This window comes from Neovison vison, chromosome 4 (assembly GCF_020171115.1).
Source record: "Neovison vison isolate M4711 chromosome 4, ASM_NN_V1, whole genome shotgun sequence".
NCBI lineage: Eukaryota > Metazoa > Chordata > Mammalia > Carnivora > Mustelidae > Neogale > Neogale vison.
In genome coordinates, this window is record NC_058094.1 from 153,027,053 (window position 1) to 153,315,410 (window position 288,358).

At 36.4% G+C, this 288,358-nt stretch overlaps 1 protein-coding gene and 1 non-coding gene across 3 annotated transcripts; one reads left to right on the top strand and one right to left on the bottom strand.

Annotated features, from left to right (window-relative positions):
• Positions 1-36,111: 36,111 nt before the first annotated feature.
• On the bottom strand, positions 36,112-239,100 carry SEMA3D (semaphorin 3D). 2 transcript variants are annotated; one of them, XM_044245928.1, is made up of 18 exons: positions 238,811-239,098; positions 163,471-163,661; positions 143,287-143,447; positions 124,970-125,032; positions 116,264-116,383; positions 111,053-111,146; positions 108,015-108,143; positions 98,217-98,359; positions 83,841-83,955; positions 82,588-82,657; positions 79,419-79,563; positions 65,290-65,512; positions 63,063-63,151; positions 60,938-60,979; positions 57,787-57,944; positions 55,301-55,365; positions 48,318-48,457; positions 36,112-40,483 (listed from the first exon to the last, which is right to left on the bottom strand). In XM_044245928.1, exons 2-18 carry the CDS (start codon positions 163,619-163,621, stop codon positions 40,058-40,060), a joined length of 2,334 nt encoding a protein of 777 aa, XP_044101863.1. In that variant the 5' UTR covers positions 163,622-163,661; positions 238,811-239,098; the 3' UTR covers positions 36,112-40,057. The 2 variants fall into 2 exon arrangements, with proteins under 2 accessions (XP_044101863.1, XP_044101864.1); XM_044245929.1 differs by lacking the exon at positions 36,112-40,483 and adding an exon at positions 43,089-43,639 and having other exon boundaries at positions 238,811-239,100.
• Positions 130,622-130,726, top strand: LOC122905764. Its single transcript, XR_006384443.1, has one exon. It is a non-coding gene; the product is annotated as a U6 spliceosomal RNA (small nuclear RNA).
• Positions 239,101-288,358: the final 49,258 nt, after the last annotated feature.

The following is a 288,358-nucleotide window of genomic DNA, read 5'->3' on the forward strand; positions in this document are numbered from 1 at the left end:
TATTAGACTTTTGTTATTGGTTAAGTTCTCTCTCACTTTATTCAACGTCCTTGGGACTGACCACTGGTTTACATGAGAGTCAGGGCTTACTTGCTGTCTTTGACTCAAATTAAACACCTGTCTTGCCCCCTCTTTGGACATCCAACAATGGCAGTCTTTAATTGTTAAGGCTTTTATGGATTTTCAGAAAAGTAAAACTAAACAAACCTTTCAGTCTGAAAATTAGGACTTCATCAAATATTTGGGAAGTATGTTAATAGAGCACTGGAATGTAGTGGCTGTGAATCCTTGTTCTTCTAAACATCTGCCACCACAGCCGGGTCACCTTCCTCCCTCTATGTCCCCACCATAATCTTACAATAAGGCAGTTAGGCCAAAATGCTCCTATGTTCCCCAGCACTAATATGATGTATCTATTTTATGTCCGCGAAGGCCTTTTTGCTATCATGCCACAATGCAAATGTCAACATGAAGAAATGATGAGAATTTGCATAAGTCTAGGATATTTTAAAAACCAACAAGTATCAGTTACTCCCACATTTTCTGAAGAGGGAGACTTCCATTTTGGGGTGAAAGGTTGATGTCCCCAATTTTTACTATAAGAATTGTTAAAAAAGATTTTAATCCATTACTTTTAAACCATTACTGTATTAACTTTTTAAGAGCAAAATCAAAGGAGAATTTGGTTTCTCTTTTTTGAATTGCTTAAAATTACTATAAAATATCATATGGACATATAATTCAAACATGGGAAGGGATGATACAAAAATTTAAAGGGAATAAAATGAAAATTAAATCCAAGTAAAAAGGTAAAACGTCAGGGTCCGTTCCCTTACCCAGCCTCACAGTGATACCTGCAGTAGTGGAAGCTGTTAGTGTCTCTCCCAGATCCCTCTGACTGGCCAGACACCCAACTCTCATCTGCTGTGTGTTGTCTGCTGAAGTATCACAACAGCTACCTACTCCATATCAAAGTACTCTTGTGAGGATTCTTCCAATTGTTAAGTATATCTATTCCAACTAAGAATTGGAAAACTGGATTTGGGGAAAAAAAAAAATAGGTCAGATTTATGGGCCCATACACCACCTATGGGCCAGAGTAGTGTTTGGTGTCTTTAAGAACTGGAGCCGATACTCCGTAATCCATGAAAAGTTTGTTTATTCCCCTTCCCAAATTCACAGTCACTCTGAAAAATGGCCACAAGTTCTTTGAAGAAGGAAGAAGATTTATAGTGTGTTTTTGGCAGAGTTGCAGAGTCCTTCCTCAAAGGATCCTGGCCGCCTCTACACTCTGGGAGTTCTAAGTCTGTGAACTGAATCAGGTATAGGAATTGGTTGAGGGATTATAACTCTCTCTTTTGGTAATTCAAGTCAGACTTCTATTAACATTAACCAGATTTAGAACTCTTTTAAATACATAAATCAAGTAAGATTTTTGTAGACTGCCATCAATTTTAGATCTAGGGAGACGATGATCAATTAGCCAATGGCAAGAAGCTCTGTAGGTCAAATGATTCTAATTACTGCATTGACTCTGATACCCATTACAGTAACCACACTGACCTTCGCTCTGATGATTAAATGTCACTAGTTGGTTTCTACCATCACCATCCACACTGAATTCAGAGAGTCCTGTTCAATGGCATTCTGATTTTACTTCTAGCCTATGGAGAACAGCCTCTACAGACCTTCCCTTGCAGACTCCAGGACTCCCCTCAACCAGGCATTTCCAAAAGGCTCTATAATGACAGTATCCTCTACACTCTCCCAAAGACATACAAAGGGAATAATTGAGCAGAACTTAAATGACAAATCTACCCTAGGATCCCCATTTTCAAGAGTTTTTGCTTACATGCCCTCATAATACACCAAGGAAGATCTTCAATTTCAATTTAACTTGGTGTAGATCAACCAAGCAAACTGTTAAAGCCATTCCCATTGTTCCAATCAACACACTGAATTCAGAATCTCTGCCTAATGCACTGATATCAATACATTTAGGTTGATCCAACATTATATTCCTTCCACCCTGATCTATACATGTCCCTTTAGTTTCTGACCATATATGTTGTCAAAAGCTTACGATTTTTAAAAATGTTTCTGACACCTCCTATTGAGTGGTAGCTTGTACCTTACTTCTGTAACTTACTGAGACTGAAACTCTTCGAAACTCATATGTAGTCAGTAATACAACTGTCTAAATCTCTGCCTTGAAGAGCAGTGGTCTACCAGACGCCAAGCCTAGATGCTCAGTTTTGTCAGCCACTAGACATTATCCAACATCAGAAAGTGTCTCAAGGAGAAAGGTGATTACAGGCACACAGTGTCAATTTCCCATTCCCTTCAGGACTTTCATCTTTCACGTATTTTCAAACCTTCCCCAAGATGCTCCTTAGACTTCAGCACATTCTTCACAAACTCAGCCTTCTGTTGGGGCCCTTCAAAAATCTGGTTTTCTTACTTCCTCTCTGTGCAGCAGCTAAAAGCCTTGCTGGGTTTCTCTTCCCCTTTGTCGAGGCCCTTTGCCTGGGTCAAAACAGTGTCCTAAGTGCATCCTCAGAATCACCAAACACCAAAGGAAGTGAGCTGCCTTTTGTTAGCTCATGTCTGAATGAGGATCCCATCTGTGGAATTTTAACCAGATGGGACTTCTTCCCCTCCACAGAATTTTGATGCCTTACAAATATAAGCTTTGTGATTTAACCACCTTCTTAAAAAATTTGTGGTAATGGAAACTCTGGTCTTACCCTTACTCCTGTTGCATCTTGCTAAGAAACAGAATTCCCCATTTGTTTATACTCTTATGTTTAGATACAGCTCCTTGATTAGTAATGTTTTAGAGTAGGAAGCCAGAGAGCTGGTTATGTGCTAATTTGAAAACCCAGAATAAAAGCATCTCTAGGATCTCTATTTTGGGACATTAGATCCTCTAGTTCTCTTAACCAAATTAATTTAATCTTTCTAGAAAAAAAAAGTATCTGATTTTAAAACTTCTTGTTCAGTCTCTTTGTGATTCTTCAGAGAAAATATGCTTCTTTTGTGCTATATACCAGGTGTGACTTCCTCTGCATTAACCGTCAAGTAACTTGCCTGTCTTTCAGGAAAGTGTTAAGACATCTATCTTGTCCACTAATACTCAGTTTCCATTCTCTTCATTGTTAGAGGTTTGTTTGAATGAGTGTCACTGAACCCAGATGATGCATACAATCAGTCTTCCACTGTACTTAGACGTCTTTTTTACAAATTTTTTTAAAGATTTATTTATTTATTTATTTATTTATTTATTTATTTGACAGACAGAGATCACAAGTAGGCAGAAAGGCAGGCAGAGAGAGAGGAAGGGAAGCAGGCTCCAGAGAGCCTGATGCGGGGCTGGATCCCAGGACCCTGGGATCACGACCTGAGCCGAAGGCAGAGGCTTTAACCCACTGAGCCACTGAGGCACCCCCTTAGACGTCTTTTCAAAGATATCATGTTAGAATGAACTGTTCTGCTATTAAGTTTTAAAGTGAATACTTAATGTACCTTAATACAGAAAAATGTGTTGTAGAAATAAGTGAAGACCACCAAATAAGACCACTAAAGGGGAACAAACAGGGGCTATTTATTCAGAGCTTGCTATATCAAGAGAGTCAGCCACCACCTCTTGAGTTTGGCAAAGGCTCAAAGGCAGTCACGAGAGTGGGAAGCTTTACTGTGGAGGGGGAGGGGAAGAGGGAAGGCTTCATATAAACTTTAATTGAAGTTTGTTACCATGGGCAAGCTAGGGCGAGGTTAACTAGAAGTAGAGGATCCTGTGTGGTTGGTTTGAAGAGCACATTTGACATTCACTAGTTGGTCCTAAGCTGGGAGCATGGGCAAAAATTAGGGATACTGGCTGTCAGTCATTGAGTGAGCCTATCCACCAACTCCTTTCTGTTCTGGGCTGATTGCTGCAAAGACCATGGTTTGCCTTTCCTGCTGGTTGTTCAGATTATGGGTCAGAATTGTATTGTCATAAAGGATGTGGCCCCTATCCATTTGTATATCTATTTTCTGGATATAAAAATAGTTATAGGTTTGTTTTGTAACAATTTGGTCAAGATATTACTTTCCTCCACATCTTATACCAAGAAGCAAGTTGTATGCACAGAAGATTGCATAAATTTCTACCTTCCATCATTCCATTATGCAGTCTTATTAGAAAGTTGCTTTCTACAGCAATGGCCACAATTGCCAAATTATGGAAAGAGCCACGATGTACTTCAGCAGACAAATGGATAAAGAAGATGTGATCCATATAGTCAAAGGACTATTACACAGCTATCAGAAAGGATGAATACACAACTTTTGTATCAACATGGATGGGACTGGAGGAGATTATGCTGAGTGAAATAAGTCAAGCAGAGAGAGTCAAGTATCATATGGTTTCACTTACTTGTGGAGCATAAGGAATAACACGGAGGGCATTGGGAGATGGAGAGGAGAAGTGAGTTGGGGGAAATCGGAGGCAGAGACAAACCATGAGAGACTGTGGACTCTGAGAAACAAACTGAGGGATTTGGAGGGGAGGGGACTGGAGGGTTGGGTGAGCCTGGTTGTGGGTATTAAGGAGGGCATATATTGCATGGAGCCCTGGGTGTGGTGCATAAACAATGAATCGTGGAACACGGAAAAAAAAAATTAAATTAAATTAAGATGTAAAAAAAAAGTTGCTTTCTAAACTAAAATGAATGAAGCTAATAACAGTTCAAATTGACAGTTAAAGCTAAATTCCCAATAAGTCACTTCATTAAGTTAAAAATCCTCAGCATTTTGTATTGGTAAATTGATACATGGCTTTATTTTGGCAATGTCTGACTGATAGAAAATCTCTCTAATCCCTCAAGCATATATAGGAGAAGGTCAAATCATTGACTTCATATTTCATATAGTTCTTTTCACTCTTTTTTGTTTTTTAATTTTATTTATTTATTTGACAGAGAGAGAGAGAGAGCACAAGCAGGGGGAGAGGCAGAGGGAGAGGGTGAAGCAGACTCCCTGCAAAGCAGGGGAAGCCTGATATGGGACTCGATCCCAGGACTCCAGGATCATGACCTGAGTCGAAGGCAGTGGCTTAACCAACTGAACCACCCAGGCACCTTACTCTTCCTTTTTTTCCCACCTTGCCAAAACTTGTACAATGCCCCCTCATTTGCTGTATATTATATCAATAGTGTATTTATCATCGAGGCTCAGATGCATTCAAGTTTATTACACTGTCACTGAATACTTAAAAAAAATACTGATTCATCTAGCATAATAACTCAGTTAATGTCAAATTTAGCATCATGTCAAAATATATAATAAAAAATTACCAATTTATGATAATCTCTTAAGTATATTCAGAGTATTAAATATGAATTAGTTTAAAAGTTTAATCTTATCTAGCAAGAAGAATCTTATATGCTCTTTCAATAGTAAAACATAGAGAAAGAAAGAAAAAAGTACTTTTAAAAGAATAGATTTCCAATGGCTTATTAATTCTATTTTTAGAGTTGTTTTCTGTTGTGTCTTTTTATAAGCATTTAATGAATGCTGATGACATTTTGCATTCATCTCTTATTAACTGAACAGCTGCCTTTAGATAGAGGAGTTATTACCAAATAAATAAAGTTAAGATACTGACAGAGAGGGGCGCCTGGGTGGCTCAGTGGGTTAAGCCTCTGCCTTCAGCTCAGGTCAAGGTCTCAGGGTCCTGGGATCAAGCCCTGCATCGGCCTCTCTGCTTAGCAGGGAGCCTGCTTCCTCCTCTCTCTCTGCCTGCCTCTCTGCCTACTTGTGATTTCTATCTGTCAAATAAATAAACAAGATATTTAAAAAAAAAAAAAGATACTGACAGAGAAGGTATATAACAATTATCTTCTCGTTGCCACATGCGTTTTGGACATACCACATCACCAAATACTGGGCACAGTTTCTACTGGGTGGGCAGTGACACACCTGGACCTAACCTGTCTCCTCCCCTGGGTTGCAGTTGGCTGGACCCACATTCACACCTGACACTAGACTGATCCGATTCTCTCCCATGAGAATTATGGCTTAGAGGCTAGATAGTGATTGTCTGATATAGGATAAAGAAAAATTATGTCGTCATTTGACAGATGTAGAAAAAAACACGTCAAAAAGCTTTCAGTAAACCAGGAATATAAGTGAACTTCCCCATTCTGCTTAAAAACATCAACAAAAAACTTAGAATAAACATACTTAATTGTAAAACACTGAAAACAATAAGATAAGAACATGGCTAGGATAAATACTGTCTTTACTTATATTCTTCTTGTCTACTGTCCTAGGAAGGAAATATGGGCAGAGAGTGGGAGAGGGCGGAGAAGAAAATGAATTGAAAGGAAAAAGTACAATTTATACTAAGGGTACAAAAGGGGCTTGTGTTACATTTGAGTGTTCTATTTCTTAAACTGCTTGCTTAAGATAATACATAATCCAAGAGGAACCACGTTACCGAGTAATTACTTGGGGTAGAGATAAGGGAATAACCTTAGGTCATTTAGGACAATTATTTTTGTAGTCAGGTGATAACTGAATCTCATTAAAACTACCACATGTGAAACTATAGCTCCAAGCAGCAAGTGAGGGTGTGTTTCTCCTATATTGTCCCCAGAGTTGGAAAAGGCCACCCTCCTTTCTATTCAGTGAATTCCGAAAAGATTTAATTCCGAATTTCTACATTTACAACTCCCTTCTACTCCATAATTTCAGAAGGGCCGTTGTGAGAAGCCTTGGAGTGGGAAGCACCAGCGGAGTATTGTTGAATGGACTGGCACCCCCATCAGCATATCATTAAAAAATATACCATATAAAATCATACAAAATCATATAGAAATATGATTTACCAGTATTAACTCCAGGCTTCTCAGACCCCACACTTTCCATTCTCACATCTGAAAATAGATCACAGTTCTGATAACAGTTCACGCTGTTTTCCAAATTAGGCCAGCAGAGCCTTTAACAGCCAGTGTTTTAGAGAGCATGGCCACCAACTCTACTGTTACAGGTACTCGGATAAAGCGGATGTGATTTAAGGGACACAGGAAATCTCCCCAAACACGATATTCACTTATAAATAAACGTGGATTGCCCACTGGTCCTACCAAGGTGTCTAAATACTTCATCATCCTACATAATTACAAGGAAAATAAATCTAGAGTAATTCAAGTTTAGACAGAGATGGAGAGTAAGAAACAGAGACTGAGGGAGAACTAGAGAGATTGCTGAAGGGTGAATGACAGGGAGGGGGAAATTAGCTTGAGAGATGGAGAGAGAAAAAGAGAAAGGCAGAGAGGATGAGAAACAGATGGAGAGAGGGAGAGAGAACGAGAAAGTACAGAAGAGCACTAGGAAAAAACTTGCTCTGTTGCAAAAAGAGAAGGGTAACTTTATGAGTGTCTTGTGAAACCCACACACAAGATAAAAGCCAGGCCTCAGAAGAACTGAGAAGTAATTAAGGGTGTATTCTACTTCCTAGATTCACAAAAGAAACTTTCATTTTTATCTTCTTCAATATACTTGCTTCATTTTCCTTTGCTTTTTACAGACTGACTTCCCTTTATTCATTCACTCACAGAAGAACACCAAGAAATGCTGCCTTTAACACATGATTCCCCTTGTTTGTTTTTTTCATGCCAATTAATTCCCTTTCTGAGTCTCAAGTTTATTTTTTAAATATTTATTTATTTATTTGAGGGGGGTGGGAGGAGCAGAGGGAGAGGGAGAGGGAGAGAGAGTCTGAAGCAGACTGTGTTACGGGCAGAGCCCTGTGTGGGCCTGGATCCCACAGCCCTGAGATCATGACTTGAGCTGAAACGGAGAGTCTGATGTTTAAATGACTGCATCACCCATGTGCCCCTGATTCTAACGTTTTAATTCCCCAAAGAGCTAATTTGATTTTCCACACCTTGGGTGTCCATCCCTGACCCAAACCAGCAAGGCAATAGGGGGAGGAAGGAGCTTGTCAAATGCAAGTTCACAAATGAAACTGGTTTTGTTAGAAGTGGGAGTAAGACAACCACCTCATAACTCACCCATCACTACCTTTAGTTCAAATGATTAAGGGACACAATGAAAATGTGCATGTTGCCTGGAAAACCACCCCCTCACACACAGTGACTCAAACGAGTGTGCAATTTTTTAGTCAACCTCCAGTGCATTCAAATCATCCCTGACATATGAGTGATGATCTAGGGCTGAGTTTTGTGCTAGGATCCATGGCCGGTCTGGGGGGTTGCCAGGAGGCAGGGATCCCATGGTGGGATGAAGGAGGTGAGGAGGAAGGAGAACTGGTTGACTGGAGAAAGTGGCAGATATGGAGGATGCCGAAATGTGAAATTTATACTGAAGCACTTATGCAGAGTTTCCTTACAGGAATGATTGTCAGTTCAAGTTAAGTGTTTATCTACTACAAGCCCCTGCCCTAGTACAGAGCGGGGGAAAAAAAGACAAAGAGATGGTAAGCAGTCAGGTCATGAATCTGCCTCTTAGCCTCACCTTCTATCAAACTTCCTTTGAGAATGACCTTACCCCAACGCCTCTGTTTCCACCACCTTCCTCCACATTACAAAGCATCTGGGATTCCAGCTCTGTTTATGATTCTGACATGAAATTGAGTTCCTCCATTAACATGATTAACATGCAGCACAGTAGAAATTACTGCGACCACATTCTAAAGTCACGCCAAACATGCACCCTATAGACATGATAACCTTCAATAAAGATCACAAATAAGCGTTTTCATTTTCAAGGGAGAACTTTTACTTCAGGATTACCACCCAGAGAGCTACACTCATGTTGCTGGGGCATGATTAATTTTGAATCATGAAAATGGAACTCCTTTCAGTCGTTTCTGAACTTCCATTCGACCTGGTATGAAAGCAACTATCATACACAAAAATACCAAGAAGGGTACAAATTAAACCCCCACAAAGAGGGATTCGGGCCAGGTTCCTGGAAGGATATTCGAGCTTAGCTCATGTCACTGTTGTGCAAACATAAATTAAAGAAGGGAAAGTGCCAGTATCCTGACCGAGTAACAGCATGAATCTAGCCTTGGGCCTAACGTCTAAATTATCCATTAATAATATTTTCAGTCTTATTCAAACGGGGCATGGTCCTTAGAGCAATTCGGAAGGGTTTGATGTGTGGTGAGCATTACTAGCCACATAAGTCAAGTAATATCAATCTCTCATGGTAGCAAGAAATAGAGGTAATTTACCAAATGCTACCCTACTGACCTGAAAGGACTGATTTACCTCATATGGAGGTTTCATTTAAGTGGGGATTTTATTTACTAGACTGACATATTGTATGCTGGTTAAGAGGGTCTTGGAGTATTTTTCTTCCCCATGGTTCCCTTTTGAAGTAAGGTTTGTATGTAGTTGCACATTACAAGGTACTGAGATAATATTCTTTAACTAGAAATCAAAAGTATGGGAAAGCCGACTCAGAAGGATATCTTTTATCAAATTGTTAAAATGCAGACTGTTTATCACTGCTGATTCACAGAGGAGATGCTTTTCTTCTCAGAAGTATTCAGCAGATGTTGTTATTTTTTTATTCAGAGTTTCTCCGTACTGTATATCCTACAGAGACATTATATTTAAATGTGATATATTGAGGGCTTCTTAGTCTGTTGTTTAGGATCATGTTACTAAAAATGAGACTGCTTCTCTCACGAAAGGAAAAGAGAAAAGCCCTTTGATAGGAGTTACAGTGAAGCATTCACATTCTGAGATAATGCAGAAAAAAGGTTATCACCTTGGAGTGCACTGTGTCACTGTAATTTCTGTTTAAAGAAATCATTTTGGGGATTATGCTGAGACCATTCAAAAAATTCTACCATCATAAAAAACAAATTGCTTGTCAAGCCCACGAAGTCGAAAACCCAGCTGACTTGGGGAGTAAGAAGGAGAAATAATTGTTGAAATACAATTCCAAATGCTTGAGAACTGCCTCTCATGTTTTGTCCTGTGGGTCTCTGAAGGACTCAACTGACAATAATGCTGTTGCTAGCCCCGGTGATACTCCCACGGCGTCGTTTAGTGTTCTCTCATCATTAAATAACAGACATTTTGTGGAACTGATAAATATAGTCTTCAACATTAACTAAATAATCCTCCCAATAGCCTGGTAAAACAGATGGAGAAAATAAAACAGAGAAGTTGTTAAGGGGCTTAACTCAGTCCATAGAGACAACCTTGTGACTTAAGTTAGTATTAGACCTCCCTAGTTTCAGTTTATGACACCTCCTCTTCCATTTTTTACTAATAAATAGCAACCAAGTCTCCAAACCACAACCACCCCAACCCCCACCCCCTCATGCTTGTCTTTAATTCTTTCCGTTTAATCAAGAACAGGACACAGTACGGCTGCAAAGGGAAATTGTAGCTGTGGTCATGTTTACATTTTTTAAATGTACATATTCATAAGCACTAAGATAGATGGCTTTTAATAAGACATTTTTAATGGATAAATATCTTCATTTTAATTTTTTTTCAAAAGACCAAATTGGTTTGAAGTACCTTTTTTCTATCAGGCTCTAAATTATTTCCACTTCTTGCTCTTTGATACAATCAACTCTTCTATAATTCAGTAGAATTAGCTTACATATTTTCATTTTTTCTTGGTGACAAACACTTTGTTAGCTGCTAGAGGAGCATAAATGAATATGAACTGGGTGTCATATTGAAGGAAACCGGGATGGAGAAGGAACATGATGTCTGAAAAAATAGTAACGGTCATAGTAATGACAATTCCTGAGAGTTTATTATGTTCCAGACCCTGTCCTAAGCATGCCTCATTTCATTTGATCCTTTAATATAGGAGCTATTTCTAGTCTCATTTTTTATCAACCATGGAACCGAAGCTTACCAGGTTAATGCCTTTACACACTGAATCCATATAAATAACTAATAATACCCCATTCTCCCATCAAACAATCTTTTATCACTTACATTTTTCATATAATTTTTCCACATAGAGCTTTTCTGATAGTTTTGGTTACCAAAATAATTAATACTTTTCTTTCTGGTTTATATTTTTATTATTTTTCTTGGCTTAAATTTCATCTCCAAGTCTAATCAATTCTGGTTCAGTGACAAACAGCATTTCAGAACCTGCAAATTTGAGAACTATTTTGACAAATATTTTTAGGTCATGCTACCATGTCAGTTTTTGTGGGTTAGTGGTTTTTCTCTCAAATACCAGCTGATCTTTGGAAACTTTCCTGAGTTTTAGATGGATGTGAATACTACTTTTCTATTGCCCTTTAAAAATATGCCTCCATTGCTGTATTTATTTTTATACCTTAGTCATATGATATCCTTCATTTTCAAATGGTAAATATCTTAAGACAGAAACTAAATCTTGCTAAATTTGGATTCTTCAGGGTCCAAGTTCAATGTCTGGTATATAATAAGTTTCAAGGTTTGTTTAATTGAGCTGAATTTTACTTTCTTAAGAAAAGACCTTTATCTATGAGATATTTAACTTTCCTTTGCATCACCTAGTCAGTATTTCTGTCTCTGTATCTCTCCTGTATTTATTTCTTCTTTTTTCAGAGGAGTAAAGGTCTCCCCTCATTTTCCAACGTGACCCTAGCAGTTTTGCACCAAGGTCGCTATTGATCTGTTTTTCTCCTTGACCAGTAGTTACCAATGTCTATGCTCCCTTCAGCAGCTTTCACAGCTATTTCTTCCTTTCCAGTTGATAATAAGTTTTACTTAGACTTGTCAAAATTCCTCCCAGAGGTTAATAATAACAATAAGGAAAAGGGTTGGGGGGGGGCAGGGAAGAGAGTAACTTCATAGTAGAGAAACACTTTCTGATCCAGAGGGTCAAGGTCAACACCAACAGGGGTAAATCACGTTGACAGCATGTACATTTGACACAATATGAGAAAATGGCTCTTCATCTCTGCGATTTTCCTTCTAAGAATGCATATCCCCAGTCTAACTACAAGAAAAACACCAGACCAATTCCAATAGGGGGCATTGGAGAAAATGCCTGACAAGTACTATCAAAGGTGTCAAGGTCACTGTTTTCCAAATGTGTTGGTAGGGCTCTGCTCTCTGCAGAGGTTCTAAGAGAGTTTCCATCCCTTGACTCTCCCAGCTTCTGGTGCTTGTTGCCCTTCTTGTGCTTGTGAATGTATCATTTCCATTTCTGGGATCACAGTTCTTCTTCCCCTGTCTGTATATCTCTCCTTTATTTGTCTATTATAAGAACACTTATCACTGGATTGAGAGCTCACCCCTGTAATCCAGGACAATCACATCCGAAGACCCTTAACTTAATTACATATTTTTAAAAAAGATTTTATTTATTTATTTGATAGAGATTACAAATAGTCAGAGAGGCAGGCAGAGAGAGAGGAGGAAGCAGGCTCCACGCTGAGCAGGGAGCCCGATGTGGGGCTCGATCCCAGGACCCTGAGATCATGACCTGAGCCAAAGGCAGAGGCTTTAATCCACTGAGCCACCCAGGTGCCCCTTAATTACATATTAATTACATACAAAAAGCCCTATTTCCAAATAAAGTCACATTCACAGGCGTTGGGGATTGGGACATGAAAATATATTTCAAGGACCACTATTAAGTCCTCTATTGTCATCAAAAACAAAGAATGAGAAGTGGTGACAGCCAAAAGGAGTCTAAGTAGGCACAACAACTAAATGTAATAATGTAGGATCCTAGACGAGATAAAGGACATTATATGACAACTAAGGAAATATGAATAAAGAAAATGAGTTTAGCTTATGATAATACATCAGTATTCATCTATTCATTATAAAAAATGAACCATACTAATTCAAAATGTTAACAGTAGAAATTGGGTGGGAATGTATGGGATCTAAAACTATTCTAAAAAACAAAGTCTACTCTAGAAACAATTCTACATTTAATTTTTAGGTCATAACAGTTCCATTAAATAGAAATATAATGCAAGCCACTTGTGTAATTTTAATTTTTCTAGAAGTCAAAGTTCAAAAATACAAGGAAATAAGTGAGATAAATATTAATAACACTTTTCATTTTATGCAGCCCAATATATCCAAAGCATTATCAATTTAGTAAATCCTTGATATAAAAATTAATGCCGTATACTGGCAATCCTTTTTTGGCAGTATGTTTCTATGTAGTACTAGAAAACACAGAGGTGCCTGACAGCTCTCCAATCCAATAACAATACTGTGGACAACACAAACAGGTAAAGCAGAATGTCAGTCTATGAAAACAACAGAATAACGATTGTATGTTGCTTCAGCTTTTAGATGTAAAGGAATGAGATTACATAAAATTTAAAACTTAGTTTCTCTGGCATACCACCACATTTCAAGTGCTAAATAACCACCTGTGGCTAGTAGCCACCACCTGAATACAGCCACTCCACATTCTCCTTCTTGCTTCTTTCCGTTACCTACTACCTAAGAAACTATCTTCCCCCAAATCAGTGCCTTCCCGTAACAATCATTTATTATATCTCATAATTCTTTGAGTTGACCTGGAAGTCATTTTCTGGTCTTGCTTTATGTCTCTCATGCTGATGGTGTTAGAGAGCCATGGGGGCTGGAACATCAGTCGTGGCCCTATCACAGGTCTGGCTCCCCAGCTGGGAGAGCTGAAAGGCTGGGCTGAGCAGGGATACAGGCATGGCCAGGCCTCCCTCCTCCCAGGTTGTCTCAAGTCCTCTCCCTCCACTGGTGCACCCTCCATGTGGTCTCTCCATATGGTCCCTCTAGCACAGTAGCCACATTTAGTGCATGGTGGTTCAGTGCCCCCAGAGACCAAAGGTAGAAACTTCCAGGCCTTCATAAGGCTTAGATCTGAGACTTGTGCAATGTTACCTCTCCCACATGCTGTGGTTTAAAGTGAGTCACAGAGCCAGCACAGATTCAAAGTGGAAGGGAAATTCGCAAGGGCATAAATACCAGGAGGCAAGGCGATTAGGGTGCTAGAGTGGGGGTTAAGTTTTCAAAAAGCATTTCCTCTACAAAGATCATCACTGTTAATTCTCATAATTGCGTACCATTATTTCAACATAACAGAGATACAAGAGGTTAAGAAATATGCCCAACAGGTTGCCTCATTAAATGGGGAACCTGGGATTCAAACCCAGGCAGTTGTTCTGATCTGGAACCTCTGCCCTTCCTAATTGTTTGAATACGAAATTTGTTAACTTAAATGACTTCTAAGAACAAAAAGAAAGTGAGAGAGAGGGAGAGGAAATTGGCCTAATAAGCAATGTTTCAAACTCCTGATGTTACGTTTTTTATGTTTAATGACGTTCTCACTAACAGGGATTTTACAATCAGCATTAATTACACTTGCTGGGAAAAGATCTCTCTCTCTTTCTCACTATCTCACTCTTGTTCCCTTTCTCCCTTTCTTTCTACAAATAAATTGTGGTTGTGTGAAAATTTCTGCCAGCTTTACACAAGCTTTGCACTTAGAAGCCTCAGTAAAACACATTTTTGTCTAATCACCGGTCATTCAGGGCTCTTTCTGCTGACCTTAAATGCTTTCTTCTTCTTTATAATCAATGAAGACTCATCAGTGACATTAGTAGTTTCGTGTAATATAATATTTTTGCATTCCATACTTTGCGGGAAAGAAATCAAGTCTGACAAAGTAATGACCTCAAGATAATTGTCATTAACAAAAAGGTTACAATGTTCTCACCAGAATAAGAGAGCGGGTAATCACTCTACGTCTTACTTTGCTCTGAACTCTTTAAACATAACAAATAATTATGCTTTATTAAGCACCTGCTCAGTGAAGTTGGGAAATCAGAGGATGGTGACATTAAACCCTGACCTTTGACTTCTTCTGTCAGATGCCAGAATGATTATTTCTACTGGATCTTGGTTTGACATTAGGGAGCAATCGGCTAATCCTCCTTCTGCAAACTTGCTCTCTCTCTGGTCTCTTGCTAATGCTCATCTTATTCTGTGTCTTAGATTTATTATGATTTATTCACCATGTGGGGTAACTATATCTCCTTTTATCTCCACAGAAACAACATCTATATAATGTTGAGTCCTAGTTCTCAAGGGAACTTAGGGGGAAAGTTTGAAAACTTAGGAATAGGCTTTGACCTCTACCCTTTGTCTTCTTTCCTAATACAGAATTTGGACAAGTGGATGAGTAAAGAGACATGTGAGAAGAAAAGACACTGGGTCTAATTAGCTGGGACTTCTCCCTTCAGGAATAAATATTGGAATAACACCACACTCAGAAAAAAAGAGTGATGGATTTGATAGCTTTTCCAAACAATTGGCCTAACATATTTGCTTTCAAATATAGTCACTGGGCCTTTAGTATTTTGAAAGTGCAATTGAAGTTGACATTGTCTTTAAATTACAGATATGATGAAGCCCAGAATTATGAATATGTCCACCCAATTATATACAGAATGAAGTGTGGGAAAAAGCATTTTAGGGGACCAGACAGGAGAGAGAAAACTTGAGGAAAATATGTACTCCCATAGAAACTGTAAGAGAAAAATGAGAATTACATTTACTGGACAGCCATTATGTGTCAGGTAGATCACAATAAACAGGAAACCTGAACAATAGGAAGCCCACAAAATGGAGCAGAACAGAGTAATAAGGAGATTAATAAGGACAGAATGGCAGTGAAATAATGAATTTATAATGAGGATTTGCTAAAATCACACGGAGATAACATCCATTTCAAAAAATTCCATAGCATAGCATAGCATCATCTATAAAAATATAAGTGGGGACAGACAGCCTTTCTCCTACTTCCAGGCAATTTATTGAGCTTAATCAATCCACAAGCTCCCCAATGTTCTTTTCAAGTTACTCATTCCCTTTTGGCTGAAGTTATCCACCCAAGTGTTTCTCTTGTCTGCTGTCGTGAACAGGTTCGCCATCACGACCGTAGAAATGTGCTGCTGTTGAGCCACATGTCTCAATTTTGAATCCCTTTAAGGATTCAAGATGAAGGCTGCTAAGTACAGAGTTCAAGTTCATACCAATGCAATTGCTTAAGGGGAGAGAGGAGAAGATAGAGGGTAAGAATATTCAGGAGGTTTTAATGTGCAGTGCAGGGCCTATACCCAGGCCTAGAATGAGAAATTATCTAGAAAACAGAGTTTCTGAAGGAAAAGTAGAGAAAGGGTAATGGTGATAGCCAAAGAAGTAGCTGTGATGTCACTATTGGCTTTTTGTTTTATATTGTTCCATACTGATTTTGTTTGTTATATTTTCTTCTCTCACCTCCTCCAAAGATTTAAACCTGGAACTCCAATAGGAAATATTTTAATTTTGCTCAGAAATTATAATAGAAGTTGTAGAAAATAATCCAGAGTAAAAATTGAGAGTCTGATGGTTGGATATGCAAGCAAGCAAAAAAAAAGGAAGACCTGAAAATCTTGGGCCTCAAGAAAGGACCTACAAAGTAAGAGAAAGGATAAAAGGAGCTATTTAAAATGTAAAATGTTGGTTGATTTTCGCAATGGACCCAGCAGAAAAATTGACTATTTTCAACTTGACCACACTGACTAAGCAGTAACAAACTTACTAGAGATACTCCATATACAAATAGAACTGACCTGAACTGTACTTATGAGACACATTTCACCCGTGCGCTTATTTTATTTTTTTATATTTATCTTGCTCAACACACATACTCATAACACATATTCATTCCCCAACATGCGCTCACACTGTGCCATTTCATGCTGAAGTTAAATGTTCCTCATTAAATGGGGAACCTGGGATTCAAACCCAGGCAGTTGCTCTGACTCCTGAATCTCTGCCCTTCCTAATTGTTTAAATATGAAATGTGTTAACTTAAATGACTTCTAAGAAGAAAAGTGAGAGAGAAAAGAAAAGTGGGAGAGAACTAAAGAAAGTGAGAGAGAACTAATTAAAAGAAAAAGAAAGTGAGAGAGAACTAATGAAGTATTATTATTACATCTCAAGTTAATGATGAAGACATCTGGAACTTTGTGATCCTATGGATGAAAGCACTAGGGGTTTCTGAAGACGAGTTGCGTGTTAGTAGGATAGAGACTAAAACTGGGACGATGTTGCAAAAGATATTGTAATGTAGAGGCATGTAGGATACATGTGGGGCCCGTGGTGTTTTTGCTGAGCTGTTCTCCAGAAGGAAGCACACCGTGGGAAAATGATAAGTAGCAGTTCCCTGAATGAGTGAGGGGTTGCAGGCCAACGCTTCCATGCCTTTTCCATGGCACGGCAGGCCTAGGAAATGTATGGCAAGCACAGATAAACAGATGCGGTTTCTTGAACTGGAGGATATTGACTGCTGGGGTTCCAGCCCAGAGCTTACGGGATGCTGAAAGTATGCAGCTGGGTTTCTGAGCACCTGTGTGTGCTGTGGCTTATCGCATGGGAACCACCAATGAAGTCTACGAAAACTTCACTTTCAATACTCTTTTCTTGAGGCCTCGTATTAGTCTATTCTGACTTTTGTGTCTTCTGGATAGATGACATTATCTGGAGTGTCCTCTCCCCTAGGTGTCCTCTCCCCTAGGTGAATGTAGCTCCCACTTGGTAATATCTACATCTTGGCACTAGGTACATGGACTAGATTTTCCTCCTGCTCACCCACCCACTGGGTCCTCTTACAAAATATAATCAATGCTTAAACAACACAGTGGTTAGGGACACTGACCCCTCACACAGTTTAAAATTCATGTATAAATTTCACTTCTCCAAAACTTAACTACTAACAACATACTATTAAATGGAAGCCTTACTGATAACAAAGCCAATTAATACACATTTTGTAGTCTATGTATTATTTACTGTATTCTTCTAATAAAGTAAGCTAAAGAACATGTTATTAGGAAAATCATAAGGAAGAGAAAATACATTTAGAGTATTCCATTGTAAAAATCTGCATATAATTCAAACCCACACAATTCAAACCCGTGTTGTTCAAGAGGCAACTATATATCCACTCTGTATTTTACTGTCTTTTTATTAAAAAAAATTATTTACCTTCCAATCTCATGGTCACAGACTACTGTATACACCACGCAGATTTACTCCTATGAAGCTATCCTTTGGCATAACTGTGTGTTGTGCGTATCTGCACTCTACCTGGAGAAGCCACACAATTCATGGGATAGTCCCCAAGTATCCCATTGTTGGATCAATGATCCCATGCACTTAAACTTCTCCCTGTGGTTTCCATTTTGTCTAAGGGATATTACTGGGCTTTTGGGATATCACTTTTTTGGAAAAAAAAAATCCCAAGTGTTTATTCTTTTTGTCTAAGGGATATTACTGGGCTTTTGGGATATCACTTTTTTGGGGAAAAAAAAATCCCAAGTGTTTATTCCGTGCTATCCTTTAAACTCATCCCAGTTGTCTAGATAAAACAAAGATTTAAATTTCTGGGGGTTTTCAGTAATAGACTTCTTTAGTTTTCTGCAGTGATGTAGCTTTTCCTTACTTGTATGCCCTGTTGGTATTTCCATGGGAATAGCAGGAAGGGAAAAAGCAGTTGGTTAGTTCACTCTCTTACATGGAGAAAAGTATGCAACTTCTAGAGACTGAAAGAGAAATGGTCTATTTTCCATAATGTGTATTTTAAACTTTTTACATGCATATGGTTGTAATTTCTGCAAAATTTTATCAACCGAAGACTTATCAGACTTAACCCTTTCCAAATGAGAGGGAATCAGTGTAGTAAATAGCTTTAAAGATGTTCTTCAGTAGAGAAAGCCTCAGGCTCCCTCCTGTCACACAGCCCAACATTTCAAACACTGGCATAGCTAAGAGATGACCACTTAGTCAACTTACAAACCTGCTGACCTGTTCCCAAGAAAGGATTTCATGAGTAGACATTAATCTAATGTTATACTTCAAATTGTCTTCCTCCTCTCACCCAGAAAATCCTCATCACTGACCCTTAACCCCAATAACTGTGGAGTAAAGGAATGAAAGCATTGTGATGTTGTGCTCAGAAAAATACATTATACAAGTGAAATAAGAGTCCGTATTTTCTGCATGTATCAATGTCTGGTAAAAGCAAAATATCGTAATATCTTTATTTCTGCCATTGCTCACTAGTTTAGATGAGATTGATAAAGACTGATTTCTTTTTAACTGGTATGTTATATTAAATGCATTCTGAGCTACAATCTCTTTAAAAAATGAGAAAGACTTTGAAAAGTATCTAGGTTCTAAATGCATATAAAATTGACATGAAAAATGTGATCCAAGTTCAATTAACCTTGTTAAACACATTGTCCCCCCAAAAGTAAATTGCAGCCTTAATTTATTTAGAGTCTTCCATTTACAAATATGCACTGCGAATTTTCAAGATATTTAAAAAAAAAGAAAGAACAGTATTTCCAAAACATACGGGATCAGTCAACCCCTTTCCAACAACATATCTGTTAAAATTTCTAGAGGAGTATTTCAAAAACCACTATTTGGGAAACACAGCTATAACAACTTTATCAGTGTCATGAAAGAAATCTGGCAGAGATAATCAAAGTGATGTGTCCATAATCTCTTAGCGTCAATTCCCAGAACAGTACCCCAAACTCTAGTTTCCAGGCTTATCTTCCCGCTACATTGCATGCTTCAAATATGTGTACATATTGTCACGAGATGATCATCATTAAACACACTTTCCTGTATAAAATTGTATTGTCTCTTTATTATTTTAGAATATATTAAGGAGTTGTTTCATTGTCTAATGAATCTAAAGTCAAGTGTATAATCCTAAACCATTGAAGCTGTTGTGCTTTATTTTTTGTTTATATTTAACTATCTTGCCAAATACATATGTATACTATTAATATAAATTGAATGATATAAGACTGATAGGAATCAATATAAGTTGGATGATTTTGTTTAAATCTTAGCTTATAGCCCGCAAAATATAGTCAAGTAGCTCAAGTTGGCCTGTCATATTTCCCTTCATTGACATGACTGCAAATTCAATCTGAACCTAATGTTTATGTATCTACTGCATACTCTGAATAAAGAATTGATTGAAGCCCCTTTTATAAATACAGTTTTGTTATTAATCAAGTTAAACATTTCAATAATACACAAAATTACTATTTTCTTGGAAGAGGGTATCAGTGGTAAAGCCTATGATAAGAGCACTTAGCTCAGGAAATAAGAGATGGAATTGTAACTTTAAGAACTGAGTCGGGGGGTGAAAATAATAGTATTTTTTATGTGAAGGACTTTTGGAGCCTTCTAGAGGTCTTGAAAACTATGTGGTAAATTGAAAAGTAAGAATACTTTTACCAAGCCGAAGATAACTTAGAAAGTAAAATCTGATTATTGCCATGACTAGGAACTGTTGTTTTTAAACCAAGATAAAATGTGGTTTAATTTATCCATCTTGTATAATAATTACATTGTTATCATACTTTCACAGGGAATGCAGTTATGACTGTTTATCATAAAAATTTTTTCATTCTGGTATCACAGACACTTACTAAAGAAAAAATATATCAAATTCTAATGGAAGTTTAGCTATAAATGAAAGGAACCTATTTATTTTTCTTTCTTGTGGTTCAGAGGTATGGGTTTCTGAGTCCTTGAAAAACCTGGCAGCATGCAGCATATAAGGGAACAGAAGGTTTTTTCCTTCCATCTGTCTCCAGGTAAGAAAGATCTTTCTTTCTTCAAGTACTTTTAACTGTCCCATCTAAGCATAACTTAAAAATAGCCCTAGCCCTTACAGATTCCCTTTCTCTGGAATCACACTTTATTTTTTCAGCCCTATAAAGAATAGAACAACAAGATACTACTACTATACGCCTATTAAATGACTAAAATCTGGAACACGGACAACACCAAATACTGGTGAAGACGTGGGGCAACAGGAACTCTCACTCATTACTTGTAATGCAAAATGGTACAGCTACTTTGGAAGACAGGTTGGTGGTTTCTTGCAAAACTAAACTTATTTTTACCAATTGTTCCAGCAATCTTACTCCTTGGTAGTTACCCAAAAGAGCTGGGAAAACTCATACCCACACAAAAATCAGCACACAAATGTTTATAGCAGCTTTGTACATAACTGCCAACATGTGAGCACAACCAAGATGTCCTTCAGTAGGTGAACAAATAAACAAACAGCGGTACATCCAGACTGGGAATTGAAAAGAAAGTAGCTATTAGGTCATGACATGCATAGAGAAAACTCAGTTGCATGGTATTAAGTGAAAAAAGTCAATCTGGGAAGACTATATACTGTATGATTCCAACTACATGACATTCTGGAAAAGGCAAAACTATGGAGGCAAAAGATCAGTGGTTGCCAGGGGGTAGTGGGTGGTGTGGGTAAGAGAAGAGTAGAAATACCACATGAGATTTTGCTTACAAACAAACAAAATACTCTGTTTAATATATTGATATATGTCAGTATACATTTGTCCAAACCCAAACCCATGTACCTGACCAAGAATGAACCCTAAGGTAAACTATGGATTGTGATTATGATATAGGTTCATCCTTGGTGAAAAACGCATCATTCTGATGAGTGATGTTGATAATGGGGGAGGCTGTGCCTATGTAAGTGCAGGGAATACATGGAAGATCTCTGTACCTTCCTCTCCATTTTATTATCAACCTATAAGTGCTCTAAAAAAATAAGGTCTTTAATTAAAAAACAAAAACAAACCTATATCAGAAATACCTAATGTTGTGAATTTCCATTCGGACTCCATATATATTTATAATTTTGATTTATATATAAATACATGCAGTTTCTATATATTTGTATATAAATTTGTATATAAATATATATACAATTCGAAATATAAATTACTTTGAGACATGAAACAGTAATGTTTGAGAAAGGCAATATCAAATTCATCGTTATGTCCTCAAGAACTGAACAGTGCCTGCCAAGTAATTGGAGTTTGACAGTTACAGTTTTAATGAACAATAGATGAACCTAAATTAACACTGTCTTAATCTGCAAGTATGGTATGCTTCAAAATAATAGTAGTAGTTTGTACACAGGGTGACCAAGCATCCTGGTTTGCTTAGCATTAAGGTTTTTCCACAAGCTAGGACTTTTTCTATGCTAAAACCAGGACAGTCCTAAACATAGAATGGTTTGTCAACATATTTGTACACAAGAAATTTAAGACCGCGAAGGGAAACTAGAAACCCTCACTAGATCTGAAGGAAGCTAAGCTTTGCTTCTGTAGCCTCCCATGTAACGCTTCTGCTCTTAGTTACTTCTTTTCCAGCTCCCCTTTACTAGGGCTCTTGAATCAAGGTACTTCCTACCTCTTCCCTCCTCCCCTTTCACTGAAATTTTGCTCCTTCCTCGGACATAGAAGTTCAGATGGCAGGGCCCTAGCCAGCTCCCCCTCCAATAATCTTTTTCTTCTTTCTGTTCGCTGAAATTCACCTAGTTTATTCTATTTCTTCAGAAATTATACTATAATAAATTATACTATAATAAATAATGCTGCCATATATTTTAATCCCTGCATACATACATTTGCATGTTATTCATTCAACAAATATTTATGAGGTACTTTGTGTCAAGAATTATTCAAGACCTGATAGACACAGTATGAAAAGACAGAACAGCCCTCAAAACATTACATACAGACATGCAAACAAATATACAGTTGATTTTCATAATTGGCTGCAGTAATTTTTCATAAAGTCGTTGGTCACTGCAATCATGAAATTACAAATACTAAGCCATTGCTCGCAGGGGAAACACACAGGGTTAGGTTCCTGTCAGTGCCCAGTCACATTTGCATCAACCAATCAATACATAGCTTTGTTTTATGTGTGTTTCTGTTTAAAGACACCTCATTTAAATATGTCACTGATTTACTGAACTCAAGACCAACAGAACTGGAACTCATGCTTGTACAAAGATTATTTACATGTCTGTAAATGACATGTTAAGAGTACTGGTTACAAATTAATTTTAGTGACAAGGCAAATTCTCAAAAACAGAATCCCAAATGATAATTATCAATTATAATTCAATAAATGGAGATATTCTGAGGGAAGAAAATAAAACATATAAGGCTGATGGCTGGATTCAGGGCAGGATTCACCGAGAAACCACTGTTTGATCAGAAACCCTATAGATGTGTGTTTTCCAGGCCGACACAGAAAATGGGCAGTCTCAATGGAGGGCACAGCACATGTGTGTGCACAGAAGGTAACCTGCATGTAATGTCTGAACATAAAGATCAGGACAAAGGATTAGTAGAAGATGAGCTAGAATGGCAGGAAGGGACCAACTTGGTAGGATTTACTGTAAGATGAAATGTTTGGAGTTTGTGAATCATAAGGATGTACTAGAGAATTTTGAGGAAAAGCAGTGGAATTAGTGGATTTCCCCGTCAGAGAAACTTCACTGGCATCTTGTGAAGGATAGATTGGAGAAGTGTGGCACAAGTCAGGGAAACAGAAAGTGAAACAATTTGGCAATTATTCAGGAGACAAGTGGAGGTGCCAATATTAAAGCAAAACTGAGATAATGAGAAGATAAGCCTAGAAAATATTTAGGTTCTCTTTTGAGTTAATAAACAATAGTTAACAAAAATAAATGAATGATAGTTGATGTCAACTTTGGGATCAAAATGAGGAGAGGGAAAATTTTGGATGTTGCCATCCACCCAACTAAGCAATATAAGGTCACATCTTCAGATTTGCTTCTGTTGCTTTGAGATGAACGATAAATCCTGAAAGTGACAACTAACAGAAATTTTGGCCAAAGAGTTTAGGAGAAGAATCTTAGTACAAGATGCCTATTTGAGAATCTTTAGAGTAGAAATGGCAAGTTGAGCTGAATACTTATATTGCATTATATTATGATATCGGTGTTATCCTCAATTTACAGGTGGGCCACACAAAGGATACATAACCTTCCTCAAGTCAAATAGTTTTCAAAATGTAGAACATGGATTTGAACCAAAAGGTTATGGCTTCAGATAATTCAGAGTCTTCCCTGGAGTATGTTATAATTTAAGAACTAGACAAGATAAGAAGCTGAAAAAAGACTTTAAGGAGAATGGCATAGTAGAAGGAAGAACCAAAAGAGACTCATCTAATAGAGGCAAAGATGAAATTAATTTGATGTCAGTCATCAGTGCCAGAGGTGGGAGAGAGATCCAATAAGAGAAGAATAAAAAATAGTGTCACCTTTGAGTCACTGGTTATCTTAGCAGAACTCCAATTCTTACTGATTTGGGAAATACGGGAAAAGAGAAGAAATAGATGTAGAAAGTATACTAATTTTACATTTAAACATAAATGTAAAAGAAAAGAGATTGGAAGAGCTATAACCAGAGAATATAGTTGAGGAAGAAGTGATGTTGAAAGTAGAAAAGAAAAAAAAAAAGAGAGAATTGATGTAGTGAGTTCTTGGTGAGGACAGAAATGGATGAGATCCAAGAGTACAAGTGGATAGGTTACCTTCAACCTCTAAGGTACAGTTAAAGAGATAAGAATAGGTGCAGGTATAATACAGATAAGAGGGAGGTTGAAAAAAATTGGAACTGGTAGAGATTTTTCTTTGAGAAATAAAAGATAAATATATTTTCATTTTATTTTTTTTCCAAAGGAGATAAATGGCATTATAAAAAACATGAAACTCACATTTCTAAAAGTAGAAATGTTAAACATCATGGCAGATGAATGGAAGGAATGGTTTTTTGGTCAGAGGGGAGTTGGTAATACACTTATGCTGTCAAGATGACCGTCAACCACACCTGGAAAGTAGTAGAATCTTGACTAGAACTTAAGTCATTTTGAAAAAAAAGATCAGTGCTAGGAAGATTTCCTAGGGATGTTTCACTTTGGTTATCTTAAAACAGAGTCCCAATCTTACAGTGATGAAGGAGGGAGGAATGGGGTCTCCAATCATCCACATGGCTTGAGCCCCATTCTTCATCGTTTCTTGCCTTCAACATAATCCCCCCAACCTCTGTCACCAGGATGTAAGAAATACCATCATTTGCTTTACATATTGGCTTTCATCCCTACTTTCACTAGGATCTCTCTAGCTGAGGATTACTTCTTCCCTTGGAGCAAAATTCTTTGCAGACCATAACTCAACCATAGTTCATATAGTTTTCTCTGTCTGTCTAGAATCCCAGATTCAGATGTTTATATGTTACTTCCAAATCAATCTGAGAAACTGAGTGTCACCTTTTGAGTCTTTTTCTTTGCTTTCTTTCAGGACTTTCACTCAGCTTCTTATCCAGGTTTTATTTCCTGTTAATTTTTTTTTTTTTTTAAAGATTTTATTTATTTATTTGAGAGAGACAGTGAGAGAGAGCATGAGCGAGGAGAAGGTCAGAGAGCGAAGCAGACTCCCCATGGAGCTGGGAGCCTGATGTGGGACTCGATCCCGGGACTCCAGGATCACGCCCTGAGCCGAAGGCAGTCGTCCAACCAACTGCGCCACCCAGGCGTCCCTTTCCTGTTAATTTTCTAGCTATAATCTCTACTACCATTTGACTCACCAATTCAACCTTACTTTTTCTCTTATCCCAGTCTCCTTGCTCTGTTCACCAGCCTTTACTTCGCTTCTCTTGATTCTCAATGGATCACAATCTCATAACATCTGTTCAGTGTAGACACACTATGTGTGTATGTAAATGGGTATAATGCACAACAAACATGTACTTGATACCCACTCCACAGTGCATGTGTTCACACCTACCCAGGAAGGGTGTGTATTAAGGCAAATGAGTATATGGTTGAACATCTTTGACAAACTAAACTGTGGAGACACAGCCAGAAAGCATATTATAAAAGTTTTCTTAGGCTAAAAGAAACTATACAAATCATATAGGAGATGATTCCAGGAAGGGCAAGAGATAAATCTCTGTCAGATTCCTAGCATACTGAGATCCTCACTAAAAAAACACACTTTCCCATACTTTTTGCTTCTTTTTCCCTAGCCGGATTAATTTCTTACCTCACATATCTTCAAAGCAGAAAAAAAAATGATGAGTGAACGTTGCCTATACACACACACACACACATGCATGCACACACACACATGTGCAGACACACACATTTGAAAAATTTAGATCCTGCTTCTAAAGAGATTATTGTTCTAATGGAATATGTCTGATCCTATTGGTTTAGGGATCTCTGCACTTCAACAATGACATGGAAACTTCCACAAAGAGTTCTGAGGGGAAAGGAAAGATACAGTTTAACAAACCTGTATTGCTTTACTCTTTCTTATAATTTTGGAGGATTATACAGTATATATTAATCCATAATGTGTTCATATAACATATGTTTCTTAAATCAAAAAAATGAATATGATACAATTTGAAATAAAGAATAAAATATTGGTGGAGTACTGCCAGGCTCCCACTCATCAGAAACTTATAAATTAGAATATTACTAATCACTACTCCTTTTACCTTTTACTAATTTTTTTTTATTTTTTTTGCAGCTAATCACTCGAAGTCTTTTTTTTTTTTTAAGATTTTATTTATTTATTTGAGAGATCACAAGTAGGCAGAGAGAGAGGGGGAAGCAGGCTCCCTGTTGAGCAGAGAGCCTGATGCAGGGCTCGATCCCAGGACCCTGAGACCATGACCTGAGCCGAAGGCAGAGGCTTAACCCACTGAGCCACCCAGGCACTCAAACACTCAAAGTCTTAAGATGTTCTCTGTAGTTCATTGTTTTTATACATACCCAGAAGAGTAATTGCCTGCAACTTCCTTTTGGAACCTAGTCTTCCTTATGTCATGACTCCTGCACCTTGGTCAGCACAGAACACATAAATGCTGTTCTGGAGTGAACACAGTCTACTCCTTTTGATAGTGTTACCTTACATATGTCCTGATGATGACCTTGGCTCCCTGGAGAGAAGGGAATCTGTGCCAAGGGAAAAATGGAATTGAGTCCTCTAAGCCTCCAGCAAAGGCTTTCTGTCTAACATGTCTTCTAAAATGGAATCCTAAGTCACTTCAGTTCTACAGTTCACTCTTTACCTCTATGCTGAAGAGCAGGTAACTTCTGACCAGGAGATCCTCTCAGTCTTAACAAAGAGCCCTAATTTGAGATTGATCTGATACTCTGGGAACCACAATTGTTTTAGCCAAAAGGCTAATGCTAAAACACAAAACCAACTAAATATCTATGAAAGGGAGGGTTTCAATTTTATGAATGTGAATGAACAACTAGAATGCTACTAACTGAATTTATGAGCGTAATAATTTAACTTGGTGCATCAACTACCACCCAGTTCATTCCACACCATCTTCTAACTCCATGATTGTGTTTTCTAAGTCTACAGGAATATATGAATTCAGGAAATCAGAGGAATGAGACATCCTCTCAGGAGAAAGAGAACAAATCTGGTTAATAATTCTTATGTGGCCACATGGAAAGTTACTATGACTATTCTATTTTTGTCATCCAAATTCATCCTAAGTATAATTTCTTGACTGTGATAACTTAATAGGTATAGCTATTCCTAAAACAAAGTTTAAGGATTGGGCTTGAGAATCAGTGCTACTTTTATCAATTTGCAGCTACAAGACAATAGAGAATGAGTCAGAGCCTACCAAATGGGGTTCAAATACAGTCTCTGCCCATATGGTGCCTCAGTTTCCTCATCTGTAAAATCTGGATGTAAACAGTACTGTTTTCACAGGAAACTATGGTAATTAAGTGTGTTAATATTTCTCAAGCATTTAGAACTGACACAAATTATGTCTCTGCTAGTATGTGTAAAATAAAATAGCATTGGAAAGCTCATTTAATCTCTGGAATTCTGTGTTTTTTTTCATTAGGAAATAAAAATTCAAGTAGTATTAATTTATTAGGTTGTTAAAAGAATTTAATACAGATTGCATTACATAAACATTAATTCCATAATGATTAGCTATTAATAAATAGAAATAAAACTAAGTCTCCATATAGCAGTAATGAGAACACTTATTACAGACATTCTCAATTTACAAATGGGACAAGAGTCAGTATTATTATTGTTAAAAACTTAGAATTTAGACTCAAACAGCCTGGATGCAAATCTCGGTTCTGCCCCTTACCAGATTTATAATATCTGTAATGACATTAGGTCACACATTTATTCTCTGCCCTGTCTTAGCTGCTTCTTTCTGAAAAAATGTGGACAATAATTCCTATGTCTAAGTGTTGCTGTGGGCATAACTGAGATCATGTCTTCAAAGAGCTGACACATCAGATGCATGCAATAATGGGTAGGTATTAGTAACTTCCGTTTGTGTTGTGTCCCAACGTTTGAAACTCAAATCACATTTTCCCCAGGAAGCTGTATTTCAGATTGTGACCAATATCTTGGGAAAGTCCATGTAAGAATATTTCACTAAAAAATTAACTAAAATAGGGGTGCCTGGATGGCTCAATGTGTTGAGCCTCTGCCTTTGGCTCAGGTCATGATCCCAGAGTCCTGGGATCAGGCCCCTCATTGGGCTCCCTGCTCAGCAGGGAGCCTGATTCCCCCTCTCTTGCTGCCTGCCTCTCTGCCTACTTGTGATCTCTGTCTGTCAAATAAATAAATAAAATCTTAAAAAAAATTAACTAAAATAAAAACAATTTAAAGTGGAAACATAGCAATCTAAAAGGAGCCATTAGGAAACCTGGACTATAGCTACCTTCCTAGGTAGGTACCTCCCACTTTTTATAGGAACATCCACCAGGAGATGTTTCTCCATGGAGAGGTAGATGTTCCCATGGACCAACAGTTCAGTAGCTGCTGTGTTCTGCTGGTCTGCTCAATGCAGCACTCTTTCTCTCCCTTGGTGATCTCAGCTACAGAGGTTTGAGCTGATTATAGTTCATAGTTCAAAACATTAGTAGTGCAATTGCTGGGTCATAGGGCAGTTCATGCTGTTTTCCAGAGTAGTTGCACCAGCTTGCATTCCCACCAACAGTGTAGTTGGGTTGCCCATTCTCTGCATCCTCGCCAGCATCTGTCATTTCCTGACTTGTTGATTTTAGCCATTCTGACTGGTGTGAGGTGATATCTCATTGTGGTTTTGATTTGTATTTCCCTGATGCCGAGTGATATGGAACACTTTTTCATGTGTCTGTTGGCCATCTGGATGTCTTCTTTGCAGAAATGTCTGTTCATGTCCTCTGCCCATTTCTTGATTGGATTATTTGTTCTTTGGGTGTTGAGTTTGCTAAGTTCTTTATAGATTTTGGACACTAGTCCTTTATCTGATATGTCGTTTGCAAATATCTTCTCCCATTCTGTCAGTTGTCTTTTGGTTTTGTTAACTGTTTCCTTTGCTGTGCAAAAGCTTTTGATCTTGATAAAATCCCAATAGTTCATTTTTGCCCTTGCTTCCCTTGCCTTTGGTGATGTTCCTAGGAAGATGTTGCTGCCTGTGTTCTCCTCAAGATACAAACGTAGTGCTCCGAAGGGGCACGTGCACCTGAATGTTTATAGCAGCAATGTCCACAATAGCCAAACTATGGAAAGAACCTAGATGTCCATCAACAGATGAATGGATCAAGAAGATGTGGTATATATACACAATGGAATACTATGCAGCCATCAAAAGAAATGAAATCTTGGCATTTGTGACAACGTGGATGGAACTAGAACATATCATGCTTAGCGAAATAAGTCAAGCAGAGAAAGACAACTATCATATGATCTCCCTGATATGAGGCAGTGTTGATGCAACATGGGGGCTTAAGGGGTAGGAGAAGAATAAATGAAACAAGATGGGATTGGGAGGGAGACAAACCATAAGTGACTCTTAATCTCACAAAACAAACAGGGTTGCTGAGGGGAGGGGGGTTGGGAGAAGGGGGGTGGGATTATGGACATTGGGGAGGGTATGCACTTTGTTGAGTGCTGTGAAGTGTGTAAACCTGGCGATTCACAGACCTGTACCCCTGGGGATAAAAAGTAAAAAACTAAAAAAAAAAAAAAAAATTTGCGTAACAAAAATACAACAAAAAAACATTATTATCATTAATTCATGCAAGTGCACTCTCTTTGTTTATTTTGTCCCTGAATCTAAGCTAGTCCACTACGTTTGCAGAGTTGAAACAAAGGTGTGAATGGATGCCTCAAGCATCAGGCTGGTGACTCACTCTATCTGCCTCCCAAACTTCAAGGGGCCTCCAGCATGCGCATGTGAAAAATTCAGGTCACATCTGTATTCCATCCTCCACTACCACCCTCCTTCTTGGGCCCTAGACATCAAACAGACAAAGACTCTTTCCTTCACCAAACTTCACATAGGCTCCCCTAAGCCCTCTTCTAGACTTTGATCTGGGGCTTCAGTGTCCATCCTGTAGGACCTGCTGCATTGCTCAGTTTCATAAGAATCTTGTCAAGTCAGTTTATCCAGAATCCCCTACCATTAATATCTGATCACCCTTGATATCCCATTACTTCCTCATCCTTCACCATTCCTAAATGTAATGTGATTACCTTGGCCTGCCTTCCTCAAGAGCCCTGATAAGTTGGTTTAACCAGAATCCCCTCTTACCCCTGACATTTCCTCTTAATAATTTTCTCCTCACTGACCCTCACTCACCAGCTTGCCCATGTTAAATTTGGGATTGGACCCAGTTTTGTGGCTTTCTAAAAAATTTCAGCAATGGTGTTTTTAACTTAAGATGTGGAATCCTACTAATTCACTCTCACTGACTCCTTGCAATTTATCTATATCCCCCCCACCAGTAAGAGAAGAACAGAGCACACTTTTATTTCCTTTTGGTCCCCATCACCCCTCACACCATTGTAACAATACTAAGAGGGGTGAACTGGCACCTTACCCAATTGCCCATGTTGGCAAGAGATACCACAGACCACTTTTCTGTGTTAGTAGCTCTCTTGGTAAGGTACAGTGGAAAACAAAGGAGATTTGTCTAAATCCGTGTGGTATGGAGTTCCTTTTTAGATCCTCAGATGCACATCTATATCATGTAAATCTCAGACAACTCTCTACTTTTACCAAAATAATTACTTTTATATTTTTGTTCCTTAGATCATTTGTATACTTGATATGTAAAATACTGTTGTATAAATACATTGACAAAGAGCTTTAATTTATATTGCATCCAAAAGAGAGGAATGCAGTTTGTTTTTGTTTTTATATAATCACAAAGAAAGCAAATTGCTACAGCTAGGAATGTTTGTTTTTCAGACATGGGAACTTGAAGAACTATTTTCTGCAAATTACATATATCATCCCGTGTTCAAATTAAAATCAAAACTCTCATATGTCGGTATTTCACTTTTAAGATATATAATGCATCTGAAGTAACACATCATAATAGTTCCAAGTGACAGAAATTTACTTTGCTGTTTAAGAGATAAAATGCGTAAATGTAAGCAGTGTACCTAATCCAATAACATTTTTAGGGATGAGAATTGATAAAGAAACTGTTAAAACTTTGGTTTGCTTTTATTGAGCACTTGGCTTTAAAGATCTAGTAGAATGTTTTCCCAAGATTTCATTTAACACTTATGTGCTCTTACATGTGAATCAAACAGGAAAATGCTATGGCAAAAATAAAATACTATTTACCAAAGGATATCTGTCAGAGAAATCTATATTCTTGACTACGCTATGAATTTAAATCATTTAAGTTTTCTTTAAAGACTTCTTTTAAAGTACAAAGCTGCTTTTAAGCACAAAGTCCTGTGCTTAAACAAACCATCCATTTTAAATTATATGGACCTTTTTCTATCAGTTTAAATCTTGTAGTTTGTGGCATGGAGTCCACCTGAATCAGAGGAAAAACCCAACAACACCAGTTTGTAATTGTTGTTTAAAACAGACGAACATTCAAAATGAAAATAGACCTTCATCAATTTACCAATTTAATTTAAAAAGAAGCACATGGAGCAGGAATTTTTAAAAATGTTTCCATTTGGTGGAATTCTTTTCTTACTAGTTCCTTAAATAAAGAATCACAGTAATTTTGAGGGAAACTCTTTTGTTGTTTCCCAACACTTGTTTAACTCTTTTGTAGTTGCTAAACGCTGCTAGATACTAAGAATAGAGATTTAGTTGTCAAGCAATTTAGCTTCTGGCGAAAAAAAAAGGGCAAATTCATAATTTTGTACGCTTTTTGGTACCTAAGAAATATCTCATTAAAGTACAGAAAAATTAGTGATAACTTACATCAGGATACACACTAATTTAAGCTCCAAGTTGACCACCCAGTTCTGCTTATGTTCACTGCATGCCTTATCACACCTGCTTCTGTCATCTGTGTCCATGACCACAGAATAATTCTAGTTTTCATTTCTCCTGAGCACCAAGTCCGTATATCAGACTGCTTACCAGACACTGTTCAAATCATCCCCAACTCAGTATTTAACGTTGAAACCATGACCTCCCACTTTCCCCTTTTCAGTAATCCTCCCTATCAGTGATGGATACGTTCCAAGACCACCAGTGGACACCTGAACATGCAGATATTACTGAATCCCACATACACCATGATTTTCTTTTCTATTACATATATACCTATGACAAAATGTAATTTACAAATTAGATACAGTAAGAGATCCATAGCAATAATTAATAATAAAATAGAGTAATTATAAAAATACACTGTCATGAAAGTTAGGTGAATGTGTTCTCTCTCAAAATACCCGATTGGACCGTACTCACCCTTCTTGCAATGATGTGAGATGGTAGAAAGCCTTCGGGAGGAGATGAAGTGAGGCCAATGACGGATGCAGACACTGTGACGTAGCATTTGGCTATGAGTTACCTGCCGGTTGGTGAGTGGAAGGATCATCTGCTTCCAAGTCATGGTTGATCAGGGTAACTAAAACCAGGGAAAATGAAGCTGCCCATAAGGGGGGGGACAGCTGTATTTACCTTTTATTTTTTAACTGTCATCTATCCAGTTGCAAAACATGGAAATTGAGAGGTCATTTATCATTTTATATTTATTTCTCATATGCAGTATATTTTTTTACCATCAGATGAGGTTTTTTTTAAAATTAACATACAATGTCTTATTTATTTCAGGGGTACAGGTCTGTGAATCATCAGTCTTACTCGATTCATTGCATCTAATATGCAAATTTGATGAAAATCTTTTTTTGTCAATTTTTTGCTTAAAAATACCAAAATGTCCCCCTCTGTCTATAGGATTAAGTCTCTATCTAATCTGAATCATACAGTTCCTAATAATCAGACCCTTGGCTTCTTGTCCAGCTTTCTATGATTTTCCCATAGGAGTAAATTATGTTAATTCTCATTCAAAACTGCCTGTGGCCACTGAAACCTGAGACCGCTTCCAAATGTCAACAACACAAATTACAACAGGTGATTCTATGTTTTTGTTTATTTGTTTTTCAATAGCAAAAATGACCTGTATGGAAGAGCTATAATTATAATACAATTCAGTAATTGAAGATAATTGCTCATACTAGTTTCATTATATTAAAAGCTTAGAGGGATGTGGCCCGTTAAATAATCCTTTTCCTGATTCTAAACGATAACTTCCCATCTCATGAATTGGTTTCATTTGCTTCTTTGCCAGGTTTATGTACTTGAATTAAGACTCTCTGAATATGCCCCCTCCGCATATTCCTGCAATACATATTGAAACACACTAGCTCCTCCCTGACAGGACCCAAGAAAATTGAGAATTTGTAAAAGGCGAGAAATGTTGGGCTGCCTTTTGGCCCTTCTCTATACATAAACAAAACATAATAGTAAATTAAAAGGTCAAATTATATTGATATAAAATCTTTCCTACACAAAGTAATGATTTGTGGGACCACTTAAAGACATTTTGCAAATTGTAAGTATTTTTCTTCCTTCTTCAGTTACCTAAAGAGTATAAGTCAGTTTATAATTTTGATATGTAAGCCAGAAAGAAGAAACTCTATATTTTAAACATCAACCTTGAACAGTGTTCAATCCAAGAAAGGCCAACTCAGCTGTTTGGAGTCTTTTTGGTATATTAAGCACGAAAGTTTAATATCCCAGATGCCTTAGGCATTTCCATAACAATAAGGTGTTACTTTGAAAACTCAACATTATCCCAGGGTCCCTGAGGCCAACCAAACTCTTAGCTGTCACGTTTAAAAAAAAAAAAATCAGAGTGTCCAGGAAAGTCCATAATGTAAGAGTAACTGGAACTGGAGGACTGCGTCTATTACGACGGTTGAGTACCTAGTATTTCTATACACTATTCTCTCTTTTCCTCACTCTTTCGAATTTACAATAGAGTAATTTGTTCTGAGACTTAGAGCCTTAATTTGTGTTTTACTGTGAAATACCTGAAGCACACAGAACTGTATGAGAATGATATATTGAAATGGCAATTGAATGCCCAACTTGTCAACTATTAACATTTAAATATACTAGTTCCTACAAATATATGCAATATAATATAATTACAACATTGGGTTTAGATATTTTTTAAAGAAAATAAAACCGAATTAAAACAGTGGTATCTCCCTATATTCTCTTGTTTCTTGAGGAAAATTTATTTGAATTTGGTGCTTAACTTTTCCAGAGTGTTTTTTTATATATTTACTACTTACATATGAATGTATGTATCCATAAGCATTATCATTTGCTTCTTTAAACTTGATATACCCAGTATTATTCTGTTTGCATTCCTACACTCCTTAATTGTACTCATTTGAAATTGTTTCTGAAATTTTCTATGTTGATCCTGCAGATCTTTTTTTTTTCTCATGTAAGCTTCTGTATCCATTTAGCAAGTATACTTCCAATTCATCCATTCTCCTTTTGTAGAACACACAGATTGTTCTCTTTTTTCTATTATAATTAATCCTACAATAACTATTTTTGAAAATGTCTATTTTTGAAGGTTCTCAGGGGTATGCACTTAATTGTGAAAAGCTGATTCTTGGAATATATACATTTTAAACTTCATTGGGTGTGCCAAATTAGTCTCCAAGATGTATGTTTGTACCAATATCCACACAAAGGAAAAGTATATGATCTTCTGAAAGAAACAGTAAAGTAATTTGCAGCTTCATCTTCCTGATGCAAGACTTCCGTGGGCTAGAAAAACTGTTCACGTAGGTAACAAGTTGTGTGGTTATAGATGCTTTTAATTCTCAACTTAAATATTAAACTCTTGTTTCTTTCATCTTGAGAATTACTCATGGACTTTTCTACATTCAAACAAATACAATTGGAATTTTCTCCATTATTAATATTGTGTTATGTTTTATTTACACTAACGACTTGGACATGATCCTAGTAAGATTCTACTAAAAGTGCCCCTTATAAAAGTATTTTTTTCTTGTAAAGATTATATGTTATTTTAAACTCTCATGTTTAGAGATTGCCAGAGCAGCCACAAAATCTGACACATTTCTGTACAATATCACTACAAGCTATTTCATAACCAGGTTTGGGGGGTATATATTACCTATTACAAATACAAAATATCCTTCATAAAATGTACCAAATTGGCAAGAAATATAATTTTCTCTAAAAGAAATTTCTTTCTAAAGCAAAAACAGAAACAAAAGCCTCACTAACTCCTTTAACAAATTATACTCATATAGCTACACATATAGAGGAGTACTTTCAAATCTCACTCATAGGATGATCATTGGAAATCTTAAAAGTAGTTACTTGTGGGGGTGCCTGGGTGGCTCAGTCGTTAAGCAGCTGCCTTTGGCTCAGGTCATGATCCCAGGGTCATGGAATTGAGCCCCACATTGGGCTCCCTGTTCCCGGCTCCTGCTTCTCCTTTTCCTTCTCCTCCTCCCCCTTCCCCCTTCCCCTGCTTGTATTCCCTCTCTCACTGTGTCTTTTTCTATCAAATAAGTACATAAAACCTTAAAAAAAAAAAGTTGTTACTTGTGGTGGTAATGTTTATGTCAGTCTGCCGAAGTCTAAATTTAGATCGCAGTAAAGTGTAGCTATATAACTACATTGATTGGGGAAAGGCATATATACCTTTCTTTCATAAGAGAAATTACTGCATACTTATGGTGCAAAACATATTTACTGAAGTTTACCCGGTGATTTTTTCTTAGGTAATGGATTTAGTGCAATTCCATGTCAAAAATCCGGTTACCATATTTAAGGTTTCAAAACAAATCTTGCACACACACGTTGCAACATTCTGTTTATAACCATAGAACATTAATGTTTGTGTTTTATTATAATACAACCAAAATATACATTTGACAATTTTCAATTATTTTAGATTACAAGACTACATTTCTTTTAAAATAGCAAAACTGTAATTTGAAATTGATTGGTAGCCACTTACAATATTAGAATTAAATTACATGATTAACTGATAGATTATTGCCCTTCCCCCCAAAAATCATCTATCTCAAACTTACCATAAATACTTTACACTACAAAATATTTAAATGAGAGGTATAAGTCATGTGCATGTTCCTGTCTGCACTGTCACTATGTAGAATGCTGGAATTTTAGATCTTATTTTTTAACCTCACATGTAAGCCAAGTTATTTAAATATTTTGCTTATTTCCTGTGAGAAAAGTATATCTTTCTATAAAAACACTTGAAATATCTCTTTTTTTCTAAACTGTCTATTCTCAATAAGGTTAATCAATTTTCCAACATGTTGTCTAAGACAAATGTAACATTCTAAAGAGAAGCTGTTTCAGTTTTAATTTTTCTTTGTATTTATGATATATATGAAATATAGCTTATATTTAAGTTTAAAATAATCAGTGTTTAATTAATGCTATTGTGCAACTTCATGTTTTGTGGCCATCTGGATAATAGAAAATTGTCTTTGAAAGCTTAATTTTGATAATGTTGAAAAACAGGCACTGGCCACTGAAAACTTATTTTTTAATCGAGTATACAATTCAGCAGGAACAAAACTTAATAGCATAAAGGAACTGAAATATAGACCAAAGGCAGAATTCAATAGTAAGACCATTTTGTAGGCAGCATATTGTAAATGAGCATCAGTTAGCCAACAGATTGAAGAGATCTGGTGTAGACTGCAGTTCTTCTACTGTTGTAGCTTTTGCAAATTTCTGAATTTCTTTGTGACTGTTTTTCCATCTCTTAAGTAATTTGGTTGGTTTTCAGAAATGTTTATTCAGTAATATGAATGTAGTGTGTTGAGCTCTTTGGAGGAAAAAAAGGATCTACATAAATTAATTACTTATACTCCTCGTTTCTAAGCAAACTCTTAAAATTCCCAATAAATTGAATGTAAATGTATGCAGAAAGGCAGGATTCCATTTAGCAGCATAAATAGCTGGAATGAAATGCAGGAGAGAATATGCAAGTTAAAGAAGTATGTATTCAAAACAGGGGAGAAAAATATGAAACCAAGACTAAGCAGACATTTTAAGACTTCTCCATAGATAGCCCATTTCTTAAACATATCTAAAACTACTAACTATAATTTCATTTTTCATTATTTCAAGGAAAATTTGGTAAAACCTTCAGTGGTGAGGAAGTATATATTGTATCTCATCTCTAGACTTAATATATTCATACTGTCCATCGAAGTGTTCTAGTCAATTAAAGGTTAAAAAATTAAATGTAGCTTAGATGTCCTCTGTCTTTATAAATACACATAAACCTTTGCCCATATGGTTTTTTTATTCTATGACATTTTGTTTACTCAATATTTACAATATTTCAAATATATTTTAAGCAATTATCATAAATTACTGTTTTAGATCCAAAGCAGCCAAAATATTAGCTGTAAAGTAAAAGAGGTTACCCAAATTTTATCTAAATAATTAAGATCAGAAAAGAGTAATTAAAAATGGCTTGAGCATTCATATTTTGATGAAAACCAAATTTATTACATAGGTCAATCCTAACATTTGAGCTTCATGTAATTTTTCCAAAGTCACCTATACTTTGATCATGACTGTCTGATATACAAATCTTAGGAAATCTTAAAAACTGAAACATGTTACCATCTATTTGCTTTGAGCGTGCCACGAGTTCCTGGGACTTTTAAACCCAGCAGTTCAGGAATCACAAACACTTTCCTTGCGATAGGCAATCTGCAGCCTGATTTCCCCCCCATCCCCCACAGCTATTCTTCCGCATTACTTTTTAAAGAGGGATTGTTTCTGGTTCACTTTGAAAAACAAGACAAAACTTTAAGGTTTCCATCTAGTGAAACATCCACAAATATTCACGGGTATCATTTCAAAAGGGGTCCCTAACTTCGTACAGCCCTGTGATTACTCTGAGATCGGTAAGCAAGGCAAAGGAAGTGAATGTAAGACTGAACATTCCGAACATAAAGGCAGCCACAGACATGATACTGAAATTCTCAGAAGGCGCCCTCTAACCACACAGGTTCTCACAGGCTCTTCCTTCGAGACACGCAGAATGCATGCGAGACGAGCAATGTCTGCTATTCAGTTTTCTGAAAGGCTGCCTTCCATGTGAGGAAGTGACTAATTTTTCATTTCACACTAAAAAGGGCGTGAAGAGGCAAAACAGAAGAAGGCAAAGGGTTCGTGTTCCAAGAAGGAAAGGTGAGTTCTGCTCCAACAGGCAGGAAACATACCATACGTCCGCAGAGAGGGAGAGTCAAATTGGAAACATTTGAAAGTGCGAACAAAATGTGAAGAATGTTTATGTTAATGCTGTGAGTTTGGTTTCCTTACATGCATTAGGCTTATTTATTATTAAATTACTAAAACAATGCTATTTGAATTACAGCATACAATCTCAGAAATGCAAAAAGCTTGTGCGAAGAAAAGATGTCAAAGAGTTAATTTAACCCTTTCCGTTGTCAACATTTTTGCATTTGTTCTATTACTCAACAAATACATATCCCCGCTCCCCATCACCGTTGTCTACCTAATTCTATCTCTCTCTATATGTATATATTGTTCTTTTCCTAGTCACTCAAATAAAATCCAATAATCCAATATTCAGGAGGGAATAAAGGCAGTAAATGGAAATAATTTACAGAGTATAATGAGATTTTAGAAAATGAGAGAGGAAGTACTACTGAAATCCCATTGGTTGTAAATAAATTTGTGTTCATTCTTCTCATGATCTAGAAAATTTACTTTTCCTCAGACTTTCACTAGCAGTTTGTTATAAGGTGGAGTTTTTTTTAACAGATGGATTACAAACTGGCAGTTACTTCCACTCTAGTGAGTAAAGTTACATAACATTTTGCCCAGTTTGTGATTGTTCTTCCTTTTTATGAGGATATGAATTTCCCCCAAAGCTAGAATTTATCACTGTCCTTTCTGTCTCTTAACAAATCCCATCTGCAGGCCTTCCCATTAGGATGCAGGACACATCACAGTGTTTCCCTTATTAAAATGTTTTCCCATCACTTATTAAAATATTTATGAAGGGCTCCATCCCTGTAAGCTCAGTATACATTCCAAAAAGACATAATCGAGCAACAACTCCTTTCTGTGAACTTGTTAACTCTTGACAAGTCACAAGGGGCCCTGGGAGGAACATTTATATCCTTCAGTAAGTCACGCTGCTGTACACCGAATGTAACCTCTGTGGTCTGAAATAACGCACCTCTCCAAATTCCTGGACCCTGCACCAAGAGTGAAAGTTCCTGCTGATAGCGTGAGCTGTATGAATTTGTGTCTTCCCTCCAAGTCCCACCACAGGGTAGCCAGTTCTAGAGTGGAATGATGTATCTGTTCCTAAGAACGCATATACAGCACAACGGCATGGTCAAGTCCATGCTTAATGGCCATACAAGGGAAATAGAGCCCCTTATCATAATACCAAATTTGATGCCCACTCCGCTTAGTTATTTACATCACATAATAAATTCAAAAACTCGGCACAGCAGACATTTACAACTGTGAAGCCCCCATTTTGAGGATAATTCTGATACTTTGCAGGTACGTGTTTAGTTCTTGGAAAACTGATTCAGAGGAATTATTTGCCCTTACTAGGCCATATTCGCCATATATAGTCTTATTCAGATCATTGTTCTCATGTGCTTTGCCCTAGCAAAACTCCATGGAAAGCTCTTATGAGTTAGTGTACAGGGTGCACAAAACAGAAGGCGGTATTTTTGCAGGTAAAGAATTCTTTTCTTTAAATTAAAAAGACAACTACGTGTCCACGGCTCTAGGAAGCCCATCCAGGTCTCTGTGATGTCTTCGATTCCGTTTCTTCTTCATTTCCTGCACGTGCTTCCACTTCGGGCCGCCCTTGTTTCGCTGTCTTCGCTTTTCCCGGTGCCACATCTGTTCGCAGTACTGGTCGAGGCTGAAGTTCGGGCTGCTGAGGATTTGGATGTAGTCTTTGTACCTCAGCCGGGACTCAGCCAGCAGATCCTTGACCTGCCCCTCCTCGTGCTCTGCCCTCTGGGTATTTTCCATCTGTTCGTTCTCAATGACATTCAAAGTCAGCTTCACTATGGTGTGGATAAAAGTGTGTTCCTGGGCTTTGCAGTAATACATTCCAGAGTCCTTCTTCTGCAGACTTCGAATCAGTAGCCCATATTCTGTTTTGATGATCCTTTCATCAGGTTTCAACTGCAGAATTGGAAAAATGTAGGTAATAAATGGAAAACAGAGAGGGCTAGGAGCAAATGAACAGAGGCAAACCTAGTTTTACTTAGTTGAACCTAAGAGATCTATCCCCATCTCTGTCATCAAGCGCAATATTATCATGCATAGTTGAGAATTTAAAAAATTCCATTAAAGTAACAGCCCTCAAAGATGCATGTTTGCCTCTCATTATTATCTAACTAAACCTCTGAATATAGTTAGTTTTCTGCCAGTCTACAAATAGGAATGAAAAGCTATAAAAACCAATGAAGTAAAACTGGAAACTATCAACTAACCATCTTTATAGAGATTTCAGATACCAAGTGGTATATTAAGAACACCAATCGGTATTTAAATTCCAGAGCTAGAGCCAGACATTGACAGCCTTTGTGCAGAAAAAGAGCTTTTAGGACATGCTACCACCTGTAATGGAGAAATAGAACAATGAGTGCAAAAGGAATTTACTCTGTTTTCTGGATATCACCCAATAAGCGAGCTGAATAGCATATGGAGACTCTTAAGTGGTGACTTGTTAACAGTCTAATGGAAAAGCATGGATATAGCTTTTTGGGTGTTGGAGCTGTAACTGAGTATGACCCTAGTCCGAAGGTTAGCAACATTTAAAGCTGAATTTCCCTTTTTACTATGGACCGAATTTTGATACCGTGTGTACATGTGATACTTGAGATTATGTCATTTGTGGAAATATTTGCCATACCTCGGTATACTATAACACAGTAATGTGATTTCAAGTGTGAGAAAACTCAATGAACAAAAAGAACCCCTCCTGGAGTGGGATGCTCTTTGCCCTTTGAAGCCAGAGTCCTGAAAGACAACTCAAACATTTGAGCTTGACTGGCCCACGGGCTGGTGTGAAGAGCAAACCCACCTTCCTTAAACCTAAAGGCCTCTTTACCCACACCAGAGCCCTGTTTCATGTGGAATTTTGTTGAGGGTCTCGGTGTTAAGTAGAATAACAACAACCACAACAAAGAAGTCAGGAAGATTTCCCCGTTTACACATCTGCCTCTGTACTGTAGGCTTTCAGTTGACGGAAATCAAGGAGGTATAAAGACAGCTAAATTAAATTTATTCACAGTGGGTGGACTCAACTCCGCATCTTTATGTGAAAAATACGTAGGAAAAAATCCCTCCTATTCTGGAAATATGAGAAAAGGAAAAGAAACATCTCTGGCTACTGGCCCAGTTAACTAACAAGTATACAGCCAACCACCCTCCATGCCGGAGAAACGCAACTGGTGGGGTATCACTGGAGGCCAAAGGCAGGTCACGGCCCAGATCCTTGGTTCCTGAGGCTGAATGGCCTCCAGCCTGCCCACCTTCCAGGCTGAATCCACACCATCAGAATTTTGTTTGTTTGTTTGTTTCCCTTAACTTTCCCCATTTGGTGATTTGGGTGGGTACTATTCATTTTAAGAATGGATTTATTCTAAAGGCCCAAGCATTTTAAAATGCGACTGTAATACACATTAATGTTGAATTCACTTACATTCTCAGAGATTTGGGGAGCCTCGTGCCTAAAATAAATGTGAACTTGAATTGGGAGGACTCTCAAGGACCAGTCCTCAACAGAGATAGCAAACTCACATTTAACACACTACATGTACCTTTTCCTTTAAATGATTTTATTGTAGGCATTATTCCGTAAATTTTAAATACATCTTAGATCACAAAACGCTGACTCCATAGCGAAGGATCTGGTCCTTATCTGCGCACTCTGCTTCGCGTGATTACTCCTTTATCTTCCCCGATTGGTCTTCCATTTATCAAGTTGGCGACATAGCATATGGTGCATTGGGGGGTTAAAAGTAAAGCTCTTTGAAGGTGAAAGTGTGAAGCATTATTAGGAACATTATAGACTACTGCCAGTGTTGCGGGAGAGTGGCAGAGCCGAGAGGTGACTTTCTAAAGCCTTTATTTGTGTAATTCTCCTCATAGAAAATGGCCCATGGTTATGAGCATGACAGTCAAAGTGGGTGACTTCAGTTCCATGTCATCTCTAGATTCTCTTTTTGTAACTGGGACACCCGCTAACGCTTCAACTGCACTTCATGTGGCTTTGAGAGATTGTCACAGCTCTGACTCACGACTTTTTATTGTTCTCTTTAATCTCCTGACAGGAAGAAATTATGACTTTGATTTCACACACATTATGTAACACTTCATCATTATCCTTGCTATTCTCTTTCTGTATCCTGTTTGTCCGGCTCCCCTTCCCTCCTTTCTAGGCCATGTCCGTGGCTACAGGACTCCATGTTTCATAAACACCTGGCATCTCCTTACTCCTGTGTGGTCCTTTCCTTTTCCTTTCTTCCGTGGAACGCTTGGTTTTTCTTTCTTTCTTTTTTTTTTTTGGACCCATAGATATAAAACTTGCTTTAATAAATTTCTTTCTGGATCTATTATTTATTAGATTATTTCAGTGTTTGTTTTTTTTTTTTTCCCTACCCGAATCTTCAAAAATAGGCGTTGATTGAAATCATATCTCTAATAAAATACAGTTGGGATTGATATATTTTCGTAGGATTTTTTTTTTTTTTTTTTTTTTTTTTTGCGATCTAGAGACAGGAATCTGTGCCGCCACAACGAAGAGGCTGATTCACGTTGGCCTACTTTACATTCCCATTCTCTGTGCCGCTTTCATTCCCTGCTGGAAGAGGATACATTCCGCAGACTGTATCTCGACAGTGAGATGTCAGCACAGTCCATTTAGAAAATGCAGCTCCTTTACAAAGAGATAATGTAATCTCTGGCCACTGATTTAAACTCATGGAATTTTCTCCACTCTAAAAGTGATAAGTAAGAACCGCTCAGCTAAATCAAAACCATGCTTGAACTGAGGTCGACTATTCATTTGCCTAATGTGAGCAAGGATAATATATTTGGCATTATTAAATGTAGATCTTCAGTGAAGGGCAATTCATTTAAAATGAAAAGAGTAACGTGGAGAGGGACAAAGGACGTTTAGGTACTAAGCAGCAGGTAAAGGTCAGGGACTCTGCTCTCCGATAATAGCAGCCTAATGGTAATTCCTTTGCAGATAATTCACCTGTCAGTTCTCTCAGAGCTAAAGTATTGCATTGTCTTGGAAGTGACTGGGCCTTCAAGAATAGCTCTTCTCTGCAACAAACATAGAAGGCTTATTTAAAAATAGTGCAGAAGCAACTCGTTATTTAAAAGAAAAGAAAATTTGAATTTGTATATATCTAATCCTAGATTAATTTGGTACCTTTGAGTAAATGTAAATAGAAAATGTAAATTGCGATGGTAATAATAGCATCATAAGATAACTAGAAAAAATATATATTTGCTGTTTTATTGGGGAAAGAGTTTCTAAGCATAATGAGTGAGAAATCATAGACATATAAATCTACAGATTTGTCTCCATGAAATATAAAACTCTTCTTTGTGAGGAACAAAAAATTTGGAGACAACAAACATAGTAAATTACTTCTAATATGTATAACATTAGAATGTTAACATCAAGGGGCGCCTGGGTGGCTCAATGGGTTAAGCCTCTGCCTTCAGCTCGGGTCATGATCTCAGGGTCTTGGGATCGAGCCCTGCATGGGGCTCTCTGCTCAGCGGGGAGCCTGCTTCTCCCCTCTCTCTCTGCCTGCCTCTCTGCCTACTTGTGATCTCTCTCTCTCTCTCTGTCAAATAAATAAATAAAATATTAAAAGAAAAAGAATGTTAACATCGATAATATATAAAAGGCTTGTGAAAATGATTTTTAATGAATACATCAATGTATTCTTAGTCAATGTAAAGTAAGCAAATGATGGGTAAAGCACTTCACCAAATACACCTGAAACCAACAGCTAAGAAACATGACAAGGTAAATTCACAGTCACTAAAATTCAAAGAAATAGGTGTTTACAGGGGCACTTGGGTGGCACAGTTGGTTAAGCATCCAACTCTTGTTCCAGCTTAGGTCCTGATCTCAGAGGTGTGAGATCAAGTCCTATGTCAGGCCCCGCACTCACTCTTTCCCTCCGCCCTTCCCCCCACTCCCAAATAAATAAATAAATAAATCTGTAAAATATAGATATTTACATAATATGTTTGGATTATATGACATTTTTCATATCAAACTGGTAATGATGTTCTTAAGTTGTAATATACAATTTTGCCTCAGAAGTTTAGAAAATGTACTAATACAGTGACTTTGATGAGAAATTAGCAATGTACAGTTGTTTATCAAAAGCCATAAGAAAATTAAAGCCTTTCACTCAGCTATCTTACCCCAAAAGATTTGTCCTAAGAAAGCATTTAGGAAAGCAGAGGAAGATTTAGATATCAGGAAGCTGACTAGTTTTTTTAAAGAGGAAACATGTTATTTAAATAACATGGAATAATCATTGGTGACTGCGACATCAGGGTAGCGGGTGTAAGGGCCAGGAAAAATATGGTATTATAATAGAATGTTAAGGAAAATGCTTACAGTATAATGGTTAGTGGAAAAAAGCTGGAATAGACATCATCAGAGGGCGCATAATTCTTTATATGTCCCTATATTTTCAAAACCATTTATATTGCTTTTATTATTTTTTTTAAGATTTTATTTATTTGACAGAGATCACAAGTAGGCAGAGAGGCAGGCAGAGAGAGAGAGGAAGGAAAGCAGGCCCCCTGCGGAGCAGAAAGCCCGATGCTGATCCCAGGACCCTGGGATCATGACCTGAGCCGAAGGCAGAGGCTTTAAGCCACTCAGCCACCCAGCCACCCCTGTATTGCTTTTATTATAGAAAGGACAACAATAAAACAAGGGCCTACAAAGAGAAAAATACAAATATTTGAAGATGTTTTTAAAATGCTTTTTAAAAGCTACACACACAAAAAGATATTACCACAAATGGCATAAGGTATTACTTGTTCTAGTCATTCAGACCCCAAGAGTTCAACAGAAGCTCAGGGACTGCCGATTAACTTGCTACTTACAGCATAAACATCATCAATTTCAAGAGTAGCTTTATAAGGAAGTCAGCAGATAAGTGACTCATGACCTCCCCAATAGCACCCAACTGTGAAACAGCTCAGCGAGGAAATGTTCTCCTCCTGGCAGAGAATAAGCTGGTGACAGCCTCTGTGCCACAGTAGAGTCTAGTCCCTCCCCCGGGGTTTTTTCAGTAGGGGAAAGATTCCGAACTGTGACCTTCTTGGTCAGAAGCAGAAGGTAGCCTGCTAGGAAAAGTGCTTCACATCTAGTCTGGATCTTGCCCCTTTCCTCAGTTCAGGAAGCAGGATCGCATATCCTGGACAATGTGTAACTACCTACTTACCAATGTAGATGAAAATACCAGTTGCAATATTACAGCTAAGATACTTTGAAGTGAAATACACTATTTCTGCTCCATTAAGATTCATAGAGCATGGTATCACCATGACTGTGTGATACACTCTTAAAAGTGTATTGCCTTTTCAGGAAGATAAAAGACGTGAATGCAAACACGAATAGGCAAATGTATGTATCTGTAACTAAGAGATTACCCCAAGCAGAGAAGCATATTTTTTTAAAAGTCAGATTAAATTTGCCATGGAAGAAACATAATTATTAAAGATTTCTATTTTACTGATGAGAGATGATCAAAACTTATTGACTGTAAAATCAAAATACTCGTTTGGGACATTTAGAAGTAAAATATTGCACTGTAACTAAAAATCTTCATGTTAAAAACATTCAGAAAACATTCCTCCAAGATTTCTTTGATAAAAAGTTAATGCTTTATGTTTCAAAGTTACATAATCACTTCCAGGTCAGAAAATTCTTTAATATATATTGGGAAAAATGAGGCTCTTAAAATAACCATTTAGTATAAATGTGGATATGCCATAATCTTAGAATTTATGGATGTCAGTAGTGATGAAGCATCAAGTTTTATTGGAGAAATCTGACATAACAAACACTGGAGTATTCCCTTGGTTTTAACTATGTAGAGAGTCAACATTTTAGCTTAAAAAATTGTTCTTGAAGATTTCAGATGAAGAGAAAGGTCTTACCACCCTAATGTAACAGTGAAACACATCTTTACATCAATTTCTTATGATAAAATTTGGTCCTTCTACTGCAAGGCTTCTCAACCTCAGCACCACTGAGTTTGGGACAACAGAATTCTTCATTGTGAGGAATTGTGAACTGAAGAATGTTTAGCTTTATCCCTGACTTCTATCCACAGGATGCGAAGAGCAGCTTCCGCACCACCTCCCACCAGCTGTGACTATCTATTCAATATCTAGACTATCTATTCAATATCTAGAATGTCTCTAGATATTGCCAGAAGTGGACAGTGTAGCAGCAAAATCGAATGCTGTTGAAAACCACTATATTATACTAATGTCCGACTGATTACATACATTATTTTATTTTATTAATGATTTTATTTATTTATTCAAGAGAAGAGAAAGAGAAAGCGAGCATGAGTGTGTGTGTGTGGGGGGGTGCGATCAGAGAAACAGAGGGAGAAGCAGATCCCCTACTAAGTAGGAAGTCTGAAGCCCACCTGGACAGGACCCCAAGGTCATGACCTGAACAGAAGGCAGATGCTTAACTGGCTGAGCCACCTGGGTGTCCCTTAAATGTTTACAGACTTATCAAGGAGGCTGTATTTTAGAGCATTTGGTCTGCCTATTTATGTGACAGAGAAACTAAGTGTTAGAGAAGTCATGACCTGCTCATTATCCTCAGCAGTCAACTGAACATGTGATCAGTGCTAGTTCATATTTCACACATCTTCCTGATGGAGAGTTATCTGCAATTGGATACACGTATTTTACACTTGTGAATAATCCTCTGCTTTGAAATTCACATTCTCTTCTGTATTTTCTCATTTTATTTTCATAGTAACTTTTGTATTTATTTTGTTCACATTAGAAAATTCTGGCCTATATGGGCTCAGTGATGTTACCAAAGAACACAGAACCAGAATTCAATCAAACATCTAATTCTGAATCCCAAGTTCATTCAATTACTCGCTAACTTGTCCTCAGTTTAATATCGGGACTATTAGAACTCTGTAATGAGTGTCGCTGGTTTCTCTTAGGCACTGAAAGAGAAAAATAAAAACCCTGCCAATTTCCCTTTGTTTCATGGCCCTTTAATAATAATACAGGATTTCTCAAGTTACCTGAAATCGTCTCATTAAGTTCAGTAACATACATAACCTATCTACCTCACAAAATCTCTGTGACTGTTTCAATTCCTATGTATGTCCTAGAAAGACTGAAACAGAAAAAGTAAAAAAAGATGAAGGGAACATCCATGTTACTTTCCCCTGTTGATTTAATTTCAATATATAACTGTGAAAAGGTACATGTCCAGTTAGTTATCCAAGTTGTCCATATGATAGAACAAAGATAGATCTTTCTATTGTTATACATATTCAACCTGCTTTATTTTATGATAGAAATTAAACACAATCTGAGTTAGAATTTAGTCCTTATCTTATCTTACTGTGGAGGAAAATATTGTGTTCTTATTTTTGATCAGGGAATTGTTTTATAATATAGACAATCAATGAGAAAAAAATTTTTGAAAAAAATTATGTAAATTTCTCATAAAAATTCAATCATCTTTTAAATATACTTTGTTAATGTATCTGTATTAAGTTGTCTTATTCTTATCTCCTATGCATTGTTAAGTTTCATGTTAGTGAGTATAAATTGTTATCTTCCTTTTTATCAAATAGTGATGAGAATACTGTATGGCACTAAACATTGAACATCTCTCTCAACCAAAACTTGATTTAACTTTTACACTATTTCCCTCAATGTGATCATTCTTTGGTGACTACTAACTTACCTCCTCTCGATGCTCATCTCCTGACCGCTGGATATACCACTTAATAGATGCTTGTTGGGATTTAGGTATACATTCCAGAAAGGTTGAATTAAATTCAATGCCAAAAATCACCTTTTCATCAGCAGTTTCGTGACTAATGCCTGGAAAGCAAACATGGAATAGGAGATTAACCTTGACCTTATTTTAAAAGCAATGGGAAAATAGACTGATTTAGAACAGATGCTATGGGGGAAAGATTCATATACAATATTAAAGAAAAGGAAATTCACAATATAATATTGTTACCTAAGAGTCAAATATTATCTAATAGATTGACTTTTAAAACTCTATCCCTGCACTGCAATTTTAACCTTTCATGAATATATTAACAATTTGCAATTGTTTTTTTCAAATAAGAATTCATAAGACCCAACTCTAAACCTTGAATCTATTTCTCTGAGCTGAACTGAATAAAACTTTAGTGTTTTTCAATGCTTCACATGTTTTAATTTGTAATAAAATGAAACCAATTTTGTGGATAGTTTGAGAAGAAGAATTTACTTCATCCTTTAAGAGAAATTCTATTGTGAATTGATCCACAGAGCTGACCATATAACATGAAGACATTTTAACATCAAAAAAGTAAGTACAATGGTCTATACTTGATAAAATTCTATAATGATAATATTGACCTAGATGCTTCTAGCTAGATTATTGAGCTAGATGCTGTAATACTCTGAATGTGGACGTTATCTGCATTATCTACCAAAAAAAACCAAACCAGTTTTCTTTTATTCAAAGAGGGATACTTAAGCCCAACATGCATTTGCCATAAGACAGTTAATGGGATGCTAAAGGAACAGTGTCTCAGACACCTTATTCTCGTAAATCAACTGCACCATCTGAAATACATTCCATCCAGAGTAGCCAAAGGCTGTGTCCCATGTGTGATCTAAGATCTGTAGCTCAAATTTGATCAAATAAAAAATGACGGCTGTTCAGCCTGGCCCAAACATGCACTTTTTCATCATATATTCAGATGTCTCAATTCTGCAGATGGGCCTACTTAGCATTTTAGGCATAAACGAAGAGTAAGGCTTAAGGGACCTCTATGAATCCTAAATGTAAGCAGACAAAATTATCAGCAAATGGCATGAATGCACATTTATCCAAGAGTTAGACTTTCCTTTGAAGAAACTTCTTTTGAACTTGTTTGTGTTTTACCAGCAATGATTAAGTCAGGCGTCCTGACACCATTATGAATTAACCTCCTCTAACCTTCAAAATGTGTGGATTCCATTTGAAACTTGTAAGATATCCACGATCCCTGCCAATTCAATAGATTATATCTATGATTTTCACAGTTAATAAATTCCTAATGCACAGAAAGATCACAGTGTCAATCACAGAAGAGAAAGACACACATTATTTCATAGCAACAAATGCCATTCTCCTGAGAAAAAAAGCTCCTGAGCAAAGCACGGAGTTTGCAGGCTGATAGTAAGGTGATGAGGCCAGGACTGGAGAGAAACTCAATTAGACTGATTCAAGCAAAGAACCGGTCAAGTCAGTAAAATCTACATTAATGAAATCAAGGAGAGAAGTGAAATAGCTGAATATGTGGAATCCTTTATCCAATAAGTAAAAGCAGTGACCCCTTGACACAAAGTCCTCACGATATCAGTTTGACAAGCAATGAATTCATTGTTGTTACCAATAATCTTCGTTTCATTTCTGAGTTTTACAGTTCCCATTTTTAACAATCTCATTTACAATTCCAACAAAAAGAATATCTAGGCATAAACTTAACTAAGGATGTGAAACACCTACACACTAAGAACTATAAAGCATTCATTAAAGAAAGAGAATAAGGCACAAGTAAATGAAAAGGAATTTCATGCTCATGGATTAAAGGAATTAATATTGTCAAATGTCCATACTACTCAAAGCAATCTAAAAATTCAATGCAATCACGATCAAAATTCAAATGACACTTTTCACAGAAGAGTAAACCATCCCAAAATTTGGATGGAACCATAAAAGACTCCGAACAGCCAAGGCAATCTTTGATAAAGAAGAAGAAAGCTGGAGGTGTCACACTCCCTGATTTCAAACCATATTACAAAACTATAGTAATTAAAACAGTATGGTATTGGCATAAAAATAGGCACAGATCAATAGAACATTAAATAGAGAGTTTCAGGAATCAACCTACATGTAGATAGTCAAATATTTCACAACAACGGAGTCAAGAATATACAATAGGAAAAGGACTGTCTCTTCCACAAATGGTGCTGAGAAAAGGAGACAGCCAAACATCAAACAATGAAACTGGACCACTATCTTACACCACACACAAAAATTAACTCAAAATGGATTTTAGTCGTAAATGTAAAACTTGAAACCATAAGACTCCCAGAAGAAAATATAGGCAGTAATTTCCTTGACACTGATCTTACTGATGATTTTTTTTAACTTGATGCCCGAGTACAAGCAACACGAACAAAAATAAACAAGTAAGACTACACCAAACTAAAAAGCTTTTGCACAGCAAAGAAAGCCATCAACAAAATGAAATGTCAATTTACTAAGTGGGAGGAAATATTTACACATCATATATCTGATAAGGGCTTAACATAAAAATTATATAAATAATTCATACAACTCCATAGCAAAACTCCCCAAATAATCCAATTAAAAATGAGCAGGGGAACTGAATAAACATTTTTCCAAAGAAAACACAACAGATGGCCAATAGGCACATGAAAAGATGCTCGGCATGCCTCATCATCAGCGAAATGCAAATCAAAGCCACAGTGACGTGTCCCCTCCTATCTGTCAGACTGGCTATTGTCTAAAAGATAAGAAATAAGAAGTGTTGGCGAGGATGTGGAGAAAAGGAAACACTTGTGCACTGCTGGTGGGAAAGTAAATTAGTGCACTCACTATAGAAAACAATTTAGAGGTTCCTCAAAAAATGATAAATGTAACTAACATATGATCTAGCAATTCCATTTCTAGGTATTTACCTGAAAAAAATAAAAACATTAACTCGAAAAGATGTATCGCTCCATGTTCACTGCAGCATTATTTACAATAGCCAAGATATGAAAACAGCAGCGGGTACCATCAAGTATGAATGGATAAAGAAGATGTGGTAGACAGCTACACAATGGAATATTTTTCGGTCATAAAGAAGAAGAAAATCTTGCCATTTGTGACAACAGAGATAGGTCTTGAGGACATTAGTCTAAGTGAAGTAAGTCAGAGAGAGAAAAATACCACATGATCTCATTTATATACAGAATCTAAAAATAAGCAAACAAAAAGACTGAGCTCACAAATACAGAGAATAGATTGGTAGATGCCCGAAGCAGGAGGTGGAAGGTGGGCAAAATGGGCGAAGGGGGTCAAAAGGCATAAGTAAGTCCGGGAGATGTAATATATAGCATGATGGCCATAGTTAATTACATGGTATTCCATATTTCAAAGTTGCCAAGAGAGGACCCCTTAAAGGTTCTCATCGCAAGGAAACAATTCTTTCTGCAACTATGTGTGGTGAGGGATGCTAACTACACCTATTGTGATTATTTTGCAATGTATACAAATATCCAATCATTATTGTTATATCCTTGAAACTAATATGTTATATGTCAGTTATAACTTAACCAAAAAATCTCCTTAAGATTGCAAATAGTTTGTAAATACCCTCATACCTTTAACTTTAATTCCCACAGTTGATTCTCTGTCTCTGGCTTCTCTTCTACAGGTGTCAATTCTATTTTTTTAAAAAAATGCTTTGCCTTAGAAATATGAAACAACTCCTTATAAGCTGCAGGGTACACATAAACTCACAAACTTAGCCGAACCTATGTGAGGTCTTTCTGACTTTAATTATTGGTGCTTCGTGTGCTTTAAAATTTGTCTTTCCCCTCATAGTGCAGCTTGAATGCCATCTTGCTAAGCATGCTTCCCTTTACCATGAACTACCCAAACATTCTTGTGTGCCGACGGCACAGTATCCGTTCCAGGGACAGAGACAAAATCACCAAAGGGTATGTGCTTTTGGGTAAATTGGAAGGGGAGGTGAACCATGAGAGACTATGGACTCTGAAAAACAATCTGAGGCGTTTGAAGTGGCGGGGGGGTGGGAGGTTGGGGTACCAGGTGGTGGGTATTATAGAGGGCACAGCTTGCATGGAGCACTGGGTGTGGTGAAAAAATAATGAATACTGTTTTTCTGAAAATAAATAAATTGGGAAAAAAAAGTAGCTCAAAAAAAAAAAAAAAGAATATAGCATTTGGGCGTGCTGTGCCCTACAAGTAAGAATAAAGCAGATCAGAGAGTAGGAGGTAGAATGGGGAGAAAGGTATTTCAGACAGGATGGTCAGAAGAGTTGTCTCTGAGAAATGAACATTTTTAACCATAAAATTAAATGGTGTGAAGATGGAGCTATGTGGACACAGTACCTAAAGAATTCTTCAGGTATAGAGGAAACAAGTGCAAGTCTAATTGCAGCCAGAACAAGGCTGGGGCTTTCGAGAAAGAGAAAGCCGGTGAGTGAGCCATGTAACAGCGAGCGTGAGAGGGGCTCAGAGCACGTGCCAGGAGCTAGAGTAAGCAGAGTCTGGAGGCATGGTAAAGGCTGTGGATTTTCTTCTAATTGTTCTTAGAAGCGGAAGTTTTTGGAAAGGTCATTCAGGCTACCAAGTGGAACAGAGATTGGCCAGGGGTAAGCATGGAAGCAGGGGAACCAAATAAACAGCTCTGGGAGAGGTGTGGTGGGGGTTTGGGTTAAGTGGACATGTACGCAGGGAATGAGAAGTAGGAGCAGACGCAGCCATAGGGTTATAAGGACTTACTGAGAGGTTGGTACTAGGATGTGAAAGGAAGAGAAAAATAAAAAGATGACGCCTAGCCGCTTTTGTCCCTAAGCAGCTGAGTGAGTGGGAGCGCTATGTATTAATATGGGAAGGTCTGCAGAACAATAAAGTCTAGGAAAAAACACAAATTCTTTCTCAGATATAATTTGGGATGCTTATGAGGCATCTAAGAGGGGCTCTTGGCTGGGAATGCAGGTCATACAAGTCTGCACACAGGAGAGGGTTTAGAACTGGACTCTGGATTTGGGAGCGAATTGCCTCAGACCGTATTGAAACTGATGGCGTTAGGCAGTGAAGAGGCAGAGATTTTCTGTTTAGATAGTGGGATGAAAAAGACAGATGAAGAACCCTCAGAAGGACAGCCTGTACAGTAAGGGGAAAGCCAGAAGGATGTGGGGCCATGAAGGCTTAGGGCGCTGGGACACATCTCTTTGAAAACAAAAAGCCCTGATTAGTAGTTCTTGTTCATTTTCCTACTGCAAAAACTACTACTACACATGAAATCAATCCACGGATGGCTTAAAACCAGCTCACAAAATTCCTAAATAATAAGCACTCAGCTCTCATGGGACCATAAGGTCTGTTTCTAGGACGTGCCTGCATGGAAGTCAAACGAAGACTGTGTTCCAAGGAGGAGAGAGTTGGACGTGAAGTAAAAACGAGAACTAAAAATTGGCCATTGGATCTGGCAAGGTGGAAACTGCTGGAGACCCTGACAAAAAAATCGATCGGGGACAGTGATGACGATGGTGAGTAAAGCTGGGTGTGGTGGGTTGTAGCAGGAACAGGATATGATGAGTCACTTGTCTCCACCCTCCGCGGGAAGTGCTTTCTGTCACTTTCTTTACGACAGTTATCACTATCTGACAGAGAATATATTGCACTTGTTTTTACGTTTCCTGCCTGTTCCTTCCCCTAACACAACGTGAACAGAATTTCCAGGGATGCGAGGGTTGTTTCTTTTTTATTCACCGGTGTATCTTCAATACCCCTAATGGTTCCTGACAAATCTCACGTGTGCGATTGAAAAACCGTATCAGAGCACACGGCACGACTGCTAAATGAAGCACTGGACGTGACGGGGAGTCACGCACACATTAGAACTGGGAGTCGAACATACGATGTTGGACTGGAGCTTATTTTCCAGAAGAGTGAAATTATGAATGATAAATAATGTTTTGTTTTTAAACTACAAGACTTTCAGGCCACCAGTTAGAGACTACGAAGTTTGGGTGGTTTGTTTGGTGCTGGGGTGGTCACTAACCATGTGAGGCAGCATTCAGCTGTGTGTGCACGCGCGTGTGTACATATGCGCGTACGCACAGGCAAGCGCATACACTTTCTATCTGAAGGTAGAGCTTGACAGTGGAAAGCAAAGAAAGCTTTGGAAAATATACTCTTAGAGTTTTTTTCTCTGTTATCAGACTTGACAGAAGTCTTTCTATTCTTTACTCTGTCCTGTTTGTACTCAGACTCTCAAGATCTTCCATGAAATTTTCTCTGAACAATACAGCCTCTGGTGATCACTCTCTTTGTTAAACTCCCACTTCACTAATTGTGCTTTATGACATCTCCCCAAAGAATCTTAAGCTCTCGAAGGAGTTTCTTTGTCCCAAAGTGTACCCAGGACAATTGCATGCACATGGAAGTCACTTAATAAACATTTACTGATTGAACGAAACCATGAGTTAATAATGAACTCCAACAATGCATAGGCTAACTTTCTAACAAGTGCCTACACTCTAATCAAACTTTTCTGGGAGGGTCTGCGAGTTTACCCTAAATGTCCATATGTTTTGGACTATATCCTGTTTTGTCTTTATTAGCAGTTTCTAAACTTTACAAGAATGGATAAAGCAGTAAAAAGTACAAAAAAAAAAAAAGGACAGGAATTTTAAAAGACATATGAAACAAATAATGATATAACAAAGGATTATTCACTTAGGCATGCAGACAGGGGGTTGATTTATAAAATCTCCTGTTGCTGTTCCAGAACATACCCATTATATAAAATAAGAGCTTCCTATACAATATATATTTTAAGTCATACAATAAAAAGACACACAAAGACTAGGCTTAAAGTTTTAAATGGGAGAAAAGCATATTAAAGCTATACTTACTGTCTTCTATGTCCCAGCACTGGGTGATTGGGTCTCCATACTTCACATCTTGCCGTCTAGCTCGCCTATGGAAAAGGGATTAAATGGTTTAGAATATCAAGCCTGAAAGCCGGTAATATATAAAGTCTGCATCTAACACTAATAACAGTGGCAGAGCAGAACTACTCTTGTATTATGGCTCAATTTAAATACCGGGCAATATTCCCATCATTCTTACAGTACTTCAAATACTACTAACAATAGAGTCCTAAGAGAGTGAATCCTGTTTTGGAAATAAGTTGACTAGACCTTTATTTTATTTATTTACTTATGTGTTTGTTTATTTATTTTGTTTGTTTATTTACTGACTTATTTATTTATTTATTATGTTCAGTTATGTTTATTTACTTATCTATTTATTTATGTATTATGTTCAGTAAGCCAATGTATAGTACGTCATTAGTTTTTGATGTAGAGTTCAATGATCCATTAATTGCATATAACACCCAGTGCTCCTCTGACTTTAGACAAATTATTCAATAGAACAGGTCAACTATAAATATAATCCAGGTTTCAGATACATCCAGCAGGGGCAACTCTTCCTACCCTCTTTTTTTCCATCAGTCAATGGAAAAGTAGTAAGATATAAGAGCTTTAGTTAGTGGGCAGGGAAGTAAACGAAAATACACAACTCTTTACCCTATGAAGATTCACTGTTAGATAGATTTGATTAAGCAACTAGTTAAATATTGTCAGTGCAGATGAAGTACAAGTTTGATATGGCAGGAGTGGCCCAAAGTCACACCTAGCTGCTGAGAGCTTGTTCACATTATTTTTCAGAGAGTAGAGATAGTGATAATGATAAATAGTGGTGCTGTGCCTTATTGTCCCATATTTTCCTTAAAACAATAGCTATTATATTAAAAAAAGAAAAAGCTGCTACATCAGTGTTAAAGAAGTTCTTATGCTCTTACAATATATTTTCATTGACTTTGGCTATTTGATGTCGGCACTTTGGAAACTATAAAAGTCACAGTAAACTCGGCAACATCTAGGGTGTCCCTTCAGGGCAGTGCTGATCAGGTGATAACCCCGTACAAGATTTATCTATCATGTACATTTTTTTGGCTCATGTGCATGTTATGTTAAGGTAAGGGAAAATATCACAGCGGCATGTCTGAAAGATCAGAGATACAGTCTTGGGAAATATAAGAAGAAAAATTATGATGGCATAAGGTACATAAGGTCAAGAATGTTTTTAAATCTTGGCTTCTTAAGAAACAGGGACAATTCATCAAACTGAAGGTTCATTACCAACTAATGAGCACTCTTGTTTTTTAGCTTCTAGAAAAGAAAACTATTCCCCAAGGACTCCCTATCATAAGTATATTCTTAGCCAAAAACTATGATGAAATGTTGGGGTTTTTTACTTTCGACTTGTAATAATAGTATCTCTCCATACACATCTAATGTGAAAATTTCAGGGAGTATAAAGTATCTCCTAATTTTAAGCAGTACCTGCTGTTGTACTCTACATTGAATCTGTGATTCCTGGAATTTGAAATTCGACTGATTTGTCAAATAAGAAACAAGTGTGTATGCACTAATGGGACTAACCTATGCTCACCTGTTATCATCATATTTTGTTACTACAGACCTAAAGATAAAAAGACAAAAACAAACAAACAAAACCCCACCATACACAATTTGCTGACATTTTACATAGAGGAGAAATACACTTTGAACAATACTAAAGAAAAAAATGTTACTAGAATACACATTTTAAAAATTGTTATCGTTATACATTTAGCCAGCATCAGTCATATTGACGGCATTCAGGTTCTTTCCAATTATTTCGCTGTTGAAAACAGTGCGGAAACCAGATCAGTGCTTGAATGGCTTTGCGGTGCTTTTGCCCATGTGTGTCTTGTTGGCTCAAAAATAGCATGATTTTTAAGAGCACATAAAGCAATGAACAGCAAACAGCCGAGCAACATTTTGACATTTAAGTATTTCGGAGTGGCAGAAGCTGACCAAGTTAGAGTTACTGTAGTAGAAATAAAATTGTACCAAGTCACTGAGATGTGCCTGTGGGCTGTGTGTAATCCACACTTCTACAAACCCATATATTCAAACTTTATTTGCAAAACAGTAAGGCTAAATATATACATATTTAAAAATAAGGAAAGAAGGGAGGAATGTAAGCAAGAGCAAAGTAATCGAGGAAAACAAACTTGTAACGGTATTTAACATAGAGAAGGGAAAAGAATATAAACAATCGATCTGAACTTCTAAAGTTCCCCATTTCAGAACTTCAGAACATTCTATTTTATTCTCCTTCCACACTGAGTTTTATGCACAAGTGTAAAACAACATGGAATTGTAATATTCCTACTGCACACCATGTTTCCTATCTATTTTCTCATGAAACTGTAAGACGAGGCATGCGTGTGAGATATTCACTGTGTAGAAAAGAAGGCTATCCCTTAACTCGATGTGCCTCTTACCTTTTTGAAGTGGGTGCGTATCGAGAGCATGCATTTCCATCCCAGGCACAGTAGGGGTCTCTGGCAAGACAACAATCTGCACAGGCTTTCCCATATGTGTCGCATCTGTGCAAGGAGAGCTGAACCAATCCATCGCGGGAGCCAATGTACAATTGTTGCTACAAATCAAGCAAGACAAATGAATTGGAAGCATCTTTCAGACCAGTCTTAAGAACTTTCCTTTCTTGAATACCACACCACAGACCTAAATCTGTCTCCTCGGGCGTCCCTTGTACAGAACACAAGCCCTTGTGTAGAAACATAACCAAGACGAAGGTAAGTCAATCGCTTCTACTCCCGGCAGGATGGTAGTTGGATGACGTTGACACTGAAATGGACAGCATTCTAGGGCTAGGCTAACCTTGGCAGTAATTTAAGAAGGTTAAAAACCAGCTGTTAGACTGAGGAATTAAGACGTCAAATTCTTTCTCAATGGTTGAAAATACGCTTTGGTAGATTATATCAAGCACAGATGCTTGAGGCAACACTGAGGGTCTTCCTCTGCTGTGGCCTCCGACATGAGAGATGACTGAAAAGGGATTTGTAAAACCTTCTTGTGGTTTGAACCATCTCACTTGCTAATGAAGTATTTACTGATCCCTTAAGGAAAGTGGGTTATAAGAGGAGGAGAAAATATTTGGTATCACTGTGAAGAAAGTATTAAGGAGGTTGGAAAGATGCTACATCAAGAATGAAAGGCTACGGGATCCTAAAAATGTAGCGCATAAAGTCACATTTTGAAAATAAGCCCAGAGAAAAATGCACTGCTCTGTAGAGTGTATGTGCGGGAGGAGGCAGGGAGACAAATGATAGAGTTGAATAAGCCAGAGTCTCTGCCTTTGGGGAACTCATGGTCAATACTCCTGGACCATGTCAAACATTGAACAAGGGGGAAAGACCTGAGAAATAAATATTGACATAAACACCACATATGTACTCAGCCTGCAGAAACATGTCTTATACTTCTCCAGAACATGACAGTGTTAGCTAGGACTTCCCTGTTGCTAAAAGCAATGGCCCCTTGTCCAATATCTGCTTTATTTAAATTCTCTATGGTGTTTGATGCCAAGAATGACACCTTCCTTGAAACTCCCTTCACTTTTTTTTGTTCTCTGTCTTTACTTCTGCTTAAGACTTCGGTTTCCGTTGATGATTCCTTTCTTTGCATCAAATGTTAGGGGGTACCTTGGTGGCTCGGTCGTTAAGTGTGTGCCTTCAGCTCAGGTCATGATCCCAGGGTTCTGGGATCGAGCCCCGCAAAGGGCTGCCTGCCCAGGGAGAAGCCTGCTTTTCCCTCTCCCACTCTTCCTGCTTCTGTTCCCTCTCTTGCTCTCTCCATCAAAAATAATAATAATAATAATAAAATAAAAAATAAATAAAAAATAAAAAATTAGGTGTCCCTTCTTTTCTATCCTCATTCCTTTGCCTTTCTTATTGTCCAGAGTCAGCGGCATCTTGAAAACAACGTTGAGGTGGACTTATTGATTGCCCTCAATCTAGCCCCACTATCCTGCTTTGGAGAGAGGCACCTCCTAGGTCATCCGGGACACAAAGGGAGCAGTTGTCCCTGAGTCCCCCTCTCTCGGTCAGCCACTGTATCCTTTCTATTCTCTTACACAGAGCCCGTCACTTCTCTTCCTCTCCTCTGCCTCTGGCACCGCCACCACCTTAGCCTTATCATTTCTTTCCTGGATTACTTCTAAGTGTCCTCATAGTCCCCGGGCTTCAGCCTTGTTTTCAACCCCAGGACTCATCTGTCCTCCACCATGGCATACCACACGGACCCTCCTAAGAGGAAAATCTTATCCCAACACATTCCTGCTGAAAATCTTTAAAGTTTTCATTGTCCTTAGATAAAATTTTTAAACTTCTTAGGAGGATATAGAAGGATGTCCCTAATCTCCTCTATTTTATCATCCCAGATTCATTTCCAGCCTCCTTGTCTCCTACATACACATATGCCCTTTGCTCTAAGTGTCCACCAGCTTATTAGAAGCAGCCAAGGTCTCTCACTCTTCACAACTTCCCAGATGTTCTCCTCCTCCCCTTGACATAGGCTTCCTCATCCTACCCTCTGAATTTGTTTGGCTAATGGAAACATCCTTCATAGTTCGGGTACATGTGTCTTCTCTGTGCTGTCTTCCTCTGCTCCTCCTGGCTCCTTCTTAGACACCCTCGTGTTCCCCCAGTATGTGCTTCCACTATTGCTCTGCACTGTCAGTGTGCTCCTCCTTCATCTCCTGGCTCCACTGTGAGCTTTTGGAAGTTAAGGACTATGCCAGTCATTCATTTCTATACCCTCCAAGGACAGAAGTAGGCTTTCAAGAGCTAAATGTTGCATGGACAAATTAACGGAAAAGACCAAAGAAGGAACCTATTTAGATCCTGTCCCTAATAACCTCTGTATCATAACCAGGCACAGGAGATTAAGACAATGTTAGCAACGCCTTATGGTTCAACACATGGAGCCATAGCTTTCTTAGCCTAATGCAAGTCTGAACCTCTGAAACAATTAAGATTTGGAGTATCCAGAGAACTGCAGAATCTAATATCATTATTGTTATTATTATTACTTCCCATTCACAATGTAGCAACTCTCTGTCTAGAATTTTGCATGCAGCATCCATTCGTCAGGAGGCGGATTTTATTTCCCGAACTTCACTTTCCTTAAGGAACTTGATTCCTTAGGAGACAGGTACTAAGTGGAAGGCTGGAGGTTGACTCTTGGACTCTTCACCACCACCGTCTGTAGTCTAACTTCTAGATTCCCTGATTAAAAATCATTTTTAGTGATTAGGGCTGGTGTTCTACATGAATTTCTTATGGCCTTGACAGAAACACATCCTCAAGAGACAAAGACAGTGAGCTCAGTTTTCAAGAGCCAAGGCAAGTGGAGAATATATCATTCACTTAATGATATTTGGTTCTACTTTAACTAAGGCAAGACTGAAACAATGGCCTCTAATAGGTTAAAAAAGAAACAAATAATCTAGAGCTTTTTACATTATTTACAATTTAACTTCCAACTTTAGTAGATTTTCCTTACAGTGAACTTGAATTCAAGCAACTTGTTGCTTTTGTGGCTATTTTTTACACAAAAATTAGAAAGTACCTGCTTCAGAGACAGCTCCATGTTCAAGATGATTGATGAGTACTGAAAAAAGAAGTCAAATGTTAATAAAGATAATTAATAATGTATTTTATAGTAGCCAATATGTTGTTTTATCATGTACCAAAAATCTCTGAAGTAAACTTAAAGGGTCTGTTACACAGGGCGGAAAAGGATTTGAATGTTTGCTATTTCCTTTCAAGGTGTTATAAATTCCACCTTAATAGAAATGTTCAAAATAGGTATTTTAAAGTATCTTATTCCAGAAAAATTACCTAAATGTATGAAGAAACACTCCACATTGAAAATCGCTCCCAGTTACCCATAAGGCTTCTCTTTCTAAATCTGTTTATCTTAACTGCTTCCATATAATTCAAAGTAGCGTTGACAAGAACATCTCCATAATTATTTATTACCACATTCTGCTTTTCCTTAGATGGGTAGTTCAAAAGCTTGTTTAAGTAGCAGAGTTCTGAAGAGTTACAGTGCTCCTTGCTGATGAGCATGGCTCTTTCTGGAGCACTGCAAGCTACTGATACACGTGATTTTGTGATGTGAACTAATGTTAGCTTTATTTGTAGAAATTATGGCTTTGTGCATTCAATAGAAAATTAGAAACATGAACACAAAAGTTACCCAACTAAAGGATGGCAAGCTTCAAAAATTTTTTCATCTGTTTATCATCTACCAATCTTTCTGTTTATTACTCATTCATGTTTCACTGGTCAATATTTTCAAACTGATAAATAGAAGCAAATACCAAAAGTTTAAGAAAATACATAAAAAATGACAGAAAGATGTTAAAATGAGAAAGTTCTATCCAGTAACTTTTTTTTTTCTTAATGAAGAAAATATTATTGAATCTTAACGGTGGAATCCGAACAATTCCTCTTGACCACGTAAACCTTATTCTAAAGTGCTCTATGTGTTGTGGGAGTTATATTTTTGGCTTCGGGGTTCACACTTATATTTGACATCAGCTTCTCCCTCAGGAACCACCCAGGACTTGGTTTTTGGTAGATGCCACATAGCAGATCTTGTTCTAGTTAACTCCCTGACTACTATTATCATCACAATGTAAACAGGATCCTGTGGAATTCAGCATGTTAATTACTTCACTTTCCTCCCCATGGAGGGTTCTTCCCCATTTTAAGGAGGTAGGTTGTTCGCAGGGAAACAGCCCGATTTAATGAACTCTTTCAACACAAAGCTATGAAAGGAACAACATATTTTTTACAGGCTCCTCTCAGAGATTAAAATTTTATTTCTAATGTTATGCTCAGAAAATAATTTTAAACTAAATGTTACTAAATGTCCAAAAAGAACACCACAGTTCAAATGCACTGTTAAAAGACTATGGTCTCTGGGAAACAAACAGAGAGTTTTAGAAGGGAGGGGAGTAGGGAGATGGGTAAGCCTGGTGATGGATATTAAGGAGTGCATGTATTGCATGGAGCACTGGGTGTTATATGCAAACAATGAATCATGGAACACTACATCAAAAACTAATGATGTACTGTATGGTGATTAACATAATTAAAAACATGTTTCCTAAAAAAAAAAAAAAGAAAAGAAAAGAAAGAAACACAAAATTTAATTCCCCCTCCCAAAAAAGTCAGACATTCCCCAAATCTGGAAAACTATGATTTTAGATCTACTAACTCTTTAGGGGAATGTAGCATACATAAAGAATGAAGACTTACTATCATGCAACTAAAAAAAAAATTCCTTACAGAAAAGTAGGGACCTGTGATTTACACACTCTTCCAGTTTTCTGAAATTCAATTGAGGAAGAATTGAAAAGTAAAATTTATGAAGTAGAAAAGCATCTGGATAGTCAAAGAGACCCCCGGCTTTCATCTACTGTGGTTTGTCTGACCATATGCTTAGAGAATAAAGTAATGAGGGGCAATCCCAGGAGCTCTGAATTTAGTGGTATTCTACAGGGAAAGGGGAGTCCCATTCTGAGTTGCTTTTACAACTTTTTTCCATTGCCTAAGGAAAAGGAAAATAAAGGAGCTAAGTGCACAAACTTCTCCAGGAAAAGTGACAGTGTATTTAAACATACTGTTCTAAACCAAGGGTTGTTAAGTTTCGTCGTCTCTTCTGGAACTCTGGACTGTCTTACCTTGAATACCTGCAACTCCTCCAACACTACTTCTTCCATATTCCACTTCTCCTTTGAAATGCTGACCACTTTGAGGACTGTCCCAATGTCTGAAAAAATACATTACCTATGATCCAGCTGTTTCTACTTCAGTGTTTGGCTGTAAGTATATAGCCAGCAACCCTCAAAATGTTTCCCTCATTTTTCTTCAATGCCTCTCAAGAAGTCAGATTAAATAAAGCATGCAAGAAGAAAGCTTAATGGATGGGATTCTCTCCTTCCAAAACATGATAGTTTCGAGCTCATAAAACACATACTTATAAAGAATATATTAAAAGATGTGTACTTGAAGTACATTCCTAGCCATATATATAATATATAAATATTGGTTTATATAAACATAAATATTTATAAATATGAGACATATATATAAATATATAAATATAGGTTGAAGTTATAACTAAAGTGGAATGACCTTTTTGTAACTTAATTTGAAAGGTGCAAATACACTAAAATAAATTTTTTTTCTCTTTCAGCATAAGACGTATTTATTCAGTACTTATATCCAACTTACCATGAAAGGAGGGATATATACCTTTTTAAATCATGTTAACAAATGATAAATCACTGAAGCCATCTACAATGTTGAAAATTGTAGTGTACTCATCAGACCTGTTTTATTTACAGAAGCCTTACTAATGGGCTAGAAACTGAAGTTTTGTTTAAAATTATTTTAGTTTAATTTAAAAGAGTAACCCAAATTTGAAAGACCATTGCAGTTTCTAAGGCAGCATGTTATTACAAAAAAACAATCAAAATCAAAAGAACGTTTTAGAAAAAAGAAAAAAAAAGTCTCACTTGGAAATTAACTTATACAAAATAGATGCTTTTAAATTCTGCCACTGGGTTGAAGAATATTCACATGTATGGTAATGATCTTATTTGCACAAAATAGTCTGAATTATTTAGCAATGTTTTTAAATGATTCTAGGATCTTTGAAAAATATTAAATATACATTTTCTAAATGTCATAATTGAAAATCTATCCATCTTAGTTACCTTATAATTTTCTCAGGAAAAGTCAGGTAGTACCACCTAGTGGCTGACTGGCATTTACAACACTAGAAATGTTGACCTAGGGATGCTTTGGACGGGCTTTGCAAATTATGTGGTAAACTCCTTGGAATTTGTGAGAGACTAATTATCTCAAATTTTGTCACTTCACTAGTAATCTATATAGTCTTGAGAGAATCACTTCCTTTCCTGGGTCTTGGTATTGCCATCTGCAACATAATCAGGCTTGACAACTGGGATTCCAGAAACGCCCTCTAAGTGGGGCACACACACACTCCCAGATAAACCCTACGTTTGTAAAACCAGTATATTTTAAAAAATAAAACTGTCTGTAGTTCTGAAAACCTGTTTCAATAAAAATGTCCATTTCTTGAAAACCCATTAATTTCTATTTCTTTATGCAAGACCTGATTCATGAAATCATATAACATTTATCCAGGATGAAGTACTTTGGTCTAAATGATGCATGTTACCTTTACTGCCATTAGAATTCACATGATATTTTATTAAATGATACTTTCCTCTTTCTTTTTCTTTTTGAGACATACTAAATATGCAATATTTCCCTTTCTGAAGAGAGATTTTAAAATTGTTTCATAATTACTGAGTTGACAGATGAAAAAATTAAATAAAATAGGCTCTAATTATGAAAGTGATACTTAATCCACAAAATTCAAGGAGAGGAAAAATAATTCCCAACAACTTTCTACTTTTAAAGATCTTTAAAATATGTTGCTTAATTTTTTGAAAAGCCATTTTAACTCAGTCAGCAATTCTCAAAATTGGGTGAAGGGATCCTTTGAGGGGGTTTGTCAAAAATCTCCCTAGAGACAGGAAAATGTGAAGTTTGAAAAGAAGCATTGCTTTGCTGTGCTCGTTTAATTTTAGTTCATAGTCAATCAACAAATATGTGTTGAGCACCTACTCAAGTAGGCATATTGTAGTCATAACATACAAATATATTTTGAAATCTCAAATAACACTAAAGCAGGCAGGGAGATATTTACAACAGTCACTTAAAAGCATGTGTTATGCAATGTTAAGAATACTGACTAGATATTAGCTACTAATTACCCAGTTCGATTTTGACCAATAATCTTTTGGAAGTTTTTGTTTTCTTTATCTAATACTGAAAAATGCTTTGGGAAGAAATCATAATCTGGTTTTAGCATACCTGTCCCAAGGAACATCACGTCATATTGGCCATCTTCTGCAACAACGTGATCCACCACAATCTGGGTCAGTCTGTAGTCCACATTGATCCTCTTGAATGTTGGTCCTCCCGCAACAGGGTATACTGATTTAAACATCACAGGGTGCCGCTTTATGAAACTGATGACGTCATCTGGGAAATCTCGGGTGGATTTAATCAGTGGATCATAGGTTTTGCTTGGACACTGAGAAGAAATGAGGAGAGGAGTAAAGACATTGTTCATGTACCTGAGGAATTTCTACCTACTTCTAATAAGGTTTTTAAGACTCATCATTGATAATATTAAAGGAATGGTCAACAGGATCAATACAGAATCACATGTCCTTGTATATAATAGCAGTTTATCTTGAATATATTTAAATCCAGTTTTCTCTCTCAAAGACACCTTAATTATTTTTTTTAAAGATTTTATTTATTTGACAGACAGAGATCACAAGTAGGCAGAGAGGCAGACAGAGAGGGGAAAGCAGGCTCCCCACTGAGCTAACAGCCCGATGAGGGACTCGATCCCAGGACCCTGAGATCATGACCTGAGCCAAAGGGAGAGGCTTTAACTCACTGAGCCACCCAGGCGCCCCACACTCTTTAATTATTAAAGTGGAATATTATTCAGCCATAAAAAAGAACAGAGTTTCATCATTTGAGACAACAAGGATGGATCCGGGGGACATTATACTAAGTGAAATAAGGCAGACAGAGAAAGGCAAATACTGTGTGACCTCACTTATATGTGGCATCTTAAAAACAAAAACACCAAAATCATAGATACAAAAAATAGATTGGTGGTTATCAGAGGGAGGGAGTGGAGGATTGGTAAAATAGGTGAAGGGGTCAAAAGGTATACATTTCCAGTTATAAAATAATCACCTCATGAGAATATAGTGGATAGAAGGGTGACTAGAGTTAATAACACTGTATTGCATATTTGAAATTTGCTAAGAGAATAATCTTAATATTTCTCTTCATAAGAAAAAGAATTTTATAACTCTGTATGGGGTATGTTAACTAGACTTATTGGATGTTTTTCAAGATATACAAATACCAAATCATCTGAAACTAGTTTGTCTCATCTGAAACTAGTATGTCCATTATACTTCAATTCAAAGTTGCATTTATTTTAAGTCCGTTATCTATGCCTATTTGGGATTTTGCTTTTGAAATACTCTTTCAGCTATACTAGCACAAGTGAAAATTTACAATTTCAAATCCAAGGCAATTTTCTTTTCTTCCAAAAAGTCTGACCTCAGAAAGCTGAATATAAAACCCCCATGCTACATATTTCTGTTGTCTTTTGAACTGTTCTGTTCTTGAATTAACTTCAAATCTCAAAAGACAACTGTCGTTTGTTGGCAGGTGAAATGGCTAATGGTCATCAAAACAGATTATCCTTGCTTATTCAGTTTTCCCAAGTTTCTCGAAAACTTTCTAAATAGAATGTATTTTTTTCCTGTATTTTCTGAAGTTTCCACAGTGAATTTGTGAGGAAGATTACTTTTTCCTATGTAGGTACATGAAATATGAGTTGAGATAATTAAGAAGAAATTGATCTATAAACAGGAGGAATGTATGAGAAACCATTATTTTCAATTTCTTTTCATTCATTTATGATTGCAGTTTTAAATTAAACCCACGATTATTAAAAATTAAATGGAACAAATTACCACATCATAAAAATTACTTGTAAAAGAGCTCTAATAGTTTTATACTTTAATTAGTCAGTTTTTTAAAGAACTCGTGTGAATATTATGCTGTGAACAATTCAACAGCTCTTTCCCTAAAGGATCTGTGGAGAAGCCATTCAGGGAATTTTTCACTTCTGTCTGACACTGTGTGCTTTTTGAGTTCACTAATTCAATAGTTAGCATACCCTGCCCCCTGGTGGTAAAACACAAACGTTCAAACTAGTACAAATTGAATTTGGTGTGCCTTTATCCAAAGAACACACAAATTCAAAGAGGATTCTTTTATAATTTGATTTTTTCACCAAATAGTTATCCTTCCACATGCCAAATCTATTTTGTTATTTCAAAATATTATAATTCATAAAGTTAATTCAGAACAATTCTGTCATCACATTTGAATTCTTAACAGACTAATACATTCTTGTGGAATGGAAAACTTTAGCTCTATGTTGCAGATGTAGAGAAGAAAATGAGTGACATTAAGGAAAGTCTATAAGAAAGCACTGATTTTCCCCCCTAATTTCACATTTAGACAAGTTGGAAACATAATCTCTTCTGAAATGAGCCATTTACACCAGGCTCTAATTAGAATCTTGTCAAGGCTTCAAGCTGTACTTCTCAGATCCTTGAACTCAAGAGGATCATTCTTAGGGAATGAAATATACTGGAGTTAGTCACAATATATGGCCCCGACCTCTAATTTTAAAAGAATAAAATCATAACGGGTCACTAAATTAGAAGAAATCTCAAAGAAGTTGTACTAAAAACTGTTCATGATTTTCCATTTGTAATTTGAGAGTATTTCTATCTTTTATAGAAATCTTGCATGTCTGGTCTTAAAACAAAACAAAACAAAACAAACAAACAAAAAAAACTAAGCTTTTCCTGATAGCTATTTATTTGTCCCAGGTCTGCACCAAAGGGTACAGCATATTAGCCATTTGGTAATTATTTAGCATATTCTTAACTGGATGCTGATCTAAAGATCTAAGTGTCTTTACTCATTGTTTCTAGCACTTAGCCTCCAGCCAAGTGGAATCTGTCAGCTCGATAATGGAAGGAACCCTATATTAAATAGATTAAGCTACAACTCAAAAGGATGTGGGGCTCAAATGATACAAAGCTCTTGCCCAATTATAGGCTGCACATTTGAGGCTAAGTCAAAGGCAACTTGCAATGGGCTTATGGCTTATACTGCCTGAGGTACAATCTGGATGGTCTATCATTAAAGTCAAACAAAAGCATGATTTTCCTTGCATTACATTTTTGAAACAGCCCTCCAACTTAAGAAAAAAAAATTTTTCTCTTGACTTTGCAGCTGTAGTTATGCAAGTAGGCAATTTCCAAAAGAAGTATCATGACATTCAAGCCATGGTTTTTGATACCAAAGTTTCAAATAATTAGGAATTTTGATATGAGTAAGGTATAAAGGAATGAAGACATGGACAATTTAGCAAAGAAGCAAACATGACAATTTTCCTCTTTGCTCACCTCTGACAAAAAAGATTGAAGGGTAATACAATCTAAGAAAAAAAGAAGAGAAGGAAAACCTGGTTTCCATTGACCATTATAAAATGATCTTTGGAAATACATTTTCCCTCCCCTCTGGCAGCTTTTCCATCTGGCATGCTGCCAGTGTTTGGATAAGATCTTTATCCTGTAGATTGCTGTGCATGATCTCTGAGGGCTGTGTCTCTACTCTGCTTTCACAAGCGAAAGTGATTTGGTAGAGTTGCTCCCTGAGGTTTAAGATAGTACGGTTTGAACTAAATATTGTTATTTTAGCACATTAAAAACAGTGAAATTTTTCCTTTGATATCATACAGCTGTGTAGCACACAGATCTAAAAATAACTAGAGATGCCAAGCAACCTAAGCAGGTAAGACTGTAAAGAAGGCAAGAAAAATCAGTGGGTTGGGCCGCTGCCTTCGGCTCGGGTCATGATCCCGGGGTCCTGGGATCGAGTGCCGCATCGGGCTCTCTGCTCAGCGGGGAGCCTGCTTCCTCCTCTCTCTCTCTGCCTGCCTCTCTGCCTACTTGTGATCTCTCTCTCTGTCAAATAAATAAATAAAATCTTAAAAAAAAAAAAATCCCATAAAGGAAAAGAGAAAGTGTGGGCAAGTGGTGCCTGGGTGGCACAGTCGGTTAAGCGTCGACTCTTGGTTTCTGCTCAGGTCACAATCTCAGGGTCGAGAGATCGAGGCCTGTGTCGGACTCTGTGCTCAGGGAGGAGTCTGTTTGAGGTTTGCTCTTTCCCTCTCCCTCTGCTGCTCTCTCTAAATAAATAAAATCCTAAAAAAAAAAAAAAAAAACCAACAAGGGAAAATGGTACATTGGAAGTAAATGATCAAACCCTAGGAAATGTTTCTATCAAAGCTATACATCTCAGGTATTAAAAATCTCGTGAATTTTTGTCTGTATGTACGTCCTCTTCATTTCTACCTGGTAGTGATGCAGTCTGTCTGACTCTATGGTAGAGGACCATTTATTTGGACTCCAGCTTTCTTAACATTTGCCTGATTTCCACCACTTCAGTTCCTATAGGAAATAAGTCAGGGAACTTCTCTGTCTCCACCTACTATGTTGAAAAAGGCGTACGTTAGTTTAAAATTTGAGAGGGAAAGAAAAGAGCTATACCAAAATTTGAAAGTGTAAGTTTCTTGCTGGAAACAATAGCAGCACAAGAGTGTTCCAGAAGAGGGACCTGCCTGGGCGCACCATGAAGGGAAAGGGGTGAGCCCGCCCGCAGCCAGCCCCGGTTGGGCACCCATCTCCCAGGGCCGGCTGCACGTATGGCTGGCAAGGTGTGACCGTCTTATGCTTGGTGGATCTGCCAGTTTGTACAGGGCCTTTAGCCGGGCAGTGGGAAGCGACGGAAAAGAGGAGAAAAATAGGTTTTATCCATTGAGAGCACTTTGCCCCTTGGCAAGGCACCAGACAGCTGTTAAAAGTTTTCTCCCCCTGCTGCTTCAGGCTGTTTTCTACAGGCTGCACTTTCCTTTTAAACAAATCAGAGGATTGACTCACGCGAGGGAAGAAAGACGCGGCACACAGGAAGACTAAACTGGGCTTTCATTTTTAGCAAGCTGAGAAAAATAAGCTACATATGGAAAGGAAGTCTGATTTGTATTTATATTAAAAAAAGGTGATTTCATAGGTGCCATCCTATCCCCCTGCTGATTCATCTAAGAGGTATTTTATAACACAGATGAAGGAAGATCCTGTATTTAATGTCACAGCCAGAAAGGCCAGGGGTACAAACATACAGATACATTTGTCTCTTTTTCTATCTTTTTTTTTTTGCAGTTAAAAACCCGCTTTCTTGTTCTTATATTTGAAAGTTGACTACTCTGCTATGTTTAAAAGGTAACAACAGCAACAACAAAAAAACCCCTCAAGTTTCCTCTTTATTGTTCAATGTCTAATAAAACAATGTGTCTTCTAACATTTGAAGAAATGAATTTCCTATATGCAAATATCCATTCCAAATTTTATTTAGCAAGTGAATTTCAACCTCTGGACCTAAGCTCCCCAGCTTATACAAAGGCTGGATTCTGTCTACTCTAACTGTGTAGAAATTTAAAGACGACAATTAAGCCAACAATTCTGGATCATTTACTTTCTAAGTTAAATAGTTTTAAGCTGAATTTAATCTTGCAAGAACTTTAACAAAACATGGCTGTAGCTCCTTCTCTATTTTAAAGTTTCCTTTCTTTTAGAGGAATTTCTATACAACAAAAAGGAAGACAGTATTGAACACAGTAAGTGATGTGGGATTTGGACAAATTCATCTTAAAAGAGAATGTTGGTCCCATGGAAAAGCAAGCTGAAAACCAGCTGAAAAGATGAATTGAGAAATGTTAGAGATCAGTTGTCTCTCACCTTTTCAGAGAAACACAGCCTGCATACAGTTAGTGGAAAATGATAGTGATGTTTTGTCATACGCCCTGTTAAGTGTAGTCAGATTTGGGAACTGAGAGTCAGGAGGCCCAGATTGTACACCTGCCTCCGCTTCTCTCTTCGGGAATCAAAAAGCTGAAGGGATAGAATTAAAGACAGCCTTGGTAAGAGGTAGGCCACGCAGCAAACAGATGTTGGGGAGAAAATAAAACTGAACTTAATATAGTTGAGGCCTCTACGAGCTAGTGGTGCCTAAAATGAGATCTTCCTAAAGTTCCCCACAAATTTTTAATAAAGTAGGACAGCTTTTCTTAAAAGGAAACAACAACAACAAAATGCTAGTCCTATTGTGCAGGTGCCTAAATCGGAAGCTAGTGTGAGATGCTGCAAGGGAATTCTTCTGTTATTTTTCAGTCCCATTTAGAAAGACTATCACAGTCTCGCACTATACAAACCAAAAGGAAGCTCAGGATACTATCCTTTAATCAAGCTTTTCATTTTCATGCCAGTATTGTTAACGTACAGTGCTATATGAGTTTCAGGGGTACACTGTAGCGATTCAACAATTCTATAACGTACTCAGTGTTCACCATGGTAAGTGCGTTCTTAATCCCCATTGCCTCACCCATCCCCCCACCCACCCTCTGGTAACCATCTGTTTATTCCCTACAGTTAAGAGTGTGTTTTTTAATTTGTCTCTTTTTCTCCCCTTTGTTCATTTGTTTGTTTGTTTCTTAAATTCCACATAGGAGTGAAATGATACAGTACGTCTTTCTCTGATTTATTCTGCTTAGCACAACACTCTGTAGCTCCAATCTTGTAAATGGAAAGATCTCATTCTTTATTACGGCCGAATAATGTGCCATTGTTTGTATGTATGTATGTATGTATGTATGTGTGGAGATTAGATTGATAGATAGATAGATGTAGATAGATATCTTCTGGATATATATCTTCTTTATTCATTCATCTGTTGATAGACACTTGGGCTGCTTCCATAATTTGGCTATTGTAAATAATGTTAAAATAAACACAGGAATCCCTGTATCCCACTGAATTCTCATTTTTATATTTTGGGGGGCAAATATCCAGTAGTGAGATTCCTGGATCATAGAGATCATAGGGTAGTTCTATTTTAAATTTTTTGAGGACCCTCCATACTGTTTTCCACAGTGGCTGCACCCGTTTGCATTCCCACCAGCAGTGCATGAGAGTTCCTTTCTCTCCACATCCTTTCCAGCATTTGTTGTTTCTGAGTTTTTGATTTTAGCTACTCTACCATTCTGAAGTGTGAGGTGATAGAGGATACTGTTTTTGAATTATGTATTTTTCTTTTTTCATGCTATGTTTGACTTTGGCCTTAAAACATTTCTTTTCTACAAGAAGAAAATCCTTGCTTGCTTGGGCCAGCTTACATCACAACTCGGACCTAGTTTAGATGAATGAAGACATACAATTCTAAGAATCATCAGCTTATGAAAAAAATGTATTATAGGAGTATGTCATTGTTCATGCAGGACAGTTTTGGTAGAACAGGAAAGAGAAGATAGGGTGCCTACAGAGTTTTGAAACTTGTGGATTCCACAATGATCACAGACCTCTACCGTTGAAAACTTGGGCCAAAGTAGAGATTGGAATGTTTAAGCAATTACTCTAGTTCTAGGTGAAATGCCATTGCATGGACCCAGTCCGCTACATAGATCAAGTTACTAAATATAGAACAAGTTATTAACATTACGTATTATTACCCTAAGACACAATTTCTCAGGGATTTGCTTTTTTTGAAGCAAAATCACAAATCAATCACAGTCAAGTCAGTGATGCTTTGGCACATTAAAAGTAAAAATGGCCTTCTTAGCTCAGGTGGACATGCCAGGACCCACAGCCGGTCCGTGGCAGCATATTTGATAAGACAACATTTCCAGTGGACCTGGAATCAAAAGAATCTTGAAACGTTTCAGTGTCTTTTACAGTGTTAGAAAGTTCAATAATTTGGTGGAAATAAATAAGGACTGTTAGACATATCCACACTCACATTCATAGTTTAAGAGATTTTATCTGATAGCAGAGAAGAGAGACAATAAGGGGGGTGGGGTGGGCAACATTTAGCCTTTACCTTTGATTTACTCTGAGAAAAGCCCATCTGAGGAATTCTACGCAATGGGGCTTCTTGTTTAGATAAGACTTGAGATGTTATAGGAAGGGAGAGATTTCATTGTTTTACATTTGGTGTTCGTAGTTGAAAAATCACTTAACATTAAAACAATGTTAATGTTGACGTTTTGTAGTGGGTTGGTTAAATGAAATAGCTAGTTGATTGAGGGGAAAAAAGATGTTCAATATTTCTAAAGATCTAAATTTCTAAAATAGAGCTGAAGAGGGGAGATGTTTATTCAGGGATTATTTGAGGTTTAATAATTGTTTGTCAAGTTTTTACAGAATACGAGGGCCAATAAATAGGAATAAGCAGGTTAGCCTAGTTGATTTGATATTTCATTTGACTTAAAGGCACCCATAGGATAATCAAATTATGGAATTAAAAGAGTGCCTATAACAACCTCTTTTTGCTTCCTACCGAAGAATGGAAACTTAGTTGGGAAAACCATGTGTAAGTTTTGATCTTTGCAAGTAAAGCTAAAACACTTCAGAGTAAAAGCAGTAAATATTTAGTAGGCAATGGAATTTTGAAATGAAGTTATTGTTACAAAATTAGAGGTTTAGAAATTGTCAGAAACTGTGGCAAAATAATTTGAAGAATAGTGAAACAGACGTTTCTTAAATATTTGAACCTCAAAAACAAGTCCTTCCCACATTTTGGCTATTATCAATAGTGCTGCAATGAACATGGGAATGTTAATCTCTTTTCAAGACCCTGATTTCAATGCTTCTGGATAAATATCCAGAAATGAGATTGCCGGATCATACGCCAATTCTATTTTTCATATTTTGAGTAACCTTCACACTGTAGGTGGAAACAGTGTAAATGTCCATCAACTGATGAACGGGTACAAAAATGTAATATATACACACAAAGGATTATGATTCAATCTCATAAAAGAAAGGAGATTCTTCAATATGTGACAATGTAGATGACCTAGGGCACATAAAGCTAAGTAAGTTAGTCCAAAATATTAAAAAAAAAAAACAACTGCATGTTTCCACTTACATACATAGTCAGACTCATAAAAGCAGAGGATACAACACTGGTTGCCTGGGGCGGGGGGTGTGGGGAGGAGTGGAAAGTGGGATGGCACTCATGAACAGGTTTACAATTTCAGTTACTCAACATGAATCAGTTCCAGAGATCTGTTGCACAGAATTTACCTACAGGCCATGGTGTATTGCGCACTTAAAAACCTGTTAAAAGTATAGCTCTCACAGGTGTTCTTAAGGCAATAAAACATTTTTAAAGTACTCTCTTCTCACCTTTTTGAGAAGGGAATGGCTTACCAACTGAAGCTCACTTTCAGGAAAACATTTGTTAACATTTTGCACGTTGGCAAGAATTATAAGATTCCTTATCAACAGAAAATAAAACTGCCAAGTAAATCAAATATCAAAAATGTAATCTTCTGCCTTTAAAAATCCTCCTGATTCTGCGTTTTCGAGCAGCCTGCTACTGTTGGCCTGACCTCAGTTTGGTTTCCATTTCTGACCTGTTCTGCTCACTGTGGATGCTTCCTTATTTTATTTCACGTGGAACTTACTATCAAGGCCTAAAGTTCAAAAATGATTGAAAAAGCCCATCTGAGCAAAACTCAGTTTGTTCAGGGATTCAGTTTGGACACCAGAGGGCAGGAGAATCCCTCGGAGTGAAGGAACGGATCCTTGTCCTCCGTGAGTTTCCAGGCTGCTTGACATTGTAGAGTAATGATGTCGTGGTAAAGCCAGGAGTTTAGGTTTGATGTTTTGTCACAGGAAGTACAGAACCGTGTCAAAACTAGAAAACGAAAGCAGCTGTGGTACACAGAAAGTCGTAGTGTTTATTGCCCTCAGTGATACCAGGGGGAGCACAACTTTAGAGGCAACCTTGATGAAAACATGAGTGGGGAAATGTAAGCGCAAAGGAGGTTTTTTAAAAATAACCTATTTTAAAAATTTTAAGTTCAGTGGAAAGTGGCTTTCACTGAAGATGTGGACTTTTTGTACAAAGCAAATGATTTAGCAATGGTTTTATTAAAGTAAGACGTGTGCCCCAGAATTACAAGAAAAGAAATGACAACCATAAGAAGGTGTCAACACTGCATTATTATCTGTGCAGAAAACAGATCAACCCTCGGGGAAACAATCTGTTTCTTTACTCACTTTGATCTCCTTGAAGGTAGAGTGGAGCGGAGGTTAACGGCATTTGATTCGGAGTTTCAGGTAGAGTTAAATTTAATCCCCGTCTTACCACTTCAGAACAAGAAAGACCCCTATGTTTAACTGAAAGTGTAAAGCAAAATAAACAACTTCTGACAGCAACTAGAATAGTCGTTTTTGTGTCTCTAAATTCTATAAAGAGGACATAATCTTCGTGATCAAAGTGAATGGTATTCTGCTGCTGTTTTTCTGGACTCTTTTTCTGTCTCCACTAAAAATACTGGCCCTAGTTGGGGCTATGAAAGGTTTACAGATCTTCCTACACTTACAGTGGGGTTACGTCCCAATAAACCCGTTCTAAGTTGAAAATATTGTAGGTCCCAAGTGCACTCATTACCCCTAACCTGGTCAACGTGATCGCTTAGCCTAGCCTAACTTAACCGTGCATAGAACACTTACATTCTTAGTCTACAGTTGGGCTAACTCCTCTAACACAAAGCCTACTTTATAATAAAGTGTTGAGTATCTCATGTAATGTATCGAATACTGTACTAAAGTGAAAAATAGAATGATTTTAAGTGCATGGATTGTCTAGCTTACAATAGTGTGACCATTGTAAGTCACAATGGTGACTTACACCATTGTGTGTGTGACCAGCTGGAAGCTGTGGCTTGGTGCCGTGCCCAGCCTCACCAGATTCCCGCACTATATATAACCAGCCCAGGAAAAGATCAAAAGTGAAAATTCTAGGTATGGTTTCTACGGAATATGTTCGTTTCCACACCATCATGAAGTCTAAAAATCAGAAGTCAAACCTTCATCAGTTGGGAACTATCTCTAGTTACGAGGCATAATTATCAAACCTTAGTTACAGATTTGAGTGTACTTACACATGTAAAAAAGTATAGGAATTTCTTGAGAAATACTGATGTTTAGAAAACCTAAAGAAATGATTCTGTTAAATGACACTTTCTTGGGCCTGATATTTTTCCTTTTCTTAATTTTCAAAGAGAAAAAAAGAAAGGTGAGGCATCTCTATGGTCGTGTGGATCCAGCCTATTTCCTGGATAAATTCTGAATTCTAAGAAAATATGTACAGTGTAAACAGTATACTTTGAGAACTAAGTAGCAAAAACTGGTGTGTTTACTGTGATGGGACGCTTCTTTTCTCATTGATGAAAAGCTCTCCTTGCTGACTTATGCATTACTCATGGTGGGGAAAAGTCGCTGATTCAGATTTCAAGGAAGTGGCTACGCTCTTAGGAGGAGAGTACCGGGACATGTGATTTGTCTTTCCTTTTTTTTTTTTTTAAAGATTTTATTTATTCAAGAGAGAGAGAGAGGTAGAAGGAGGAACAGAGGGAAAGGGACAAGCAGATTCCATGTTGAGCACAGAGCCTGATGCTCCACTCAATCTCATGACCCTGAGATCATGACCTGAGAGAAACCAAGAGTCCGACGCTTAACCGCTGAGCCACAAGGGCTCCCTGGCACATGATTCATCTTCAAGCCTCCTATGGCATTTCACAGCTCTTCAGGCAGGAGGAGAGAAGTGGTGACAGGTCCCTTGGATGCACCTCTAACCTACACTGTAACTGGAAAAAATATGCAATCTGGATGCATTAGCATATGACCATTTTCGTGATTAATTTCAATGTTTTAGTGTGTGTATATATATATATACATACACTTATATACATATACATATATATGTGTGTGTGTATATACACATGTAAATCGTTTTCTCAGGGGTGCCTGTGTGGCTCAGTTGATTAAGGGTCCCACTCTTGATTTTGGCTCAGGTCATGATCTCAAGGTCATGAGATCGAGCCCAGCATGGAGCCTGCTTATGATTCTCTCACTCCTTCTTCTACTGTCCCTCCAACCCCCAAAAAACCATTTTCTGTAATAGATAGTTTCAGTCCCAAATTCTCCAATAACATCTAGATGACTGAATTTTTTTTTTTTTAGTGGCCTGAATGGGCATAGTATTTTCCAAAATAAACTCATGTAGAAGCAGCTCTGAATGTGATGATCTATGATATTTAACCCCATAATCCTAATATGGTGAAATTTCCCCAACTAGAGTTCCCTCCGAATTTTAACTATCTTCCTCAAAAAGCCCCAAATATATATATAATATAAACTGAAATTCTACATATACTCATATATAATATACTATATAATATAATCATTATATATATTACACTATAGAATATACTATAGTACACTATAGTTCAGTATACATTTATATAGAATATACATTCAGTAAAAGGTATTCTATTCTATCAAAGGGGGGAATAAACATATTTTAACATAAAAAAATTTTAACATAATGTCATACTACAAGACTAAGACCTTGGACTCTGCTGCCAGAGTATCTGGATTTAAAACTCAGGAGCACTACTCATTAGTTCTGTGACCTTGGGCAAGTTACTGCACCTCTCTGTGTTGGACATGGCTCATCTGTAAAATGGCATTAATGACAATAGCACTTGTCTCTTAGAATCATTATGAAGTTAAGATTTGTAAAACCTTTAGAAGAGTACCTGTACATCCTAACCGTAAAGAAGACGTGATATCTATCTATCTATCTATCTATCTATCTCTATATATCTAATATGGAATACTACTCAGCCTTCAAAAAGAATGAAATCTTGCCATTCACAAGGATATGGATAGAACTAGAGAGTATTATGCTAAGCGAAAAAAGTCAGTCAGAGAAAGACAAATACCATATGATTTCACTCACATGTGGAATTCAAGAAACAAATAGATGAACACAGGGGAAGGGAAGGTAAAATTTTAAAAGGTGAAAACAGAGAGGAAGACAAATTATAAGAGGCTCTTGGCTATAGGAAACAAACTGAGGGTTGCTGGAGGGGCAGTGAGTGGGGAGATGGGGTAACTGGGTAATGGGCATTAAGGAGGGCACATGATATAATGAGCACTAGGTGTTATATGTAACTGACAATCACTAAATTCTACCTCTGAAACTAATAAAACAGTACATGTTAATTAAATTGAATTTAAATAAAAAATTTGTAAGTGAATCCTGAAAATCATATTATTGGCAAAAAAATCCTTTTTCCACAGAACTGTGATCGCCTTATAATCAGTCCAGAAAACATACTTGAAACGTATTCCTATTGAGGAATTACATAAGGGAAAACAGACATGGTTGTAAAGTGTGTTTCCCAAATTTAATTAGCCTATGTAACAGGAAGATGAAAAGAGAATTCACAAAGTCTGGCCACCAACTGCTTCCTGTTTAAGAGCAAACATATGAAAAGACAAAATTCAGTAGAGTTGGATGGATTAAGTCAACAATTTTTTTTTAAAATTTTATTTATTTATTTGAGAGAAAGAGTGAGAGAGAGAGGGAGAAGCAGACTCCGCTGAGCAGAGAGCCTGATGTGGGACTCCATCCTGGGAATCCAGGATCATGACCCAAGCTGAAGGCAGTTGCTTAACCAACTGAGCCACCTGGGTGCCCCAAGTCAACAATTTTTTACAGAGATTTTGATAATTACTTTAGATCTCCTGTTGGAAATACTCATATGAAACATATGTGGGAAAAAAGGGCCTTTATCCCTTTTTATTAGGTCAATTAGCTCATCCTAAAATATTTAAATAACAAACTTATAATCACATCAGTGAAAACAAAACAAAACAAAAACCTTCCATTTACAATGCAAATACAGATTTTACACTGCAAAGTGATTTTTTTTTTTTACAGATGCCACATAATAAAGAAATAAATGAACCGTTGTAATTGATGTAGTCTTTGAAAAGTAGAAATGAAGGCCTGAAGACTCTAGTTACATATAGAGCTGTATGTGGGAAATAAATATTTATTTGGCATTTTCATTTAACCTGGAATATTTGTCATTCTATATATTCAAGATAAATCATCTTGACTCTATAGACTTACTGCAAACAAGCACTATATTTTCAGCATCGCCTGCTCCTTATGATACAACCCACTATTTCCTGTAGAAGTTAAAGCTCTTACTCAAAAGAAAAAAAAAATTGTCAAGTTCCAGGGAAGGATGGAAACGCTAATACATCACTGTGAATAAATAATAGGTATTTTTTAAACCCACAGTACAAGTTGCTGTGGTGAATAGCATAGTTTATTATAATAGAATTAGGAAGAGGATATGGGCTCCAGAAAAGAATTTGATTATGAAATTGGATACATACTGTGCCAGGTCGGGGGTAAGGAATTCTTCCATCATACTGCACCCAACGGTGGTCTGCACTTTCCTTATGAGCATAGGGACCATTGAAAACTGCTCTAATGTCAGCCATGCTGTACACACAAACAGCTGAGCCTTTGAAGATGGAGCTGAAAAAAAGCAACATGATCCAATCACTCCCTGCACGTCCGTCACTGTACATTTATTTATTGAGCACATATTATAACCAGGTGTGTGGACAAACTTGGGAAGCTCATTCCATCTGAGAGATGCTACAGACAGAATGTGTGGACGTCTTTAAGGAGCTTACAACAAAGTCATCCTGAAAAAATGTGCTAGCAGTTACATTACAGATACCTATAGTAACAAGCAAAGCAAACACACAGATGGGTCCCCAGTAGAGGGCTGTCTGGTTATGTTTTCAGAGAGAAGGGGCCATCTACACTGACGCTTGATGGATACATGAGGATTCCCTAGAAAAATGAGGACAGAAGAAAATATGCAGAAAAGAGTATCAAATTTATGTACATGCTTTTGAGATTTATTTGGAGTTCTTGCAGCATTTAATGCCTTCTAAAGAACTTATAAAATAAAAAAGTTATATTACCTACTTTTTTTATAGAGGAACAATTAAGGTATATAATTATCTCACTTCTGTTTTCTTCAAGCGAGTAAATGTCCATAAATATTGGCCATTTATAATTTCCTAATTTCTATTAATTTGAAAAAGTGTTGAAATTCTTTTGTGCTTCTCCCCGAATTTTTGAATTTCTTCTTGAATTTATGTATGTAACTTATGTGATACTTAAAATTAATCTTAATTACATAGGATGGGAGCACACGTAATCCAGACAGAAAAGCTCCATGGGAATTTCACAAGTTTTTGTAAATTAGTGATGAAAACTGTTAACATTGTCCTCAGATGTTTCATTTTCTTTTCTTTTTTTTTTAATTTCTGGAAAATAAAAGACATCTTCTCTGCATCTAAAATTTTCAGTGATTTCTGTTCATGAAAATGAGATCACCCTTTATGATCTAAGAGACATAAGATCTCAGCACTACACAAGCAAGCCAAGGATTCTCTGGCATGGGAAACTTAATCATTAATATTCTTGGAATGAAGGGCTCCTGGGTGGCTCAGTCAGCTAAGCGTCTGCCTTAGGCTCAAGTCATGGTCCTGGAGTCCCGGAGTCCAGGGATGGAGCCCAGCATCCGGCTCCCTGCTCAGCAGGGAGTCTGCTTCTCACCCTGCTCTTATGCTCTCTCTCACTTTCTCTCTCTCTCTCTAATAAGTAAATAAAATTTTAAAAATATATATATAATCTTGGAATGACATTAATGGGAAGCATTGGGAGCTGAGGGCAAACAGGCAGCTGGGAGAAAACTCTGCTAAGAAGGGCGGTGATGCCTCCATAAACATCACATCCTCTGTGTAGGATATTTTAAAGGAATGATACATCATGCTTTATGGTGTTTCTATTGTCACAGATTAATGACATCTTCTCATAGGACAAAGGGTGGGACACTGCATCCCAATATTACCTCGGTCCTCGGGGCGGCATTAAAAATAGAATAATAAAGTACACCAAGAACAAAGGGTTGACTTGTAACTTCACACTCTGGGTGGGCAGAAAACTTGGTAAGAGAAAAAACATAACTATCTTGGGGCTATATTTCCCTGGCACATGTCTATGCCTTGTGTTGGAACACACAGTGACTTCAAAGACAGTTCTGGGAATGGAAAGATGCCAAGAGAACTAACGCTGAGATACTTAACTTGAGTAACTACAGGCACTTGCTTTTCCTGCCTCTTTTTAGTTCAGATATGAATTTGCAGAAAAATGGAGTCCAAAGAGCAGCATTCTTTGGGTATCTTCTTTATTTTCATTTTAAAATTTCACAAAGCATTTCGTTTTCTGATGTCATCTGAACCAGCTCTACTGGCACAAGGTGTAAGGTGAACTGAATGAAGGTAATCCCACAGAAGAGAAATTATACTTTGCCTGCAGACTATTTTAATAATTTATTTGAAAGGAGGCAGTGAGACTATTTCCCTAATACCAATACCAATACTGCCAATTCTTCCAATACTAATGTCAATATAAACAACAGTGATAGCAGAGCTGTGGGAAAAGTAAAAAAGGAGTTCAAAGAAGGTGTTGCAGGGAGTAATGTGTAGCAGGAAGAAGGCTGTCCCATGTTCTAATGTAAGTTACTGAATTAAATGAAATTAATATTAGGTAAAATTATGTAAGGTCCATATATTCTTTGAGAAAGCTTCAGAGATGCTAGGACAACTTTTAAGGAAGTCACAGAGTCTCAGTGACAAGTGCAGGACAGTATTACATGGAAAGAAGACAAAAACACAGGAAAATTAAGAAAACACCTTTGGTTCTAGTCCCGTTTTTAATACTGGTTGGCCCATCTTCTTGGCGCAAGTCATACAAACGTCCTTTGCCCAAGTTAGTAGAGCAAAGAGTGTCACATCTCATGACTGAGGCATGTATTTCTGTAATACTACTTCTATGTCATACAGCTTAACCTATTTGTTATGGTGAGTATATGCAGGCACCTTTGCATCCTGTAACTTTAGTCTGGGAATTTAACTCGCAGATGTACTTGCTTACTTCATATAGGGAAAGAGCCGTATGTACAAGTTTAGTCCCTGATGTGTTATGCGTACGGCCAAGCCCTGACACAATAGAGATGTCTATGTACAGGAAATTAGCTAAATGAATTGTGGCAATGGATACGGAAGTACTCTGCTGGTATAAAAAGAACAAAGAGACATTTTATGTTTTGATATTGAAAGAGTTCTAGGAAACACTATGTGAAAGAATAAAATGAAAAATGGGTATTTTTTTTCCACATAAAAGGAAGGGACCGGAAAATACAACTGTATTTCCTTACATATGCCTTACAATTCAATAGAAGAATTCCAAGTGTTGTTTTTGTTTTGTTTTTAAAAGATTGTATTTATTTGACAGACAGAGACAGCCAGAGAGGGAACACAAGCAGGGGGAGTGGGAGAGGGAGAGGGAGAAGCAGGCTCCTGATGAGCAGGAAGCCTGATGTGGGGCTGGATCCCAGGACTCCAGGATCATGAGCTGAGCAGAAGGCAGACACTTAATGAATGAGCCACCCAGGCGCCCCTTGTTTTGCTTTTAACTTACCTGGTTGTGGTAAAGACTCCATAGACCACAGGATTTCTTTCATCTCTTGTGGGGAGTAAGTAAATATCCTCTATTAATGGAAGAAAAAATAACAATTCATTTTATGTTTATATTTTAGTATTACGTATTTGCTTTTTCTTTAAGAATACAGTACTTCTGAGACTCTAACAGGTATAAAATTCAGATAACAGTGAAAGTCGTTACATTATGACATAAGAAATTAGGGGTTAAAGACCGTTTTTCTCACTAGCTATATGGCACTGAACTGGTTATCAAGCCTCTTAGGTGTCTATTTCAATCACCTATAAATGGGATGATTCGCTGATAATCTCCATGACTATTCCCAGTCAGAAGTATGTGACTTCTGACAGAAGAGTAACTAAAAACATAGGGTGTTTTTACCTTCCGATGTAAAAAAAAGTCTTGCCCTGTAATTGTGTCAACTTATTAATAATTCAATTATCTATTTGCTAGCAATATAAAAATCACTACACAAGTTAATTACCTGCAAAATACTTGCTCAGTATTTTGTAAATAGTTATGCAGTATTGATACCAAAGTATGTGTAAACAACCTCCATTAAAAGTTTTTTAAGATGTGAGCATGCTTATGTACCACATGAGGAATCAGCCATGAAGAGTGAATATATACTTTAAATACCGTATGGCAAAAATCATTCAATGATAACATCATTTTTACACAGCAAGAAAAAACAAGTTCAAAAGATAAGATCTGAAGATGTTACCTTTATATATAGCTGAAAAAATTCCTTCTAGAATTAGCTTTGAGAGGGGTAAAGAGGGGAAATTCAAGAGAATGACCCATTGAACACTTCTGAGTATTCTTATTTTTAAGTCGGAGGGAGTGAGTTCACCCAGTCTCCTGGGCTTTCCAGCAGAGGGCATCCTCAGAATAAAGAACCCAAGTTCTCGCTGCCTACAGACTGCCATGCCTCCCAAAGTAAAAGGCTACATGGAAAATGAATGGATTCTGGTTAACCTTTGCTGGTAGCTTTTTGTCTCTTGCTGCTGCTTTGTTTCCTCCTAACTACGAGGATGCTTACAAAGAGAGGAATTGCTTCATTACAACGTGCTCTGAAACCTAGAGCACTTCTATGTTCTTTGTGTGTGTGAATTTAGTAATAACACTCCTGCAAGATGTCCTGGGCTCCATGAGGGGTTAAATAAAAGAAATGCTGAATTTATTAGGCAGTAGTTCATTTTTAAGAAAAAAAAAAGGAGCATGTGACTCACGAAGCTCATCAAAATGAGTGTCTGCCCCATCATTTCCAGGAATAGAGCAAACCAATCTGGCTTTAAGAAAAGTCGTCCATTTGTTTATCAGGCTGCGTTGTCCTCCTACATCGTTCTGGGGGCGGAGAAAAAGGAAAATAGTAAAGATACAGATTTAACATCATTGTTTACAAAGACAGGGAGTCTACATGTTTAACGCCTTAAACTTTCAAATAACCTTGAACTTTTCCCTTCAAATAAGGGAAAAGGCAGATTTGTCCTTTCATATTCATGCTTTTGTCATGGGTGAATGACTAGGGTGTGTACAACACGGCTCTCCTGAATGAGATGCTGGCAGGGCGACCCAGGAAATGACTGGGTCCTGGAATCAAATCTCACCTCTACCACTTTGTGCTCCATGGCCTACAAAAGGCTACTTAACTCTACAAGTTTCTGTTTCCTCACTGAAAAAAATATGAATAGTGTCTTGAAATTGATTATTTTGATGATTAAAGGGAAAAATTTGTGTACCATGCTTAGCATAGGGGTAGAAAACTTACATTCAATAAATCCCAGCAATGACTTGTGTATTATATACATGATAAAGATCGTGATGTACAGCCTTTAGAAATATGCTATAGACTTAAAAAATAGTCTTTTTCCAAAATTAGTGCCCTATTAATTAAGCAATAAGGCAACATAAACATACACATAAAACCAATCTTGTTTTAAAGGCTAACTGATGTCTTTTCAGACTTTCTTTCACTGTGAAATAGTACATTAAATTGTTCTTTAGACAATTACCAAGCCCATGCGTTTAAATCAATTCAGTAAAACAAATTCAATAACTCACCATAAAAAGATCTGTTTCTTATTTTTAATTTAATAGTTTCCCATGAACACTAAATTCATACAATTTGTTATCTGACCAGACTAGATCTGCTATGTTTTCAATAAGTAAGATGAGACTGTTTCATGGCACAAATACTGTAAGTACTTAAATCAAACTTTCAAAAATTATTTCTGGAGTCACTATTTCCATTAATGTACTTACATCTAAATGTAAATTTTATAAAAAAAATTTTATCCTTCATGCAATTTATGTTTTATAAAATTAATAAAAGTTCACTATGAAATACTAACTCTGAATATTTCGGAACTGTATTCCCTGTGCTTCTTCTATCTCTGAAAATTATATGAAATTAGAGAAAAGTATCTGAAGAGCTCCTCCAAAGAGGAGAATTCAAAGTTGGAGAAACAGTTGCTATTCTTCAAGAAAGGGAGAGGAAGAAAGGGAAGGGGAGGGAAGACAGAGATCCCTTTGCATATCAACTTGGGTGATATGGAAACCCAAATTCCAGATGATATAATCTTAGTAACAAAGCAAATCTCAGAAGGCTATAGATTTGTAGGAGCACTCAGAACACAGTGAGGTCCTGAGACCATAGGCTGGAGCTCTCTTTATAGCCTTAGCACCTAACACCCTGGGTGCACCAGGGCACCTAGAGTGAATGAATCCCATTTTATTTTGTTTTGCTTTAAGATTTATTTATGTATTTGAGAGACAGAGAGAGAGTGCACTGAGGAGAGGGACAGAGGAAGAGGGCGGGAAAGAGTCTCAAGCAGAATCCCCTCTGAGCACAGACTCAGACCCAGCGTTCCATGCCACGACCCTGACATCACGACCTGAGCCCAAATCAAGTCGGACACTTAACCCACTGAGCCATGCAAGCGCCTGTGAATCCCATGTTATATCCTCCTCTGCTAAACACCAGAAATCTTTTCACCAACAGCTCTGTAGACATAAGTAATAATTTTTATGTTCTTTATTTGTTCTTTAGGTTTATAACAATATAAAAAGAAAAAAAAACAAATTTAAAGACATTCAAATTCAATAAAATATTTCCTATAGGAACCAAGATTTGCACTTAAACAAAATACTGTGCCTCACAGTTTGCGCTGTGTCTCGCTGTTTTAAATTTTAAATGATCCAAATCAGTGTGCACTTCGTCTTGGAACACATGTCTCCCTGAGTTCATGTGGACTGGCAGATACAGAAGAGAACCTCCATGGTTAAATACAGCGATTGTTTGGAAACTGGACCAAAAAAGACCTTTCTGGCAATAGTATTTTGACACTGATACTGTTCAGAATTTCTGACATGTGGCGATAAAGCAAAGCAAAAGAACATTTAGTTGATTTTCTCATAATTTTTCATTCTTCTCAGCAAATGCACTCCCAATTCCTTTCATCCAACACCTACTGTGCATATGTCACTAATACCCTGCTTATCAGGTGTTTAGTAAGTACATGTTCGATGATTAGTGAGTAACTAAAAATACAAGATAAAATTGATAAATGTCCTTTGAAAGTATAGATAAATACCAAAGGAGTTAAGTCTCCTCTGAAATGTCTTTGTAGTGGAAAAAAGGAGAACAGGCATTGCTGTGGAGTTAGACTCAATATTGTTCTTAAAGTGAGAGTTGAGTTCAGATATGCAGAGGTTGGACTCTTCAGGAAATATTCTAGGTGCTAGAAACTAGGGGGAAAGGGCAACAGATGGAACACTTTATAACATGTACAGAGAACCAGGACAAATTTCGTTTAGATGAAGACTGGGATAAATGAAAATAGTGGAGGAAAATGTTATAAAAGAAAATTTGAGACAATCCAGGAAGGCTTTCATACCAGATCAGAGCATATTTATGTCATTTAGTAATATGCTATTTCATATAAAGTATTACTACAAATAAATGAAAGAAAATGAATACATGATCTATTTCATATAATAACCCTCTAGAAACCAATGTGTCTATACTTGCTGTTGAATTTATGTTTTGTATACGGTGCTTCTATTGTTGTAGTATCATTCATTGCTCGATAATAAAAATAATCAATATTTAAGCTAGCTATTGGATGATGAACGATGGCTGCAGCTATGAAGACAGACTTATCTAGATATGACCTTTATTTTTACTGCTAACATCCCCAGATCATTTGATAAATATAAATCCAGATGTTAATATGAATAGGCAAAAACACGGATGCTTCCTTCTATTAATGATGAATTCTGTTTTAATGTTTAGTAGGATTCCAGGGAGAAAATATGTTATCTGGAATCACTCAGAAAGAAAGAGATTTATAAATAAACTTAAAAATAAAAAGTAAGATATCTTCTCATCTTTCTCATGAACCTTGATTTATATATTTTTACATTCATAAGTGTTCTGTCTTTTGTATTTTTATTTTAGCAAAGCCCTACCCGTACTAAGCCAAGCTCTCGTTAAAATCTTTCAATTTTAATGCACTTACAAATTTATAATATTTAAACATTTTCATTGCCTTTATTTGCACATTTCGAGTTAGCAATAAATACTAAAAATAGTGTTGATTCAATATACATGAGGAAATATATCCACTGTCATGAATTTAATGCCAGGGACTATGTTTGGTTTACTGCTTTACCCCTAGCAGAGTCATTGCTCAAATTATTTTGTAAATTGAATAAACAGATATATCAAATATTTGCTCCACAACATTCCTCTATCTGGTATCTACATCACTACTTCCATAAAAATTAGCAATCACATCCACTTATAAACATTTTATGAGATAAAAGCAACAATAAATGTCCCTTTTCAAACAGTGTCCCCCTTTTCCATTTGCAGTGATCATCCATATTCAAGACAAACCATGAAATAGTTCTAACTATTCTACGAGGCTCAAATTTGTTGGACAGGAAAGGGACTTACACTGTAGCCTGTGTGTGTGTGTGTGTGTATATAAAATATTATATTATAAATATAAATATAAATACAAATTATATATAAAGATATATAAATAATATATATTTATATATACTTATATATTAAATTAAATTATATATAAATTATATAAAAATTAAAATATATTTTTATATATGTATATTATATATATAAATAATATAAAAAGTAAATATATATATATATATATATATTTAACCTGACAAATGGAAATTGCAATTCTCTGAACAAAAAGAATCTTTAAATGTTCTTGCCAATCGTCGAGCACCCTTTCCTGGCCCCTCAAGGAATAAAATGATAAAAAAACAAGCAAAAAAAAAAAAAATCCAGGTCAAAGATGAAAGCCACCTGCTCTCAGCAGGGAAAGAAGTATAATTTCTGGGATAATAGTTCTCAGGGATGGATTATAAGCATTTAATGACTGGATAGTAACTCTTAGAGACATCCAGAAGCATGACCTGGAATGGCAAAGTTCAATTCTCAAGGAGTTGTATTTCTCCTGTAGGGAAGGGAAGTGTCAGTTGACTGACTTGACCACCTCTCAGTCCCTGGATTTGTTTGCAAATCCACAAAATCCCCCCTGAGAACTTTAAGCCCTGAGGAGGGCTGAAAGGGAGGTAACCACTTTTGTACTAAATTGTCACCTCCTTGCTTATTTTTGTGAAGTTCTAAAGAACACAACTATCTCACTAACACAATAGATTTATTATTGAGATGTCAGAATCAGCAGCTTTTAGTTACGGTCTCTTCTGTGCCTCCACTCTGTCACAGCTTCTTTGTGGTCAGATTGCCAAAAGCCTTGACATTCTCTACACAAAGATGCAGATGAAAGTAACAAAGAAATTAAATGTAAACAAGTGAGACCACATGGGTTCCATGTTGGGGGTGAACACAGAGGGGGACTGTTTTCTTATTCTCTATGGCTTTTTATATGTTTGTGACAGTTCTTAATTTTAAAAACAGAAAAGACAGAAGATGAAACAAAGCACAATTTAGAATCCTTCAGCAGCTTGAAAATAAACTCTCTGGGCCAGGTGCTCCAGTGATGGCTGCATATTATGAAATACTATGATTTCCACTCATAGGCTACTGATGGGTAGATCAGTCAGAAGGCAGGTTAATGGTGATTCTATTTTGCTTCTACTGTCCCAGCAGATTCAAGTGCTTATAAATCTTACATAGACATGTGGAGTAGCTACAAACTGTCACACATGAACTTTTATTGAGTATGTCTTTTGACCTTTGGGTCACTATGCTGGGTTCATCTGCTAAACACAGTTTTATCTGTATACATCATCCTCTTTGTGGATCTCTTAGCACTTTATAAATATGATCCTTTTCACCTATGTCTTGGGAAACAGAAGCTCTTGGAAAATACAAGAATTGACTTTTAGCTCCTATGCTCTTAACGCCTGAAGACTTTATAAATCAACGAAATCACAAGACATCTGTGAACATGTTGTATTCCATTGAAATATAGATTAGCATTCAGAAATCTGTAACCATATTTATGAGTTTAAGTTGAAAGACAACAGGCTTTTCCAGTCAACAAACACTGAAGGATGGCACATCTTCAGCACTTAGAAAAAAGAAAAAGAAAAAGAAAAAAGGTTTGATGTAGGAGTCAGACTGGTTCATAAATTCTTCTTTGCTTAAAATTAGTTCTTTTGCTTAATGCTCTTCTGCATCCTCGTGCGGGCAAGAGCATGGAATTCCCCCAAACACTGAAAACTATCATCTGTGTAGCTTTTATGCACACTTCTCCACAATTCTAGCTTTTAATGACATTTAGTCCCAGAGATTTTGGTTTGAATTAATACTACCTGTTTCTTTTGAAGTGTAATCTAAATACTACAATATTGTAAATCAATAAACGTATTTTTTTCCATAACTGAAACTGCCCCACTGAGATAAACACATAGATTTCCCATGGACCCTTTTTACGCATTCGGTATAAGATTAGGGCAATTTAATACTTTGGTGTTTGCAATGTAATGCCTCTTGTATTTTTCAATACAGCATTCATATTCTTTATCTGATCTGTCATTTATGATAACAGCCATCCCTTGTGAGTTTTTTTTTTTTTTAAGATTTTATTTATTTATTTGACAGAGAGAGATCACAAGTAGGCAGAGAGGCAGGCAGAGAGAGAGAAGGGGGAAGCAGGCTCCCTGCTGAGCAGAGAGCCCGATGTGAGGCTCAATCCCAGGACCCCGAGATCATGACCTGAGTCGAAGGCAGAGGCCTTAACCCACTGAGCCTCCCAGGCGCCCCATCGCTTGTGAGTTTTAAACAGTCTCGTGTTGAGATATGCCTCTGAATCACCTGAAGACCCATTCCACCATGAAATACTGGGGCTAAGACCCCAGCAACTGACCTTTCAGAGCAACTGTCCAGTGTACTCCCTGGACTGCCTTGAGCTTCACACACGTATTTCCAGGGGCGGATTTTAGAACCTTTGTAAACTTAATACACATGGTCTGTATGGGGCTGGGTACGTAAATAAAAATGATAAGGATAATCCAGACACAGAATGGCCTATTTAGAAGCTGGAAACTATAATCATGATGTGACAGAAACAAAAAATAAGATCTGGAATAAGAGGTTCCAAGAGCCTCATTAGGAAAGCATGTCATATAGACTAAAATATGGTATTATACTGAGAGCAGAGCTTAAATGAGGACATTTTTAATACATTAAATGAACTAATGGAAGACAGTGAATTACAAGGACTGAATCAAATGAGACAACTATGTCGTTGTGCTTTCCTTTTTAGCCCGGATCTTCCTCTGCAATGTGTGGTAACCACGTTTCATCTAGCTGTTTCATTGAGATGGGGGAAAAAAAGTAATAGGTTACGACCACTAAGAAATAAAAGCAAACTAGGAAAGTAAGGAGTCTTCTATTTCATCTACAAATAATCTTGAAATCCCTTAATGGTAAAAGAAACAAAGCTATGCAAACTCAAACATCTCAGACAAAGGGGAGAGGAGAAGAACAAAATAAACAAAAAAACTTGTGTGGCAGGTATTAAGCACAGTGATTTTTAAGGGATCTATTCTGAAGAGGCTTTCAAGACAACATATATATATATATATATATATATATATATATATAAATTTTTTTTTTTTCCCCTAAAAGGGACTCTCAAGTTTAGAGATGACTGTTTTTGATTTGCTATTGGAGAATCAAAATGGAGAACATATTTTTCTAACTACCGCAAGAACTTGTAAAGATTATTAGAAATGTAGAACTAGGTAATAGTCTCTACTAAAAAGTTCAGTTTCTAAGATTTGACAGGTTAAAATTAAGTAAATGTAAGCATGATAAGCATTTTTTTTGTTTCTGTTTTTTTTTTCTCAGGTAGGATCAGAGCTCGGTAAATTTAAAAAAAAAAAAAAAAAAAAAAAAAAGCTACAGCCAACAGTGTAAATCCTGGCCTAGGAATTTCTGACAGGAAAACAGATGGAAGTGAAGCAAAAGCACATCTGTAACTTGTGGCTCTAAATCTCTCATTTAGGTTGAAAGTGACACGTTGAAAAGTAAGCAAAAAAACCCCACAACTCGGCAGAGATCAATAAATACAGAAAGTGTCATCGGCCTAAAAACACAAATCTTCAAAGGCAGTAATTGTCCAAAAAGGACCATATATCAAGGTAAACAATGCAAGTGGAATCAAGGCAAAAGGCTATTAATGAGACCCCCAGGCAAGTTATGTGAAAGGACCATCCAAACTGAATTCCTGGCATGGACCAAAGGAAATACTGCAAAACAAAAAAGAGAACTGGCATAACCTACAGCTGGAATCCAGAGTGGGCGAGCATAAGTAAGCTAATGGACAATGCTTCCAAAAATGAACAGAATCCCAAAGTAATGGGAAACAGCCTTGAGGCGAAACGTTGCAAGCAAGCCTCACTGAAGAGACTGGTATTTCCACACTGTAACCTACGGGGTGAGTCTTGAAGGGAGACACACACACACACACACACACACACACACACACACGTGTGGTAATAAACACCACAAAGACATAAATAATAGTATCTGAAAGGACTATTCAGAAGGTTTATTTCAGGCCGTCTCACCTGTTCTTTCAGTTAACATTTATTACCTCGCCATGGAGATCTGTGTAATTTACCATTTATGAGAGCAGACCAGGGTGTAAGGTGCACCATTTGGTGCTTGAAATATTGGCTATATGACAGAATAAAGAATTATAAAGTCTGGCAAGGCTCTAGAAATCATCTAGGCTAAGCATCCTATTTTAAATAAGAGGAAAAGGGAGTAAGAAGTTTGGTAGGCAAGTAGGGATACCATTGAAAAATTATTCATCAATAAATGTGTTCTGCCATATACAAAGATAAACATACTGAGTGTGAAAGTGATTGAAAGGAGGTGCTTACTCTCCTGAGGTTGTCATGAAATGTACTCTAATTCAGCTTCTTTACTACATTTAGTGTCTCTCCCTGTCCACGTCTCTTGTCTAAAGTTTGCATTGTTCAAATTCTCCACAAAATTTTCACCAGACATGTCTCCAAATCCTTTTGACTAGATGGAGAAATAAGATCCACCCTCCAAGTACAAATGTTGCTAAAAATGAAGGCAAAATAATAACCATAACTTCAAACATCGAAACTAATTAAATATCTCTTCCCATTAACCTTTAGTAACTGACCTATCTCTAACCAACCCCTGTCCCTAATATAAACATACTCTTGAGCTCCCAAGCAAAGTTGTTGACCTGGCTCCAAAAGTGTGAGTGTGTATGAGTGATATGTTGTGTGTGTGTACGTGATTTTTGACATTTAACTCTCTGTTGTATGACACGGCACATGTCAATCTTCTACATTGTTGACTGCTTGAAAATAGAGACCTAGTTCAGTCACTCTTGTTTTCCAGCACCTTCCTCAGTATCTGCCACACCCAAATTCATATGATCTCATTTAAGTCTTTCACTTTCTTGGTAACAACATCATGGAAGAGATGGGTGCCCTCATTTCCTAAGTCAAGAAGCTGAGTTGGGGGGACCTGGGTGCCTCAGTCAATTAAGCCTCTGCACTCTGCTTGGGTCATGATCCCAAGGTCCTGGCATCTAGCCCACTGTCAGGCTCCCCACTGCTTCTCCCTCTCCCGCTTCCCCTGCTTGTGCACTTGATTTCTCTCTCTGTGTCAAATAAACAGATAAAATCTTTAAAAAAAAAAAAAAGCTGAGCTAGGAAGGCATAGAACAGAGACATAAGCTTTATCTGCTTCCACATTGAATATTCTCATCATTCGAGCAAACTATATTAGTGATATCCTTACTGCCAAATCGAATATCTGATTTTTAATAACAATCTTATCTGACTTCCTTTTGGTGTGCAATATTACTGACAATTGCTTTCTTCTTGAAACAGCTTTTGTCCTTTGTCATGACACTCTCAACGAGTTCCCCACCTACTATCAAGCTATTTCTTCTCAATTGACTTTATAGCATTTTCCTCTGTTTTTGTTTTATTTTGTTTTGTTTTTCCCCTTAAATATCGTTGTCCCCTGGGATTGTGTCCTTGCTCACTGATCTCATACTACATATTTCCCTGCACTATTTCGCACACCTCCATGACTTCAAGAACCACCAGTACATTGGTGATTTCCAAGTTCATGATTCCAGACACCACCAAGCCTCAGGTTTCCATTTTCAACTGGCTATTTTGGCAGCATACCCCTGAGCCACTTCAAATTCGACATGTCCAAGTATAAAATTCATGCCCTTACACAATATTTGGTGTTTTTGCTATCAAATACCAGAAGATCTCTCTTTGTGAATTTCCCTCATCTCTGGTTATGTTCTGGAAATCACAATTACTAAGAATATAGGAGTCTGTGTCTATAGGCAGGTATTAATGTTTCTGGGACAGTAATAGGGAAGAATTAAAATGCATCAAGGATCCAGTAGGACAGGAACTTGTTGCAGTCTCTCATATACATCATGATGTCGCTATCTGCAGTATCAGTCAGTATACGAATGGGGAAGATAAGACCTCTTATGACTTGAAATTTCACGTATGTTTTAAAGGGGAAACAATCACTATCCTGTTAATTTCCCGTACTTGTTATGTTCCCATCACAGCAAAGCTCTTTCAAGATTTTTTTTTTTTAAGGTTTTATTTATTTGAGAGAGAGAAAGTGAGAGAGAAAGAGAGCATGAGCAGGGATGGGGGAGAGGGAGAAGCAGACTCCCCTCTGGAGCCTGACACTGGACTCAATCCCAGGACCCTGAGATCATGACCTGAGCCGCAGGCAGATGCTTAACTGACTGAGCCACTCAGCTGCCCCTTTGATTTCTTAAATGCTCTTTCCCACCTCTGAGATTTCACATGTGCTTTTCCTTCTGCCTGGAATCTCTTTGCCCTGCAATTTCCTAATCATTTTCAATATCTGGTTCAAAAGTTACTTTCTCAGACAGAAGATCTTCTACAGCCAATCTAAATCCCACCCATTTTTCCTAACTATGCTCTGTGACCACCCCCCCCCCACACTTTAGAACTTATCACATTTCCAATGATAAATTAATCTGTGTTTTCTTGTTTAAAGCATATATCATTTAGTAGTTTGCAAGCTCAGTGAGTACAAATATAACTTCTTTTTTCTTTTTATCTTCTATAAAACTACTGTTTATTTAGCACAGCATTGTGCACACATTGTTAAGTAAATGAATATTTTCATAGTTTATATTTATATATTGTAGCCACTAGCCATGTGATACTACTTATCTTTATTACTTAAAGTTTTTATTTTAATTCCAGTGAGTTGATAACACACATGATACTATTTAAATTAATATCAGTTAAAATTAAATAACATTAAAAATTCAGTTCCTCTGTCACACTAATCAAATGTTAATACTAATAGCCACATAGCTCCTATGTTGGAGAGTAGACATATGGAACATTCCTATCATCACGTAAAGTTCGAGTAGACAGACTAGTCTACACTAAGCAATTAATAAAGGAAAAGTAACAAATTAAGGACTTATTAGACATCCATATCTAGATTCTATGTTCTATTCTATTCACTTCTATTTCCTTTAGGGTCCTTAGTCACAAATATTTCTCAGTCCAGATGGTTCCTCAAATTATTGCTAAGTATATCTATCCATCAAGTCACTTCTTTTCTAAAAAAAAAAAAACATTGATACTTCTCATTGCCTACAGGATAGAGTTTGAACTACTTAATATGGAAACAAGACTTCTTATCTTCCAATTTACCACTCTAATCTCGAATGACATTGCCCCCCATATACACCCCTCCAGTTCCACTTTCAACAAAATTTCACCCTTCTGGAAACCAAATATATGCTGTTACACTGCCTGAAAGGCTTATCCTTTCCTTGATGTAGTCCTCATCCTTCTATAGGATTTGATTTTTGAGCTTCGTCAAATATGCACTATTCTCAGCTCCTACCTGTCATTTAATATTGTGATTATCGGTTTGTATCTCTATTTCCTTCAGTGTGCTGGGAGATTTCAAAGAAAGGGGACAGTGGTGTACTTATCTCCCAGGGTCTAGTGTACTATTGCATTTTGTCCAGATCTTATATTTTGTTATTATTGAAATAATGAAATAATATAATAATGAGTGGGTTACAGAATCGAAAAGACTCACTCTTATTCTTTAATAAACAATCTTTAATAATTTTTGTGTAATTTTTGCCTATTTCAATAAACCTTCTCCCCACCAATCACAATACACTACACAAATAGTACTATCTTTGACAGGTCAATAAAATGACTTTTACTTGAGTTTAGTAGCTGAAGAGGTAGGGAACACTTAAATTGTCACCAATTTGGAGGCTGAAGGTCATCAGCTACAAATGGAAATAAATAAAAACAACAAAACCAGAATATTTATAAGTATATGAGCCTGTAGGAATATCCTGGTGGAATAAAGAGTATAAAGAACTCCCACATTACTAAAAAGTTCTCTAAACTCAGTAAAGTGTACACAGTTCACTTTTACTTCTCTAACATGATCTCTGACTTCTTGGATCTTTGCTTATATCTATCAAACTCAATTTTATTTCATAGCATAGACATACATTTGTTATTATTTCTTGAAACTGAAAAGCAGTATTGTAATAATCCCATGGGGGTTAAAAAAAAAAGAACCAACAGAGAGGAATAATATGTTCTGAATAATGTCAGAAGAACATTTTATGTGAAAATAATATTTAACAGCAACTATGAGGCCAAACAGTTGTTTTCTTTTTAATTAAACTTGTTATTATTTATGGGACTCCTGGGTGGCTCAGTCATTAAGCCTCTGTCTCTGGCTCAGTTGTTTAGCCTCTGCCTTCGGCTCAGGTCATGATCCCAGAGTTCTGGGATCGAGCCCCACATCAGGCTCCCTTTTCGGTGGAAGCCTGCTTCTCCTTTTCCCACTCCCACGTCCCCTGCTGTGTTCCTGCTCTCTCTCTCTCTGTCAAATAAATAAATAAAATCCTTTAAAAAATTAAAAAATAAACTTTCTATTTTGACATATTTATAAAAAGATTTCAAGTCATTTTAAATCTTGTCAGTGAAATCTCCATTTACAAGTGCTTATTTTTTGCCACACTTTAACCCTAAATTATTAAGTAGAGTTCAAAACTGTCAGAACATGCTGCAATTAAGAAATTTTAGAGGTGTATGCAAAACCAAATGTTGTAAACATTTGACAAATGGATCATATGTGTAGTGGGAAATTCTGAAGATGGTACTAACTAGAAACAGTGATTGAGTGAAGAGAGCTAAGAAGGACCTCCATTATATCTTCTTTTTTTAGAGGAAATTCATCCATCACATGTCCTTATTTGATCTCACAATTTGTTAGCTTTTTATCCAAACACAATGGCTTGACAAAATCTTGCTGTGTGGCCTTTGCGTTTTTTGTGGTGGGAAGATTCCTGCACTACAATTCTCTAAGCCTTTTTAATTATATAGGAGTTTGTTCATAATTAAAACAAAATGCCCCAAGGCTTAGCGTTAAGAGTCTCTATCATGATTTTAAAATAAAACTTTATAAACGGGGCAACTACATTTTTCTTCAATATATTCTTCCACCTCTCACATAGCTTTCAGTACATTTAACAATAGGGTACAAATACTATTTTGTAACAGATGATTTTCTATCACATGTGTTAGACCTACAAAGAAGTAAGTATTGAACTCCTTCACAAAACACTTGTTATCGGTGTTCATCAGAGGGTGACTTGTAAATCTTTTTTGACATATTTAATGTAGTTCATTTATGTAAATGATGTCAATCCACAGCCCCGCTTTTCAGGGTCGGAATACTGTTGTTACAAAGCATGCTTCAGTACACTAACATGCTACGACTACTCCAAGCAATGGCCATTCATCTCTAGGCAAGAGGCTTCAAGAGAAATTACTGTGAATTCTTGGACTCTGAAAGAATGAGGATGCTTTTTAGAGAGTTCTGTCCCCTGGGGGTAAAGGGATCAGTGGGAGGCAGCATCAGTGGCTAGGACACTAGGAAAAGAGTGATGTGTGCTTGGGAGCTGGCCTCATTCAAAGCCATGTTTTCATTAGCACTTTTAAGCTCTGTGATGGTTTGTATTTCTGTCCCTGGAAGTGTTCAAAAGCCTGAGGGTACAGATGGAGACAAAAAAGTGATCGGCTCAAATGGAAGAAAATGAAAAGTTTGTACAAGACCTAAAAAAAGCTTCCTATTCAGAGTACTTATTAACTTAACAGCTCTTTTTTAATAACAGAGTTTTATGAAAGGTGTCTGGCTATTTAAGAAAAGTTATTTCAAGGAAGATAAATCCAACTGAAAAAATAATATATTGAAATCAAAAGTGTGAGCCAGGAGCATTACTATTCTATAAAGCTTGTATTCACTCAAATGAGAACTTGAATGGAACAAATGGAAGTGTTTCATAGAATTCTGTTTTCCTGTAACTAACATAAAATGGCAATCTTAAAAAATGAATTGCAGTGTTCTTCAAAAAAAAAAAAAAGTTCTGTATTTTGCTTTGTTTTTTCTTCTTATCTCATTCATTCTCAAAGCCTAATCTAGATAAATGGTCTAGAAAACATTTACTATAGTATTACTATAACCACATTTTCAACTTACTCGATCCCTATAAAGATACATAATTTTGCATGTGTGATGTGTTTTCATAAAAATACCAGACCTTATTCTGTTAGTGTTAAAGTTACTCCAGTGATTACACTACTTTCAACTTCAAAATCAAATTTAATGTACAAAAGCATTTTCATTTTCATGGTCCAGGATAATGCAGGGATCTTACCAGGAACAGTGAAAACTGGCAAAGGGATAACCTGTCAAAATAAGGAGCAAGCTGCCAAAGAGATCTAACTCAAACCTGGCTAACAGTTCTTATTGGGGAAAAAAACCAAAAACCAAAACAACGAAAAAACCCTAATACTAGAAAAATTTGTATCCTTTTTTCTTCTTTTCACTTTTGGACCATAAAAACTATTCATGTAAGATAGTGTGAATTTATCTTACCACTTATGAATGATGGACATTGACTTTTACTTTAACATTATATAATTAATTGTTCATACACACACATACATGTTACTTAAGTAAGATAAATATATCTTGCCTTACAAACTCTTCCAACTCGAGAAAGGATGGTCTTATCAGAAGTAGTGCCTTCTTGAGATGATTCACGAAAGAAGAAATATATTTTATCATCATCTGGATTATAGGTGTCTGGTATAGGGAAAGTTCCGATAAATTTTGCTCCTGTTTGAAAGAAAAGAAGCTATAGATTACAATACGGAGACAACGCATCCAAGATAGCATCATCTTGGGAACAAGGTGTCTTTGAATGTGAAACAACGATCAGCAGAATAAAAAAAAAAAAAACACAAAAATATGAACCATGAATGGAATGAGTAAAATGAGACATACCCACAAATATACATGACATGATAGAGGAACATGCATTAGTATGCAGGGATCTCAAACAAGTTCTCTAGGAATTCCAGAGAGCCGGTGAGAACATGACTGGCTGATGTTCACAATTGCTTTAACTCAACAAATTTACCTAGAAAGTCCTTTCAAACCTGGAGAATCTACGATTTTATATTTTCCTTGTATTTGATGGAGTCACTGTTTTTTTGTTGTTTTGTTTTGTTTGTTTGTTTTTAAATCACATTGTATAGAATGAAGAGCTTAGGGAAAACTAGAAACAACATCCCAAATTTTTATACATTATGATGTTACTTGCCACCTTTTAGGGAAAAGGGAAATTAAAACAACTAATTAATAGAGCTTGGGTTGACTCCCTTGTAGGTTCTGGAGACACTCTTTGCAGGTTTATATCCTATCTCTCCCACTTACTACAAGGTGGCTTTATGTGAATTTTTGTCTTCTTTATGTCTCAATTTCCTCATGCCTAATATGAGGCTATCAATCATCTACCTAATAGGATAACTGATATGATAACCAAGTGAATTAATGTATGTAAAGCACTTGCTATCTGGTAGTGACTGACACACAATAAGGGTTCAATAAATGTTTCAATAAATTTATTTATTTATATTTAATTTATAATATTAACTGTATAATTACTTTTATAATTATAACATTTAATTTTAAATATAATTTTTAAATTTAAATTTTAAGTTAAAATTTTAAAATTTTAAATAAAATATAGTTTTATGATTATATTAATTCATATTTAATTTATAATATTAATTATTTATAAGTGTCCAATAAGTTTATTATTAAATGAATCTTCAGGATGATAATCATGATTATGAACACAAACAAGAGAATGATAGAAAATTTAGCACATCCACACACTTGTTCAAATAACAGGTAGCTGATAAAAACAAAGTACACATTCTAAACATACTGGCATGGAAAGATGCCCATAATACAGGTCAAATGAAAAAAAAATATTAGAAACTCAACTAATCCCTTTGCCCTGCACCAATGACAAGCCAGTTTGGATTACTAATTCCTTGTTTAAAAACTTTGGGGCATTTTTAAGTCTGGGTTTTATAGAATTGTGAATGAACCAAGTAACAGATCTGTAATGAGGTGATACTAATTTGGAAATTGTTCTTTTGATTAAGGCAAAATAGAGAGTATGGTTATTCGAGAAGGAAGAACCTCAGTGAAGTAGAAAATGGGAGATGCCTGGAGGGAAGCACAGAGCAGTCTTTAGGAAGTAGAGCAGGAAACAAGAGAAGACAAAAAAATTTCAAACCACAACCACCAGCACCATAACAAAAACAAAACAGAAAAGAAGATCAACATTTGCCCTATTGTCATGTACCCCAGGAGTCCCGAAAATCATCTCCTGCCAAAGCAGAGCAGTAGGCCAATAGCCCAGTAAACAACTTTCCCAAGAGCCTTCTTCAATAAACAAAAGTTAATGTTTGATTCCAAGTGATGGGTAGTTCAGTCTTTGACATCCCAGTCAGGCTGGGTCACTGGGGTCTCCTATCCAATCTCTTCTCTGCTTAAATGGGAAACTAAGAGGAAAATGAGTGGGAATTATGTGCATGAACTTTCTTTCCTTTGTTCTTTATTATTTCCGAGTTCTTTCCCTAAAGTTTAGAACTCCAGTGGACTCTTACGCTCTTGATAATCTCACTTTTCGTACAGTCCTAGGTTACTTAAAAAAAAATAAACATAAAAATATAAAATTTAGAAAATCATGTAGGGTTTTGGGGGATGCCTGTGTGGCTTGGTCGGTTAAGCATCTGCTTTTGGCTCAGGTCATGATCCTGGAATCCCGGGATTGAGCCCTGAGTCTAGCTCTATGCTCAGCAGGGAGTCTGCTTCTCCTTCTCCCTCTGCCCCTTCCCCCGCATATATGTGCGCTCTCTCTCTCTCTCCCCCACTCACTCTCTCTGAAATAAATAAATAAAATCCAAAAAGAAAGAAAGAAAGAGAGAAAACCATGTACGGTTTTGGGGTTTCTGGGTGGCTCATTCCACAAAGTGTCCTACTCTTGATTTTGGCTCAGGTCATGATCTCAGAGTCCTATAATCGAGCCCCACAGTGGGCTCTATGCTCAGCAGGGAGTCTGTTTAAGGATTAGCTCCCTCTCCCTCTGCCCTCCCAGGAGCAGGACACAAAAGGGATAAAACTGAAAAGATATATGAATTATAGGAATATGATTGGCTTATTTTATCTTAACAAATATTTGAACTTTAAAAGGGGATTCACACAAATAGAATTTATCATAGCACTCAAATAATTTAAATAAAAGTTCTACATGAAGCATGTCACCCTTGTAACATTTATATCCTATCACTTTAATGATTGAGTTGAATTTATAATTTAAAAAATAACCTTGTAGTACAAATTTACAGTCCTTTCTCTCTAGAGAGGAAATGAGAATTTAGTGATGTGAAACAGAAAATCATTACAGGTATAAGGAATTCCAGTGTGAGAGACAGAGTTGCTTGTAAAGTTTTCCTCAGATACTCAGATGGGCGAAGTGGTTAGAGGAGACAATTGTTAAGTCGTCACTTGTTTACTGAGTTCAACAAAAAAAATAATTCTATGACAAAGCAGAATGTAGATGGTCTGCAGGGTGACCAAATAAATATGACAATTCCTATTCTCCTTTTGCAGAAATGCACAGAAAAACCTACTTTGGGTATTGAAAATACTATCCAAGTTCAGGTATCACCATTTGAAATGGTCAAAAATAGAATATGACATCAGTCTACATTCCAGGAATTTTATCTATGATATCAGTGGGGGAAAATAGAGTAAATACTAGCCAATTTGTATTTCTTTCACCTTTTAGCTAATATATAATACAGATGATCAACAGATCCTAGATGTTCATAGATAAATAATCACTTATATTCAGTGGCTGTTGATTTTATTGGATTCTCTCTTAAATGTTGGTTCTAAGTCCTATAAGTCAACCATTTTGGAGTACTGTGAGAAAACTGAATGATGGGGATTTTGAAGCCAAATGTTTATTATAGGAAGAAATCTAATTATGAAAAATGAGGTAGTATCAAACAGTACTCTATTGTGTGATTTCAATAATAAGCATACTCATGAGGAAAAAATAAATGCGTTTCAAGAATATAGAATATCTTTCTTGCAGATTCAATTGAGGTCCTGTCTTAGAAGAATATTAATGCTAGTATTTTAGTATAGAAACTCTTTCTTGAGTTGCTGCCAACTTTGAGTAAAAATAGTTATCGTTTAATCAGTGTATGACATGCACAGTTGTTGCATTAAATAATTTAAAATCATAACAATAGACACCTGGCCTTTATTACAATGGCACATTTTCCCCCTTTGGCATTGAAAAGACATGCTCTAATGGGGATAGAGTATAAAATCATGCATTTTCACAAATGAGCTATTAGCATGACATGTAGAGGCACTGCCTAGTGAAAATGGCATCAACCCACAAAGCCTGCGACATGCGTCACCAATCTCTTTGCACTGGATGAGCACACCCACACCGCGAATTAACAAATAGTGACTTCCTTCCTTTCCTTCACTTCTTGCAATATCTTCTCACTATCCCTTTTAAAAAATGTTACCCTTTCAAAGTGGAAGGAGTTTTGCAGACAACAGAATTCTCCAGGAGAAACTTTCAATGAAAACTGCCTCCATATGTTAAAAATAAAAATTTAAAACAGCAGTTCTCATCTACTCCAGCAAAGAAAATAAAAACATACGCATCAGAGGCATCATTGTTTGTTTTCATTTTCCAAATGGTCATCATACTTCTAAGCTTTGCCCTAAAATTCTCATGAAAACTCAACTGTATTTGAGTAACCACTCTGACTTGTATCTACATTCCCGTTTCCTGATGGTTCTAAGATTAAGTTGATTAAGAGAAGTGAGAAAGAGAAGTGTGGAACCATCCAAGACTTCATCCAAAACCGTACGTAGTACTGCGTCTTCGCAAGTTTTCATCCTCCTGGTGAGGTATTTAGCAGACGGATTGGTCTCCCAAAGAAAGGGTCGGTATTCACACTTCTTAAGGCTACTGAACCTGGATTAGACAAAGTCCTAGAAGAATTCTGACAAGGATCCTTGGACTGGCAAGTGAAGAGGATAGCTGATCTTGCTCTGGCTAATTTTGGACAGGGCAAAGAACAAAATATGGCATACACACAAGCATTAAGGATTTTATGGATTTAAAAAGATTCACATAAGAAGTGTGTAAATCTGGCGATTCACAGACCTGTACTCCTGGGGATAAAAATACATTATATGTTTATTAAAATAAATAAATAAATTAATTAATTAAAAAAATATTCAAATAAGATCATACTTTTTAAAAGGTTAATTATTTAAACACACTCAATTGCAAATTTAATTCTTACATTTCACTTAATCTAAATGTAATATTGATTTACAGTTACAAGAGTTTAGTGAATCACAAACATGTAAAATTAGCATTCTAAACTAAAAGTGGAAGTACAGAGAGGAAAATTTAACAGGAAGAAAACCTTTCAAACTGTCTAACCAGAAATACATAACACAATGATGTTCTACTGTACAGTAGAAACTGATTTGACATTGACCCCGACTCCGTCATTTGAAATATCAAATATCTGTCAGTTCTTTCAACCTCGCAACAATTTTATGAGACCAAGGCATGAGTTTCACATACATCTAAGTGAACAGTAAAGAAAATTTATACTTTTGTTGCATTATTTGATTGTGAGCTATTGCACACAGTTAATAAATAAGTACCCTTTTGACCAGCACTGTCTAATAGAAAATCCTGTGATGATGGAAATGTTTTACATCTGTGCTGTCCAACATGAGAGTCCCTAGCCCACGAGGCTAGTGAGCACTTGAAATATGCCCAGAATGTCTAAGGAACCAAATTTTAAATGCATTTAATTTTAATTAATTTAAATGTACATGTGGCTAGTGTCTACTATATTAGTGCCACTTCAGAGCAAGTAATCTACATCAGTAACTGGTACATCAGGTCCAATGTTAAGGCAGAAATAGCCTCTATTCCCATAACTGCCCCCAGAAGGGCAGTCAAACTTGTGACTCACGAGATAGGGTACACTACCGCTTTCCGAGGTTTGGTACTGGAATGGAAGGCCAGGCTTGGGGATAATAGACCTGGACACACCTTCTTCATGTTATCTTAGTTTATGGAATATGACGTTGAATAAGATCATGTCTATGATAACCTTATTCCCAGTAATCTTTGCAGTTCCCCAATCACTGTATTTTGTTTACCCATCCTCCCGATTCTAGCCAGATGATCCACTGATCTCTGTCTTGGGACCCCAGGGTGACTCTATCTGGAAAATGGCCACTTCTCAGAATGGAAAACAGAAATGCTTCCTAAGCAAGTCAATCTTTTGCCTTAGCCAATCAAGTACTTCCTCATTAAAAGAAACTCATATAGTTTCTATAATTTCTCCCTTGCTGTGCCCTAGTTTCCACGAACTGAGAAGCTCCTTGGCTGAATGGGTCTCCTGAAACATCATGCTCTTCTAATTCTGGGCTGCCTGTCCATCAGCAAACAGCTGATCTGATGTTCTCACTAACCCTGACTTCAGAGATTCTGCCACGGTCTTCCACATCACTTACCCAACCACATGTTCTCTCTCTGCTCTAGCACCTGCAACCAAACCCACATCCTCAGTTTGCTATCGCACAACGTAGTATGTAGGCACCGCATTTGTCTCTGTAAATAAGGCTCCAGGAACAGGGGATGTGCAGTCAAAACAACAGAATTTAGGCCGATCATAAAATATATCCTAAAATGTCAAGAAAAAAATATCGAGAGCAAGAAAGACATTCCTGACTTTCAACCCCACATCTACTAGCTATCTGTCCACGGTATATCTGACTTCTAGTCTATCCCCCATACGTAAAGTGGGAATAGTAATTCTCTCAGGATTATACCGGTAAATAAAATAATACTTTAAAAGAGCCTAAAATAGTGATATTATACAAAATAAGTTTAAAGCAGAAGAGATTAGCGACAGGAAAGTGGATTAACAAAGACTGAAAGAGTGGCAAGAACCCAGAGATCAAGTGATGATGAGCTACAGGATGATGGTGGCCATGGAAACAACAAGGTCGATAGATATTTTGGCGGAAGTAAAGGCCCTAGTGATAGATAAGATAAAAAGGGTGGGGGAGAGGAAGGAATAAAAGATAACTTCAAGGTAAATGGGTGGATAATGTTTAGAAAGTTAAGATAGCTAGAAGTCAGGAAACTGGTGTTGAATGGCAGGTTCTAAAGGGAAAATAAGATAATTTAAATTAGATTCCAGGGATTTTAGATTTTAGATCCAATTAGCCTTTTACATATCTCTATCTCTATCTGTATCAGCATGTATTTAAAGAAACTCAAGCAAAGGATCACAACTTAAACAACCTGTAAAAAATAACCATAGCCCCCCTTGTGGCACTATCAGGGTGAAGGCTTCGATCTCTTTATTCACATATGAAACATCAGTTTCTTTCTTGTGATCTGGAAGGAAAATATAAGACACGCAAATAAATATTTTTAAGGGCTCTGAGTTGCAGAAAAAAGGTTTGGAAATATAGTTTCAGGAAACATGAACACAGGAAACAGTTGGGAATCTGAGAGTGGATGAGCTCACAGAATTATGAAATGCAGAGAGAAAGAAAGAAAAGGTGGTCAATAGTTATAAATGCTTATCAGATGTCAGTGGACCACAGAGCCTTTGGTGTTAGTGCCACCTCCTGTCTTTTTTACCATCAAGAATAGTGACAATGATGGTGATGACAGCATCTACTCTGAACTCTTAAAATTGTCTTCCATTAGACTTCCCAGTATGATTTTCCCTATCTGATCTAATTTAATCCTTAGAACACCCTGTGAATAAATACTATTATTATGCCAAATTTTTGACAAAACAATGTAGACACACAGAAAGGCTTGACCAAGTTCACAAATAAGTGACATTCAGGATTTAAACGTACATTATTTAATTCCACAGAAACAGAGCTGTGATCCTTGTCTAAACTAGGACACTTTCGAGAGGTACAGAACATTAGAGGTAGACTGGAAATATGAGGGCAACCTGGGTCATATGGTCTCCTGGCCCGTAATCACTAAGCATTCTGCTTTGACTGTCTTAGAACCACAAATGTTAGTTTTCCTAATTCTTAGTCCTTTGCTTGCATTCAGTCCACTAAGACTTTTCTACTTTTTTTCTTCCTTTTTCCTTTCTTCCTTTCTACTGACTTCTTCAATCACCAAGTTCCTTCAGTATCCAAAAACTTCTCTTGAATTCTGTCCTCATAGCCTTGGATTTTTCTATCCCCAAACAAATATCTTCTATTTAAAATATTTGTTGCTGTATATTCTCACATCCATCTCCACTGGCAATACCTCTGTTCTTGTCCCATATTTTCCTATTTCCTTGCTATGGCTTCTTTCGCTATCCCCCTTCTCTTCTAGTGTTCTCTTCATGCTAGTGTCAGTTACCTTTATAAAAAACAAAGATCTGCTTCCCTGATTAAGACCATGGTATGGATGAAGGGGTAAGAAGGCACAAACTTCCACTTATAAAATAAGTCCTGGGGATGTAATACACAGCATGGTGACTATAGCTAATATACTGTATTGCATATTTGAAAGTTACTAAAACAGTAGATCTTAGAAGTTCTCATCACACACAGAAAAATACTTGCAACTATGTATGGTGACGGATATCAACTAGACTTTTTGTGATCAATTTGCAACATATACAAATATTGAATTATTGTATTTTACCCTTGAAACTAATATAATGTTATGTGTCAATTATACTTAAAAAACAACAACAACAACAAAGAAAAACTAGGCCATAGTTAACTTCCCTGTGGTGTCAGGATAATATTTACAGCTTTCCAGTCCCAACTCCCACTCTCTCCTAATGCTTCCAGTAGCCGTCATCTGTGAGGTCAGTAACCCTCCCTTGTAATCTTTGTAAACCCAGGAGTAGAACAGCATTCAGTATACCAAGGGTCCTCAAAAGTTGTTACTAAATGTTAAACCAACTGAAGTCTTCTTCCTTTGTGATCCTTTTCACCCAGCATTAGAAACATGCTAGTCAAATAATAGTTGAATAAAGATTTCCGACATTAATTCTGCAATGCCACTGACTTCTAAATGGCCCTGTCATTGTTAAGGGATAAATAGAATAATCTCTGAAGAGAGTGGCAATTTAATGACATTTGCCATCCCAAGATTAAGAAATATAATCTATACTTCATTTTAAAGCAATATGTATATCTTGTTACCTAAACAGATATGGCTAAGTTTTTCTATTTGGTAAAAATCCATGGAGTCACTCTCAAACCAAGTATTTCCACAAAAACCTCACAATGCTCAAGAAGATAGTCTTGTCCTGACTGAGTGTAGAGAAATTAATGAGAAATCACGTAGGTGGGAGATACTCTAAATTTGTCTTCCCCATTAATAAGGCTCTTCTTTGGTCAAGGGAGAGCCCATTGTTGTGTAAACAAATGTATCTGGAGGTTCAGACTAAAGAGATGTTTTAAAGTGTTTTTCCCTTCTGTTTATGTTGTCACTGCTTAAATGATACTGAGAGATGGAGAGATAGCCCCTAGGAAATGTCTACTGAGGCCTCCTGCACTAAAACCCAGTATTTATGGTGGGAACGAGAAATGTTGTTTGTCTGCTTAAATGGCAAAATGTTATGTGATTCTGCCACGCTATATCACAATAAAGTCCTATGGTAATTAGAAAACATTAGACTACCATGATTAAATCTGACCTGCTGTAAGGAGAACATAAGCAAACAGTAATTAATTAATTAGTTAATTAATTCATTAGTGGCTTTCTTAAAACTCAGAATACTGTATGTTTTTTTAAAACTCACAATACTCCAAAAAAAAGTCCTCAGATAAACTAATGTCAATATTAATACTCTTAAAATTTTAGAGGGACATTCAACCCAGGTATAAATTACCTTTAACCAAAGAAGTTAGCATCACAACCTACCCCCTTGTCATTAGGCTCATAGATAGTATTTGGCTTAGTCATTAAAAAACAGACTTCAGGAGAAAGATCGCCAACTTGAGCCCCAGGGTCTGTGACACGTTATAAGAATTTGACCAAATTTCTCAACCTCACTCTGTTTAGTCATCTGTAAAAGGCACATAATAAGAATGCATACCTCATATGTCATTGTGGACATTTAAAGAATCAATTAGAGCATGGAACAGCATCAAGGACAATAGCACACTCTCAGTAAGTGTCAGCTATTATTATTATATACACAACAGGTCCTGGGGATTTGTCTTAGTGGGAAATTAATCAAATGTATTTTATAATGTTAAGCTAAACCACTTATTCCCAAACACATCTGAATGAGTAATAATGAGTTTCTTATCTACCCAAAAGCAAAGGCAAAAAAAATGAAAAGAGAAAATCACTAACCATTGAGCCAGTAGTGCTCTGAAATGTCAGTTCTGATGTAATGATGGTCGTGAGTAGGCCCAAGGGACCGCGTGAATGCTGTGTCTTTGCCAAGGAAATCAGATGCTGTTCCAGAGTAGAGGTACTCATCTGAGAGGGAGAAGAAAATACACAGGACTTCTATGAGTACAGGAGCAGATACTACTGGCAATACACTAATTTCATGGCATGAAACCAAAGGCGTTCCTTGCTTAATATGAGAAGACACTGTTTCATAAATTTTACATTCAAATTTTGAAAAATTTGTAGCGTCAAAGACAGGATAACTCAATGAACTTTGGTATGTTGATGCTAGAGACCTGAAGATAAAAATGGCCAAAGTCTTCAGAATTCATAACTGCATATGCATTAGCTTCTCTTATGAATAAGCTCTTCCTCCTTTCTCCTCTCCCCACAAATAATTCAAAGATACACTATAATTAGGAGTTTGTCTTTGTAGCAGCCCCAAAAAAATACTAAAAAGTAAATGCCATAATGAGGAATGGATTGCGTAATTAGTATTTACTTAACCGACACAACCTCAATGACCACAACTTTTCTCTGCCTAACCTCTGCTGAAAGGGAGCTTTCAGCACTGAAGTCATTCTTGGTAATTATAACATGTTGCATTCCTTGTAGCTAATCACATCTCTAATGGTTCTGATAAACAGGAATTCCTGAAAAGAAAAAGATGTGGCTATTACTGCATACCGAACTTCTTTGTCCTGTTATTTATGTAAAAAAATGCATATCCATGTTTTGCCAGAAAGAGAGAAGCGGTGGTGGGGGTGGGAATGCAGAAGAGAAAGGAGAAGAGAAAGAGCAGGGGAGGAAGAAGGGAGGGAGAAGGAAGAAATGGGGGAAGAAGGGGAATAGAAAAGGATTGAGGGAGAGGAAGAGGGGTGTGGGCCTCTGTTCCTTAATGCTAGTCGGCACTTGGAGAGGAGAGAGACAAGAATGCTGTCCCTAAATTGGAATATATTGCCCTTTGAAAGCTAAGCTTCTATTTTAAGAAATCCTTCCTTATAGTCAACAACGTTGAGTACACCTAACAGACAAAAAAAAAAAAAAAAAAAAAGACTAATTTCTACAGAACATTTAGATTTATAAATGGCCATGTAATAAAAACAGTGAAAGACACCGTTTTATCACTAAAATCCAATTTTCCTCAGAAACATTATCTTTAAAATTCTGACCTTTTTTTTAAAAGATTTTATTTATTTATTTGACACAGTGAGAGATCACAAGTAGGCAGAGAGAGAGGGGGAAGCAGGCTCCCTGCTGAGCAGAGAGTCAGATGCAGGGCTCAATCCCAGGACCCTGAGACTGTGACCTGAGCTGAAGGCAGAGGCTTAACCCACTGAGCCACCCAGGTACTCCTAAAATTCTGACTTTCTATAAGTGATTGAGATATTTCCTAAATCCTCTGATTACATCCATCTAAATAACCTGTTATTCAACTATTTGAGTCAACCAATCTAAATAATGACAAGAGTCAATTTCCAAAGGAAAAAAACAAAAACAATACACAGAAGAGAGAAATCCAGTTAGGTAAAATAAATATAGATATAATATTACTTCCTTCTCTTAAAGCAATCTCCTAAAATCAATGGTAATTGATAATATTTCATTTGTGGAGCAAATTTTTAAAAATGGAAGAAAAAAATAACAACATCAAAAAGACATTACTTGGTAAGAGTAAAGGAAACAAACTATTCATTTGAAACATAAAAAATTGTAGATATTTGAACATATTGTCCAAAAAAAAAAAAAAAAAAGTGTGTGTTTCAACCTAAAAACTCTATCTGTAGACCAGGCTTTAAAACTGTCTTTGTATTTAAATCACTTAGAGATTTGTAAGAGGGGTCACCGATGCCTGCAATCCATTGTTTTTATTAAGGCTCTGTCAACCCCACTTGACAGATCAGAATCCCAAATCATCTATCTCACTTTCTGAGGATAAAGACTGAACATCAGTCATATGATTTTCAAAACACACAAAAACACGCACGCTTTCACTTCAAAGGAAGATCACTTGTTCTCACTAAGTGAAAATTAAAATGTCATGGTACTTCACTCTTATCGTCTATTCAAACATTTGATAGACAAGTTCAATAAAAAGAGAGTAAAGTCATGAACCAAACCAAGACAAAAGGGGTCCTTATAATGTTTAAAATTCAGAGGTCGTGCTGACATTCCTCAGAACAGACATCAGACCACACAGCACTGCCTTCTTTAAACAGGACAGTCACCTCACAAGCGAATTTAAAATGTAGACAAAGCAAGAGAAGACTGAATGTGCTAACAAAAATTTCGCATTGAAGGAAAAGGTGTTATCACATTCTATTATCTGTATTTCATATTACCTGTATTCCACCATTTGTTTTATTAATTTATCTGCTACATCTTATTATTAATCCTCCCACTCAAATCTTCAGCATATTTTGTAACCTATTATGTTTAAGGAATTGCTAAATTTAACTTCCATAGAAGCCAAATAGGGACATAGCTTCATACAAGAAAATCTGAGACATCGAAATAAAATTATAGAACAAGAAAGTATGTGTCGTTTGCATTAAAAAGAATTCAACCTGAAGTTCATTTAAAAACTGTGTAGAGGGGGGCCTGGGTGGCTCAGTGGGGTAAGCATCTGCGTTCAGCCCAAGTCGTGATCTCAGGGTCCTGGGATGGCCCTGCACCGGCTCCCCACTCAGTGGGGAGTCTTCTTCTCTGGCTCCATCTGCCCTTCCCCTCCTTGTGCTCACACACTCTCTCTCTCCCAGATAAATAAATATAAATTTAAAAAAAAATTAAAACTGTGTAGAAATGAAGGATTTGCTTGCCTCCCCTGAGGATAAGGATGCTAAATATAGAGATATGGCACTAAAATACTATAATCAAAAAGCCCGTGAAAGAGTAATCCTGGATAATCTTTAACTCAATAAGAAAATGTGGTTCAGTCCACACATACTTTTTCAGAAAACCACCTAAAAGCAAGACATGCCTGCAATTGATCTTACCTGTCATTACCGAGGCAAAAGGCTGCTGAGGATCAAAAGGACATTTCAGTCTGCCAGACTCCAAATTCTGTGTGTCTAGTTTGAATATAACTTCCTGTTAGGAGAAATATTAACATAAGTGAGATTTTTTTTTTTTAAAGAGCAGAATCAGCAAGAAGATAGGAGATAAGAACGAAATTCTAACTCATTAATTCAGCAAAAACTGATAGAGCGTTTAGCACAGGCATCATGCTGGGCTCCTTAATCTTCAGCAAATATTATTTCTGGCAAGGCTCAATTCCCAGGTTTTGGTCTGTGTTTGCCCCAAGTAGTAATGATAATACTGAATGAACTTTTTAATCGGAAGTAGTGATCTAACCATCAATTCACTAAGTCTGGACCACTCTCATTATCAAAATCACCAGCAAGCACACATATTTCTTAAGGCTAATAACAAATTTATTAAGCCCCATGAGCTAATTTCCTCATCTAAGAAATGAATTTATAGGGCGCCTGGCTGGCTCAGTCCGTTGAGCATGTGACTGCTGATCTCAGGTTCATGAGTTCGAGCCCCATGCCAGGTAAAAACAATTTTTTTTTAATAAAGATTTTACGTATTTATTTGACAGACGGAGATCACAAGTAGGCAGAGAGGCAGGCAGAGAGAGAGGGGGAAACAGGCGATGCGGGGCTTGATCCCAGGACCCCAAGATCACTACCTGAGTCAAAGGCAGAGGTTTAACCCACTGAGCTCCCCAGGTGTCCCTAAGGATTACTTAAAAAAAAAAAAAAAAAAAGAAAAGAAAAGAAAAAGAAGAAGAAATGAATTTACTCTAAGAATTATACTTTCATTACTATTGTGGTTTATTTACTCATACATTTACAACTTTACCAAAATAGGCCTTGTGACACAAAATAGGCCTTTGTGATTTTAGAGACATAAAGTCATTCTAAGGCAGGCAGTTCATTTACAGATCTATTGATAAATGTGGGCAAAAAAACAAACAAAAAAAAAACAACCCAACAACAACAAAAACCCTGCTGTAGTATTTTCACTATTATGAAAACACTGTACACATTAAAACCACATAGTTATTTTGGCTGAAATATCTATTTTTATAATAGTGGCCACAGACAGAATGACATTGGCAGACTTTTAATATTCAGGAAAAAATAACATCTCAAGTTGAACATTCCAAGAAAAATATGAATGTATAATGAATATGGCCCCATGAGTTTGAGTGTTTCATAACAATGACAACACTACCACCCAGCAGAAAGGCTGATGACTCACCCTGCACATGCGCTAGTTAGAAAAAGCCAGCATTTCAGAAATTTTCTCTAGATGATGTATCTACCAAGTTATATCAGGACACACGAGTAATATGAAAGGAACACTCAGTGCTACTTATTGAGAAAGTAAGCAATGAAGCGAAAGGGATAGAGGGAATTGGATTGTTTGCCATAGTGTGTTGTTGTTTCAGATTTGTTTCTTCTGAACAGAACCAAGAGCAAGGACCACCTTGAGTAGTGATCGTAATTTAAATTGCATGATTGACAATGGCTTTTTCATAATTTTAAGCAAATGCACTTTAATGTTAACAGGAATAGTGCCTGCAGTGAATAGGTACTAACTATGGGCCAGGGGAATTTATGTACATTGTCTCAGAAATCCTTGCCATAAGCCTAAAACTGTAGCTACTTTAAGAATTCCAGCTTTGCAAGTGGAATATTGAGGATGGAAGGGGTTAACTATTTTGCTCAGCATCATATAGCTAGTAAGAGCTACAGCAGTAGCTTGAACTCTCAGGGCTGTCCCCAAGTTCATGCTGTTAATGAATCTCACCTCAGAATTTCAAACTCATGGAGTTAAAAAAGTGTTGAAATCAATTTATAGACTCACCATGACCATGTAATATGATCATGTCCAAGTGTGTTTAGTTAGAACAGGCCAGCTAATGACAAGCTGTGATAGGAGCCTTGGCACGGAAAAGGTACAGTGAGAACCCATTTAGGGTGCGCTTCCCAACTGTGAATGGGGCTAGAGAGACGTCAGGAAAAAAACACCTGTAGACAGTGGCTCTTATGTGTGTTTAAATATCACTAAGGACACATTATTTCCCACGGGTCATGTTGGAACTGTGGACTCTAGAGCCTATAATGGGATATTGTAATGGGAAAAAGTAAACTGAAGCCCAGTGTGCCAGAGAAGGAAAGACGAAGAAATTAGGAGAATGTCACAGTTGATGAAGAGTACGAGATAAACCCTCATCCTTGTACAGACTTCTGTTTTTAAGGTGCAACATTTCATTACATTCTAAAGATAAGCCCATAACACTGATATCTTGAAGGCTTAGGACAAGGTTTCCCTTATAATTTCCCAGAGAAAGGAACTATGAGGAATGCAAGTTTCCTTAAACCAGAGTCAAGGACACTAAGAAGAAAATTTTGTAAAAAATAATGGTTGACTGAGTGGACTTTGGGAGATAAACTGACTGAATTACAAGGCACTAATTTTTGAGATAACTTCAGTTTTATAAGAAAATTCCTCCAGCATAATTAATTACGTAAGACATACCAACGTGTATTGTTGAAGTAAAGAGATGAGCGTGATAGGAAACATTTAGTCATTAGAGCAATGAGGCAAATTATTGTTAATACCAGCCCCACTTAAAGATGAGATTTCTGGCAGAAGAGGGGAGATCCCAGAGGAAAAAACATAGCTCCAGTGTAATTATTAAACAAATATCAGGCAATGCCAGTATCACAGAATAAATGTATATACTTACACACAAAGAATATATACATACATATATATATACAACCCACAAACACCTACACACATATGTACCCATACACATATATACACACGATTTACACATACATATCCATGTATACATACACTGCAGACATTATTTTTACACGAAGTTCCCATACACACTTATAAAATCCTTGCCTTGCTGCCTTTCACGCTCCTATTGCCTTGCATGGCTCAACAGTCAGTAGTAAGCGCCTGGAATGAAGCAAGTGCTCTGCCAAAGCCCATACAAGCATTTTCTCATTTTATCCTCCAAATAATTCTGTGTGATAGTTACTATTATCATCATCCTCATTTTGCTGAATAAACAGAAACTTTTGGAGTTTATGCAGGGCACGTAAGTCCACAGAGCGGATAAGTGACTGAAGCCATAATTCAAACTCTGGCTCCCCAGGTTCCCAGATTAGCTGTTGACAACTGCCCTGACTCCTGCCCTGGAATCTGGATCCAACCAGCCGCTTGGCATGACCTCCCTGAACATTTCCCAAACGCAAAACGTACAAAACTCACTCACTGTTTCCCTCGCAAACTTGTTACTATTCTCACCTCAGTAAGACCGCTCTCCAACTCACTGCCAAGGACAGAAATCTGGGATTCATTTGAGCTTTTCTCCTCTTTCCTCTCACTGCCCCAGTATTCCCCCAGAAGGGGGACTTCCTACACTTCTCTTCTCCATCCCTCATGTATACTGCCAGTTCCTCTTTCCAGCCACTTCAGGAGCAACCTTATCTACTTGAACGTGGGAGATCCTTCTGACTCTTCTTGGAAGGGACCTTCTTGGAAGGGACCTTCTTGGAAGGGACTCTTCTTGGAATTCACTGAAAAAACATTAATGATCTTCAAGCAGTGTAACCCTACAATTACCTGACTCCTGATCGGTGGAAAACTCACCAGGCTCCCATCCCAGCTCACCCATAATTCTCTGATTCACAGAACATGCATATCTGACTGCCCCAAGCCCTCTTGACAGTCCCAAACTAGGTAATTAGCTCCATCTAAATTCCCTTTCAGCCCTCGTGACTTTTAGGAGTTAGAGAACACTATGTGCACCCCTCAGCAAGTTGTGAGTTTGGCCTTTAGCCTCAGGCCTCCCAACACATCCACGCTGTGGGGCTATCTAATATAATTACACCCTATGCTACGAGCTACTGTTATATATTACCCTTCATCAAAGCGAGGCAAGCGAACATTACACCAGCAACAAAGAATGATGGATTCAAGTTGCCAAGTCTCCTAGTGGTTCAGAGATTTAACTATGAGGGTTGTTTTATTTTCAAACAGTTGAGAATGGGCTGGTTAGACAAGTTGGTTAGAGAGGAAAATTAATCCAGCCACAGCTGTGGGTTTGATCTCTGCATGAATCAGTTAAATCAATGTAAAGAAACCTGTTCCATAAGCCCAGACTTTACTTTCAAACACACAGCCAATTATCCTGCAAATATGTGTGGTTATTCACAAGTGGTATATACATAAACATAAGGATGACAGTACAACCCATCAAACCCATACAAAGAAACAATTTAGAGTATGTACTCTAAAGCCCAGTTGGGCATGCTTGATCTAGAGACAGACAGCTTTGGTTCAATTCCTTGCCAAACCACTTATTAGCTGGGTGATTTTAGGCATGTTACTTAATTCCACTGAGACTCCATTTTTACTAACTTGTAAGTTGGGAGTTATAAAGGTACTAACTTCAATTAAGAACTTTGTGAAATCTCAAAGAGACAATCCATGTAACGTGCCTGGCACAGTCCAAGATGCAAAGAAGTCACTTTAATGTATTAGCTATTCATTAAATTACTGAAATCTACATGTTTGCCATTTATTAAAATGCTCATTGATAGCTGGAATATAGTACTCTTAATTTAGTGCATCTTTATTTGTACTACGGCAATTTGGCCTGGCAGAAATAATGAGTTCAGTGTGCTAATGACTATATAATTTTAAGAAAATAATTAAAATTCTCTGGACTTAGCGTGCACCACTGTAACCGTATGTAACAGGTCAAATTTGCTGGATGGGAAAAATGAAATTATTTATAAGATACAATTCCACTGCGAGGTTGTGTGGGAATTGGAATTTTACTAAGAGCAACCAGTATAGACCTAATTACAATGGAAACTCAAGAGAAAATAAAGACATACATGGAGCCCATAGAAAACAAACACTTGAAACATTTTACACTTTTAATTTTGATCATCTCATTAAAAAAAACTTCTAATAAAAAACTTTTTATTGGGTAGATAAAGTGTGTAATCAAAATGGCAATCTATAAGGTCCCTGGGAACCTGAGTTCTTATGATTCATAAACTATATGATACAAACTTTATATTCAAATCTGCCTGTTTTATGTCAAAGACATTAAGTGACAAGATATTATAACTAATTGTTTTCATGCTATTTCATTATATTACCTCCTTGTAGACTCCAAGATCAATATAACCACATATTGGATGAAATGCTCCAGTTCCACACACATAAAGATGAGTTTTATTATAGGGTTGAAGTACACGGATGAAATTTGCACATTCTGTCTATTGGACATAAAAAAAAATTAAAGCATTAGCACGCAATTCACGTTTTTGAAAGATTATCATTCACACCACCTGTTTTCCAAGTAGATAAATCATTAAGAAAAACAACAGAAATGAAAATGATTTATAAGACATGCTTAAATATCTGACTTAGCGAGAGGTAAAACAAACTAGAAACTGTGTCTTAAATGAGTGACTGAAGCTTTTTTGAAGTTTTACAGGTGCTGAACTAATCAGAAAGCTAGAATGCACATCTCCACGGTATTCAGCAGGGCCTAGAGAATGGATGTCAACAGAATGAGATATCCACACCTCCTTTCAGGAATTACCTAAGAACAAAACCTGTCATGTTCTCATGTTCCCACATTTTTATCCTCCATAGATCCTACTGTTGACAACATCAACCGTCTCAGCTACACTGAACAAAACACAAACACACTTGTGTATTCCCATGTATGTATTCCATTCTTATTGGATGGAATGCCCTACCACTTTATTACCATCTATTTTCAATGTTACAGAGCATTTAAGATTTAATTTATGTTTATTTCAAGAGTCTTTTGTTTTTCCCATACATTTTCTAACACCAAGTCAAATTTTTAAAGGGATTTTTATATTTCTGCCCATTTTGCATGTGCTTGGTCCTAAAAATATATCCTGTATTATTATTTTTATAACGTATATTATCTATCCCCTAGTTACTTCTAAGTAGTGACTCTTACATTTTCCATAGTAGTCATTCCTGTTATTGTATATTACTTCTTATTTACCTCCCATAAGTAATTCTTTATCTTCACATAATTGTTGGCTTCAAGGTTCCTGGACCCCAAAACCCCTGAGAAAACATTGGGCTGGAATATACTTTTATTCTAGATTGACTCTATCTAGGAGATAGGGAAGTGTTCACCAAGAAAGGTATAAACATACAAAACAACTGGGATTCACAGAAAAAGTCTAGTTCTTCCCTACCTGAATGGCCATGGGTTCCTCACTGGCTAGATGTTGACCTAATGGGTCACTCTTGTTGTTAGGGTTGTTAAGAAGGAATATATTACAAAAAAAACCCAAATGACAAAAAAATAGTGATGTACCTAATAGGGTGGTTTTTAGAATTAAATACAATTTTCAGAAGGCAGACAACAACTTAACTGGCAGGATTAAGTTAAATAATATAATATTAATACTTTTACTTACCTTGATTCCGATCTACATAAATTATCAATATCCCTGTGGATATTCCGATTTTAGAGTGAAACCTATGCCCGCCTATCTGTGGTACAGAGTTCCTTGTCTCTAGGACTTTCGTGGGCCAGGTAGCCTTGCAATTTTATGTCTCAAGAATTCTTAGATCCCAATTAATAAAATGTGCACATTCTAACGCAGAAGAATGTTACAATGAATTAATGGTATCTTCTGTTCTCTGCTTTCCTATGAACAAAGCAGTTGCTTAAAACTGCCTGAAGGGACCGTATCATTATCAGTCTCTAAGAGAGCTACGCCAAGTCAAGGATGTTTCTTTCACAGATAGGCAGACTTAGCACTTTCGAGGCTGGGGGGGGGCAGGGGACACGGGACTTCTAAGAATGTGCAAATTACACTATAGACATCTTTATTATCTTGAATATTTTCATATATTTTGTGTATGTTCTCAAACATTCATTATATGCAGTCTCTTAAGAAAGGAACACTTCAAATTCACTAAGACAGTATTCTGGCAAATAGTCTTGTTTAACAAAATCCTTATTATATCAGTTTTCACCTTTCTGTCAAGGTGTTTGATGGAGAGAATTTATTTTCTGTTTGCACAAAGGCACCACGGGGTTCTAGCTTCATATTCTTTAACATCATGTTAGGCAATCTCAAACGAAAATCGAATTCAGACAGTACATATGTCATACTAATGATTTAGAACAAATTATAGAGACACAGTAATATGAGAAAAGCCAAGGCAAAGGGTTTAAAAATGTCTGTGATCACCAGATCAACTGTAATGACGGCTTCATCACTAGAATGAGAGGTTTTAACATTCTTCAGCTTTTATTTTACTCACTCATGCTCACTGAAGGAACTTTTATTTCTCGGTCATCCCCCCGCCTCTTCCCCGCCTCACCACGAAGCCCTTTATACAAGGGTGAGATCTATACCAGGAACAGTACCCAGGGAGGGGAAGAGTAGAATTACACTGCTGCAGTGAGGAGGGACTGACTCGCTGCCCATTATTTCATCATTTTTAAAAAAGCTGTTCTAACAAATAGTCATAGAATTTAGAGGGTAATTGCGATGAAGGGAGCACATGTGTCCTCTAAAACTCAGGGGTTGAAACCCTAAGCCCCGAAGTGGGATGGTAACAGGAGGTGGGGCCTTTGGAGATAATTAGCTTTCCAAAAAGACCCCGAGATTAGGATCCTCATGATGGGAAGAGACAGAACTCTCTTTCTCCCTTGATCCCCCTCCTTCCCTTTCTCTCTCTCTCTCTCTCCCTCTCTCTCTGTGCCAGGTGAAGATAAAACAGGATGATGGTCATCTGTAAGCCAGGAAGAGAATTTTCATCAAGCACCCAATCTCTTGGCACATTGGTCTTGAACCTCCCAGCCTCCAGTACTGTGAGAAATAAATGTTTGTTGTTTAAACCACCTAGTTTTTGAGGGTTTTTTTTTTTACAGTAGCCCACGCTAACTATGACAGCAATATTACAAGATTCTGCAACAAGTATTTGCATAAAGAAATAAAGCTACTTCTTTTCCAGATTATAAATTATGGAGTCGGAAAGAGTAGGGACTATGAGAGACACAGCATTGTTTTTAAAAAGCCTAATAAGGTCCGGGGTGAAATTTTATACACAGAGGAGACATAATGTTACTGATTATAAAGAAAAAGCTCTGAATCACACCTAAAATATTTCACATCCTTTAACTTTTCTAGGAGTACTTTATGAAAACGCAGCCAGCCCTGGAAAGTAATTTATTATGTTAGTTTTCTGACTTGGTGAGATATTCGCTAGGATTTATGACATTCCTCCTCCTCCCAGATTGGGCTGACATGGACCAGAATAATTTATGGGTGAACCCTGAATTGTCTGACAGTTTACAGAAAAGTCAGTTCTGCTCAAACTGTTCTGTAGTGAATTTGAGAGAGGGTAACTCTCAAAGCAGCCTGGAGGCAAGGGAAAGGCAATAGTTGCCTGAAGGAGAAGAAAGCTGGGAACAGATCCTGCAAGATGGAGTTTTGCTTAAATAGCAGGAGCAATGATTAACTTGATTTAACTCAACTTAGCGACCTGCATGGCTATTCATGGCAGCGTAATTCCGTGAGGCATGAGAAAAGATAATTTTGAGAAGCAGCTTTTTTAACTTTCCCCGAAGCTGGCTAATTTGTTAGCTATTCCCCACAACTCCAAGTGCATTTGAGCGAACATTTCAATTTAGGGAGTAATATGCTCAAATTTGGAAAAATATGAATTTCTCCTTCCTTCCTTATTTTTCCCACCTACTTCCCCTCCTACCTACTAGCACTCCCATCAGAAGAAAGAGAAAATTTAAAACTAGTATCAAGTTTTTAATTCTCTCAAGTAATGCTTCAATATTTTACCTCACATATACATTTACACATTGTATGAGATTAAATAAATAAGACATATGTAAAACTGAATAAATATTTGGAAGAAAAGACTAATATACATTTGTATTATATATTAACACTTGGAATTTTAGTTTCACCCTAGATATGGTGGGGGGGGGGAAGCAACACATAAATGCATCAATTTTAATTCTCTAGATTTATATATAGTCCAATTAAATCTAATTCAGCTTTATATATATTCTGATAACAAATTTATAATTGCCAATTTTAATTTATTTAGGTTATATGTTGAGAGACACTCATGACTTAGGTATCGAATTTGTTTTTATTTTTAGTGTATTTTGCAGAATATAGTGATCATCAAACATTTTTGGTCATTACCACAGACTTTGCACAGTGCTCCAGGGTCTAACAGACCTCAGAACAGAATCCAGTCTACAGAGTGTATGAGTGGTTAAACGGCTTAAGCAGCCACTCTTGATTTAGGCTTAGGTCATGATCTGAGGGTCCTGGGATCAAGCCCAGCTTTGCTCTATGCTCAGCGGGGGTCTGCTGGAAGATTGTTTCTCTCCCTCTCCCTTGGCTCCTCCCCTGATAACACATGCATGCATTCTCTCTTTCTCAAAAAGAGATAAATTCTACACAGGTATGTGCTTAGGTCTTACAGTGTTGAGAATATTTTGATAAGTTGTCGACACTTCAAAATAAATACATGAAAATCCCCATATTACATTTCTCTCTTAAAAATGCGAGATCTAAAGTAAAAGTTTCTACAGAGCAAAAACTAGCTGTTGTAGCAAGACAGAGGAAAATATTTTAAAGAAAAAAAGGAAAGTATGCCTATTAAAATATTTAAAAGTGTATATATCAAATAGGATAATTGGGAAAAAATATTTTCAAGTAAACTGATCACAAAGTAATAATATATTTTATACATATTTCTATATCTTAAAATATGAATAATAATGATATAATAATATATATATATCTTGAAATCTGTAAATAACCAGTAAGGAAAAAGAAAAACACTAAAATTTAAAAATAAAGAAATTATAGGGATATGAAATTCCAAAAAATAAGCCCTAATTTTACAACTACATAAAATATTTAGCATTTATAGTGACGAAAGAACTTCAGGCAAAAATAACAAAAATAATTTTCTTTTTGTTGGCAAAGATTAAATACATTTATTTTATTCATTTACATTTTAGCATTAAATATTAACCATATGTTGTACCCACCATAATTAGCAAGGGTATGGCAAAATATACCCCCTCATGAACATGCACTGCTGGTTCAAGCACAAAAGGCATAAATGTTCTGGAGGGTAATTTTTACAATGTGTATAAATAATTTTATATCCCCAAAACCCCAAAATTATATCCTTGACCTGTAATTCTACTCAATAATCAAAGATGTTCTCAGTATTTACATATTAGATTTTTCATGTGAAGCATCACTTATAATAGCTAAAAACTGGATATATACCAAACTTCTAACAATAGAGGATTGATGAAATAATATATAAAGGAATGCAGTGTGGCTATTAAAAGTTGTGTTATAAAAAGGAATTTAATGACATGGGAAAATGCTCATGGCAGTTTGCAAAGTGAAAAAAAAAATGTTTTAGGGGACTATGTATACAATGATTTCATTCTGAAAAATAGTAAATAGATAAGATAGAAGAATAAACATCAAAATGTCACCAGCTATCTCTGGGCAGTGTTCATGGGGGAGGAGGTATTTACGGATGACTTCCACGTAATTTGCAAACTTTCGGCAAGGAGCACTTTGTTTTGCTTTTAGACGTTCTTTAAAAAAGAAGAAAGAAAGAATGTAATCACAGAAATTGGGCGATGGAGGATCCTTGAAGTCTACGTCATGTCTCCATTGACAAGGTTGTGTGCCTCTAGGGTTAAGATGACAAACACAACCCAGGCTACCCACATCCTGTGCGTTCTTTTGCCTGAACTGAGCTGTTGACTCCACTCTTTATAGTCAGGACTAAGGACATTTCTTTAGAGACTTTCTTTTGAATAATATTCTAAGCAGAAACAAAAATACTATGAAATAGCTTCCTGTCACTATTTCCTTTCTTTGGACCAAACTGGAGACTGTGGTCCAGAAAGGGGAATAGTTCTCTTTTGTTTCCTCATCTTCCACTCCCTCCCCACCCCAATTAGTTAACTTTCATTATGGTAAATAATTCACTATTTTTCCAGTTATATAGTACCTTTGTGTAAAGGGACAGTCTTTCCAAACACTTGTTAATCCTAAAAACACTCTTGGGAAGTAGGTAAAAATTACTAGAGAGAAGGGAGGAGAGAGGGTAATGCCAAAGGTAATAAAGAGGTCAATAAAACCACACACTTGGCTCAGTTTTCTGTCGGCTGAAATCTGTGCAATGCTGTGAACTGAGGATCTCTGTTATGGGGACACTGAAGAGAGAAGGGATTTGAGGGGTACAGTTTGAGGGATAAAGTTTTCAGACCTTATACAGAGAGCTCAGACCTTTATGTGTAGATCACAGTGTTGTGTAACAGCACGGATTATGGGGCAAGACTTCTGGATTCAATTCCTGGCCTCGCTATTTACTAGATATGTGATACTGGGCAAGACATTTAATTTTTCTGGCCTCAGTCTTCTCATCTATAAAAGGAGGGATAATAATAAAGTCTAGCATATAATATTGTTTTAAGGATTAAACGAGATTATAAAGCACTGGAAGCTGTTCCTAGAATATGGTAAGTGCTATAAAAGTGTTAGTATTTCTAAAATTAAAAAATACTATTATTTTAAAGATTAGAAAGATTAAACAGATTAAACAGAAGGAGACAGAGAATTGTATTATCCCTACGTGAGTCAACATCAAATTCTACAGATTGCAGTAAAAAGAGAAAAACTCCCCACATCTCTAGTCCTGGGCTGGTAGTAGGTGTGCTTGAAGGTTAAAGGTGATTATAGCTCCCAAATACAAACGAATTGCAGGAATAGGTTCCATATACTGGGTCCTACATGCTCTAGGATACCACCACCAGTGAAGTTTATCACCCTTTGCTTTAACTTAATAATAAGGGCAACTGAGTTACTATATAACTAGAACTAGTGAACATTCTGAAATGAGAACACTGTCACAAAACCTTCACTGATTGTTTGACCTTGAGTCTTTATCCCTCATGGGAACACTGACATTAGTTTATTGGAGGAAATTTAAACCACTTTTTCCTACTTGCCTCCTTTTTAAACACTCAGTACTGGTATGACACAAAATATTAAAGTATTTGTGTTGTTATGGCATGTTTGTACTGTTATTAAAATAATTTTGAAAACTCTCACAATCAATGCATCTTTTTTTCCCCTACAGGTACAGAAAAAGGACTGAGGATTTGCAGACCTGAGCACCTGCTCAGTTAAGATATTAAACAGGGTGAAGAGATTAGAGATAAGACAGGAAGAAGACTGTGTTATAGAATAGCTTGATCTTTTTCATTTCAAGTAAAATAAATGCAAAAACTATTTCCTGTTTCCTTTGATGCTAATAGCCCCTGATATATTTCTGTTAACATAAATGTGCCTGAAAAGATAACATTTAATACTGAAAGAAAACAAAATAGGGCATAATCATAAGTTTCTTTCTTTTGTTTTGTTTTGATCATTTTGTGTTGCAGTGATCGTTACTATGTGTTAAAAGCTCCATGACAGTAAAAACTGTATCCTTTCATACACATATTTATGTACATATTTAGGTTCTTAATAAATGTTTGTTGAATAAATAAATACATGAACAAATGGATGAGCAAACCAGCTGCCTCAAATTCTTAGTCTTCTAAACTTCCCCTCAATTATTAGGCATCATGTGTCATGTTGTTTTATTTTTGTCCCGTTGATAAAGTGAGAATTTTTGTATCCAATTATGCTTTCCTCTAACACACAGTCTTTGTTGTTATTAAATATAAAGGCATGGCTCAGCTTAATACCCCTGGGTTACTGTGTTTACAGCAACATTAGAGCCTGTTGCACAAGAAGCCTCAAGATATCCATGTTTCTGAAAAGTTTAGAACCTCTTTTCATCTTCAGTTACGTTCAGGAAGTCATTTATTTTGCCAAGAAGGAAAAAAAAAAGAGAGAGAAAGAGAGAGAGAGAGAGAGAGAGAGAGAGCACACAATTCTTCCTATCACCACAGGGCAAGAAGTCAGGGCAGAACACAGAGCATCTGGCCTGAATCAGAACACTCCAATGAGGAGAAGAGGCAGAAAGCCACAGCACTCTTCCGTCATTGCTGGAGATAAAACAGACAACACAATGTGGGGGAGAATGCAGGACAACTTGGACAATGTGAAAGCAATTCAGACAGGATGCCTCCGAAGCAATTAAGTAGGTCTCCTGTATCTATAGGTTTCCTTAAGGCAGCTTGAACCAGAAGTTTCTATTAGAACCTCAGTATTTATCCTTTATAAGTTATTTCATATAACTATGCTTAAGCGAACTTTAGAGTGAATTATTTCCAGTTCTTTTTCAAAATGTTATAATCCTTCTTAGTCTCTCTATAATGTCAGCTCTTGAAATTTTTCTTCTGGATGTTACAAGTTTAATTTTAATCCAAATTAACTTAAATATCAATTGAATGTTTGTGATGCTAAAATATTCATGATTTTGTATGCATTTGCAAAATATAGGCATATAAATGAAAAATATACAATCCTATGGGTATATTTTTGATGGTTTTTTTTTTTATATTTTAAGTGCATTTCTGAGATTTGTGTGAAGAAAAAAATGATATCCAGAATTAACACTTTAGAAAGTCTAGTATTTCTAAATTTCTAAGAAGAATGGCAATCCATTTGCCAAGATAGAAATATTTTATATCTTCTTAATCTTTACATAGGATGCTAATGCAGTCTTAAAAATAATATACCAACACAATTAATTCAATAAAAACCAATATAAATATTTATTATCATATCAGTACCAGTTTAACAAAGATATTTTTAAAGTCTCATACTTACATTGGCATCTTTCCCAGCTAATTTACATAATTCCACTCGTTCTTTTGCAGCAGGCCAATAAATCTGTAAAACATTTCAAAGTGTGTCAGAATCTCAATATCTAAAACACCCTACAATTCTAATCAGGGGAATGAGTGTGTTAAATTGAAGAGTGGATATCAAGCTAAAAGCATGTTGTTAGATATGATGTAAAAATCTTGAGATTCAGTTATTTTCCAAAGCCACCCTAAAAAATTTTCTAGGAAAAACTACAGAACCATCCATTTGTATATTTCAATCTTCTCATTTAATATAGGTAGATTATGCTGAGAAGGCCATAAAATCTTAATGTTATGCCAATAGAATTTCAGCATAGCATTTACTTAAGTAAGAGATTCTATTTACGCTGTTTTTGTGTACTTACCCAGAGTAGTGGGGCATTATAAATGTGTACAGGGAAGTGCATGAAACAACACTTGTTACAAGCATTATTATCACGCAAAGTCAAAGATCAGTGTGGATCTGCTGGCAAACGTAACATGTATGGAGCTCAGGCGCATCTGTCACTTAAACATTTTTGTATGTATTATGTTATTTAAATTTCACAATGACCTCATTAGATGGCTGGAGTTACTCTCCCCATTTTCAACTCAGAAAACTCATTCATACGGCCATTAAGTAACATGTCAAGTAACATGCCACAAACGTAGTCACTGGCAAAGCCAAAATATGACCCAAAGTCTGTCTGAACTAGTGGGTCTCAGTCACTACATAGTAATTATTATTTGGGGAAATGATTAAGGACGAGAGCAGCAAATCCCTTGGTTGGTAGCTTTTGATCATGTTTTAACCATCTTCATTTATCCCACATGCTTTCTTTCTTTCTTTCTTTTTCTTTTTTTAACAAACTTTAGCAATTCTGTCAAGAAGGTTTTGCAAAATAAAGCTCAAATAGTTACTTTACTCCGTTAGCTTAAAGAAAGAAACATTGTGCTAAGCTACAGGCAAGAAGAAACAAGAAGAACTAACTCCCGAGTTGCTTATATGTTCCAAGAGTTCCTGACAAACTGATTATGTTTCTCACCAGTGTTAGCAGAAAATGTCTTAACAGCTGAGGAAACAGGAAACTATCCTGAGGGAATGCACCGAAAGAGACTTGTTAAACCTGGAATTCACAAATGACTTAGAAGTCACAAGTATTTATATGGTATTATCTTCATAGTAAAACTTTAGGGTTTTATGGCTCTGAATAAAGAAGAATACAGAATACCACTCAAACTCTCTTAATAGGCAAATTCAATAAAATTACTAAGATTTTAAAAAGAAGCAAGATTTTTCAACTAGAGCACATTTTAACAGGCTGCAAATTATGTCCAAAGGTGTGCCTAGGCATCTCTAGCAAAATACAGGCAGAATGTTTAGAACCAGCAAGTACACTCAAGTGATGGGCTAACCTTGATGCGGTTTGTAAAAAGGACCTGAAGATGCTATTTATTCAAAAATGGTTTAAATCATGGTAATTATGTGTTCACACAATTTTGAAAATTAGCAAGCCATAAAATACAACTAGACCACAGCAATAAAAATTAGCAATTTGTTGTCAGGTAAAAAAGTACAGTCCCCCAAATTACAAACAGAATGATCCCCTCAGAATAATGTTTAAAAAAAAAAAAAAAAAACCTTAAATAAAATAGACACTTTTAAGGTATATGTGTAGATGGAATAAGTAAGTAAAAAAGAAGAACAAGAGAGTGATGAACACGAGATTCAGAACAATGTTGCTCCAGACTGGAAAAAAGAAGGCTTACATGGTAGTAAGGAACAGCTATTTATCAGACCTTAGCTTTTGTTGGGGATGGTATTTCAGGAATTTAATGCATAATTTAAAACAGCTGAGTAATGCAGATTAGAGAATAAATTAATCAAAATGGGCCATGCATAGGCTGATGGACAATAGTCAATCATCTACCCAGAATCATGAGGTCCTAAATAAATGAATGAATGCAGAGTAAGCATAGAACACTGCGGTTGGTGGGAAAGTTGAAAGTTTCTTCCAGTTGCTTTTTAATTGTTTGTATATTTGCTTATTTTTAACCATTAGTAGCAGAAACACTGAAGCCAGTCTCAAGTTATTTTTTCTTGATGATTCATTTTTATTATTATTTTTAATTGTGGTAAAATGGACATAACATAAATTTTACCATCTTAACTATTTTTATAGTTCAGGATCATCAAGTATTTTCACTTCATGCAACCAATCTCCAAAATTCTTTCATCTTGCAAAACTGTAACTTGGTATTTGCTGATTCTTGAATATTATAGTGACTTTGTAATATTATAGTGATTCTTGAATATTATAATGATTTCATTGGACTTAAAACAAAGGGTATGCAGAATACATAGCCATGATCTGCCAACGCGTTTAACCATTAGTTCGTTTTACTTGGTCTCTAGATTAAAACTTCTTTGAGTCCTTAAAATATGTCAGATGCTAGTCTTTTCTGTTTTTTATGATAAATTTCAATCACATTCCAGAAATAAATTTAGAACAAATAATTACAGATATTTTTTCTGATCTAAATATCATATTGGTATAAATTCTATAAAAAAAGAAAAGGAAAATACAGAATTCTTCTATATTAAGTAAATACGATTTAAAGAGGAGGAAGATTATCACAGGATTCTATTTTTTTTTTTTTTTAATCTTGAATCAGCTTACTGGGTGGTGAGTTAAATCAAATCATGAGATAAATGTTTCTAATATTGATTTTGAATATATCTGTAGGGACTTCAGAAAGGAGGGAGTTATTTAAAGAGTGATGAAATGTAGAAGCTATCCTTATGTCTTCTTTGAAATCTGAATGAAAGTTTCAAAGTTAGCACAAAGTAGGTATTGTTCACTAATTATTCCTTCAACACACACATAATTACAAAGGGCCCTCTGTATGCCTGGCAAGGTGTGGCACTGAGTCAGGAAGATAGTTCTATAAACAGAGAAGGTAACTGCATTTCTCCAGGAGATACAAAGTGAGCAGAGAGCTCAGAGGATAGAGTCACTGGGCGCAGGGGCACCACAGGACCCCGAGTGGCTGACCAACATACAGAGCCCGACTTTTGAGCCATTGTTTCCAATTACTTGCTCTTAATAGTTTCGACTCTAATTTTTTCTTAAAGACTTAACGCTAAAAACAGGAGCTGCAGATTCCTTTCCTCTCTTTGCAAAGGAATACAAATCTCTAAAAGATGTTTTAATGGTTTTGTTGTACACTTTCGGCTATTAATTTTAAGTCCTATAATTGTAAGTTGAATTGACTGTTAAGTCACATAATTATAAATTGAAATGTGTCATCCTAGTTAATGAAGTAAAAAAAACTAAAATTACAAGCATCAGAGAATCAGGTTTTTGATTAGTGGGTAAATGTTTTACAAAGATACCTAAGCACTGAGAATTTGTTGAGCGCCAGAAACCAATTTTAAATAAATCTTCTAATTTCTGTTTATAAAGGATATTTTTTCCCAAAATGTAATCTCACTTTTCATCATTTGCCTTCAATCCCATAATGTCTAGACCCTGTTAAAAACAGAAATTATCCTTTAATCATTATTATTGTACAGTAATTCAAGATAGTATCACAAAGATAATTTTATTTCTTAAGATAATGTAAGCCTTAAAAATAAAGATTCATTAAGATTAGAAACTATCTTATTTTGACACAATGCTGTCAAGAATTCAGGAATTGCAAATAGAATTACCTTAATGACAACAACCTAGGAGATATCTGATTGTCTTCCAGCCTCAAAACATTTACTTAAAAGGAGGCAAAAAGAATCATTGTAGTTGTGCCAATATTTAAAAGCTATCACTTTAATTATGATTTATAGCAGGATTTTCTTTTACTCACCACCTAGTCATTAGAATAAAGGGTCTTTTAAAAAATATTCCTTTTAATGCTTTGTTGGTAAGGAATTTAAAGAAGCAAAATTTCACTTAATTGAATTTAAAAATATAATCAAGCGAAATAATAAGTAAAAACAACAAAAAACCCACATACTTATATGGGGTTGGCAGAAAGATGTTCAAGTAATATTTCGGTTTTTCAGTAATGTTTTGAAATGGCATATATGTGACATACATATCACTATATCTCTATATACATAATAAAAGTCCTTCACCACTTTCATATTCTTCTAGTCAAATTGTGTGTATGCATATGTGCGTGTATATATGCACGTGTGCACGGTATGTGAGCATGTGCATATGTGCATATACGTGTGTACGTGTTTGTAGGAGGATGGAGAGGAAGAAGAGAGAGAGATGCACACAGAGATACATCCAGAGAGATGTTAACTCTAGATACTAACTCTGATTGAGTACAGAATAACAGAATTCATGAAATCACGAATAACAGAATTCATGAATACTCCCAAGTTTCAGCTTGGTTTACACAAAAGCCCAATAAGGACCTGAGATCCACAGATTATTTCAGTACTGGGTATTATCATATTCAGTAGCCCTGATTATTTCAGTAAAAATACAGTGTCCACAAAATCCATAAAAATCCCTCTTAGGTAACGTGAACAGTTTTGAAGCAGTGGCTTTTAATATTCTCATGACTTCCGAATTTATTGGCAGTAAAATGACATGTACATTTCCTTGCACTTCAGAGCATGGTACATGCAATGTCATGCTATATTAAAAGCTGTATGAGCAGGACAAACAAAACCCATACCCCTAAAGTTGATGCAGCTGTACGACTCCCTTAGAAAGTTACCCGAGGATATTTTTCTTTCATTTATCAAAAAGAGACGTACCAGAGGCAGAGATGCTACTTGCGTAATTGCCATAATAATTGTCCTGAAATATTGCCATGGAACACTAGTTTTTTTTTTTTAATTAACATATGCTGTATTATTTGTTTCAGGGGTACAGGTCTGTGATTCATCAGTCTTACACAATTCACAGCACTCACCATAGCACATACCCTCCCCAGTGTCCATCACCCAGCCACCTCTTCTCTCCCAGCAACCCTCAGTTTGTTTCCTGAGATCAGGAGTCTCTTATGGTTTGTATTCCTCTCTGGTTTCATTTTGAGGGAACACTAGTTCTTAATTAACATTGTATGATGTGCCAGAGACAGCTTGTAAGGCTATCATTTTGGCTGACAGTAGTATTTGGAACGTTGGTGCTTAGATACAAAGGATCTCAAATACGTACAAAGCTTACCACTGCGCTCTCCACCCACATGGAGAACAAATGTCAGAAACCAAACATATCTTTTCTGTGGATCCAGATGAACAAGAATTTCTCTCAACATAATTATTCAGGGTGTAACTACTAATTGAACCGCTACTAAATAATTGGGGTTGCAAATTAATTTTAATTTGAGTGCTAATCTTATAGATCAAGTTAGTAACAGAAAACTACTCTGGGAAACAAGTAATAAATTTATAAAATTTCTGCACTTGGAAGTGGCAATTTATTGGTTAATGTTTCAAAACAAGTATGTCTGAGATGTCAGTCTCCATATTCTATAATTTACTGATTTAACTGTGCTATTATATTTATGTTGTTTTCATAACATTTCACAACTGAAATACAATATTTCCAAGGGATTAATTTGTGTAAATTTCACTTAGGAGGATCAAATATTAACGTCTAAAAATATATGTGTAGCCCTCACTGTGGCAGCACATTTACTAAGTAGAATGATACACAGAAGAATAGCATGGTACCTGTGCAAAGATGACACATAAACTCAATCCATATTATTATTTTTTGTTTAAATTTTTGTAAAGATTTTATTTATTTATTTGAAAGATAGCAAGAGAGATAGAGAGAGAGAGAACATAAGTTGGGGGAGAAGCAGAGGGGCAAGCAGACTCAGTGTTCACCAGGGAACCTGTTGTGGGGTTTGATCCCAGGACCCTGAGATCATGACCTGAGCCAAAGTCAGATGCTTAACTGACTGAGTCCCCCCCGAAGTGCCCTCCAAATTGCTTTTTCTTTTTTTTTTTTAAGATTTTATTTTATTTGACAGAGATCACAAATAGGCAGGGAGGCAGGCATAGAGAGAGGGGGGGAAAGTAGGCTCTCTGTCAAGCAGAGAGCGTGATGTGGGACTCGATCCCAGAACCCTGGGACCATGACCTGAGCCGAAGGCAGAGACTTTAACCCACTGAGCCACCCAGGTGCCCCCAAATTGTTTTTTTTTAAAGACTAAGAATAAAAATACACATATGTATATATATATTTTTTTCTTTCAGAGTTATAGAATATAGATTACCAGTATAATAAGAGATCATTTTAATGAAATGAAAATTGTCCTCAGCGTCACTTTACATATGTTCAGTGGTTATAAAGTTACATTTTATGAGACAGGCCCTACTGACAAAGTTACATTTTAAACATATTTTTAAAAGAGATTTAATATCAACTTCCTTATGAAAATATAATGGGAGTGGCATGCATTTAAAAATACAACCTATGATCTGATTATCTTATACTGATTTTATTTGCTTATCTCTATCCAAAATCCAAAATGTTTTTTGTTTTTTGTTGTTCTTTGAAGAAATTTTACTTCCGCTTGAATACAAACAGGTTAGAAAAACTCACAAGTAAATCCTGCAAGGTCTCTAACACTTATTGTTTCATTCATAATTTATAAAGCATATTAACAGTATCACCCAGTAAGGTGAAAATGTCAGGCACTTTATTTTTAATTATTTAATCTTAAGCAAGTTACAGAAACATTCAAATAATGATAAGGCTTATAACAACATCTTAAGGAAATTCTAATTATATCTGCTCTTTGTTACATCTTTGGAGAAGCAATTTAATTGACTCAATTTAGCCAGTGTAAGGTCAGTCAAATGGCCCTTGGCCTAGTTCAGAGATGCCAAAATTGAATGGAATACACAGAAGGGAAAGTTACAACTTATTCATAAAACCTAATTATGGACAAAAATTCAGAGCCCTAAAAATGCAGATGGTTTTGAACAGTTGTAAAAAGAGTTGGGAAAATGTTGGCCTAAATGCCATATGGTAAAGGATTTGAAACAACCAAGCGAGCAAGGACTGCTCTGGGTTCCAGGAACAGAGAGAGGTAGGAGATCTGAGCTCAAAGAATGATGTCCTGAAAAATAAGGACAACAGAACCAAAAGTAGAGCTTGCATGATTAAAACTGGCTGGGGTTGGAGAAGGGGCACAGAATTATTATGGATGGGGAGATTTACTCTTAAGTTTGGGTATGATCTGCCCATGTACCTTCCTTCCTGAAGTCTTGAGTGAGACTTGACTCTCCCTTTTCTTTTTCAGGACTCAGCTCAAAGCCGATTTCACATTTAGCCTTCTTCCACCAAATGTCTCTGAATGCTAATACACTGGTGTTTATCATATCCATTGGGCACTTTCCTTTTGCAAGTAAATTGAGTTTGGGACCCTTTCCTGGGCATAAAGATCAATGGAATGCAATGGAACTAGAATACTAAATTTGAGCCCCCACTTCACTGATCACCATATGATCACATTCCTATGTGGAATTTAAGAAATAAAACAAACAAGCATATGGGAAAAAGGAGAGAGAAGCAAACTAAGAAACCGAGTTTTCACTCCAGAGAACAAACTGGTGGTTACCAGAGGGGAGGCGGGCATGGGGACGGGTGAAATAGGTGATGGGGAATACGGAGCACACACTTGTTGTGATGAGCCCAGGCTGGTGTACGGAAGTGCTGAATTAGTATATCACATGCCTGAAACTAATATTACACTCTATGTTAATTACCTGGAATTGAAATAGAAACTTTGAATGAATGAATGAATGAATAAATAAAGTTGGGTCCCCCCCTGCCCAGGATTATCACCACAGTTTTTAACAACACTTATGTGATATTTTCTTATTTCTTTCCTTTTTTTGGTCTCTATCAAACACTCCCTTTAGAAACTGGAGGCCCCATGAGAACAGAGACCTAACCAGTTTTATTTTCCACTGGATGCCCAGCCTCTGGAAGAGTGCTAGAGACAGGGTAGGAGCTCAAAAATCATATATTGCAAGAAGTGAGAGGAATGTTATTGTATCACGATACCTAAAAGCAGTTTTAGGAAACCCATGAATGGACTGGTAGTTTTGAATTTGTGCTGCAGTCACATGTGAATGGGAGTGCAATTACGCTTGGTGATAGATTTTATAATTCTGTATGACATACAGGTCGCAGTCTTCATTACCTTCCTAAGTGTACAACTTAAATAAATGACTCACTAAAGTTTAGTGACTACCGATCTTGAGTGACAAGGAACATTGCTTCTACTTCCTACTCTCTTTAGTACCTGGCACAGTATCACATGCGTAGTAAGCACTCAATAATTATTGAAAAGTGATCTGCAAAGTTTCTCTTAAAATTAGAGACAGGAAAGGAGTTCTTGTGAGAGTTCTGGCAGAAATCTGACCACATCCTGATAGTCCGTGACAGTGACCAGATGGGACCGGCCCATGGGCACCCAGGCTGGGTAGTCAACACGTCCATGAACGAGGTGATTGTTTTACCTCTGCGGTTACTAGACAGCATGTGCTTCACAGGCACTGGGAACAGATTAATCACCATGAAACTAAGCAGGGTGCCGTATCACAAAAGTTAACTTATTGGGATGTCCACATAGTTTCCGACGTTTATATTTTCTTAATTTCAAATATTAACTAAGAATAAAAAAGGTGGCAATTCTCTTTTTATCAATCCCTTTGATTTTAAATGAGCAGTTATTTATTGAGACTTTCTCCCTAAATAATAAATTTATAGGGCAAAGCATTAGAGGGGAATGTCTTATTCAGCCATGATGTGAGTTAGAACTGGAGTCAGAAGGTCATTCAGACTTATAAAAGCCTTTCTGCTTATACTCAGTATAAAACAAGCAAATGCAGGATCTTCATGTATGAAAACCCTCTTGTTTTAGACTTCCTTGAGGAAAGGGAAATAACAAAGCGCTTTTCATGCATGTTATGCAGAGAAGGGTGTTTAAACATTCCACTAAAAAATTATTGTATTTAAAATTACAAACTCACTTAGCTTGGTTATTTTCTTAATATAAGTGCTTAAAAATAGGGGCACAGTGATGGACTTTAAGTAATTTAATTTTTATAATCACATATTGAGTTGATGTTAAATAAGGAGAAAAATAGTACAAAAATTGCATTATGACTATTAAGTGGAAGAAAAACAACTGTCACATTTATAAACATGGAATTGCCTTACTAACATTTTTTTAAAAAGAAAAAAAAAACCAATCTTCTTAACGTAAGCAAGTTCTAGGTTAAGTGTTTAATATTTATGTTTATCCAATGTTTTCTTTTAAATAATTCTGATTATTTTGTGGTTAAACAACCAGCAGAGTCAAGTTCTGAAGCAAATGTGGGGACCTAAATTTTAGCAAGGCAAAACGAAGTTGTGTCAACTCATTCCACAAAAATATGGGTTTATCTTAGGTAGACTGGGTAATGTATATATTGCTTTTGTACAGTGATTTTTCATTTTAAAATCCATAGGAAAACTTCCCTTCCCCTGAAACATATTTAGGAGTTTTTATATTAAAAACAAACATAAATTACTTTAAACAGAAAAATTATAAGTATTATACTGCTTTTTCCTTGAAAACTATATGGTTAACTAGTAAGTTTTAGGTTTTTGGTGGGGCTCATTAAGAGATCTCACTTAACACAGCAATTCTTTGAACATTTTATTTTTTAATTTTTTTAAAAGGCATTTATTTATTTATTTATGTGTGAGAGAGAGCATGAGCAGGGGCAGGGGGGGTGGGGCAAAAGGACATGGAGAATCAAGCTCCCAGAGAGGAGGGAGTCCTATGTGGTGATACCAGAACCCTAGGATTATGACCTGAGCTGAAGGCAGATGGACTGAGCCACCCAGATAACCCTGAACATTTTATTTTTTAAAATTTTTTTTAAAAATTTTATTTATTTATTTATTTGACAGAGATAGATCACAAGTAGGCAGAGAGGCAGTCAGAGAGAGAGAGGGGGAAGCAGGCTCCCTGCTGAGCAGAGAGCCTGATGTGGGGCTCAATCCCAGGATCCTGAGACCACGACCCAAGCCGAAGGCAGAGGCTTAGCCCACTGAGCCACCCAGGTAGCCCCACCCTGAACATTTTAGATATAATATTTAATTTTGGCACAAATGAGTATTAAGAGAAATGAGTTTTTAATTAGTTAAAAAAGAGCAAAGATGATTAAGTATTATCTCAAAATGAAAGATCAATTTCGAAGATCATTGAAAAATGGAATCAGATTCCAACAGAAATCTGTAGAAAAACATGCAAAACAATATGTAAAACAGCATATGTTTTGTTTGAGGCTGTACTAGTCAAAAGGCAAATAATACTACAAAGAACATTAACATTCTTCTTTTGGTTGCCTCTATGGTTCTAGTTTGTATACTTCAGGAATGATATATAAGAAGGATGCCCATTAAATCTGGAGATAAAACAACATCCTTTTGAGGGTTCATTTTTTGGCTTTGGTAGTAAGGCAAAATATTAAAAGAGAAGTTTTAGCTGAATAAAAATTCAAAAATGAAATGCTAGGTCAAGAGGCAAAAATTTCTTATGTAGGCAGCCAAGAATCCTATAGATAATTTCACCCCATGTTTGGCTGTAAATACTCGGAAACTGGAGATTAGAAAGCTTTTTCCTTTCCCTAGAGAAGGATAGTTCACCTGAGACAGGTCTATAATTTGTCCTACAACCCCCAGTGTGAGGAGTAGGTGCCAGGAAAGGAATTTTGATAGGACCTCAAGAAGCACCTGCTATTAGACATGCAGTTGGTTGGAACATTCTAGATTAATGTCTAAAGGTGAGAGAGAGCCTGACAAGCTGCAGGGAAAACAGAGACCAGACTCAGTGTCTATACTGATATCAGGCTGAACTTCTAGAGTGTGTCCAGGAAAAGACACATGATGGCTTTCCAGGGAACAGATGGCAGCCGTGCTTGCTCAAAAATGGAATGGCATGAGGTCACCTTAGGTCCTGTTCAAGAATGTTGAGTGAAAAAACTTCAGAAGTTAATACCTCATTAAAGTGCAATCCATCTTAGGATAAAAAATGGGAATATACCAGTCAGAGAAGAAATGTAGTCACACTTACCCAGAGAACTGTGAGGGAAAGAACTCCAGAAAGAGGAAATTCCCCCCAAAACTCACCAAGATGCCTTTGAAAGAAAAGTCACCTTTAAATATCTGACAAGGCCGGAAAGTTGAAAAGTGAGGTCCCTTTGATAATGACAGTAGAGTAGACACTTGTCCAAACCCCTCTCCTCTTCCCTTCTTCTGATTTGACTAGAGGGGTCATAAACTGTGTTTAACAAGCTTCAGGAAAAGAAAAAGTGCTAGGAAGGGACAAAGACAAATCTCTGAACACCTCCCTGCCGGGAGTCTTCCCTCACAAGGCATGTTCAAACAGGAACAGGTAGAAGAATCAGAGGTTTGATGTTACATGAGGTTGAAAGTTTTATTACATCAGACCAGGCCTTTTAATTGCTGGATAACAACTGCCTGTACTACCTTAGAGTAACCCCGAAAACCATGGTAGCCTGCTGGGGTTACCAGACAGGTCTGGAGAAGAGTTCCACAGAATAGATGAAAGAATTGCAGGAGGTAAAATAAAGTTGTTTATTATTACACTCCTTGAGTTGACATACCAGTCGCCGTTGGGTTATAGGTAAAATAAACAATAACTATAGTCTCAGAGTAAGTTTATTTCTCATTGATCTACCTGGCTGCTTCTATAGCCCACTTGAGAAAGAATAAAGAGAGAGAGAGAGAGGAGTGAGAGAGAGAAGCAAAGGAAACCAAGAATAAATCCTTGAATAATTATGAATACAAAAGAAATACTTAATTTAATAAATCATCCCCTTTGTGACCTGTTTGCTTACATCTTGATTTAGAGGCTCACTCCACCCATGCATGGTTTGAGATGCTTCTAAAGTGAGTAACATTTTCAGATAGAAAGATCCCAGCAATTCATTAACTCAGAAGTCAAAGTAACTAACATAACAAGATTACTGGAGATTACACACACACACACACACACACACACACACGCACTTTACTGTTACTTATGATTACATTTAAAAAATGAAAGAAGGACAGAAAAAGGAGAGAGGGAGAGACTTTCAGCTTATATATATGATTTCTGGAGTTTACATAGAGAAGGCTCTGGATTTTATATGGATTATTACTGGAACCATTTAAGCCTGGTTGAGGTAGAGAATGTCCATTTCTGGTCAAAGTGCCAGATATCACGTAGTTTAGATCATTTGTTTAGAAGCCGTAGGCCCCTAAATCATGTAGTACAAATGTCAAAAGGTCATTATTATTATGTGCACATGAAGAGGTTTCTGAAGCATTGCTTATAAATTAATGATAATGGATATAAATGTCCATCTACCACTGACCATCTTTTTTGAGGACTTTTAAAATTATTTTTTCATATACTTTCTCTGACTCTGGAGGTGGCATAAGATGTTAAGAGCTAGGCCAGGGAAATCTAGTTTCTTGACCTTGAACTGTGAGAAATATATGCATGGAAATATATACAGGAAAACAACTTTACTCAGTTTCTCAACCGTGTTTTTCCTCCATCTTAACTAAATAAGGAAACAACAGACTGCAAGTTCCAAATATAAATGCAAACTATTTTTAATTAACCTGTTAACAACAATCCAAATTTTACCCACCCGTCTTGAGCTAGTTCAAATCCTATGCACATTGACAACAGTAGACATTCAACTGATTTTTTTTTAATGAAAAAATGAAAAAGAAACACTGACTAAAGTAGAACAAAAGAAGAAAATATACAAAGTTCGGTCACTAAAAAGTATCCCCAGGGTCCCTGGGTGATACAGTCTGTTAAATGTCCCACTCTTGGTTTCGGCTCAGGTCTGATCTCAGGGTCATGAGTTTGAGCCCTGCGTCACACTCTGCGCTTAATGAAGAGTGTACTTGAGTTTCTCTCTTCTTCTCTCTGTTTCCCCTTAGTCACTCTTTCTATCTCTCTAAAATTAATAAATAAATATATATATTTTTAAAAGCCTCCCAAGTTTTACTTCTACAATGCATATAGTTGGTTTCAACCCAAAGACTGATAAAACCAAATCAAAGGAATGTTATTTAGGGTAAAATTCTGTTAAGATATATATTCAATGATGCTTAAGTGGTATTTGTTATTTTATTTAAAAAATATGTTCTCTGTACATTATTTAGTGGATAATGCTAACTACTTGTACTACAGAGTAATTATGTAGTCTTTAATTCTTTCAGCTAATTATATTCTTACTCACTCCCAACAACCTCACCCGTCCAATTCTTACAATATTGAAGGAAGAAAACTTACAGAGTATAAGAAAATCTGAAGAGATCTGCAGAAGACCAGAGTTCATACATTAGAGAGTAACATTAGAGAGTAACAGAGAACTTTCATTGTGGCAGATGAACTCTCACATAAGCAAGAAAAGTAAAGTTTAGCTGATTTTTTGACCTTCACTATGTAGGGTGTTGAAAAATGAATTACCTCAAGGATGTTTTCTCATAATGAATACTTTCCAAGGCTATGTCCTAAAAGAAAAATAAATCCTTCCAGATAAGTTCCTTGCAGAACTATCTAATCTTCATAATTCTCCCCAAATAGGCAACATATACTTTTCCTTTTGACTGGCTGAGGAAACATCTGTTTGCCTCAGGTAGCCTTAGTAAATGAGAAAAGTGTGAGTCCCTAAATGATTTTTTGTCCAGAAAACTTGTTTTGTATTCCCTCTCTGTAAGTGCAATGATCAATGTAATTGATTCCTGCACATTTCTTCTGCTTCAGGTAATTGATTGATGTAAGCACCCTATTTTAAGTTCAAAAATGGGAATTGACATATTTCAGGCCAATGAGATGTGAGGGTTCAAGAAAGGTCTTCTTGATCCTAAGAAAGAGACATAGTAACTGATGATCTTTAATCACTGTACATTTTCTTGTCTGAATGTGACCCCTAAAATTGTCACTGTCATCTTGCTACCAACCTAAGGATAATGCCAACAAAGAATGACAGACAGAAGAGACAGAAATAACTGGGTCCTTGATAATGTCTTTAGGCAGATAATAGTCCATCTCTGTAGCCACCCAAACTCTGGACATTATTCTTATTATATAATATAATAAATTTCCTTAAGTTTTAGGTGTCTTTTCTTCTATGTGTTAAGCCTGATACATTGGTCTTACAATCAAGAGAGAAAAAGGACAAAATTCCCAATTCAAAAAACAATGAAGAAACATATTCTGTAGTGTCTTTTATGTGTAAGACACTGTACTATATGCTAAAGGAGAATCAGAGATGCTTGGAAAATAGCTCACTCCCCATTCAAAAAGGGTATAATTTGGATGGGGGATATACTTGTTTATACCAATGAATAAAGATAATTCTATCAGTAGGACAACTGACATTGATATTAAAATGCAAAATGCTGTAGTAAACATAAAGGATTGTCAATTCCTGTACCATAATGGGAGCCTTGGGGAGCAGAAAGCAATAGAAGGGTAAAATTCGGCAACTGCCTTGGAGAATTCAGAGGAATGAGATGAGCAAAAAAGTGAGTGGCACTTTCATGAAGTTTTAGCAAAAGCACAGAACTTGAAAGGAATTTATTTTGAAAGGAACTAACAGAGAAGATTGGGTAAAAGAATGAGAGAGAGGAAGGGAGGGAAGCAGAAAATAAGTGGCAAGTGAGGGAATAATGAACAGTGGATAAAAATAAGACTGGAAACAGGGAGAGCCTTGGAAGTCAACAGAAATCTGGAGTTCATTCAACTTCATCGGAAATCAAGAACTCCAGAAGTGTATAAACAGAGAAGAAATATGGTCAGATTTTTATTTGTTTAAGAGATAACACTGATGGTCATGGTGAATGGATTAGATAGGGAGAAAATGGAGATTCTCTTTTATAAGATAAACTCAGTTGAATAATGGTATTATCACTTACACTACAGGGAAATATTGAAATACTCGCCACCTTATCAGTTTGGCCTGTCAGCTGAGGCTTTATTTGGTCTGCATCACAGCTCAGTTGTTTCTTTATCTAATACTACTTCCCCAGTGGCCCTCTCACACGTGTTGATCCCAAGAACACTCCCTGACAAATACCCTATAAACTAATCTCCCCCTCCTGGATGGCTTTTGGGGGAAGTTAACCTATAGCACAACAGTAAGAAATGGTTCCAGATACACATCCTTCCCTTGGAATGCAAGCACGTTGGGCTGCTTCTGACTATTTCATTTTGGTCTAGTGGTGGGAGGAGGAAATGTCCAATCAATGTGCATATCTATCCTAAACCTGTATCTGATGTACAGAGTATTTCTTAGCTGAAGAGAGAGGGCTTATGGACCAATAGTGGAAAAGCCTACTTGAAGTGAGAAGTATCCCACCACGCGTGCTTACACTTGCCGCTAAGTCTATTAAATCCCTGTGGAAATAGTCATTTCTGTCAAGAAAAGATCAGAATCTTATCCTTCTAATCTAAATAACAACAACAACAAAACAAAAAACCCTAAAACACAAAACAAACCACCTGGTGTACTTAAATTTTACTTTCTAGAGAGGAGAAATATCCTAAAAGGTTGACTTTTTATGCTCTTCCTCTACAGTCATTAGTCATCAAAACTATTGAGATATAGCTGTACCATTCATTGTAGAAGACTCAAAATCTCTTTTGAATAAAGATAATACAAAGGATATTTGCTGAATTCATCTGGTAAAGGATGTTGCTAAAAATCCCGGGGATTCCCCACTAAAGGCCTGTGGCAGTTATGAAGTAATGATGGCCATTTTTCAATAGGCACATCCTTGTTTGTACAAAGACTTTTACATAAACACATATCCTAAAATTTGACACTGCAAATGAATGCTTTCTGCAGACTTTTTTTTTTTAATTTCCCAGAGAAAAATATCCCCAACCAGTCACTCCTAACTCAATTATATGTTGTAGATTGCTTTAAGTCTAGGGCGTACAAAGGACATCCTTCAGCCCCACAGAGTCCCACCATGTGTGGTTTCTTCCACAGAGAAGTTTGGATTTTTGCTGAAGGGCATAGAGCCAATGCAAACCACATAGGTCTAAACACTGCTAAAGCACTCCATCTTGACACTTAAACTTGCTACTGTGGAGTACCTTTTAGCACTGGAGTGATTTATATAAATTTTCAATGTGGATACCTACATAAACATAAATTATTTCTTTTGTATACATAACCTCGTCATGAATTATACATTTTATAAAGATAAAGGAATATCAGCTGGGCAGAAAATCTCTGGTACAGTCCCTAATTTTACAATGTGTTCAAATAACCATTTATTTCAATAGTATCATGAGGGAAATCAATATTTCATAAACATTTATTTTATTAAATATTAGCACATTTCAAGGATGGAATGCAGCCAAAGAGAGATTTGCTTAAAATAGTCACAGAAGGAAGTTATGTTATCAGAACTTATTTTAAGCAATGATCTAATACACTCATTTCAGATAAATGAACTTTTTCTTCTAATCCCTGAAGGCAGAGAATAGCATAAGAACAAATTCCCTTAAAAGTATGAATTGCTTTTTGCTCTTATACTAAAACTGAGACATATTTAGAAAAATGCTTTGTTAGCTATGTAGCAGCTCTTAAAGCAAAACTGTGAAACTAAGATTTTCTTTAGTGGCTTTCATAAAAGAGGTTATCTCTTAAGATATTTATTGATGAATGAGCTATTAGTTGATACCATCAATAGGCTCTCTAATACAAACACTTTTTTAAAAAAATTACTAAGGAAAAAATACACCCTTAAAAATAAGTGGAATGGAACTATAATGGCACAATGAAGGTAAGCTTTTCAAATTCTAGCACATAATTCACAGCTTATCAAACTACAGAATTAATTTTTTTAAGAAGATAATCTTATGAATTTGTAAGTGTATTTGCACGACCGCAAATCAAGAACAACTACTGGTAACATTTTACCCTCAAACCTTCTAGAATCAGCTAATACATGCATATACACTTGCATTCAAAGACTATTTCTTTATCAAGTCTGAGCATTCATAAGAGGTATCTCCTTTTCTTTTGGTAGACCTAAAAAATGGGCAGGAGAACTACTTAAAAATTAAATTATTAAAAGGCAAAAAACAGTGTTTCTGATGCAGGCATTAACTAAGCAATATTAATATATATGGAGATAAATATTTTGCCTATCTAGACTAAATCTCCTAGTCCTGAATGATATTAAATAACTGAACAATAAATATTTAGTTATTAAAAGCATTTCCAAATTAGAGGTTTAAAAGTGGTCATTGAGGTGAAAGCTATTTGAAGCTTTAAAGTTCTATGATGACCTATGAATAGCCCTTTCTGAATGGAAAGAATACTCTATTAATTCAGTGTTGGAAACTATTGACCTGAAATCTTTAATGGCTCTTAGCATTTTTTTGAGGGTGGTGGGAATCTTCTGAAGGAGGAGAGAAAGAGAAAACAATCTAAGATGTCTCGTAGATGCAGAATGGGTCAAGGATTATGTCTTCTCATCCTTCAATCCCTTCCAGGCTTGGCATCCATCTTGGCTTTCACAAATAATGGTATTTGTTAAAATACCAGCTGGTCATAATTTATAAAGCCTGAAGTGTGACACTGTTTCCTTTGGGTACCATGTTCCTACTGCAAATGCAAAGCACAGCAGCAGCTGCCTTTTGTTTTTTCAATAATTAGCATATATTTTCTTTTAGTGGTAGATTGCTTTTCATGAGCTCATATTTGGGTTATTACTAATCTTCACCCTCTGAGTGTGACTGGGCCATTGGAGAATACTATTCAGTGAAAATACAAGAGTGTAGGGGAAAAAAAAACAGTGTGGTGTTAAAATGCCACCATAGTCACACTGCCAATTTAAAAGTATGGTTGTTAATTGAAAGTTAATACAAAACTTAATTTTGCAATAATTGCTTTAGATATAAATGTTAATTATTAATAACCCATTTGCCAGATTTTCAATCTAAACCATTGCATTTCTCTTATATAATCTCTTTCATTCATATTCTCAATGGTTTTATTACTATGCTTATTCACTCTAAATGGAGAATATGTATATGTACTTAAATCCATAAAAATCTAAAACGTATAGCTGAAGCAAGGTGTCCTTTTAATATGCTCCTTTTGGACATGTAAATGACCTAGTGATTTGACATTGAGTCACTTAAAACAAAAGAAAAGGAAGGCACAGATGAAGATAAATGGATATTCAGTCAACTTTGTAAAAACAAACTGACCTTCTTAAAATTTTTGTTTATGTCAATCAGACTGAGCAGGAAGATGTGGTCCTTGGCTCCTACAAGCAGCCTGCCCCTCTCCTCATCCAACAGAATGGTTTGGAAATCTAGTCCTTCTGATGAACCCAAAAAGGGTATGCAGCTATTTGAAAGCAGCAAGTCTATGGGAAAGTAAAAGGAGAATAGAAAGAAGGAAAAAATTAATTGGCAAAATATTTATTTGCCTCAATACATACTTTTCACACTCTGTAAATGAATATATACAGCATGAATGCTTCAATTTAGATACAAGCAGACAATATACAGTTTTAAGCACACACTCATGTAGAAATCAATATGATTTATGACATTTGTATTTTATTGATACAATATGGATCTAACATGAAAAAATGAAAGACACTAAAATGAGTATCAAAGCAATTAAACGCAAAATATTTCACAACTCTGGTCATCTTCTTAAGTCATAAATTAAAGCATCATTATATAGCACCTTTGCACATGGGTTAAATCAATTAATATAGGCAAAGTTAGCATCGAAATGATTGTGACAAACCTCAGAGGATTTCTTTGCCCTCTACTTTTGATAACATTAAGACTCATGGGTGAGTTTGGAGGATTATACTCTTCCTAGTTCATGTATTCAGAAAGTAAACAAAGTAGCCAAATCCGAGAAAATGGATTCTGAAAGATATATGATCCTAAACCAGTATTGGGATCAAAACTGTAAAGCAGGAAGGGACCTTGAAACTCAATTAATACTAAATCATGATTTTATAAATGAAGGTATTTAATTCCTCCAAGGTGAAGCCACATGCCCTAAAGTCACAATGTCACGTGGTGGTAAAGTTGATAATGTAACCTCAGTCTCAGTCTCCATTTCTCTTTGACACGTGTCTGTATGTCCTAATTCTTTTTTTCAGTCACAGTTGTGATATGGACAGACTTATTTAAATCTAGGTCTGGGTTTATAGAAATCCAAATCTTTTCAACAGATTTTGCCTCAAGTATTTGTCTTAGCTTCTCATTTTCTACAACTGTATAATATTGATTACCAATAAAGTAATAATATCACTCATTCCTTATTAAAGTCCATTAGATATTGCTGGACTTTAAAACTAAAGCGTTATTTTCAAGTAAGTCGTTATTAATTGATGAGAAAAATATGAAAAGACAATGTCTCAGAATAGATATCAAGATACTTCTAAAATGTATCATGGCATTGTTTAACCTCTGTAAAAGGGATCTTTGAGTCTTTGAAATTTAAAGTCTATATATTCCATATATCAACTGCAGGCTTTATTATTATTTCACTTTTTTCTTTTTACTAATTTACTAATTTATAGTGGTTAAATGTTATTTCCCTTATTCAGCAAGACAGATTTTGATCTTAGTTTTGACAAACCATGAGACTCTATGCTGGAGAAGATACAATACTATCTGAATTCTCAGGCAAATATGGTCTTATTAATGTTCATGAATCATATTTTATGTACACTGGATAGAAGTCTGAACTCTACGTTAATTATTTTCTATTAAGCTTGATATAACTTTAACAGGTTTTCAGACCAGAGACACATGGAATAATATTTTCTAGTATCTACAAATACATAAGCTTATTTTTGTAGGACTCATATCCAATAAACATTCCATACTAACCATAAAGCAGAACTGAGGAAAGAATAATATAAGCTGTTAAAATCATGGAGCTGTGAGGAATAAAGGACTTCATATATGATCAGCATCAGAATGGTGCCCAGCACTCAGTAGGTTCTATACAACTATCAGCGATTACAATCGTGATGACGTATTTTTTAAACTTTCTACAAAATCTATGAAGAGGAAGTCATTGTATTTCCCAGCTCATATAATTGTTAGGATGATTAAAAGAGATAATTTATATAAGGTTCTTAAAACAATAGCTTGAAGATAGGAAAAGTTCAATAAATATTGACTGTTACTTTGAGTACGATTATTAAATTTCAGCTTGGGCAAAGTAAGTTCTATGAAAGAAGAATGTTATCTTGCCTTCCCTTAAACCTGAGCTGTGAAGATGAAAATTCCTCTCTATTTTTTTTTTAATAAAACTGGACTAATATTAAAAAGCTATTCAGGGGGTGCCTGGGTAGCTTAAGTGTTCAACTCTTGTTTCGGCTCAGGTCTTAATCTCATGGTCATGAGTTCAAGCCCCACATTGGTTGGATTCCACACTTTAAGTAGGCATGAAGCCTATTTAAAACAAAACAAAACAAAAAAAAGCTAGTCAGTCCACAAATAATTATAAGAATCTATTACATGTTAGGCATTGAGCATGCTGTTAATGACTGGTCATGACTAAGCCCTGCCTTCAAGGGGCTCATAGATCAATCCATAAATAGATACACATACAAAATACTATATAAGTGAAATAAATTCTAATACAAGTATACACAAAAGAAATCTTTCAAGTAATTGTGTATCACCATATAAAAGAAGATGATAACCGATAATAGTGTTGAAAGACAAATGGAAGCTTTACAGGAAAGATAGAAAGAAAAGTTTATTTAAGGCAGAAGAACACGGGACTGTACAATGGCATCATACATCGTATTCAATGTATTAAAAAATTTTTTTAAAGATTTTATTTATTTATTTGGGAGAGAGAGAGCAAGCCGGGGGGAAGGTCAGAGAGAGAAGGAGAAGCAGACTCCCCGCTGAGCAGGAAGCCCAGTGGGGGACTCAATCCCAGGATCATGACCTGAGCAAAAAGCAGATGCTTAATGGACTGAGCCCCCCCCAGGGACCTTCAGACACTGCATTTTTAATATGTCTCCTACTCTGCAGTGTCAGCTCCTTCAGCACAAAGACTGTGTGTAACTTATCATTGAATCCAAATCACTAGCTCAGTGTCCTGGAGACAAATTAAGTACTTATTAAATATTTGTGGAATTAAAGTATAATTTGGAATGCTAGAACATATACTGTACATGTGAGGCTGGACATCAACGCAGCCTCCAGATAAACAGAGCCCAAAATGGCACGCTGGGGAGTTTGGTTATCATCTAGGTAACCGGAAGCCACTAAAATATATTACACAGAAAAGTGACAAAGACTTTAACTGAGTGTTGGGGAAAAAAGTCTGGTTGCAGTGTTCAGGATGGTTGGGAATTGGAAAAGTGGGAGCAAGGAGACTACTCAGAAGTTTCTGGAAGATGGTAAGACCCTGAGTTATGGCAATGCTAATGAGGGGAGCGAGATGTTAAAGAATCTTGCCTCTCATTTGTTGTTTCTATTGGTACCACCAGGGAAATAAAATTGAAGTAGTCACTTGCTTTCCTTTCTTTTACTATAACCAATTCTATTGGGTTTAGTTTCAAATGTGACAAGGACAAACAGCTGTGAAAATAGTGACTAACGTAAAGTATTATCATTTCAAAATGATTTAATGTTGCCTTGTAACAATGTTAGCATCAAAACGATTAAAGCATGCTTCACCAATCCTTTGTAGCCAAACTAAATAATTAGACTTAGGCATTACACATGAAAATTTCTCAGGCTGACGCATACATTTTGAAAAGACCTTGGGACAGGGATTGGAACAGGTTCCCTCTTCCCCAAGCAGCTTATCTTTCTTGCATTTCTGCCAAACCAAGCAAACTCATTTCTGTTTCCACAGGATCAACAGCTAAAGTCCAGGGGGGGAGGAAAAAGAAAAAAAGAAAAACAAAAAAAAACCACACAACAACAACCAGGGGTGTGGATGGGGGGTAGTTAATTCCAGACCCTGCATCTTCACACCTATAACTAATACACCCCCAGGATTTCTGGGATCAGAAATGGATGCAGGCTCTGAGGGCTGAAAATTCATGAATGTTAAAGACTAAAAATTTGGCAATATATTTCAGAGGTTTATTTTCTTCTTCTCCTAAAGTGGCAATTCTCAGACATGTAATTTTTAAGACTGTCCATAGTGTGTAGTGCTTTTTGAACAGAAACTCTGGATGGTGGGGCAAGTGTGTTGCTTTACACACGCCATTCAGAGATCATACTCAGCCCGCCTCACCTCTCCTCAGAGGACAGCAGCCTTTGCCTCTAGGTCCTAAATGCATTCTTTGTTATGTCTACCTACATCTTTGACCTAATCCACCGTAATCACTCCTTCTAACTGTTCTTGTAGCAATTCATTGTCCTATCACCCTATTCTCAGCTTGTAGTGTCTCTCAATGTCCCAGGCCCTCAAATCCCTACTCTTGGTCTAGCAATATACTTTTGGAAAAGCTACAAGCTGATTTTTTTCTGAAATAAATGAAACAAGGATTATTAATTTATTCCACTAGGGTAAATATGGAAATCATTTCCACGGTGGATTTTAATCAAATGATGACACAGACAAACTGTTCATGTTCCAAGATCAATTAACCACCGCAGAGCAACAGGATGGTTCTGAGGATCCAAAACCCTAACAATAACATGATTTTTCCTACGTCTGTATGTGTGTGTGCATTTTTCTGAAGGGTACATCCAGAGTCTTCATCAACATCTCCTGATACCTGTCTAAAAGTCACAGAAACTGTGTACTTCCTAGATGTAGTTAATACCCATGTTTTGAATAATTTCTCACTTCTAGCACTAAAAAAGTGAGTCACTACCTTTATAAAACTTGACTTTGAAGGCAAACAATTGAGTCACCTAAGACCACCAAGTATACTCTGCCCATATTGCAAAGATTCTGGCAGCGAGTTCCAATCTCAAGGATTGGACAGCCAAGCGCAGAGGAAATGCTCTTCCACAACAAAAATGAAAATATGCTTGTAACAGAGGGCAACAGTAGAGTTGTAGGCTGCTAAATATCTTTAATAGTGAAATGGAAAAAAATTCCTGTCTGCCTTTCTTTTACCAAGCCAAATAATGCTACTTCAGTTCTCCCATCATTACCTGTGGGTGGAGACACCAAATGGTCTCTAAGCTCCTTCCAATAATGGAGTTCCATGGCATTAGAACCTTATGCCTAACTTTGCTAAAATTAAGGAGGTATCAAATTAACTCTCCCTCACCTACCTCTTTCTCAGCATTGCTCTGTTTCTTGGAGCAGATCCCCTCTACCATTGGGAAGAACAGAAATAGAGCATAAAGAAATTCCAACTAGAAGGAAATTCATTCTATCAATATTCCTTGTCAGATTCATGTGTTACCGATGCAGTAAGGTCCAGAATGGTTAAATGGGCTTCACAGAACCAATTTACTCTTAAGAGTGAAAGTCCTCTCTCGCAGCCAGATGCCCTCTCTGTGAGGGGAAGGCTACAGATCCCGTAATCACTGCCCCTATTTGAAATAAACATTTGTTCTGAAAAGAATTCTTTGTATCTCCCTTTTAGTGTCCCTTAATACAATTGTTCATTCAGCCTGAAGAACATTTGACCTGATGGTCTACATTCTTCCTCTTCACCCCAGAAAGGAAGGGAGTGGTTAGTCACTATGAATCTAATAAATTTATGATTAAGCAAGACAGACTTCCTCAATGTTTGTTAAGTGAACAAGATCCCATACCCTTGAAATCACATTTATTGCCAGAAATCCTGAACAGGGTGGAGTTGACAGTTTCTCTTACAAGAAGACAATGTAGCTAAAAAATGGCTTCCCATATCCTTTAAAGAAGAACACTTAACAGATCATTTTTTTAAGAAGATAATCAAAGTTATTAAAGGCAGAACTTCATGGGGTTAAAAGAAAATCACCTTTGAGGAAAGTCAATTTCTAATCTACTCCAATGTAAGGAATAGAATTCCTCAGCACAGAAAGCTTTCAACTCAAAATGGACCCAGATCAAAACTTGATTGCTTTTCCCTATGATCTCAAGATATTCAGCACAAAACCTTATCACACCCACTCTACTTGTCTTAAAAGGAAATCACCATTATATCAGTAAGGCTGTTCTGAGGTTTCTTGAAATACGGTCACCTCTCTAGCGTGTTCTTTGAAGAGCTGTCTAAGTAAAGAAGTAAATAAGTTTTTATTCCCGTCTTCCCCATAAATTCAGCTTTCCTCCCTTGATCTCTGAATCCCCAAGGCTTTCATGTTGTTAGTATCTAAAGATTCCTTCTATAGATTCCTTCTTGACTTTGTTTCCAGAGATGTTTTGGCTACCAAACCATTCCCCCCCAAAAAGCCTGTTCTCAGTTTGGGTCAGGAGTTGAGTAAAAGGAGCTAGCTATTCACTCCAAATGAAAATTAGTCCCTAATGTTGTTGTTCACTGAGTTCCTTTGGCTCGCTGTGAACTTGTATTTGCTTCCTCACCATTTGATCCAAGGAAACGCATGGATTCTGTCTTGGAATCAAACTTTGGAAATTTAACTCATCTTAAATTGGCCCCACCTGACTTTCAATTGGTTTTCTGAGACTTGAGATCATATGAAAACATTTTGGTTGCCAAGATAGCTCACTTCCACCTATCAAAAACACAAATTATTCTCTATTTATGTATAATCAGTCTCCATAGCTAACTGCTCAACAATATCAAATATATCAAGAAAAAAATATTATTCAGACCCAAAACCCTTACAAAAGACTGAAAAGACTGCTTCAAAATTATAGGTGAGTATTATATTATCTTTATAGTTTCCTAAGTGAGAGTCCAGCCCTATTTTTCTCCTTCCTTCCAAAAAAAAAAAGAAAAAAAAAATCAAATTTCCATTTTGCTCTTCTGCAATGGAATGCTGAAGATCATTCTTCTCATTAGGTATTAAAACATTCTCTATGTCAATAATAAATCAGATGGTACCATGTAGGGAAACATAAATTAGAAACAAATAAAGCCTATTATATCATCAGAGCTTTGTTCTTGCCAGGACAGGATGTGCAGTAGAGTGTGACAATTTTACATTGTCACATTTCCATCAACATCCATGCTTTTAAATCACAGGCTTATTCTTATTTGGCTAGCTTTCAGCAGCAGATGCTTTATATAATCCATCACACGTGAGATTCATAATTTATGATTATAAGTCCTTTTAAAATCTCAAAAGCTTTGCTATGATAATTTTTCCCACTGACCTGTAAAAGAAGGCTAACATTTTAAGTACCTAGTACATTTCCAGAAAAACAAGGTCAGAAGTAGTTGAAGTAGTTGACAGGATAATTTCAGGAAGACTGATTCTAGTTTGACAATTATTTTCTTAACTCCCTTCATGGTCTGGAGATTTTCTCAATTTTCAAATTTTAAGGAATGTTTAAAATCAAGACACCATGTTGCAAATGATTTTGGATTGGTTTTCAATCAAGTATGTAAATTTAATTTTTATAAAATCAGAGGGGCATACCTTAAAATACCAACTAGTATGGATTCTAAATAGCAAGACAAATACAACAGGAACAAATAATTCCTTAAGCTAAGATCATGACAAATGAATGTACAGAGCAAAGAGCTGTGAGAATAACTTTTTAAAAGGACAATATTTTATAACAACATTGCTTTTTCAAATTAATTATATTCATCAAAATTAAGTATATGCATACCAAAAAGTAACATTAAAAGGCATATGTAAGCCATCTGTCTCCTCTTTTGTCCACCTCCAATCTAGTCCCCATAATAAAACATTTAGTTTACTTTCTATTCCTTTTTATAATTCTAAACAATATGAATATACTATCTTTTAAAACAGAATTTACAAATATTTTCATTGAATTCCCATTTACAGAAGTTGACAATCTAAATTTCTGATGCCAACTCTTTCCCTCCAATCAAGATCCTAATGTAGTAATAACACACCCATTTTTACAAACGCTATATTCAGTGACTCCATTATTTTCAAAACGTAAATATTCTTTCCTACTGAGAAAAGTAATTTTCAGGAAAACATTATACTTTTTTTCTTGAAAAAAACCTGTTTCTTTTATTGATAATTTCCTAGTTATGACATATGCTTAGTTTCAAAATCATGATCAAGTCTTTTTTTTTTTTTTCTTAAGATTTATTTATTTAATTGACAGAGAGAGAGAGAGAGAGACAGTGAGAGCGGGAACACAAGCTGGGGAGTGAGAGAAGAAGAAGCAGGCTTCCCACCGCTGAGCAGGGAGCCGGATGTGGGGCTCAATCCCAGGACCCTGGGATCATGACCTGAGCTGAAGGCAGACGCTTAATGACTGAGCCATCCAGGTGCCCCAAAATCATGATTAAATCTTTCCACACTTTCTGAAAAGTGCCTCCATAAAATTTTCATATGAAATTCTGTCAGATCATTTTTTTTTTTTCCTCCTGGAGACATCTCAACTGGGCCCTTTCTTCTCCCCACAGATTGGATGGTCTGTTCTCTCCCCTGATGGACAGCTTTTTCCACCTCTCTCTTATTACGAATCCTACCTTTCCTACATCCTGTGTCTTCCTCCTTGGTTTATCTTCTTAATTTTGGTGAGCACATCTCCAGAACCTTCTTAAGAAAGGGTGACTGAGATTTAAATTTTTGAAACTTTCCATGGGTGAAAATCCCTCTAATTATTACAATAGGTGGGCTAACTACAGAATTCTCGGTTGAATAGCACTCACTCTCAGTGATCTGAAGCACATGAACATGACGTTCCAGCTTTCAAAGTCATGACTGAGAAGTCCCATGCCATCCCCAACCTTTGAATATGTCCTTATTGTTTCTGGAAGTTATTTGAATCACCTCTTCACTCTTGCTATTATGAAGTTTAAAATAATTGGAGTGACTACATCTTGGATTTTGTTTGTTTGTTGCTGTTTTTCATTTATCATGCTGGGTACTCTGTGTGATATCTGATCTAAAATTTAATTTCCATTAATCCAAAAAAACTTTAGTTTTGTTTTTCACTCCCAACAAATAGAGGTCAATTCCTGGTAGAATTTTTCTCTAGGTTTCTCCAGAAAATGTCCTCTATTCACATGCTCAAGGAAGATACTCTTGGTAGAGGTATTCAGAGACTTTGCATTAAAATACGCACACAGACTTCCAAAAGAGAGATTAAAAATACAGTCATAGAATAATGTTTTCCTGAATTTCAAGTCATATTCATAGGCATAAGCATTGAAATAATGTTTTCCATTTATAGTTTCCTATAAGTTTTTGTCTCATAAATTGCTAGAACTCTGCTGATGACTTTGGATAAAATACTTAAAACTGCACTGCCTCTATCAAATCACAGTTCAGAATTTCCAATAACCTGTTTGATACTGTAGTTTTCCCCCAATCAACTGATCTTACTGAGTTTGATGACTTAACAACATGACTTAGTTCCCAGGCTCAAAAAATCAGAATCCTTTTTAGTTCTCCTTCCTTGGTCCCTTACTCTTTTTCCTGTATTTAAATAATTGGTACTTCTTTTTTTTTTTTTTTTAAGATTTTATTTATTTATTTATTTATTTTTCCAATTTATTTATTTTCAGAAAAACAGTATTCATTATTTTTTCACCAAGATTTTATTTATTTATTTGACAGAGAGGAAGATCACAAGTAGGGAGAGAGATAAGGCAGAGAGAGAGGGGGAAGCAGGCTCCCTGCTGAGCAGACAGCCTGATGCAGGGCTCGATCCCAGGACCCTGAGATTGTGACCTGAGCTGAAGGCAGACGCTTAACCCACTGAGCCACCCAGGCACCCCAATAATTGGTACTTCTAAGTCTATTTCACTTCCCTCCCACCAACACCCAGCTAAATTTAGTCTTACAGATTCGATCATGCAAATTTTTTATTCTTCCTCCTCAAATATTTATTCCTATTGTCAGTCAAGCCAAGATCCCCAACTGACTCATAAACAACTTTGTTCTATGCCTTCCTCCTTCACCAATCTCTACCGCATGATGTTGTCTATTTTGTTTTTCCTCCTAAATCACAATTAAGTTAGGTCAATTCATGACCAAAATCCTCCAGTGTCAATATATACTTCATTAAATAAAGTCTGAGTTTTGTCCAATGTTCGAAGTTCTATTTCATACCCAACCTTATTCAAAATTCTTCAACATTTATTTTAAAATTATCCTAATCTTACGGCATTAATATATTCGCGATTACTTTGTCCCTTAAAAAAAAAAAAAAAAGTAGAAGCCCTTGTAGATAACAATAATGTCTAAATCAATGCTGTAATTTATGGCCACTTCTTGCATATAAGAAGTCTAATAAACACTTAACAATTTTTCAAACTAGTGATTCTTATGTCTGTTGGTTTACCTAGCTTTCATCTAAATCAGAATTTATGGGCTTATTAATAATTTAGAGAGGTTAATGTACCATTAGAAGACCTAACTGTGGCTCTAATGCTTTGCAGTCATTAAAGGTTCCTGTTGTTATCTCCAAATGCTTGGGGGTGGGGGCAGGGGAAAGAGAAGGAGGTCTGAAACAGAACACTCTAGAACAGGGCTTCTTAAGATTTAACATGCTTTCAGGTCAGCTAGGATTCTTGTTTCTCATTTAGAAGAGGGGGAGGGGCTAGGATTATTTACTTCTAACAAGCTCCCCGATTATGCTGATGCTACGGATCCTTGAACAAAAGCTGGAGCAGAAAAGCTAAAATGCAAAGTGAACCCACTGCACTGAAGAGAAGAGCTAGACCCTTCCCTCTTCTCCACACTAGAGTTTCTTGCAAACACTTGGAACATGACAAGTGTTAGTTTATGCAAAATGGCCAGATTTTTTTTCCCCCTTTACAATTCTACTTTGGTCAAATCTGCACATCCCTAATTTATTCTAAATTAGCCTAACTTAAATTATAACCAACTTAATTGCTATAAGTAATAAATGACCTGCTTGGTTTAAATCAATGATATGCGAACTATTCCCCCTCAGTTTTCTCTTACAAAGAAGGGAAGTACCTGTACTTCATATGCATTAACCCGGAAGGAAGATGCAAAAATGACAAATAATGATTCATTCTTAACTTTTAAGCAAATTTCCTGTTACATGCAGCAGCAGAAATCCTACCAGAGATGCCTAAACGTAATTGTATTTGTAAAGACCTTCCATTTTTACTTCAGTTAATTCAGTAATATAACCTGTCATGATATTCATTTTGTGCTCTGTAAAGCTCAAGGAGCTTTTCCTCTTTTATTTAATTTGATCCTGAAGGAGAACCAAAGGATTATCACCATTTTCCAGATGAGAAAAACTAGACTCAGAAAGAGCAAATCATCATTCTAATGAACAGTACATGCCAGAGAAACAGCTAAAATCAAGGTCTTCTGAAGTGAAGCCCCGTCAACCACTACAGCTATATTTTATATTTGAAGATTTAGCATTTATTTAGAAAAACGAGATTCTTTTTCAAAACAACTCTACTTATATTTTTATGGAATGTACCCACAGACAAGTTCTATTGCTTCTTCCACTTCATCATTCCACTGGGATTACTAAAATATTTATCTTACTTTCTTGACTGTGTCTGGCTCACTGCAGCTTCAGACAAACCTCTTTATGAGTGAGTATCTCTTTTTGGAAGTAAAAAGCACTTAGTTCTAATTTATGCCTCTTTTAATTAATAGGATTAAATCAGCATGTTTAAAGGACTCTTACAAAAATGCAAAATATATATTACAACTTCTTAAGAAGCAGAGAGGCAATTTATCAAATTTTCTGTGAAAAGAAAGACATTAATTTTTAAAATGACCTTGAATTTATATTTTTACACATGTACTGAAAGAATATCATTGTAAAAATTTCTTTAATAAGATCCAAAAAATTAGAGCTAAATTTTAGGTAAGCAAAATCCTAAAATAAGCAGTGGCATATACAAAATTTTATCACCTTAATAATTCATGGAATAGTAAATCAACCATATATAACATCTGTTTAAAAGGAACTTTTTTAACCAAAAAAGAGCTGACTGGGTTTAATCCCGGAAAAAAATTGCCTTTACTTAAGCAATGACCATCCTAAAGTCCCTTCCAGGCTTACACATAGCCAAAGACACACCCGAAGTGTCTCAGGATGTAGCTCTCTTTTACCCTGCTCGGAGGATATTGCTGACCTTTGTAGACCTCAGCGATATTTACACATCTTCTTCATTCCAAGAATGCTTTTTTGTGTGATACTTCTATGAAAATATTACGTCTTATGTTGTACCTTACACTACTGTGTAACTTCCATCATTTTGTGAATCTCCACAATCCATGTTTAGAACAGTGCTCAAATACAGTATTAAATAGATTTTAATTATTATTAATTAATAGGCTTGGATGCAGGCAAACTGTAGTATAAATACCATTGAACTGAAAAGCAGGAGACAGGGATCAGTTTTTGTTGTTGTTTTTTAATTATCTCTTATGTGACCTTGGGATTGTTATTTCATGTTCCTGGAGTTTTCTATCCAAATCAATAAACATATATACTACTTATAACCTATAACACTGTATCAAACTGAACACATTCCTCCTTAAACAGTTTTCTATCTGTTTGCCCTCTGTTTCCATCTAAACAATAGCTGATATTGACAATGACCCAGATAATAGTTCATTATGCAAAATAAGCCAGTTTCATTAACATTTGTTCTAAAAGTAGCCTGTGGCTTAGTCAATTAAGCATCAGATTCTTGATCTCAGCATTGTGAGTTCAAGCACCACACTGGGCTCCACGCTGGACAAGAAGCCTACTTAAAAACTAAAATAAAATAACATAAAAGTAGCCTGTTTTAGAGAAAAGAATGGCGTTTCATCAATGTTTTCTTCAGTAAGGTATGGATTATCTCACATCTCTTCTGAATCATGGATTATTTCTCTCCTAGATTATTTCAACTAAAATATAATTATGATGTTATTTAGTTCACAAAAAAAACCCAAATCTCTTGATTTTATTTTCCTTCCGGCTACAACTGCCCATGTCTCCATTACAGAAAAAAATCCTTGAAAGAATTATCTGTAATTGTCTACAGTCCCTGAGCCAATGCTCTTAAGTATCCATCCTAACTGCCTTGGCTTTCCCACTCAAAGACACTGCCTTTATCAAGGTCAACAGTGAACTCTTATTGAATTTAATGTTAATTTTTACTTGTTATCTTTGAAGACACATTAGCTGAATATGACACTGCTGATAATCCCTTTTCCTTTACTTTCTTCATTGACTTCCTGTGTCCTATAACTACTGATTTTTCTCCTACATGGGCACTTCTTTTCAGTTCACTTTGATGCTCATCATTCTTTTCTCTACTTTCCTTGCTTGAGAGATTCCCAGAACTCAATCCTTCAAATTCTTCTATGTCTTTTAGTTATCTTTTAGAGTCTCATAGATTTAAAATTTTCTATAGTCTAACTGCCAAATTCATATCCCCAATGATATGTCCCATGAACTCTAGCAATTCTATACTCAAATGCCTTCCTGTCATCTCACTTAGACATCTAGTAGTCTTGTCTTCTCAAACAAATATGTCCACTTGATTTCCCTCCAAAATCTACTTCTTTCATAATCTTCTCTATTTCAATTAATGGTATCTCCATCCTTAAGTTAAAACAAAACAAAAAAGATGGAGTCAGATTTGACTCCTCTATCTTTTATTTTATATTTTATCCATCAAAAACTCCTGTTGGCTCTACCTACATATCATCCTCTTTTCCTACCTCATTGAAACCTCATTGATCTGGCCCAAAGACCATCATTTTTCACTTGCATCATTACAACATGTCTATTTCCCTGAATTCTCCCTTTTGGTGTATTTACAACACAGAAACCAGAATGATCCGATAACAATGAGTCAGATTGTGTCACCTCTGTGCCAAAATTCCCCAGTGTGATTTCCATAACACTCAGACTAAAAGCCAATATTTTAACAATGACAACAGTGGAAGGATCTAATCCTTTTTCCTCCTATTAACTCTCTGATTTTGTCAAACGTTTTTCCCCCATCCAACTGTTTTTCAGCCATACTGTCTTCCTTAGGATCCTTAAACATGGCAGACACATTTTCACCTCATAATCTTTGCATTTGATGTTCCTTTTGCAAAAAAAATATTGCTTTCCCAAGTATCTCCATAATTTTAACAACAATTTCTTTAAGTACTCGTGAGAATATCACACTCTCAGTGAGATCTTTTCCTTACCACCATACTTGACTACCACATCCCCACCATTCTTTAGCTAACTTTCCTGCTTCATTTCTCTCCATAGCATTTTTCATCTTCTATTTTGCTATGCAATGTACTTGTGTATGGTCTGACTTTCCATATCAGCGTATAAACCACATGATGACAGGGATTTTGGCCTCTTCTGTTTGCTGCCAGAACAAGGCCAGAAATGTAATGGGCACTCAGAAACTATTGTTATTAACTGTTGACAGTTAAATATCACATATACAGTAAGATTATCCTTGAACTCTTAAAACTACAACTGAATAGCCGCAATTTAGAGAAAATACATCAGGGAAAACAAGTGACCCCATTCAAATATGGCACATCTCCTAAAATTAAACCATCAATGACTTGCTTTATAGAAAAATGCATGTATTACATGAGAATTCCTACTATAAGATTGGTAATGTTTGTTCACTAATTACTTAAGGAGATGTATTCAGAGCAAGCCAGCTTTTTTTCCCATGAACTTGACAACAAAAATGCCCACTTGAGATTGCATCATGTGGTCTGAACCCCTGAGTGATTTTATGATTCATTTTAACCCACTCTGAGGGCTACCAACCAATCAACGACATTACTCTTATCAAGGCCAACCACGATCTTTTTAACTGTAAGGGCTTATTACCTACTAGAAGACCATAATAGTAAAAATACTGGAAAGTACCTTTAATAAATTTACAGTCTTTGTGTGGTACTTAACTGAAGGAAACCAGCTCATAGTAGAAAATGGTTTGGGACTAAGTGGAAGCTATTTTAATATATGTGGTAAACAAGAGGGATCTACATATCTTTCAAAGTTGTTTCCAGAAGGAAATCTTTGGTCTGCAACCATTCATATGGAGCAGGATAATAACATTTCACAAAAAATAATAACTGACAGCATTTATTAAATGCTTACTATACCAAACACTGTTTGAGGTGCTTTACATGGGTGAACACACCTTAACAAGATCCTGATTGGAATTAAATAAATTAATGCATTTAGATTTGCTGTAACACTTACTGTGTTATGAATAAGAAAAGGGCAGAACAGAAAATAAACATCCAGATATCTCACAACTAGTAGTAGGAACAGTTAAAACCTAAGCAGTTTGGCTTTCTTCACTGTTAAATCATGCTGACTCAAGATAATAGAATTAATGTTAGACTACTCAAATCAAATAAGTTACATAGGTCAAAAAACCATGAATCTCTTCCTGAGACACATGCTACATTCTTAGGTAAATAAAGTAATTTATTAAAAAAAAGAAAAGTATACAGATTAATCCACTCATTTCTTAGAAGATTCCAACAAAACAAAGAACCATTCTATTAAATACATTGTTTTAGTTAAACAATAGAAGAAAAACTTCTAAAGGTGATTTTAAGTTTTTCTTGTCTATGAAAATACATATAAGTTTTAGAGGATCAAAAACTTCTACTTTGATAGTTATTGAGAACATATTGCCCAACAAGTAATGGTGAAAACTTACATATATTTTTGTATCTTGATATCTGCATTCCTGAATAATGTTTCCCTCAAGGACACCAGGTAGCAAAAGCCTGGACCTTGAACTACAGAGATAAATACCACCACTTAATTTTGCCATGTAATACATACTTCTTGTTTGGGGACAAGGCCTTCAGGCTCTGAGTCTCAGAGCTTCTTATCTAAAAGATAGGTACAAAAACAATGGTTTTCACGGTATCCTAAAACAGATACAATAAAGTCCAAGAGGGTCCTTGGAGCCTGTCACCCTCTTGTTTTATATTCTTCATTGCACTTCCCATTATTTGAGATGATATTCATTTATTTGATTACCTGTTCTTTGTCTCCTCATCTGAAAAAGAAATTCAAAGGGAACTGCGACTTTTCTTGGACCTATTAAACATAGTGATTGCACCATACATATTTGCAGAATGAGTAAATATATGGTAAATACTAAGTGGGTTAGTTTCCCTCCTCATGTCTAATACTTGGGAGTTCAGTGTTGACTAACTGGTGTTTTGTGGGTTTACTGTGATTCTTTGAGATAGCAAGAGTTTTAGGGTAAAAATTTTCAAATGGAATTGATAGCTGAATTCTCTTTATGCCAGGTTCAAAAGGATGTGGTAAGAAAAAAGACTATATGAGATACATGCATATACATGTATCATATATATACATGTGAGTAATATATATCATAAGACATTCACACGTAAATTAGTACTAAAATCTAAAATTAGGAAAGGAAAAAGAAAGGCTAAAGAGACTATACAAAAAAGAAAAAAAGTATAAAAAAAAACCCTACAATTCATCGTAAGAAATGAGACTTTGTATATTAATTTTCATTTTTCTTCTCCTATTTCAAAGTTAGTCCATTTTGTCCATTTCTCTTTTATCTGTGTTACTTACATCATTTACTCGTTTCCCAGACAAATAACATCACAGATACTAATGATTTCTGGGTATAAATATTCTTAAGTCAAAAAAGTTCCTTCACAGTGATTGTGAAATACAGAATGTTTACACTATGACAGGACTGAAATCCATCATCTCTCAAAAGTTATTTTTACTGCATCTGAAGTATAAACTGTACACATATGTATCACTGTGAGAAGCCCACCTTGTGGGACAAAATATATATAATAAACTTATAACATGAAATCCAGAAATATAGAACATCCTCATCATCAAGGTTCCTTACTTGTTATTTAAGAAGCAGATTTAGTAAGCATAATGTGCAAGAATTCAAAATATGCAACTCAAAGGAAATCTCTTTACAAAACAATAGAACCAAACAAGCTCCTGTGGATTCAGAAGTTCAAAGCTAAGTCTTTATCAAAGAGCATTCTTTGGATAAAATGGTTATTACATTTTCTCTTGGCCTTTAAGAAATCCCTCAAAATAATCTTTCAGCTGTTCCAAGTAGCTAGCTCTACTGATACTGGCTGCATCTCTGGTCAGCATCTAAGGAAACACGAACCACGGAAAGCAAAGAAGACAAAGCTAAGTCTGCGACCATAAAAGTTATTTTTTGAAAACAAAATTAATTTTTCACTTTAGCTGATTTTTCTAATCTCACATTCTGGCAGTGTTTTAATGCCCAAAGCACAAACTTTAGACTCTCCCAAAGCTATCTAAGCAATGGGTGGTACTGGCTGATCTCAATTCATTAGTCAGGTTCAGAAGAGAAGGAAAATGCCAAGAGAGACTTATGATCATTATCTCAGAAGCAGGAATGTGGTTTACAGGCAATTTCTGTCACCATAACCCCAAACTGGCAGGAATTTTGTATGTCATAACTATTTATTCTGGAATAGCCCACTTAAAAATAGTGGGATTTCACCTACTTGCCTCCAAAACTCTCAGATATGGTATAGAAAAGGTAGACAGGGAAGCTGTTCACATGCTTGGAAGTGGGTGGGAAATAGGGAGATGGTAAGGCAGAACAGATGATTTCCAAAGAGAAGATGCCATATTCCTTAAAGTGGAAAGAGGAGTGCCCTGTATGGGTTGTGAATGTTTCTCCTAGGAAAGATGAACAGTAGTTATTCATATGGGGAGCTAGTAGGGGCCTGTGTGTGTGTGGAGGGGGGGGTTGGGAGATATCTGTAATTCCTATCCTACGTTCAATCTTTGCTACTGCTTACCAGACTTCGACATGTAAATTACCTAAATGTAGAGAAAAACCTAAAAAATATAACACCTGGAAAGTGTAATGTAAGAACCATTAAAAGAGTAGCTCTCACTGCATTTAATCCAAAACTTAGACCAGTTCCCCTTTTATACCAGGCGCTGAGAGGAGTAACAGTCGATACAGAGATAAGGAAAACAAGATTTTGAACACATAGGGTTGATTCCAAGTCCAAAAACATATCCATTAAAAAAAAAAAGAACAAAACCAAAAAACCTCTAAGTAGATGAACTAACTAGTAGCAGCTGTATGGAATTAATTAATGATGTTTTTCTATCTGTAGAGATCAATTTATTTTCCAATGGTCAATTACCACATTTGGGCTAATATTTTACAACGACTCCTATGAAACTGTGATTATGATCTAAATGGTCACAATGACAATCTATTTTTTCCCACACTTTATCAAAAAGCACAACATCTCACAAGTCTGTAGATCTCTTTTGCCCACCCAGTGATCTTAAATAGAGCATCTGTCCTTCTTCAATTCTTAACTCTGTTAATTTTGACAACTGGAAATCATACCGTCAGTCAAATAGGAACATGGTGCTGCTGTCAATCAATTTTCCAGTTCACTCTGGTCTGTAAGTGCCTCAGTGAAGAACAGCTAGTGACCATGGCCTAAGAAACTGGATCAGGCACCTGGGCTCCATGCAGCATGAAGCTGACTTCAGGGGCTGGGTCATGACTATGTCTGAGACTCTGGCAAATTTTTCAGTTTCTCAGTACCTCCACATCCTCACATAAGGGACGGGGACGGTAATAATCCCCACCATACCGGGTGCTGGTGAAGATGAAATGACAACACACAGTCCTTATACCAATGCTTTGCTCATAATGAATCACCAGTGACTGTTAACTATTACAGGTTCTTCGCAAGCCTGATTTCTTTTGCATTGTTCACAGATTATCAATGCAATGTTCTTTTTTTTTTTTTTTAAAGATTTTTATTTATTTGTTTGACAGAGAGAGATCACAAGTAGGCAGAGAGGCAGGCAGCAAGAGAGGAAGGGAAGCAGGCTCCCCGCCGAGCAGAGAGCCCGACGCCATGCTCCATCCCAGGACCTTGGGACCATGACCTGAGCCGAAGGCAGAGGCTTAACCCACTGAACCACCCAGGCGCCCCATCAATGCAATGTTCTAATGTTATTCATCGTATCATAGGAACCAGAAAGCATCCTCTTTTTTCCCCTTCAATCTCTTTATTTTCAAACTTTCTGCATCTCTCTTTCTCTCTCTCTCTCTTTTTCCATTGTTTGGAGTTTAATATTTGTTTTCTGTTCCTTTTCTTAAGGTGAATTTTAAATACAGACAAATGAACAAATCTGACTTGTGCATATGATGGGTTGTGAAAAAAGCCACATAATTGAGTAATCACAATCCCTTATCAGTATAGAGAACTCTTTCATAATCCCAGAAAGTTGTCCCTCATATCTCTTCCCTGTTAATCCTCCCTCACCCATACAAAGACAAAGTTCTGTTTTTTTTTTCCTTTTTTTACCTGTTTTAAAAATCCTAGAAAAATATAAGAACTAAAAAATAATATATTACCTTAACTCTTTAATTCATGAGATATAAATTCCAAACAAATGTCAACATATGAAATGTATAATGGGTATAATGTTAATTTCATTTCCATTTACATTCAACATCAAGTTAGGTTTTATTACTGATATTTCATCTGGTTTCAGAAAGTAAATTGTCTTAAAGATTAGCAAATATTAAAACCACAGGCATAATTTTTTCCTCCCAAGTTCAGAATAAAGGAGTATAAGTCCCCTACATTCCTCTCATTACTAGAAGTATGAAAGAATCCAAGAAAAGAAATATCTTCAAGCATAAAATTTGACATGCCCTCCCTTTCTCTGTGAATATCTGTCTGTTTATCTATGTACACACACAAACATATGCATACATAAGATGACTAAATATAACTCCTATAAACTTTGCTTTTATATTAATTTAAATATTTAAAAAATTACCTTAGCAGATTTCATTTCTTAAATAGTTTTTCATCTCTATATTTCAAGCCTTTCACAGGATCTTTTTAAAATAGTAAATATACTTATGTTTGAGATCTTGAAGGTATCCTACTGTGATAAACTTTTTAAATATGTCTTACTGTGTTTAAATATAAATTGTCTCAAACTAGAGATAAACTAATTAGCATGAGCCATATGAAATTAATGTTTTTTATTTTTAGGGATTGACTTGTTTTAATACAAAACTGATTATAACCTACAGAACAAAACCTCCTAATTATGCTAATCAGTAGTTGATTATTGTAAATAATTAGCAGAAAAGTGTACATGAACACCTTTGACATAATTTTCCTCAGAAAAATAAAAAATAATTGCGCTTTGTGTTTTATAATAATAATTTTATTAACTGATGTCAATACTATAAACATTTCACTGAAGTCAGTACGCATTTCTAAATAAAGGAAATACAGTAACCAAAAAGACAATCTGAAGAACATTTATACACTTACCTTTGTAAGTCAGCTTGAGTCGTGGAATATTTTGCTTAGAAGTTCCAATGACTGGAAGAAAGAGCATGGTCATGCTTAGTATCATCAAGGCATGGAAAAGGTGAAAATCGTGGCTTCTGAACTTCGGTCTCTCATTTTTATTAGCAGTCATGATGAAAACAATGATCTCTTTCAAATGGTGTTAATTTAATCTAAAAAATAAGAAAGTGGCTATTAATACAGCAGTTTATAGATTTTCCTAGATTTACTAAGTTATAATTTTCTGAATGTGTATAGTTTTTAAAAAATAATTTTTGTTTAGATCTTGCAAATTGTTATAAGGGAAATAAATCAGAAATAAATAATAAAATTTAGGTCTGCCTTTACTCAGATGCAGAGATCAAGACATAACTAAATTTCGGGGCGCCTGGTGGCTCAGTGGGTTAAGTCGCTGCCTCGGCTCAGGTCATGATCTCAGTATCCTGGGATTGAGTCCCGCATCGGGCTCTCTGCTCAGCAGGGAGCCAGCTTCCTCCTCTCTCTCTCTCTCTCTGCCTGCCTCTCTGCCTACTTGTGATCTCTCTCTGTCAAATAAATAAATAAAATCTTTAAAAAAAAAAAAAGACATAACTAAATTTCAACTATTTAGGATGATTAACATTTCTTCCTCCATTAAAGTTTGTCTGTTTGTTCTAACATAAATACAGAAGGAGCCAACTCTTTCTAACTTGATGAGATCTTTACTCAGATAGGAATAGTAGTAGAAGCCCATTCTTTCCCCAAATCATTCCCAAGGAAAAAAGATGTCTAAGCAAAAACAAATAAAAGCTGTTATTTTCAGGGAGTTCATTTCTTGTTTCTGATATAAAGATGTTTTAAAAGTCTACTTAAGGGGCACCTGGGAGACCCAGTCCATTAAGCATCTGTCTTCGGCACAGGTCACAATCCCAGCTTCCTTGGATTGAGTCTCGTGTCAGGCTCCCTGTTCCATTGAAAGCTGGCTTCTCCCTCTCCCTGTGCTGCTCCCTGCTGATTGTGCTGTCTCTCAAATAAAGAAATAAAATCTTTAAAAAAAATAAAAATAAAAATTCACTTAAAATTGGAAAAAATAGGAATGATTAGGTCGGGCCACCACCACAGATTTTAGGACTGGGATGATGCAATCTTACCCACACCGTATATACTATTCCACACAGGGCAATACTGAATAGAAAAACAAACTAATATAAAAGGGTTGATAAAAGAGAGGAAATTGTTATTAACTAGGATGCCACAAATAAGCTGCCTTGGTTGTCTTTTTCTGTTTTTGATCATGACCTTGGCCGAAGTCAGACTGCTTCTAACTGACTGAGCCACCCATGCACCCCAGTTGTCTTTGTTAAGACATGGAATAAACTAAAACACATATTTCAAACTAAGACTGATAATTATAATTACAAATAATAGTCATCGAATATTTATATGTACCAGATACTTTTTGTTTTAAAGTGCTTTCCATAAATGAAATGACTTAATGCTGTTAAATTAACTAAACAAAGGAGGCCATTAGACTCAGGTGGCTCTGATGAGGTTGTGGCCTCCTTAAGCAAATGGAAATCTAAGTCAATAAATGCATCAAAATCATAAAATCAAAGCTTTTATGATAAAATCAAATCATAAAATCAATCACAAACAAACAATAGACCTTAGGCTACAGCTGATTCTTTCTTTGCTTCTGCACTTTCCCCACACAAGTCTGTCCCTGACTCCTGAAGGCAAAGCTTTGCTAACCACTTCCAGTTTGGCCCTACATGACTGGAATCAATTTTTGCATAAAAAAACTTAAAGTTTTAATATGTCTCAGTCTATCTTTTAATAATGCTATTACAGCCATGAAAGATGGATATTTACCTCATTTTACAGATGAGGAAACTGAGGTACAGAGTTAAATGGTTCTCCTAAGGTCACATGGCATATAAGAAGTAGATACAAATATGTGGTCAGGACTTGAGTTAGATTTGGCCTCTTAAACCCCTAAGTCTTTGGGTGCTTTTCAGTATGGTAGAACATGTGATCTTTAACTTTTGCAGTCTTCAACTTCTCTTCTTTCTCCACAAAGTTACCACTGCTTTTTTTTTTTTTTTTTTTTAAACATATAACGTATTATTTGCTTCAGGGGTACAGGTCTGTGACTCATCAGTCTTACACATTTCACAGCACACACCATAGCACATACCCTCCCCAGTGTCCATAACCCAGCCACCTATCCTTCCCCTCCCACCCCCCAGCAACCCTCGGTTTGTTTCCCAAGATTAAGAGTTTCTTAGGGTTTATCTCTCTCTCCAGTCCCACCTTATTTCATTTTTTTCCCTCCCTACCCGCCATGACCCCCTGCCCTGCCTCTCAAATTCCTCATATCAGAGAGATCATATGATAATTGTCTTTCTCTGATTGACTTCTTTTGCTCAGCATAATATCCTCTAGTTCCATCACGTCATTGCAAATGGCAAGACTCTAAGGTTTTTTGATGACTGCATAGGATTCCATTGTATATACCCCACAGAAAGAATCTTGCTATTCTTACTTCCCAGGAAGATTTCAGATATAGTACCTGCTTTAACTTCTGTCCAAATAATTTCTGTGCTTTCTTGGTAATAGCTGTAGCTATAATAAAAACATCTTCAAAAAATTACTTTAAGTAATTTTCTTCGTATTATTAAAATATTCTACGTTTATATGGTTTAGGTTTTTTTTTTAATATTTTATTTATTTATTTGACAGGCAGAGATCACAAGTAGGCAGAGAGGCAGGCAGAGAGAAAGGAGGAAGCAGGTTCCCCACTGAGCAGAGAGCCCGGTGTGGGGCTCGATCCCAAGACCCTGAGATCATGACCTGAGCTGAAGGCAGAGGATTTAATCACTGAGCCACCCAGGCGCCCCTATATGGTTTAGTTTTAAACAAAGGTGTAATATGAGTGAACTTTCTTATGAAAGATCAACTCTTTAGTAAATGCCTATGCATATCAAGGATCTAATTACTTTGAATCTCAGAAGTTAGGGTCAATCTGGGAAAATGAATTAAAATAAAATTTAGGGATGTACTGATTTATTTTTATACATGACAAGCATTTTAAGGACAGACAACAAATTTTATGTTTCATGAAATGTTAAATATGAATGCTAAATAAATTATATTTTATATATATTTTTAAATATATATATATTTATATTATAATAATTTAATTATCTTCAAAGATATCAACAGGAAGTACCTAACTATTCTGTCTTGTGTGTAATGTGCATATTTAATTCTTTTATTTAGAAAATTACTGCATATGTGAATAATAAAGGTAATTTAGACACTAATTTAAGTGTGGCACCTGGGTGGCTCACTCAGTTAAGCATCCTACTTGATTTTAGCTCTGGTTGTGATCTCAGGGTTCTGGGATCCAACCCCAGATTGGGCTCCACACTCAGCAGGGAGTCTGCTTGAAGATCCTCTTCCTCTGCCTTTCCCTTTGCCCCTCCCAACCCTCTCCCCAACAACCTCCACTCATACATATTCTCCCTCTCTAAAATAAATTAAAAATATTTTTAAAAAGTAGTATTATACTAAATATGCCACATATGAGATATTATATTCACATTTACTTGACAATCCTTGAGCAGTATTAATTAAATATAATTTGAGAGAAAACAGGAATGTCCTTCTAACCAAAAAGATCTATGCCATCAGTAGCAGTCCATGAAAATTTTAATTTTTAAAATTTCACTAATGTATAAAATAAAACACTAACAAAGTCCATCTTTATATATTTAAAATAAGTTCTTAAAAAATAAATAATTGCATTATTTTAAAGCTAGTAGAAGAAAATGTCTGTTACTGCCACAAAACAGTCATTTTAGCTGCTCCATAGGAAAATTTATCAAGATTAGTTTTAAATTATGTACATTTTAAGTTACTCAATCTCTTCAGAAATGAATCTTGCAATCTTTCAATTTGTCATTTATACCACTAAAAAATAGATACATTCTATTTTTGACTTACAGGTCCTCCTTAAAAACTTACTACTTTTATGCAAATAAGAACATACCTACAAGAATATATATGTAACAGTCATTAAGATCATAGCTGGTCCCCAACCATTTATTAAGATGAGGAAAAAGATAAGACTTTTCTGAAAGAAGTGGTTGATTACATATAAATAAGTAAAGCACCATGAAATGATTTCTAAAATCAAGATAATTATGGGATGCTATGGAAGACAGCTCAAAGGAGTATCATATAGATTTAAGCAAGACAAGGATAGTTGCACAGAGGCCAGTGAAAGGAGAATGGAAAGCAAAAAGAGATAGTTTCAGAGGACAGTGATAACTCATTAACGGTTCTTGAAAAGCCAGAAGCATTATCGACTTGGTTAGACTGCTATGACGAGAAGGGATAGAATAGCATAATCCAGAAAGGGGGCAGAGAGAGGACACCAAAGATGAACCTGACCTAACTGCTAAATGTGTCTGATTGCCTGTTCTGATACCCAATATATTATGACTCAAATAATGCCATTACTCCACACTGCCTCTGATATTAGATCATATGTGCTGACTCTACGCATATTCACCAGCGACTCTAATCCCATTTGGCTGTTCCTTTCATTTTTCCCTTTATCTACACGTTAGCCAGAATATGGGTGCTAATTGCAGAAGATCCATAGCTTTGGCATACACACATGTATTCCTTCACTTACCCTTCCTCCTACTTCCTATACCCTCCTCCCACCAAAAAAAAGGAAAGGTAAATGGAATATAGAATTTAAGTATATTAAACTTCTCATTAGGTTTAGTTTTTCTGAGATTCTGGACATGTGAAATACTACCTTTTTCTTCATGACGTGCAACAAGGCATGTAATGCGAATGTATGTTTAGGTACACAGGCAAAAGAGAGGGAACTTTCCATGTGTGCATTTTATTAGCAATAATGACCTCAGTACAGGACCTTTCTTGGGAATTAATGACCAGTTGGGGTTAATGGCCCTTGGCTCTGTATTGAGATACCTACTCCTCCAACTGATCATTAATCGCTAAGACGTGCCCTGTGCCTCCAACACTATAACTTAAGAAGATTGATGTTTTGGTTTTCAATGAACAGTAGTCATACTGTTCCTTGTAACCCAACTCATTAATACTGTTAAATAAGTTAAAAATCAAAGTGCCGTTTTCCTGGCTACATGACATTCCGGTAAGTGCATGCACGTGTTCTTACATATGCTAAGGGTGAAAGACAAAATAAAACAAAAATCCTGAAACTGCCAGAACTTGTTTTTTTTAAACTTTAAATATTTTTCTACTATAAAACAGCCACTCTCTATAATCTGCTGTTCCTGATTCATTGTTTTTCTTCCCAACAATCCTCTGAATTCAATAGTTAATCTTTTAATTGAGGTAATTTATGGGTTAAATGGATAGCCAACAACCTCTCCACTAATCTATTGATGTTTTGCCATCTTCCTTCCAGTGGATGTGGATGTGTGTGTGTGTGTGTGTGTTATGTATGCACACGTGTGTGTCCTGCATCTGGGAGGAATTACAGAGAGAAGTAGGTGTGATTTAACCTAAAGTGGGTGGATTTAGTGAATTGCATAGGTTATACTGCATGCTACTGTCTGTAACAAGCTCAACCTGGAGCCAATTAACTGAATGTAATCTATTCCAGATGTTCACTGGAACAAACAGCACTCTTGGGGATCTTCAGATGTGGAGCCAATGGAGAGTGTTCTGATTATGAGAGATTTTTACACACTGTTCCACTAAATCAGAGATCCAAATGCATAATCTAACATTCAAGAAGGCCTTGTGCCATTTCCCAAAGGAATACAAAGAGTCCAGGGCTTACTGGATGGATAGTAACTCATCAAAAATATTATTTGAGGGGCAAGGGATATAAAATTTTATATGTGAATTTCATTGAGTTGCCTTATTTACTTATATCCGTCTATTCCAAGTGTCATTAAGATAATGTATAATTATGGTGAAAAATATATTCTATGCATAGGACAAAAATTTAAATAGTTAAGTCTTGAGACGTAAAAATCTGAACACATAGGTTCAGGATTTTTTCTCAGGGGTGTGTGTGTGTGTGCGTGTGCATGTGCGCGCGCATGTGTGTGTTGGGGAAAGAGGCAAAGAATCCTTGATTTTTTAATTTATAAAGGGTTATTTGTTCCTCATACCTTCGTGGTACACATAAAGTCACTTGAAACTTTTTTACTCATTCAAGAGACATGAGGAATCATGACTACACACAAATTAGTAGTATTAACTGTATAAGCTTACTTTGCCTAATTGTAGCTCATACTTTTGAATCACTATTTGATTAGATGGTTTTTCTGTAGGATACACAAAACTGATAAAATATTAGTAACATGACTTCATGGTAAGGATGTGGACAAGAAACCAGACAGAAATTATAGAAGAGACTTGAAAGTCAAAGAGACAATATAGGCAAACAAAGAGAAGCTTTTTGTTTGCAGAGGGCTATCTTATATTCCATGGATCAAGTGCAATGATAACAAAGAAGAGTGCAAGTGGTATGTACGAAGATCCACTAGGATAGGCGCTTGGAATGCTAAAACTTTCATGTACATGTATTTTATCTCATCCTTTCTAAATTTCTTTTTGCATGTTTTCTAATATATCTAATATCTTACTACTTAGCACAGTCAGGGGTATGCAATCATGGTGCAAGTGTATAGTACTCTCACCAGTGAGTAGAATTTATGGGGCAGAAAGTTTTCATTGAAAAATTTTAACTATTAATGGGCTTCATTGTTTTAAGAAGTCAGGAATTCCTCAACGATTAGTATATTCCCATGGAGTCTGAGAGACCATCTGATGTTTTTAGACATCACGAAGAACATTTAATTAAATGTTAATTACTTCCTTACATCCTTATGGATATTTCACCATATACCAAACTAAACATGAATAGCATCAGTAATCAGCTATAAAGTTGAGCTGAATTCTTTGTAAGTAAAGAAACACTACAGTAGTTACATTTTTATTTGCTGGGGTTTAATCACAATGTCTACATTTCTAAAAAACACTGAAAATATTTCGTATAAATACCTGCTCAACAAAGCCCTTTTGTACATGTTACTTGGGTTTGCATGTCTTATAGCCTTGTACTTACAGCCACATCAAATTATACAGGATCTCAGCCCTAATGAATCCAGTTCAACAGAAAATAATAGTAAAACTTCAGCACATACAAGTGTAACCTGTTAAGATTACTATTGTGGATGGCACTTTTTTCCTGAATGTAACAGTAATAACAAAACAATGCTTGTAAAGGGGTCCTAAAGAAATAAAGTGTCCCTAAGGCCCAAATTGCTCAAATAATACAAAAAAAAGAAAAAAAAAGAAAAAAAACACTACTGTAAGTGACTTTATGCTAGTCATCTTCCTTGTCCTAAATTTCCTATCATTTTGCTACTCAAGGAAATACAGTTATCATCTCATAGGGTCAGAAAAAACACTAACAGCATAATCTTAGTTGGTCTCTCCTTTAATCTGATTACTCCACAATTCAAAGATTTAAGATTTTCCTTTTCAAAATCTCACACTCTAGAGAATGTTTTGTTCGATGCAACGTCTCATGACAAAGATCATGAGAAGATCTTAAAAAGAACAGAGATCATCTTATAGATCACCTTTTAGAATTCTGATATGCATTCTGAGAATTATAGAATATTTATAGGTATTCTATGGAAATATTTAGAGAAATTATAGAATATTTGGCAAATTTCAATGTCTGCCCTTTATATTTAAAATATAAATGTATAAAATGGGGCACCTGGTTGGCTCAGTCAGTTAAGTGTCTGCCTTCAGCTCAGGTCTTGATCCCAGGGTCCTGGTATGTAGCCTTGCTTAGCGGGGAGTTTTGCTTCTCCCCTGCCACTCCCCCTGGTCCATGGTCTCTCTCTCTCACTCTCTCTCAAATAAATAAAAAAATATTTAAAAATATTAATGTATAATTACTTTAATTGATTATTTTTTAAAAATTAACAACCTCTACCTCAAATATTCTGATACTTGACTCTCACGGTTTAAAAAAAGTTTTTCTTTTTAATAAATAGAATGTTAAATTAAGCAGGGCAGGAATTAATGCAATTAAGATGGCAAAATAGTTGTATTCTCTGGAAATAATAAAATAAGAATTAGCCATGTGTTTATTATCGAGAGGATCTTCTAATTTATTTTTGTGCTTTTATCTTTAAGGAATGTCATTATTATCAAAACTGAGTGATATTTTGGCGAAGATCCAAAAATTTTAACTTCCTTTTCTGAAGTATACATCTAGATATTAATGTAGACATTGAGCTATATGTCCAATAAAGACTTTTCCAGACTTTACAATATTTATCTAATACTCCTGCTAATGTGATCAGTAAATAGATTTAAATCTTAAACTCATTCTTTAATGATAAAATGTACAAAATATTCTATATACAAACGAATCTCGTATTCGGATGGTCTCTGTGTCATCTAAAATAACCATGCACTAGGAAGCTTTTCTTTCAAAGTAACACAGGTGTTCTATTATATTAAAAGATATTATCATGCCGTTTGCTTCTGTAAGGCTTATAATACTGTTGAAGCAATGCAAAGACACACAAAGAAAAGAGCACGGCACCAGCATAAGAATGATGGACAAGTGTGTAGAGTTAAGAATTTTTTGTTTCCTGACATGCATGGTGGTCCTAAGCTTTACAATTTTCACATGTATGTCGCATTTTCCAATTAAAAAATTTATTGAACTAATTAATTATGTTAAAAAAGGAAACGTAGAGAGATTTTTTTACTACTTTATGCATACTTTCTAATAAGACTGTGAAACAGGAAATTCACCATATCCTCAAAAACAGTATACCAGGGATTATTAGTTGCCAACCTATAAAAATTATATAAATGTTACACAAATCATTTATGTATACCAAATAGTATTTAAGTAATTTCCCACAGTGAGTCTAAATTAAAACATGGGTTTGCATTATAGTTAATTTACAATCTCAAGGTTGTAACTATTGGAAACTAATAAATATTTACAAATGAATTAAGTCATGTTTTAAGACACAGAATATAGAATAAATATAAGGATTGTTTGTGAAGCTCCTCAACTTTTAAATAAACAGACCAAGAAATCCAATCAAATCTACCAGTAATTCCAATATTTAACAGCAAATTTTTTAAGCAAAAAAGCCTTATGGCAAGAAAAATTTGACCTTGAACTTCATATTCACATAAATTCTCCAGGAATGCATGTACTTTCAAGATCAAAACACTTAAAGTAAGTTAAATGACTCCTTTACGGCCTTTTTCTTTTTTTTTTTTTTTTAAGGAAAAAAGATGTACTAAACACATTAACACTACTTGTTTCATCACTATTTAATGAAACACCTAGGGAAATAAACTTTTCTAGCACCATGAGGCATTCATTCCATCTGCATAGGGAGGAGACTTTAAATAATTCACTTCATAAACAGCACTACCTGGGAATAAAAATAGGCAGTGTGTGAAAGGAAACGTAATGTCACACACAGACTTCAGTAACCCAGTCTTCAAAGTGGATTTTAATTTCATGGTATTTGAGATTTTATGACTCAGCTGGGTTAAATGGGTGATGGGCATTAAGGAGGGCACTTGTGATGAGCACTGGGTGTTATACGTAAGCGATAGATCACTAAATTCTGCTCCTGAAACTAATATTACTCTGTATGTTAACTAACTAGAATTTAAACAAAAACTTGAAATAAACAAAAGTAAATAAAATAATTTTAACGTGATCAATGTTATTTTACTTGTTTCTTGCACACTGAATTCAACACAACTGATGACTATGCCAACAACAAGGCAGCCTTTCAACAAATAAAACATTTTCCAGCACTTTTGGCAGTAATAGTTTTTTTAAGGATTATTGTTTATATTTTCAGTGATGGTGACAGATGTTAATGGATTTAATCTTGATTTAAAATGTTTCATATGCAATTGTTATAATCCACATATTTTTATTTTCACTCAACAGTTTTGACCTTGGCAGATGAGGAAACTGTGGCAAAGAGATAGTACTTCAGTGGCCAAGGCTTCTCAGCCAGGATCAGATGCAGGGTCAACTGACTACACACACAGAGCTCCTCCAGGAATGCAAGCGAGGTGGGGAGGTAGTCGGGGGAGGAGACCCTATCCTGGGGTCCACATGGTCTAGAGAATGTTTCTGAAGATAAGAAAGGCTTTCAACCCAGTGACTGTGACTGCTGGGATGCTCCCAGTCTCTCTTTGGCAATGTCCAATAGAACATTTGCTATAGGGCAATGCTCTGGATCATGTCCAATACGGCGCTACAAGCACACATGGCAAGTGAACACTTGAAAGGCAGGACATCTAGAAACTGGATTTTAAATTCTATTAAGTTTTAATGAGCTTAGGTCTTTTTTTTTCTTTTTCATCTCTTGCTGATGTGTAGGTCAGGGGCTAGTCTATCTAATCTAGAGTAGTAAAATTACTATTTACTGGGTAATAAGAGTAACAGTTCTGGGATAGTAAATGTAAGTACAGAACAAGAAAGGGCGAAACATTTTTTTTTCTCTCTTTCTTTTTTTCCTGGTAAGAAAATCTAGGCATTGACTGAAAGAATTTATAAAGCATAATTATCTGTTTTATAGTTCTGAATGGAAAACTAACAGAGATTAACCCTAACAATTTCCATTTTCTTTCCCCTTAAACTTATTTGAGTAAGATGAAGACAAAGAACTCTTTCATCTTTCTATTTCAGTAGCATTGGGAACTATTTTTTACAAGCTAAACACAACTAATTTTTGTTTATAAAAGAGCTATTTCTTTTTCATTTATTTGCATTTTTTAAAAAGATTTTATTTATTTATTTGACAGAATGAAAGAGAGAGAGAGAGCATGAGAGGAGAGAGGGTTAGGGGGAAAAGCAGACACACTGCTGAGCAGGGATCCTGATGTTGGACTCGATCCTGGGACTCCAGGATCATGACCTGAGCTGAAGGCAGGCGCTTAACGAACTGAGCCACCCAGGCACCCATTTTATTTGCATTTCTAATTGTGTCTTTCTTAGATGTCTATTGCAAAATAAATTTGCACATGCTCACTGTAGGGGGGATGCTAGCCCAGAAAAGGGCTAGGCACCTGGAAGACGGTTATCCATAATAAAAGTCTATGAAATCTGTCACAGATTCTTCACCAGCTCCTATTGGAAATCAAGATGTCCCCAAACCCTGACAGACTCAATATTCTCATATTTAGTTTAGTTCTACTACTAAAACACTAACAATAATTTAAAAAATAAAGTTACAACTTTTATAAATAAACCGACATTATAATTTCCATTTTTCTACACTTAGAGGGTTGCATTGTTAAATTTCTTTTATTTACATTCCTAAATGGCCCCATTTATAACTGTAACTCTGGTGGGACATGTCAGAAGTAGAGAAGAGGTAATTAAGCACTCAGGCACAAAGCCCAGCTCTGCCATTTGCCTTCTGTTTCTCAATAAAGTTACTTAACCTTACTGTGTCTCACTTATCACACCTGAAATAGTAAATAATATGAGTATTTAACTCATATGTTGTAAATATTAAAAAAACATGCTGTAAAGCACTATATTATGCCCAATACATAGTAAGTGCTCAATGAGTATTAGATCTTTAGAAATCATTATATTCATATTCAATATGTCTTCATTTTCCATTAAAATTCTTTTTAAGTACAAATGCAAATTATGGCTATAAAGACATTTAATAATGACCTAAATATATGTCTACAAATTTTAAGGCCTGTAAAATAAAGATACTTAGGAAAATAATATATAACCTCCAAGAATATGAAGACAAATGAAGAAAATCTTTGAAGAGATCACCAAAAAGGACAAATGAACATGACAGCAAATAAACAAATTCCATTTTTATGGTGTAAGAGGAGGCTGTCAGTGATTGTTTGAATTTTGTTATAAAGGATAAGACATTGTCCCTCAAATGTTTCCAGTGCTCTTCATTTAAATTAGATCACATAATTTATCAGGAAAGGGAAAGAAATAAATACCCAATAAAATAATAATTTCATATAAACCTTAAAATCGAAGTAGAATAAGGATTCATGAGTGTGTATAATACCTAACTGTAAGATGATCACTTGTATTAAAAAGATGAAAAGGATTAGGGTTCTTTTGGTGTTTTTGTTTTTGTTTTTTTTTCCTCAGAAAGGATACTAGTATCAAAGAGGGAAAAGGGAATTTAAATAACTTTGTGGGCTATGCAGAATTGAAGGGTAGAGTATACTCAATGGTATATTCAAAGTATAGCAATAACGTACGTCTATAATTCAATTTATCCTTTTTAGTGGATCTTAATACATTAAATATTTTGGGGTTTTTATGCAACTATCCAACCTGTTTCACTCAGTGCATTATTTTCCATTCCTAACACTAGCCTTTATTTTTAAAATGGGTATAAAGATCTTTCATGAACTTAGCTCTTTGTTTTCCACATTCGTTAAAACAATTTACTCTACCTAATTATGATGCCACTTTAGAAGTTTACATGCTTTATACTGGATAAGTTATGATATCCTTTGACACGTGTATAGGATTATTTTAAATAGTTAATTTAAATAATTTCCCTGCATCAAAAAATAACTACATCTAAATGCAGCTATATTTTATCCAAGATCAATTCTTACAAGTATTTTTACTTACATTAAAATTGTTAATTTATTATAAAATGAATTTTAAAATTCATACCAGCTCATAAAACACACTTGATCCTATCAACACCCTATGATTATATAACATAATATAGCAAAATTTTCTCTGATATGTAACAGGAGTTAAAAAATAATTTTTAATTTAACAGAAAACAGCAAAGCAGTATCTCCTGACTGAAAGCAGAGCAAAATTAGTTATTATGTTCATATTCAATTAGGCTTAAGTAAATTAAAAAAAAAAACTTTGATTACATTTTTAAATCATTCCAGGTCTGTAAACATGCCAAGTATTATTTATAACACTTTTCAAAATTGCTATATTTACAGCATACCAAAGATTTGAGGTTGTCTCTCTCACAGATTCTTAGTTAGTTCACCTCTTAGAGCATCTTAATATATCTGCTAGCCCTAAGATGGAACATAAAAGCACATATTAAAAAAACTTTTCCATATTCAATAATTGTTTCTGTATATATTTGTGTAAGTATTCAATGTTTCTATAACATGAACTTTACTGTCCTTAGAATGCATATTTCAATTCACGTTAATTAGAAACTAGTAAAGCTAAAAATAAATGACAATATATGACAATATATTGTGTAATACCAAGTAGCATTATTGTAAAATGATTAAATACTGTTTTATAATACAAGTTTTAAACTTTCTTTATATATATCTTCTTATGAAGATATTATATATGTAATATTTTAAAAATATGTTTTAATATACTATTTAATATATTCTATATAATCATTGTGTATAATTATATAATAATAAGTATTTATATATTCTATATATTTTTATGTATTGTGTGTGTGTGTGTGTGTATGTATATATACACACACATATATATGCAAGGTGGGGCAGAGGGAGAGAGAGAATATTAAGCATGGAGCCTGACACAGGGCTTGATCTCATGATCCTGAGTTCATGACCTGAGCCAAAACCAAGAGTCAGCCTTTAACTCACTGAGCCACCCAGGTGACCAGAAGATATTGTGCTTTAATGTATGACTCTATAACTCCTTCAGAAACAATGTTAAATATACTAGATATGCAGCAGAGAAGCACAGTGTGAACCTTGTTGAAGAGCTATGGGTAGTAAAGCTAAATTAATTCCTTACACCTCTACTCTCTTAATACTTACAAGGGAGTAGTTTCTGGGCTCACACACATTTGTATTTAAAAAGTAACATACAAATGCCCAGTGCATGAGCAGTCTGCCTGTGTAAAGAATGGACTGGGTACAGGGTACATGGGTGGTTCAGTTGGTTAAGCAGCCTGTGCTTGATATCAGGTCAGGACCCTTGATCTCAGGGTCCTGGGATTGAGCCCTGCCTTGGGCTCCATGCTCAGCAGGGAGTCTGCTGGAGGATTCTCTCTGTCCTCCCTTTGCCCCGCCCCTTCTTTTACAGGCTCCCTCTCACTCTCTCTCTCTAAAATAAATAAGTAAATCTTAAAAAAAAAAAAATGTGGCTGCTGCCTTACGAAGTGAAACTGATCAATTTCTATTTCTTTATCAGACAGCCCTGTATTTCTAAGCACCCTCTGATGTTTCTCATGTAAACTTATTTTGCCTTTTGTTTTGTTTTGCATAACATGTTTTGTGTGTTCTTTTGAAGTCTGTTCTAAATATTTGGCTATCCAGTTACCCCTTCTACCCTCACAGCCACCCTTACCAAGCTCCCTATTAACCAACATCAGTTTCTTTTTCCTTCCTCCTTTTTGAGATATAATTGACATATAACATTGTACACATTAATATCAGTTTCTGAGCTGTGTTTAATTCCATCTTTGCACCCTCTGCTATATGTGAAGAACTGGATTTAAATGGCCATCCCAACTCATTTAGGATAAGCAAGGAATTCCTGTGTTTAGCACATAGCTACAGGTGGACAGTTCCCCATTTTTATTTTTTAAATATTTCTCTACTAGAGAAAATGTTTTATCCACATGACCTCGAAAGTTTCATTAAAAAATGAAATCAGCCCTGTAGTTTGGCTTTTTAAATGCAGAATTCACTTTAGGTAATCTCTCAAAATCCTAAATAATTCAGTTCATTTATTTTTGCCACATGTTATAGCAACTGAGATAAAATTCTTGAGTCTCAAGGAGGTGACACAGCCTAAGAAATCAAGGCTTGGCTGTGCAATGATTCAGGTTGCAAATCCATTTTCACTACTTATCAGCTTTACACCCTAAGAGAATTCACTTAATTTCTCTAAGTCCAGTTCCCTCACCTATATAATGGATTCTCAGTTCTTATCAAATATGACTGTTGCAAGAATAAAATGAGATAATGCAAGGAAAGCACTTAGTACTTTGTCTGGCACATAACTAGCTCTCAAAAAAAAAAAGCTTTAGCATAAAGCTTTTTCATTTTTGCATGGACTCTGATAGCAACTATTTTCCCGAAGATAGAAAGTGAATATAAAACTTAAAAGGAAGCCTGAAAACTCCCATGTATTCCTATTATGCTTGCAGATGTGTTTGTATGACTTGGCATTAAAGTTCCCAACCTTCATTTCACAATGTAAATTTTTTCATTGTATAATCAGATAAAAATCCCTATTAAAGTAATAATAATACATTATTTTCTTTAAGCTAAAAGTTTGTTGGGCCATATGCACTGCCAAAATGAAATCCCAACCAAAAGAACACACTTAATTGCTTTATTTGTTATGGAAATTGTTAGAAAATAAAAATAAAGGCAAAATAAAACAAATGTTTTTGTTTGAGAACATTCAACTTGGCATTACCAAATATGTTTGCAAAAAAAGTCTATGGAGGAAGTCTTAGAAGTGAGATGAATATTTATAAACAGTTTTGACAGTCAGCCAATCTAAAGTTACTCCTGAAAGCTTATTTGGATATTGTTAAGAGCCAAAAGAGTTTATATACATAAAGAACTTTAGCTTTAATTATAACTGCTGTACTTTTTCAGAGTATTCAAAACACTGAAATGTTATAGTATAGTAAAACCACAGTTTAAAGACCTTTCCAAATAATATTTAGGACATTCCATACGTCTCACAAGATTTGTATTTGTTCTTTCCAGAACAAGTGTAATTTCCATCTATGGACACTTGCACTTTTTCAGCCACATGAAGGCAAGGACATCAATCCCATTCGCCACTCTACCACCAAAGCCTAGCACAGTGCCTCGCAGAAAGTAGGAGAGGAGCATATATTTGTTTAACAAATGAAAAAAGCCGTCATTCTCTTTTTTCCTTTATCAGCCCACTTCTGTGGCATACGGTAATAAGTAGCTAAAATCTCTGTATATCATTCCTATGTGTGATATCATGATGACTCAAAAAATCTGGCAAGCTTCAAGAGACCTAGAATCACATGGGAACTTTCAGACCAAATTAGAATGACCCATAGCTGCTACAAAGATCCGTATCAAAAACGAAAAAGAGAGAGAGAAGAAAAGAAAAAAATTAGAAGGAATGACTGAGTCAGAAACATTCTTGGTATTTTGGTATTTCTGGATAGCTTTTTTTTTCAAGAGGGTTCAGAATCACATTTTTCTATGACCTCACTTGAGAATGTTACGGAAAACCCCTGTATGGAGAAAGGCCATGAAATGTGAAGAATTTGAAATTTGGAGTTAAGTAAGCTTAGGTACGAATTCCAGTTTTACCACTTTCTGGACAAGATTTTCTTAGAGATTTAGGAAACACTGTCACCATGTTATGTTATTCATTTTGAAGTAATATATATTAAAATCCCTATCCACACCGTAGGTGTAAAGTAAATCTTAGCCATTCTGAGTATAATTCTTTATTACAGATTAAGATAGCTCCACTCTCCCAGTGGAGTGTGATCTGTCAGTGAACTCTGTTGGTACTTAAGATTTGGAAGCAAGCAAATGCTCCTTAACGATTTGGAAAATTCTGAGATTCACCCCTTTCCCCCATCCCTGTGGTCTCAGTGGAGAAACTTTCATAAGGAAAGGTTATTTTAATGTGATTCTTTCTTTACTATCACCTTTATACTCCTTGTTTCTATCTTCGGTCAGTTACTGGCCTTTATCTAAAAGACAAAGCAGAAAACTGAGCATAGGTAGAAATTAAGCACATATTAAGAATTATCCATTAAGGGGCACCTGGGTGGATCAGCCAATTAAGCATCTGCCTTAGGCTCAGGTCTTGACCCCAGGGCTTTCTGCTCAGCAGGGAGTCTGCTTCTCCCTCTCCTTCTGCCCATCTCAGCACTCATATTCTCTGTTGCTCTCTCTTTCTCTTAAATAAATAAATAAAATCTTAAAAAAAAAAAAGAATTATCTGTCAAGCATCCATCCTGTCTTTACAATTTCCGCATTCCTAGAACATTCATAGCACAAACCTTTTCCCAAGTAAATGTACATCCAGATTAAAAGAGGATGGGAGAACAGTGTCTAAGTGGTAAAATATGCAATCCACTTGAGAAAAAAGTAGAGAAGTAAAGATTATTGCTGTCCTAGGCAAGAAAGAATGTGAAGTTCAATTATAATATCACATGCATGTGTCTTTTGGAATGTCAAAGAACAGCAAAGAATTCTTGATCATAAAACAAGAAGAAAAGATATCTTCCTATACTTGGCACTTCAAAAATTCATTTTTTCAGACATCTCTTCAATAAAACTTACATTGCATTACTCCAATAACATTAATAGTTCTCTTTGCAAAAGGCATCTTGTGTACTATTTTACTTATTTGCTCAAAAATGGCTGACTGCCACAGACTGTGATAAACATCAGCATTAAGTAGTCTTACAACTTTGATTTTTCAAATATTGCACTTGAGTCATTTAAAACAAACATATATAACATCTATCTGGTGCAGAAATTCATACACTTCAGGAAAAACTGTCACAATCTATCAATGGCATTACAAAACTAAGTGTAGAGTATTTAAATTATACCTTAGTCTATAACTGTTTTTCTTTGTAAAAAGGGTAAAATCATTACCATCAGAAGGCAAATTATGCCTTATTATTGCGAAAAATAAATTTACATCAACTAGAAGAAGACATTGTCAGTATTTTGCTATTTACAGATTTTTGTCACACAAATTCAACTATTAAAATGTGACTTTTTAAAATATATGTCAGCTTCTCTGGTTATAATTTTGTAAAGGACACAAAGAACACAGGCAATGAATCACATTATAGCAGAAAGAGCACTGAGTTAAGGGTCTAAAGACGTGACTGAAGTCCTGGGTTTATCTCATGCAGGACATCTTGTCTTTAGGAATTTAATCAACCACTCAGAGACTCCTTTTATATAAAGTTAATATCTTGACATGTCACTGACCTAACGTGGATATTAGGTAGTTCTCATAGGTAGTGCATATAAATATTTCATATAAATATTTCAAAAATGGCTAACAGACAATATACATAGCCCTAACAGCCCCTTTACACAGATTTGCTTTTTCAACTTCATTTCAGAAAGTTTACTTTTAGGTCTATTCTAATTTTTTCTTTATCAAATAGACAAGAATACACACTTACACACACACACACACACACACACACACACACACACTCCAAGAGGGAAAGGTAAATAATTCTCTGTTACATGTTTTTTAATTACCAAACAAGGTTGTCATCTGTGTCAGTGATGCCATCTCATAATGTACATGCCATTTAACCTCCAGGATTAATATGTTCCACTCCATTTTCAAGTCCACTAAAGGAGCCTGAGTTGCTCTGACTGTAAGCCTAAATTACTACAATTGGTATTCTGGACTCTGTCTGTACTTCACTCCTGGCAGTGCCTGCCGTTTCCAGACTTGTTTTCTTAAAGTGCTTGCTTTCAAAATGCCATTTCTAATTTAAAGTATAAACACCCTAGTTTGGCATGCCAGTTCCTTCTTTACATAAATCTCTGTTCTTCCGTGTACACTCCCTGTTTTGAGCAAGATGGTCAACGAATCCATGCCATCCAAGTCATGTTCATTTCCTTCTTCCTGTGCATGATGCCCTGCCCTCCCAGATCCAATCTCATCCAAAAAGCATTTCTGGATAAATTCCAGGTCAAAACATTCACTCCCTATCAGGATCACAATAGTATATTTTTTTCTACCACATTAACTTACAGTCAAAGTATCTCGTACGTGGTTTGAATTGTACACACCTCTTATCTGTTCAAAAATGCTGAAAGATGCTTAAACACAGAAAATGTGTATATTTCTTAACCTACCTTCAATAGCCCTTAGAACCCGATGAGACTCCAAGTAGAATTCTATCTAATCTGATTCTAAAACAAACTCTCATGTAAATTCATTTTCCTAAAATCTTCCAATGGTTTACAACTCAGCCTAAAATAGCCGCATTTCAGAAAACACATCCAAAGTCATGGTTATGATTTACATGGATAGCCACATAACAACTTGTGTGATTCTTAGTAAGGTGTGGTTTCATTTAAAATCTGTCATGAAATCATACTAAAAGATACCAATTAGCTTATAACTTTACAAATGGTGTTTTCCTTGAAAAAAATCTGTTGTTTGTTTAATGATCTCTTATTTTATGGCACGAATGGGCATATGCGTATGGCAGGACTAACTGTCCCTGGTATAAAGACTCCTATTTCCTGTTAGGAATAGAAATGTAACCAGCCCTGAATTTGAGTAAGGCACATGGTAGAAATTACATTTCTCATCCTTTCTCAGAGCTAGTGAGACAGGGTTAATAGTCTCACTAATTCAAAGTGATGTGTATATTGCCCTTGACATTTCTTTAAAATAAAGTGCTTGCCTCCTTTCCCTTTCACACCCTATTCCAACAAGCTAGAACGTGGACCAGGTGCTTGTAAGCCAGCTGTGGTCACGCTGCACCTGTGGGCAACACTTGGAGGAAGTCAGGGCAAGAAGATAGAAAGAATCTGAAGGCAAAACAGAGCAACTTACTCACCCTATTATTTGTCCTTCTGCACAACAGACAAAGACGTTACAGTCTCCTTTGAGTACTGCATTTGGGGGTCTTTTTGTAGTAGGAAAAAAATGCATGTTCATTTTATTAATAGTTTTTAAAAGCTGGTTTATCGGGTGACTGGGTGACTCAGTTGTCAAGTGTTTGCCTTTGGCTTAGGTCATGATTTCAGGGTCCTGGGATCATACCCCACATCAGACTCCCTGCTCAGCGTGGAGCCTGCTTCTCCCTTTCCCTTTGCCCCTCCCCCAACTCCTACACATGAGCACATGCTCTCTCTTTCTCAGATAAAATCTCTTAATAAATAAATGAGATAAAAGCTGGTTAAGGATAGATTTAAAACCTATAGATATAAAATCTCTGATAGGATTTGTATCCTCTATTACTTATAACACATTTTATAATATAATTATTTAAATCAACTTAAATGTAGAATATTTGCCCTAAAATTATTAGCAAGTAAAGTTTTAAAAATTTCTGTCATGTTATCAGAAGATAAGAATTCACAGACAAGATTTGTCTTTGTAAAATTCCATCTCTCTCAGCCAAAGATAGTTCAGCAGTACTTAAACAACAAGTCTTCTATGTTTGTGTGTTTCTTTTAGCATATCGAAGCTCTTCCTTTTTTCTCTATTCATTTTTGCTATGGATCTCACAGACATGTTCTCCAACAGCAAATACAAAAATAATGTTACTGCTGAAACACTAGTTAATAAGCTGCTAATAAGTGTGGATCAAAAGTCTGAAATGATAACTGACATGGAATTGATTAGAAGTTAATAAAGAAAGAATGATGGGGGCACCTGGGTGGCTCAGTCAGTTCAGCATCTGCTTTCAGCTCAGAACATGATCTCGGGATCCTGGGATGGAGCCCCACATCCACATCCAGCTACTTAGCAGGGTTTCTGCTTCTGTCATTCTCTCTCTGTCCCCACCCCTCTTGCTTGTGCTGTCTGTCAAATAAATAAATAAAATCTTGAAAAAAAAAAAAGAAAGAATGGGAAAAAAGAAAGCATGCCCTCATTTTATGGCTAACAGACAGTGTATGTGTCACCTATAAACATGATAAATGTAGCCCAAACATACTCAGTGAGAAGAAAAGTACACTGTGGAATTCTTTGATAAGTTAACCTTGGAAAATACTACTCATATTCATAAAAATATAGGATGCACTATAACTAAACATCTCCTGTGCCTAACTTTCACAGTGGTTATAATACCTTTCATTTTGTGTTTATTTATACCCATAACATTATGTTAGAATACCTATGTAATATATAAAGAATATTTAGTAAATATGTAAATTGATTTACAAGTATTCAACATTGAAATACATGGGAAAATAATATCAGATTAAATATAAACACATTCTGAATACCTCTACTTCAAAACATATTTAGTGTAATCAGCATAGTCCTCACACAAAAGGCAAACCCAAGAAACTTCATTTTCGGCCTCTTAGAATTTTTCATTTTTTTAATAGCAACCGTAATTGACAAACATCTTTTTGTAATGATAGAATGGTCTTTAACTGAAAACATCATGGTATAAGTAAACATTTAACTATCCAGTCTGAAGAAAGCAGTATCGTCATTGATTCCTGACACTAGTTTGAGGCCAGCAAGTTTTTTCTTCTTAGACAATTAAAGTGACCTTGCTATGGTCTGAATGTTTGTGTCCCCCCCAAAGTTCATATGTTGAAATCCTAAATGCCCACAGGAAAGTACTTGAGTCATGATGATGAAATCCTCATGAATGGTCTTAGTGTCTTTAAAAAAGAGGCTTTAGAGAGATCCCTAGCCCCTTCTACCAAGTGAGGACACTGGAGATGATGCCAACTATAAATTGGGAAGAAGGTCCTCAGGAAAAGGCAACCATTTTGAAACTTTGATATTGATTTCCAGCCACCAGAACTATGAGCAAGTAGTTTTATAGAGCAGCCCAAACAGATGAAGACAGATCTAAGTGTTACTGCCTTTTTCTTTACTGTCCTTTACTTTAAAATAAGGCAGCTGGAACCAATGAAATGCTAGGGTCTCTTCTAAACCTAAAATGCCAGGATGGCAGATCTGGCCATGTTAGTGTGTCTCCCGTTTCCCCAAATTAAAAAGCCATACGGGGGGAATTCGGCAAGATGGCGGAGGAGTAGCAGACTGAAATGACATCAGGTCCCAGGAGTTCAGCTAGTTATCAAACCATTCCAAATACCTACAAAGTCAACAGGAGGCAGAAGAGAAGAAGAGCAGCAATTCTAGGAACAGAAAATCAACCATTTTCTGGAAGTTAGGACATGCGGAGAAGTGGATCCAAAATGACAGGAAGATATAGCGTGGTGCAGGGGGGGGGGTGCCTCACAGCAAGCAAAAGAGCAGCAGGGTACAAAATCAGAACATTTAGAAGTCTGCTCCACTTAGGGACATTGCTCCAGAAGCTAAGCAGAGGAGGAGCCTCACGAGGACAGTATGATCTCAGGGCCTATGGGGTCACAGATGGATAGGGGGTGTCTGAGTGTGCCTGAGCTCCCAAGAATCGGAGCTAGGAAGCCAAATACAGAGACAGAGCTGAGGAGTGAGCTCTCAGATCAGGGTTACCTTAAACCACAATCCAAGGCACAGTTGGACCACTGCTCTTCAAGCGGGGACCCCACAAGAAGCAGATCCAGAGAGACCCCCCCCTTTTCTCCTCCAGGACGATGGCATAGGAACACGAGGCAGGACTCTGCTGGGTTTGTAGAATCCAAATGGGGCCGTATGCCAGCCATAGAAATGCCCAGTCACAGGCCAGGTGAGCTCAGAGTGCGGCCAGAGACCGGGAGACGAGAGGGACCCACTGCTTTTCTGTGAGGGTGCACTGAGGAGTGGGGCCCTGAGCTCTCCAGTCCTCTGGGCCAGAGATTGGGAGGCCACAATTTTCACTGCCGTCCTCCAGATCTCTATGGAAAGTGTTCAGAGAACAAAAGCTACTGAAAGTGAACCCAAGCAGATTACTTAGCCTGGCTCCTGGCAAGGGCAATGCAATTCTACCTTGGGCAAAGACATTTGAGTCTCACTGAAACAGCCCCTCTAACCCCCCTCTGCTGAAGATCAGCAAGAATATCTAGCCAAGACCAACTTCACTGATTGATAACTGTGGAGCTCCAGAGTTAGGGGAAAGCAACACAGAAAATTCATGGATTTTCCCCAGGATTCTTTAGTTTTGCAAAGTTAAATTTAAAATTTTTTTTTCTTTTTCTTATTCTATTTTTTTAACTTTTCCTCTTTTAAAAATTTTAACTAGTTTATCTTAACAGTACCTTTTTAAAACAAATCCTTTTAAATCTTCATTGTTATAGCAATACTTCATCCGTTCATTTTATTTAACCTTCTTTTGTGTGTATATATAAGTTTTTTTTTCCTTTAAAACTTTGGGATACAATTACTTCTAATAGATCAAAATATACCCTAAATCTAGCACAGGGACTTGTTCTAGTCTCCAGCCTGAGCAGATTCTCTCCTCTTTTTTTTTTTTTCCTCTTTTTTCAATCAACCAACTTATCAATTCCTTTTTTAGATTTTTTTTTAAGTTTCATCTTTACAGTCATATTCCATTCCTTCATTGTGTTTACCCTTATTTTTGTATATATATAAGTTTTTCTTTCTTTAAAATTTTGGGATGTAGTTTCCTCTAAGAAACCAGAATACCCCCCAAATCAAGTGGGTAGCTCTGTTCTATTCACCAGTCACACACACACACACATATATAAATTTCTATTTTTTAAATTTTTATTTCTTTTTTACCCCTTTCATCTCCCCCCAGTTTTGGGCCTTTTCTGACTTGGTTAGTGTACATTATTCTGAGATCCTTGCCACCCTTTTAGTATTTTATTCTCTCGTTCACATATTCTTATCTGGATAAAATAACACGGCAGAAAAACTCACCACAAAAAAAGAACAAGAGGCAGTACCAATGACTAGGGACTTAATCAGTATGGACATTGGTAATACGTCAGAACTAGAGTTCAGGATGATGATTCTCAAGGTGCTAGCTGGGCTCAAAAAAGGCATGGAGGATATTGGAGAAACCCTGTCTGGAGAAATAGAGTCCTTTTCTGGAGAAATAAAAGAACTAAAATCTAATCAAGTTGAAACCAAAACACCTATTAATGAGGTGCAATAAAAAATGGAGGCTCTTACTGCTAGGATAAATGAGGCAGAAAAGAGAATTAGTGATAGAGAAGACCAAATGATGGAGAATAAAGAAGCTGAGCAAAAGAGAGACAAACAACTACTGGACCACAAGGGGAGAATTGGATAGATAAGTGATACCATAAGATGAAGCAATATTAGAATAATTGGGATTCCAGAAGAAGAAGAAAGAGAGAGGGTGCAGAAGGTATATTGGAGCAAATTATAGTAGAGAATTTCCCTAATATGGCAAAGGGAACAAGCATCAAAATCCAGGAGACACAGAGAATCCCCCTCAAAATCAATAAGAAGCGGTCCGCACCTTGTCATCTAAAAGTAAAACTTACAAGTCTTAGTGACAAGGAGAAAATCCTGAAAGCAGCTTAGGACAAGAAATCTGTAGCATACAATGGTAGAAATATTAGATTGGCAGCAGACTTATCCACAGAGACCTGGCAGGCCAGAAAGAACTGGCATGATATATTCAGAGCATAAATGAGAAAAATATACAGCCAAGAATACTATATCCAGCTAGGCTATCATTGAAAATAGAAAGAGAGATAAAAATCTTCCAGGACAAATAAAAATTAAGGGAATTTGCAAACAGCGAACCAGCCCTACAGGAAATATTGAAAAGGGTCCTCTTAACAAAAAGAGAGCCTAAAAGTTGTAGACCAGATAGGAAGAGAGACAATATACAGGAACAGTCACCTTACAGACAATACAATAGCACTAAATTCATATCTTTCAATAGTTACCCTGAATGTAAATGGGCTAAATGCCCCAATCAAAAAACAAAGAGTATCAAAACAGATAAAAAAAACAAGACCCATCTATATGCTGTCTTCAAGAAATTCATTTTAGATGCAGACACCTCCAGATTTAAAGTGAAGGAGTGGAAAATAATTTAGCATACTAATGGACATCGAAAGAAAGCTGGAGTGGCAATCCTTATATCAGACAAATTAGATTTTAAGCCAAAGACTATAATAAGAGATGAGGAAGGACACTACTTAAAGGGTCTGTCCAACAAGAAGATCTAACAATTTTAAATATCTATGCTCCTAATATAGGAGCAGCCAACTACACAAACCAATTAATAACAAAATCAAAGAAACACATCAACAATAATACAATAATAGTAGGGGACCTTAACACCCACTCACTGAAATAGACAGATCATCCAAGCAAAAGATCAACAAGGAAATAAAGAGCTTAAATGACACTGGCACAGGTAGACATCACAGATATATTCAGGACATTCCATCCCAAAGCAACTGAATACACATTCTTCTCTAGTGCTATGGAACATTCTCCAGAATAGATCACATCCTGTTTCACAAATCAGGCCTCAACCAGTACCAAAAGACTGGGATCACTCCCCACATATTTTCAGACCACAATGCTCTGAAGCTAGAACTCAATCACAAGAGGGAAGTTGGAAAGAACTCAAATACGTGGAGGATAAAGAGCATCCTACTAAAGAATGAATGGGTCAACCAGAAAATTAAAGAAGAATTGAAAAAATTAATGGAAACAAATGAAAATGAAAACATAACTGTTCAAAATCTGTGGGACACAGCAAAGGCAGTCCTAAGAGGAAAATATATAGCGATACAAGCCTTTCTCAAGAAACAAAGGTCTCAAGTACACAACCTAACCCTACACCAAAAGGAGCTGGAGAAAGAACAGCAAGAAAAGCCCAAACCCAGCAGGAGAAGGGAAATCATAAAGATCAGAGCAGAAATCAATGAAATAGAAACCAAAAGAACAGTAGAACAGATCAATGAAACTGGGAGCTGGTTCTTTGAAAGAATTAACAAGATTGATAAACTTCTGGCCAGACTTATCAAAAAGAAAAGAGAAAGGACCCAAATTAATAAAATCATGAATGAAAAAGGAGAGAGCACAACCAACACCATAGAAACACAAACAATTATAAGAACGTATTATGAGCAACTATAAGCCAGCAAATTTGACAATCTGGAAGAAATAAATGCATTCCTAGAAATGTATATGCTACCAAAAATGTGCCAGGAGGAAATAGAAAACCTAAACAGAACCATAACCAGTAAGGAGATTGAAGCAGTCATCAAAAATCTCCCAAAAATCAAGAGCCTGGGGCCAGACGGCTTCCCAGGGGAATTCTACCGAACATTTAAAGAAGAATTAATTTCTATTCTCCTGAAACTATTCCACAAAATAGAAATGGAAGGAAAACTTCCAAACTCATTTTATGAGGCCAGCATTACCTTGATCCCCAAACCAGACATAGAACCCATCAAAAAGGAGAGTTACAGACCAATATACTTGATGAACACAGATGTGAAAATTCTCACCAAAATACTAGCCAATAGGATCCAACAGTACATTAAAAGGATTATTCACCACGACCAATCTGTGGGATTTATTCCTGGGTTGCAAGGTTGGTTCAACATCCACTAATCAATCAGTGTGATACAATACAAAAAGAACAAGAACCATATGATACTCTCAGTAGATGCTGAAAAAACATTTACAACGTACAGCATCCTTTCTTGATAAAAACTCGTGCAGGGATAGAGGGTACATACCTCAATATCATCAAAGCCATCTATGAAAAACCCATAGTAAATATCATTCTCAATGGAGAAAAACAGAGCTTTTCCACTAAGGTCAGGAACATGGCAGGGATGTCCATTATCATCACTGCTACTCAACATAGTACTAGAAGTCCTAGCCTCAACAATCAGACAACAAAAAGAAATTAAAGGCATCCAAATCAGCAAAGAAGAAGTCAAGCTATCACTCTTTGCAGATCATATGATACTTTATGTGGAAAACCCAAAAGACTCCACTCCAAATCTGCTAGAACTTGTACAGGAATTCAGTAAAGTGTCAGGATATAAAATCAATGCATAGAAATCAGTTGCATTTCTATTCACCAAGAGCAAGAAAGAAGAAAGAGAAATTAAGGAGTCGATCCCATTTACAAATGCACAAAAAAGCCCAAGATACCTAGGAATAAACCTAACCAAAGAGGCAAGGAATCTGTACTCAGAAAACTGTAAAGTACTCATGAAAGAAATTGAGGAAGACATAAAGAAATGGAAAAACATTCCATGCTCATGGATTCGAAGACCAAATATTGTGAAAATGTCTATGTTACCTAAAGCAATGCACTCATTTAATGCAATCCCTATCAAAATACCATCAATTTTTTTCAAAGAAATGGAACAAATAATTCTACAATTTATATGGAACAAGAAAAGACCACGAATAGCCAGAGGAATGTAGAAAAAGAACGTGAAAGCTGGTGACATCACAATTCCAGACTTCAAGCTCTATTACAAAGCTGTAATCATCAAGACATTATGGTACTGGCACAAAAACAGACACATAGATCAATGGAACAGAATAGAGAGCCCAGAAATAGACCCTCAACTCTATGGTAAACTAATCTCCGACAAAGCAGGAAAAAATGCCCAGTGAAAAAAGACAAAAGACAGTCTCTTCAACAAATTGTTGGGAAAATTGGACAGCCGCATGCAAAAGAATGAAACTGGACCATTTCCTTACACCGCACATAAAAATAGACTCAAAATGGATGAAAGACCTCAATGGGAGACAGGAGTCCATTCAAAACCTTGAGAACACCAGCAGCAACCTTTTCGACCTCAGCTGCAGCAACTTCTTCCTAGAAACATCACCAAAGGCAAGGGAAGCAAGGACAAAAATGAACTCTTAGGACTTCAAGATCAAAAGCTTTTGCACAGCAAAGGAAACAGTCAACAAAACCAAAAGACAAGTGACAGAATGGGAGAAGATATTTGCAAACATATCAGATGAAGGGCTAGTATCCAAAATCTATAAAGAACTTAAACGAAACACGCAAAGTACAAAGAATCCAATCAAGAAATGGGCAGAATACATGAGCAGACATTTCTGCAAAGAAGACATCCAGATGGCCAACAGACACATGAAAAACTGCTCAACATCACTGGGCATCAGGAAAATACTAATCAAAACCACATTGAGATACCACCTCACACCAGTCAGAATGGCTAAAATTAACGAGTCAGGAAATGACAGATTTGGAGAGGATGTGGAGGAAGGGGAACCCTCTTACACTGTTGGTGGGAATGCAAGCTGGTGCAGCCACTTTGGAAAACAGCATGGAGGTTCCTCAGAAAGATGAAAATAGAGCCACCCTATGACTCAGCAATCACACTACTGAGTATTTACCCTAAAGATACAAATATAGTGATCCAAAGGGGTACATGCACTCCAATGTTTACAGCAGCAATGTCCACAATAGCCAAACTACGGAAAGAACCTAGATGTCCATCAACAGATGAATGGAAAAAGAAGAAGTGGTATATATATATACAATGGAATCATATGCAGTCATCAAAAAAAATGAAATCTTGTCATTTGCAATGACATGGATAGAACTAGAAGGTATTACACTAAGTGAAATAAGTCAATCAGAGAAAGACAATATCATATGATCTCCCTGATATGAGGAATTTGACAGGCAGAGTGGGGCATTTGGGGAGTAGGGAAGGAAAAAATGAAACAAGATGGGATTGGGAGGGAGACAAACCATAAGACTCTTAATCTCAGAAAACAAACAGGGTTGCTGGGGGGTTGGGGTAGGGAGAGAGTGGCTGGGTTATGGACTTTGGGGAGGGTATGTGATATGGTGAGTGCTGTGAAATGTGAAAGCCTGATGATTCACAGACCTGTACCCCTGGGGCAAATAATACATTATATGCTAATGAAAATAATTAAGAAAAAAAATCCATATAGACAGTCTGAAAAAAAAGTTTATTGGTAACAAGAGTGCTTCCCTTTATATAGAGAGTCTGCCCCCATATTCATGACATTTACTTAGTGTTGAATACGATTTTGTCAAAATGTTTGATTTAAAATTCCAGGTTTACTCAAGAAAAAGAAAGTATATCATTGACACAACCAATCAAGGACTCCAAGACAGAAACAAAGTCCAATGATAAGTTTCAATAAGCATGTATAAAATAAAATAAAATTGCTTTTCAAATAAACTACTTATCTGTAAAAGCTTAAAAAATGAAAACATTTTACTTTGCCAATGTTTTAAACTTAAAGCCACAACAATAGGACACTGATGTAACAAGATACTTATTCTATTTGTATTTTGATGGTATTTTTGTTTTTCCCCCACAAAAAGAGCCTACAGGATGCAGAGTTAAAATATAGTAATACATTTTTATAATTATTATTGTCAGCATAATCTCCAATCATATTTGAAATGGGGGGATATTTGTAGCAAGGAAAACAAAGGGGTATCCATAAATAGCTTTGGTTGGGCTTAGGTTGAAAGGAACATGTCAGTATGAAGAAGAATGCTAAGAAACTTGTAATAGAGGCGCCTGGGTGGCTCAGTGGGTTAAAGCCTCTGCCTTTGGCTCAGGTCATGATCCCAGGGTCTTGGGATTGAGCGCCATATCTGGCTCTCTGCTCAGCGGGGAGCCTGCTTCCTCCTCTCTCTGCCTGCCTCTCTGCCTACTTGTGATCTCTGTCCGTCAAATAAATAAGTAAAATCTTTTAAAAAAAAGAAAGAAAGAAACTTGTAATACATTTATTTGTGGCAATGGCAATACATTTGCTCATTTGATATTATTATATGTTTTAATCTAAACTTGTAAGTGAAATGTGTAATAGAATTTAGTAATATAGCAGGGTTAATTATTAGAAGTACTGGAAAATCATACACTCAAACATGGTATGTTTCTCCATTAGAAGACATTAAGAAATTCTGGAAAGAAAAACAAAATTGTTAATCTAAATCACTGAAATTTTATTTTTTAAAAAGTTAGCAATGATATCTAACATTGGATTTTTTACTTTTGTCAATCTGAGAAACCATTACTGATCAGAACTAGATTTTAAAATGGATATTTGTTCACAGTATTTATCACTTACACTATTGTCCTAAGTACCTTATCCTGATATTATCATAAATAACAATGTGGTGGTAACATTTTTGTCACACTTAACACATTAATGTTTTGCATTATAACTTATTTGGCTATACATAAGTAAGAGGAAATCCACAAGGGTTTAGACAATGCAAAATGTATTTGGATTGGGATTTCACTTTAATAAAGAATTTACCCTTATCCACTACTATTTAATTGACTTTCATAAAAAACATATTAAATTCCTTAATAAATTACTCAACAAAATATACAACAGTTTACTATAGTATAACTCATCCTTGGGGAAAATCTGTTGAACTATAATGTGAATAAAGATAATCCCAAAATTGTTTTTAATAAAGAGTTGTCATAAGCTTTAGATACAGCTAACTAAAGTATGTGCTCTATGAGCTGTAACTTTGAAACAAACATTAGATAATATGTTTTGCTGGAAGGAAGCTAAGAGGAGAATTAAGGAGTATTTTCGATACTGGTAATGCTGATAGCTTTAAATTCTTTCAACTACGATTCATAAAGCATTTACAACCTGATAGAGATTCTTCTAGGTGTTGGAGATAAAACACACACAAAAAATAGTCAAGTTCTTACCCCCAATGGGGCTCTCTTTCTATTAAGCATGGGTACAGGGAGACATATAGTAGTCAAAAGACATATTACACAGATCCTGACAAGTGCTAGAGAAAAAAAAATTGTGAAAAAGAAAATTATAGAGAATGACACTGGTTGGGGTTTGCAATTATAAGGAAAATGCTTATAGAAGGTCTCAGTGAAAAATTAAATTGGAGCAAAGAACAAAGAAGGTTAAAATTCAGTGAATGAAATACCCAAGGTCTTAGCTGTGGAAATGGTAAAAAGTGATGGTTAGATTTTGCATGAGCTGTAAAGATGGAGGCAATACCATTCATCAAAAGACTGGGATATGGGATGGGAGAGAGAAATGCTCAGAGGAGGTTTCCTAGAAGATCAAAATTTGGGTTTTGGAGATGTTAAATTTGAGTACTGGACGTGAGCCTGGCTAAAGGCAGCTGAATTGAAGTCAGCAGGTGAGGATAACAGTCAAGGACAGAAGTATTCCTTTAGAGTCTGCAGTGTATGCACGGCAGGAATGAGAGGTGAGACTGCCAAGGGCAGGAATACAGAGAGAGGAAAGAACAGGTCTGTGCACCGATTCTGGACATGCTCCTTTGTGAGGAGGGCAGGGAGATGAGACAGAATCGGCAATCAAGCCTGGGAAAAAGTGGATAATGATGGAGTAGGAAAACCAGAGGTGGGGGGCACTCTGGATCCGTGTGAGATCTTTAAAGGAAGGTGAGGTGATTAAGAGAGCCCGTGTGTTGAATGTTACTAATGTGTCAAAAACTCAGATCTGGGAATTGACCATTGATATAAATGGTATTACGAGTTGTGCAGTAAATAAAAAATCAACTGCCATTCAAAAGGGTAGCTATTTTTATATGCTTTTAACAATGGAAATATCATTTTACATCAGCAAATGCCTTAAATTTAAGGCTTAAAGAAACCTGAAATCAATGCAACAAGACAGAATTGCCACCTTTCTCACAAAGTCTAAAGAAAAATCCTTTTAATTCACTGTGAGAGCATTTCTAACAAAGTAAATTAATATTATTTACCATAACCTAATCCAATCTAAGACACTATTATAATATATATCATTATGTTAGGTCTCATCAAGATAAACCACCACACAACAAGAGCAACAAAAACAGTAGTAATCACCACATTTTTCTCCTTGGGTGAAAATCAAAACTCTGCAAAGTTAAGCTATCAACATAGCAGAAGTAAGAATGATCAAAACAGCTAAAATGAAATAAATCAGTTGTATGCTGCAACTACAGAACAGTTAACATATTACTATAGGCTACTATTAATAAGTGTCTTATAAATTTTAAATATATAATTTGAAACCTAGACTAACATATTCGTAAAATTAAGTTTATAAGGCTTGATTTATAAGAGATGACAGAATGTTACTACACCTGAAACCAAATTTACCAAGTATGTTAACTAACTAGAATTTAAATAAAAACTTGAGGGGCATCTGTGTGGCTCAGTCGATTAAGTGGCTGATTCTTGATTTTAGCTCAGGTCACGATGTCAGGCTCTTGAGCCGGAGCCCAAATTGGGTTCCACACTCAGCAGACAGTCTGCTTAAGGATTCTCTCTTTCTCTCCCTCTGTCACTTCCCCCACTCATGATCTCTCTCTCTCTCTCAAATAAATAAATAAATCTTTAAAAAAAACACTTGAAAGTAAAAAAAAAAAAGATGATAGAATTTTACAAATACAATACTTACAAACATATGGAGAAAACTTCTATTTTATCTGTTTGAAAATAATAATTGAACCACTACTGTGATTGGCAATTAATGTATTCAGTCAAGAAAATATTTATTGAGCAACTTCTAAGCATCAAGCACATTTTTAGGCAGTGCAGATTCTAAATGAACACAGAGAAAAGAATCTCTATTCAAGCAGCTTATGTTTTAGAAGAAAGAACAGAAAAAAAACAAACAAGAAGGAAAGGACAAATGTATCAGAATGTGGTAAGTGCTCAGGAGAAAAACAGAAGCAATAAAAAGGTGAGATGGGGAAGTTGCCATCTAAATAGGATAACTTATTTAAGTGATATTATGTAAGGTTTACTGTGAACATTTCAAACATTTCCACTCTTTTAAACAGAGGAACAACATTAAAAGCAAAGACTCAATTCTCCTTTGGAGTATTCCTGGGCATGTAAGATTAGAGCAAAGTATTATTTCCTTCACTTTAATTGGAAAGAGAATGATGTCTTTTTTTTTTTTTTTTTTTTTTTAAGTGAAAAGAAACTGCCTCTGAACTCTTTTTTATCTGGCATTGTTCCTGTCTGAATTTACCAGGTAGGATGGTTAAAATGTCCAGATGTATTTCCATAACATGGTTACAATCCATAATATCTCCGTTGACATGACAATTGGAAAGACAAATGCAAAACAAGCTTTTACAGAACAGGACAAAGAGCTGGTTCCTTCTGAAATCCAAATTAGAGTGAAAATATAATCAGCCTATTCATACTCAATCTATCTTGAATGAGTAATAAGTGACTCCTGGGACTTGTAATTCTTACAAGAGTTATATGCTGTCTGAATATGGGAGCTAATTAAATTAAATGGCATTGTATAATAGCATATATTATGTAAAGGGATAAAGTAAATTCATTGCATCAGTGGAAATGAACTGAAGTATTTTACTGTTCTAATGTGTGCAAGATCACTTACGTTAAAAAAAGCAAAATGGGGCACCTGGGTAGCTCAGTGGATTAAAGCCTCTGCCTTTGGCTCAGGTCATGATCCCAGGGTCCTGGGATCGAGCCCCACATCGGGCTCTCTGCTCAGTGGGGAGCCTGCTTTCCCCTCTCTCTCTGCCTGCTTCTCTGCTTACTAGTGATCTCTCTCTGTGTCAAATAAATAAATAAAAATATTAAAAAAAAAAAAAGGCAAAACAAAACCTTGAGACATTCATCATGATGTCACTTCAAGCATCAGCACATAATTTCGCTCAACTCTCCTGTTACAGCTAAATTATTTCTTATTTCCTGATTTGTCATATATCATTTATTGTTTATAATCAATAGTGTAAAACTTGCAAGACACAAACACATTATTAACAGTTCCTGATTAGCACAGTGTCCTTATTAAGGGCTAAATCTATAGAATCCAAGTTTCAAGAAGTTCTCCTTGGTTCGCCTAGTGTTAAATGAATGAATGAATGTGTAACCTGACTTAGGGATTGGAGGGGGAAGTTTTTAAACACTTTTATTTAGAGCAATGTTTTGGTTTTATTACATAAAAATGATAAAATTAAGAATACATTTAGAATTCCAAAAAGAAGAAAAAAATCTTTTAATCTATTTCTTGTTGTAGAGAGAGAGAGACTTGATAGTTTTTAGCAAAGCCTGAGTATTGTTCTTTGTATCGACTAATTTACTCTCAAGAAAAATCAATTTTCTATATTAAAACAATTTCTGGGACTCTACACAACAAAACAAAGACATATGCCCCAGCACTGACTAAAGTCAAATGTTTCTTTACATTCTTTTCCAAAAATACCTTATTGTAAAACTCAAGGTAAATTTTACTGCTGCTTATTTTATTAATAGAGATTATAGTTATAACAAAAGTAGTACCTTTGCATTCTACACAGTTAAAAAGCACAGATAATCAGAAAGAACATAAAAACATCATACCTCTATTCACACTCCACTCAGAAACTATCATTGTTAAAGTATTATCTTCCCATATTTTTCTATGCATGTACACAAATATACTTTGTCACAATGAGATTATATTAAATATTCTATTTTGTAACCTGCATAGAAGTTAATTATCTTCATTTTCCCTGTCAGTAACTACTTACTCCATTTAATATCCATTCTATATTAAAATTTTCAGGATTGTCCCCAAACTGTTCTTTATATCTGGTTTGTCCAACTTAAGAGCCAGTTCCATGTGACCCACTGTAGTTGTTATGTTTCTATCTTTTCAACCTAGCACACAAAACATCCCCCTTTTCTGTCTTCATGACATTAACTTATTAATGAGACATAGGTTAGAGTTACCTTTCTAAAAATGCTTTAACCTCTTCATAAATTTCCATGTTATCAAGAGGTAATAAGTTATTTGAAAACCATGTGTTAACGAACGGCACAGTATGTCTATTTCTCAAAGCTTTCGTTGGAATCCGGAGAAAATTAATCACTGTGCTATCGGGGATACTGTGCTAATTTTTAAAAGATTGGGAGTTCCCTTGATCTTTCCCCACTGGGAGAAGGACATGAAGCATACCTCCCTGACAGAGTGGTACTGCCCTTAATGAATGAGCATGAAGGTTTCTAAAGACAGACTCTTAACTATTACTTAAATTCACCTTCTTTGGGGTCTGTACAAAGCAATTTCCCCCATGTACTCCCTCAGCCATCAGAGGGAAATCTAAGTAACAGCGTATTCCTGTTGGGCTAAGTAGTACTAGTTTACCTAAATTAATGTTTATTTAGTATTATAATGTTTTCTATAGAAAGAAGCTGGGCTCTGTTTTTTCAAGGTTTTTGCCAAGTCTCATAAATCTGGGAAAGAGCGTTCAGTGTAACCCCTCCTAATAACCAAAGTGGCCACACACAGAATAAACAAGGGCCTAGTTTATAAAGTCATCACTGAGAGACCCTATCGGAGTAAATTTGGATTTCTCAGTATTAATTTATGATGTGTGCGATGCACTTTGCACTCAAAGAAAGAGAATGGGAAAAGAGTTAAAAAATGCATTTAAACAGAGGTTTAATATATTAATGCACTATTTAAATTTAAAAGGCACCCTATCCTCCAAAAAAAAGAAAAGAAGAACAAAGAATGTGTTTCTGTGAATTACATGGAGGTTGGCAATGCATTTGAGTTGGTCTGATTATGTAAGAATTTCTAAACAATGATATACAACATCACTAAAAACAGATAATTTGCTGGGTATTTCTCCCCCAGTTTTTAAATTATTTGACTGCTTACTTAAAATTTGAGATGGCATTTCTTTACCAATATAACTGATCTTTGAACCAAAAATGCTTAGTAAAATGCTGAGAAAGTGCTTCATTTTATCCACAATTTCAGTATTACTTAGAGTTAATTCTATATGAATTTTACTGTTTTAAAAGTCAAAATTTATTTATCTGGACATGAAATTACAACCTGATTTAAAACTGCATAATAAAAACTTTCTGAAGATGTAGTAACTTATTTATAAAAGACAGAGACCATGTAGGAAAACAAGGACTCTATCTCTTGGTGGTCCTATTTTTATGTAATCGTTCTCCATTGGAATACAACATTTTCCCCAATTTGCATTCATCATGGATCTCAGAGAGCAGGATGTAGACAAATTTTAGAAAGAATAAAGGCTTCTGGTATTTGTTTGGTTTCAGAGATCCCAGGAAAAGGTTCTTCATTAAAAAAGGAAAGAGGGATGGCATTTCTTAGTGCCTGAAAATCCTGTCAATGTTTTCTTTAATTTTATGGCTCCTTTTGTTTTCTCACTAGAAAGATTCCCAGACAAGCAATATGATGTGAATGTAATAACCTTTTCTCTTCTGGCTGAGTGATGGTTTCTCAAAATAAATATAACCCATCTTATATATCTTTCTTCCTCAGTATTTCTGTCTTGAACCATACCCACAAATTGAAAAGACTTTCTCTGCAAATAAAAGTGCAAAGACATCGCACCCTCAATCAGGAAAAGTAAAGTCAAGGGCAAGTCTACTTCAAGAAGATTTGCTAAATTTTTAAAAAGCTACCTTGCTGGAAACTGAGGAGTACTGAAAATACAGGTCGTAGAAGAGAACTTCCATAAAAACAGGACATTATCACAAGTCAACCTCCTCACAGAACAAGATAAGAGAGTGTATTTAATAACCACCACAACAAAGAACCATTGGCAAGAAGGCCCTATGTTGGAGAAAACTTACAATGTATTTGCAGAGAAGTTATTTTTGATGACTTGAACAAAAAACTTTGAGAGATTCAAAATGCATACACATTAAGAAAGAGCACTTGATATAAAAGGATAATTCAATCTACCTTATATTTATATAGTATTTTGTAGTTTTGTTGTAGACACAGAAGACATCACATTTTGCATGTTACACTCTTTTAAATCCTTTACTTAATTCTCCATTTAAGATAGCATGTCATAGTCCTGATACAAAAAACAAGTAGTGATATTTTTCAAAGTAAAAAATCCAGCATAGTGGCAGATACCACAGATAAAAGAAATGAAGGAAAGGGCTGCAAGAACCAGTCTTCTCACATAGTTACAAATTTATGTAGGTGGAGAAATGAGCAGCAAAATCTCCAGAAGCTTTTGAAAACATAGCAGCAGACTTTTGAAGCAGGTTACAAAAGAACGTTGATCATCTGTGTGGGTGCTCTGAGGAGCAGCACATTTCACACGGACAATTCAAGAGAAGAGCCTCAGGAGTAGAAAGACCAAAAGAAGACATTTTGGCATTCCAGTTAGGATACATCAGTGAATCAGAAAAACATCCATCTGTCCAGGGAAGTGGTTCATCATGCTGCAGACCACAATGTTAGTAAGGCTTGTCCATGGCCACAGGGTTTCTGTCCATCCTTTTTTTTTTTTTTTTAAAGATTTTATTTATTTATTTGACAGAGAGAGATCACAAGTAGACAGAGAGGCAGGCAGAGAGAGAGAGGGAAGCAGGCTCCCCACTGAGCAGAGAGTCCGATATGGGGCTCGATTTCAGGACACTGAGATCATGACCCAAGCCAAAGGCAGCGGCCCAAGCCACTGAGCCACCCAGGTGCCCCTCTGTCCATCTTTTTGATCAACCTTACTTGTATCTGTAAATATGTCTCTAACTATAGACCTGTTTCTAGCTACCTAGCTGAAAGCAATTTCAATACCAATCACACATGCAAAATGTAATGCCACAATCAATTTAGAGCCAAAAACAGGACACATTCACATATAGGTACACATACCTATACAAAGAGAAACAAGTACTTGTGTTTCTGACATTTAGGTGATACAATTGGATTAAATGAAAGAAATAAAACTATTTTTCTTCCGGCATCTTATTTTTGCATGTTATTTCTTTCTCCTAATGTTTTATATACCTAGATACTGCCCATCGCAGTATCGGCTAATTTATTGCTTTCTGCCTGTGTGGTTGGATCTGAAATAATCAGAGTCAGTCCTGGATGTATAACATAGGTGACATGTCCTTCCAATGACCTTCAAAAAACTTTCATCCGTATGACCAACTCCCTGCTATGTCTCCCCCTAGATTTTTAGAACTCTTTGAGCTGAGAGAATTTAGAAGGTTCCAGACAAACCACCCTGCTGAACACTAGTTCTGGTTTTCATTTCCTCAAGCACCTATCATTTGTGGAAAATCATTTCAACCAGTGAATAAAAATTAAAGAAATTGTCCCTACTACTAAAGTCTGTTACTAATTTGTTACCACAGCCAAAGATTATGATGATCTATTCTTTAAAGGGATGGAAACTTTATCAACAGTTTTTAGTAGGAAATTAGAATTGAAAATGAACAGGTGGGAGAAAAATTAGCTCAAACTTTGTTTGCAAAATCGTAAGAATTTCAGTGACAAGAACTAGTATCAACATTAGCCTTAGCCCTGCCCTAGATAAGTAAGAGCTCTATGCTATTGCATTTTTTTTAACAATTAAACATTGATTTATATTCTTCATGACTCATTTAATTATAACTTGCTTTAGTTTTCTGTCCTGAGCCTTCAGTTGGGGACACTCATAGCTCTCATAGTTGATTGTGAAGGAAACAAGTATGTAGTTTAAAAATTCCCATATGTGATTTCTTCTAATAATCCAGATAAGATCCACTGAGTTCCTTAGCTTAGGGTAAATACACATTTCTATAAGATATTTGTTTTTAAAAGGAAACAGTGTTTATATAGTTAACTGGGTTACTGAAATGCAAAAATGAGATAAAATGGAAAATTAGTTCAAATCCTCTGACTCAGAGCACACCAGGGTTTATGTGCAGCTAAGATATACATGTGAGAACACAGAAACTCTCTGCTCAGTAAAATATATTTCATATGGATTGTTTAAAAAAAAGTAGCACTTCTGGGGCACCTGGGTGGCTCAGTGGGTTAAAGCCTCTGCTTTCGGCTCAGGTCATGGTCCCAGGGTCCTGGGATCGAGCCCCGCATCGGGTTCTCTGCTCAGCAGGGAGCCTGCTACCCTTCCTCTCTCTGCCTGCCTCTCTGCCTACTTGTGATCTGTCAAATAAATAAATAAAATCTTAAAAAAAAAAAGTAGCACTTCTAAGTGAAAAGTATCATTAGAAATGAAAAACATTTAGTTCAACTCTTAAAATGCCACATCAAAATGTTAAATGTCCCAACAGACACTGATAATGTTGTTCTCTTAAAAATACGCAAGTAGGGGCGCCTGGGTGGCTCAGTGGGTTGAGCCGCTGCCTTCGGCTCAGGTCATGATCTCAGGGTCTTCGGATCGAGTCCTGCATCGGGCTCTCTGCTCAGCAGGGAGCCTGCTTCCTCCTCTCTATCTGCCTGCCTCTCTGCCTACTTGTGACCTCTCTCTGTCAAAAAAAAAAAAAAAAAATACGCAAGTAACATTTGCCTCAAGCCATGATGATGATACCATGTATCATAACTGTGTATTCTAACATGAAATTTCCAAAACCTCAGAAGGTTATACTGTGAAACCTGAGAAATATTCACAAACAGGGTGAGAAAATGAGAAACTACTGAGATGAAAGAATAAGATATGAGGTTTTAGAGTTGGCTTACAGTATTTTCCATTTACCTCTACCGTGGCAAGGGATTTTTGACTTTTCAATGTTAAGATTCAGGGGCTATGATTCATATTAGCAACAAATAGTTTAAATTCATGATTCCCAAAGCATGTGCCAAGGCACCCTGGAGCACTACAGTGAACCCCATCCCCCCGCCCAAGGATGCTGGAGGGTATTTGGAAATTTCAGAGTAAACACATTTGACATCTGTCAGACACTATGCAAACTACCATGCAAGGTATTTCACAGGAGTGCAACATTCCTTTCAAGGATGTCAGAGCTGTGTGAAGCTGGGTTTCCAGCAGGTGACGTGACGAAAAGCTAGTCCCTCCTAAAAAAGCCATGTGGAAAAGGTAATGAAATTGGCGGGATTCTGTTCCTAAGGTTTGAGAAGTTGCCCAGCATACATATGCATACACACACACACACACACACACACACCCATTAATAAGTAATTGTGGTTATTCACCATTGAAACAAAAGTATTAATTCTATTTTTTCCTTCAATTTAGCTTAACAGGACAAAATAACTTACTAAGTTGTTTGGCCTTAACCAATAAGTTATTTGGCTGCAACTATTTAATGAGCAGAATTCTTGGTTTTTGGCTGTTGGCCTAATGCTACCTTAAAAATATTACCAAGCTGCTAAGGTACCATGAACGGAAAAACTCTGGAAACTTCTAAGTGCTTTTCTAGAAAATTAAACAAAACAAAACAAAAAAACAACCAAAAACGTATTGCTGTAAGTAGGGTCACCTACCAAATCATGCCTGAGGAAGAATTTGTGCAGGCTATCAACTAATCAATTCACCACTTAGATCTTCAAGCTTCATTGTGCTATCTCCTTTACTCTCTCCACACTTTCCAGCTTTTGCTATACATAAAGCCAGAAGATTATAGTCATTGAAAGTTTTCTATATTGCTGTTTTCTGAGTTTATGTCTGAGTTCAGTTGGTAGGTAGGAGTGTGATATAACAATGTCGTCATTGTAGCACCACAATTAAGCCCTGCTGGAAAGAGTCCAAAGCTGACTTTTTCACACCAACTCTGTGGTAATGATGTTATTTTGTGTTTCCTGTGAATTCCTTTCATTACAAAGGGGGGTAAACAAAGTAACATTTCAAAATAATGTTCCTTAGGTTTTAAAAATAATATAACCCAGTCATCACATAAAAGTTTAATATTTGAAAGCTTCTTGAAATGCTAAGTGATATAAATGTTTAAATAGCAGTGTTACCTGCAACAAAGAAATACACATGCGCGCACACACACACACAGCCCTATGGAATTAGAGAGGTGATCTAATATTACTGAGACTAAAGGACAAGTAAAGCTACATAAACAGGAAACTGCTACAGAAACCCTGTGTAAAAATTGAGTAGAGGAAATAAATTGTTATCTGTGAAGTTTGTTGATTTTTCTCATTCCCTCTTTTCATCAAGTATAGTCTATCTTTATTTCTTACTTTGGAAATCTCCAATAAAAACAGGTGAGCTTCCCCATGTTTATGCATATGTAAAAAAATCCTGGAAATCCTTTCCAATCCCAAGTTCAAACAAAGCAAACACACAAGCAAACAAAAAGAGTATGACATGCTTAACGAACAGCAATAGATTATTTTCAAAATCAGTTCCAAAAAGTGTATAGTTCTTCATCAGAAGAGTTAATAGACAAGAATATATCTCAATATTAGTTAAAATTGAGCTTCATAATGGATTTGTGTGTATATGTGATGATCATAAAGGCATGCACTTTTCAATTTAATTATTATGGCCTGTCTGGATAATATTCTTCTATATACTCAAAGCATCTTGCATAATGCTTTTTGCATTAATATTCTATATTCAGTTTATTATTGAATTGAAGGTTCTGGGATATCTTAATTTTTTATATTAGCCTTTTCCTAAAAGATGTTAAATAATTTTTAATTCATATTATAAATTCACAAATTTTAGATCCTCCCGAAAAAAAAGTTTTCTGAACTTACTTTGATCAAAATAATGAATAAGCCAAAAAAACTAATCTGAAAAGAAAACCTCTTACAAATATGGTATATGCTCTGAGTGCTTTTCTTTACTTCTAATTATATCAAATGTTCATTATCACACATATACTATGGCCTGATAACAATATATAGGAAAATATCATCACTGTACAATTTTCTGCTTCCCTCTGACTTATTAACCATTTATTATTATCATCATCATTTGATTCCTTCTGTTGTTTAGTTTTTGTGTTTTATTTTACACCTATATTTACTTATAGGAAAGCATTTGTTTATCCGAAGAGAGTGCTTTTTTTTTTTTTTAGGATTATTTATTTATTTATTTGACAGACAGAGATCACAAGTAGGCAGAGAGGCAGGCAGAGAGAGGTGGAAGCAGGCTCCCCACTGAGCAGAGAGCCCGATGCGGGGCTCAATCCCAGGACCCTGAGATCATGACCTGAGCTGAAGGCAGAGGCTTTAACCCACTGAGCCACATGAAGAGAGTACTTTTTGATCTTAGGTTTTGATCATTTCAACTACTTGTTGGACAAAAATATTACTGAAATGTGTAAATAAGTAACGGCTGAATTGAACTCCTACTACTGATTTTTTGGCTAAGGCAAAGCAGTATATGAAAAGCTGTATATTAAAGGATCAATGTTATCCATAAGCAAGTAAAAGAGGTATCAATATATGGAACTAAATTTGATCTCAGATTAAAAAAATAATTGATTTGGTAGCCAAAAACATACCTGTTTTTGTCCAAAAAGAATAGTTTATAATATGAGGACACCATAAACCTATATCAGGTTTGTGGAGAAGTTGGCAAGGACGAAAATGACCTCCAGCAGAGTCAACGTTTAAAAGGCTAATTGTAGTAAAACAAACAAACAAACAAACAAACAAGCTAGGAGCTATTGAAAATAATGGAACTGTTGGAAAATAGTAAAACTATAGAACATTAATAGCATATGATAGTTAGAAATGACTTAATAACAGAAGAGCATTGCCTACATTATATAGCAGAGACATGCCTTCAAATATTATTGATAATCTCATTATCGCAGTAATTTCTATTTTTATAGAAGTATGGCCTGGGTGGCTCAGTTGGTTGAGCAGCTGCCTTCGGCTCGGGTCATGATCCCGGTGTCCTGGGATCGAGTCCCGCATCGGGCTCCTTGCTCGCCGGGAAGCCTGCTTCTCCCTCTGCCTCTGCCAGCCATTCTGTCTGCCTATGCTCGCTCTCTCTCCCTCTCTCTCTCTGAAAAATAAATAAAGTCTTTTAAAAAAAAAAGAAAGAAAGAAAACAAACGCAACTACAGATCCCCACGAGAAACTGACCAATTACTTGTAGCTCATACAGCAAATTTTATTATTCTATGAGACTAATAACGTAGTCGAAAGCCCTGGCACAGTTGTTTGCCTTCTGCTCTGGTTCCCATGACAATCAAATTCAGGTAATCTCAGAAACTGGGGCTGCAACTACAACTGTTCATACTGGGCAAATACCAGAAATTTGCAATTTTTCATACTGAGCCAGTATCAGAAAGCTATGGCTGCTAATTCAGAGAGAGCTCAGTAACTCTTTATAGGTCATTTCTAAACTAGTGACAACATTAGAAAGTATGTGACAAATAAGACCCAAGGCATCCTAATGAGTTCATACTATTTGTTTCAGTGAAAAAACAGAAGTAGAAGAGTTAGACAGCAGAGATCCAAAATCATTTGTAATCCAAGATCTTTTTAAACTGATTATTTCTCTAAAGAATATTGCAAGTGGTACGGACATAGATTATCCAAAGACCGCTAGCTTTGGTAAACTCTACGTAAGATGGTCTCCTCTCGTTCCACCTCCTCAGTCCAAAGAGACCCTTCCTTGCTTCTGCTTGGTCCTGACTGCCTGGCCTCTTGTGCCTGCTGAACCAAGAAACATTCAGACGTTATCGACATCAGAGAATTCCTAAGTTCCAGACTCTGCCTATGCTCCATTTTCTTAGCATTCTCTGGGATATACATTAAATTACAGCTCAGATAGAAATCACCCGTGGTGGTGGTTGATAACATTTACTTTTTAATGAGACACCTTGAGTCTTCTATATTTAAAAGGTGGAACAAGACTTCAAAGAAGAGCGGGGACTGGGCAGGGAGGTACACTCTTGTTCCGTCAAACCTCACACAAATATCACCACGTGGGGGGTCTGCCACTTCCTCTGGGCCAAGACTGACCAGACTTTTATTTCTTAGCACTGTAGAAATGAGCATGTATGAAATGCACTTGCCCAGTTTATTCATGCTTTTTATTGCAAATGAAGTAATGATCAGTGTGGCAATGATTTGAAATACAGTAGTGCAGACTGTTTCCTTGTTTATAGGGAACTAGAAAGGGAATATAAAGCACACTTTGTAAATGTACCAGAGAGAACCATTAAACTGAATAAGCCCATTGACGAGAATACAACACAAGGTGATAACTTTAGGTTAGCCCTAAATAATAGACAATCATAAAAAATAATTAGGTTTAAACACATAATCTAGAGAAAAGACGAAAAGACTTTTTCTTAAAAAATGCATACATCTAAAGGGAATTTAACTAAAGTTTAGATTTACTTAAAAATATACTTCTCATTTTCAAATATGGCATAGCTTGCCTTTCTACTTATAAGGAATTAATTATGTCATGTTATTATTGGCATCTCCCTTCGTGTTTTATCACACTGATTGCCTTAAAATGATGTAATAGTCTTTCTTATTCTGCAAATGTTTTTCCAAAGTTTTATTTAAAAAATTGTCAAATGTACATAAAAGTATACAACACACATCCATATCCTGACATGTGGATGTTATAAGTGACATTTTTCTGTACTTGCTTTTATCCATATTTATCCATCCTGTCAATTCACCTCATTTTTTAAAATCATTTTTCAAAGTCAGGTGAAGATATTGGTACATTTCACCCCTAAACACATTAGCATTATATAAATACTTCAATTTTCTCTTCTAATTTAAAAAAATGTTGCTAAGAGATAATGATAATTATCAAAATATATTCCTTACTGTATCACTAGGAGGCTAGTTAACTTATTCATTAGAGCTTAGTGCTTTTGTGGCTATGGTCTTAGTTTTGACCTCCCTAATGGGTCAATTAGTTATTTTCTTTTCCATGGGTACATATTAAACCTCTAATAATACTTGCCCAACCTGAAACTTAATGTATTTTCAACAAGGGAATAACATGCAAGAATACAGGAATCTTTAGTTACATTCAAATTAGTGAGCAGCCCCTATTGATGACGTTAATTAAAGACATTTTGTGAATGATGCATTTGTGCACTGAATGACTATAAAACATTTATTATTTGAAAAAATATAATAAAATAATTATAGCTTTTTCCTTGGAAGTATATCATATTTACATATATGAATGTTTTATTTTAGGTACTTTTTTCTGAAAGAAAGAGAGAACATGAGCTGGGGGTGGGCAGGGTCAGAGGGAGAAAGAGAAGCAGACTCCCGACTGAGCAGGGATTCCCAACTTGGGGCTGGATCCCAGAACCCTGAGATTGCTTTTATCCATATTCATAAATATCCATATCCATATCCACCACCTGAGATGGTGACCTAAGTCAAAGGCAGCTGCTTAACCAACTGAGCCATCTGGGGGGCCCTAATAATCATTTATTTATAATGCAGATTTGATCTTCAATAGAATGCACATTATTAGAGGCTAATATTACCAGGCTGATCTTTGAACTTATCATAGAACAACAAGTAAACAGTTTTTGATTTTTCATTGAAAAACAGAGGCACCTTAATGAACAATTTAATATTGAGTTGTTGAAAATAATGAATAGCATAATTCATCACACTTATATAATTCCCTTTATTTTACCTAATGTGCTTTTAAGTCCACATTTATCTTGGTTTATTCAGTTACTTTGATCTCTCTTCTTAAGATCAGTTTTTTTCATCATCTATTGCTGACAATGTGTATATATATATATATATATATATATATACATGTTTAGAAATGCTACATGTAGACAAAATAAGGTGTTAATATTCTTATAATTCATATTATGCCATAGAATAGGTAATTCTTAAAATAAAAAAGCAGTCTTCAACTTTCGTGTATTTCATAGAATGCTAGAACTTGATTCAACAAATGAAGGAATAAATGCATTTTCAAGAATGTAAAGTCCCAAAATTATCTCTTGAGAAAAACAAATCTCTTTAAGACTTAGGCATTCTAGTTCCATATGGAAAAACTGTAGGTGCTTACCGATTTAGAAACAAACTCCATCCCTTATGTGTTATTTACATGTCCCCCCAAAGTTACCTCATATATATCATCCACATTTATTTAGTATAAAGAATACATATAAAAATAAGCAAAAGTTCAGAAATTGACACCTCCTTATAAAAAAGACTAATGTGTCTACCAAGAAAATCACCAGCTTAAGAGAAGTAAAAAAAAAAAAAAAAAAGTTATGCCATATGACTATCTTACAAACTGCAAACTGTTCATGGAAATTCCCACAGGAAACCTATCATATAAAGCCATGGTTCTAACACGTTTTGTTTGGAATAATGATGCCATTAACACTTAGTACCACAGTTCCCAAATGGAAGTGAGTTTGCATAAAGATAAACATAGTAAGTAACTGTGCAGAGAGGCTGACATGCTTTAGGAATAAATGCCACTTTAACATATAGAAAATCTCACTATCCTTGACACAAGCCTATCTTTTTATTTAGTTAAAAAAATCTGAGTTTTGATTCTGTTTCTTTACTTTATAAGAATAAACATTGATTCTTATTTGCTTAGAAGTATAAAGTCAATACTAAAAATATGACAGTGAATAATGTTAATATCAAATAAGGTAACCATTTTGATGTTAATGATGTGGTTTAAATAAAAGTAACTTGAATGACAGATTAATACTTTCAAAATACTAATGGAAAGATTTTTAGTTTATTTCTCCAACTGAGATTAAGAGCTCTTTCACCTTTTGTTACAACTGAGGGGACTGTGACAATTAATTTCCACACTGCCACCTACAACAGTCCATACCAGCAGGTCACAGAAGGGGGGTTTCAGGAGTCTAGCTTAGCCGTGAAAACACTCCAAGTGGTAAAACTCAATACAAACACTTTCGACCAGCCAACCATTTCAAAGTTAGCTCCCAAATCCATGGTACCACACTCAAAATTTCCTCCATGTTCCAATCCTTACTGTCTTTATTCTCTAATTCCTGGACTACTACAACATTTCCTCAGCTCGCTTTCCATCCTCTCTCTCCACTTCTCCACTCATATACAAACCATATTCATACTCCAAAGGTGTTTTGATAAAATCCACTGAGCAGGCAATGAGAAGACTTTCACTGTTTTACACCCAGCTTTTCAAATTTTCGCCATCATCCTCAATGATCCAAAATTTTATTTGGGATTTATCTCTCTTTGTTCCTATAAGCTGTGAATAAAGTGTTATCTTGTTCTCACTTAGTCATCATATTTTTGAATCCTGCTCTTGTTATGTACAAGGACACAAGTGACAAAAGGTAAGTGATTTGAGGTATTAAGCAGTAATCACTGTAGGAGCAGGGTCTAGAATAAAGGTGTGGCAACCCCTCCCTCACACTAGGCTGCAGCTTGTGAGGTTTCAGTAACTATCATGTGACTGGAAGGAAGAAGGAGAAAAGTCAGGGAAGAATGGAGTGAAAGAAGAACGGAAGACTAACTGGTATTTAAGAAATACAAGCCCTAATTTACACTGTAACTATTCCAGAGATATCACACCTATCACATCGTTCCCCAAAATATATAATTTATGGATTAAAAAAACTGAACCTCATGTTATTTTGTTAAGCTGGGTAGAGTGGTATTATTTTAAAGATTTTATTTATTTATTTGGCAGAGAGAGAGAGAGACAGCGAGAGAGGGAACATAAGCAGGGTGAATGGGAGACAGCGAAGCAGGCTTCCCACTCACTGATCAGGGAGCCCAATGCCGGGCTCCATCCCAGGACCCTGGGATCATGCCAAGCAGAGGGCAGACGCTTAACGGCTGAGCCACACAGACACCCTGCAAAGAGTATTAAAAATAATTTATAGTTCTATTCCCTGAGCAAATTTAAATTCAATTTAATTTAATCTAATAAAATTAAATTTTTAAGCCTAACAGAATAATGCCAAACCAACTTATGCAATGGATTTCAAAAAGACAAACAAAGCAAGAAAAACAAACAAACAAAAAAAAGGTAAGACATTCGATAAACATAAGGGAACAAGTGTATTATTTCCCAGGGATGTGTGAAAGAAGTTGATGTGGTTAAGAGATGGATGCATGTGCAGTTGGAGTGGCCGAGATTCCTATTAGCACTGAGCGTGACACCGTGGAACTGAGAAGATGTTGGGTTAGATCAAGAAAAAAAGAAAAAGAGGGAAAAAAACAGATTAGATCATGAGTTCAGCAGGATGAGTAAACTAAAAACAGTAAGCACAACACAGAGCTAAGGAGTTATGGGAGAGCTAAAGGGCAAGAAAATGAGAGAGAGAAATGGAGATTTCAGTCTGGAAAAAGGATTAGGCAGAAGGGAGCTGCAGGAGAATGGGGGAGATGGCGCATGCTGACTTTGCCTGTAGAGACAGGCATCGTCTCTCTAATGAGTACCTCAGGGAATAAGAAGGCATCATAGCAGCACTGGAGGCAATGGGACCCTCCTAGACAGAGCTGATGGGGCTGCACCTGGAGCTCAGACGCAGGCACCTCATTATCCACAAGGTGCAGAGAAGCTGGAAGGAGTTCAGAGACATGATGGAAGAATGATTAAGATACAGAGAAAAACGATTTATGATGCAAGATTAAAGCACGAAGCAAGCATGAAGTTTGGCTGAGCAACAAGTTGATGGGCAGAGTAGCTATCTACAAACAGACAAAAGAGATAAATCATCTAGAGGAAAAACATTATTGCTTAACCCGGTACCAGGAGGAGTGGTTTATAGAGGACAATTGCAAAAAGGAAGAAAAGAAGGCAGCCCTAAGATTAGGAAGGGAAGTATAAACCTGCAAGTGATAAATCTGTTTGCCTGATAGTAGAACAAGGCGCTGTCCTGGGAAATAGCTGATAGCAGCCTGTATGTACAAGAAACAAGCAACTTGACCACACCGATGTTGCCATGATTCTAGAAAACACAATCAACAGAATAAAGAAATGTTAGAAGCACATTAGCAATTCAAGCTCAATTCTCAAAAGACTCAAAAATTTAGCTTTACCCTCCATCTTTTGTTCATACAATGGTCTTATTAATTCATGACTTGGAATGTACGGTCGTTTGGAAGTTTCCAGAAAAGAGTAAAATAAGTTAACTCCTTTCAATATTGCTTCCAGCGATTCTATGTGCTGATTTGCAATACCGTCTTTTTAAAGATTAAAACGTAAATGAATCACTTATATAATTAAACATGTGGGTAGATATAAAACCTTGAAATCACCATCCTTGTGGGAGTGAGACGGCTCCTCACAGAAGGAAGCAAAGGATTCCCAGGTGGACTTCATCTATAATAACACATGCTGCCACATGTCCGTGGAGGCCATCTGCATCTTCCCTATGAATCATACTGGAACACCCAGTCTATCACAAGAAGAAACTGTGAACTACCCACACAGGTATTATTTTTGGATTACGATCATCCGGTCAGCAAAACAAGTGTGATACCCACCCACCACCTCACATACACCAATATTCAATGCGCCACCTAGAAATGTTCTTTTATTAAATAAGACCAAAGGTACAGATTTCAATACCTTAGGAAAACTCCTGATGCTCAACAGAATTGAATCAAATAAAATTCTCATACTGATCTGGTCATATTTTCCATTTGTTTTAGTTAAAATTTTTTTGTGCTTGACAAACTTTCATCTCTGTGCTTTAAGAACCAAATTAATCATCTGTACCTGTTGGGTAGTAATTTCCAATTTGTAACACATGTGTGAGTGTCTTATCTCATTTGAACTTCACCTTTGAAGTGAGGTACTATTAAACCTCCATTTTACAATGGACAAAGCTGAGAATCAGAGGAGCTACTGAGGAGCCAAAGTCAGGTTTACAAGAAAAACCACCAACAGCCAAGACTAGAGTCTTCTGACTGCATGCCCTGTGATACTTCCACTTCACTCTATTCCTGACGTGATTTGTGTCGTCAATCACACCACCAATTAACATTTAGAGTTCTTACAACAGCGAGTACTGCATAAAGCCACATCATCATGAGTTTCTGGGGAGTCATTAGAGCAATTTCCTTAAAAGTATAAAAGATGAATGAAAGAAGCAAATGAAGTAGATCAGGTCAAAAATAAGAACAAAACTTAGTCCAGGAAGTGTAGCCATTTGTTTTTACAGAAGGACATATCATAGCTGATTAAAACACAACTCTTGCCACAATGGAAAAAGAAAGTAGAAGATTTGGGTAGATGTAAGCATTTAGAACAAGAAGATATTCTGACGTGAGCTAGGGTGGAAAGAAAACGATGTGGCAGAGGTGTACTAGGAGGGTGAGGTGAAACTTGAGGAAGAAGAATGTGGAAAAATAGTGGAAGCTCTGTCAAGTTTCCAGGAACTAAAAAACAAGCATATGCACAAAAAGAAACTTGGCAACTTCTTTCCAAATGCACCAAGGAGCAATCTGCAGAACAGAAGTTTCCAGTAGCCGAGAGGAAATACACTTAGCAGAGGGAAACATCATCTTGGAACTGACTGAAAGGAAAATAACATCTAAAATGTTCAGATTCCTTGAAAGACAGAAATAAAGGAACTGAGTCAACTATGGAATGTCACAGTGCAGAGGTTAAGAGGCTGAGGACATCCCAAGCAGTGAGTTAAAGACCTGAAAAGGACAGGGTTGTGGTAGGAAAGGTGAGGGACAGGAGAGGGAAAAATAGTATATTCTAAACGGTAATTTACTTTTTGAAGAGAAGGTGAAAATTCCTAAAAGAAATGTGCAAAAATTAAAATATAGAGAGAACAAAGAAGAAACCAAAAAGCAGCCTTTGAAAGTGCCTCTCCATGAAAGATCTGGGTCTACAACCCATCTCTGTAGTAGGAGAGAAGTTGGGCAAGTTATTTAATTTCTTTGTGCCTCACTTCCCTCATCTGTGGAAAGTAGAAAATAGTATCACTCACCATACAGTACAGTAATAACTCAGGGAATTCTTGCAAAGAACACAGTCCTTATGAGACAGTGAATAGTAACATAAAGTTAAAATTTTAAAAATTCATATTTGTAATAATTGAAAAATAAGTGAAATTTCTAAAAAAACCCTAGCAACAAAAGCAACAACAACAACAAAAACCCACAAAGGCTATAAAAATGGTAAGTCTAAGTGAAAATAAGAATGAAAGAATCAAGTGTCCACCAGAAAGGATATAATGAGAGTGAGAATGATTAAGGCTGCTCTTTTTTAAAGTAATGAAAAAAATGAAAGATGTTACTTAAAATTTTATCTGATCCAAGGCAAGTTACTATGAAAAATGTAAATTGATGGAAAATGGGCAAAGCAGCCCCTTTTTTCTGAAAGAATCAATTCAGAAATCCAGCTTCAATCATCCAGAGACTCCCTTCTTCTCCGTCCCAGAATTGCCTTCAACTAGCCAAGTGTTTCAATTCTGATTCAAGTAAATAATCAAGCATTTCATGTTGGAATGCCCTTTCAAAAATACTAAAGAAAGTAATTCCTGCCTATCTTCCAAATATAAATTGAATTAAATCATAGATGCCTGTTCTAACAAAGAAGTCTTAAGTCTTTCACTATGTTATAAATATTTATTTTTAAAATGGAACAATCAATAATAACAATGACCATCTTTTTAAAATGTTCATTATGTGCTAAACCCTACACATTCCAGCTTCTACAGTATACATTATTTTTAACCCAAAGTAGGTTGTGATAAAATTGATACTCAGAGCAATTAAACTGGTACTTTATTCAGGTCGTAGAGCCCTCAGTAGTACAGTATGGATTTCAATAAACGTCTAAGGAAAAGTATGCTTTTTTAATAATGTTTCTATATTGAAGCCTTTCTTGAATAATTACTTGAACTGAACCACTACATCACATAATGCCAATCATCCTAACTTAACGTAGTTATTTAAACCAGTATTTTTAAAATCATTTTTAATTTTGGTAAACCAAATGTAACATGAAATGTACCATCTTAGCCATTTTTTTTTTTCAAAGATTCCATCTATTCACTTGACAGGCAGAGATCACAAGTAGGTAGAGAGGCAGGCAGAGAGAGGGGAGAAGCAGACTCCCCCCGGAGCAGAGAGCACGATGCGGGGCTCAATCCCAGGATCCTGAGACCATGACTGAGCCAAAGGCAGAGGCTTAACCCACTGAGTCACTCAGGTGCCCTGCCATTTTTAAGTATATAATTCAGTATCAGCATGCATATTCACTTTGTTGTGCAAGAACTCTCCAGAATTTTTTCATCCTCTACAACTAAAACTATACCCATTGAACAAGTCAACATTATCTCATGCCCCCGGTCCTAGAAACCATGTTCTACTTTGTATTTCTATGAGCTTGACTACTTCAGATACCTCATATAATTGGAATCATACAGAACTTATCTTTTTGTAATGAGATTATTTCACTTTAACATAATATCCTTGGGATGCCTGGGTGGCTCAGTTGGTTGGGCTGCTGCCTTGGGCTCAGGTCATGATCCCGGCATCCTGGGATCGAGTCCTGCATCAGGCTCTTTGCTCAGCAGGGAGCTTACTTCTCTATCCGCCTCTGCCTGCGACTCTGCCTGCTTGTGCATTCTCTCTCTCTCTGACAAATAAATAAAATCTTTAAAAGCAACACAAAACAAAACAAACATAATATCCTTAAGGTTTATCCATGTTATAGCATGTAACAGGATTTCCTTTTTTTTACAGGCTGAATAGTTTTTCACTGTATACATATGATGCTGCATTTGGTTTGGCGTTTACCCACTGATGGACAATTGGGTTATTTCCACCTCTTGACTAATATGAAAAATGCTGCAATGAACATGATGTGAAAATATCTCTTTGAGATCCTTTTATAAAGTCTTTTGGACATGTACCCATTAGTGGGATTGCTGGATCATGGTGTAATTATATTTTCAATTTTTTAAAGAACTCCATACTGTTACCCTAAACTGCTGGATCATTTTACATTTCCATCAACTGTGCACAAGGTTCCAATTTCTCCACGTTCTCACCAACACCTGCTATCTTTTTGTTGTTTGGATGGAAGCCATCTCAATGAATATGAAGTGATATCTCATTGTGGTTTTGATTTGAATTTCTCTAATGATCAGTGATGCTGAGCATCTTTTCATATGCTTGTTAACCATTTCTCTATCTTCTCTGGAGAAATGTCTATTCAAGTTTTTTGCCCCTTTTTTACAACCAGGTTTTATTTTCTTCTGTTGTTATTGAGTTATAGAAGTCCTTTATATATTCTGAATATTAACCCTTTTCAGATATGTGATTTGTAATTATTTTCTCCAATTCCACAGGCTGCCTTTTTACTTGGTCATCTCATTTGACAGACAGAACTGTTTAAGTTTAATATAACCAAAACTAGCATATTTTTGATGTAGGTATGTATGTATGTATCCAAAATTATGTGAACCTAAGCAAATCCATAAAATGGATTTGTATGTAGGTATGTATATATGTATGTATGTAGGTATTATGTATCCAAAATTATGTGAATCTAAGCAAATCCATGTCAAGAAAATTAAGAAGATAGAGAGACTTTTTGAACCATCTAACTCTTAAAAGATAATGTCAAGGGGAAAAAAATGAAATGCCCTTACTCATTTTCGTTTCTCATAGTCTGAGCATCTAACCAAGCTGCATTTGATTTTCATGTTTAAAGATTCATGGATTTTTTCATACAACACAGCCTCTAAAATTAAGCCAGTTACTTCATCTGTTCTGAAACGAAGGAATAGCAACTTGATCCAATGCTGAAAGAAATTTTCAGTGTTGCATGTTTTTGAGAGACTGAAAGTCAGCCCCTGATGTGGCACATAAACTCTGTATAATACATTTTATATTTCAGTTTTGCAAATTTTCAAAAGAATATTGACCGTATATAATAAATACTGACTGTAGAATGTAGAACCTATATTAGATACAACTCTGCTATATTTTGTTTATAGCTGGCCAATATAATGTAGCCCTTTACTCAGAGAGATAACAGTGTAATTTAAAATTGTATACAAACAGTTGTATTTTAAGCAGAATGTAAGTGCTATAAAAGATATAAAATATAAATGAAATAAAAAATCATGTCCTGATTGAGATGGGGAGGAAATGGAGTGGAAATTTTGAAAATTTTGTAGTAGAGATGTTATTTAAGCTGGAATTTTAGAATGAGCAAAATTTCAAGAGACATAAGATATGACATAAGAAGAGGTCATATCATAGTTTTATGTGGCTAACATCAGCGTGATCTAAGCTGCAAAATGAGATTACAGCCAAAGACATTTAGACTGGATTCTGCTGCCACTTAGGGCAAGGATCGGATGACAACAGCGGTAACAGAGCACAGCTGATAATGAGGGAATCACATTACCAGGAGAAAATCACGCCTTACCCAGAATGGTGTCATTCCTTAAGGTTTTTTTCAGTAACCTGACGCACATGTACGTCAATATCTAAAAATCCACAACATTTTAAGTCTGCTTCAGGTCATTTTCTTTTAACAAAAGAAGAGCCTCAGCTATTCCTGATCTCTCTCACATAAAATAGGGACAAATCTGTGGTGTAAGAATTGCAAACTATGAAGATAATATGTGGTAGAAAAAAACAGAGAGAGATATATAGAGATATGCGAAGACATGTCAAGGAAAAATACAAACTGGTTCACAAGTTTTTTTTAAAAAAAAAAACTTATGTTCTCCATAATATAAAATTATATAAATACATACCCGAGCATATTACATGTGTCAGTAGTTTTTAATCAATAGAAGAACGTGCCAAAGAAATGGTTAACAACATAAGCAAATTTAATAACTTTGAGAATCTAACTTGGTTAGAATGAAGTTGTTTTTGCTTTTATTTATAACAGCATTTCACTTACATAAACACATATACATACATGCACGCGCGCACACACACACACACACACACACACCATACTTAATGTTTTAGTTTAAATCTTATATTTTTCTGTAAGACCATGTTCTTGTAAAACGTCATGTTCCAAACAAAGATAAGGCTTTGGAATGCAACATCCTAAATTAGTTAGGGCTTATTATTAAATGAGAACAGGAATATGAGTTAGGAGACTATTAAAATTATTCAGGCAAAAGATCATGAAGGTCTGAATCATGTGTTGGCAGTGAGAATGGAAAGGAGGGAAATTTTAAGAAAACTTGATGAACTAAGTGGAAACAGAGCAGAGGAAAGTGATAATAACAGCAGCTAACATTTCTGCAGGAATAACTAAGGAACAGACACTATCCTAAACTGTGAACTCATTGATTTATTTAATCCCCACAGAAACCTATTACATATTCTTATTACCCTATTTTCCCACAGTAACCTATTACATATTCTTTATTACCCCATTATAGATGTGGAAATTAGGACAGATAAAATAAGGCATCCGAAGCTATAAGACAATAAAGTGACAAAGTTAGGATGGAAATCCATGTCGATGAAGCCCAAAACACATGTTCTGCATTGCATTAGAGATGACTGTTGTATGAAATTTGGTTATTCATTGGATGATGGTAACAGAAATAAAGAAAAGTGGTTAAGAAGTTCAGTAAAGAAAATAAAATACTAAAACCCCTATTTTATTCTACACATTTGTGTTAAATATGCAGAAGTTCAGAAAGATATGTAGAGAAGAAAACAAGAGAAGGAGGTTATGTACGTGAGGATATAACAGATTAGGACCAAAGCAACTGATCATACCATTGTCTGAATAATGGTGTACAGGTACTGTGAACATTGAATATAAATTTAAAAAATTTCAAAAGTTGGATGAAAATAATGTCCTGAAACCTGGCACAAATCAATTGGCCCTAGAGAAATATCTACCAAGAGTGGCTGGTGAATCAGAAATATTTCATTAGTTACAGATAAAAAGAAACCACTGTGGAGAGAATGGACACAAACCAGATTATACATTACAGCGCAGGAAACGACATCAACTACATCAAAGCTTTAGCATATGAGATGTTTCAATAGGCTGATTTTATTTTGTTTTGTTTAAAATGCCTGACCTTGAGATCTACATTGGATGCATGGACAAATGAAACTAAGAGTGTCTGGAAAGACCAAGTACAGTCAAGGGTAGAGGAAGCACAAAAATTTTCAGTAGAAGTAAAGAAAGTACAAGTAAAGAAAAGAAATGAAAGAGCTAGAATAATGAGTTTAATTAGAAGTTTTCACCTCTAGGTGACAGATAACTTTTTTTAAGGTTTTATTCATTTATTTGAGAGAGAGAGAGAGCATGAGTGGGTGAAGGGCAGAGGGAGAGGGAGAAGCAGGGTCCCCACTCGGTGGGATCAGCTCGATCCCACTGGGATCAGCTCGATCCCACAACTCCTGGGATTATAACCCAAGCCAAAGGCACATACCTAACCAACTGAGTCACCCAGGCATGCCAATAGTAAAGTTTTCTATGAAGCTGATAATACGGTTGGAGACCCATTTGATTGTATTTTAGTAGGAATATGATTATTTCCCCCTAAAATTCCCTAGATTTGTTTTTATACCACCACAGAAATATCCTCAGGAAGAGTTATAAGCATTCAAGCTTTACCTGTATAGAGATACAATCAAAAGACCAATACATGTAAGAAGGGAGAATGTATCTTCACATCTATTTGCCAGTTTAAAAAAAAAAAAAACATATAAAACTTGGGGAATTATTATTCCAGGAAGGTTGGAATTTCCCTCTACAGGAAAATATCTACAACTGGAAGATGTAATGCAATAAATAAATACATGATTGAGAAAAATAAGACTGCACATCTGCTTCCTGGTAGAATTATGATGAATACATTGGGAAATGTTGCTTTTGGTTTCTATTATTAAAGGTGACCACATCAAGAAAGCATGATATTGTGTAAAAATGTTATCTTTCTTTGTTCCCATCCAGATGATAAATGGACAGTGGCAACATTTTAGTTAAGTCTCTACCTCCTATAAACAAAAAGCTAGAAACAAACCCATAGCTGTACTGCGTAACATTAACGTGAATATTTTTCATGAGGACATTAACTTTGCATTAAAGTCTACACTACAGATGAATCGTTTGACCACATTTTGTGTCGGAGCTGCTTATTTAACAAATGTGGGAAAGGATGTAGTTCTGCTCACATAATCTATCCATTACTTAACATTTTGGGAGGGAGGACGAGTCCAGTTAGACATCAGTCCTGTAAGAGTTTCATCCTTTCTACAAGCAACTCAGAACAAATCATATGAGGAATAATCAACAGCAACTTCTACTTAACAACTTCTAATGATGTTTAAGTATGATCTTTTTTTAAGTATGATCTTATTTTAAAATAGTGGAGATACTACTAAAAGCCTTTCTTTACACAGGAGTTATAGAATGTGCATGAGCATGAGTTGTCTTCAAATAAATCTATTGCTCCTTCAGGTTTCTTGAAGGATGAAGTTATCCTAAATGTCTAATGGTCAACAATTCGGGTATAACCCGTTATATTTCTTTTCTAAAACATTTGTCAACATCTTTAAGAAGTAGGATGCTTTCCTTGATAGGAGTCAGCTTTGTGACTACACAGCTATATGCTTCCAGACACACTACCACTAATCTTACTAATATGGAATATTAATTTCTCAAGCTGGTGGCTATTCCTCCCCAAACACTCAGTGCTGATCTTAAAATACAGAAGTTGTTCTTTCATGTTTAAGGAAGGAAAAGAGAGAAGTGAGAAGGGGAAGGAAGAACAGAAGGTAAAGAGGGAGGGGAGAGAAGAATTCACATCACTTCATCCTCAATCTTCCCTATAAAATTAAGAAATTGCATTAATTTCTCTCTCTTTTTTTTTAAGATTTTATTTATTTGAGAGAGAGAGAATGAGAGAGAGAGCATGAGAAGGGGAAAGGGTCAGAAGGAGAAGCAGACTCCCTGCCTAGCAGGCAGACCGATGCGGGACTCGATCCCGGGATTCCATGATCATGACCTGAGCCGAAGGCAGTCGCTTAACCCACTGAGCCACCCAGGCGCCCCTCTCTTTTTTTTTTTTTTTTTTTAATTCTGAAATATCATGAGTCTATGAGACAAATAAGGCAAAAATATTTTATTGTTTATTATTGTTATTTTTAATAGAGAGATTTCCAATTAAACATTCTGAGATTAACCATTTATCAGGGTAACACTGATTATTTCCAAGGCTGGGATCAAAACAAACAAAAACCTTCAGGTACTAGTTTGGTTAAATAATTTTTAACAAAATACACAATGTTGGAGAAACAGCAAAATTCTGTACTGGATATGCATACATTCAATATATTTGGAGTATAATACAGAATTTTAGGAATATTATTTTCTGAACACTAATAGATTGTTACTCTCACGTGGTATTTTTGTTAATATTATTCTGAATGAAGGAAATTAAAGTCAAAATGAAATGACAGTAAGGAGGCAAATAGTATATTTGGCACATTTTCCTAGCTTATTAACTTAATAGCACATAAGGCTATAAAAACCTCATTCTCGCACCTAACATTTTTTTTAATTAAATAACTACTGCTATCTTATGAGACTTATTTTAGATTCTTTGATCAAGAGGGCAAAGACTTCCTGATACTTCCTAACCCTGATAAAGAAGGTGAGATTTGAATTAACTTTTGAAAAATGGGAAGGGTACTAAGAAATTTAAAAAAGGAATAGAAAGTGACAACAAAATAAAGATTTACTATTTACTATTTTACTTCATAAACTACTTAGGTAAAGTTAACCTAGGTTCTAACACCAGTTTCATGATATCTGCTTTAAAGTGGTTCTGTACGCAAGCTCTGTATCCTCTATATCCACAGATTATATCAGTGGAGCATATGGGTGGCCCATTCTGTTAAGCGCCTGCCTCTCAATTTGGGTCAGGCCATGATCTCATGGTCATGAGATTGAGCTCCATGTTGGCCTGCACACCGGGCATGGATCCTGCTTGAGTTTTTCTCTTTCTTGCACCCTCTGCCCCTCTGCTCCTGCTCCCGTTCTCCCTCTCTCTCTAAAAAGATAAATACAAATAAAATAATATCTAAAGATTATTTCAGTAACCTAAAATATTCAACTTCCTTTAGCAGGAAAAAATCATTACGTATTCTATATCCTGTTGGAATCACTACTAGCTTGGCTGGTTCCTATGAATGGCACCTAAAAATAATCATCATAAAAAGAAACCCTCTTGCCTCACCAAAATACATGGAAAAGTAATATAAATTATCACCTTTACTTAAAATTCCATCAAGATTTGTAAATCGGTAAATCTACCAATTTGTAAATATTCATTCACTAAAGTAATTAAAAACAATAAGAGTAAAGTTATAAAAATAAGACAGAGTTGACTCTTGATGCTATTTTTTTTAAAGATTTTGTTTATTTATTTGACAGAGAGAGAGAGAGACAGCGAGAGAGGGAACTCAAGCAGAGGGAATGGCAGAGGGTGAAGCAGGCTTCACACTGATCAGAGAGCCTGATGTGGGGCTCGATCCCAGGACCGTAAGACCACGACCTGAACCGAAGGCAGATGCTGAACAACTGAGCCACCCAGGCGCCCCTCTTGATGCTATTTTTTAAAATTGTTCCTTCTCTTGATTTGCTCTAACAAAATTATCCTTAAGAAATCACAGAATAGAAAATGCCACATTCTAAAGGTATATATACCAAGAGAGTGATATATATAAAGTGACTGGCTTTGTGATTATTTAGAAAATATTTAGAAATTATTTCAAATAAATCCTATTTATCCAATCTCGAAAACATATTATTTCTTGCGAAATAGAATACGGTTTTATAAGTTATTATTGTTACAAGATGTATAATTAATATAAGATACATAATTTATAAATCATTATTACTATATTGGTAAAGATTCCTAGCAAAACTGACAATTAAGGGAATAGACTAATCTGAAAAAGTACCAAGAAAGGCATTAGAAAAGTATTTTCCCATAAAACATATTCAGTTTCACTTCCACTTGTGCAGAAGCTGAAGTGACCTTTAGGTTCAATTTCTGGAAACTATCATTGATTAACACACTTGCTGCTCCTATTAGTTATATCCCAGAGAACTGCCAAGCAGATGAGGCAGCATGAGACAAAGATGCTCTTTGCATGTTAGATTGCTTACAGCGAGATGCGGGAGTTACTTATTTATCTCTGGGCTCTTCCTAAACTTCCTCCTTGAGAGATAAGGGCTCGGCTTCTCTTAGTGAGCTTCATTCCTAAGTGCTGTACTGCAGGTTTCTCCAAGGTCCCCTGGAGTCCAAAATTTAGGGAGAAGGGATCCAGGGCTCTCTTAGTAGTTAGATAGCTCAAGTAGGGCAAGTTCAGCACTGGTATGTGGTGTGGGAAGGGTCTGGTCCCTGGACAGGAGACTGAAATTCAGGAAAATGTTGCTGGGCAGACTTCCAGCCCCTCTAGTGGTGGACAGTGAATTAGATCACTTGTTCCCCTTCACTCCTTACAAAGGGGCCTGAAATAAGATATTCTGAAACTGGAGCTGAGGAAGAACATTTATTGAAACATTTCAAAAGCAATACCTCATTAGGAGAGACAGAGGGATAAGCTAGTGGAGGTAAGCTATGAGCAAGGGGTTCAAATGGGCAGCAGGCCTACATTGGAGGGCTCAAGAGGTATCTACACATTGGGTAAAAGAAAGGAGGAAAGGGGAGGAAAGCTACTGAATAAGTCTGTATTGCTTCCTTGGGGAAGGAGCACAGCAAGGATCTATGAAATGTTACATATCCAGCAGTAGACAGCTAAATGAGAAAGGGGGATCTAAGAAATAAGTCTGGAAATTTAGATGGGTGCCTACAGATTTTCTTATTGCTGTTTAGCCTCTAGAACTAGCTGTTTCTTCTATGACAAAACTGGCACTGATGGGTTCCTTTGCCCTGGATTCTTCACATCCTTGTATCTTGGTCTGTTACAATTGCCACCAAACTGCAGTTGACCCTTGAACAATGCAGGGGTTGGGGTGCTGATTTCCAGAGTTGAAAATCTCCATAAGACTTCTGACTCTCCAAAAACTTACCTGCTAATAGTCTCCTGTTGGCCGGAGGCCTTACCAATACCATAAAAAACAGTCCATTAGCACACATTTTGTATATGTATTACATACTGTATTCTTACAGTAAGCTAGAAGAAAGAAAATGTTAAGAAAATCATAAGGGAGAGAGAATACACTTGGAGTACTATACTATACTTATCGATACCAGTTACATCATCTTTTTATAAAATGAATCATCTGTCAGTGCCTGCATCAATATTCTCTCATATGGTAAAAGACACTGTAGATGTTATAGTATTACTAACATTAGACATCAAAAAGGAAAAGTTGATGTCAAAAAAATTCATATTTATTTACCAGTGTAACAATTGAAGCACGGATAATGAAGAATCAGCTGTATCACTGCTGACTGTACAATCAATTTAGTTATTTGATAGTAGCCTAGCCTATACACAAATGAGTGAATTGTTATAAAATTTTTATGGCATTCAATATTGCAGTCATTCGTAATGCCGTAGTGGAAACATTGCTACATTTTCTAAACCACTCATCTGTGATGATTGGTGAATACACAGTTTTTCAATTTACCAAGGAGAGAGGTATACTGTATATAATTCTTTGAAAGCAAATTTACAAACCAGCAAGACAAAAAACACCTTGTTAACTTTATATTAAATATTACTCATCTTACACACTAGATGTTCTACAGGATGAATATGATGATGGTGATGACACAGAAACAGCTCATACAGTTAGATTTTCAATAAAGATACACATGTACACAATGGGTAGGTTTGTTAACTGTACGGTGTGATGACTATTTCCTCTTCATTAAGTGGAGGTGGATCATTACACAGTTTTCTTCGTGATCCTTATGTTGTGTAGGCTGAAAAGGAGGAAGAGGAGGGATGGGTGGTTTTGCTGTCTTAGGGTTGGCAGAGGTGAAAGAGGGAGGGTGGGTGGAAGGGGAGGCAAGAAAGGCAGCAAACTTAGTGTAACTCTATGGAAGTACATCATAATTACCATCTGATTTTTTTTTTACCTCTTCATTTCTGTAAATAATTTCTGTTTCTATACAGTATCAATCCTTCTTCTGCTATTTGTTTTAGTTTCAGTGCCCTTATCAAAGAGTCCATGATGTAAAAGAAGTCCAAGGGAGTCTTGAATAATTGAACCTCTTCTGCCAGATTGTCTCATGTCAGCTTGTTCTCTGTACTACTTCTTCTATGTTTTTTTCCTCATCGGTCTGGCAATGGTACAAAAATACTCATCTTCATCAAGTTGTCTTCTGTTACTCTCCTGGTGTGGTGTCTGTTAGCTCCTCAGTTTCTCCAAGATCCAAACATATATCTTGAAGCCCTTCACCACCACCCCCTTTTTCCCCATATCTACAATCTCTTTCATGATTTCCATGATTAGCTTTGTCATAAATCCTGTGAAGTCATACACACATCTGGACACAGTTTTCTCCAGCAGGGATTTATTGTTTCAGGCTTGATGTCTTTCACAATTTTTTTTCTATAAGGATGACATCTTCAATGGTACAATCCCTCCAGACTTCCATGATGTTCTCTATTGGGGTTCTCTTCCAAAATGCTGACAACCCTTTCATTAGGGTACCATGTGTAATGAGCCTGAAAGTTCCAAAGACCCCCTAACCTAGAGACTACATTAGAGACATTATGTTTAGCAAAAAGTAGACCCCTTTGATGCCTTTGGTATTGAGTTCACGGGGTTCTGGGTGGCTAGCGGAATTGTCCAGTATTAAAAAAAGTTTAACAGGTAGTCCGCTACTGACAATGTACATCCTGACTTCAGGGACAAAGCATGGATAGAACCAGTCCAGAGAAAGGGTTCTCCTTGTCCTAGCCTTGTTGTTATACAACCAAAGACTCGCAACTGATATTTATCTTTTCCCTTTGAAGGCTCAAAGGTTAGAAGCTTTATAGATAAGGACAGTCTTGATCATAACTCCAACCGCATTTGCACAAACCAGTAGAGTTAGTTTATCCTTTTTTGCCTTAAATCGTGGTGCTCACTTTTCTTCCTTACTAACAAATGTTCTTTGTGGCACTTTTTCCGGAATAAGCACTTTCATCTGCATTAAAAACCTGTTCAGGCAGATCTCTGTTCTCCTCAATTTTTGTAATGGTGTCTGAGAACTCATCTGCTGCCTCTGGGTTCGGGGAAGCTGCTTCTCCTCTTATCTTGACATTTTATAGGTTGAACCTCTTTCTAAAATTATGAAATCATTTTCTGTGGCATTAACATTTTCCAGCTCTAGACCCTTCACCTTTTTTTTTGCTTTGTCTTACAATGACTCCACTTTTTCTCAAATCGTCTTAGAGTCTACGGGTATGCCTTTCTTATAGCAACACTGCATCCACACAAAAAGTACTTTTTTTTTTTTGGCCACATTTTCAGTAAGAGTTAAAAATCACTGTTCTGAAAAAAGTGGAAGGTTTTTCTGCACTTGCTGGTATAGCTGGTATAGCTGCAATGGCCTCATTAACTTCCCTTTCTTTTTCCTACAATAGTCCCACACTGGATTCACTGATCGTGAAATGATGGCAACCGCCACGGCAGACCTCAATCTATAGTACACAGCCCTTCAACTTTTTCTTGTACCGTCATGACTTTTCTCTGCTTTCTGGAGGGTACTTCTAGCATCACTAACCTTCATATGCTTCATAGTTTACCATATTGCACTAACCACAGTGAAAGATACGCGAGAACCACAAGAGGTCACTTTTTACTATGGAAAGAAATTTACTGAAGAGACAAACTGTTGCATGGAGATGATTAGTGTCACACCCTGTTTTTAGTGGATACTCCCAACCCTTGAGCTCACTGCAATAGCAACAGGATGTGGCTACAAACCTGTGTCAGCAGTACAGTACACATTGCAGTTCATTTTATGCCATTATAACTTAATATTTTGTCTTTATGTTTGTTTACATTTCTCTCAAGTGGGAGCATCACCATGACAAATTGATACATTTTAACTTTTTATAATAGTAGATTTGTGTATATTGTATGGCAAATGATAAATCAGTATCTACATATATTTTAGGCATTCGTGATGTAACTTCCTAATCCTTCGATTATACAATGCTATGTGAGCTTTTTCAAATTGTTGTAAATCTCTGAAAAACGTTCCGATATACTTGTTGAAAAGAAATGGGCATAGAAGCGGACCTGTGCTGTTCAAATCCACCTTGTTCAGGGGTCAACTGCATGTCTCTTTAAATGCCCTTTTGTGCAAGATAAGAAGATGGTGATAGTCAATCCTAAAATAACCTTCTATTATCCAAGAACAAAACAGTGAGGTCACCAAAGGACTTTCTTTGAATGAAATAAGATCATTCAGCAGATAAAGAACAAGAAGGCATTAAGAACAGTTTGTAGATGGTGTGAGAATCTGACTTGATATACAATTTGCATAACCTGAATAAGGATAAAGAGGAGATTGTACTCATAGAATTGCAATGTGCCTTATAGCATTTGATTTTTCCCATATTAACTCATTTCCTATATGAACCATTTAACCCTCCCCATACCCCTGTGAGGTTAGTACTTTCACGAACCCGCAGCTGAAAGATGGGAAACAGGTATAGAAAGGTCAAATCCCCTGTCTGAGTCGCACCGCTCAGATGGGACAGAACTCAGACCTGAACCCAGGTTGTCTCCATCCACAGGGCTGAGTCTTAATGATTGCACCATCTTCCCTCTCACACTTTAAAGCCCCAGTTTGAAGTTACACTAATCAAAGACTCTGAAACTTTAGCTACCAGAGAAACCTCCTTTATAAGTGGAGTATTGAGCAATGAAAGCCAGCCCACAAGCGCTGAAGTGGTACGGTGCAGTAAGTGAGACCCAAGAGAGAACTTGGAGCTCGAGATGACACTTGGGCATAAGCGGAAGCAGAAGTTAAGGAAGAAGATGACATAATTTTTAAAAAGGCTCTAGACCAACAGTATGAATAGGACTTTTTGTTTATTGTATTTAAGATCCTCAAGAGATGTGATGTGACCCATAAAGATAATGAATTCTTTTATAATTGTCCACTTCAGGGGAGCTATGTTTTTATCTGTCTTTCATCAGCGCCTCTCACAGTGCCCAGTGCAGGCTCTTGACAAATACTTTGCAAAAGATGGAAAGGGAAGGAGAGGTAAGAAGGCTCAAAAGTAATAGGGATACGCGTGAAATAGCCTTTGTGATGAAGGAAGATACATGTGAAATGAACTTTATGATGAATTACATATCTAAAGCAGTGACAAGAGAGGAAAAAAAAAACAAAACCAGAGGCAACAGGTTCCAAATGGAATCATTTCATATATTAGAGATGATGTACTTATTACATACAAGCCTTGGTGATATGCTATAGGAACACAAAAGATGTCATGCTATTTAGGGAACGCGTGTGAAGGTGGCAAAGACAATGGGCACCAATGAAGGGCCAGGAGAGGTGGTGACAATAAAAGGCAAAATTTTTCCAAGTGAAAGGAGAAATCAGTGCAGCCAAAGCCCCATGAGGAAGGAGTAGAGACAAGGTAGGCCCATGGGGTTGATGCTGGTCTGTCTTGCTTATTGGTTTGGGGAATTTAGACGACTTTTTGGTTTTGCTTGTCCCAATACATTATGTACTTAAAGCACAAACATTTTCAACACTGTGTGTACACGATAAAGAAGAAAAGGAAAATTCTACATCTTCATTTCTGATGATCGGAAATAACCAAGGGTCACAAACTATATAGAAAGGATGACTGTTGGCTGTCATGGAGATGATGGTTGTATGACTGGTAAATACTAGGGAAAAGCATATCTGAATGCAACTGTTATTTTAAATAAATTTCAAGGGAAAGTGCACAGGGTATGAAATGACTCCTCACTGTACTCTAATAACGTTTGAAATAGGAGTCCGAAGTCCCATTTCTTGGACTATGAAAAGGCCTATATGACAGTGACACCACAAAAGGGCTCTAAACAGTCAACATCCAGAGACAGGGGGTAGGGTGGAGTGAGGAATCCATAATATCTTAGCCCAAGCTCTCTGAAGGGTTTATTGAGTGCACATGTGTACGCAAAGCATTTCTCTTCTATGCAAGTCACTCCTGCCAAAAACTTGCCCTTTTTAAAACCTGAACAATGAACACTCCCTGCCAAGCCTCATCACACTGCAGTCTAAGACAACAATCCCCACGGCTCTGTGAAATGAAATGTTATTCTCTCCTCTGTATACCCAGCACAAATGCTTTTGAACAGCTACTCTACAGGTGATAGAAGTCTTAACTTCAAAAGCTGATTTGTATTAACTTCCCATTTTAATATCATAAATAATAACATGTGACTTCATCATGCAAATACTTCTGCAGACTTGTCTGGCTTTAACTTTCTACCATCCAGCTTGGAGAGCCACGTGTAACACCCTAATTCAATTAGCGTAAGGGAAATAGATGAAACTACAAGACAGGCGCTAGTAGGGCCATAAGAGTGAATTCTGAATCAGATTATACGTCGATGATGAAATTAGTAAGTATATAGTTGCACTATCTAAAGATTTTGTCATTTGACAGAGAGTCAAATCTCAAAATTGATAAGGTTTGAGATGATTATTTTCATTTACAAAGATTTTTAAAAATGTACTCTAGTTATAATGATGTATTCACAAGTCATCGATTACTTGAAAATACATTGATAGGAAGGAGGTAAAAAAAGGAGATGACAGGGTAGTCACTGGTATGCATTTTAAAAGATCTTGGTCTGAGTATGAGATTTCTCCATTTCTCTTTCAGATGGGTTAAATTACCATAGGCAGGATCTCTCTTTTTTAAATAATGTATTCAATTATTTTGTGCAACAAAAATGAAAACCCTGAATCTAAGATTCTAGTGAGAACCCAGAGCATATTAGTCATATTGATCGGGGTCTTTTTCAGACACTTTCATTATTTCAGGAAATTCACTGGGTCATAGCAAAAAAGAGGGCCTTTAGTCACATATTCTGGGATTGGTTTCCATGACTTTTCCTGAACAAATTCTTCAAATGTGTTTTTTATGCTATGACTCATGCAAACTAAAAACAGAAAAAAAAAAAAGCATAGCTAAACTTTTCAACAATTGCCACAGTAGAACACAAATTCAGCAGAAACTATAGTTAACTATAAAGCACAAAGTCAGGTAAGTTAATTATAAGTATGAGGTAACACTCAAAAATGGGACACCAGTATAAAAGCTTAGATAAGAAAGGTAACATGACAAGACTTTCAGTCCAATTGTAAGAACAGCCTATTTCAAGAGATGAAACTCAGATTTTTTAAAAAATACAAGCAATTTGGAACACAGAGAAGAGAAGGAATAATGTGTGATTTATAGAGAGGGAAAAATGAGAAACACACACACACACAGAGACGTAAAGGGAAATGGCAGCCTGTGTATCCTCCCTATTCTACACGGGCTGGAATACAGGTGAGTCTCGGCTTCTGGGAGATTTGGGGGGGACATAGAGACCTCCCAAGTATATTTATAATTTTCAAAGTAGTAATATGTGTATTATTGGATAGGAAATAATTTTAACATACTTAATGCAGTAGATGTCTTTGAGATTCAAAGAGGGGCAAAAAGAATAAATAGTTGTTGAGCCATGCTGGCAAGAATTTTGGAAGCATAATCATCATCCAGAACTGAAGACATCTGGCACGGGTGATGGATCTTGTCAATATCAACCAAATAGCAAGGGCGAAGCACAACAAAGTTTGCCTTCTGTTTCAATATATAAGATTGACTTATAGGACATGGCTAATACACAACTATCTTTGCAGAAAACCTATAATAATGGTAATCTGGATGTTTTTTAGTAACCCAATTACCACATTTTCTTTCAAAAATGTAATTATAGGAAGAACAGCTAATTTAAAATATGTGTTTACCATAATAAGATCTATAATATTTAGCATTTTAAAAAAGACAAATTAGTAATACCTTGAACTAGGGGACTAAACTAAGCATTTAACTGAATGACATTAGCTTTGCTGACCAGAGAATGGTTCACCTCTTACATGGTTTCTCACCATGCTTAATCTATGTGCTTTCAAATATAATTTTTAAAAATAGGCTTTATTTTAGTAGATTTACAAAAACATTGAGAAGATATAACAGAGTCCCCCTAAACCTACAACCTATAGTAGTTTCCCCTATTATTTTTATATATTATGGACATTTGTTACAATCAATAAACCAATACTGATATATTATTATTAACTAAAGTCCATAGTTTATTCTGATTTCCCTAATGTTTACCTAATGTTCTTTTTCTTTTCATGGATCCCATCCACGATACCACATTACATTTAGTCCCTGTCTCTCTGGCTTCGTTCCTCCTGCCTGTGACAAATTCTCACACTTTCGTTGGTTCTGATGATCATCACAGGTTTGAGGAGTACTGGTTATACTGTAGTCGGCACCCCTACTGGAATCTGCCTGATGTTTTTCTCATGGTTCTTTGCGGGTTTTGGGGAGAGAAAATGCAAAAATATCCTTTTTATCTCATCCTATCAAGAATACTATCGGGGCGCCTGGATGGCTCAGTTGGTTAAACCTCTGCATTTGGCTCAGGTCATGATCTCAGAGTCCTGGTATTGAGCCCCACATTGGGCTCTCTGCTCAGTGGGGAATCTGCTTCCCCCTCTCTTTCTCTGCCTACCTCTCAGCCTACTTGTGATCTCTTTCTGTCAAATAAATCTTTAAAAAAAAAAGTTAATACTATCAACATGCTTTATGAATGATGTTGACCTTGATCACCGGGTGGAGCTTGTGTTTGTCAGGCTGGCTCACCCACTACAAAATACCATTTTTCCCCTTTCTATACTGTACTATTTGCAGGAAGAGACCGTTCTCAGCTTACACTTCAGAAGTAGGGAGTTATGCTTCCCTTCCTTGAGATCAGAGTATTTCCATAAATTATTTGGAATTCTGCATGGAAGATTTGTCTCTTCTCCATTCACAATGTATTTGATCATTTATTTATATTAGCATCATCTCATGGATGTTTATTTTATATTTTGGGTTATACTTTGTACAACTTAATTTTTTTGCTCAAATTCTTCCAACATTGGCCACTGGGAGTTCTCTCAATTGGCTTCTCTATCTCTCTGACATATCCCATCATTGTGTGTATGCGGTAGTGGTAGTAGTGGTGGCGGCGGCGGTGTGTGTATGTGTGTGTATGTGTATGTTGAGCACTTCTTTAATTTTTTGGCATTACAAGATGGTCCAGGTTCATGGTATATATTTCCTGTCTCAGTCCTCGAATCAGCCATGTCTCTAAGAATCTCTGGTTCCTTTTACTAGAGAATGGCATTAGAAAACAAGACCTAGGCACTAACCATCACATATAAAGTTTATTTTTCCAAAAAATTTTCATATTTAATAAATAAATAAATTTCATATTTAAGCTAAGAATTAACATATGTTTGTAGGTTTATGAGTAAAATATTAATAATACTTTTTAATGATTTTCTATATTTTCCAGTTTTTTAATGGAAAATATAATGATATTTTCCATGATATTAATGGAAAATAATGATCAGGAAGGATATCTGTGATGAACATCATTACTATAAAAATAAATGATCTACAAAAAAAGATGTGCCCATTTCAACAAGAAAACTCAAATTAGTATTAATTTCTACAAACCCAGTATTCAGCATTACAAGTACACAAAGAATTCTGAGAGTTTTAAATATCTATTTTTGAAACGAAGTGTTATATTTCAAAATTGGAAGTGTTTTTCCAAATAAGAATAGTATTAATTTCAGAAAACACTTTTTTCTTTCACTATCAGTTCAGATATGAAGAGCAAACATTTATCCAGAAGCAACAACAATAACAAATACCAAAACGCAAGAACACCCGAATTTCATGTGATACGGACTGGTCTTTATGATAAGGAAAAGAAACAAAAAGTGGGAGTAAGAGTCTCACTGAGTTTATACATTCTGTCAAAGAAAACTAGACTATTTAAATACAATTTGAGATTATGACATCATCAGGCATGGGTTCAGCTGTCAACATAATATGTAAAAAAAAAAAAGAAAAGGCTTCTGTGGAGCTATTTAAGCCTTTCAAGAGGGTACTTTGAACTTTATTTTTAAGCAGTTCATACATGCTGATAATAAATGTATGGATTTTACTACTTCTCTGTCTCTTCACTAAGGCAACTCCAGACAATACCACTACTGAGCAATTCCGTTAGTCTAATTTCTGCTAATGTAGTATATTGGCAACTACTGATGTTTAAAACTCAGTAATTAGGTGTCAGTTACGTAGGCTCATTTCTGAACCAAATATGACATCGACATCCTTAAAAGCTGTTTAAGATATGCAAAAGATTAACTGAAAATGAGACCTAGTAAAATGCATAATTAATATAGAAAAAATAAATCAATGTTTATCTGATGGTAGATTAATAATGTGACCTTCATATACCTATGCCATTTTATTTATTTTCCATGAAAGCAAGAGTACTATATTTCTTTTTAAGACTCTCAGTAATTTAGACATTTTTGCTTATTTTATTGACTTTATTCTTAGTAGTAATTGTACCATTTAATGATGCTTAATTCTATTTAATTAGAAAAATATAGCAAATGGTTCCATTTTTCCTGTGATTTGCTAGTACAACCCACTAATAGAAAACACTATTAGCCACCAGTTTTAAAAATATAAAATGTTGACGTTATTATGTTAAGTGACCCATAGAAGAAAAAAAGAACATAAATTAAATTTTTAATTTCTGAAGAAGACACCATAACTTCAAAAAGATGATAGATGCAGATTCTTCTAGAAACCCTTGGTCATTTAATTCTTGGTTTATTTTATACACTTCTATGGAAGGTTAATAACTATATTTTATTGAGCTTTGCAAAAGAATGCACAAACTGTCTAAATTCACCAGTGAAAAATTAGTCAATTTTTTAAAGATACCCTGTTCTATGACTATGAGAAATTATTAAATATTAACATGGAAATAAGAATATTAATGAAGATAGGTTAAAAGTCATTAAAATCACTTAAAATCTAAGTATGAATAGTGCTTCCTTACATATTTCAGTTTCTTCAAGTACTTAAATATTTATGTTTTTAATAAATTATATTTTAAACTGCCTAATTATTTAAGTATATGTCATTACTATGAAATTTCAGAATCATTTCAAAGACCTTAAAGTTGCTTATCAATGTATTTCCTGTGTATAACAAATTTTGCTTTAGTTATGTACTTTTTCTAATTATACTTAGGTACTTAAAGTTGAGGTGAACTAATATGGTCACAGATGGTATAGATACTCATGGGTTAACTGGTCTTTCTAAAAAACACAAGAAATTTTAAAATGAAAGAATTACTTTTTTGTAGCATGCAACAATTTACTAGGTTATTTTTTTTTGGAAGATTTTATTTATTTATTTGGCAAAGACAGAGAGCTCTTGAGAGCAGGAACACAAGCAAAAGAAGTGGGAGAGGGGAAAGCAGGTTTCCCTTGAGCAGGGAGCCCAATGTGGGGCTCGATCCCAGAACCCTGGGATCATTACCTGAGCCAAAGGCAGACGCTTAAGGACTGAGCCACCTAGGCACCCCATTAAGTTCTTATATACCTATTTCACATGATCATTATACCATCTCTGTATGTTATGCATTATGATAAAACACTCAGCATCTCACCACTTTTTTCTATGAAAGGGTAAAACTCAGCTGTGAGAGAAAACTCTCCTTCCTAAAATCTCAGAAAAAAGTAAGGTGTAATACTAAAGATCTTTAATCTGATCTTATATAGGCAATAAAGTGATTCAAAATCACTATATTAAATATTTAGTTCACGAATTAGACTTCAGTATGTGTTATGCATCTGGAATATGTTTAGCATTGTACCAACTGGAAGGTATAAAAAGGTAAAGACCAATTCCTTCCTTCACTGTTCTTATGATCTAGTCAGGAATCATAAACAACAAAAGTAGAGAAGAAAATAAATTATTGGAAAATCAGAATATTGGCTTGAAATGTATGATGCGATATAAAAAGAAAGAGATTTTGGCCAAGGTTTCCTGGATTAGTGGAGTATTTTTAAAACCAAATTTGGAGGTAGAAAGAAATGTGATTAACAAATTTCGCCCATGGTCTATCATTATTATTGCTATTACTACTTATTTCACAAATGTGGTTATTTCTTTTTTCTTTTAAGGAATGTGTTACTCACTGTTGAAAAGCTTACTATTTAATTGGGGTGATCTGTATAGTTCCAGGTATTTAAGGAAAGAATAACAATTTTTCAAAATAGAGCTATGGTTACTCTTGTTCATTAAATAAATCATTTAATTGACAAGAATGCTTCCCAAAGAACATATGTCAGCACACCTTTATATTTCCCAGACAGAACAGAACAGTTCAGAGTCACATCTGTTTTTCTCAAAATAATGAAGCTATAACAAACAATCTGAAGACATACTAATATTCATTAAACCGGCACCAATTGGAATGTTTTCCTCTTGAGACTGAAAAGTTAATATTCCAAATACTTAATAAAAATGGGGATGACCTAATTTACTAACTCTGTACAAGCAGTATACAAACACTAGTTGATAGAGATACTTGCCAATTCCAGAAGACCTCGTCAAAATCATCTTCCGTTCTGTGATAAACCTTCCTTTGGCTAACAAATGCCCATGTAGAATGAGAATACAGTATGAAGAATAAAAAGGAGGTACCCCTGAAACTTCCTGCTTCAGTTTAACCCCAGCCCCAAACAATGTATTTCCTACTTTTGGAAAAGAAACGGTGTGAGAGTAATTCAGCTTCGTGACTCAAGTTCAAACGTATAGTTGATCTGTCAGCCTGTCACTGGAAATAGTGCATGTGCTTCCTCTGCCTTTGTAATTGTTTATATTTCTGACCTTCCCTGCCACCAAAAATAATTCCCATCCCATGCTTCCCAGCCCTTGACACACGCACAGAGATTAAAAATTCCACTTATCCTGGTGCAAAAATATAGAAAGCAAATTCATTACCTAAGACATACCTATACAGGCAATTCTGCAGGAAGGCAAAATAAAATCCAGATAATTATTTCTCTATCTTTTACCCTTAGTTTGTGCTGCTATTGATTATGGTTTCCTGACAACTGCAAAACCTTTTGCACTGCCAAATAGTTTTCCTTGACTTCCCCCTCCCAGGCAGTCATCGGGAAGGTTAAAAGGAGTCACATTATTACTTCTTCTAAATGGATGGATAACAGACTTTCACAAAGGTAAACCAGTGTTGTCAAAGCATGAAGTAAGTCTTTAGGTCGTGACAACAATAAATAGATGAAAGAAAACACCAATATAGAAATTTTCTCAATATAGTCATGAGGTTACTATTTGATAAAACATGTTTATTTTGTTTTCATTTTTCCTTTACAAACATGATCAAAACTACTAATAGTCCCTATAAGGTACAATAAGACCTGTAAATATAGATTATTAATATCACGTGTCTATTATTCTTGGCCTACAGACTTGATGTGGTTTATACCAATCCTCAATCGTGGATTCCATTTAAATTCTTGGATGTGCTTCCCTGGTAAATTATGATATACAGATGCAGTATCAAATTAATCTTAGAGAGGTCCTCTCTTTAGGTGGGGTCATGGAAAGCTTCCCAGAGTCCCTCAAGGGTGAGCCATGTAAAGGTAAAACCGTTCCACTCTCAGCTCTGCCCCTTACTAGTTTATATTTGGACATATCAATTAACATCTTTACATCTTGTTATTCTCATTTCTAAAGTGAGAATAACTGCTTTGTCTACTCCCCTAATCGTCAATTCCATGTTTAAGGATGATCATTTATCGTTAGGATAGCAAAAGACCAAAATGGGACACCACTCATTTCTAACTCTCTCTGTGTCTGCTTTTTTCCACCTTAAAAATAAGGAGAAAAATGATATTTTCTGTAGTACTGTTGGGAACCTTAATCGTGATAACATAATAAAGCACCTAGGATTCAGTACAGTGTTTGAAAAATATCCCTTCCCTTCTCCACTAATTTTCCATTTCATAAATGGGCAAATTCCATTTGAAATGTTGGCAGACCAAATCAGCACCGTTTTATTGTCTCTCAGCTACCTCTTGACCCTATTCTTATCTCTTCCCACATCACCTTCCTGTATTTCCTGGCCTTTCTCTTCCAGGGGCCAAGGTCTTTGCCCATCTCCCTGACCCGGACCATCACTTTGTAGCTTGTCAGTGATGCCTCCTCTGGCCAGTTTTAGCGCTGGGAGGAGTCTCCAGGATTCCAAGGCTGCCTGGGACTGCTCACTTCCAACCCCAACCCTCCCTGCTCATCTCCTCGATGTCTGGCCTCGGAACTGCGGGAGAAGCGAAGGCATCACTGGAGTGATGACATGAGGCTCTCTCCCTTCCCCGCCCTCCACATTTTTCCTTCCACGTGCGGAACCCATAAGGCTCGGACCGCTCTCGCCCAGGCGGTTGCTATGGTTACACAACAGCAGCACCAAACCCAGGAGGGGGGCTCATCCCTTCTCTACTTTGCCCCATAACCTTTTCCTCTCCTCCCCGTTCGGGCCTCCCCCAAAACACAGGAAGGGAAGCCTATGCGGCTAACTTGAGACTTTAAGCACCCCCATTCCTTCACTAGTGCAAACAGCACTGACAAGCTAAGGCAGGGTGGGAGGGGCTTTGGTGGAGAAGAGTCCTCGCTCCACTCCCGACCGAAGGGCGAAAAGTTCGCCCGCCGACTTAACTCCCATCTCCGTAACCAGGAATTTGGGACCTCATTGGCCGCAGCCGCCGGGCGCGCGGCTCGCGTCCAGTCCCTCGGATTCCAGCTCGCCAGCGAGAGCGCTAGCGTCTCCTCCTCCTGTCAAGTCCCCTCAGCGCTGGGACGGAAGCAGAGCAACTCAGCCCACGAGGTTGAACACAAGTCACCGGGGAAGGAGAACGTGCCAGTGCCGAAAACAGCCCTTGCACTCCCAGGGCAGCCCGTTAAGGCTTCGACTCCGGGCGGGCCGGGAAGGGGTCGGGAGGGGACACCCGGGGCCGGGGGTCGGGGACGGGGTAGATCCACTGCGTTCAATTCCCAGCAGGAGTCAAATCCGGCCCTTTCCAGCTCGAGCCAAGTCGAGGTTACCCAGGGATGCCCCGTTCCAGCAGGAGTGCGTTTTGCAATAACCGCATTGGCCAGACAGCCAGCTTCGTGGCTGGTGTCTGACTCCAACCTTACCCTCAGGGTCTAGAAGGATGCACGCTTCCATCAGACCGGGAGTCGCGATTCCCTCGCGAGGAAAAAGGCGTCGCCCATCCCTCCCCCAAAGCACCACAACAAAAACAACCGCTACGGCCTCCTTGTCCCCGTCCCCTCCCCCAGCCCATGGGAACGGGAGAGAGCGAGGGCGCAGATACCCTCGGTCAAGTCCTCCCCAGACGGTCCCCACCATCGCGTCTCCCAGTGAACCTGCAGCCGGCGGAAGCCACGGAGCGCATTCAAACGCGCTCTCCTGCCGCCTTGGCCGCGGAGGGAGCCAGGAACAGAGTGAAGTTCCCTGGAGCGTCTCAGGAGGAAAACTTTGCTCGGTGCTGGCCGCGGGCGGCTTCGGCTGAAGAGGCGCTGGAGGCAGCAGCGGGGCGGTGGGATCGGCCCCCGCCGCCACGCTGTCCCCGGCGCGGCGAGCACAGGCCGTCCGCTCCTAGGCGCACTGATTCCCAGTCTGTCCCCCCGCGCGCCCACCCTCCGTACGCTCCGCTTCCGAGCGTTTTCCCCGTCCCAGGACGGTTCCTCATCTCCTAGGGCTGCGCATCCTCGCTTCGGACCCACAGCCACCCCCCAAATCCAGTCACCCCTGCTTAACTCCGCGGTCCCCAGCGCGCCCTCCCACTGGGGTAGCAGGTGACCAGAAGCCAGCCTTACCTGCTACGAACTCTTCTCCCCCTGTCTCTGGGCCAGAAGTCCTTTCAGGAAGAGAGGAAGGGGATGCGGGCTATGGGCGTGCGCGGCGGCGACCCGGGGCACCGGCGCAAGCTCCTCTGAGAGGCAGCCCTGGCTGAGCCGCGGAGCCGCCGGCGGCCCTGACGGAGCGCGGAGGCTGCGGCCGCAGAGGCCAGACGGGGAGGCAGGGGGCGCTGCTGGCCCCGGAGCGCCGAGACGGGACAGGCGGGGAGCCAGGCACCAGCTGGAGCTTTGGGGAGGCGAGTGTGGCGAGGAAAGGCACGCTCCGAGCGGGAGGGCGGCTTTTAAGTTTGTGGTGTGACCGCAGCAGCTGTCCTGGGAGAGACTCAGTCTTTCTAAAAAGGGGATGCTCAAAACGCCGGGGATTACCTCTCCCCTTCCGATCTCCTCCCCCAGCCCTCTGGCCCCCCTTTCCTGTGCGCGCGCCAGTCCTCCCCAGCGTGTCGAAGTCCATCCCTGCCGGCGCGCAGGCTGTCAGCAGCGTGGATTAAATGGAGCTCCGGCCACGCTCGGGCATGCTTTTCCGGGCTGGCCACCGTGTGCACTGCCTGTGCGGCAGCCTCTGACGTTTGAGCCCGTGCCAGGCTGCCTTTGGGACCTATGTATTCTATACCACCAAATTTGTAAGGACCTCCCGCGGAAGAAACCGATAATGTCCAAAACATTCTAAGCCTCAAAAAGAGTATCCGTGTTCCAGTATGTAAAACCCCGGGGCCACTGGCCTTCAAAGAGCCGGCGTTAGTATGAACCATGGAGAACAAACCTCCATTAAGGGACTAGCACGAGGACCGACCAAGTAGAGGGGGGAGGGGAATTTGAGGGGGGGAAGGCAGAAAACCCCCCAAGATATAAATCTCCTTTCCCCTTTACCTTATACCAGGCCAACGGGGTTATGTCGTTTATTTCTGTCAGGAGTTTTCCTTTATAGATTTCTACACGCCATGGTCGTGCCAAAGGATGCTGAAGTTAAGGGGACCAGGGATGAAGCCACATTTTGTGGAGCCTGGAACTTAGTTTAAAGGTGGGATTCTCTTTAAGAAAAACAATGCGGAAATAGCTTAATTTCTACAGATCTTACAAAAACGACCATGTGAATTTAGTGTCAGACCACCCTCAGGGTCCTGGAAAGGGCAAGTGTTGAGTCCTGAAGCTTGGGTCTCCTTAGCTGCATGGTAAACCTTTCTGCGATTGAACTATAGAGATCTGGAGTCACACACCTTGCACTTATTAGTCCCAAACATAAAGCTGAGTTGAGAGTAGGGGAAAAAAGCAGCCACAGGGTTCTGCATTTGTCAGCTTGATTTAAGAGCACAGCTTGCAAGGTCCCAGAGCTCCTTTGGCAAATGACAAGTGGTGTTTTAGTTTGGGGGTAGTGAGCAGTCAGTGGCAACAATGAGAGAACTGGAAGGTGGAGGAGACTCTTCATTTAGTGTCGCCTCTGCAGCAGAGAGCTAAGGGCCACAGAAGCTAAACGCGTCATTTCAACTTACAGATGGTTAGTGGCAGAGCCCTGCTCAGGAGGGATTCAAGTTTCCTAACTCTGACCAAGGTTCTTTCCTGTGTCTCATGCTGCCCCATTTCTGCAACCTTGGTTTTGACTTTCCACCAACCAACCCCATAATTTTCCTCTTTAGATACAGGAAAATTTAAGTCCCTACAGACTATTCTGACCTATAGCAACTTTTTTTTTTTTTTAATGCTTTGTATTTAACGTTATACTCCCCCTCCCCGTTTTGTAATTAACCATACCCTTGGTGTGTTTATTGCATTTTCCTATATATTTTATATCATTTTATCTGTTTATGCCATTGCTCCTCAGTCCAAATTGCAACCTCCTTATAAGAACAAAATACCTCTTTTTCTCCCGCAGCACAGCTTGGGGCTTTGCATGTAAGAGGCTAATGATAAGTAGTTTTTGACTTTTAAAAACTATTTATTAATTGTCTAATAATTTTGTCAGTTTATTGGCCAGAATATTGTGTTTAACTAGAATTGCGGTTAACTGGATGTCCCCTTTTTCTCTCCTGTCGAAATCCTATCGTAACATACTCAAGCCAAACAGCATCTCCCTTTGCTACTATTTCTACCTTTTCCACAAAGCCTCTACAGAACTAATCATTCCTTCCTGTTTTCCCAAAGCACTTTGATTTCACTACTGTTTTAAGCCCTTTTCATGTTATGTCATAATTAGTTAGGCCTGTGTCCTCATCTGCTGTTGGTTGTTTTTTGTCTTTTTTTCCCCAAGCCCCTAAAACAATGCCAATGAATTTGCATTGAACTGGTTTAGTTTGAAATACCCTGACTTCAGACTTAGACTGCATTTACTAGAGCATCCTGAATGTACCATGGGAAGACAACATCTGGAAACTGGGTTCTGTGCTTTCCTTCCTTTTAATTGCTCTGAGCACACAGCAGGCAGAATCAACTGCACAGCACAAAGTTGTGATGAATGGCCTCAGCTGTGTCCATGGCTTTGTAATCCTTATGGTACTTCTCTAAGTGTCTTGCATATGGTAGGTGTTTAACAGTATTTAGGGGTTCAGTTAAGTAAGTTCATAAGTTAGGTACTGTAAACAGTGGACAGGATGATGATGATCAGCCACTGCATTTATATTTGAACTTCCACTAAGATACAGGATCCCAACAGTATGGTTTTACAACGCTTTCTAAGAGTTTGAGATTCACTGTCATCAAAAGCAGCTGGTAATCTGTTCTGTAGGGCTAATACCCTATCTAAATCCTTGCAGTAACACCTAGTAGGGAAAATCTTTTTTACGTTAAGTTTTGTTAAAATGTAAGGTGTATTAGACAGGTTAGGGTATCTCCAAGGGTGGCTAGTCAAGATTCAACAAGTGATTCTTAATGACACTGAAAGAAGTGTGTATATCATCAGTTAGAACTACCGAATTGTTGCTCTATGCTTGTTTCATTCTGAGGAAAGGAAGAAAAAACAGAAATTTAAAAAAGGAAAAAAAGAACAAAGCACTGTCCAATTTCCAGGTGCTTGGAAAAATGTTTGAATACATGATTTTGTCTTGAGGTTCAGTCTCTTACTCTGATATACTACACTTCTCCCATATCCATTAGGGCTTACCCAGACGGAATCTGAGTAAGTCATTCTTACTAGATGGCAATAGATATGTGTTAGAGTATGTGAAATACACTATTTCTCATAGGGTTACATTTTAATACTTAATGAAGCTAAAGAATAAATTTCTAATTATATGATTTCAAGAATCATCAATCTACGTTGGGAACCATAAGGGAAGGCAGCAGGGATGGCTAAGAGTAGAATAGGTATATTCTAGGCCTCTCCAACTCCACATATAGCTACCTTTGCCAAGAAGACAGGAGAAAGATAATTACTGGGTCCAGAATTTAAATGTAGCAGGATCTCAGAGGATTTGGCTGCACTTTCAACAGAAGGTAATAGTTTTTCCAACAAAAATCTACAGTCTTGGTTCTCTCTATACTGTCTTGTATTCACGAAGAAAAGGAAGGAAAGAAGGAAGAAAGAGAGAATTTGGTGAATTTAAAGAAAAAAAGGAGATCGATAAAAGAAACTGCAAAGTTCTATGTACAGAGACAAGGAAAATGGAGATAAAACTCAAGCATTTCGTGTTCACAGCAATAAAACTAGTCATACCTTGATCATACATAAAACCTCTCTACCTTATAATAAATACTACTTTATGAACGTTTTCCCACGTACTAACGTATCAGTACTGACAGATAAATGTTGTTATACTCATTAGAGAACACTGGAGTATATATGAGTTTGTATCTAATGAGAACAAGTGATGGCATGAGTTGAAAGCAGCTCACCCATCTCCTAATCTTCTATCAGGTGTTTTCCCCTTATAAACTTCAGAATTTGTTTTTTTTCCATTTGTTTCATTTGATCATGGCAGTCCACTCATCCCTGGATCATTAAGCAGTTACATTTTAAGATCATTAGGTCATACTTAGTGATGGAAAAGAACACACCTTTCATCTTTATTTCGGTATTAATTACACATACATAGAACTCTCAGAAGTAAATGTATCTGTTTCTCATCTTTAAGTAAAGACGGAAGATGGTTTACGGTGAGTTAATCAGAATGTAAAACTGTCAGAACTTTGCTTAATGTCTCTTGAGTTTTAAACTCTTTTAACGTCATAAATAATCATAAACATTCAGAGTTAGGAGAGGCCTCAGAGACCTTCAGCCCTCATGTTATACGTGAGGGACCCAAGACCAGAGAGACGAACACCTCACCCAGCTCCTTCTAACTCCTACTCTAAGCCCACTACAATACAGCACCCTGCTACAGTACCTTTACTTGAAGATGAAGAAAAAGAAAAAGAAAAAAAAAATCAGCTATTTTTCAAAACCTATCCAAGCCAGAATCTTAAGGTTATATTTACTTAGCTGGTTTGGGGTGTGGTGAATAATTAAATTCAGCAGGAATGCACTTCAAAATAAAAATAAAAACACAACCCAACCCCTTTGGCCCAAGTCCCGAGACCTCAGAAAAGAAAACCTCCTTGACTGTGAACATTTGCTGGAGGTCGGAAAGCCTTTCTGAGCCCGATCTAGGAGTCCACATAGCTAGTGCAGGATGGAAGAGTTTATAGTCAAATAAATGATTCTTTGTGTTGTGTGTATATGTGTGTTTTCTTTTTTTTCTTTTTTAACAGTGTTCTTAGATCAACAAACAATCCTCAAGGAAGGATTTTAAGGAAAAATAAACACCTTTCTTATATATCATATAAGAAAAAAATCATCTTTGAGTTTGCTTTTCTTAATACCTCAGGCCACCACCGCTCCACCCTGAGAACATACTTTAGAAATAGTGTATTCTTCTAAGAAAATGGAGGAGGGGAGGGATTCCTGTGATACCTAATCGAGGCAAGTCTTATTTGTGTAAGGGTGATGAAACCAAGAAAAATATGCCCTCTTGTGGCTTATTTGTTCTAGTTCACAACTAATCAACAGTACTCTATTATTTCCTGAAACTCAAACATACCTATATTCCAAGTGGAATTAAACTATTCCTTTGTGCAGTAACTGGAGAGAACAGGTCCATGCCGACAGCATAAAGGCATTCCAAGACATCTGCTTTGTTCAAGGTCGTATGCAGCTACCGAGCCACAATGAAAGCAGTATCCCTAAAAATGGGGGAACATTTTCCAAAATAACCCACAAATTCCTACAGATCTTATAAAAATACCTTTTAAATAAATACATTGATAGAATTTCTTTCCTAAATAGTGAGGTTTCTTTTGGACAGACTTAAACTATCAGTTTCCACAAATAGGAGAAAATTCATAATTTCCTGCCCTACTGTATTTGTGCCTCTAATATTTCTTTAACTGTAGGAGCATGCTTATTTTTCCACTGAAAAAAAAGTAAAATATGAAGGTTAAGAGAATGCCGATTTTCATTGTGTGCGTACTTTTTTCTCTTCTTTCCTCTTATTTTATTCAGAAATGAGGCTGTAACAGATGTGTGGCAGCCAGTAATTTACAGACACAATTAATTTAGTTTTATGACAAAAAATGCCTGCCATGTTTTCCTGGAACCACAAAGTGGAGGTTTAATGGAAAGTGACCTCTGGTGAGCAAGAGAAAGATTTTCACATAACTGTGATTTGAATAATTTAGATTGTGGATTCTGAGAAACAAACTGAGGGTTTTGGACCAGAGGGAGGTGAGGGAATGGGTGACCCTGGTGATGGATATTAAGGAGGGCACTATTGCATGGAGCACTGGGTGTCGTGCATAAGCAAATTAAAAAACCAACAAATAAACAAATAATTTAGTGCCCAAGTGGTGTCAAAGGTTTGCAACAAGCCAGATTGTTAACTCTTTAGTCTAATCCTATAAAAATAATTATTATTATTATTATAATTATGATTAACATTATCATTATTATTTTACAGACAGAAAAACCTTAAGTGACTTAAAACATTTTTCATTGGCCTGGATCTATTTGCATATGAACGGGACAAGGGAGCCATCTCCTTACCTCACCATTTTGCTGCAGAAGTAAACCATATTGAATCTTTCTCATCAGAAAAATGCAACTTTCTAAACTGCCCAATTTAATACATGGAACTATTATTTTTCTAAGTTACAAGCTAACATGGGCTTCTGTTCTTTCAAGTTTATGATCATTCTGACACTTGTGGCCCAGGTATATTTTCATTTATATTACCATTTGAAAAAACAATCATAAAACAGTTCAAGATTTTAAATTTTATTGACTTTAAATTTAATAAAGAAAAATAAATCACTATAATATAATATTACTAACAAACTGCTTTCTCTTTCTACCCTGTACCTTGGTAAAATTATCTTTCCTTATGTATAAAAAGTTTTACTTCTCAAACTATATTCATGTATTTGCCAATAATGTCTATATTAAAAGTCTATGATTACACATATACTTAAAAAATTATCTCTAACTTTATTGTACTTTAAACTTCTAATTCTAAGAATAGAACCAGTTTTTAAAAAACAGAAAACATGGCCATTTAAGAAATGTGTTAAGAAATTAACATTTCACTAATTAGAATAAAAGACAAGCCGTCCATAATAATGAAAGTCAATATCGTAAGTATATTATTGATAGCATGTCCAATGTTAAAAATGATGACCTGCCAATATTAACTATTAAAAAATTATAAATTTCCGGTATTAAAACAGTGAGATACTGTTTAGTGAACACATAACCAAGCAAAACAATTAAAAGTCCAGAAAACAGATGTAGATATATTATAATTCACACATGTAATGGGAATTTTGTTTTCTAGCTCCAAACTTCAGTGGACAATAAATGCCTTCCTCTCTAAAAATTACTTTTGTTGGGGCACCTGGGTGGCTCAGTCATTAAGCCTCTGCCTTCAGCTCAAGTCATGATCCCAGGGTTCTGGGGTCGAGCTCTGCGCAGGCCTCCCTGCTCTGTGGGAAGCCTGCTTCTCCCTCTCCCGCTCTACATGCTTGTGTTCCCTCTCTTGCTGTCTCTCTCTGTCAAATAAATAAAATCTTAAAAAAACTTATTTTTGTTATGTAGCAGTTCAAATAGAAAGAATAGCTCCTCAGACCCTCTCACAATAAAACAGAATTTACACTCTAGAGTATGTCACCCAGCTTAGGAATTAGAATATTACAAGTATCTTCAAAATTATCTGTGCTCCTCCCTGATTGCCTTTGCCTACCACACAGAAGTAAACAATATTCTAAATTTAATGTTTATTTTCTCTTCCTTTCCCCCCACATATGTACATGGCTCTAAGTAATGTATTCTGTGATGTGCTGTTGTTATTAGCTTTATATAAATAGTATCAGCTTCATAAAAATGGCAACTTTCTGTGATTTTCTTTGCTCAGCTCTAAGATTCATCTTCTCTATTGTGTATGCTGTTGTTTTTGCTCTCTTTTATTGCTTTTAATTATATGATTGTTTGAACATGTCATGTGTTATCCATTCTTATGTTAAGGGTCAGTTGAGTCATTTCCAATATTTTATTACAAAAAGCTTCACGAACATGCTTGTATATGTTACTTTATTTTTCTGTTACCCAACTTGAAGTCTGTGTCAAGCTCTGTATGAGCCAGTTATGAATGCAGAGATCAGTCCCAGTATGTCAAGCCAAAAGCATTTAATATAGGGAATTGAGCGAAAAGATGTTGGAAAGAGCCACGAGAGAGAGGAGGAGGGAGTCTGAAGAGTAAAGGGAGAGGAAGAATGTACTCCAAGATTGGACACTACTAATGCCCCAGTGTAGAAAGCTGGAAGTCTAACACACTGTTGGGCATGATGGTCCAGTATATACTGGATCTGCTAAGATGTACTGCTTGACTAGGACGAGGTGGTTGAAAGCTCTTATCTCCGGAATGCTGGACTTGGAACACCTCAACCCTGTTCCCTCTCCACCTGCTACTACCAGAAACCACCACTACCTGCTTCATCCCAAGAGCCAGAAGCACAAAACATTTCTGTTCCTTTTGCCTACTGATCTTCTGCAAATTTCTTCTCTTGACAGAACCTAACCAAGAGCCAGATGGCAATGTAGTACAAAATGAAATTTTCGAATTCCCAGGCCCAGACAGTATACAAAAGGGCAGACATGGCATTGAGAGAGAACAGGTGAAGTAAGTACAAACCTCGATTCTTCCAGAAAGCAGAAAACTTAACTTACTGGTTTTCAGGTAAACTCAGGCACGGATTTCTCAGTCTTTTAACATTTTAATAACATTTCATTCCAGGGTTCTGCTCTTTTTTCTTTTCTTATTTAAGATTTTATTCATTTATTTGTTAGAGAGGGAGAGAGAGAAAAAGGGAACACAAACAGGGGAAGTGGGAGAGGGAGAAGCAGGCTTCCACGGAGCAAGGAGCCCGATGCGGGGCTTGATCCCAGGACCCTGGGATCATGACCTGAGCTGAAGGCAGATGCTTAACCCAGGGAACAAGCCTGGGGCCCCACATGTCTGCAATTCTTTACTTTCTCTCAATCCTGGTGTTGAAACTCTTAAGGGGTCCTAAATCAATCCAGTAGCTGAGAAGTGGACTTGTTTGCTACCACGATTGTAGCAAGTGCCGCAGCCTGGGGTGGCTTAAGCAACAGAAAGTTACTTGCTTGTAGTTCTGGAGGTTTAACATCTGAGATCAATGATTAGCAGAATTGGTTTCTTCTAAGGCCTCTTTCCTGGCCTCCTTGGCTTGTGGATTGAATTCAAGGTCCCCTCCTGGAATTCATCCTCTTCTCTTCTATGTCCGTTGAATACCCATCATCCAATCATAAGTTCCTCTCAAGTTGTTCTTTGTTTAAAACACTAAGCTTCTTTGAGATCATCGTCCCCTTTCAGATACTTACATGCCATGTTCTCGCTTGATAAAATAGACGTTTGGGAGTGATGGCTACCTTCTTAGGTCCTTTTGTGGCTAAACACGTTAGTCTCTCATTCTCCTTACTGACTCTGCACCACTGTATGATGGCACACAACTGTGAGGCTGCTAGAGCCAGAGGTTCAGAAGTAAGGTCCTAATTCCCTTTTCTATCATTTTACCAAATACTTAGAATATTCTATCATCCCTGGACCTTGTCAAACACTGGCAAGCTGGAAGAAACCCATATTCCCATCTAATTGTTTTGCTTCTTCACCTCAGTGACAGCTTCCCATAACTGTCAAAATTTTATACAGTCCTTGAGTAGGGATAATCTGTTGTGTTTTTTTTTTTTAATCAATTCTCTTTACCTCTTGGTGATGGCATATACTTTATTACTCAGGATTTACAAAGTTGAAAACAAACAGCCTTTTTTTGGGCAAATTGCCAAGACTTGTTTTTTGAGATCGTGGTAGGAATTTCAAGAAATCTATTTTAAAATCTTAAAGCTGAGAGTGAACTTTTTTTCCCTTGAATTCTTTTGAGTCTTCCTTTCAATTAATGGCCCCATAACAAAATAGAATATTAGTGACTCAGTGAATGGGGGATCCTGAAGTAACCAGGAACTGCTGAAATAAAAATATTTGTAGATTAAAGGTGTTATCTCCAAAATATATTCTATATATAACCAAAGATGGTCTTTTAAATCAGTGAAACAAACAAAAACAATAAATAATTATTAGACTGTAATAATTAAATACTGAGATAATTTAGGACTTGTTTGCAACATTCTCTCAAGTGGAAGCCATTCATTAATGTTTTGAGTGTAAAAATGAATGGATACTCCAAAAATTGAAGATTTAGAATTAAAATAAAAATGAATCCAGAATCCTACTTCACACCTATGCAAAACAATTACAGGCTAGTTTCAGATCTCAAAGTGAAAGGCAAAATAATGCGTTTCTTAGAAGACAACACGGGAGAACATCTTCATATTTGGGAGTAGATAAAGACAGCTTAAACAGTACGCAAAACTGCTAACCATAAGGGAACACCTTATAAATTAGACAATGTTAGGTTAAGAGTTTCTAGTCATCAAAGACAGCATTAATAAAGTAAAGGGCCAGAGAAAATACATGCAATCTACATATTTCACAAAATCCCATATCTAGAATATGTAAAGGACTTATTTAAATGAATACGAAAAAGATAAACAATCCAAGTGGTCTAAAAATCTGGGCAGACTTTTCATAAAAGAGACTATTCAAAGAGCCAATAACTTTTGTAGTAATCACGGAAATGCAGATTAAAACCACTGTGATTCCTACATACCTACCAGAATGACTAAAATGAAAAAAGACAAAATCTCAGTAGTTGCTAAAGATGTAAGGATCAGAACTCTTTCACACCTTGGGCAGAATTGTCAATTGTACAACCTCTTGGAAAAATACTTCAGCATTATCTACTAAACCCTAACTATATGCATACCCTATGACAAGCAATTCTATGCACAGATTGTTCCTGAGAAAAATGTGTAGATCTGTTCACCAAAATAAATGTACGATAAAGTTCATGGCAAAATTATTTGATATTTTCTTACACTGGAAGCCATGCAACTATCCTCAACAATACAATGGATAATATATTGTGGACAATTCACATAATGCAAAGTTATATAACAATAAAAATAAACAACTGAACCAGCAATTAAATTAATTTTAGAAAAAAAACGGGAAAAGAAGACAGACACACATAGCACGATTGATTCATAGTTCATCTTTTTTTTTTTTTTCCTGGAGGTAAACAAGTTGACTCTAAGATTCATAGAGAAAATAATCATGCAAGATTGGAAGATTTGACTCTATGATCTTGACTCGTCTAAACCAAAACAAAGAACATCATTGCATTTGTTCATGTTTATTTCTGTGTCTTTCCATCATGTTTTAAGGCTTTTTCATATAGGTTTTGTACATTTCTTAGAAACATTACTCCTAAATATTTTACTTCATTGCTAATATTGTAAACGAGGCTTTTTAAAATTATGTCTTCTAACCGGATATTGTTTTTATGTGAAAAAATTGCTTTCTAAATACTAATTTTATATTTAGCTAATTTTCTAAATTCTTTTATTGTTTATTTTCATCATGAATTCTTTTTTTCATGAATAATGTCATATAATTATCACACACACTCACACACACACACATATATATATATAAAATTCAGTGAATAAAAATATATAGGGTAACATCTTTTCCTTTTGAAAGAACAGATTTTCCTAAACCAGTGAAAACAGGTAATTCTCTATAAGGAGTTTGAGTGTGGTGATTTTTAAGTTTTTTAGTTCTAAAATACATTCTTTTTTGGTTCAGTCAAAGATGGTTTTATTCATAAATGGCTCCTTTTATTTCAAGGGTGGAGAGGATGAGTAAGTCTTCTGGTTTGGTAATTCTCCTCTGCTTCCATAGGATGTTTAATTTATACCCTTCATTCCCTCCTGTTCTGCCAGCATCAATGCCTTAAGAAATACCTCCCTCGGGCGCCTGGGTGGCTCAGGGTCCTGGGATCGAGTCCCGCATCGGGCTCTCTGCTCAGCAGGGAGCCTGCTTCCTCCTCTCTCTCTCTGCCTGCCTCTCTGCCTACTTGTAATCTCTCTCTGTCAAGTAAATAAATAAAATCTTTAAAAAAAAAAAAGAAATGCCTCCCTCTCTCCCAGAAGTTGTGCCTTTCCATAACTACTAGTTTTGATCCTGAACTTTTAAATCAAGTCCATAATTCCCCAGCCTCCATGCAGTGATCTGTCCTCAGTGTCCAAGCATGGAACTCTTTCTCTCATGGGTCACTCGTGTTTCCTGCCATTGCTTGCCCCACCACCTTCTCCTTGTTTCTGTTCAGTCTGCTCCTCACTGTCAGATCTAGTATGGGTTCCAGATCAAGACTTACTCATTTGGGGATGTTTATTTCCTTCCTTATATGTAAATTAAAGATTGCAGTACTTTCCATCTCTTATTTAAGATCTAGGAATGAGTTTAGGGTGGTTTCATGTATGTTCCTTCTTGCTCTATATGGATTTTTAGAGGCTGGGGAGAGAAATTCTGATGACGTGGTTGCCATTATTCTACAAAAACCCAGAAGGTTTTGCTTTTCTCCATAAAACACAATTACATTATGGTTTTATACTGATAGCAATTATGTAGTAAAGATAGAAAGATACGTGATTTTGTAGAATTAGGAGAGAACTTCTGAACGGGGTGCCTGGGTGGCTTATTTGGTTAAACATCTGCCTTTGTCTCAGGCCATGATCCCAGGGTCCTGGGATCCCCAACGTTGGGCTCCCTGCTTAGTAGGGATCTTGCTTCTCTCTGTTCCCTCTGCCTGCTGCTCCCCCTGCTTGTGTTCTCTCTGTCAAATAAGTAAGTGAAATCTTAAAAAAAAAAAAAAAGGAAGAGAACTTCTGGAATGATATCCTTGCCTAGGCAAGAAAGAATAATTTTTAATACCCAAGTAGAAAATTTACTGTTGTCTATGACCATACCACCCTGAACGTGCCCGATCTCATCTGATCTCGGAAGCTAAGCAGGGTCGGGCCTGGTTAGTACTTGGATGGGAGAAAATTTACTGTTCAAAAGAACAAGGAGAATTTGTGATCAAATGCGAGAGGGCAGAGTTATGTGCATTAAGAAGCAGAGTCAATGGATAGGAGACTTGGTGTGAGTTTCTGAAGTTCTCTTCTTATTGCCTATTTTTTCTTGGTTACGTAGGATTAAGACCAGCAGCTGAAGCGAGTACTGGAGTGGGAGTAAGAGGGAGAGACTGGAAGTATGCAACAGGGTCCAGAAGAGCGGGGGATGCTGAAACACAAAATCAGCAGAGTTGTATGTTTTTATTCTAGTTCATTTTGGAAATATGAATATATTCATATAACATATGTTTTCATGAGATGATTAAATGTAGTGTGAGATTTAACCAGAATTGTAGTTTTGCTATCCTTGTTGAAAATTGAAAGGGATATTTCAAAAAAGACTAAATGTAAAGCTCTGCTGGAGTTCAGAGAAAAAAGAGACATAAGTTAACTTAAGATCAACTTAAGTTTGTGCAGAAGAGACTATAAAGTGAGATGAATGTATAGATCGTAGTAAGATGGATTTGGGGCAGGATGAGCAGAATGTAAGCATCTGGGAAGTGTGAGGGTGTATGTGGGAGAGGTTGCAAGGTAAAGCTCTTTCACGAGAAAACCATGTGAGCAGAATCTTGATGTGGAAATGTGGACAGCGTGTAAGGGGAAAACGAACATTTCCAGGGTTCCTGGAATGAGGATGGATAAAATTGTAGGGTGGAAAGCAAAACTTGAAAAGGTAGATGTGTAAGATATATAGCAGATTTTGGATGTCTGTCTAAGAAAGCTAGGACTGTTCAAATTGAACAGGAGAGAGATATTAAAACAAAAACAAAAACAAAACAATAAAACAAAGTTTGAACACAGTAGTGATTCAGTGCTCCTCACTTTAAGAAGTGGCTGCCAACAGCATGTGTCAGAGGTGGGAGAAATTAGAAGCAAGAAGTCCTTCTAAGAGATTTTTACAATATTCTAAAGTAATGAGGATCTGAACTCACGGAATGACCGGACAATCACAGGACAGGGTTCAAGTTGGAGAAATAGTTGAAAATTATCTATTTTATATAATCTGGATTAAACAGAAAATAGCTTTAAAAATAAATATTCCTTTATGAATAACTAATTCATAAGGAAGAAGACTTTTTACAACCTTTGAGCTCTTGAAAGATAAATTCATATTTTGGAATTGGCTGAAGAGGCTCGGTAGACTAGAATAGACTGTTACTTAATTGACCTTTTCCGCTTTAGTCATCTGAGGGCCGTGACTTTTCCAACTTGCTAAAGGCATCTGAAATTGAGCATTATCCCAGAGCACTTGAATGAATAGACTTTTGAAATGGCAGCCATTGATCTCATATGGTAAGCACAGATTGTCAGCCACTTTAAAATGGTCTCCTGAAGTCATTTAATTGATTTGGTTAGGCTTTGACATTAATTTTTCCTAGAAACAGTTACCAGATCTAGACCAGTGCAATACAATCTTAAGTTACTAGAGAATAGCTCAATTTCTATGGAGTAGGCATATTTTGTTTTTTCAATGTGGACTGAAGAGAGGACTTGTAGCAGTGAAGGAGATGGGTGTTTGTTCCTTCCCTAGAGTAGGCTTAACACGATGAGGGAGAAGAGGCTTCTTGCACAGTGGAGAAAGCTAGGTTTCCTGAAGACTGGCTTTTTGGAAGTAAGGAGATCACTGGAAACAGGGTTGCATTCCCAGTCTCACTTGGTATCTTCTTCCTGTGACCTCAAATCCTGAGATAAACTTGAAGATATTTTGAAATTTTCTGATGAATCGTAACATCAGTAAACAGAGGGAAACGAAAACAAACAAACAAAAAATGTTCCTGTTATCTTTTCATTCTTCCCATCTCTTTCACCCTTACTTTGCCCTCCCACCTTGGTCTTCAATTATCTTAGCTAAATAAATAATTTAAACTTTCCTTTTAAGTTGTTGTCAGTCTCTGGATAAAAGCGCAATCAAACTCTGGGACAGTTTGTCCCTCCCTTCATGTCTGTCCCTAAAACATGACCTGGTGCTTGTGTAGCTTCAAGGCAGCAGCCAAGTGCCAAAGCCCTGGGTGGTAGCATCTGTCTCTGGCTTTTTCTGTCCTACAGAGCAGCTCGCTTACCCACGTAGGTGAGGCTTGTCTTGGTTTCTTCACTGAAGTCCGTGATAGGAACAGTTAGTGATGTTTTGATTTCATCAGGCCCAGTAGCATTTCCTGACAGGGCCAGACTCCCCTCAGGCCTCGGTGGTTCTGTAAAACACTCTGAGATCTGCCTCCTCTGTCCTCTCGCCACGACTCAGCCACAGCAATCGATGTGGAATTTCTCCCTATGACATCTTGACTTCCCTCTCAGTCTCTCCAAGCTCTTACCTATGTCTCTTTACACGGTTCCATGAGAAGCACAGATTCTGAGGAAAATGACATGTCAGGGCCTCCCTGAGACAGACCACCAGGCTGAGGTGAATGTGCCCAGGTTGGTGGATGACTGGAAGTATAGCCTCCCCCTTCCGTGATTTATCCAATAAACGTTCCACTCTCCAAGCCTTCGTTGGAATGTACATGAGTGTTTCATGACTGCTTTCATTCTGTCTTCTCCCCTCTAATCCCCATGGCCTGGAAATCACCAATGTTTTCTTTCCTCTTTTCTTTACTCCAAATATGTATAACTTATTTTATGAACACTCTTTGGTTCAGCAAGCCAAGCTTGGTTCTGAACATGTTAAAGGGTGAGGGAAAAAAAAAATAGACAACTCTATATCTGGAAAATCCAGCACCCCAAAACTATTGTTCACCGCAAAGTCTTATTGAACATCAGATGCAGAATGTTGTTCTTTTTCTATGCATAATTTCTGAAACAAATTATAGGGCTCCAGGTAACAGACACTGTGGGCAGACCAGGAGAAGGCCAAGGGCTCACAGAGGTAAAAGGGAAACACATGAAGAGCTCTGAGAATTTTCCTTTTGTCACATATACATTAGCATAGATGCTGATGAGCTGTCTTTCAGATCTAAAGATTAAATTCAAATATGCAAATGCTTAAAGTAATATCACTAATTAGGGAGAAGATGAACACAAGATCATTCCTTCCTCAGAATGTGGGCAAGCCCTGACACTGGCCTGGAATGGGAGATGGAAAGACTCCGTACAATACGTGGTCATCAAAGTTTAGCTTCAGACTCCATGTTTGATCCATGCTATTTTACTAAATACCTACTTCCACATGATTTTTGTTGTATCTGAACTTTTGCATGATCAATGACTCTATGATTAACAGATTGTCACCGTATCAAATAAATTCTGTTTCTGCTTCACCTCCTTACCCACAGATTTCTTATCTCACAAAAGTAACAATATTTATAGTGTAGAAATTTCATAATTGTTATAAAATTGTCATAGATAATAGAACAGATCCGGTGAAGTTATGGTTAATTGAGAAATCATGACCTGGGACACCTGGGAGGCTCAGTCCATCAAGCATCTGCCTTCAGCTCAGGTCATGTTCCCAGGGTCCTGGGATCAAGTCCTACATTGGGCTCCTTTCTCAGCGCGAAACATGCTTCTCCCTCTCCTGCTGCCTGCCGCCCCCCCGCAACCCCTGCTTGTGCTCTCTCTGTCTCAATCTCTGTCAAATAAATAAAATATTAAAAAGGAAAAAAAGAAAGAAATTATGACCTTATTTTTTTTTTTCAGTCTTTAGTTATGTGTTTAGAAATTGGTTAAGGGCTCCTGGGTGGCTCAGTTGGTTAAGTGACTTCCTTCAGCTCAGGTCATGGTCCTGGAGTCCTGGGATCGAGTCCTACATCGGAATCCCTGCTTAGCATAGAAGCACAGAAGCAACTCCTAAAAAAATAAAAACAAGAAAAAAATGGAAACATTATTTTAAAATTATTTTCCAAAAAACTTTAATGGTTAATTTTTTTAAGTTTGACATTAGAATGTGTCAGTGTATTAGCACTGTTCCTCGTTTCTTTGTGCAGTCACCCAATTACAAGTTTCCAGTATCGTATGGATGCTCCAATAAGATCTGACCCTTTGCTTCTCCCTCTGTCTCTCTCCCTCCTCATGCTCTCTCTCATTCTCTCTCTAGAAGAAAAAAAAGAGAGAAAAAAAAATTAAAAAATAAAATAAAAAAGAAATTGGTTAAATTGACCTGTGACAGAAGTACTAGTCATGAACAGAAAGGCAGTGGGATGTTTTCATCATTTTCCTTCAGCCAAATTCCATAAAAGAAGAGAGGTTTTATAACCACTTTGGCATTTATTTGTGCAAGATGTTCCACAAGATAGAATAGCAACTCTCACATAGAAAAGAATGCTCAATGAGTGTTTAAATGCAGCACTTTTCAGATAATATATTCTAAATAACCTCCAATGTTGCTTGCAGAGAAACTAGTCTGCTAAAACCAGGTGTAGTAGAAATCAAAATGATACTCCTTCAGAGTGCAAATATTTCTGATGATACCTGCTGTTACGATTCTGCCCATCATTCTACCCCAGGAAAGATGCTGAACAAAGTTTACATTCAGTGAAAATAGAGATCCAGGTGGAAGTTGAGAAATATTATTTATTTTTATCTCGCATGCTGATTGCTTTGGTGTGTTGCCAGATATCTAGATTCAAAGATTAAGGATTTTTTTTTTCAAGTGATTTTGTGGAAGTAGCAGGTACATGCAAATATGGATAAAAATATAAGTTAAGCAGTCATGTTAACTTTGTGAAAATATTCAGTAATTATTTTTAATCTTTGAAAATTTTTTAAGCTGTGCATTGACTCAATGAAATGTCTTTATCACCAGACTTCAGATCAAAGAGCTAACATGAAGACAGGTCTTCATCTTGGTCATATACTACAAAAAGAAAAATAGTTTAATAAATTGGTCACAGTACCACCATTTATAGTGTCCTCTGACAGAGTTGGATGGAAATATCTTGTTTCTTTTACTGACCTGGGGAGAAAGTAAACACCTACCTTTCAAATTTCTAATTTAATTTATTTAAAGAATATGCTCAGTGTATCCTGTTTTACTCTGATTCAGTTTTCAAAATTGTACACACTAATTTATAAAAGAAAGTTCAGTAACTATTATTACAACGATCATAAACATCTGATTTACATAGTTACATTTATCAAGTAACAACATCGATTGTAAAACATTGCTTACTTTTAAAATTTAACATACAGATGTGCCAAAGCAAGTTGAGACACTCCTTGCCTTATTTAATCATTGTATAATGATCATGATACAAGCAGTAAGTATCCTATTTGAGCACCCATACGATACTGCAAACTTGTAATTGGGTGATTGAACAAAGATACTAGGGGCAGTGCCAATACACTGACACATTCTAATGTCAAACTTAAAAAAAAACCTAACCATTAAAGTTTTTTGGAAAATAATTTTTAAATAGTGTTTCCATTTTCTTCTTGTTTTTTTTAGGAGTTGCTTCTATGCTGATGAGACTTAAATTTGGCCAAATTTTGATTTTGTTACTTGTTCATTTGGCCCTTTCCCCAAATTATAGTTCAGCATATCCTTATCACAAAATCAACATGCGGGAAATCTGAGCCTGGAGAAGCCACAGTGAGGACTGAGAACATGACAAGCTGCCCTTCTGCCTCACCCACTCCTTCGGGTCTCGCCCACACTGCCCCTGGGAAATGTGAGAAGAAAGGCAGGCTAAGTAATAAGTAAACGGAGGCACTCCTTTTCTGGCACACATTTATAGATAGCTTTAAACAGTAAAGAAAATCCACATGTCATTACCAATCATTGAGGTATGTTAATTGGAAGGGGGAGATTTTGTTTCAGACTGGGAGTGATGGGTACCTCTGAGGAAGGACATGTCGCAAGTGTGTGAACATCTCAACCGAACGTAGTCAAGGACAGTTGGCCTTTTTACACCCCCGTTGTTTTATTTAACTCCAGGTCCACACAACTTTTCATTTAGTAGATAGTAAAATCACAAATACAGTAATCAAAATTAGTGTATAGAGTAGTCCAAGGGTGACATTTCTCTAACGGAACAAACTCTAAGTGGATCTACTGGTATGATTGATGGCAAAACAATCTGCGAGAGGACCATTTATTTGTGTAGTACTTAAAAGTGTAGGCTTTTAGATATAACACACACATGCACACACACAGAAATATACCTGGTACCATAGTGCGAAGCTTTGTGCAAATTATAGTCAACCACAGCTTACATGCACAGCTTACTGGTCCCCTAGGTAGGTGCTCATTAGGCAATTGTGAATCAGGAGGAGGCCCCAGAAAGAATAAGGGAGAGGGAGTGGGGAGAGACAACACCTCACAGTGCCTCACTGCTGAGTAGATGCTCTTGTTTCTCACCAACCAATTACCTAAAATCTTTTAAGGGCAAAAATAATGATTATTATTTATTGATCATTTCCTTTTCCTCCATCTTACCTCCCTCATCCCCATCTTTTTATAATATTTTCTAATGAGTCATTTACTTTTCCTCCCAATAAATTTTTATATCAACTACCAACAAGGACAAATTCTAAAGCTCAGGTGGTTGAGTTCAATACAATAAGATTTTTCAGTAATAAATGATCAACTAACATTTGAGCTCTTAGGCTCTAAAATTTTACATTTCGTGTCTACATATTTAATTCTCAAGGTCAGCTAAAATATGTTTTCTTTAAAATAAAACCCTAAGCTACTCTCTGCTGCAATTCTCACTCTTTGTCTTGGTTATTATTAAATCTGAAAAACTATGGACTACGATTCAAAAATTTGCAAGAATATTGGAACTGGAATGATAACCCCTATGAAACTTAAGGTTTGGAGTTTATTGATCCAAACACCTTATTTTTAGTTGAGTAAAATGAGAGTCAGAATGATTTGTCCAAGTTTATACCATTAGCTAATCGAGAGATCCTGAACTAGGATCCTATTATACACACAGTCTCTCTTAGCAGATGCTAATTAAGTAATATCACAAACCTTCTTTTTGGTAAGAAAACATACGTTTCTACACCTGAAAAGATAATCTGTTGATTGATCTTGCCTTTGTTTCTCCTGTCAAAATATTGATTAGCCATTATGTAGTTATAACACAAATGATAACACAAACTACTTTAACTATACAAGATAGGTATACTCCTTTTCACGTAATTTATGTCTTCAGCGATTTCCTCAAATCACAACCACTCGACACTCTAAAGTTAACTGGAAATCATCCATACATGCACAAACACTAGTATCATTCACAGTTCACATAGGAAAGGTACAGTGAAAGAATCTGCATGATTAGATGCAAAGCTGAGGTAAGAAATGAATAAAATTATATCACGGACAATACTTGCTTTATTTTAGTAACCAGTTCAAAGAGCTAAGTAGCATATTCACAATAGATATAAAAATAAATATTCAGTAAGAATAAAGAGTATCCTGGGGTGTCTGGGTCGGTCAGTCAGTGAAGCATCTGCATTCGGCTCAGATCATGAACCCAGGGTTCTGGGTTCGAGTCTCACATCTGGCTCCCTCTTCAGTGGGGAGCCTGCTTCTCTCTCTCCCTCGGCCCCTCCCCTCCTCATGTTTGCTCTCTTTCTCTCTGTCAAATAAGTAAATAAAATCTTAAAAAAAAAAAACAAAAACACAGAGTAAAGAGTTTCTTGAAAGAGACCCTATTTAGAGATGGAAACTGTTTTATCTATTCCAGAGCAACAGAGGGCAAAAAATCAAAAGGGGCTGTGCTAACTCATGTCGACCATTTCTGCACCTAATTTTTTTGATCTGTAAATATTATAAGATAGGGGTCAATATATGATCTTCAGGGCTGCTAGACTTACTGCTGACTATGGTCCTCAATGGAATTAAGCCAATGGATTTTATCACAGGCACCTCAGCATTTATTTCTTCCTGCATTAATCAAATATTACAATGAACGCTTGGTGTGAGTCAGACGGTGTTGCAGATGCTACAGATAAGTGCTGAGCAAACACAGTCTCTTAACTCCTGGTTTCGTTGAGAGACAGATATCATCAAATTAACTCCCAAATGAATGTAAATTGGAACCGTGATCAGTGTTAGGAAACACAGTGCACGTTGCTACCAGAGATTAAGTAGGGAATTCCCTGGTTCTCTACCGTCCTAACTCTTGTCTCCCACACAGCATTCGTCAATACTGCCTACCAAAGGAGGAACAGGCTTAAAAGCAAGTTTAAGGAATTTCTGAAAAACTGAGCCACTGAGTTCCTAAACTGCATGAAAATAGGAAGAGCAGTAGGAACAATTCTAAATATGCGTGAACTCCATTTTGCTTCCCTGATTTCCCTCTGCTGCTCTCTGATGTCTGCTGAAGCCCCTTCCCAGGTTGATCGCATCCCTTCTTTCTGTCTTTTTCTTTACCCGTTTATTTTAGAAAGGATTCGTGCAGCCCACACCTGTAGGTGAAGATAGAGAGCCTGAGCCTTTTCTTTTGTAGGGTGCTTGGATTCCTAACATCAAAGCACTTCAACAGAGCAAAAACTCTGTTTGCTGGAAAACCCTCAGACTCAGAACAGCAGTGTGTATTTGCTAAACTAGTACTTTTCCACAGGGTTAATCGGTTCCTGAGTCTGGGAAATATGGGACCTGTGTGATCTCTCCCATATTTCAGCTTTGATATGGGCTTAACTTTAAAAAAAAAAAAAATTAGTCTGCCTGTGAATTGTGTGCACGTGTGTGTATGTGTGGGTGTGTTTGTGTAATTAGACATTTGAAAAATAGTATTCCTTCTAATATAAAAATTTTATACATTTGGATAAAACCAATCATTATTCAAGGATTTATCAAATATAACATGTTTGATATTGAAATTTCACTTTGGTCACAAGGTTTTCTTCCAAACTCTAATTTACAAATTTATATTATTTTAAAAATATGCACTATTTACTACCTAATTATTATCTAATTATTATTATCTATTATCTAGTAATTATCTAATTATTATCTATTTAAGGTAGTTTTCATTTTCATTCAATTTATAGCAACTTTTTACCATGTGATTACATTTCAGGCAATATATCTGTTAATAAAACCTCATGTAATAATGGTTTGTACAGAGCAGAATCATAGACTTGCCAAAATTTTGTCATTAAGAAAGCTTACTTTGTCAAATATTAGGACAACTATTTCATATTCTTGCAAATTTATCCTAGAGGTTATACATTATCGGTTCACAATAAAATATATTAGAATGAATTTAGGGATTTTAATACTAATGTTTTTGTAAGATCAGTTTTTCCAAGATGTTAAGCAATGTATAGTATGGATTTTTTTAAAAAATTACAATTGTATGTTGCACACTCCAGATATGGTCACTGTCCTTCTTGTAACCTATTTTATCGGTAAATAGTTTGTTAAATATAACGTGTTTAGTTTATAAGCACACATATAAAGCACTAAAAACTTTATTTAAAATAATAGCATGTAAAAAGACTTTGCCAGACTTCTGAATGATTTCTACAAGTGCTGAACGCACCCGTGGAGATACTAGGCTTTAACAGTTGGAATTGCTTTGAAAATGTCGTCTCCTAAATTCCAATATGACATTTTCCACTTCATTTATATGTTATCAGGTAAGTAACATAAAATCACAAGGGGGAAAAAAAAACCTCCTTTCCCATAAACTTCAGATAAGAGTATTGTTATTATTATAATTCTAGATCACGTGTTTGACTTTTAAAAAATCACCCTGTATCTCCAGGAAACGATTCTCTAATTAGTATACTGATAGTTCCCTGTACGCACCATAATCTACATTTCTTCACAGTTGGATAAAGGATGTTCTTCCCTTTAGTGCTGTCTTACCCTTTAAAAGTATAAGAGAGGACAGTATTCTTTGTCACTGAACAAAACCTGCTCTCTTTAATACACTTAATGGAAGTGCGTGATATTTTTAACCTTCGTGACCTATGCTATTTGATCAGTCCCAAATCTGCATTTGATACATGTATTTTATTTTCGATTTTTATTTTTTTGCACAACATTATGCTAAACTTAATTTAGTTGACATCAGCAGCATTTCTAGATGTGGCTGTCTTTGGCTGCCTTTCAGTCTCATGGGCTATATAAAAAAATACATAAATTATTAAGTTTAGCATCATTGAAAACATGTGCATCTATGTAAAAATGTCATACATTCAGTGGCTCCAATCTGTGGCTGTGGTCATACAAACCCATAAAAGTGCAAAATCCTGTATATTGATTCAAATAAACAAAATCCAGCTGGATACATAACCTGATATTGTGGTTTGGGTAGGTACCATTTTATTTTGTCGAACATCAAATGGGAAGAGTAATAGAATACACATATTGTTTGGGTTAGTTGGCACTTCCTTGCTCAACAAATATGACCTACCCTTTAAAGTCAAATCACTAATTCAGTGTTGTGGTTTGGTAACAACAGGACCTTTTCCACATTCCAATATTTGTCATCGTTTGAAAATATGGTCTAGATGTATACATTTTATAATAAAATGTTTGCATTGTTCTGTTAATCGTTCCTAGGATGACCTCTCTAGTATCGATTGTTAGGGAAGGGAAGACGTAAATGACAAGTAAAGAGAAAGATGTTATTTAATTTTAGTCTGATGAGAGTGAGATGATAGTAGCTCTATTAAGTTCTTTTAATTTAACATCTGTTTTTTATAATGACAATTTAAATGGTTATTTCTACCTGTAATCCTAAATCAAGCATTCTAAGGACTGGTCAGATTATGCACATATGCACATTTTCCTATGATTCCTTTTCTGACCTGTTTCTGTGAAAATAATTTATAATATTTTTTCTATAGGAAGAATAGGGAAAAATCAGTCTTTTCTCCAGTAAGTTTATTTTTAAATTTGTATTTCATCATTGATAATTTAGGAAAGGTCCCTTCAGTCTTATAACTTGCTATAGCTAAGGTCCTATAAACATTTAGGATTGTTCTCAAATTGCAGGAAATTCTACTAAGTTTCTTTTTTTTTTTTTCCCATATAAAAGCTATGAAGTTCAGGACATTTCAGGTTTTCCTCAACAGTGGAGAATCACTGCTCTCCTTGGTCTTGCACTCATTCATTGGAGCCTTGAAATGCAAATCACAGGGCTTTAAGCATAAGCTTTATTACTTTTATGTTACATCTATCTCTGTGCAGACCCTATGAAGTAGATGTTATTATTATTTGCATGCCAGAAATAAGGATGCCAAGGCTTAGGAACATCTAGAGATTTCCCACTAATATCACAGATCAAGTAATCCGGAGCTTCCTGGGTTCAGGTCCAATTTGTTTAGTCTGATGTGTATCTCTTTACTCTCCAGTTACCTACACTTCTTTAGCTCTAAAATGATTATTATTCATTTTGAGGCCTTCAAAACTTAGAATCCACGAGCATTTATTTTGACTCTGTCTAGATATCACTAAGTGATGGTGAGATATGCCTATTATCACACCAAACTAATTTATTCAGTCCTTTATTCACCAACTATTTATTTGGTATCTGCTCCATGTTTACATACTTCTAGGCTCTGGAAAGATAAAGATGAGTGAGAAAGATATGGTCCTTGCTCTCACACATCTTTTAATCTAGTGAAAATAATGATGAGAGATTACAGACAAATGAGAAACGAAGATTCGTGTTCTGGGACACTTAATTCAATAGACAAGGAAGACTGATAAGTGGAAAAAGTCAATATCATAAAGAAGTGTAAGACTTAGCCAGTAAAAGAGAAGGTAGATAAATCAGCATGTTCCATCTCCCAGGGATCAATATGTGAGGATCCTTTTTATTGTTGTGTTTATTTGCCTGGGAATGTCCTTTGCCAAGAGGTGCCTAAGCAAACACTTACTCCTTTGCCAATGAATATGTTAACTCTTTAAAGGCCTTTTATGACTCTGACAAGCTATTAGTTTCTTTGATGTAGGTGTTTTCTTATTTATATATGGAGAAAATAATTGCCTTTAGTGAACTTTTAGCACAATGCTTGCTATAAAGCTGTCATTAAATTATTGTTATCAGTTATTGCTACTAGCCTGTGGTCTCACCATTTCTGGGATTCAGTTGCAGCACTCATAGCCTCATATGCTTTAAAAATAATCATTAGTTAGCTAATTATTCTGCCATTTACAGATTTGCCCACAAAAGAGGAAGTCATTCTTGGGCATGACTAAGGAACCGGAATAGTGTCACCTGGGTAGGAATTTCAAAGAAACGAAAATTGTTCTTGTGAAGTAAAAGGATATTCAGTTATTCTTCTTCGAATGAGTTTCCTGCACAAAAAAATGGACACTTTTGGAAGAAAGATATGCTTTAATTGGATAAAAGAAGAGGTCTCTAGACTTTTCTGAGTGTGCACATCTTTGAGTGAAAATTACCTGAATACTTCCCAACATATGTACACTTATTTATAAATGAGGTGCATTTATTATTGTACTGCTACATTATGTATATTATAAAACATTCATGAAATAGGAATTAGGAATAAAATAATTTAACTAATTTTCAAGGATTTTTTTTTTAATTTATTTGTGAGCGAGAGGGAGAAAGAGAGAGCAGCAAGCACCAGTGGGGGAAGGGAAAGGGAGAAGCAGAGTCTCCCCCGAGCAGGGAGCCCAATGCAGGACTCAGTCCCAAGACCCAGGAATCATGAACTGAGTGAAAGGCAGACACTTAACTGAGCCACCCAGGCACCCCAGGAATAAAATAATTATTAAATAAATAATGTTTCCATATACTTCCACTATATCATTAAATCTCTTTGATGTAACTCCTCATATTTTAAATAGTCTTAAAATTTTTGATATTTTTATATGGTTTCTTGACATATCTGATGATACCATCATTGATTTTTACTTCAAGATGCATGGTTCAAAGAGTTTATACTTACAGAAGACAAGTCAGCTCTACCTCTCTCTTTTTTGTATTTCATCTGTGTTTGTATTTGTAGTATAATCTTCAGTCTGAGCCTTAACATGAGATAATTTAACTCTCCATTTATTTTAGATAAAGATTAATATTCATACAAGTTGAAATATTGTATTTCTGACATGGCCAAACCAGGATTACTTATCTATTTGGAGATCAATGTCCTGGAATTATATTTACCAGCTATAATTTATGACTATATGATAAGATTTTAAAGTAGTTTTTATCACTTAGGAGGGTTTCTTAAAATATGGGAATTCTCAGGTCTCAACTATCATAAATTTTATTCAATAGATTAAACTCAATTTTAATGTATAATCCCCCAGTGATTCTAAAACACACTTAAAATTGGCAACTAGAGGATATAAATTCTAGAATTGTCTGTTCACTTAAAACAAAAAAATCTCCCTCTTTCTTAATCTTGGTTGATTGTAGAACTCTTTGTAGACTATGGTCCATGTTTACATTCTGAGTGGTAACAAGTGTTGTATAGCTTACAAGACCACATCCTCCATAAACCCAGGCTTACGTGGTGAAGAATCTGAGGAGAAATAGTTTGTCGTTCCAGCTGCCAGAGAAAAATACTATAATTGTTCTCTAGAGCCCAGAAAGAAAAGGAAAAGAAGAAAAATCTAGGAGCCCTGTGGGGCGGGAAGAGATTCCTATTGCGGAATGGCAGAAATGGTTATGTTGGCTTCTCTGACAACGTCCTCAATGAATTAGAGCTCAGAGTGTACACTGATCATATTTTATTCACGTTTGTATTTCAAGGGCTTTATTTGTACATGGTCCATGTTATGAGACTGACGCGCTACCTACTGCGCTAACGAGGCACCTTGTACATAGTCCATGTTAATAGAAATATCAGATGGAGGACATTTTGGTTTTCTCAGCAATATACTACGGATTCTATAGCTATTCTCTATCATACAGTATATCACATATAATAATATGTGAGTTTGGTACAATATACCTAGTAAAAATAGTTGCATAGTTACATTTAAATATTTATTTTTAAGTGGATTTCTAATATAAGTATGCGGAGTCAAAACTCTTGCACCCACATGTAGCATACATTCATAGGAAAACTATTCCAGAACACAGAAGTCTTTCAATGATGTGAGTATAATCAAAACATGTGCTTCTTATTGGAGATACAGTATTAGTGATAGCAGATTTACATAAATCTATAATTATACATGCAGGCATCATCATACTATGCCTAGCAATAGGGTTTAACCATCTCAGAAGAAATAAAAATTACCATAAATAAATAAAAATAAATATTGCTATAAAACATAAATTATTATTAATATTTTTAAAAGATATTATTTATTTGTTTGACAGAGAGAGAGAGCACAAGCAAGGGGAGTGGCAGACTGCTGGAGAGGAAAAAGCTAGCTCCCCACTAAGCAGAGAGCCTGACAAGGGGCTCAATCCCCAGCCCGAGGCAGATGCTTAATTGACTGAGCCACCCAGCACCCCAATAAATACAAATTATTGAATGAGCAAGTGTTTATTTATATAGAAATAAATACTACACTTAAAGTCTCCCCTCATAAGATTTTCATCAATATTATTTCGTCAATAAGACATTTCAGATCAGCAAAACTTAACTATGTACTCTGATATATCATTAGCAAAATATCATTAAAGTCCTCCACAATATATTTGTTTGCTTCTGACTTTCATAATACAAAATTGGTACTTTATTTTATCTCTTTTAGAACTTTATTTTTAAAATTTTCTTTATGTCTTTTTTTCTTTCAGGTATTATATTTTTTATATTAACAACTGGTAATATATCCTAGATGTTCTGAGTCAGATCAGGACACTGTGTGTCGTGTCTGTGTGCCTAAACAATTCACTTTTCTATTTATTTCTATTTCTTTGGTTTCTTGGGCTATATCAATAAGTAACCTAGACATATTTTGGTAAGAATAAATATGGGTGATGCATTCAGGGTCTTTTTAAATTTTTTTTCTCTCCAGACAAAATTGTATTAATAAATTTATGTTCAGGTTATCATTATGCAATTTCTGACCACACTTTTTCCCCTAAAGAGAAATGAAAAATGTTTATTGGTACTGTCTTCATTCATTTTGATTCACATTTTATAAATGGCTCAAGTCATAAATTTAGATGATTAAGTCACATGATTACTGGAAGAAAAATATTAATGGTTTCTGATTTTATTTATTTTTTTTAAAGATTTTATTTATTTATTTGACAGAGAGAAATCATGGACTTTGTAATGCCTAAAGATGACTACAGATTTAAACATAGAGCTTCACTTTTGCCTGAAAAAGAGACAATGCGTTTGAAAGATAACTATTGAGAGGGTGTTGACACAGAATGAAAGGAACTCTCTGGTTCTTTGATCTTAATATAGTGATCATTTAAACCCATGGTACAATCAGTTGGTTCAGGTCAGAGGGCCCAGGACCTGATTATAGAGAATCACGTTGCACAAACTGTAGGACAAAGAATTCAACAGAAAACTGCATCAGAGCAGTAAAGAAGTTGAAGCAGCAAACTGCACTTTTTTTATATGTAAGGGTCAGGGTCAGGTGAAAAAGTGATGGAGAAGTTCAGAAGGCCTTGGCTTGAGGTCTTTTCAAGCAGACCTGTGCTCTAATACTGTGACCCTAATGGAGAAACAGAAAAAAAATTAGCATGGAGCCCATTGAACCATTACAGAAGAAATGATCAGTACACATTTGAACCGTCCTTTGTTCAAACAGATAACTTCATTTTGGGAAGAGAGCAAAATAGGAGTAAAACACAACTTAAAAAAAAAAAAAGAATGTGATTAAAATGCAAACGAACATGCAAAAGGAAGCAAAAGAGAAAGTTAGATACCACTCCATTGTTTGAAGTAGAAACTGTGGCGTTTTTCAAGATTAAGACTCCAACACGCCCTCACTTTGCAGCTGAGAAAACCAGGCCTTGAGAAGAGAGGTCATATGCCATGGTGCACACAGACCAGAATTTGCATGTAGTTCTGTCTGGTGTCAAACCCTGTGTTCTTGAACCCTGCATCATAAACTACAAGACGGGTGTGAAGACATCCTTGCTTGGTGGTCAGCAAAGACAGTTTATTATGGTTAGTGCTTTCCACATATAAGGGAGTGTAAAACAGATAAATGAGTACAGAATAGCTCACTTTCTCGAATTTCCAATTGTCCTCGCTCACATGAAACATATACACAAACGCACACAGACAAATAAGATATCTTGTGGAAAATGTCAAATAAGGTTACGGGTATCTTCAGGAGAAAGCAGGAGAGAAAAATCTATATTAAAATAAACTTCATAATCAATATTATAAATAGCACCAAAAGAGTGAAGGAATAATTGACTTAAATGTCAAAGTCTCCTTTCATAAAAGCCGCCTTCCATCGTTAAAGAATTTCAACCTGCACTATTTTGTGCCACTCAGATTCATCACATGTAGGTTAATAGCCATCAAACAAGTCTTTCCTGAAGGCAAGACACAGAGGCAAACATAATAATCACTGCAGATAATAAGACTGCCAAAGGTTGCAGCAAGGTTTAGAAATCCCCAGTCAAATTTAACTGTCTGTTCTCAAGATGTGTACATTACCAGTCCAATTACCCTAATGTGTATTCCCATTTACAGAATACACACCCTTAAAACTAAAAAAAAAAAAAAAAACAAAACAAAACAAAACAACACACATCTGAAAGTTTTTATCTCTCAAATTTATTTTGCTACCACTTTCACCCCTTGAGAAGCTAAACATTTCCTGGTGTTTATTCTTTTGACAGTGAGTTGACATTTTATTTAAACAAAGTCCTTTCTAAGTAGTGAGAGATAAAATTGGAATTTTGTATTTCAATGTCAAATTACTTTAATGGAAAAAACTACCTAAGGAGGGTGTTGGCAGATAGGTAGAAACTAATGATTCCAGTGCAATACACATATTAATTACAAAAACTCCCTCTCTTTTTCTTCTCTCTTTCACACACACACGTGTGTGTGTGGTGGTGTGTGTGTGTCTGCTAATCACTAATGTTTAAACTGACATATCATTTTCCACTTTTTGTTAAAGATGAAGTGAGGTGATTTACTTTTCTGTGTATAGAGGATCTGAGCTGTTATAAGAATATAGACAGAATTAAATGATGCTTTCAAAGCTTCATTTGAGAAAATCCCCCCCCCCCTCACTGCACTCCCGCCTTGGCTTGTCACGGTATAAGGATCCCTTCTCTCTGTCTCTGAGAAAGGAAGGCATTGCAGTATATTTCACTCTCCAGTGGATCTCCTGCCCTGGGAGTGCATCATGCAGGAGGAATGTGACTCTGACCTTGGGGCTAGGAGCTAACTATCAATTTGCACTTCTGCTGCCTCTACCACACTGTTCACAGAGCTTCCTGATACTACAATGATAAGTGAGCAAAGGGTTGGCGAAAATGTCATGGTCTCTTAAAAATTATTTATGAGTCGACAGATTTTTGCCTCACTTCTTGATAACACTTTATAAAGGAAGCTTTATAGAGAAAGTTGTTTATGCCCTTTACGTAAAAGCACACTAGCGACAGCGCCTTCTATTTCTAAAAAATGTACAGAAACTGGACTGTTGATAGAATTACTAAATATTAGGGCTTAACAGAAATCTAGGGACAATTTTGCCTTTGTTTTTACCTTATCGGAGAGACAACTGAAGTCCAGAGAATTTATTTTTTATTTTTATTTATTTTTTTAAAGATTTAATTTATTTATTTGACAGAGAGAGAGGGAACACAAGCAGGGGGAGTGGGAGAGGGAGAAGCAGGCTCCCCGCTGAGCAAGGAGCCTGACTCAGGACTGATCTCAGGACCCTGAGATCATGACCTGAGACAAAGGCAGACACTAAACCAAATGAGCCACCCAGGTGCCCGAGTCCAGAGAATTTAAATAACTTCGCTGAATACCTTCCATCATCTAGAATTATAGCAAATCCTGGAGGAGTGTTAGTGCTGTGCTCTCTGAGAAGTTTGACACACTTCTCATATACTTTAGTTCACCTTGTAATTTAAAATGCCTGACTTCATGCATTAGTGGAAATACGGAATGGGAATATTCTAGCTGAAATTCATTAGAGTTCATCTAGTGGAATCTCTTCTTTTGCAAGTAGGTAAACAGGCTCACCAAACTTGGATCGAGTAACAGTAAACTTGCCTAAAGCAAGAGCAATAGATGTGGATCTGGAATCTGGATGTTTTAACTCCTAGCCTGGTGTTGTGGTATCAGAGTTGAGTATATCATGTTGTTCACACACTAGCAAAACCCAGTTACATCCATGTTCATCCCTTTTCCTTTTTTTTCCTGTGCTCCATTTTGTCCTTTGCTCAAAATCATTAAGTATTATAAAGAACTGTATTGTCACAGTAATGATGATTTCTTATACAATCCCCAAATTTCCATGCCTAATACAGAAAGTAGCAGTAGCAGCAACAACACCTACATTTGTATTCAGATCTGTGTAAGTCAGACTGCTGGAGGGAATGGAGAAGGCAAAGGGGAAGAGGCTCTTGTATTCTCTGCTGATGGGAGGGGGAGCCATGAAAGCTTGCCGTGGTCCAACTGTAGGATTGCAGATAGAACCTTCTCACTCTGACATGATTTACTGTTGGGATGAGGGCAACAGTTCACAAACAGACCTCATGCTTTTGTCTGGGCGATGCACAGCACCCTACTTCAAAATTTCATGGTTACAATTCATAACATAGAGAAATGCTTCCAAAATTGGTCTTATCGTAATTCAAAAGCAGTAATTCAGGAAATGCCTATGTTAGTAAAAGTTCAAAGGAATGCATTGTACATCAGAGAAAATAATCGTTTAAATCTCACCTGATGTTTATTGACTGTTTTCCAAATTCAGAGCGAAAGAAGAAGGTAAAGGATACCAATATTGTTTGGGGCTGTTGAAGCACCTTAGTATTCTGGATCTAACATAAAGAGGGTGTACCTACTTTTCCTGAAGTCACACTCCTTTTATGTAAGTTACAATAGCACCCTTAACTCCTCTTGATAATGTGTTGTGGTTTGTAACACAAACATCTAAACCAATTTATAGAAACTAAATGGTACAGAATGTAGCTACTAATGTTGAAATTGTCTGTGCTTGCAATGTTTCTTGTGAATTATATTAATAAATTATATTATATATAACTTATGTTTATGTTAATATAAGTTATATTAATAAATATTTGTTGAAGAAATGGAGGAAAAAAATGAACAAAAAGATGATTTGGAGAAAAACAACAAAAAATAAACATAAAACCAATCCTATCTAAGAAGGTAATGATGTTTTAATCTATACTCAAACAGAATTTTTTCTATGTACATGTGCACAAATATATAGACACATTCATTTTTTAAAAATATAAAATCATGTTCGTGTATACTGGTATATTCTAGGTTATTTCCTTATCCATATCCGAAATTGTTTTTAAGGTCATATGATATCTCATTTTATGGCTGGGAAATAATTATTCATCAGTCTTGCATTGTTGGACATCAAGTGGTTTCCATTTTATTTATTTATTTATTTATTTATTTTAGAGAGGTGGAGGGAGGGGGCAGAGGGAGAGAGAGAATCTTAAGCAGGCTCCACATCTAACACAGAGCTTGATCCTGGTGGGGCTCAACTTCTCCAACCTGAGATCATGACCTGAGCCAAGATCAAGAGTTGCATGCTCTACCGAGTGAGTCAGCCAAGCGCCTTCTATTATTTCTTAATTGAAGCAGAACATCATGAGGTGGCCTTTTGTTGTTGTTTTTATAAGTGGAAATAACCATGTCCAAAGTGGCCCAAATGCTGGAGAGAGGGCACTAATATGTGGAATAATTTTCCAACTCTATCAATACCATCTACTTTAATCAGGGAGACATTGCAACTTTCCACTCAGTTTATTTCTGATTTGTTCAAATATTTGGATACATTTAATAAAAAGTAAGAAAATGACTTTTTACGTAACCATAGATTTTCTCAGTAGTGTCCAGATGCCTTCATTGTAAAAGAAGTTTTATTTAACATTATATATGTACATATATATAATGATACTAAACATTATATATAGTCATGTTTAAAACATATATATATAATATATACACACACACACACACATATATATATATATATAAAGAGAGAGAGAGAGTTAAAAATTAAGACCATTGAGGATTTTCTGCTGTCGAAGTATTTAAGGGTCATCTAATTATTTTTCACCCTGTATGCTAATAAATATTGAGTGGAATAAATCCAGCAAACGGGTATTCCCTAAAAACTGAGATGTCTGTCTACTCTGGTGATATTTTTAAAATCCATGCTTCGTGTGGATAAATACAAAAATCTTACGTTTCCTCCTCACCACAGGATCCTATCCTTATCCAAGAAGATTTTGTCTGCCTTCATTTTGACTAGTTTGTTTCTTGAAATCAATATATTTGTTTCCTACTCCAAGTACAGAGTTATACATTGGCTATGGTTTTCAAACCACGGAATCTGTGGCATTTCCTTTTTGAGGATCGCCGCCCTCGATTTTCCAGTGGAAAGAGAGCAAGCTGTGTTCGTAGGACTTGTCATTCTTCCTGTTCCCTCTTCTCCTTTCCCTTTCCCCTTCCTTCTCTTCCTGAGCAATTCAACCTCTAGGTGGGGCAGAGCACAGTAAGAAAGGTATGAACTCACTTTGGGGTGGGCCTGGTGAGCAATGTTCGGAATCAAAGAGAACGGTCTGTATAGATAGGGTGGGGTAGCCTGGTGTGGGACATTCTAGTGGAGGGATGGCCAGCTCTGGGGTTTCAGAGCCAAGTAGGGTGGAAGGATGTTTGTATGTGGGATGGATGAGTGTGAGGTGAAGGTAGTGTTTATCCTAGAGCAAGAGTTGCTAAACACGATGTCCATACAGGGGATTGGGGACTGTGGTTAGTGGTCAGAAATTCGTTAGTATACAGGGTGAATGAAATGTTAATAAGTTAAGAATAATGGGACCAAGGTTTCTCACTGCCCAAGAAGGAAGTTACAAACATGGAAAGGGAGAAGACTAGAACGGACCCTGAGATGTGAGTGAAAGTGGGGTATGAACTCATGGGTTCCAGCAATGGCAGATTTAGAAATAAATATAAATGCAAATACATGGGGCGCCTGGGTGGCTCAGTCGGCTAAGCAACCGCCTTCGGCTCAGGCCATGATTGCAGTGTTCTGGGATCGAGCTCTGCATCAGGCTCCTTGCTCAGCATGGGGCCTGCTTCTCCCTCTGCCTGCTGCTCTCCCTGCTTGTGCTTTCTTGCTCGCTTGCTCCCTCTCTCTCTGACAAATAAAGAAAAAGAATAATAAATGCAAATATGTAATATATGTAGATATAAATGTAAGTAAAGTATGTATGGTCTCTATCTAGACTATAAGTACATAATATCAATGTAGTTTAAATATACACACCGTATTTATTCATACACTTACTGTATCTTTTCACGAACAGGGCCTTGGAGCAGTAAGCTAGCTTGCATCTTCCGTATTATATGAAACCCAAGTCTGACGGCAGATGTTTTAGATTGCTCGTTCTCTGGTTGATCTGGATAATTCTCATGGGTTCTTTAAAACCATTCCAAGCATCACCCTCCCTGGGAGGCTTCTTTGATATTCTCCAGACTGTCAGCTGTCAATTCCCATCCTCGCTGGGCCTGCTTCTATCAGAGCATCTATTACTCTGTTTATTCTGCTTATTTACTTCTCAATCCCATCCCCTGTGCTCCTCCTTCGATTCTGTTCTCACCAGAGCTAACGTAGAATAGACACTCATCAGAGTTTGTCCACCACAAATTTGAAGGTGCATGAGAGAAAGGACACATTTCAGGTGAAAGAACACAAGCTTTGATAGTCGTAAAATCTTGGTTAGTATCTGTATGCTGTAACTTCCTGGTTTTGGAAACTTGGATGCGTTTCCTAATTCTTTGAGCCTGAGTTTCTTCATCCGCAAAGTTTTAATATTACTTCTCTTGCCTTGCGATGTGTGATTTTTATTTTCAGGATTGTAGAAGAGTAAGTATATAATGAACAGATACATGAAGTTTATTTCTAAATGTTAATTGAGTATTAAGTGAGTGATGATTTCTATTCTGTACTGATTTCTATTCCATGCATGAAACAATAGCTTGCTTATGAACAGACATTGAATAAAATGGTGGTTGGTTGACTATAGACACATACACATTAAAAAAACTCTCCCTTCGGGGCGCCTGGGTGGAGCAGTGGGTTAAAGCCTCTGCCTTCAGCTCACGTCATGATCTCAGGGTCCTGGGATAGAGCCCCGCATCAGGCTCTCTGCTCAGCGGGGAGCCTGCTTCCCTTCCTCTCTCTCTCTGCCTGCCTCTCTGCCTACTTGTGATCGCTCTCTCTCTCTGTCAAATAAAATAAAAATTCTTAAAAAAATTCTCCCTTCACACTAGCTTTATTTTCGTTACTCTTTTCATATCTTGAGAAATCTCTCATTTCTCAGTTTTTATAAGCACTCTTTGGAGTATGAGTATCTTTCTAAAAAGGTAAATATTTTCTAAGAAAGAAAATGAAGTATTTCGTGAATTCCATTTCCCAAGATATGAATCTGTTTTTTACCCTTTATGGCATCTTTATATATACACACATACTTTTTACTTGAAAATGCATTGAAATGGCTATCAACAAGTCACATCTAGCTAAAAGGAAAGTGTAAAAGCTGGTCTAGATAACTATCAGCAATTTTGATTTAGATCATTATTCCCTTGAATTAACTGAAAACTGTGATAACAACATTAGTTGTCTTAGCCGGCTTGAGCTGTCACAGGAAAACACCAAAGACTGGGTTGCTTAAACATCAGAAATTTATTTTCTCACAGGGCTGCTGGCTGAAGAATTCTGGGATCAAGGTGTCAGCAAGGTTGTTTTCTGGTGAAGGCACTCTTCCTTGCTTGTAGATGGCTACCTTCTTGCTATGTTCACATATGGCCTTTCCTTAGTGTGTGTGGGATGAAAGAAAGCAGACAAACTCTATAGTGTCTCTTCTTGCAAAAACTAATCCTATCAGAACAGGGTGCCATCCTAATGACCTCTTCGAACCTCAGTTAATTTAGAGGTCCCATCTCCAAATTAAGCTAGTTTAGTGTTGAGGTCTTCAACATATGAATTTTGGAGGGGGCACATTCAGTCCATAATATCAGTATTAATAGGAATTAATTTCATCTTTAGTTGTGCTTATTAAAAAAAATCTATCAATCTCATAAATTTGCAGGCAATGGATTGAATAAATTTCATCTATGGACATCTTCAGTCAAATTCATTTTCACAGCCAATGTTTGCCAAAGATTTTATTTCTAAAAATGTATCTAATATATTCTAAGAAGTTATAATGATACATATGTTCAAGGATCTCCATTTCAGCATCAAAGTAATAACAAAAAACTGGAAGCAACTTAAAGGTTTATTTCTAACTAAATGATTATGTAAATTTTGATATGTCAATATGATGGAATAATATGTAGCTGCTCAAAAGAATGTGGGAGATAATGTAGTATTGGTATGGAAATATGACTAATTTATGTTTTTACTACAAACAAGATAGTTGAGGAGAGTTACTTGTTTAAAACAAATGATTTATGTAAGTATGGTAGCAATACTAAATATTAGCAAGAAAATGTATGTAAATATAATAAATATCTTAGAAGGAAACCCTGTAAGGAAGAAGGAGTAAAGTGAGAGGTATTTTTCATTTTAGTCTCTACATTTCTTTAATATTTAAATTATGTTTACCATGAGTATACATGACCTTTCGAATAATTGTTCAAAAGATTTTCTATAACTTGCTAGAATGAGTAAATAGAAGGGAGTGGAAGCCATGAGGCTTCCTACTCTATTCAGTGGCTTGTTTAGATCTAAAACAGAGATCTGTTATTAAACACATATTTAATAGCTACTTCTTTTTAAAAAATTTACTTTGTCTAAAAGATAGAACTGTGAAGTTAACCATGAAATTTATAAAATTAAAAAAATAATAAAAAACAAGAATACTGTTAAAGGCACACAGAAACATTGGTGAGCAATGCATTTATGCTACATCAAATTTTATTTGTCAGTGCAGATCGAGTTTTGAATTTTTTTTTAAATTTTATTTATTTATTTGACAGAGAGAGATCACAAGCAGGCAGAGAGGCAGGCAGAGAGAGAGAGGAGGAAGCAGGCACCCGCCGAGCAGAGAGCCCGATGCGGGACTCGATCCCAGGACCCTGCGATCATGACCTGAGCCCGGAGGCAGCGGCTTAACCCACTGAGCCACCCAGGCACCCCCGAGTTTTGAATTTGAATGGAGCATGTTGCATCAGCATATTTTGTTTTTAAACAAGCAAAAATGGATTTATAATTTTATGTTGTAAACATTATTTCTTAGAAAAGATATTAACTATATTGCCTTAAAAGTTTTACTTACTATACTCTACAAGTGCAATACAGACACAAAACTATAAAAATAAAATGAAACTCATGAAACTTGCACATTGCACTCATTTTGATTTAAAAGTAGGAGAAATCTTCATTAAATTACATTTCTATTTTACAAATACACCATTAAATTGTCAAAAATCCAGGGCACCTGTGTAGCTTAGTTGGTTAAACTTCTACCTTCATCTTAGGTTATGGTCTCAGGGTCCTAGGATAAAGTCCCATATCAGGCTCCTTTCTCAGCAGAGAGTCTGCTTCTCCTTCTCCTTCAGTCCCTTCCCCTGCTTGCTCTTTCTCTCTCTCTCTCTCTCTCTCAAATAAATAATTAAAATATTTTTAAAAATTGTTAAAATCCTTATTTAGCCCATCCCCATCAAATTCCCATATTTTTCTACAAATACATTATTAATACATTTCCCTAGAGTATTAACTCTGTTTAAAATTCCATGGTTTTCATATTTTATTCACTCTCTTCTGTAAATATTCTTTCTCAGCTTGAATTTGAATTTACATGACATTCTATTAAACATAAAGCTCTTTTTTGGAGAACTGAGCTCAAGAGTTAAGTTTTGGGGAAAAAATCTAAGATATATGCATTCTATTCTTTTTTTTTTTTTAATTTAGGTTTGACAAATTAAACTTCATGTTGCAGGTGAAAATTGTAATCACTGGGAATTTTTTCAGCTTCAATCCAGAGACAACTCAGTACCCTTATTTTTATAGACTAGTTCACATTCTCCATCCCACCCCCCAATATGGAACATGTCACAAATTTGTATGTCATCCTTGCATGGGGGTCATTCTAGCTTTCTTTGTATCATTCCATTTTTTCCCCCTTAAGTATATGTGCTGCTGAAATGACACTCACATTCTTATTAAATGACACCCTTGTACACTTGGTGACCTCTCTTTCGTTACTTAAATATGAAATTAAACTATAAATGATAGCAAATATTCCTTCAATTTCTGTGGTTGTGGAAGAACACCAGATAGCATATTTGCAGGCTTTGTGGGATAGTTTCAGTACCAAAAACGATTTTGAGCTCATAGTTTGCTTTGATGAAATGACTACACGAAGGGAAAGGCATTTTTCCAGTTTTAACATTAAAAGCCTAAGATACTGATTTTTTTTTTCCTGTTCCTATCCAAGAGAAATCTTTGTACCATAATCCAAAGATTTGCATCAAATTAGTTAGCATTGTTTAAAGGGAGGGTTGAACACAATCTCTTTTTTGGTATAGAAATATTATAGATGGCAAGGGCAGATGTTTTCAGAGCACATGCCATGTAGTCTTTTATTGAGTTTATATTGTGGAAATTTATGGTACTGTAAAGATTTATCTAGACATTACTAGGTAACTGATCGCAAATGAAAAAACCTTATAGTTCCTTATGAGGCCTGTGCATTAAGCACGATGACCTTTGTGCTTTTTCAAATAAAAATAAAATCATAAAAACAGTAATTGAGATCCTTTCCTACAGTCCATTTTTTGGAAAAATGATAGCAAGCTAATTGACTCTTTATCCTTTGTATTTATCTTTTACTGCAAAATATTTATCCTGCTAGAAAATATTGCTCTAAAATTGTAAGTGTTCTGTCTATAAAGTGTAAGGACTAGGACTGAAAATGTTTGAACAGGATAAAAATATCCACCTCACTATCTTTGAAGCATTGTCAATTTATGCCACATTTAATTTGAAACATATGTAATATCTGTATGAATACATGTAACATAAAGTCTGCAGATAAAAACTTTGTATTCTTTGAGCAGAAAAGAAACATGATGATTTAATAAATTAGACTTGTTTACCATTTTGTCATAAAGAAATTTTAAAACAAGACCTCATTACTTGTAGGTGCAATCTCTCTCAGATTCTTTGTACAATAATACAAAAGTCTGCTTGTGACCATTAATATATTTTTCCAAGAAAAATCATATTAAAAACAATGATTAACATTGGCAATAAATATGTGAATCAAATAATTTATAAATTAAGAAATTGTTCTTGTTTACCTTGTTAATTTTCCTACAATCAACTTGGCAGAGAGACATAGGAAACTATCAATTTCTAAATTTTTATTATATATATTAAATTTGTAATGGGCACAATGTTTTATTGTACTTTTTATATATTTAGGATAGGACAGGAACACATATTTTCATTTAAAACTGTGACTACTTTCTTATGTACTTTAGAGTTTTTGATGTTTGTCCTACTGATAGATATGTTCCTATTTTCATTTTTCTTATCAAATGTTTGCATAAAATGTCAATAAATATACTGAAAATTCTAATTTGAGACTAAATAATTTTTATATGTCCAGATAAAAAAAGAGAAAGAAATAATCATCTGGATATTTTTCTACACTCTGAATCATGTCTTTATTTTCATTTCTTGATCAGGTATTCGTCATCAACCAACCAGTATGTTTACTGAGAAATGAAACAAACCAGAGATATCTCTATTCTATTGTTTCTATTGATCGATCCATCTATCTATCTTGACAAAAATCTACAATGACCTAATATTTACTTCTAGTCTAAGATCTGAAAATATCATCAGATAATTTGTGTTGATGCTTTCCAAGCTACAGAGTTGAAATTTTGCTTTTTCTTCATGCAGTTTCCAGATTCTATTCTTTCTTTGGCCACCTCCGTGTTTTGGAAAATTGTTTTTTTGGGGCGCCTGGGTGGCTCAGTGGATTAAGCTGCTGCCTTCGGCTCAGGTCATGATCTCAGTGTCCTGGGATCGAGCCCCGCATCGGGCTCTTTGCTTGGCGGGAGCCTGCTTCTCTCTCTCTCTCTCTGCCTGACTCACCGCCTGCTTGTGATCTCTCTCTCTCTGTCAAATAAATGAATAAAATCTTAAAAAAAAAAAAAAAGACTTAGTGATTCCTTATTTTCTTCTCTTTCATTTTATCTCCTCTATTTTTCTTATTGTTTTGCCATCCTAAAAACCGCCACTTTTTGTGATTCCACTTTTTATGAAATGTGGGACAATGAAGAAGGGGGTGAAGAGAGAGAAGAGCAGATGCCTCTTGACCACTCATCGTTCCAAGTTAAGACTTAAAAGCAACAAACTAAACAGAGTCAGCGTCTTGTGACCCATTTGTTTCTAATGTTGGTAATCCTTGAGGACCCCTGAGTTGACCAGTTTCTACAAAGCCTTATCACATAGTGGCCATAATATACTCTGTAAATTTTCCATAAGGTAAAAGAAAAAAAAAGCACCTGGTCTTGTTTCAATGTTTTTGGTTTTGTTTTTAATTTTATTTACTTCCTAATTAAAACAAAACCACAATTTTTCAACTTCTCTTTGTAAACCACATTTCCTATCTCCATTGTATTTTTGTTCTTTTCTTTTTTTTTTCTTTTCTTTTCTTTTTTTAATTTGACAGAGATCAGTAGTGGGCAGAGAGGCAGGCAGAGAGAGAGAAAGGGAAGCAGGCTCCCCTCTGAGCAGAGAGCCCAACCCGGGGCTCTATCCCAGGACCCCGGGACTGTGACCCAAGCTAAAGGCAGAGGCTTTAAACCACTGAGCCACCCAGGCACCCCTGTATTTATTTTCTTATCCAAGCATTGTTCACTATAAAAGAGAAGAAATGTTCGGCTATAAAATAGAGCCTCTCTATTTTTAATAGAAAGAAAATATATGTCATCATATTTTAGAAATCCTGAAAGATAAAGAAATCCAGAAGATAAACATCTGTAAAAAAAAACCAAAACGTATTAGTTTCTGAGATAATCCTTTTGTCTTAGAGATTTCACTCTCAAAGTATGCAGAATGCTTTTCAAAATATGCTTGAAATGTTACACTGCTAAATGTGTCTTGGTTCATTACTAATTTTATTATTATTTTTTTAATTTAAGTAATCTCCACATCCAACAGGAGGCTTGAACTCATGACCCTGGGACCAAGAGTTACATACTTCTCTGACAGAGCCTGCCAGGCACCTCAATTCATTGCTAATTTTAAAAATATCTTCCAATAACTGAATATTTGGTTCAATAAAATCACATGAAAATATTTCTCATATTCAGTAAGAACATTCAATGGAAATAGGACTTACTCCATTGGATCTTGTCCACAAAAATGGTCATTATTTTTAATAAAATAATAATTTGTAATAAAAAGCAGTATTGTTGAATAATTAATATTGCATATTCCTGTTTGGTAATATATGTCCAATATGAGCATAACTTTAAGTGTCTTTGATGAAAAATCAAAATAAAGTGAGTTAAACTTTATAGTCCCATTTTATCCTGCTAGCATTCCAAATGGAGTACTGGAAATGATTAATATAAAAATTCTTCCAATAACAGAATTTTACATATTTAACATATTTAGGATTTCCCCTCTAACATGTCTCATTGAGCCTATTTCTAAATCTTTTAGTCCCTTATTCCTTTTGATCATTCTTTCCCAACTATGTACCTTGCCAGCCTACTACTACAAACCCCATTGTTTGGATCCTAGTTTTAAGTGTAGATAAGCCCCAGTGTAAATTTCCTTTCCAAACAGAAACAAACAGCAACAACAACAACAAACCAACCTCGTACTGCTTTAAATAAAGCCTAGTTATCTTGAGTGGCAAAACTCGGACATCTTTTTCTGCAGTGCATTTATTGACATCCAATCAGTATATTTTTCTTTTCCCACCACCACTTGAAGATTATTGCACAACAGCTTTGACTGTCCCTCTGTATCAGTGCGTCTTAAGACCAGTGCCTTTTTCACGTTGCTTACTCCTTTCATTCTTCATTAAATCTATTTTTGCCACCCTCAGGGTCCTCTGTCTCATTCAATCTCTCTGCAATAAACTTTTTAGAGCCATCAGCAGAATCACATGCCTCTACTCTGACCAGCCATTACAACAATGATATGGCTCAAACTCTAAAAATGTTTTATTTCCTTCCCTTACTTTACCAAAATCAAAACTTTGGGTATCTTTACAAGATATTTTCTGTGTCGTTAGTGTTGGGCTGCGTTTTGGGTTCAATGAACGTGTGTTGAATCAATCCTACAAGGACCCTCGATTGTAAAGATCTACTGAATTACTAAGACTGTTCCAGATCATTTTTATATTCTGTAATTATGCCCTACCCTTGTTACCACCGTCAACATATCTCGTTACCTACACTGTAGAAATTGAGCTAACCCAATATAAGGTATTTTAGTATCATTTTCTCAATATCCATTTTCTAATTTTTCTTATTAAGATTAAAGTCCTAATTAATGTGCTGGGTTCCCCTTTGCTCATTTAATTTGAATTTAATTCACTAATGATCACACTCCTTCCAGGTATTCAAATCTTCTGTCTTCCTTGGCTGTTTGCTTGCTACTTTTTATGCATGCTTAATTCACCCCTATATCAAAATGACTTCCTTCAAGCCTTCTACTTTCTCAGGTAGTCGTTAAAGCACTCTCTTTCCTCTATGTCAAAGGGCATGGAGGAGTAATCCCTGCTTGACTCCTGAATTTTCTATCCCTACTCAGCTTTCCTTTCATCTCCTGTTGCCCATTGCAACAATCTCAGTAAGAACACCAGCTCCCCCCTCAGAGTGTGTTTGGGTCCCAGCCTTTGAGCACTTTGAGCTCAGTTCCTGTGATATTTTACACCTTCCCCTCGATGAGGAGTGCACTCTCATTGATATATTGGTTGTTGCTCTTATAAATCTTTTTTAATTCTCACACTGTGCCTTTTTCCCTTTGTGCCTTCATAGGTTTCTTTCCTTTCTCTGCCCAAATGTACACATTCCCAGGATTCTATCCCCTGCTTTTTCTCTTTTTCTCTCCAATCCCTTTACTAAGTTATAATATTTACTCCATTGTCTATATCCATCATTTCTGTGTAGATTTGTTTCAAATACATTTCCAGACCAACTTCTTTCCTAAACTCCAGAAAGATATTTCCAAAGAGCTGCTAGAATTATCCATCTTAGTGTGTTGTGAATCCTGAGAACTCAAATTCTATAATTCTAAGTTAATCATTAATTTCTCTGAAGTGGATATTCCATTTTTGTTTTTTAAAAAATACTATAAGTCCCCTAAATATTTAAGACTTGTACTCTCCAAATCATTTTTGAATTCTTTCAACCTTCACAGCAAAACTAGCAGTAAATTCCCCTGGTGTCAATCTCCACTGAGTTTCCAATGTCACAAGACAATATGTTGAGATTTTTTTTTATACTTTTTTCATCTCTTATTTTATTACATATGATCCGTCTCAAGTTATTCAGAGGCTTCAAGTTGGGCTGAGGGAAAAGTGGCACTGTTAGACAAAGAATAAAAGGAGGAAAAATAAAATTCTTCTTTTTCTTAAAAATAAGGTCTCTGTGTATCAAAAGGAATAGTAGAAGAAAGCAGAAGGTAGATTAGAAAATAGTTGATTTGCAGGGAGCGTGGGTGGTGGAGTCAGTTAGGCATCCAGGTCTTGGTCTCATCTCACATGGAGACCTCTGTCAGACTCTGTGCTCAGCGGAGAGTCCACTTAAGACTCTCTCTGTCCCTCTCCTTCTACCCACTGCCCCCAATAAATAAACAGATCTTAAAAAGAAAAAAAAAAAGAAGAAAGAAAGAAAAGAAAAAAGAAAAGAAAGTAATCATATTGGAAAGAAAATCAAGATTCATCCATTCCAACTGGTAGACTAGGAGATGATTAGAGGATTATGTGGGCTAGGCCAGGGAAGAAAAATAGAGTTGGGAACATGACCGAAAGGAAGGATTGCAAGAGATCCTAGAAGGGAGCGGTGAGCATTGGGAAGAGAAGTAGGTTAGCATCAGACACTGTCCCTCATACTCAGTACTGGGGAATCATGTGGAAGCTAGACCAATATCTGCTGAACATGTGTCACTGCTTATAACCTCAGCAAGATTAGTTGTGGAGTATGAGCTCATGACTTCAAATCACCATTTCACCATCCAGCAGAGCAACCAACCACCTAAACATTCGAATAACCTTCATTTGAGTTTTCATTTTTTTTCTATTAACTCAGTATATTTTTAAGAACCTCTAACAGAGGAGGTTGGAGGTGGGTGCACTTTTCCCCCAGAGGAGTGGTCACAGGAAGTGCGGGAAGGAAGAGCTTGGTATCTATGCTTGAGTAAAGAGAAACAACATCCTCTTACTAATGCGCCATGATACAAACACCATTAACTTATGTATCTTCTGCGACAGAAGTTGTCTCACTCATAAATTCTTACCATAAGGTAAACAGAAAGTGTGTACAGATAAGATGGGGTTGGATAATCTGATGAAAGCGCACAGAACAGAGGATTATTCAATTAATACTCCAGAAATAGGTTAAGTCTGGTCTCCACAGCATTTACCTAGACAGAGCATCCCCCTCTGCAACATTCACCCTCACTCATCTTGTTTGGTTATTTTCATGTGGAGAGGGAAGAAGAGAAAGATATCTGTAATAATCTTGTTAGGGTGCCCACACGGGGGTGGGACACTAGTTCTACCAGTCCTGATGGCTGATGTAGAGGAAGAGGTATCAATAACAGCAATGATGAAATAAGAATAATGAAAACAATAGTGAAGTTTCTACTCCTACAGAACTGTAGGTCTGGACTTGAGAGAGACCGTGCTTGTGAAAGACGAGGAAAGGTTGCAGAAATCTCCTAGATCAAAGGAGACTGAAATCACACGGCAGCCGAAGACAGTGCGAGGGCTGGAACTGGATCCAGATCAGGAAAATGTCATAAATGGTATCCTGGAGCATCTCTCAAAAACCTGGATGAAGGAAGCGTATTAGATAATAGTATGTCATCAATGTCAAGTTCCTTAACTAGATTATTTTACATTGCCAAATGTAAGAAGATGTTGTTCTTAGATATTACAGACCGGTATTTTTAGAGGCGAAGAGCAACACCGTCTATGACTTGTCTCTTAAATGTTTCAGGGGGAAAAAAAAAAAATTAAAAGCTTCAAGGGAAGATTTTCAAGCTTTTGAAACTAGAGTGAGTGTGGTTTCCTGAGAGACCCCTGAAGGGCCACCTGGGAAGATGAAGGACTCGGTGGTATCCAACTCTTATCTGTTGTCTTTGTAATGGCCCTGGGCCTACGCAAAGATTATGATAAAGAAGAGAAGCTTCAGTAAAGTGTTGGAAAAGGGCAAAGAGATACAAGCCCAAACCTTCTGTGAGTTGAACCAGAGTAGATTCATATCATGCTGTCCACCAGGATATTTTCCTTCAGGGCTGCTAGGACTCAAAAAGAAGCACGTGTGAAGCAGAAACCACTGGGAGATAAATAAGAGATTGTGCAGAGATCAGCAGATCAGTGGTCCTATTGCCAATGACCACGTCACTGGAATTGCTCACTGGCAAAAATTTGAACTGTCTCCAAAGACAACCGCTTGAGGGCTGTACCTATGGAGCTTAAGCCTAAAAGAGCTTAAGAAAGGCTCAGAAAAATTCCTGAAAGGCTTATAAGTTAACACTTTCCCCTCTTCACCATGTAGAGACAGAAATAGATATCTAATATAAAATTTATTTTCACAGACATCATGTTGAAAGTTAAAATAGTTATTTTTTTAAAAAACTAAAATGTTTTTGGCAGTTCTAAGAAATAATGAGGTAAATAGTGTTATTCGTATTGAGTCTACCTTTTAAAATTTACAGATTGGCAAACAAAGTCTGAAAAATAAGGGTAAAAGTGTGTGTGTGGCGGGGGAGGGTCCCTTTGCATCGCTGTCCAATTCTCTGTCTAGATCTGTCTGGGCAGAGGCTCCCTCACCCAGCACTGGCTAGCAGCCCTCAGGGGCTCAGATAAATACTAATTCCTAAGAAATTTCTCAGCTGTTTAGGGAATGAGCTGAACTTGATAGGAGCTGACGCAGGTGTGCCTGTCATTAACCTCAGCAAGGGCTTTAGACAGGCCGTAACTGCCCCAGGGCTGCTCCAAAGCACCTTTGGGCATAGTAGGGAAGAGAGAAGTAATAGCGGTGGTGGCAGGTGTTATTTTTTTTCTACAGGAAAATTTCTTGTCTGAAATCATTGCAATTTATCATGACTATATATATATATAGATATAATATAGTAATAAATGTATAATAGAATTAATAAATAAAATATATTAAATATATTTACTTCTTTTCCAAATTTACTTATTGTTAGTTGTTTTGGGTATATGAAAATTATTCTTTTCTAACAGAATTTGAGTTCCCTATTAAATATTTTAGAATAGGGTGTTTTATAAACCAAAGAATGCTCCAATCATCATGTAAAAATTCATGTTTTTTTTCTGAAAACAAATCTAAATGCCCGAATGGACATTATAAAAAGGTAAGTCTGGAAATTTTACCTAGTACTTAAGGAATCTCAGTTTTATGGCTGTTTTTCATGGAGCAAAAGAAGGCAATGTTTAGAAGATATATATTCAAGGGAAGGATTTTTGTTTGCCTTTTTTATTTTTTCTTTGTCGATGAAGGATCTCTGAGCAGTCATCCGCTAAGGATAAAGCGTCAGTTGAGAGGGTTAGATGCATGATATGAACGAAAGAGAAAATAAGACTGACAGAAAAATTTTCAAAAGAAAAAGAGTTCGTGATCTTGAAGCTCAAGTCTGGAATAATGAGGCACAACTTTAAAAAAAATAATTTATTTTAGAGAGGGGGAGAGAGTGAACAAGAGACAGAGAGAGAGAGAATGGGGGAGGGACAGAGGGAGAGAATCTCCCTCTGACTCCCCGCTGAGCACCCAGCCTATTGCCCTGAGATCCTGACATGAGCTGAAACAGTGTGACGCTTAACCAACTGAGCCACCCGGGCGCCCCAAGACATTCTTAGTTGTGTACCAGAAGATGAAAATAATGACTATGGAGGCCCAGTTCTATGGGAGACGTGTTTTCTTCTGGAGTAGCAAGGAGGGTGGAGGCAGCCCAGGAAGCCAGTCTGAGAGAGCAGCAGGTGAGGCAAATGGGAGAGGCAACTGGTCCAAGTTAAACATCTGTATTTTGTTATAGGGGCATTGTATTCCTTCAGTCTCTAAACTTTAGAATGATTTATCCTTATTTTAAAAAACTCTTAGACTAGGAGTTTCTTTTGTCCAACTAAGAATTTGCGAGTTTCACGTCATTCTGCAATATTTACCCTGCATTTTCGTATATGGCTTCAGGTACCCCACTTGTCTGCTGCTCTCACAGAGCAGCACCTCAAATTGGCTTTCATGTGCCAAAGTCAAATTCCTGTGAGCAAATTCGTCCCATTTCAAGCGACTTCCTGCTGACCCTCTGTAGACCAAGAACTTTTTACAGTATCATCATCTCTATCAGAACGTTTGCCTTTGTTCACAATGATTTTAATCTTTTAATTTTTCGGTGTTTTCTCTTGAGTTTTTACAAAATGAATGGACTATGGAAAAATAAAAATGATATCACTAGTAATAAAAGCGGTGTCTCATTAAATGAATATAATGAGATAAAGTGGAGATAATTGGGTATTTTAGAAAGAGCAAACCTTTGACCAACAATTATATTCCAATTTGACTTAAACCAGTCAACTTATCAATTTTGAATAAAGTACTGAAAAGGAAAAGAAAAGGCACAAAATACTGGAGGCCAGTGATTAAAACTGTCTAAAGGAGGTAGAGTTAATGGATTTATATTTTGAGATAATTCTTTAAAAGAGTTTATTTTTGAGAGAGAGGGTGAGGGGCAAGCATGAGCTGGGGGAGGGGCAGAGGGAGAAACAGACTGTGCTGAGCAGGAAGCCTGAAGCAGGACTCCATGGGATCCTGGGATCACAACCTGACCCAAAGCATACACTCAATGGACTGAGCCACTGGTGTGTGCACGCATTTTGAGATGATTTTATATTCATACACAGTTGCAGGACATAGTAGAGAAATCCAGTGCTTTCTTCACCCAGTTCCCCACAGTGGTAAATTTTGCCCTACTCAACTACAAAATTAAATCCAGAAATGATGACTGTTACAATTAATTCACTGGCATTCTTTAGATCTCACTAAATGAAAATGTAATCTTTCAAATGTAAGTCTATGGAAACTTTTAAAAATTTGACTCGTAGATCTTTCCAGGAATGCATTATATATGAAAGAATATGCTATGGTTTTGTCTTGAATGTATTCTAACATCCTCTACTGCAGACTTTGCCATTTCAGAATTTCTTATTTTATAAATAGCATCTGACCAAGCTCTTATTGGCACTAAGAAGAGTCAGCAACATTAATGTTCTTTATAGGTATTCCCTTTTAAGAAAGTGATTTAACAATAGATAAGTTATGGAGATTTAATAAGCTTTGAATATACTTTATTACCTAGTATACTTTTAACGTATAGTTTCTCCATTCTTTGTGTAATAATTTTGTGTTTATATGTTTATAAAACATTCTTTACCTTGGTACAAGTCACATGTAAATGAGCAGAATATAAACTGTAAAACTCCACTTAGGAAAAATCCAGGGTAATCGCTGGCTTCTGAAGCAGGAAGTAACAAACAGTGATGGTTGGTGGAGGAGTACATTCCAGGTAACATTCAAATCCAGACTAATAATCTTCCAGGAGATCCGCACAATCTTTTATATTATTGGACGAAGCAGGAGAGACAAACCTTCCTTTTTAAGGAGTGTAGCAGCAATTCACAGGTTACACAGTCTTACACAGTTGAAAATGTGTATGTGACAGTCAGAGACATCGAACCTAAAGTGTGAAGTTTTGAAATGTAAAAAACCCCGACTCAAAAGCATTATGATTCAAAACCACACGGTTGGTGTACGGAGTGGTATGAAGTCAAAAAGAAGATTCAGTGGGTGACGTAGAAGCAGGAAGACTACAGGACAAGCAGATCTGCTGAGGCTGAGAATGGTGATTCAGTGTCTACATTGTGACATACAAAATAGAAGAAAAATCCCCTACAGAACTGCCTGAAAAAGCACTGGTAGAAATGTGAATATCGGTTTCCATGCAAGGCATTATGGAGTCAGTTCAGGTTTCTGTTTGCCTTTTTTTAAGAAATAACACCAAGAAAAAAAAAAAAAGTCCTAAAAGCTTTAATGAGCTATAATGTTTGACTTTCTCAAAAAATTTTTTTTTCTCCCTGCTAGTTGAATACCTTCATTGTGTTTACCTCACATTAAATGAAATTGAAATTGCTGTAACCTTTGGCTTCCCATCCTTAGTACACACAGGAAACTTAAACATTTGTCTTACTTAGGACACAGGCTCTGAACTAACTAGAACTAAAGGAGGTAGACTGATGAAATATGTCAGCAATTATCAGTTTTTTATACAACATGTTTTTGTTTTATAGGAAATAATGGACTGAAACAGAAATACTATTTTAAATGCTATAGATTATTTCTCATTATGTCTACTCTTAAAAAGATTTCTTTACTTAAGTTATAATTAGTATTTCTTACAGAATAACAAAACATGTATATACTGTCTAGACTTGTTTTCTTGCCTTTGGCTATGTCATAATTTGAAACAATTAGGTGAGATTGAAAGAATAAAAGATAAACCAGTAAATCTGCTGAAAATTAAGAATTGTAACATAATATAAATAAGTACCTAAGATAAAGAACATACGGGTAAAAACCAGTAAAATTGGAATAGATGTAAAGAAGTACATTCATTACTTGTCCCCATAACAATATACAAAATT

Bases quoted from the DNA above. Each gene is read 5' to 3' on its own strand.
- SEMA3D (XM_044245928.1), bottom strand. From the start codon at position 163,621: ATGACTGCTAATAAAAATGAGAGACCGAAGTTCAGAAGCCACGATTTT. The intron at 108,144-111,052 runs GTAAGATCAATT...TCTCCCTCTCAG, and splicing joins TTTTGCCTCGGTAATGACAG to ATGAGTACCTCTACTCTGGA. The intron at 40,484-48,317 runs GTAAGTTAGTAG...CCAATTCTGCAG, and splicing joins GAGATGAGCATCGAGAGGAG to TTGAAACCTGATGAAAGGAT.